At 43.2% G+C, this 288,358-nt stretch overlaps 1 protein-coding gene and 1 pseudogene across 1 annotated transcript; both read left to right on the top strand.

Annotated features, from left to right (window-relative positions):
* The first annotated feature begins 62,138 nt into the window (after nt 1-62,138).
* On the top strand, nt 62,139-62,256 carry LOC126191849 (5S ribosomal RNA; annotated as a pseudogene).
* A 78,896-nt stretch (nt 62,257-141,152) lies between these two features.
* LOC126263532 (translation initiation factor IF-2-like) lies at nt 141,153-266,414 on the top strand. The gene is made up of 4 exons (XM_049960625.1): nt 141,153-141,166; nt 141,257-141,830; nt 247,558-247,636; nt 266,263-266,414. The coding sequence occupies exons 1-4, from the start codon at nt 141,153-141,155 to the stop codon at nt 266,412-266,414; spliced, it is 819 nt and encodes a 272-aa protein (XP_049816582.1).
* The last annotated feature ends 21,944 nt before the right edge of the window (nt 266,415-288,358 follow it).

The raw sequence follows: 288,358 nt of genomic DNA, 5'->3' as shown, positions 1-288,358 counted from the left end.
CTGGTTTCTTTTGCATTGTTACAGTATGTAGGTGTTGTTCTTCTTTTTTTACAACAAAGAGGCCGCATTCATTTGTTAGACTCATATTTTCTATATATTTTTAATGGCGTGTTTCGATCTAGTGAACTGTTTACGGGTGTTGTATCTTTTTGTGTTTTTTTTGAACTGGTGTCTCAATATGTCTATGTGTTTCTTGTTTTTCGGCGTAGCGAGCTGCATATATGTGGGCATTAACGAGGTGCCATAGGGCACCCTCTTGTGTATGTCGTTTTGATTGTATGGTCATTTTCCCCGCTATTTTGCAGGAAAACGTCCTCTTCCAGCTCCTCCACTCGTAGCAGAAGTCCGGACTGGAAGATCGCCTACTGGAACATATCGCATTCTAACTGCCTTGCTACCGTGATAGTTAATGCAACCCATGTATGCACATGTCGTCCACGTAATCAGTGATCTTAAAACATCTTTGCCGTATCAAGTGACACGTTTGCAGCGATGAAAGATTAATCGTTTCTAGGTCTGTGCTATACCCATAGTTTGCCTCCAGGTGGCCAAACACCGCCAGTCTTTTGTTTTTGTTGATGGAGACTTACGTTTGCGTCCGCATGTATTGTTTACCTGCATGCCTATACCTGCGGTTACGGAAGAGTTTAATGTCTGACCACTGTAGTTGTAATTTGTGTTAGTGAAAGTTGTCGGTAATGTCATATACAGTGCGCTCTTTTTGCCTTTCGCACAACTGCTTGGAGGTAGGGCTGTCACATCCCCCTGTCTTATCACGTATCCTGTTTCTATATTTGGATGGTATGCAGCCAACTGTGACTTGATTTTGGCATTCTGACTTCATTTAGCCTGGTTTCTCTCATTTTCGACAGATTGGTTCTTTACGCAATGTCTTGGCTTCAGCAATTGAAACTTTTCTGGACAGCCATAAAATATTGATATACAAGGATTCGAACTGAATATAGACTCTTTCCCTTTGCAGTAGCAAAAGACGAACCCTTGGCGTTATTAACTGTTAACTTACCTTCTGGGCCCGTTTTGAATATTATTTTCACTTCCTTGCAGAACTCTTCCTCAGAGATGTGTTCACTTAAATTGATTTTATATAGTTCCTCCAGGAAGTCCGGAACAGTTACGGTATCTGCGAGACGCTTGTAAAATGCTTAAATTGCATCAGGCCAGCTCACCTATCTGCTCGTGCTAGGTGGCTCGCGCCCACGTAACAACAGTGAGCATCCGGCCACCTCACGGCGCGTATAGGTGGGAGGAGAAGAGGGAGGAATCGGAAAAAGTTAGTTCCGTGCGAGAAAGTTTTGTCAACGAGTCTATTCAGCTGCCACTAATGTTAGTTCTACAGAGACGCGCCACTAACTCATGCCTTTCGTAGGAAATTTACTTTCTAAGGCTGTTCCATTGATAGGAAATGACAGTGCCACGGTTCTTAAATTCCTTTTAATTGATGAAGGGAAGACCGTGGGCCACCTAAGTACGAAACATGAGATTTCTTACGACTGATGCTGTCTGATGATGAATGTCGTTTCCGTACTAAGTTTATATTCATATGCATCTGCATCTACGTGGATACTCTGCAAATCACGTTTAAGTGCCTGGCACACGGTTCATCTAACCATCTTTACAATTCTCTAATATTCAAATCTTGTACAGGGCACAGAAAGAATGAACACCTATATCTTTCCGTACTACGCTGATTTCCCTTTATCGCGGTAATCGTTTCTCCGTATGTAGGTCGGTGTCAACAAAATATTTTCGCATTCGAAAGAGAAAGTTGGTGATCGGCATTTCGTGAGAAGATTCGGTCGCAACGAAAAACACCTTTCCTTTAATGATGTCCAACCCAAATTCTGTATCATTTCAGTGACACTCTCTCCCACATTTAGCGATCATACAAAACGTGCTGCGCATCTTTGAGCTTTTTCGACGTACTCCGTCAGTCCTGTCTGGTAAGGATCCCACACCGCGCAGCAGTATTCTAAAAGAGGACGGACAAACGTAGTGTAGGCAGTCTCCTTAGTAGACTCATTTATCGTGTAAGCGAAATTTAACGGATTCTTTTTAGCACTCACGTGGATGATATCGACATTAATTTGTATTTCGCAACTATTTTAACCGCAAGTTAAACATAAGTCACTGATGTCAATGAATACTGCTTATTTCGCTTTCCACTAAAGCTTCAGTGTCCGATACCGCTTTCTGAGAACTGCTAATCTGAAGCTAAACCATAAGTTGAAGTCTGTCAGTGTGATTCTGTCGGTAGATGGTGCTCTCTCACTGCGGAAAAAAGTTATTCACAGAAGTAAGCACAAGGATCGAAATAACTGTAGCTGCAGAGTTGTAAATTTGCGGAAATGTATGTTGACGAAAATTTTCATACAAGTCTACGGGTTTTATTTTATAATGGAACTTGTCACGCAACGATGTGTCTCTCTACAGGTATGTAAATAGTAGCTACAGATAGCGGGTATACGGATGCGTCTATAAGGTAGATGTTCCCAGAACACTGTGTGAATACTTGTTCAAATGGATCTGAGCACTATGGGACCCAACTTCTGAGGTCATCAGTCCCCTAGAACTTAGAACTAGTTAAATCTAACTAACCTAAGGACATCACACACATCCATGCCCGAGGCAGGATTCGAACCTGCGACCGTAGCGGTCGCGCGGTTCCAGACTGCAGCGCCTAGAACCGCCCGGCCACTCCGGTCGGCTGAATACCTGTTCTGGAGTGGAATACCTTCTTTATTTTGGGGGTTAATACAATTTTTGAAAGAACGAGAAAATTTTATTTTACTCAGTAATTACTTCAGTTTTGAATCATAACTAACAACGCAGAAATCATAATGAAAAATAAAAAATAGTATAGTCAAAATGTCAAAGAAAACGTCATATTATTAATAATTTTTCGCGGAGCACCTATCCACTTCCCGTGGAACACCATGGTTCCACAGAACAGAGGCTGGGAAGCCCTGATATAGGGGTACGGCAAACCTAACATGGTCACTACTCTGAATAGAGAACACGGTTTGCGCTTCTCCTGGAGCACATAACGACTGCTGAACGGCCCATCTCAACGTGAGTGCTCCCTGCCGATATGACAGCCGCCTCCTTGTCAGGCCTGAATTACACTATCTTTAGTATACAGAGCAATTTTTTCTAACGTGTACAAACTCTAGAGATTGATCGATGAGCGGATACGCCATAAAAAATATCTAGTGAACTAATGTCTGGAAATGCATGGTTTCCATGCTAGACACCATTTATTCAATCATACCTTCTTACAGAGACTGCGGTCTAATACGCAGTGTATCATGCAGCCACAGTTACAATGTTGTTGTTGTGGTCTTCCGTCCAGAGACTGGTTTGATGCATCTCTCCATGCTACTCTATCCTGTACAAGCTTCTTCATCTCCCAGTACCTACTGCAACGTAAATCCTTCTGAATCTGTTTAGTGTATTCATCTCTTGGTCTCACACTACGATTTTTACCCTCCACGCTGCCCTCCAATACTAAATTGGATGCCTCAGATATGTCCTACCAAGCGATTCTTTCTTCTAGTTAAGTTGTGCCACAAATTTTCCTTCTCCGCAATTCTATTCAATACATATTCATTAGTTATGTGATCTACCCATCTAATCTTCAGCATACTTCTGTAGCACCACATTTTGAAAGCTTGTATTCTCTTCTTGTCTAAACTATTTATCGTCCACGTTCCACTTCCATATATGCCTACACTTCATACAAATACTTTCAGAAACGACTTCCTGACACTTAAATCTATACTCAATGTTAACAAATTTCTCTTCTTCAGAAACGCTTTCCTTGCCATTACGGTTACAACATGTGTTGTAAATGATTTTCATGTGCCTCAAGTATGCGTGTACGCGCCGTAGCATGTTCTGTCTCGCACGTCCACATTGGCAACGCTGTATGCGAACCGTTTCAAGGGCAACATGAATACACTGCTCCAGTGTCTCCACATCAGGAATGGCCTCATAACCAGGAATCACACGGGTTGAGATCGGATGAACAAGCAGGACATGCAACTGGGCCCCCTCGTCCGATACATCGACCACCGAAGACACGAGTGAGATGCGTCCGGACGTTAATGGGGAAGTGGGCTGGAGCACCATCTTTTAGCAGTCACATAGCAGTCACAAAAGCAGAACGAGGATAATGGAATGTAGTCATATTAAATCGGGTGATGCTGAGGGAATTAGATTAGGAAATGAGACACTTAAAGTAGTAAAGGAGTTTTGCTATTTAGGGAGTAAAATAACTGATGATGGTCGAAGTAGAGAGGATATAAAATGTAGATTGGCAATGGCAAGGAAATCGTTTCTGAAGAAGAGAAATTTGTTAACATCGAGTATAGATTTAAGTGTCAGGAAGTCGTTTCTGAAAGTATTTGTATGGAGTGTAGCCATGTATGGAAGTGAAACATGGACGATAACTAGTATGGACAAGAAGAGAATAGAAGCTTTCGAAATGTGGTGCTACAGAAGAATGCTGAAGATAAGGTGGGTAGATCACGTATCTAATGAGGAGGTATTGAATAGGATTGGGGAGAAGAGAAGTTTGTGGCACAACTTGACTAGAAGAAGGGATCGGTTGGTAGGACATGTTTTGAGGCATCAAGGGATCACAAATTTAGCATTGGAGGGCAGCGTGGAGGGTAAAAATCGTAGAGGGAGACCAAGAGATGAATACACTAAGCAGATTCAGAAGGATGTAGGTTGCAGTAGGTACTGGGAGATGAAGAAGCTTGCACAGGATAGAGTAGCATGGAGAGCTGCATCAAACCAGTCTCAGGACTGAAGACCACAACAACAACAACAACAATAAGTCTTCGAATGGCATTTCTTTCAGTAGGGAAGACAAAGTCACCCGCAAGAAACTCCGATAGTTACGGCCTGTTAGGCGACGTGGAAGGAAGACTGGTCCCAAAATGCGCTCGCCGATTATCCCGCCCCACACATTCCGGCTGCACCGATAGTGATGATTCGCTGTCACGATACCAAGAAGGTTCCGCATACTATCCCACAGATGACTGTTATGTGTGTTGAAAATATCACTCTGCGTAAAGGTGACATCATCTGTGAATAGCATGGATGACACAGATCCAGGAATCGTTGTTGGCTGGCGAAGAAACCAGCGACAAAACTACTCTCGATATGAAAAGTCTGTCGCTAGTAAGCCCCGCACTTCCTGTAATCGATGAAGGTAGTAACAACTGTCATGGAGAATGTTCCACACGGTCGTCTAGCTTTGTAAGCAGGCTGTTTTGGTTTTTAAGTTGGTAACGGCACGTAGTGCTCTGTGTGAAAATCGCTGACTGCGCTGTGAGCAGTCTTTGGCTGCTTGGATTCATTGTTGGAATACTCGCTTGTGTAGTGTTGGGCAGTTGGATGTGAACAGCGCGTAGTGTTGGGCAGTTGAAGGTGAGCCGCCAGCAGTGGTGGATGTGGGGGGGAGAGATGACAGAGTTTTGAGAGGTTACTATGAGCAGACGATCTCGACGTGTGTCAGTCAGAAAAAGGAAATTTGTAAGACTGGCTGTCATGAACTGATATATATATATATCAGTAGTTAGAATTTATTATTTTGCTGGCAGTATTGGCGCCCGCTGCATTGCAGGAGTCCGATTAACGAAGATTTTTGTGAGGTAAGTGATTCATGAAAGGTATAGGTTATCGTTAGTCAGGGCCATTCTTTTGTAGGGATTATTGAAAGTCAGATTGCGGTCCGCTAAAAATATTGTGCGTCAGTTTAGTGATGATCAGAATAAGTAAAGAGAGAACAGTCTGAGTACGTTCAGTTTTGCTCAGCTGTTTGAAAATCAAATACCGTAAGAGTTTTTCCAGCACTGTCATTCTTTACACGCAAAGGGGAAGTTTCAGCTTACCTTACACTGGCGGGCCAGCTACGTGGTACTGACACGGGGGTCGCGCCTTCCGCAGTGTTGATCACATCCTGATATAACCTTGCTGCGCGCCACCCCTTGCCATTTGCCTCTCGGTAAGTAAGCACCACGTCGGCAAGCTCTCGATTCGAATACGGAACCACTTTGCACAACGCTGTATCACATCCACTACAAGATGTGTCAGCAAGAGAAATGGATCGGGCAGAACATTGCCAATTACTATGGCAGAAGAGGGCGGTAGGGCTTGACGCACGAGGAACAGTACCACCCTCTAGGAGGGAACCATGTATACTGTAACTGTGGTTGCATACTACAGCGCCTATTAGACCGCAGTCTCTGTAACGAAGTATGAGTGAATACATCGTCTCTAGCATGCAAACCATGCATTTCCAGACATACGTTCAGTAGACTTTTTTGTTCCGTAAACTCTCATCGACCAATCGCTAGAGTTTGTACACGGTGGAAAAAAATCACTCTGTATAAAAACTTGCATTTCCAGACAAAAGTTCAGTAGACTTTTTTGTTCCGTAAACTCTCATCGACCAATCGCTAGAGTTTGTACACGGTGGAAAAAAATCACTCTGTATAAAAACTTTTTTTTCATGCGAATGTTGGGCATGAGTTCTCCGTATAAGATGTCGAATAACAGTAATGTATGTATTTGCAAATTTATCAACTTTTTGTTCATGTTGGGAGACATGTAATCGATAGACGTTAGGCTGATGGTGATGAGATGTACAGAACGTGCTCTATGGTAGATCTTTGGTTCTGAAGATGATGGAGTTCTAGAAACTTGCAGTCGATGAACTGATTTCTATCTGCCATGACAGATAGGAAGGGAAGAACCATATCCCTAACTTAAGTGTGTCTCCTGGAGCGTGTCTCCTGGCCTCATTCCATTGTAGATACCTAAACACTGTATAAGTATGTCACAAAAACCTGTTAAAATCTACACCTGCATCTAGTATATTTAAATGATTCCACAGCTCATTATGGTACAGTTTGGATGTGTGTGTGTGTGTGTGTGTGTGTGTGTGTGTGCGGAAGAAAGACGAAAGACATCGTTTTTGAATATTATCTACGAGCTGAAAGGTATCTATTTTTAGACACCTTTCACGTCGCGTTTTCGTATGTGGGACTGAAAGATCGATAGTCGCTTGTCCGTCTGCTGGGTGGAAAGTGCGAATTTTTTCTCTGCGAGTTGCTTGAGCTTTGACGGGACAGAGCCAACACAGGATCTTGGCGGAGGAATCGGTTCGCAAAGCCGTGACGCCGACACGCAAAGGGCAGCTTCCTCCCTGGACGCCCTCGCCTACCGCGTGTTGCTGTGGCGTGGGCATGCTGATTCCAGCTGTGGTGTAGTGAAAGTGAATTTGGCAAATTAAGCCAACTACGTACTGGATTACGTCGCGATGGTAGCTGAGTCGCGTGCATGTGCTGCATTTGTGTGATTGTGTGGGCGGCCGCTGTGACCGAGCGTTTCTAGGCACTTCAGTCTGGAACCGCGCGACCGCTACGGTCGCATGTTCGAATATTTCCTTGGGCATGGATGTCTGTGATGTCCTTAGGTTAGTTAGGTTTAAGTAGTTCTAAGTTCTAGGTGACTGATGACCTCAGCTGTTAAGTCCCATAGTGCTCAGAGTCATTTGAACCATTTGTGATTATGTGTGGCGTGCTTTTCAGGTTCTTTTAAGTAATCGAGGTTTTTTGTGGAAATGTAGGGTCTTAATTCGTCCACTCAACTTTCAGAGCACATGGGACTAATATGCAGTTTCATTTCAGTTATCCAAGGTTTTAAGTTGCTTGGCTTATTGCTCCTACACTCATCAAATAAAATTTCGGGTGATATTGCTAATAGGCGGTGATATTCTTTCGTCTGTTCTATATGGATGGTAAAGTGAAGATGCATGGTCCGTTGAAATATATTTGTGTATGACATATGATATTTCGTATTCAGTTATTGAACATAAATTGGGATTATTACGAATCTACTTTCATTCCGCTTGGCATGTGTTCAAGCTAATCTTCCACGTGTTCCATACCTGAAGATGTGCTCACATTACAACTATGTTCTTGAAAGTACTTCAGTAACTTTAATTGCATTTAAATCCCTGAGATAATAACAGGCCTTAAGAAAAGATGAGCGTTTTATCACGCAAGCTTTCAGCTATGCAGGTAGGTTTGTGACGTTGTTGAACTTGAAGACATGAGCCTGCGAAAACGGAGACATAGAGATGATTCCTGAAGCGACAATAGCTCTGGACTTTTTCAGTTCACCAGGTCTTGTAAGATACAGAGAGCAAAAAAAAAAAAAATTTGCATCGCACGAATTGGCTCTACAGTGTGTCCCAGAATGGGTGGTCAACATACAGGAGTACAACAATAATGATCATTCGAAGCAAAACAGCCTAATAAACATGGACTCTAAAATACGTACAGTAAGGGCTATGGGCACTTGTTCACTTTCGATACAGTAAAACAAGCGTCTTCTACTGGAAGCTCTTTGCTTTGCATACTTTGGGAGGAAGTAGTATAGACCAAAACAAGAAAAAATTGTCTGGTAGGTATAGGCTCTAAACTGAATACCTAAGAGCCATGAGCACCTGTTCAGTAGAAGAGATGTATTTCAAAGTAGCGAAGATCAACAAGTCCTCATAGCTCTTAAGGTATGTATTTTAGAGTCCATGTTTATTGAGGTGTTTTGCTTCGTTATTGTTGTATTCCTATATGTTGACCATTCGTCCTTGGACACCATGTATAGCATGCAACGTACCTATATCCACGTATAATGATCATTTATATGATGTGTGTGGTAAGAATTATAGTCTCACTTTTTGACCTTGTTAACTCCCGTTAAACTCCTCTTTCCTTTTTCCGTTGTACTCGGTAAAAGTACTTCAAACTATGAAACGTAAAATAAACTTAGATTGCGTTTATCCACACGTGGGTCACATTGTACATAAAGGGGTAAACCGCGATCACAGTCTTTTGTTAACTCGCAATTTAAAGTAAGCAATAGTGGCAGGTTTTCAGAGTGAATGCGTGCTGATAACAAATGCTACAAGCCGATATCTGTCACTAAAGGACAGCTCTTTCAGCAATAACAATTTACTCGCCTTTTTGTCATGTTTTAATGTGAGGGAACCACCTGTAGAGGCGATCTGAATATATTTGTCGCGTTCTGTGTAATTTCGATGTGGTGAAACGTCCCCTTAGAACAATTATACATGACTGTGCTTAAACTGACACACAATATTTTTAGCGCAACGCAATCTGACTTTCAAAAATCTCTACAAAAGAATGGCCCTGACTAACATTAACCTATACGTTTCACAAATCACTTACCTCACAAAAATCTTGGTTACTCGAACTACAGCAATACAGCAAGCGCCACTACTGCCAGCTAAATAAAAGATTCAAACTACTGAAGGCACTAACTACTGACAGGCATAGTTAGCAAATGAAAGATTTTAATAGAGAACAAACAATGTATTTACCTTAATACTCATTATATATATAGCAGTTCATGACATCCAGTCTTACAAATTTCAAAACTCCGCCATCTCTCTCCCCACATCCACCACTGCTGGCGGCTCACCACCAACTGCGCAACGCTACACGGTGTTAACAGCCAACAGCCCAACACTACAATAGCAAATTCCAACAATGCCACCCAGCCACACACTGCACACATCACAGCCAGTGATTTTCATACAGAGCGCTAGGTGGCGGTGGCGTTATCAATATAAGAACCTAAACAGCCTACTTACATAGCCCCCACGCTCCCCACAAAAAATTTTACAAATTGTTTTGGGCAGTGGCCAATACAGATTTGAAAAAATTTTTCATAATTACAATAACAAAGAAATCAAATGCACACACTTATTGATACAATGTTGGTCAAAAGCTAAAATTTTCTCACAGTCCATAAAGACAGTCCTGATCATTCATCACAGTAAAATTGCAGTGTTTTTCTCAAAGTCTGAGCAGTAAAAGAAAATGCACACGGAAGTAGTGGATTTCCATGCAGTCTTGAAGAAGTAGTGTTGTCCTTCCAACGGAAAGACAATGCTGACTCTCGACATGCAGACAGGTAATGGGCCACAACAGAGCAAACCCACAGCAGAGTAAGTCGAAGTTTTGAACAATACTGGTAGGTAGGCCATCACAGAGTATACCCACTGTAGTCCTGGTAGAGATTGTGGTATTGGTGGGCCACCAGAGGTGCAGACCCACTACAGTCCTTGTAGAAATAATGGTATTGGTGGGTCATCAAAGGTATAGACCCACTGTAGTCCTTGTAGAGACGGCCAGCAACCATCTGTTGCAACTGTGCAGGTGCACAATCACCATCGAAGAGTCTTGCGGACAATATAGCAAGTCCATAAACCACCACTTGTGCACTCACAAAAAATTTTTTGAAATGTCTTTAGAACCAGCAATGCTGTTATCCAGTCCCCTGCTGAATTATCAACTCACGTGCAAACACTAACAGTCCCTATTTCTCACATATTGTCCACATACTATGACCAACAGAAATGTGTGCAGTGAAATGTAACTTACAAGTTACTTAATTTGATGAACTGGTGTCAATTACAATTTTATAACATAAGAATACAATAACAAAGGTGCAAAATACATCATTGAAGAACATAACAATACAGATAACATTCGTGGTAACGCAGGCTTTACAAAAGAATAGAAATAAACATATACACCAGTGTTACAAGAATTATGACATAAGTACATATATAAAAGATCAGAATAACTTTTGAAACATCAACTTCACTCATGAGCATTAAAACAAAACAGAATAAATAATGTCTAAACATCTTTACAAAGTAAATAACATATTATCAGAAACATTCTACAACATAACTCTTATTAGCTAAACACATTAAGACAGAAAAAACACAAATTCACATAGTGTAATAACACAAAAATACAGGACAGGGTTTGTTTTCAGTGTGACATTTGGTACTGCAGTCCACCCCAAAACTTCATTCCATATATCTTTCCTCTTATTTCAACATTTGTTTCCACCAAAAAAATTCTATCCAAGCTTGCTTTCTGTATTTATATGTTCACACATTTATTACCTCATTATTTATTTTCCATTATCTTACCTCATCATTTATTTCCAAGAAAATCCTACCTAAACCTGTTGTCCCTAAACCCTACATTTTTGGTTCATATCCTCTTTCAAAATACTTTTTTTTTTGGCCAAACCATTTTCTTATAGCTTCTCAATGCATTTCTTCAAATTCATCACAACTTGTTCTCTTATATGGCCTACCCCATCTAAAGCTAACTTAAATCTACTGAGCTCAGATGCTAAACTAAGGGATGAGGCAATGCAGCAGCGCAGAATAATTAACACAAACAGCAATGACAAAAAAAAATGGAAATTGGCAAAGCAAGCAGCAGCAGCAAATGCAATAACTTATATCTAATTATGACAAAGCTCAAGCATAAAAAAATATTAAAGTAAAGATGGCCATGTCTAATACCTAAGTCACATCTTAACACTAGAGTGATGCATCACCTTGACTTACTGTTAAAAAATTATTTTTGCAATTCCTGTGAAGGGAAATGTCTATTTGTGCTCTCTTTTCTACGAAAGTACATCATAAAATTATTCTTTACTGGGTCTGTAGACAGAAAATATTTATGTTAGTACATCTATAAAATTTTATTTTAACCAATGCTGCAGGGCAGCTAGAAACTAGATATTAAACAAATTGAGCCATCTCTCAACTAGAAAGACAATAGATGTAAAAATGTTTCTCATCATTTCATTAGGCATTTTAGTAAATATCATAAATTAGGAGCTCCGAAGAGTAATCATATGTTTTCAAGTTTGAGCATGTCGTATTTGCAGCGCTTTCTACAAAGAAATGTCAATAGCGAGGATAATGCCTCTTTTTTTTCTACCTGTGCCTCTGAAAGGCACACACTAATGGCTTTTTTCCAGGCGACTGTCGCACAGCTGGGTGCCCGTGACACATTACGTGCAGGTGGTCACTTAACTTTCTTACCGAAATATTTACGAGACAAGTTTGCACTACAGTGACAGTCTCATATAAAAATTTCACAGGTCGAGAATTTGCGTTTCAAAACTATAGAAACAAAATCCTGTAAATATAACAGTGTCCAAAAAATTTTCGCCAGCATAGTGATACATTCACGCATATACACACATTTCATAACTCTTAAAGTACGATTCTCGGTTTCCAGCATCATTTTTAACAAACCAGAGTCCCTAACCACTACTCATTATTCCTTGCTTTATTACACATATACATATTCGTAGACACTTCTTCAATATTTCATCATAATAAATACGTAGCATAATCAAATTCCTCATATAGTATCAGCTTATTGATCATAAACATACCGCAACAGCGTAATACACATCGTCATCATAACATCATAAAACCTCAGCCAAATCTCTAAATCGTCGTAGCTTCCTCCAATAATTTCAAAACCTGAAAAAAACTCTCTGCCACTTCAACAGTGTCATCTACCTCAAACGTACTTTAAAAATCATGATCCCATACCAAATATATCATTCAAAGCTCTCATAGTATCACAATGGTTCCGAAAAAATATGAACAGTTCACAAAGTACAGACAAAATACAATTTCATAAGTGTGAAGTTATCCAACTGCGTAATTGCGTAAACATGTCACTGATGTAGTAAAAAAAATGTTTGTTTCTCTGTTAAATAATCAGGTAGCTGTGTATTTTGTGTTGGAGAAATATGGTACCGATGTGTAAAGTTGTATAAGCAAATACCATATTAGCTAGGACTCCTTGTGCTTGTCACACACATGGTACACAAAGTAAGCGTGTACCCCCCTGAGGATTAATGTAATTATACCCTCAGGTGTTACAGATTACAGCAATGGAATGAAATGTATCACGGAAAACCTTTGTATCATTGTACTTCAAATATCTTTAAAAATAAATGTTTTCAGTACAAAATTAATCACTTAAATACGTGTACTGTAGCGCTAAACTGTGCGTCTTGTTGTAAGATAATCTCTGTGGAAGTGTCGTAGTTATCGTCCTCCGAAAGCTAAGTTCTGCAGAAGTCAATGTACTTACCTCATGATAAACAAAAGTGAAATGCTTTGCGTATAGATACTTAGTTATTACGGTTATTGCCGTGATGAAGAAAGTACTGTGCTGTAACATATTGTTGTCTACGGAAAAGGCTGTCTCATTGTAGGTATACCACAAAAGTTACTACTAAAACATGTTTTACTTTCCAGAATAATTCAGAAAAACTGTGCAGATATAAAACAGATACACCGCAAAAGCAACATTGTAAATTGTCACTCATTAGTAGCGTCGTGATAAAATCGTGTAGCTGTCACATAAACTAATCACTGTGTCATCTGGTATCTCACTGAAAGTACTTTAAATCCAGAATGTATTTTCAGGTAAACCAAAATGTTGCATTAAAATCGCATTAGCAGTACCAGTATATGTTCTAAGTATGTAAGCCTTATAGTCGTTATGTAATCTAATCGCGCAACTAACAAGCAAGAATGTACAAATAACAACACCGTGTCGTCTGTTCACTATAACAATGCATTTGTAATTTCTGTTTAAAAATGTTCCCTAGGTTCTAGGCTGGATAGTTAACTTCAAAACATTGTTGCATGTTAACAGGTCCTAAATCTGACAAAGGGTACTAGTAACGTGAAGTGAAAAATTTTATAGCAAAGACTAAATTAAAAAACAAATTACCTCTCAATAAACGGTTTTACATGTGAAATGTGGTGTAAACCTTTACTCTTCCTAGTATACAGAGTTTCAACTTGAACGCAATTATCATGTGGTATACGTCGGTAAAGAATACTGGAATTTTTCTCAAGGTGAGCGTCTGTGTAATTTTTTCCTCAGCCAGCCGGCGCACGCGGCTGCCGCGGTGCGGGTCATTGTCTGCTATCTCTTTGTTGGCGTGCGTCGTTATACGGATTAGGAGACCTAACTTCTGCAAATTCACCTTGCCCAGAGGGCCCAGCCCTGTTTAAATCCCGCCAGTTCTGATGAAATTTAGGTCTGTCATTACGATCATATCGTCTGTCGTCATGTCGGTAGTACCTGTAGTTTCTTTCTTGTCGGTTAAGTGGTGGAGAATTTCTCCCTGAATTATCACTGCACGGTGGACTGTTGCGTCTGAAGTTATTGTGTCGCCCTTGATAATAATTATTTTGGTTGCCAAATTGTCTGTTTCCCTGATTGTCTCTGTGATAGTCACTACCGCGGAGAGGTGATCTTTCCCTTTAATTATTACTACTCTGCCAACGGTTGTCATACGGGTGGTGTCTGTTTTGGTCATGATTTGTGTTGTGAGAATAGCCTTGTCGTGTCCAGTAATTATTTCTTTCATCGTGGAATTGAGACGGATGTGACCTGTAATTGTTGTGTTCCTGTGTCCGCATTCCGCGATTGTCAGTGTCAATTTGTAATTCTTGTAAGAATCCCTGAAAAGCTTCAATGTCGTCTTTGAAACCTCCTGCCAAAATATTATGTCGTAAATGTTCTGGTAATTTGATTAAGCAAATGCGGATGAGTTCTGAGGGGCTGTATGGGTTTGACAGGTACTGATTCTTGTGCAACATGTCTTCAAAATATTTCACAAGACTGGAAAATTCAGATTGTTCGAAATGTTTCATCATTATGATGCTATGTTTTACTCGGTCTTGTGTAGCTTGAGACCAATATCCTGAGAGAAAGGCATGGTAAAATTCTCCTTCACTATGACAATCGTGAATGACCGATCGCATTCTTACAGCTGGTACATTCTCTAAATAGCCACACATAAATTCTAATCTGTGCTCTAATGACCAGTTGGGAGGAAAACAATGAGAGAATTGATGGAGCCACGCTTACGTGTAGTAATGAACAGCTTATAGTCAAAATCATCATGTCGGCGAGTCGCATATCGGTCATTGTTACGTCGTTTCGGCGGTTCCATTTCAAAATTAGGTGCACCTTGCCAATTTCTTTCATAATTTCCGAAATGCGCTGTGTTATTATTTTGTGGCTGTTCCGTATTTCTATGTCCCTCTTCCTGTATTGGGGCGCGAGTGTCCTCTGAAATACGTAATTCTTGTATTACCTGTGTCAGTTGATCTTGTACTTCCCGGATTTCTCTATGGTGTAGCGTCTTAATTTGATTCTCATTTTGTCTGAATTTCCTAATTTGTTCGCACTCTTCTGTGTCATTAAAGACTACCGGTTTTGTGTCATTCAGATTATCATCTACCTTCGTAGATAAATTATTTAGCTGATCCGAAAGTTCAAATACTTTCTCTGATAATGAACTAATTTACTCCATGTGTCTTTCTGAACCACTTTTCAGAGTATCTACTGTGTCCTTTAAGTTTTCCTGAGTTTTTGCAAGTTGCGTAACCAAATCGGTAGATGCAACTGAGTCAATTTTAGCTTGCAAGTTCTCATGATTTTCATGGACAATAGTTTGCAGTTCTTTTATGGCTGTTTCGTGATTCTGTTTTTACGTCATTACAGACTTTTTGACATTTCGATTCAATGTTATGTAACTCAGTAGTCAAATCTTCACGTGTTTGTTCAAGCGTGGTGTCTAACTTCCGAAGATTTTGTTCCATTGTGTCTAACTTTTGAAGCTTTTGCTGTGTTTGTCTCTGATTTTGTTCCATTGTGTCTAACATTTGAAGCTTTTGTCCCATTTGTTGCATTAATTGTAATAACAATGCACTGGTGTCTGAAACATTTTCCACAGTGCTTTTCGCAGTGCATTTGCACCGGCAACATTTACATTTTGACGAGCAGAAAATGTGTCTTGACGTATTTGAGAAAACGGTGAGGACCCAAAACCTGAGTCTACAGTATTTGCAATATTGTGTTCTGTCATTTCGGATTCCTGAGGCGAGCTGTTGCCGAACGATCGATTGATAATGCTTTCCTGTTCACTACTTGTTTCACTGTCTACACCATTATTTGCCGCCCGCTCCATTTCCCTACGAACAGTTACCAAATTACTAGTTTGAACATTAGTTAATTCATTACACGGTGGCGCTAACACACTGCTTTCGTCTTCACTGTCATTTCTCAGTTTACTTTGGAGCCTAGTATTACGTTTTTCACACGCCATTATTGTCACAATATTTCACACGACAACACAGAAAACCACAATTTGAAGAGCAAAATAAGAAAACACATTAACATAGCATTGAAAATAATATCTCGTTAATTGCAAGCGCAGCTGCGAAATACTTGGTGCAAATCTACATGCATGCCACAACTGTTTTACTGTACAACAATGAAAGACTGCAACTAGAAAGGAGATTCTCTCTACAATTACGCGCTAGCAATAAACAAAAGGCTGCACTAATTGCACAAACTACAAGAAAAAAATCAGAAGATTTCAGTGAGGTATCCTCGGCTAAGGGTCGACATATGTAACGTCCCCTTTGAACAATTATACATGACTGTGCTTAAACTGACACACAATATTTTTAGCGCAACGCAATCTGACTTTCAAAAATCCCTACAAAAGAATGGCCCTGACTGACATTAACCTATACGTTTCACAAATCACTTATCTCACAAAAATCTTGGTTACTCGAACTACAGCAATACAGCAAGCGCCACTACTGCCAGCTAAATAAAAGATTCAAACTACTGAAGGCACTAACTACTGACAGGCATAGTTAGCAAATAAAAGATTTTAATAGAGAACAAACAATGTATTTACCTTAATACTCATAATATATATAGCAGTTCATGACATCCAGTCTTACAAATTTCAAAACTCCACCATCTCTCTCCCCACATCCACCACTGCTGGCGGCTCACCTCCAACTGCGCAACGCTACGCGCTGTTAACAGCCAACAGCCCAACACTACAATAGCAAATTCCAACAATGCCACCCAGCCACAGACTGCACACAGCACAGCCAGTGATTTTCATACAGAGCGCTAGGTGGCGGTGGCGTTACCAATATAAGAACCTAAGCTGCCTACTTACAGTGGTTATGAGCTTCCGTCACAGGACAGTAAATTTGTCCCGACTCTTAGTCATCCCCCCTCCCCCCCTCCCCACGCCTCCGTGTTGCAATATTGATTAACTGTCAGACAGATGATGCTGTATGTTGTCAGATGGAGACACCGGGAAGTCTATTTATCGCGTATCACGAACACCAGCTAGCGCGCAGTTCGGCAACGATTGCGCTCTTGGGCTGGATGAGGGTTTTACTGCCTGGCGAAGCGGGTTTGGATTTCACGCTCAGCGATTAAAAGATTCCAGCGATACACAACAATGTAAAATGGCTAATCCCATTACTTCGCTTACCGTGTTACTTACCATATTTTCGCACAATCCGTTTAGAAAGTAATTGCTTTTCAGTAATCTTTCTGCGCAGGAATACGGCACTTTTTATTTTTGTTTTGTTTTGCTCTTCGCACAGGAATCGAAAAAAATAGTATATTCGGTATTTAATTAACGAATGCTAAAAAAAAAGGCTTGGAGCGTTAGAATAAATTTGCAGCTTTACTGTCGCCGGGCGCCCATCAGGAACCTAAAAATGTGGGGTGGGGACAGAGGAAAGCGAGTGGAGAGCCGAATAATTTTCGACGTTTTAAGCTGTGCGGTCTGGATGAGCCGATAAAAAAAAGGGGGAGCCACCACTTCAAAATGCCGTGAAAGCAAATGGGCTGGCTCGCATATTGGCTATGCGGGTAGAGGGAAAAAAAAAAGATAGAGGGGAGAGGGTGCGAGTGACAGGAGCGGTGGGGGGGGGGGGCGAAGGGGGGAGGGAGGGAGGGGGGCGAGTGCCTTTCATATCGCGTAACTGCCGACTGATCATTTCCAGCGCGCGGAAATCACTTTAGGAAATCGCTTCGCAGCGGAATGGAGCGCGTATTGCGGGGGATTAAGCCAGCGAATGCAGCCCGCTGCGAGCGGTTGCGGCCGCGGAAGCGAACGCGAGGGTTGGGGGAGGGGAGGGCGAGCGGCTGCGGGGCCTGGAGCAGCGGTTTACGCGCGGCTGGCTGCGGAGGGCGCAGCGAAAACACGGCGCGGCCCTTCCGCAGGATTAAAAAGGGTGCCGGGGCTGGGCACTTGAGCGCCGCACCTCAGATTCCGGCCGAGCGCCCGCCCTGTGCAAACACGGCCGGCCGGCGCTCGTAGGTGTCGCTCACCAAAGGGCACAAGAGCCGAAGGGACGCGAAGGGCCCGGCCGCAAAGGCACCAGTCGGCCAGCAGAAGGGACGGGGCGGTCGGCACGCGTCGCAGTCAGCCGGAGGTAGAGAAGAGAGCGCGCGCGCCTTCGACGCCGTTCGCAAAAAAAAGGGACGGTGACGTATAGCGTATTTTGCTAAGGAAGCTTTTGTGGGGACCTCTCGCTACGCCTATGGCCTGTCGGCCTTTTAAGTAATTTTACTGCAAACAACGATCGTGGAGACGGCGACCTCTTTTACTGAGCAGTGGTCCTGTCAGGGTCGCCTAACTGTCAGATCTTTTTTGTGGAAATTCGGCAGCTGTTTTTCTACTTTTGACACCTTTGTACTGTTAAGACGTGGCGAATAGGAATCTGTCCAGGGCTGTGCCTAATCAGAAAGTGTTTCTCTGTTCTCACACTTCTCGCTCGCTCAATAATCTATGAGGGTCACTCCAAAAACAATGCACACTATTTTTTTTTAAATCCATCTTTTATTCTACATGCTTCAAAGTTTTACAGTGTGTAGATACATCCTTCAGGAACAATGTTTTCATTTCTCCACATATTTTCCATCCCTCTCAACTGCCTTATGCCATCTTGAAACCTGTATACCCGAACGGTAAAATTCTGGACCAACCTGTTGGAGCCACTCTTTGGCAGCGTGCACAATGGAGTCATCATCTTCAAACCTTGTTCCACGAAGCGAGTCTTTCAGTTTCCCAAAGAGATAATAGTCACATGGAGCCAGGTCAGGACTGTAAGGCAGGTGTTTCAATATTGTCCATCTGAGTTTTGTGATCGCTTCCATGGTTTTTTGACTGACATGTGGCCGTGCATTGTCGCGCAACAGCAAAGCATCCTGCTTTTGCCGACGTGGTCGAACACGACTCAGTCGAGCTTGAAGTTTCTTCAGTGTCGTCACATATTCATCAGTATTTATGGTGGTTCCCCTTGGCATGATGTCCACAAGCAAGAGTCCTTCGGAATCGAAAAACACCGTAGCCATAACTTTTCCAGCAGAAGGTGTGGTTTTGAATTTTTTTTCTTGGGTGAATTTGCATGATGCCAACCCATTGATTGCCTCTTCGTCTCTGGTGAAAAATGATGGAGCCATGTTTCATCACCTGTCACTATTCTTCACAGAAATTCATCTCCACCATTCTCGTACTGTTCCAAAAGTTCGCTGCATACCGTTTTTCTTGTTTCTTTGTGAGCCACTGTCAACATCCTGGGAACCCACCTGGCACTAATCATTTTTAACGCCAACACTTTCAGTATTCTACAAACACTTCCTTCCCCTATCCCAACGTAGCGTGACAATTCGTTCACTGTGATGCGTCTGTTAGCAGTCACCAATTCGTTAACTCTCTGCACATTGTCTGGAGTGTGTGCAGTACGAGGCCTGCCTCTCCGAGGACAATCCTCAATATTGCCGTGCCCGCCTTCATCACGTAACCTGCTTGCCCACCGACTGACTGTACTGCGATCGACAGCAGCATCTCCATACACCTTTTTCAACGTCTTGTGGATATTTCCCACTGTCTCGTTTCCACAGCACAGGAATTCTATGGCAGCACGTTGCTTCTGACGAACGTCAAGTGTAGCAGCCATCTTGAAGACATGCTTTGACGGCGCCATTCACGGGAACAGGTTGAACTAAGTTTGAAAACAAGCGGGAAGGATGTATCTACACACTAAAACTTTCACACATGCAGAATGAAAACTGTATTTTTACAAAAATAGTGGGCATTTCTTTTGGGGTGACCCCCGTAATTCATTTAATAATCCTATGTGTTTTAATTTCTTAAAATTGCTTGCTAAATTCACTTTCATTTTGCCCAGTCTTTATTTTCTAGAATTACGACTTTAAATTTACGATATTCAACAAAGACATCCAATGGTCATGTTCCGTTAGCCGAGACAAAACAAGATTTCTTCCATTCCATTAGGTTGCCTGGTACAGCAACCGTATGTAGAATATTTGAATTAAAAACGATCTCGGTTGTAACGTGTTCTTTTATTAACAACGCGTTTCGTCTTCGTTGATTGCTTGGTTGATCTGCAGGAGGGGACCAAACAGCGAGGTCATGGGTCCCATCGGATGAGGAAAGGATGGGGAAGGATATCGGCCGTGCCATTTTAAAGGAACCATCCCGGAATTTGCCTGAAGCGATTCAGGGAAATCACAGAAAAGCTAAATAAGGATGAACAGTAACAGATTTGAACCGCCGTCCTCGCGAACGTGAGTCCAGTTGCTAAGTACTGCGCAACCTCCCTCGGTTTTTCGTCTTCGTGGGGCATCTTCAGGTTTTCCAGCTAAATCAACTGAGGATGCCCCACAAGGGTGAAACGCGTTATTTATCAAAGAACAAGTTGCAACCGAGACTGTTTTTAATTCAAAAATCAAGACCAAATCTTTCAGTTATCTCTCTATGACACCACTGAGTCCTATTTCCATCTTTCGCATCCTTCCACTCGTCTTAGCCAATGAGGTGTACGTGGAGTTGAACAGTCCATGCTGCTGTACAGATTTGAATAGGCATTTCATTGCATTCAGCTTCTTGTTCTGGAGGCAGCGTTAGGCGGTTCGGACATGTGCAATGTTGGAGATTTTGGATGAAATTCCTTACCTTTGGTGGTTAATATACAACGTGTGGGTCATTTCAGTTGTTTTACAGTTATTGTGTGTAGCCTGCAGAACTTGTAGTGAATTATAACGTAAAGTACTACCGATGTGAGTAGCGACAGAAACGCTTACAGGTCCTTCGTAAACTGGAAGCTGATTTATGGGATCCAGTGATATCTATTCAGTCCCTTAGGTTGTATAGTCCTTCTTATCATTTCCTCCTGCACTCATTATGAATGGTTTGTTGTCTTTCTGGAAGACATATCTGCAGAGAATGAAACTTCATAGCCTTTACCAGTAGCCTTCACTTCTATTTCAGTTCAAGTTACGTATACTGAGAATCTATGTGGTCTTCAGAATCTGTCGGTACAGTTTTGACAGAAACATGTCAGCTATATCCAATATTGCTAAGGGACCGATGACCGTAGCAGTCTGGTCCCTTTGATCTCCCAAACCAACCAACCAATATTGCTGGTAACTATTTTGCTCAACACAAGTCATTATTATTGAAAGTAAAATAGTTACATGGAAGTATGCTGCCATCTTGTGGACACATGTTGCTATAGCTGTTGTGAGAAGTTGTAACACCGAAAATACAGGATGCATGGCACCTGCTATCGATATATAATTTTTTTTATTGTATGTAAATATTTGTAATTTAAATGCTTTCTTTTAATAAGTAAGGACATTGCTTCACTGTATGTGTACATTTAGGTAGAAGTCTGTTGCGTTTCATTGTATTTATCTGTCTTTTTGTTGTGTACATAGTTCCGCGTAGTCAGCGCGTACGCAACTTTCCCACTAGAGCGCGCCCTGCTAAGCACAACAGTGCAGGCGCAGCGCTCGTCCGTCTCCGCACTACGAGATGGCGCTGTCTTAGAGACGGACCAAATTCTGCTTCCGCCGATCCGCGTATTAATATGTAACGCAGCCAATGAGATTGCTGCTAACGTAGAACCTTTTCTCCTCGCGGATCACACACGCACAATGATACATGAATGCGCGAGGTATTATAACGAGTGTTCAGACCCCCGATTAGTCAGTCTGCATTAGTCTGTAGTCAATTTTCAGTCTGCGCCTAAGAAGATTATCATATTCCTGTACATACCCATGAAGATAAATGTATAGACACTTTTGTCAAGTATCAGAGATATGTGCAAATAAGATTAACGTACCAAGACCAAAGGAACTTCAAATTGTCAATTGTAAATTGCATCCAGAACCAAGTTATTTTTATGCTTGTTATTATTTTGATAAATGTGTGTGAAAATTAATCAAGTTCTGTTTAAAGTTGGTCACCGTCAATCTGCTACTCTAAGCGTGCAAGTGGCATTTCTATCGTCTGACCTAACGGCAGAAGATAAACACGCCACGATAAGACCACGAGACATATTGCTGACACTCGCCTACTTCGCTAGAGCGACAAGTCAAATAATCTGATGGTGTGTGTACCGAAGGTCTTACAGTACACACACCACACCTTTAATGTGAAACTTATAAGCTCTGGGAAATAGCCAATGGAATTGTTATTTGCTTCGACTGGCAACGACAATAGCAGTACTTGTGCTTCAAAATCTTTGGGTGAGGGTTGTTGCGCAGAGGGCGCGGAGAGAGCGAGGAGACGGGTTCCAGCGCTTGTAGTGTGCGGAAGTGTGGTGTTAACGCTCTCGCAGTAGAGAGTACCATTTCGGCGGCATCATGTACGCACGCCGGCCAGATGACTTGTAGCAGGAGGAAGGACAGTGGATGGGCGGAAGAGGCTGTATTATTTACGATTGCCCGTTGCTGTAATTAGCCGTGGCCCCACAAGATGCTACCGTCTTCAACAACAGTAGCAGTTCCAGAAACACAGATTCGTCGGCGGCACCGAGTTTCGTCGCACGCACAGCAGTGAAGTATGAGGTTCATTCAAGTTCTAAGGCCTCAGATTTTTTTTCTCCGGACTGGAAAGAGATAGAAACATGCGCATTCTTTTAAAATGAGGCCGCATTCATTGTCAATACGTCCCAGAGATGGCAGCACTGTACGGCAGATGGAATTTTACCGCCAGCGGCGAGAATGAGAACTGTTTTAAATACTTAAAATGGCGACGTTTTCCTTGCATGAACAGCGTGCAATCATTCGCTTTCTGAATTTGCGTGGTGTGAAACCAATTGAAATTCATTGACAGTTGAAGGAGACATGTGGTGATGGAGTTATGGATGTGTCGAAAGTGTGTTCGTGGGTGCGACAGTTTAATGAAGGCAGAACATCGTGTGACAACAAACCGAAACAACCTCGGGCTCGCACAAGCCGGTCTGACGACACGATCGAGAAAGTGGAGAGAATTGTTTTGGAGGATCGCCGAATGACTGTTGAACAGATCGCCTCCAGAGTTGGCATTTCTGTTGGTTCTGTGCACACAATCCTGCATGACGACCTGAAAATGCGGAAAGTGTCATCTAGGTGGGTGCCACGAATGCTGACGGACGACCACACGGCTGCCCGCGTGGCACGTTGCCAAGCAATGTTGACGTGCAACGACAGCATGAATGGGACTTTCTTTTCGTCGGTTGTGACAATGGATGAGATGTGGATGCCATTTTTCAATCCAGAAACAAAGCGCCAGTCAGCTCAATGGAAGCACACAGATTCACCGCCACCAAAAAAATTTCGGGTAACCGCCAGAGCGTAATCCTCACCCATTGCGTTCCAAAGGGCACTACGGTAACAGGTGCATCCTACCAAAATGTTTTGAAGAACAAATTCCTTCCTGCACTGCAACAAAAACGTCCGGGAAGTGCTGCGCGTGTGCTGTTTCACCAAGACAACGCACCCGCACATCGAGCTAACGTTACGCAACAGTTTCTTCGTGATAAGAACTTTGAAGTGATTCCTCATGCTCCCTACTCACCTGACCTGGCTCGTAGTGACTTTTTGCTTTTTCCAACAATGAAAGACACTCTCTGTGGCCGCACATTCACCAGCCGTGCTGCTATTGCCTCAGCGATTTTCCAGTGGTCAAAACAGACTCCTGCCATGGAATCATGGCGTCAGCGTTGTGAAAAATGTGTACGTCTGCAAGGCGATTACGTCGAGAAGTAACGTCAGTTTCATCGATTTCGGGTGAGTAGTTAATTAGAAAAAAAATCGGAGGCCTTAGAACTTGAATGCACCTCGTAGCACTGTTCATAGGTAGAAAGTATTAATAGCTAACCCAGCAGCACAACGGAATGTGATTTGATTAAAGAAATTTATTTAAATAATAATCAGTTAAATTCAGGGGCATTGTGTCCTCATTGCCCCCAGACATTGTTACCAAACAAGGTCCTTGTTCTCTTTTTTCCTTATATGCAACCGAAGTTTGAGAATCTATCACTGAAAAAAAACCAAATCTAAAGAAAATACAAAAATTAAGAGCGGGGAAGTTTTATTTATTTCACATATAGCTTGGAGCACATGGCTGTTTGGTTTAGTACGTATTCTAGTATTTAATTCTGTTCAAGTCAGTAAAAAAAGGTTCAGTTGTTCAGACAATAATATGAAATCCAATTTGAAAATTAAGTAACTGCAAAGTAAAAAGTGCTTTCCTTTCTCTGAATTTCTTTGATGACGTTATGTTGAGGTCTCTGAAAATCATTCTTCACGTAACGAAGTTCAATACGAATATACAGTTTAAGTGGATATTTTCAAATCATTTCTCGATTGCCTTTTTCAAAATTTACTGACAAACGTAAAGTAAAAGTGACTTCTCAGTTTTCTTTAGCATTACATACTCACTTTAAATGAGTGTCAAAAAATGTGACATCCTTCAGTTGCCACGTCAGTGTTTAATAATAAATGTGTTTCTTTCCCATCGTCTTGTACAGGATTTTTGTTGTAAATCGCCCTAGTGGGCTGGCGACCGTAATTATTTCCTTTTCGTTCATTAGTTAACTTTTGGATTAATGGTCAGTGGTACCCATTTCCTGTCCAGTGTTGTTCGTGATTGAATGCACTAAATAACTTTCATTTTTCCAAATTATAGCCTTGTTCGGTTTAATTACTTTTTTACTTTTAGTAGACTTTTCTGTCAGAAAGATCGGTTGTACACTTTCGCTCTGCTTATCGGTATTACGTCTTCGGGAAAGATGGCCTTATCCAATTAGAAAAATTCCACTAGGTATACACGCGATCCACGGTCATATTTTATATCGCAAGCAGGATAGGCCGATTAGTAAGGGAGGAGGTTACAAAGTCACTGTGTGAACAGTCAAATAATTCATTCACACGCCGCTGTTTCATCCCATTACTAGTAAATATCCCATTCTGTGTACGAGTGATTTACAGACGGGGAAATGCAGCTTAGTGGACGCTGTTCTGGTTCAAATGGCTGTGAGCACTATGGGACTCAACTGCTGTGGTCATAAGTCCCCTAGAACTTAGAACTACTTAAACCTAACTACCCTAAGGACATCACACACATCCATGCCCGAGGCAGGATTCGAACCTGCGACCGTAGTGGTCGTGCGGTTCCAGACTGTAATGCCTTAAACCGCTCGGCCACTCCGGCCGGCGACGCTGTTCTGGAAAAACAAAAGGCGACGCATTGCGTTTCTTTGCATAGGGGCGATATATTTCGCGGGATATATGCTACTCCATATTTTCAATAGCATATGTAGTGTTTGCTGTTGAATTACGTCATGATCTTATTTGTTTGATGAAGCTCTTTAGTAAAAAATCTATTCGAGTGTGGTTTCAGTATTCACAGGCATGAGGAAATATTCTCATGAGACTGCTTTTGGCTGTAAGCTGAAATTATACTTGCATAGAGTTGTTTGCGTGAGCAGTTTGACAGAGCACTGAAAGGCCTAAGTCGAAAAAAGTCCCCGGGTGTAGACAACATTCCATTAGAACTACTGACAGCCTTGGGAGGGGCAGTCCTGACAAAACTCTACCATATGGTGAGCAAGATGTACGAGACAGGCGAAATTCCCTCAGACTTCAAGAAGAATATAATAATTACAATCCCAAAGAAAGCAGCTGTTGACAGATGTGAAAATTACGGAACTATCAGTTTAATAAGTCACAGCTGCAAAATACTAACGCGAATTCTTTACAGACGAATGGAAAAACTGGTAGAAACCGACCTCGGGGAAGATCAGTTTGGATTCCGTGGAACACGTGAGGCAATACTGACCCTACGCCTTATCTTAGAAGAAAGATTATGGAAAGGCAAACGTACGTTTCTAGCATTTGTAGACTTAGAGAAAGCTTTTGGCAATGTTGACTGGAATACTCTCTTCCAAATTCTGAAGGTGGCAGGGGTAAAATACAGGGAGCGAAAGACTATTTACAATTTGTACAGAAAGCAGATGGCAGTTATAAGAGTCGAGGGAAGCAGTGGTTGGGAAGGGAGTGAGACAGGGTTGTAGCCTCTCCCCGCTGCTATTCAATCTGTATTTTGAGCAAGCAGTAAAGGAAACAAAAGTTCGGAGTAGGTATTAAATTCCATGGAGAAGAAATAAAAACTTTGAGGTTCGCCGATGACATTGTAATTCTGTCAGAGACAGCAAAGGACTTGGAAGAGCAGCTGAACGGAATGGACAGTGTCTTGAAAGGAGGACATAAGATGAACATCAACAAAAGCAAAACAAGGATAATGGAATGTAGTCGAACTAAGTCGGGTGATGCTGAGGGAATTAGATTACGAAATGAAACACTTAATGTAGTAAAGGAGTTTTGCTATTTGGTGAGCAAAATAACTGATGATGGTCTAAGTAGAGAGGATATAAAATGTAGACTGGCAATGGCAAGGAAAGCGATTTTGAAGAAGAGAAATTTGTTAACATCGAGTACTGATTTAAGTGTTAGGAAGTCGTTTCTCAAAGTATTTTTATGGAGTGTAGCCATGTATGGAAGTGAAACGTGGACGATAAATAGTTTAGACAAAAAGAGAATAGAAGCTTTCGAAATGTGGTGCTACAGAAGAATGCTGAAGATAAGATGGGTAGATCACATAACTAATGAGGAGGTATTGAACAGAATTGGGGAGAAGAGGAGTTTGTGGCACAACTTGGCTAGAAGAAGGGATCGGTTGGTAGGACATGTTCTGAGGCATTAAGGGATCACCAGTTTAGTACTGGAGGGCAGCGTGGAGGGTAAAAATCGTAGAGGGAGACCAAGAGATAAATACACTAAGCAGATTCAGAAGGATGTAGGTTGCAGTAGGTACTGGGAGATGAAGAAGCTTGCACAGGATAGAGTAGCATGGAGAGCTGCATCAAACCAGTCTCAGGACTGAAGACCACAACAACAACAACAACAACAACATAGTTGTTTGACAGGACTTGATGAGTGATTACGTGCTACTTGATGCTCAAGTACATAGCTATGCAAATTCATTTACCGTTGCATATATTTAGGATTTTGTGTCTGTCCTGTGGCGACTCCTTCAATAACTTATGGTCAATCGCTTTCTCAACTTGATTATTGGGTTGTAAATACTCATATTAAACGGCCTAGATTAACAGATCAGGACTTTTCCTAACTACTCAACACAGTAGCTTGCTTCTTATCACAGAACACGCTCTCTACAAAGTCATTTGGAAAGATGGCTTCAGGACGTGTGGTGAATGGAATGCTCTATACTTGACATATCATAATGTGATGCTCAAATACAAGTAGGTGATAACAGAATTTTTGCCTTAATGTTAAGCATACAGAACTTATGTTCCGTTCCAGTACTTTATTCATAAATATAATGAAAAAAATTAGGATTGATATTCTGTGACGGAGTTTAATGACGGTTGTTACGCACCACTGGTCACCAAAATTGCAACACCTGGAAGGGTAACAAAATTTTACTTGTTTTGCGTTTACAGTGCGACAGGTAGAATACATGATTAAGTTTGTACCGTGATTTGGGAGTACACAAGTGTGAGATTTAGTAGACAGAGGTGCCACCTCTGTTAGAAAAAACGGACCAACCCTGCTGGGTATCGAGTCTACCTCAGTGTGGATGACAGAGAGATACAGTGCTTCAGCTCTGTGGCAGAGTCGACCAATCGTAGAATCTGTCTCCCAGTAACCCACGACCAGATGTTTTCAGCGGGTGACAGGTCTAGAGGACGCACCGCGCAGGGCAACCATGGATCAGGACAGCGCAGGCAACGAGTTGTCTTGCGTTCGCCATCTGTAGAATGCGACAGATTTAATAATAATTATCATTTCAGTATGGTGCACTGTATGTATTAAAAATATGGAGACACAGTGTAATAAGAAGTTGATGTGGTAGGACTAATTTACGTATCTACATGAGCATGTTTCTGAGAAAAATTAATAATAGATTAGGTGGTTTGGCGGTGTACTGCCAGTTGATCCGCTGAATGTATACATATTTCGAGCACTCTTCACTTAGAGGTAATATTTATATACGACATTCTGACTCTTTACCTCCGGATTTTACAGGTCAGAAACCCAAAATGGTCATTTTAAATTACAAAACGAAACTGTAGTATTCGTACCTATAAAAATGGTAATGATTATGTGCTGCTAATATTTCCGTTTTCCTAATTGAAAAGATACTACAGCGAAGTAAAATTGGAAGAATTTCTTCCCCAGAGATACTTTTAAGTGTGATAAATCGCTAATTAGCTACATGTCATAGTTGAGTTTTTCGGGACACTTTCACTTTGGCATATAAAGAAGCTATTTCGCTATGTTGCCGCGCGGTTTATTAAAACACATACTGGGCAGAGGGATAATGTCCACTACACACCTAAAAAATAGTAACGTCTATCTCTTCTTTCAAAAATAAAAATTAAATAAACAACGAAATGTGAATTGTGACACTTGTCACAAAAGGGCGAAATTTTCCTGCGTTAAGATGCGCATGACTCGCGCATGCAAAATTCATGATACTCTGAACGGGATCCGACTATACTAACGACGTAACATCATCGAAAATCTGCGGGGTTCTTACGACCAAACCATATGCAGCGCCATACTCCCGTGAATTCGGAAGTAATGTATATTGGCCACAAAAAAAATCTATTCTGCGTATCTAAATTCACACTCCATAGCTATTCCTTACATATAAGGCCACGTTTACCATACTGTCGCCAGGATTTTAAAAAGACACAAAATGAATACTAACTGATTTCGTAAAGAGTTTTCAGAGGACTTTTCAGATAGCTTACAACGAATTTATGGTGTTAACCGGAGTGTATTGTAAAACCATAGGAGCCATTACATAAACATAGGGCTCAAATAGCATATAAAACAGTAAGAAATACATCAGCTCATCAACAGCAAATTGCTAGAACCCTCTTCTTGTGTTCATCTAAATTTGCAAACCTTACAAAAATGATTCAAATGGCTCTGACCACTATAGGACTTAACATCTGAGGTCATCAGTCCCCTAGAACTTAGAACTACTTGAACCTAACTAACCTAAGGACATCACACACATCCATGCCCGAGGCAGGATTTGAATCTGCGACCGTAGCCGTCGCGCCGTTCCAGACTGAATCACCTAGAACCGCTCGGCCACAGCGGCCGGCTGCAAACGTTACATTCGGATTTACACCATAGAACATTAGTCAACTTACACAGCCAAGGTAAGGTGAATAAAGTGACTTAGTTGATACGAAATTCTTTTATTGTATCTTTCAGTCACATACCGCATTGTATGACCCGGAAAATACACTAAGAGAATTTATTTGAACGCTCTTTGGAACACATCTACAAACTCTGCAAAATCTCTGCGAAAAAAGCGGTAATTTGATCACTATTTGTAATTACACTATCGACCATTAAAATTGCTACAAGAACAAATGGAGATGATAAACGGGTATTCTTTGTACAAATATATTATACTACAACTGACATGTGATTGCATTTTCACGCAAATTAAGTGCATAGATCCTGAGAAATCAGTACCCAGAACAACCACCTCTGGCCGTAATAACGGCCTTGATACACCTGGAGTCAAACAGAGCTTGGATGGCGTGTACAGGTACAGCTGCCCATGCAGCTTCAACACGGTACCACAGATCATCAAGAGTACTCACTGGCGTATTCTGACGAGCCAGGTGCTAGGCCACCATTGACCAGACGTTTTCAGTTGTTGAGAGATCTGGAGGATGTGCTGGCCAGGGCAGCAGTCGAATATTTTCTGTATGCAGAAACGCCCGTACAGGACCTGCAACATGCGGTCGTGCATTATCCTGCTGAAATGTAGGGTTTCGCAGGGATCGAATTAAGGGTAGAGCCACGGGTCGTAACACATCTGAAATGTAACGTCCACTGTTCAAAGTGCCGTCAATGCGAAGAAGAGGTGGCGGAGACCTGTAACCAATGGCACCCCATACCATCACGCTGGGTGATACGCCAGTATGGCAATGATGAATACACGCTTCCAATGTGCGTTCACCGCGAAGTCGCCAAACACGGATGCGACCATCATGATGCTGTAAACAGAACCTGCATTCATCCGAAAAAATGACTTTTTGCCATTCGTGCACCCAAGTTCGTCGTTGACTACACGATTGGAGGCGCTCCTGTCTCCAAGCTGATGGTCCATGCTGCTTCAAACGTCGTCGAACTATTCGTGCAGATGGTTATTGTGTTGCAAACGTCCCCATCTGTTGATTCAGGGATCGAGACGTGGCTGCACGATCCGTTACAGCCATGCGGATAAGATGCCTGTCATCTCGACTGCTAGTGATACGAGGCCGTTGGGATCCAGCACGGCGTTCCGTATTACCCTCCTGAACCCCGTGATGGTACGCATTTCTCCTCCTTACACGAGGTACCACGACAACGTTTCACCAGACAACGCCGGTCAACTGCTGTTTGTTTCTGAGAAATCGGTTGGAAACTTTCCTCATGTCAGCATGTTGTAGGTTTCGCCGCCGGCGCCAACCTTGTGTGAATGCTCTGAAAAGCTAATCATTTGCATATCACATCATCTTCTTCCTGTCCGTTACATGTCGCGTCTGTAGCACGTCATCTTCGTGGTGTAGCAATTTTAATGGCCAGTATTGTAGATCGATTGGTGAGTTGGAATATTATCATAAGTAACACTAGATTTTGTCGTTTTGTCTGAAGATCGATAGTGGAGGCTTGCCAGGTCGTCAATACAGTGTAAGTTCAAGTGAGACTGCTTTTTTCCATTTTTCCAGAAGAAGGAATACTGTCTTGATACAGCTCTCCACGCTCTATTCCAGTATTCCGTGCGAGTATCGTCATCGCTGCATAACAGCTTAAAAACATCATTCGCTAAGTCACAACGCAGATAAAAGTGTGTGTTGAATCATTGTGACCGATGGTCATGGAAGAGGATTTTGACGAAAAATAAGAGGACGACAGATGCAAAATCATTGCAGAAGTAAATGTCTCACTCGAGTACCCTGGCAGCGTCAAAACAACACGAAGGGAGTTGCACAAGCAGGGAATGGCAGGGCGAGCTCCAAATCCAAAATCAATCATCAGTGATGAAAATGAGCGTAACAGGAAAACATGGTGCCGAATCCATGGAACTATGGATGTGTCTTGTTTCACACTATCTCCAATTTCTGACTGAGTTCATGTCACAAGAGTGAAACATGACGGAGAGTTGGACATCAAAAAAGTGCAAAGAAGGGCAGCTCGTTTCGTGTTATCGCGCAATAGGGGTCAGAGTGTCACCGATCTGATACGCGAGTTGGGGTGGTGGTCACTGAAACAAAGGCGGTTTTCTTTGCGGCGAGATCTATTTACGAAATTTCAATCACCTACTTTCTCTTCCGAATGCGAAAATAGTTTGTTGACACCCACCTACGTAGGGTGAAATGATCATCATAATGAAATAAGAGAAATCAGAGATCGAACGGAAAGATTTAGGTGTCCCTTTTTCCCACGCTCCATTCGAGAGTGGAATGGTAGAGAAGTAGTATGAAAATGGTTCGATGGACCCTCTACCAGGCACTTAAGTCTGAATTGCAGAGTAACCATGTATATGTAGATGTGGATGGTCATGAATTGGGCAGCCATATAGTGGTACTTCACGATCCCCATGGTTACTCTGTAAGTTCGCATTACTGTCAAGGATTATGTGTCAATTTCGGCTGATCGGGTTCATCTAATTGTATATTGCTTGTTTCCCAGTAGTGGTGGTGTGTTCCAAGACGGCAGAGCCCCTGTTCACACAGCTCCCATCGTTCGGACTTTCTGTGACCATGAGGATGAATTTTCGTATCTACTCCGGCCACCAGTGTCAGCAGTTCTCCATCACTGAGCTTTGTGGTCTACTTTGGAGAGAACGGTGCCTGATCACTATCTACCTCCATTATCGTTCCATGAACTTGCTACAATTTTACGGGAAGAATGGTATAAGATACCTCGAAAACCGTACAGAACATGTATTTGTCTATTCCGCGTCGACGAACCTGTTTTGAATGGCAAACGGTTTTCCTACACCCTATTAGGAGTGTTAATGTGATTTGTTTTTGGTGTATCCATATAATAGTCCACTCCCTGTACTGCATGTATCTGAGTCTGCTTGTTCTCAAATATTACACCCGACTCTTCCTTCCACTACCAACCTCACGGTTCTTTGATGCGTCGCGATATGTCCTCAACGGACCCCTTCTTTCAGTCAAGTTGTTCCATCCATTTCTTTTTCCTCAGTTCAATTCAGCGCCTCCTCCTCATTTACTCGATGCACTCATCTGATCTGCAGCATCATTTGGCCGTTTGGCCGCGCGGGGTAGCCTTACGGTCTTGGGCGCCTTGCCACGGTTCGCCCCCCCCCCCCTCATCCCCCAGCGCCCCCCCCCCCCCAGTCGCAGGTTCGAGTCCTTCCTTGGGTATGAGTGTGTGTGCTGTTCTTAGTATAAGTTTGTTTAAGTAGTGCATAAACCTAGGGACCGATGAGCTCAGCCGTTTGGTCCTCTAGCACTTACCACAAATTTCCATTTTTCCAGCATCCTTCCGTTGTTGTTGTTGTGGTCTTCAGTCCTAAGACTGGTTTGATGCAGCTCTCCATGTACTCTATCCTGTGCAAGCTTCTTCATCTCCCAGTACCTACTGCAACCTAAATCCTTCTGAATCTGCTTAGTGTATTCATCTCTTAGTCTCCCTCTACGATTTTTACCCTCCATGCTGCCCTCCAATACTAAATTGATGATTCCTTGATGCCTCAGAACATGTCCTACCAACCGATCCCTTCTTATAGTCAAGTTGTGCCACAAACTTTTCCCCAATCCTATTCAATACTTCCTCATTAGTTATGTGATCTGCCCATCTAATCTTCAGCATTCTTCTGTAGCACCACATTTCAAAAGCTTCTATTCTCTTCTTGTCCAAACTATTTATCGTCCATGTTTAACTTCCATACATGGCTACACTCCATACAAATACTTTCAGAAATGACTTCCTGACACTTAAATCTATACTCGATGTTAAAAAATTTCTCTTCTTCAGGAACGCTTTCCTTGCCATTGCCAGTCTACATTTTATATCCTCTCTACTTCGACCGTCATCAGTTATTTTGCTCCCCAAATAGCAAAACTCCTATACTACTTTAAGTGTCTCATTTCCTAATCTAATCCCCTCAGCATCACCTGACTTAATTCGACTACATTCCATTATCCTCGTTTTGCTTTTGTTGATGTTCATCTTATATCCTCCTTTCAAGGCACTATCCATTCCGTTCATCTGCTGTTCCATGTCCTTTGCTGTCTCTGACAGAATTACAATGTCATCGGCGAACCTCAAACTTTTTATTTCTTCTCCAAGGAATTTAATACCTATTCCGAATTTTTCTTTTGTTTCCTTCACTGCTTGCTCAATATACAGATTGAATAACATCGGGGAGAGACTAAAACCCTGTCTCACTCCCTTCCCAACCACTGCTTCCCTTTAATGTCCCTCTACTCTTATAACTGCCATCTGGTTTCTGTACAAATTGAAAATAGCCTTTCGCTCCCTGTATTTTACCCCTGACACCTTCAGAATTTGAAAGAGAATATTCCAGTCAACATTGTTAAAAGCTTTCGCTAAGTCTACAAATGATAGAAACGTAAGTTTCCCATTCCTTAAGCTAGCTTCTAAGATAAGTCGTAGGGTAAGTATTGCCTCACGTGTTCCAACATTTCTGCTGAATCCAAACTGATCTTCGCCGAGGTCGGCTTCTACCAGTTTTTCCATTCGTCTATAAAGAATTCGCGTTAGTATTTTGCAGCTGTGACTTATTAAACTGATAGTTCGGTAATTTTCACATCTGTCAACAGCTGCTTTCTTTGGGATTGGAATTATTATATTCTTCTTGAAGTCTGAGGGTATTTCGCCTGTTTCATACATCCTGCTCAGCAGATGGTAGAGTTTTGTCAGGACTGGCTCTCCCAAGGCCGTCAGTAGCTCTAATGGAATGTTGTCTACTCTGGGGGCCTTGTTTCGACTCAGGTCTTTCAGTGCCCTGTCAAACTCTTCACGCAGTATTGTATCTCCCATTTCATCTTCATCTACATCCTCTTCCATTTCCATAATTTTGTCCTCAAGTACATCGCCCTTGTATAGACCCTCTATATACTCCTTCCACCTTTCTGCTTTCCCTTCTTTGCTTAGAACTGGGTTTCCATCTGAGCTCTTGATGTTCATGCAAGTGGTCCTCTTATCTCCAAAGGTCTCTTTAATTTTCCTGTAGGCAGTATCTATCTTACCCCTACAGTTCGCCATGTTAACAATTTCGTCATTCTGACTATCCATCATTTTTGCCTTTTTCATCAATCGCGTAATCATTTACAGAGCATACAAAACTCGTCACTGTACGGAAATTACACACAATGACTCTTTATCTCCAACAATACCATTCACTCGAAATGTTTCCCTCAAACACGATTAACGAATAATTGAAATAATTGCACTAAATCGTCAAATGCGTATACAAGGCAATAAAAATTAAATTTTGAAAAATACCATTAGAAGAATGCTTATTACCAAATCTACACATGCAATATAGACTACAATTACTAGACTACAAATTACTACAACAATACTACTGTCTACTATTTTTACAATCAGGAAAATTCCAAGGGACGATCCTGGCAGGGTCGCCACGTGCACGGGGACTTAATTAAAATAAAATGCAAATACTTTTAATTTTTTTGTCGCTGTACTGTCCGATTACGAAGTCTCGTAAACGGTTGGCCCTGACTAGTATTATTACGCTATCTGACTGCATAGAACAACAACAAAGAATGAAATGATAATTTTCATTAACACAATTAATTAATTAAGTCCCCAGCAACTATAAAACCTACGAAACCAAAGCACAAGTATAACTGTTCTGTGTGTGGAAGTATGACTCAATGTACGTATCTGGCACGGTTCTTCTTCAACAACACAAGAAATTTTAAATATCATTTATACTGAATTAATTAAAGGAAATAGAAATACCATAATTACTCAAGAAAACCAGAATTACACTCTAATACAAGAACACAAGCCAGATGCTTTGTTGACTGAACCTGTAATGACGCATTATTTAAACATGGAAATAATGAAAAAACAGTGAATATTTTACCTTCATATATATATACGAATAGCACTCTGACCACCAAATTCGTCAAAAAAATACAGACAAAAATAAAAGATAATATTAATGCGTAAATATCATATAACTAGATAAAATTTTGGCTTTGCACTGACCTTTCAACAACCTATTATATAGAATACAGTAAGCAATACAAATTCTTTCATACATGTGACTTTACATAACAGTTTACACAAGTATTATGTGGTTAAACAGTTCAATTAATAGCGTCAGCAATGACGAATATGTGCAGGTAAGAGTCTCATAACTTTTCACCAACAGTAATACACAAAAAATCAGTTTATACAGTCCATCAGTGGCACTCAGCAATGTTGAGCAGGTGCAGACATCAACAGGTGACATCTTTTCAGTAGAAGCAGTCCTTCAGTGGCACCCATCAATGTTGAGCAGGTGCAGACATCAACAGGTGACATCTTTTCAGTAGAAGCAGTCCATCAGTGGCACCCAGCAATGTTGAGCAGGTGCAGACACCAACAAGTAACACCATTTCAGTATAAGCAGTTCCATTAGTGGCACCAGCAATGTTGAACAGGTGCAGATATCAACAGGTGACATCTTTTCAGTAGAAGCAATCCATCAGTGGCACCCAGCAATGTTGAGCAGGTGCAGACACCAACAAGTGACATCATTTCGGTAGAAGCAGTCCATCAGTGGCACCCAGCAATGTTGAGTAGGTGCAGACAGCAACAAGTGACATCATTTCAGTAGAAAATGGTTCAAATGGCTCTGAGCACTATGGGACTCAACTGCTGAGGTCATTAGTCCCCTAGAACTTAGAACTAGTTAAACCTAACTAACCTAAGGACATCACAAACATCCATGCCCGAGGCAGGATTCGAACCTGCGACCGTAGCGGTCTTGCGGTTCCAGACTGCAGCGCTTTTAACCGCACGGCCACTTCGGCCGGCCATTTCAGTAGAAGCAGTCCATCAGTGGCACCCAGCAATGTTGAACAGGTGCTGACCGCAGTCCATAAAATTCACTGTCACTAATCACACTGTTCATCAGCAGAAATTAAACATGTCCTAGTGGCACCAATCATGTAGAAAAAGTGCAAGTAACAGTCCATAATATTCACTATCACTAATCACACAGTTCATCAGCAGAAATTAAACATGTCCAGGTGGCATCCACCATGTTGAATAAGTACAGGTAACAGTCCATAATATTCACTATCACTAATGAGACAGTTCAGTCATGAACAATAGTTTGAGTGCACACACAATTAACAAAATTATTATCAATGCTCTTACACTAAACATACAAATCATAATAAACGCACAAATGATATCAGGTAGTTGTCATATTAACTATTACAGTACACAATAACAGTAAACCTATAATATTTATGGGTGTCAGTGCAAGCCACAACAAACAAGTAAAATAATATTTAGGAGATAGGTTGGGATCACTTCTCTGGGATTATAAAAGGAAAACACACAAAACACACTCACTCATCTTTCATCCACATTTAGTGCTACTGTGTAGTTGAATAGTGTTAACTGTGTAAATGCAATTCTGTCAAAATTTTATGTTCATCATGTGTATCAAGTAGTAGTGGCAGCAATGTATAACAGTCAATAATAGTTAGTCAACGTCATAGTCATCATGTCAAGACCAATGTTTGCCAAGCCAGATCAAATGTACGGTTGCTGAACAACTGTCAGTGTGCCAAGATATGCAATTACTTCCTCTCTTCAAAAAAAGGTATATACTGCTTAGTGATTTAACAAAGTGTGTGTGTAGACAATCTTCCTTCTACTTGAGTGTTCTAGTCTGCCATCTTCATCCTCCTTGTTCCATATAGACCAACAAAAAAATATGCTCCTCACTTACTTCACCTCTTATCCACCAGAACTCCAATAATCATCAGCATCACATAATCTCAATACTTCAATAATACCTCTTTCGTCGATACATATAAACCTTATCATCAATAATACCTCTTCAATACGTCGATACATATAAACCTTATCATCAATATCATTTACCTTACCTCTTGTCCACGAAAACTCCAATAATCATCAACTTCACATAATCTCAATACCTCAATAATACCTCTTCAATACGTCGATACATATAAACCTCGGCACCAATATCATTTCACTTCCATAACAACTCTTTCCTCCAGTCAGTCTCCTCGAACAAGTACAGACAAAATCCTAGCGCAAACTTCAATTCGGCATCCCATACAATCTGAAGACACAGTGTCCACACACAACCTCTGTATAATCCATCTGACCCAAATCTTCTCCTCATTATAAATTATAAGATACATTTTGGTTCCTTGTCCATCATTAAATAAAAGAAATGCATACATGACCTCTAACAGACTTTAGTTTAAATAACTTTCAGTAAGTAAGTACGATTACGAAGTGTTAATGATCGTGATATTTCAGTGTGTACACCACTTCAAAAATAATGGCAAACAGAAGCAAACATGTGGAGTATTTCTTGTGTCAAGTGTCACTTCCTATTTCAATTACTCACGAAAAATGCAGTGTAATAACTGTCAATGGTCTAACCTAGTGTTGGTATGTCATGTCGTTAGCTTCCTTCCTATTAGCATAAATTTATACAGCTTCCATAAAACCTCCAGCTCATGTGACTTCTATGAAGTTTCTCGTACTCATGTCGTTCGTCGAATTATAGCAGTTCATTTTCTTATCTTAAATATATAAGGCACTGAGCGTAAGCAAAACATGCAATAGCGAGTAAATATACCAGTAGAGAACAGAATGTCAACAAGTGAATGCAGCACAATCCTTACAACGAGGCTCTGCCAAGCGAACAATCTACAATTAATACCACAGTGTAACCTAAACTCTATGTTCGTACACAGTATATCAGCATTTCTATATTCTAAATTGAAGAGTAGTTATGACAACAAAAGGAAATGTGTTAATATGCAATCCATACGCAAAGCAGCAAATATGTATCTTACATAATAAACAGGCCATTATCATCATATCAGCATAAGCAAATAAATGTTCATATGAAATCTTAATAAGTAAACATGAAGGCGCAAGCAGATAAATCACAAAGTATAACCTACATACATAACCACAGTCAGCACAATTAATCAGGTGACAATTATAACTTAAATAAATAAGCACAACAGGCACATAATAAAAAAATATAACGTCAGTGAAAAAGCAGTGCAGCCAAGCGATGCATAATATACATAAGTAACAACACTGTTCATTAATCAATAATTGTCAAAATCAGCAAATGTACACAAGCACGTCGCTTCACAAGTAAATTCATAGAACATGAAATTAGCACAAAGTATGAATCACGTAATCGCGAGCAGCAAATTACGTCTAAAATACGTACCTAAGTGGAATTATGTTACCTGAAAAATAACTCAATTAATAGTTACCCTTTTTTAGTTTATTACTTTTTTCTTCGAATTTACTTCCTGAAATTTTCTCCATAGCAAGTCGTCTTAACGTCGGACACGCACAGAATTTACCTGAAGGTCTCAAATATTTTACACAACCATATTCTGAAAAATACTGAACGTTAATAACATAATTTATAAAGTCACTATAGCTTTATACCGAATTTAATCCGAGAAATTAGACTGTGTATTTGTTTACGTCTGTCAGTGCATTCGCACTGAGCGCTCGATCATCTGTAGGCGCGTGACGTAGGAAGCGATTGTTTACGGTCAACGGCTGCCTTGTGCGGCGCGCAGACTGACTGTTGCTTTGAGTATGTGCCGCCGCCGGAACACGGCGCGGTATCCTTGCATTCTCCGCATGTTTACGTATAACCGTTGGTTTCTCAAAAGTATGTCATTCCACAAAAATTTTCACGTTTGATATATGATGTATTCCTTTAGAGCGTAGTGATTTAAGAGTTTCTACTTCAACAGTGTTATCATGAATAATTTTGCGAATTCTATATGGACCGTTATAAAGCAGAAAAAATTTGCGACACAAGCCTTTTCCTTTATGAGACAAACGATGAGACTTAATTAACACCTTTTGACCAACTGACAAAATTTTTAAACGACCAGGACGTTTAGCTGATTTCTCTCTTCTTGCAGCCGCAGACGCAATATTTCGTAGAGCCAGGTTGACAACTTCAGAATGCCACAGTTTCCGTGAAGGCGGAAAAGGAACGATTTCAGAAATGCGATTTGTTGGTACTTTATTTTTTAATATCAATAGAGGCGGTAAAGAAGTTGAGTCATTAGGAAGTTCATTCAGAATGTTTTGAAAAATATGAAGATACTGATCCCAAGTTCTGTGATTCTGATGACAATAAAGACGACACAATTTATTGATTTCCTTCATCCATCTCTCTGAAGCATTAGATTGAGGGTGAAAAAGTGAAATAAAAATTGGTTTAATCTTACGACGCCGTAGAGTACGAAGCCAAATTTTAGAGCGAAACTGTGATCCATTATCTGATATAACCTTATCAACATGACCAACTTCTTTAAGAAAATGTTTGATGAAAGCGTTAGATACTGAACGAGCTGTTGCCTTGCGTAAAGGTGTAAAACACACATATTTTGATGTCAATTCCACTGCTACGAAAATGTACGCAAAACCATTAGTAGAACGAACCACTGGACCGAACAAATCGACTGCAGCCATGTCCTTTAATTTCGCTGGAATGATAGGAAACAACGGTGCTCTGTGAGAAACAGTTGGCGGCTTAGCCTGTTGACATAATTTGCATTTGGCAAGAACAGATCGAATTCGTTTTTCCATATTACTGAAGTAGCAATTTTCTCGTAATTTATGAAAGCATTTTCTGGGACCAAAATGTGCATAACTGAAATGTGTAAACGAGGTGTGGCCAAATCATCCAATCTAACAAAGCGTCTAAGAAAATTACAGACACCAAGGAAACTACGAACATCACGTTTTGTGGAAGGAACAGCATAATTACGAATAGCGTCTAGTTTCTCTGGATCAGGAAGAATACCTTCTGTAGAAATAATGTGACCGAGAAATTTCACCTGAGAACGACCAAATTCAGATTTTTGCAAGTTCTCTGTAATGCCAACTCGTGCAAAATACGTAATAATGAATCCAAAATTTTTTTGTACTCACTCCAAGAATGTTTAACAATAAGAATATCGTCAACATATGAAGTAATATTGTCACGAAGATAAACAAGTAAAATTTCGTTTAAACTACGAATGAATGCTGCAGAAAATATAGTAAGTCCAAACGGTAATTTCCAAAGTCACTTTTGGGTAAAATCGTCATATCCAGTTATTCTTTACCTACTGTCTAGATAGATGGATAGTAGAAGAATTGTTTTTTATATAGATGCAAAGAATAGTGAAAGAGTAGGCAGCGGTGCAGAAAACTAAAAGGGAAATAACACCACTACAGCTCGGGGCCCTTTGAACGCTACGGCACATATTCACATAGTATAGTGAATCCCCTGAGGACTTTAATAGCTGCACATAAATTTCAGTTTGTGACTTAGTGGCAAATTTGGCGTAAGTGCGTACGTAAATTGATCTAACCATGAACATGGATGTATCTCATTCTTAGAATTACGGAAGATTTTAAATTTCCGAACAGTCAAAAAGTGTTTATAGTCAAAGTTTTCGCCTCGTGGCGACAAAGACCTACCGCGTCTGTCCCAGTCCCAATGTCGATTATTGTCAAGTTCGCGCGCCTGGCGCTCTCTTGTTGCATCCCGTAAATGAAACAAATTATTTTCTTCAAACCCCTCCGCTAACTGTGATTCCAAATTTCTTTTGCTGTCTTCTCCTACGATTTCGCTTTCAATATGTTTGTCTTGCTTTAGTAATGCCTCAAATTCCCTTTTGACGCGTTCATTAAATTTTCCTTGATTTTCCACATGCTTATTTATGTTCTGGTACGTTTCGGTTTCTGCAAATGGTAATGGAGCTGTATCATCTGAATCTCTCTCCCCATTTAAACTAAGACTTGTCAGTTTATCTGAAATCTCCTCATCTCTTTCCAATAAGTTTACGTCTTCCGTAAGTGTCGCGACTCGGGTTTCGGTATTGTCACATTTAGTAGTTGACTGTTCACACTGTTGCGTTAAGTAATTTGGTACGGATTCCTCGATTCTTTCAAATACTTCTTCCTTATCGTGTGCACGTTGTAAATTTAACTCTGAAAATTTTTGTACTATGACGCGATCTTTTTCTTCCCGTTCTCTGTCCTGTTCCTCTTGTCTGATTTCTGTTGAAATTAAACTATTATTGTGAGCATTCAAAATCGGTTGTGCTTCTTCTCTAATTTCTTTGTTTGATTCATCATTCGTATTTTTGAAACATGTCCCTATTCGTGAGCATAACCGTGTTCTCATTGCTTTCATCTCAGTTCTAATTGTCCCCATCTCTGTTTTAAATTCAGATCGAAACTGCTCCATTGTTCCCCTATCTGTTTTTAATTCAGATCTCAAAGTTCCCATCTCTGTTTTAATTTTTCCTATTTGTGATCCCAGTGATTCCATTGTTCCCTTTTGTGAGTCTAAACGAGATCCCAAATTTAATATTGCACTCATCAACTGCTGCATATCTTCTGTCGTTAATCTCGTATTCTGTGAATTTTCTGATTGAGAAAAATTTTGAAATGGTTCCTGACTATTTTCCCGACTTATTACATTGTTTTCCACTTCATTATCCATCATACTGTTTTCCTCTGTTGGCGAGTTCGCCATGTTAACAATTTCGTCATTCTGACTATCCATCATTTTTGCCTTTTTCATCAATCGCATAATCATTTACAGAGCATACAAAACTCGTCACTGTACGGAAATTACACACAATGACTCTTTATCTCCAACAATACCATTCACTCGAAATGTTTCCCTCAAACACGATTAACGAACAATTGAAATAATTGCACTAAATCGTCAAACGCGTATACAAGGCAATAAAAATTAAATTTTGAAAAATACCATTAGAAGAATGCTTATTAATTAACACAATTAATTAATTAAGTCCCCAGCAACTATAAAACCTACGAAACCAAAGCACAAGTATAACTGTTCTGTGTGTGGAAGTATGACTCAACGTACGTATCTGGCACGGTTCTTCTTCAACAACACAAGAAATTTTAAATATCATTTATACTAAATTAATTAAAGGAAATAGAAATACCATAATTACTCAAGAAAACCAGAATTACACTCTAATACAAGAACACAAGCCAGATGCTTTGTTGACTGAACCTGTAATGACGCATTATTTAAACATGGAAATAATGAAAAAACAGTGAATATTTTACCTTCATATATATTGACGAATAGCACTCTACACACTACAATATTTCCATTCGAATAACATCTGCTGTCTAGCCCATCAAACAACTGCATAAAACATGGAACAAGCACTCCTTACTACAACATCTCGACAAGCACTGCCCACTAGCACATCTCAACACGAACTGACTACTACGAGTCCTCGACAAGCACTGACCGCTACGACATCTCAATAATCACTGCCGGTGGAGGCGGCGGAACAATACTCTCTAGAGCGATCTCTGGCGCTGTGGCTCAGTGTAGCCACCTTTCAATGTATACAGCCTTCTTTTATGATTCTTGAACCAAGTGTTAGCTATGATTAAGTTGTACTCTGTGCAAAATTCTATGAGGGGGCCTTCTCTTTCATTTCTTAGCCCCAATCCATATTCACCTACTATGTTTCCTTCCCTCCTTTTTCCTACTACCGAATTCCAGTCACCCGTGACTATTAAATTTTCGTCACCCCTCACTATCTGAATAATTTCTTTTATTTCATCACACATTTCTTCAATTTCTTCGTCATCTGCAGAGCTAGTTGGCATATAAACTTGTACTATTGTAGCAGGCGTGGGCTTCGTATTTATCTTTGCCGCAATAATGGGTTCACTGTGCTGTTTTTAGTAGCTTACCCGCATTCCTATTTTCCTATTCATTATTAAACCTACTCCTGCATTACCCCTACTTGATTTTGTGTTTATAACCCTGTAGTCACCTGACCAGAAGTGTTGTTCCTCCTGCCACCGAACTTCACTAATTACCACTATATCTAACTTTCACCTATCCATTTCCCTTTTTAAATTTTCTAACCTATCTGCCCGATTAAGGGATCTGACATTCCACGCTCCGATCCGTAGAACGCCAGTTTTCCTTCTCCTGATAACGACATCCTCTTGAGTAGTCCCCGCCCCGAGATCCGTAGCATCACATTTAGAGTGCTTCTCTTCTTTACTTACGTACTATATTGTTACCAGTTCCTGTTACTGCGAGATATCATGACAAATATTATCCACTGAGATGTTCTACATGATGATGTGGACTTCAAACAAGACTAAATATGAGTTCCTCTGCGATAGATTTCTTATAACAGAATAGATGGTTTTACAACGGCAGTGTCACTATATTGAAATTATGTAGTAAAAGCCTTTTTCTTTGATAACTGTGTGAGGACTTCCAAAACTATGCTACACTTGTTCGACGCTAAGACCATTGTATAACAAGAGTGGCGCATTATAAAAAAATTGTGTATGTTCTGGATTTCTTGCAGATGCAGTTCTACTGCTGTAGGGATAACATGTACCTCCCTGTCTGGAAGTGGAAACGTACTACTAAGTTAAAGATCGAGGAACAGTATGATTTCTAACTTCCACACAGATTCAACGTGAAATTCTGGCAGTATGCAATTGCAATCTCCAGTCCAGTGATAGTAATGTGGTGGCGACAATTTCACCAAGGCAGTACAGACAAGGCTCGTGCTGATCTCGACAATATCCACGCAGTCGACGAACTGATTCGCACCAATTGCAGATCATCCGACGATGAGGACATTCATAAAACGGTTCATGATCAGTGAGTCGATTTCTGTGGTCGAGGTATTGAAGAATTGGTATAACGTTCCGGCCGCTGTTTATGTAGAGTTGGTAACTATGTTGTGTCATGTATCCGTGTCACTTTGACGTGCAATGAAACATTCAATAAAAGTTACTTGGCCAGCCGTAGTAGCACAGGGTGAGAATCATTGAACTATATGAAAAAACCGTAAATTAGTTACAAACTACGGCGTGCACACACTCCATTCAGCAAGTAAACGTCACTACAGATATTCGGATCTATGTTATGACATGTTCGGTATGCCTGCCATCATTGGCGATGCTGGGGCGCAGACGAATAGCGAAATTCTTCATGACACGCTGAAGTGTCGGATCATCGATGCTGTCGATGACCTCCTGCATGACTGTTTTCAGCTCAGTAATGGTTTTAGGGCTATTGCTGTTCACCTTGTCTTTAATATAGCCCCACAAAAAGGACGCGGATGTGTTCAGGTCCGGAGAATATGGCGGCCAATCGAGGCCCATGCCAGTGGCCTCTGGGTACCCCAGAGCCAGAATACGGTCCCAAAAGTGCACCTACAGGACAGTAAACACTCTCCCGCTTCGATGGCGTCGAGCTCCGTCTGGCATAAACCACATCTTGCTGAAATCAGGGTCACTTTGAATACTGGGAATGAAATCATCTTCCAAAACCTTCAGGTACCGTTCGGTAGTCACCGTGCAATTAAGGAGAGAAGTCTCCCGAAGTTATTTCAGGTGTGCCGCAGGGGAGTGTCGTAGCACCGTTGCTATTCACAATATATATAAATTATCTTGCGGATAACATCGGAAATTCACTGAGGCTTTTTGCGGATGATGCTGTGATATATCGAGAGGTTGTAACAATGGAAAATTGTACTGAAATGTAGGAGGATCTGCAACGAATTGACGCATGGTGCAGCGAATGACAATTGAATCTCAATGTATACAAATGTAATGTGCTGCGAATACATAGAAAGAAAGATCCTTTATCATTTAGCTACAATATAGCAGGTCAGCAACTGGAAGCAGTTAATTCCATAAATTATCTGGCAGTAGGCATTAGGAGTGATCTGAAATGGAATGACCATATAATATTAATCGTCGGTAAAGGAGATGCCAGACTGAGATTCATTGAAAGAATCTTAAGGAAATGCAATCGGAAAACAAAGGAAGTAGGTTACAGTACACTTGTTCGCCCACTGCTTGAATACTGCTCACCGGTGTGGGATCCGTACCAGATAGGGTTGATAGAAGAGATAGAGAAGATCCAACGGAGAGCAGCATGCTTCGTTACAGGATCATTTAGTAATCGTGAAAGCGTTACGGAGATAATAGATAAACTCCATTGGAAGACTCTGCAAGAGAGACGCTCAGTAGCTCGGTACGGGCTTCTGTTGAAGTTTCGAGAACATAACTTCACCGATGAGTCAAGCCGTATATTGCTCCCTCCTACGTATACCTCGCGAAAGGACCATGAGGATAAAATTAGAGAGATTAGAGCCCACAGAGGCGTACCGAAAATCCTTCTTACCACGAACAATAAGAGACTGGAATAGAAGGGAGAAATACTCAAGGTACCCTCCGCCACGCACCGTCAGGTGGCTTGCGGAGTATGGATGTAGATGTAGATATCTCACCGATTATTCCGTGACTGGACACTGCACACCACACAGTTATCCGTTGAGGCGGAAGAGACTTCTTGATCTCGAAATGAGGATTCTCAGTCCCCCAAATGCGCCAATTTTGCTTACTGAGGAACCCATCCAAATGGAAGTGGGCTTCGTCGTAAAACAAGTCATACATGTTATAACAATTCCCATCTCGCCTCGCGACCAACCGTGCAGTTTGAACTTTCTACCGCGAACGGTTCACAGGCTATGACGATTTGATTTCGTGTAGTTCAATAATTGCCACCCTGTATCTTACTTTTTAAAGTGCTCTCGTAACCTCTCAATGACGGATGGCATTCTGCAGTTCGTCACGCCTGCGCATTCGTAGTCGGCACTGGCGCCGTTGGCGTAAGCCAGACGAGAAGAGAATGTGCGATCGCATTTGTTTAGCACGCCCACTTCCGAAGCGAGATGCAAACAGTTTGTACAGGCGCAGGGATGCGAGGAGACCCCCCGTGTACCCACTGGAGGCAGATTAAGCAGTTCATTCATCACGGTGCGCGGCAACACTTGTGAGGGTGCGACTCGACCAGACTGCACACAATCCCCTGCGGCAGAGGGCGTGGCCCATTGTAGTGCGCAGAGCTTACGTAATGCGCTGCAGCCGCAGCCGCAGCCGCGTGTGTCTTTCGGCCATTGTTCAGCCAAGATTAAGCCCTCCTCGCGTAAGCCCGGGCCGACGCTGGCGGGGCGTAAGTAACGAGGACGAATAATTAGGACTAAATCAGGAGAAAATGACTGCCGCCGCAGTAATTACACGCAGGCTGAGGGTGGGTGAGGGTGGGCGTGGGGCTGGGAGGGAGGGGGGTATCTGTCGGCAGTGCCGGAGCGCGGGGATTAGCGAACTCGCCTGTCACGCCCCAAAGCCAGCTGCTTACTTCCGCGACACCCCGTGTCCCCCCTCAGAAGGATGGTCTCGTGTCAACAAGAATTCTGTACAATGGTCTCATCAACTCTTCTGCGCTTCCTGGACATTAAAATTGCTACACCAAGAAGAAATGCAGATGACAAACGGGTATTCATTGGACAAATATATTATACTAGAACTGACACGTGATTACATTTTCACGCAATTTCGGTGCATAGATCCTGAGAAATCAGTACCCAGAACAACCACCTCTGGCCGTAATAACGGCCTTGATACGCCTGGGCATTGAGTCAAACAGAGCTTGGAAGGGGTGTACACGTACAGCTGCCGCCGGCCGAAGTGGTCTAGCGATTCTGGCGCTGCAGTCCGGAACCGCGGGACTGCTACAGTCGCAGGTTCGAATCCTGCCTCAGGCATGGGTGTGTGTGATGTCCTTAGGATAGTTAGGTTTAAGTAGTTCTAAGTTCTAGGGGACTTATGACCTAAGATGTTGAGTCCCATAGTGCTCAGAGCCGTACCGCTGCCCAAACAGATTCGACACGATACCACAGTTCATCAAGAGTAGTGACTGGCGTATTGTCACGAGCCAGTTGCACGGCCACCATTGACCGGACGTTTTCAGTTGGTGAGAGATATGAAGAATGTGCTGGCCAGGGCAGCAGTCGAACATTTTCTGTAACCAGAAAGGCCCGTACAGGACCTTCAATATGCGGTCGTGCTTTATGCTGTTGAAATGTAGAGTTTCGCAGGGATCGAATGAAGGGTAGAGCCACGGATCGTAACACATCTGAAATGTAACGTCCACTGTTCAAAGTGCCGTTAATGCGAACAAGAGGTGACCGAGACGTGTAACCAGTGGCACCACATACCGTCACGCCGGGTGATACGCCAGAATGGCGATGACGAATACACGCTTCCAATGTGCGTTCTCCACGATGTCGCCAAACACGGATGCGACCATCATGATGCTGTAAACAGAACCTGGATTCATCCGAAAAAATGACGTTTTGCCATTCGTGCACCCAGGTTCGTCGTTGAGTACACCATCGCAGGCGCTCCTGTCTGTGATGCAGCGTCAAGGGTAATCGCAGCCATAGTGTACGAGCTGATGTTCCATGCTGCTGCAAACGTCGTCGATCTGTGCGTGCAGATGGTTGTTGTCTGGCAAACGTCCCGATCTGTTGACTCAGGGAACGAGACGTAGCTGCACGTTCCGTTACAGCCATGCGGATAAGATGCCTGTCATCTCGAGTGCTACTAATACGAGGCCGTTGGGATGCAGCACGGTGTTCCGTATTACCCTCCTGAACCCACCGATTTCATATTTAGCTAAGAGTCATTGGATCTCGACCAACGCGAGCAGCAATGTTGCGATACGATAAACAGCAATCGCGATAGGCTACAATCCGACTTTTATCAAAGTCGGAAAGGTGGTGGTACGCATTTCTCCTCCTTACACGAGGCATCACAACAACGGTTCACCACGCCGGTCAACTGCTGTTTGTGTATGAGAAATCGGTTGGAAACTTTCCTCGTGTCTGCACGTTGTAGGTGTCGCCACCGGCGCCACGCATGTGTGAATGCTCTGAAAAGCTAATCATTTGCTTATCACAGCATCTTCTTCCTTTCGGTTAAATTTAGCGTCTGTAGCAGCTTCGTGGGGTAGCAATTTTAATGTCCAGTAGAGTACAACGCTGTGAAATTCGTCGGGGACTACATCTGAAGAATGTTGTTTTCACCCTTAAAACTGCAGTATCTACGGCTACATTTACTCATTCGAATCACTGTGTAGTGTGTGATACAGGGCTTTTTTTCTTTTATCTTGCGCGAGTTGGCTCATGGGCAGTCCCACATTTTTAATTGCCCACCCCACAAAGGCGCGCATTTGTTCGCCCAGCTACCGCATCAAGTCGGATCCACATAGGATGCCACTCAGTTCGGTATGCAAGTATGGGCAGTGCAGCTGTGTATTGAGGCAATGGCCGAGCTGTGTTGCGTGCACAATGTTGCGGCTGTCGAACGAGCTATTTGGTGTGCAAGTGGCCGCCACTTCCGTGTTCCAGCCAGAGCGACAATGTCCAGGTGGGTAAAACAACGGCGTAAGGCTGGTTAATGTGTAACCAATGTGAAGCGGCCTGAAATGACAGTTCGAACGCCGCCTAAAAATATTGGACGGGATCGTGCAGCTGACGCCAATCTCTCCGTTGCCAACGAGAACACTGCAGATCCCTCGGACGTCTCTGCAATGGACTGGGAAACACAATTAAAAATTTCGTCCTTACAAGCCGCAGGTAGCTCGACAGTCGTGCCAGGGAGATAAAGTGTCCAGGTGCAATTTCTGTAGAACATAACTGGAGAGGATCGACCAGATGATGTATTTGTGACAAATCCTCTGATTCTGATGAGGCAAACTTTCGTCTGAAGGGGTTTGTCAACAAATAAAACTTTCGGAACTATTAGAACACGAACCCCCGGCTGAAGATAATGGAAACCACTGAATTAAAGATACGTAACGTGTATCAAATGGTTCAAATGGCTCTGAGCACTATGGCTCTGAGCATTATGGGACTTAACTTCTGAGGTCACCAGTCCCCTAGAACTTAGAACTACTTAAACCTAACTAACCTAAGGACATCACACACATCCATGCCCGAGGCAGGATTCTGACCTGCGACCGTAGCGGTTGGGCGGTTCCAGGCTGAAGCGCCTAGAACCGCTTGGCCACACCGGCCGGCTAACGTGTATCCACAGGATATGTGGCCTGTAAGTGAAGAAGTGTCATGATGATCTCTCCATTGGCAAAAGATTCCGGAATAGTCCCCCATTCGGATCTCCGGGAGGGGACAGCCAAGGGGGAGGTTACCATGAGAAAAATATTGAATAATCAACGAAAGGATAACGATCTACGAGTCGGGGCGTGGTATGTCAGAAGCTTGAACGTGGTAGGGAAACTAGAAAATCTGAAAAGGGAAATGCGAAGGCCCAATTATATATAGAAGGGGTCAGTCAAGTGAAGTAGAAAGAAGACAAGGATTTCTGGTCAAATGACTAGAGGATAATATCAACAGCAGCAAAAATGGTATAATGGTAGTGAATAGGAAGGTAGGGCAGAGAGTGTTTTATCGTGAACAGTTAAGTTCAAAAATGGCTCTGAGCACTATGGGACTCAACTGCTGTGGTCATCAGTCCCCTAGAACTTAGAACTACTTAAACCTAACTAACCTAAGGACATCACACACATCCATGCCCGAGGCAGGATTCGAACCTGCGACCGTAGCAGTCGCACGGTTCCGGACTGCGCGCCTAGAACAAAACAGTTAAGTGATAGGGTTGTTCTTAACAGAATCGACAGCAAACCAACACCGACAACGATAGTTCAGATATATACGCCGACGTCGTAGAGATGAAGAGAGAGAGAAATTGTATGGGAATATTGAAAGATAATACAGTAGGTAAAATTTAATAGTCATGGGAGACTGAAATGCAGTTGTAGGGGAAGGAGTAGAAGAATATGGGCTTATGACAGGGATGAGAGAGGAGAAAGAGTAATTGAGTTTCAGCTCGTAATAGCGAATACGTTGTTCAAGAATCACAAGAGTGGGAGGTATACTTGGAAAAGGCCTGGTGATACAGGAAGATTTCAGCTAGATTACATCATGGTCGGACAGAGATTCCGTAATCAGATACTGGATTGTAAGCCATATCCAGGAGCACAATATAGTAGTGATGAAGAGTAGGCTGAGGTTAAAGCTATTAGACAGGAAGAATCAATACGCAAAGAAGTGGAATACGGAAGTACTATAGATACAGCAATAATGAAAAGCTCAGTAGGCAGTACAGTTAAAGTGGAATGGACATCTCTAAAAAGGGCCATCACAGAAGTTCGGAAGGAAAACATAGGTACAAAGAAGGTAACTGTGAAGAAACCAGGGGCAACAGAAGAGCCAGTTGGGGTGGCCGAGCGGTTCTAGGCGCTACAGTCTGGAACCGCGCGACCGCTACGGTCGCAGGTTCGAATCCTGCCTCGGGCATGGATGCGTGTGATGTTCGTAGGTTAGTTAGGTTTAAGTAGTTCTAAGTTCTAGGGGACTGATGACCTCAGCACTTAAGTCCCATAGTGCTCAGAGCCATTTGAACCATTAGAGCAACAGAAGAAATACTTCAATTGATCGATGAAAGGAGGAAGTACAAAAATGTTCCCATAAACTCAGGGACAGAGAAATACAAGTCGCTGAGGAATAAAATAAATAGGAACTACAGGGAAGCTAAAACGAAATGGCTGCAGGAAGGACAGACTCAGCATACAGGAAACTCAAAACTGCCTTCGGTGACGTTAAAAGCAAGGGTGGCAACATTAAGAGTGCAACGGTAATTCCACTGTTAAATGCAGAGGAGAGAGCGGATAGGTGGAAAGAATACATTGAAAACCACTATGAGGGGAAATATTTGTCTTATGTGATAGAAGAAGTAACAGGAGTCGACTAAGAAGAGATAGGTGATCCAGTATTAGAATCAGAATTTAAAAGAGCTTTGGAGGACTTAAGATCAAATAAGGCAGAATGGATAGATAACATTCCATGAGAATTTCTAAAATCATTGTGGGAAGTGGCGACAAAACGACTATTCACGTTTGTATGTAGAATGTATGAGTCTGGTGACATACCATCCGACTTTCGGAAAAATATCATCCACACAGTTCCGAAGACAGCAAGAGCTGAAAAGTGCAGGAATTATCGCACAATCAGAATAACAGCTCATGCAGATGGCTCTGAGCACTATGGGACTTAACTGCTGTGGTCATCAGTCCCCAAGAACTTAGAACTATTTAAACCTAACTAACCTAAGGACATCACACACATCCATGCCCGAGGCAGGATTCGAACCTGCGACCGTAGCGGTCGCGCGGTTCCAGACTGTAGCGCCTAGAACCGCTCGGCCACTCCGGCCGGCTCAGCTCACGCATCCAAGTTGCTTACAAGAATAATACACAGAAGAACGGAAAAGAAAATTGAGGATGCGCTAAATGACGATGAGTTTGGCTTTAGGAAAGGTAAAGACACGAGAGAGGCAAGTCTGACTTCGCGGTTAATAATGGAACCAACATTAAAGAAAAATCAAGACACGCTCATAGGATTTGTCGATCTGGAAAAAGCGTTCGACAACGTAAAATGGTGCAAGACCTTCGAAATTCTTTGAAAAGTAGGGGTAAGCTATAGGAAGAGACGGGTCGTATACAATGTGTACAAGAGCCTAGAGGGTATAATAAGAGTGGACGACCTAGAAAGAAGTGCTAGTATTAAAAAAGGTGTAAGTCAAGGATGTAGCCTTTCGCCCCTACTGTTCAATCTGTACATCGAGGAAGCAATGATGGAAATAAAGGAATGGTTCAGGAGTGGAATTAAAATCCAAGGTGAAAGGATGGTGGTGGTGGTGGTTAGTGTTTAACGTCCCGTCGACAACGAGGTCATTAGAGACGGAGCGCAAGCTCGAGTTAGGGAAGCAGTGGGAAGGAAATCGGCCGTGCCCTTTCAACGGAGCCATCCCGGCATTTGCCTGAAACGATTTAGGGAAATCACGGAAAACCTAAATCAGGATGGATGGAGACGGGATTGAACCGTCGTCCTCCCGAATGCGAGTCCAGTATGCTAACCTCTGCGCCACCTCGCTCGGTCCAAGGTGAAAGGATAGCAATGATACGGTTCGCTGATGGCATTGCTATCGCGAGAAAGAGTGAAGAAGAACTCCATGATTTGCTCAACGGAATGAACAGTCTAATGAGTGCAGCGTATGGATTGAGAGTAAATCGAAGAAAGACGAAGGTAATGAGAAGTAGCAAGAATGAGGACAGCGAGAAACTTAACATCAGGATTCATGGTCACGAAGTAGATGAAGTTAAGGAATTCTGATAGTAAAATAACCAATGACGGACGGAGCAAGGAGGGCATCAATAGCAGACTAGCAATGGTAAAAAATACATTTCTGGCCAACAGAAGTCTACTAATATCAAATATCGGCCTTAATTTGAGGAAGAAATTTTTAAGAAGGTACGTCTGGAGTACAGCATTGTATGGTAGTGAAACATGGACTGTTCGAAAACCGGAACAGAAGAGAATCGAACTATTTGAGATGTGGATGTGGTGCTACAGACGAATGTTGAAATTTAGGAACATGTGGAAAACGCAGATAATGAGAAGGGACCGGATGATAGGACATCTGTTAAGACATGAGGGAATGAATTGCATGGTACTAGAGGGAGCTGAAGAGGGCCAAAACTGTAGAGGAAGACAAATGGTTCAAATGGCTCTGAGCACTATGGGACTTAACTTCTGAGATCATCTGTCCCCTAGAACTTAGAACTAAACCTAACTAACCTAAGGACATCACACACATCCATGCCCGAGGCAGGATTCGAACCTGCGACCGTAGCGGTCGCGCGGTTCCAGACTGTAGCGCCTAGAACAGCTCAGCCCCCCTAGCGGCCAGAGGAAGACAGAGACTGGAATACATACAGCAAATAATTGCGGACGTAGGTTGTAAGTGCCACTCTGAGATGAAGAGGTTGGCATTCGTGGCGGGCTGTATCAAACCAGTCAGATGACTGATGACCAAAAAGAATAAAAATACTTACTGCGACAGTATGGACGGCTATTGTTGTTAGTATCCATCTGCGTTCTTCCATTGTGATGGTCAGTTGGTATCATATCACACACTTTTACACAATACGTTTGCAACTACACTTTGTCAGCGTGCAACAGCCGCGCGGAATTAGCCGAGCGGTCTCAGGCGCTGCAGTTATGGACTGTGCAGCTGGTCCCGGCTGAGGTTCGAGTCCTCCCTCGGGCATGGGTGTGTGTGTGTGTGTGTTCTGTTCCTCCTTAGGATAATTTAGGTTAAGTAGTGTGCAAGCTTAGGGACTGATGACCTTAGCAGTTAAGTCCCATAAGATTTCACACACATTTGAACATTTTTTCAGCGTCCAACATGTGCAACACAACTGTTACTTGATGCAAAGATCTTGACACAAAGATACGACATAGGTCTTCGTTGCTGAGAGATATTATTTCTTTTTTTGCATGTATTAAAGTCGATTCATGGGCAAATACTTTAGACGCAACGCGTTAACATCAAAGCCTAAAATAAAATAAATAACTATAAGAACAAAGTTCAACTGATCTGGTGTCTTACTTCTATTGGTACGTTAACGTATAATACAGTCAATTTATGAACAAATACTTTAATCAAGAATGGCACTAACATAAATGACCAGGAATAAATTAATAAAGCGTTATAGTATTTGCAATGCATAGCAACTGTTTGTATGACAAAAGGAACTTTAAATTTAAAAACAAGGACAAAACTTCAAATGAACTGCATACTTACTTCTGTTCTTACATTAACGTGATCAGGAATATTAGTAGAGACAGATTCTATTCATTACAGCTAGACCTAAAGATGTATGAAATTTATAGTATTTGTAATGAACTGAAGCTGTTTGTATGAACATGAACCTTATATTTTAAAACAAGAACAAAACTTCAAATGAACTGCTGAAGTATTTCCGTTCCTATATTAACATGATCTGGAATATTATTAAAGGCATATTCTATTTATTTTGGACAAACTTAATATGTATAAAAGCATTGATTTATGTTAAAAATGGAGGGCTTCGACATTCAGACATGTAGTACAGGATTTATTTAGAATATTTACATTGACCTCAGTGCAGTTAGGATGTAAAGAGAGGGATAGATGGAGGGGGGGCGGTTAGGGGAGAGGAGAGATTTGGGAGTAGGGTAGAATTGGTTGATTGATTACCTATTTTGAACTAGTAAGTCTTCGAGCGGATATGGCCCGTGGTCTAGCGGTAGCGTCTTTGATTCATAATCAAAAACGTCTTCGGCCCGGGTTCGATCCCCGCCACTGCCTAAATTTTGATAAATAATCAGCATTGGCGGCCGAAGACTTCCGGCATAAGAAGTCAGCCTCATTCTGCCAACGGCCTTGTCAAAGAGGGCGGAGGAGCGGATAGAGGTTCAGGGCACTCTCTTGTCCTAGGGGTGGGAAATTGCCCCTAAAGGCGGAAGAATCAGCTATGATCAACGACATGAGGGTGCAGGCAATGGAAACCACTGCATTAAAGACACGTAACGTGTATCAAATGGCTCTGAGCACTGTGGGACTCAACATCTTAGGTCATAAGTCCCCTAGAACGTAGAACTACTTAAACCTAACTAACCTAAGGACACCACACACACCCATGTCCGAAGCAGGATTCGAACCTGCGACCGTAGCAGTCCCACGGTTCCGGACTGCAGCGCCAGAACCGCACGGCCACCGCGGCCGGCTCGTAACGTGTATCCACAGGACATGTGGCCTGTAATTGAAGAAGTATCATGATGATCTCTCCATTGGCAAAAGATTCCGGAATAGTCCCCCATTCGGATCTCCGGGAGGGGACTGCCAAGGGGGAGGTTACCATGAGAAAAAGATTGAATAATCAACAAAAGGATAACGTTCTACGAGTCGGGGCGTGGAATGTCAGAAGCTTGAACGTGATAGGGAAACTAGAAAATCTGAAAAGGGAAATGCTAAGGCTCAATCTAGATATTGTAGGGGTCAGTGAAGTGGAAGGAAGACAAGGATTTCTGGTCAGATGAGTATCGGGTAATATCAATAGCAGCAGAAAACGGTATAACAGGTGTAGGATTCGTTATGAATAGGAAGGTAGGGCAGAGGGTGTGTTACTGTGAACACTTCAGTGACCGGGTTGTTCTAATCAGAATCGACAGCAGACCAACACCGACAACGATAGTTCAGGTATACATGCCGACGTCGCAAGCTGAAGATGAACAGATAGAGAAAGTCTATGAGGATATTGAAGGGGTAATGCAGTATGTAAAGGGGGACGAAAATCTAATAGTCATGGGCGACTGGAATGCAGTAGTAGGGGAAGGAGTAGAAGAAAAGGTTACTGGAGAATATGGGCTTGGGACAAGGAATGTAAGAGTAGAAAGACTAATTGAGTTCTGTAACAAGTTTCAGCTAGTAATAGCGAATACCCTGTTCAAGAATCACAAGAGGAGGAGTTATACTTGGAAAAGGCCGGGAGATACGGGAAGATTTCAATTAGATTACATCATGGTCAGACAGAGATTCCGAAATCAGATACTGGATTGTAAGGCGTACCCAGGAGCAGATATAGACTCAGATCACAATATAGTAGTGATGAAGAGTAGGCTGAAGTTCAAGACATTAGTCAGGAAGAATCAATACGCAAAGAAGTGGGATACGGAAGTACTAAGGAATGACGAGATACGTTTGAAGTTCTCTAACGCTATAGATACAGCAATAAGGAATAGCGCAGTAGGCAGTACAGTTGAAGAGGAATGGACGTCTCTAAAAAGGGCCATTACAGAAGTTGGGAAGGAAAACATAGGTACAAAGAGGGTAGCTGCGAAGAAACCATGGGTAACAGAAGAAATACTTCAGTTGATTGATGAAAGGAGGAAGTACAAACATGTTCTGGGAAAATCAGGAATATAGAAATACAAGTCGCTGAGAAATGAAATAAATATGAAGTGCATGGAAGCTGAAATGGCTGCAGGAAAAATGTGAAGACATCGAAAACGATATGATTGTCGGAAGGACAGACTCAGCATACAGGAAAGTCAAAACAACCTTTGGTGACATTAAAAGCAACCGTGGTAACATTAAGAGTGCAACGGGAATTCCACTGTTAAATGCAGAGGAGAGAGCAGATAGGTGGAAAGAATACATTGAAAGCCTCTATGAGGGTGAAGATTTGTCTGATGTGATAGAAGAAGAAACAGGAGTCGATTTAGAAGAGATAGGGGATCCAGTATTAGAATCGGAATTTAAAAGAGCTTTGGAGGACTTACGGTCAAATAAGGCAGAAGGGATAGATAACATTCCATCAGAATTTCTAAAATCATTGGGGGAAGTGGCAACAAAACGACTGTTCACGTTGGTGTGTAGAATATATGAGTCTGGCGACATACCATCTGACTTTCGGAAAAGCATCATCCACACAATTCCGAAGACGGCAAGAGCTGACAAGTGCGAGAATTATCGCACAATCAGCTTAACAGCTCATGCATCGAAACTGCTTACAAGAATAATATACAGAAGAATGGAAAAGAAAATTGAGACTGCGCTAGGTGACGATCAGTGTGGATTTAGGAAAAGTAAAGGGACGAGAGAGGCAATTCTGACGTTACGGCTAATAATGGAAGCAACATTAAAGAAAAATCAAGACACGTTCATAGGATTTGTCGACCTGGAAAAAGTGTTCGACAATATAAAATGGTGCAAGCTGTTCGGGATTCTGAAAAAAGTAGAGGTAAGCTATAGGGAGAGACGGGTCATATACAATATGTACAACAAACAAGAGGGAATAATAAGAGTGGACGATCAAGAACGAAGTGCTCGTATTAAGAAGGGTGTAAGACAAGGCTGTAGCCTTTCGCCCCTACTCTTCAATCTGTACATCGAGGAAGCAATGATGGAAATAAAAGAAAGGTTCAGGAGTGGAATAAAAATACAAGGTGAAAGGATATCAATGAGACGATTCGCTGATGACATTGCTATCCTGAGTGAAATTGAAGAAGAATTAAATGATCTGCTGAACGGAATGGTTTCATGAGTACACAGTATAGTTTGGGAGTAAATCGGAGAAAGACGAAGGTAATGAGAAGTAGTAGAAATGAGAACAGCGAGAAACTTAAAATCAGGATTGATGGTCACGAAGTCAATGAAGTTAAGGAATTTTGCTACCTAGGCAGTAAAATAACCAATGACGGACGGAGCAAGGAGGACATCAAGAAGTCTACTAATATCAAATACCGGCCTTAATTTGAGGAAGAAATTTCTGAGGATGTACGACTGGAGTACAGCATTGTATGGTAGTGAAACATGGACTGTGGGAAAACCGGAACAGAAGAGAATCGAAGCATTTGAGATGTGGTGCTATAGACGAATGTTGAAAATTAGGTGGACTGATAAGGTAAGAAATAAGGATGTTCTACGCAGAATCGGAGAGGAAAGGAATATGTGGATAACACTGATAAGGAGAAGGGACAGGATGATAGGACATCTGCTAAGACATGAGGGAATGACTTCCATGCTACTAGAGGGAGCTGTAGAGGGCAAAAACTGTAGAGGAAGACAGAGATTGGAATACGTCAAGCAAATAATTGAGGACGTAGGTTGCAAGTGCTACTCTGAGGTGAAGAGGTTAGCACAGGAAAGGAATTCGTGGCGGGCCGCGTCAAACCAGTCAGTAGACTGATGACAAAAAAAAAAAAAAAAAAAAAAAAAAAAAAAATCTTCGAAATTCTGAAGGAAAAATTTATTTCTCAGTCCAGTTTGGTCATTGAGTAAGTAGTCAGATACTGTACTTGTGTTGATAAAGACTTCGTTTTCTTCAAGAAGGTCAAGTATCGTGTCTTTGTTGGCAAAATTGAGTATTTCTTTGCAGAATGATTGCGTTGGATAAGGTGTGAGGCAAAGCTAGATTTGTTCAGGTTGTTAAGATGGAGCGCATCCATGTGGTCTTTAAATGTTATTGTGTAGCTTCTACAAGTTTGTCCAATATAGAATCTTGGACATGAGTTGCAAATGAGTTTCTACACACCTGACTTTTGATACTGTTGCAAATACTATAACTCTGTATTCATGGGCATTCATGTCAGTGCCAATCTTGACTAAAGTATTTGCTCATAAACTGACTGCATTATACGTCAATCTACGGATAGAAATAAGACACCGGATTTCTTGAAGTGTGTTCTTGTAGAATTTATTAATTTATCTTACTTTAGGCTTTCACACGGTTTGACTAAAGTATTTGCCCGTACATCGACTTCACCAAATGCAAACAAAAACAAATTATATCTCTCCGTAAAGTAGGCATATGACGTATCTTTGTGTGAAGATCTTTGTAGCAAGTAACAGCTGTGTAGCACATGCTGGATTCTGGCAAAGTTTCGTTATTACAGTGTAGATGCGTACATATTGTGTTAAAGTGTGTGATGTGGTACCAACAGGCCATCATAACTGAAGCAGACACATGGATACTAACAAAATTCAAATTTTCGATCCATATCGCCAGGTAAACAATACTCATGGTTACGCATTAAAGCATGTTCCATCTTTTTGACACAGAGCCAGCAAACAGCATTATGTTTGGTACGCATAAAATATCATCCGAAATTATGCTAAACGCATTCTCTGAAAATTATTTCGAGCAGTTAGTTCATAAGCCCACGCGAATAGTAAACTGTTGTGAAAACACACTTGACCTCTTAGCAACAAATAATCGTGAGTTAATAACGAGCATCAAAACCGATCCAGGGATTAGTGAACACAGGGTTGTCGTAGCGGGATTGAATATTGTAATCCCCAAATCCTCGAAAAATAAGCGAAAAATATACCTATTCAAAAAAAAAAAAAGCAGATTAAAAATTCAGCCGGCCGCGGTGGTCTAGCGGTTCTAGGCGCGCAGTCAGGAACCGCGCGACTGCTACGGTCGCAGGTTCGAATCCTGCCTCGAGCATGGATGTGTGTGATGTCCTTAGGATAGTTAGGTTTAAGTAGTTCTACGTTCTAGGGGACTGATGACCTCAGATGTTAAGTCCCATAGTGCTCAGAGCCATTTGAACCATGAATGGTCTCCTTATTCACATCACTCACTGCCGTCGATGGCCTACCGCATCGTGGATTGTCCAGTAGAGAGAAATCACCTTCTTTAAACATCTGCAACCACCGCTGGATACAGCTGCGATCCACTGTGTCCTCCCTACAAACAGGGAGCAACTTCCTGTGAATCGCTATGGCAGAGTCATCGACGGTCAGTTGTCGCAACCTGACATCTACTTCACGGTCCATTATGGCTCACCTGTAAATAAAAGAAATTACTTTTAAATACCAAATCATAGCTAAATGTTTCAAGTATGTTCTCAAAAAATTTCACTCTCCTCCTGCAAAAAATAAAAAAATTAGAGACGATTTTTCAAAATGTTACGTTGGAACGACAGCAAGGCATCTTGAAATATGGCAAGCCCTTTGGCCCATCACCTTTCATTTAGGTGTCTAGTAATGCGAGTGGAGTGGAAATCAGTAAGTTTAACTGGATTGACGTGATTACCATGGCTGTATGAGCTGATTTCGTTTCCTCGCCTTACCATTCCGTAATCTTAATCTACGATGTACTGGCTATACCAGTTTGCTTATATGGGCACTCTTTCGAAGTGAGGAGTGTGTAGACAGGTACTAAGCGCCAGCGAAACGATCCCCTGTGAAATCTGAGCACACCAGCTTTCGCCGAACTGTAGCAGAGGAGCGGAGTAGGTGTGGTGGACCCACCTCTTCAGTCATGAAAGTCGCCTCGGCCAATGATGAGCAGGTGAAACGGCTGCAGTTTATTGCGTGGGTTTTCTATGTTGGCTGAGATAAAAGCTTTCGTTCAGGAGGATAGAACACTGTGGTGAGCACAGGCAGCATGTTGAAAAATGAGCAGATGAACGTCTTCTGGATTTCTTCTGCAGGCTGCCCTCTCTGTTGGTAGAGTCGTCTGGGATCCAATTTCTGGGTCCTCAGTGCAAAAAAAACTCAGTCCTGAGTCTCAGGCATGTTCTTGACTCAATTTTAATTCTTATTCAGTTACATTCACTTAAATGCGCGAGGTTTAGCAACCATGCAAACATGGCCTGGCTTCACATCATCCACATCAGAAGCTTCCTATTGGCTGGGCAAGGCTCCAGTACATATAGCGTCACTAAAGTTCGGTGGCTGTGACTGGTTGAAATTAGTGACACAGAAGCTCTCTTGCTTTGGCAGGCACGAAGGTCGAGAGGGTAACGAGGAGTTTGGTAGCGGGAGCCATGGTGTACGTTCATGTAGTTGGTGGCTTTAGTCAGTTGTTGAGAATTAGCGAGTAGAATTTTTTTATGATTGCGTAGCCACGGGCTGGTGTGTACTGTGGTCACGCATGTTTTGCGTTATAAAACACGGCTGGTTTGTCAGCTCTTCTCAATGAAGTCCAGCTGAATGGCGCGGCGTAGACCAACGGAAACACAGCACAGCACAGCACAGCACAGAGCAAAACGAACCACATCAAATGTGTAGATGCTCGCATACAGCAAGTAGCAACTGGATTTATTTTATAATTTTAGCTGTAAGAAATCAGTAACACTAAAGTATTTTAGGAGTGATCACAGGTCAAAAGAAATGGAAATCACTCATCATGCGCACATTGCTGAAGTTCACTCTGAAGACCATGGGACTGACACGAGTGACGCAAATGGAATTCACCGCACTGGATTGGCAGATACTCACTGTTCACGGTGATGGTGAATAATCCAGTGAAAGCACGGTAATAAATTTTAGTGATGATAAAGATGATATAATGATTATATACGAAGACAGTAACTTGTTCTCGAAAGAACAGTTGCTGAGGATGACAGTTGGGAATGTGAGTCTCACGGGAAGCGTGCAAGGGATAAGTCCCTGCAGTCGCGCTGTTCATCTGTGTCCCCAGTGGCTCAGATGAATAGAGGGTCTGCCATGTAAGCAGGAGGACCCCGGGCTCGAGTCCCGGTCGGGGCACACATTTTCAGCTGTCCACCTCGAGGTATATCAACAACCCCTGTCGGCAGCTGAGGTTTTCAGTTAGTCATCATTTAATCCAGGGAAAAGCTGCACGGTCATCATCAGTAACTGTTCTTTCGAGAACAAGTTACTGTCTTCGTATATATATAGTTAAAGGCTACCCAGCCATTGACTTTCGCCTGTGCGAATGCGCACAGGTTGCCCAAACTCTTACGTGAATGGCCAAAGCGTGCGCGAGTAATGAGTGGGTGGGCAAATGTCTATAAGGTACAATTGTTGTTGTGGTCTTCAGTCCTGAGACTCGTTTGATGCAGCTCTCCATGCTACCCTATCCTGTGCAGGCTTCTTCATCACCCAGTACTTACTGCAATCTACATCCTTCTGAATCTGTTTATTATATTCATCCCTTGGTGTACGATTTTTACCCTCCACGCTGCCCTCCAACGCTAAATTTGTGATCCCTTGATGCCTCAGAACATGTCCTACTAACTGGTCCCTTCTTTTTGTCAAGTTGTGCCACATACACCTCTTCTCCCCAATTCTATTCAATACGTCATCATTAGTTACGTGATCTACCCACCTAATCTTCAGCATTCTTCTGTAGCACCACATTTCGAAACTTCTATTCTCTTCTTGTTTAAACTATTTATCGTCCACGTTTCACTTCCATACATGGCTACACTCCATACAAATACTTCCAGAAACGACTTCCTGACACTTAAATCTATACTCGATATAACAAATTTCTCTTCTTCAGAAACGCTTACCTTGCCATTTCCAGTCTACATTTTATATCCTCTCTGCTTCGACCATGGTAACGGCCTTGCCGCAGTGGATACACCGGTTCCCGTCAGATCACCGAAGTTAAGCGCTGTCGGGCGTGGCCGGCACTTGGATGGGTGACCCTCCGGGGCGCCATGTGCTGTTGCCATTTTTCGGAGTGCACTCAGCCTCGTGATTCCAACTGTGGAGCTACTCGACCGAATATTAGCGGCTCCGGTCAAAGAAAACCATCGTAACGACCGGGAGAGCGGTGTGCTGACCACACGCCCCTCCTATCCGCATCCTCAACTGAGGATGACACGGCGGGCGGATGGTCCCGATGGGCCACTTGTGGCCTGATGACGGAGTGCTACTTCGACCACCATCAGTTATTTGGCTATCCAAATATCAAAACTCCTTTACTACTTTAAGTGTCTCATTTCCTAATCTACTTCCCTCAGCATCATCTGACTTAATTCGACTACATTCCATTTTCCTCATTTTGCTTTTGTTGATGTTCATCTTATATCCTCCTTTCAAGACACTGTCCATTCCGTTCAACTGCTCTTCCAAGTCTTGTGCTGTCTCAGACAGAATTACAATGTCATCGGTGAACTTCAAAGTTTTTATTTCTTCTCCATGGATTTTAATACCTACTCCGAATTTTTCTTTTGTTTCCTTTACTGCTTGCTCAATATACAGATTGCATAACATCGGGGAGAGGCTACAACCCTGTCTGACTCCCTTCCCAACCACTGCTTCCCTTTCATGCCCCTCGTCTCTTATAACTGTCATCTGGTTTCTGTACAAATTGTAAATAGCCTTTCGCTCCTTGTATTTTACCCCTGCCACCTTTAGAATTTGAAAGAGAGTATTCCAGTCAACATTGTCAAAAGCTTTCTCTAAGTCTACAAATGCTAGAAACGTAGGTTTGCCTTTCCTTAATCTTTCTTCTAAGATAAGTCGTAAGGTCAGTATTGCCTCACGTGTTCCAATATTTCTACGGACTCCAAACCGATCTTCCCCGAGGTCGGCTTCTACCAGTTTTTCCATTCGTCTGTAAAGAATTCGCGTGACTTATTAAACTGATAGTTCGGTATTTTTCACATCTGTCAACACCTGCTTTCTTTGCGATTGGAATTATTATATTCTTCTTGAAGTCTGAGGGTATTTCGCCTGTCTCATACATCTTGCTCACCAGATGGTAGAGTTTTGTCAGGACTGGCTCTCCCAAGGCTGTCAGTAGTTCTAATGGAATGTTGTCTACTCCCGGGGCCTTGTTTCGAGTCAGGTCTTTCAGTGCTCTGTCAAACTCTTCACGTTGTATCGTATCTCCCATTTCATCTTCATCTACATCCTCTTCCATTTCCATAATATTGTCCTCAAGTACATCGCCCTTGTGTAGACCCTCTATATACTCCTTCCACCTTTCTGTTTTCCCTCCTTTGCTTAGAACTGGGTTTCCACCTGAGCTCTTGATATTCATACAAGTTGTTCTCTTTTCTCCAAAGGTCTCTTTAATTTTCCTGTAGGCAGTATCTATCTTATCCCTAGTGAGATAAGCCTCTACATCCTTACATTTGTCATCTAGCCATCCCTGCTTGGCCATTTTGTACTTCCTGTCGATCTCATTTTTGAGACGTCTGTATTCGTTTTTGCCTGCTTCATTTACTGCATTTTTGTATTTTCTCCTTTCGTCAATTAAGTTCAATATTTCTTCTGTTACCCAAGGATTTCTACTAGCCCTCGCCTTTTTACCTACTTGATCCTCTGCTGCCTTGACTACTTCATCCCTCAGAGCTACCCATTCTTCTACTACTGTACTTCTTTCCACCATCCCTGTCAATTGTCCCCTTATGCTCTCCCTGAAACTCTGTACAACCTCTAGTTCTTTCAGTTTATGCAGGTCCCATCTCCTTAAATTCCCACCTTTTTCCAGTTTCTTCAGTTTTAATCTACAGTTCATAACCAATAGATTGTGGTCAGAGTCCACATCTGCCCCTGGAAATGCCTTACAATTTAAAACCTGGTTCCTAAATCTCTGTCTTACCATTATATAATCTATCTGAAATCTGTCAGTATCTCCAGGATTCTTCCATGTATACAACCTTCTTTCATGATTCTTGAACCAAGTGTTAGCTATGATTAAGTTGTGCTCTGTGCAAAATTCTACCAGGCGGCTTCCTCTTTCATTTCTTAGCCCCAATCCATATTCACCTACTATGTTTCCTTCTCTCCCTTTTCCTACTCTTTAATTCCAGTCACACATGACTATTAAATTTTCGTCTCCCTTCACTACCTGAATAATTTCTTTTATCTCATCATACATTTCTTCAATTTCTTCATCATCTGCAGAGCTAGTTGGCATATAAACTTGTACTACTGTAGTAGGTGTGGGCTTCGTGTCTATCTTGGCCACAATAATGCGTTCACTATGCTGTTTGTAGTAGCTTACCGGAAAACCTGTTTTTTTATTCATTATTAAAGCTACTCCTGCATTACCCCTATTTGATTGAGTGTTCATAACTCTGTATTTACCTGACCAAAAGTCTTGTTCCTCCTGCCTCCGAACTTCACTAATTCCCACTATATCTAACTTTAACCTATCCATTTCCCTTTTTAAATTTTCTAATCTACCTGCCCGATTAAGGGATCTGACATTCCACGCTCCGATCCGTAGAACGCCAGTTTTCTTTTTCCTAATAACGACGTCCTTCTGAGTAGTCCCCGCCCGGAGATCCGAATGGGTACTATTTTACCTCCGGAATATTTTACCCAAGAGGACGCCATCATCATTTAATCATACAGTAAAGCTGCATGCCCTCGGGAAAAATTACGGCCGTAGTTTCCCGTTGCTTTCAGCCGTTTGCAGTACCAGCACAGTTAGGCCGTTTTGGTTAATGTTGCAAGGCCAGGTCAGTCAATCATCCAGACTGTTGCCCCTGTAACTACTGAAAAGGCTGCTGCCCCTCTTCAGGAACCACATGTTTGTCTGGCCTCTCAACAGATACCCCTCCGTTGTGGTTGCACCTACGGTACGGCCATCTGTATCGCTGAGGCACGCAAGCCTCCCCACCAACGGCAAGGTCCATGGTTCGTGGGGAAAGATAAGGTACAATACATATGTAGAATTGTGGACAGTTGGGAATGTGAGTGTCATGGGAAGCGTGCAAGGGATAAGTCCCTGCAGTCGGGCTATTCATCTGTGTCCTCGGTGGCTCAGATGGATAGAGCGTCTGCCATGTAAGCAGGAGATCCCGGGTTCGAGTCCCGGTCGGGGCACACATTTTCAGCTGTCCACATCGAGGTATATCAACAACACCTGTCGGCAGCTGAGGTTTTCAGTTAGTCATCTTTGATATAATGATTTACAAAATTCTCGGGTGTCCGGCCAGGTCACATCGTAATGCCTCCACGAAATTTCGGCAAACGGACATGTTGCCCTCTTCATGTGGTCCGTGGTGAACGCTGCGCTCCCTTTCGCATTGTTGTCGGAAGAAATAGATCTGCCATTTCTTCTCGTGCATTTATAGTGTGTAATAGCCTTTCACTATTGTTCCTACTATCATGCTTCATCTGGATTCTTGTTAGTTGTGAGGCGTTTTTATGTCTGGGCTGTTCCTGCGTCGTGGAACTGTTCTGATGTAGGGCTGCTGCGGTTTTACCGCTGCAACAGTTCTGGCCAACGCAGCAGTGCGGTCTTGTTCCAAAGTCCCGTATTAGAGGATTAGTGGAAGCCCGACCTTTTCGTAAAAGTTGGACGCCGCATCTTGAAATCTCTGTTTTTTTTATCTAGGCGACTCGATGCTTCGCGGGGAAGTCCCTAGGAAGGTGGAGCGCAGCCGAAGTGCTCTGTTCTGAATTGTTTGGAGTGGCTTTACGTTGCTGTCAGCCGTGTTTCCGCACACTACCGCTGCATATTCTAGTAGCAGACGTATGACGGCGTTACGCAGCGTGAGGTGGGCGTTTTCTAGCAGCGTGGTGGTGAGGCTAAGTACTGGACAGAGCAGCGTCATTCTGCCCAGTACTTTACACCTGATGTTCCCTGTATGTTGACGCCGCGTTAGCTTACTATCCATCGTGACTCCGAGGTATTTGACTGTGGTGCTCGACAGTACAAGAACGCCCCATACCGCGACTGTGGGAGCATTAGCCGGTATGGGGCGATTAAAGCACTGAAGCTCAAATAGTTGTAGATACAGAAAGCTGGAAATTAGCTCAGCCGAAATTTTTTTCAGGCGATCTAACAGTGTTCAGAAAGGATAGATTAAATAGAGTTGGTGGTGGAGTATCTATTGCTGTCAGAGGTAGTTTGCCTTGTAGCGAAATTGAAGTAGATAGTTCGTGTGTAATAGTATGAGTAGAGGTCATACCTGACAATCGAACTAAACTATTAATTGGATCGTTTTACCGACCCCCAACTCAGAAGATATAGTTGCTGAACAGTTCAAAGAAAACTTGAGTCTCATTTCAAATAAGTACCTCGCTCATACAATTATAGTCGGAGCTGACTTCAATCTACCGTCGATATGCTGGAAAAATTATACGTATAAAGCCGGCGGCAGGTATAAAACGTCATCCGAAATTGCACTGAATGCTTTTTCAGAAAATTATTTTGAACACTTAGTTCATGAGCCCACTCGAAGCGTAAATGGTTGCGAAAGCATCCTTGACCTTTTAGCAACAAATAATCCTGGACAAATAGTGAGTATTGCGACGAATACAGGGATTAGCGACCACAAGGCAGTTGCTGCTAGGCCGAATACCGTAACACCCACAACAATCAAAAAGAAACGCAAAGCATATCTATTTAAAAAAGCTGATAAAAATGCTCTTTTTAAGAGACAGTCTTCACTCCTTCCGGTGTGATCATGTAAGTGCAGAAAAGTTATGGAATGTTTTCAAAGAGATAGTATCGACAGCAATTGAGAGATATATACCACATAAATTAATAAGTGATGGTACTGATCCCCCATGGTACACAAAACGGGTCAGATCGTTGTTGCAGAAGCAACGAAAAAAGCATGCCAAATTTAAAAGAACACAAAATTCCCAAGATTGGCAAAGTTTTACAGAATTTCGAAATACAACGCGTACTTCAGTGCGAGATGCTTTTAATAAAATCAACAACGAAATTCTGTCTCGAAATCTGGCAGAAAACTCAAAGAGATTCTGGTTATAGATAAAGCACACCAGTGGCAAGACGCAGTCAATACCATCACTGCGCGATAACAACGGTGAAGTCACTGATGACAGTGCCACTAAAGCAGAGTTATTAAACACGATTTTCCGAAACTCCTTCACCAAAGAAGACGAAGTAAATATTCCTGAATTCTAATCAAGAACAACTGCCAAGATGAGCAACATAGAAGTAGATATCCTCGCTGTAACAAAGCAGCTTAAATCACTTCATAAAGGCATGACCTCCGGTCCAGATTGTATACCAGTCAGGTTCCTCTCAGGGTATGCTGATAAATAGCTCCATATTTAGCAATTATATACAACCAGTCGCTCACAGAAACATCCGTACCTAAGGATTGGAAAATTGCTCAAGTCACACCAATGAAGTAACTCGAAGAAAACGATTTATTGACACATAATCAGCACGGATTCAGAAAATATCGTTCTTGTGAAACACAACTAGCTCTGTATACTCATGAAGTAATGAGTGCTATCGACAGGGGATGTCATATTGATTCCATATTATTAGGTTTCCAGAAGGCTTTCACCACCGTTTCTCACAAGCGTCTTCTAACCAAACTGCGTGCCTACGGAGTATCGCCTGGATTCGAGATTTCCTGTCAGAAAGGTCACAGTTCGTAGTAATAGACGGAAAGTCATCGAGTAAAACAGAAGTAATATCCGGCGTTCCCCAAAGATGTGTTATAGGCCCTCTATTGTTCCTGATCTATATCAACGACATATGAGACAATCTGAGTAGCCGTCAAAGATGGTTTGAAGATGATTCTGTCGTTTACCGTCTTTTAAAGTCATCAGATGATCAAAAAGACTTGCAAAATGATTTAGATAAGGTATCTGTATGGTGCGAAAAGTGGCAATTGACCATGAATAAAGCAAAGTGTGTAGTTTTTCACATGAGTACTAAAAGAAATCAGCTAAACTTCGATTCCGCGATAAGTCACACAAATCTGAAGGCTGTAAGTTCAGCTAAATACTTAGGGATTACAATTACAAATAACCTAAATTGGAACGATCATGTAGGTAATATTGTGGGTAGAGAAAACCAAAGACTGCGATTCATTGGCAGAACTCTTAGAAGGTGCGACAGATCTACACTACTGGCCATTACAATTTAACCAACAGGAAGAAGATGCTGTGATATGCAAATGATTAGTTTTTCAGAGCGTTCACACAAGGTTGGCGCCGGTGGCGACACCTGCAACGTGCTGACATGTGGAAAGTTTCCAACTAATTTCTCATACACAAACAGCAGTTGACCGGCGTTGCCTGGTGAAACGTTGTTGTAATGCCTCGTGTAAGGAGGAGGAATGCGTACCATCACGTTTCCGACTTTGATAAAGGTCGGATTGTAGCCTATCGCGATTGCGGTTTATCTTATCGCGACATTGCTGCTCGCGTTGGTCGAGATCCAATGACTGTTAGCAGAATATGGAATCGGTGGGTTCAGCAGGGTAATACGGAACTCCGTGCTGGATCCCAACGGCCTCGTATCACTAGCAGTCGAGATGACAGGCATCTTATCAGCATGGCTGTAACGGATCGTGCAGCCACGTCTCGATCCCTAAGTCAACAGATGGGGACGTTTGCAAGACAACAACCATCTAAAAATGGTTCAAATGGCTCTGAGCGCTATGGGACTCAACTGCTGTGGTCATAAGTCCCCTAGAACTTAGAACTACTTAAACCTAACTAACCTAAGGAGAGCACACAACACCCAGCCATCACGAGGCAGAGAAAATCCCTGACCCCGCTGGGAATCGAACCCGGGAACCCGGGCGTGGGAAGCGAGAACGCTACCGCACGACCACGAGATGCGGGCAACAACCATCTGCACGAACAGTTCGAAGACGTTTGTACAGGATGGACTATCAGCTCGAAGACCATGGCTGCGGTTACCCTTGACGCTGCATCACAGACGGAGCACGTGCGGTGGTGTACTCAACGACGAACCTGGGTGCACGAATGGCAAAACGTCATTTTTTCGGATGAATCCAGGTTCTGTTTACAGCATCATGATGGTCGCATCCGTGTTTGGCGACATCGTGGAGAACGCACATTGGAAGCGTGTATGCGACATCGCCATACTGGCGTATCACCCGGCGTGATGATACGGGGTGTCATTGGTCACACGTCTCCGTTACCTCTTGTTCACGTTGACGGCACTTTGAACAGTGGACGTTAGATTTGAGATGTGTTACGAGCCGTGGCTCTACCCTTCATTCGATCCCTGCGAAACCCTACATTTCAGCAGGATAATGCACGACCTCATGTTGCAGGTCGTGTACGGGCGTTTCTGGATACAGAAAATGTTCGACTGCTGCCCTGGCCAGTACATTCTCCACGTCTCTCACCAATTGAAAACGTTTGGTCAATGGTGGCCGAGCAACTGGCTCCTCACAGTACACCAGTCACTACTCTTGATGAACTGTGGTATCGTGTTGAAGCTGCATGGGCAGCTGTACCTGTACACGCCATCCAAGCTCTGTCTGACGCAATGCCAAGGCGGATCAAGGCCGTTATTGCGGCCATAGGTGGTTGTTCTGGGTACTGATTTCTCAGGACCTATGCACCCAAATTGCCTGAAAATGTAATCACATGTCAGTTCTAGTATAATATATTTGTCCAATGAATACCCGTTTATCATCTGCATTTCTTCTTGGTGTAGCAATTTTAATGGCCAGTTTTGTACTAAAGAGACTGCTTACACAGTGTTGTACGCCCAATTCTGGAGTATTGATGTGCGGTGTAGCATCCGCATCAGGTGGGACTGACGGATGACATCGAAATAGTACAAAGAAGGGCAGCTCGTTTTGTATTATCGCGAAATAGGGGAGATAGTGCCACAGACATGATACGTGAATTGGAATGGCAATCATTAAAACAAAGGCGTTTTTCGTTGCGACGGGATCTTCTCATGACACTTCAATCACTAGATTTCTCGTCCGATTGCGAAAACATTCTGCTGGCACCCACCTACATAGGGAGAAATGATAATCACGATAAAATAAGAGAAATCACGGCTCGCACAGACAAATTTAAGTGCTCATTTTTCCCGCGCGCCGTGCGAGAGTAGATCGGTAGAGAGGCAACTTGAAGGTGGTTCATTGAACACTCTGCCAGGCACTTTATTGTGAATATCGGAGTAATCACGTAGATGTAAATGTGTAGATGTATCAGCGCCTGGCTCTTCTCGCCGTTGTAGGCAAGTCGCCACTGCGCTGCCCATGTTGTGAGGGTGTCAGTGACTACTTCAACACGCCGCTGCTGCACGTCGACGTTCCAGCTGCGGTTGAAGATTGCCGTGTCGACCGCATACAGCGCCAGGTTGACACGGTCGGTCTGCGGCAGGTTGCCGGTGTATTGGGAATAAAGCGTAGGGTCGATGACAGAGTCTTGACATACATCCACGAGCAGCGGACGCTCCGTGGAAATTCCACTGCCCGGAAGAGCGTGGAACGTCCTTCCTCTGAGGTAACTTTGTAGGAGACACACGTGCGACACGGGTGCCCCTGGCACAAGCAACTTGTGCAGGAGGCCCTCGTGCCACACCGGGCCAAAGGCACGTGACGCGTCGAGCAGGAGAACGCCGAAATACTCACGTCGGTCAACGGCTCCGAACGCTTCCTGCCTCAGGTGCAGGAATTGCTGCGTAGTCAAGTGCTGCCTGCGAAATCCGAATTGTTCGTCGGGCAGCAACGCCTCGGCTTCAGGGTGGGCCAGCAATGATCAGCAACATCCGGTCAAATATCTATGACAGGGCCAGCAGCAGGCTGATGGCGCGGTAATTCTTCGCCAGGCGGTTTCCATGCCGGGCTTGGGAAGCGCCACTATCTCAGCGTGTTTCCAGCACGCAGGAAGCTCGCACGTTCGCAGCACCTGGTTGAACATTGCAGCCAGATGGTCGGCTGCAGCGTCGGGAAGCTTCTTCAGCAGCGCTGCACCTCTAGGCAGGCCCGTACGTAGAGAGGGGGCGGGAGGGCAAACATGGGTATCTGCCTCGAATGGCAATTTCAGAGGGCGCCAAATTCATATTTTTGAAGAGAAAACCTTGTTTCATAAAGCGAATAGCGTACACCGCACTGGGTCTATCGACTATTCATATGACTTTGAAACGCATACCAGTTGGTTTTTGAACTTTTTGAGCACATTCCAAGCTGATTTCTGAAAGAATCATAAGTTGATTTTTGAATGCGTGCATAGTGTACGTGGTGTCTCTGCCACGGGAATCCCCTCCGAATCAAGAAATAAAAAACATTCCCGCAGAAAAAAGGGAACGTGGGTGAATCCCAATCGCTGTTTGTTTATGTGGTTGACTTACTGTGCGAATGATCAGCGCTGTTGTAACTATTAGCGAAATCCATATCCTCAGAGAACCAGTGTGGAAATGTACGAATAACAGGAATAACATTTTAGAAAAAATTAGATGTTATCTTCCCAGTGTATCAAAGAAAATGAAATTTTGACTGAAAATTTTCGCCAGGTCGCTACACTACCAGATGTGCAGTCCCCCTTTAGCAGCCGCTTTAAGTTCTGTTCTCGGAATAGCGCGGGAAATGCGTTGTACGAAAACCTTATAACGCCTAAACGGAAAATAAACGCGGGATAATTGAACTTGCGATTCTGGCAGTGTTAGTGAAGGTAACCGGAGGAAAAGTTTTGACAATGGCAGGAAAAGTTGTAGAATTAGTGATGACAGCATTGTTTGTTAGAACGAAGAAGGAGAGGAAACGGGGAAATCACATACAGTAATGGAAATAAGTATTCATACACTATAGCATGGAAAAGAAAACTGCCTTTATTGACAATACGATGCCAAAAACACTAATTGGATATGCACTATACACATTGGCCAGTCGCCAATGCAGCTGTGCTGGTATATAGAACGAGAATGAACAAGCCTTTAGAAAACAAAATACAAAAACGTCAGCCAAGTTCTCTACAGCGCTGGGAATTAAGTATTCATACACCAACAGAAAATGACACTTCTAACAAAGCCAGAACATACACTCCTGGAAATGGAAAAAAGAACACATTGACACCGGTGTGTCAGACCCACCATACTTGCTCCGGACACTGCGAGAGCGCTGTACAAGCAATGATCACACGCACGGCACAGCGGACACACCAGGAACCACGGTGTTGGCCGTCGAATGGCGCTAGCTGCGCAGCATTTGTGCGCCGCCGCCGTCAGTGTCAGCCAGTTTGCCGTGGCATACGGAGCTCCATCGCAGTCTTTAACACTGGTAGCATGCCGCGACAGCGTGGACGTGAACCGTATGTGCAGTTGACGGACTTTGAGCGAGGGCGTATAGTGGGCATGCGGGAGGCCGGGTGGACGTACCGCCGAATTGCTCAACACGTGGGGCGTGAGGTCTCCACAGTACATCGATGTTGTCGCCAGTGGTCGGCGGAAGGTGCACGTGCCCGTCGACCTGGGACCGGACCGCAGCGACGCACGGATTCACGCCAAGACCGTAGGATCCTACGCAGTGCCGTAGGGGACCGCACCGCCACTTCCCAGCAAATTAGGGACACTGTTGCTCCTGGGGTATCGGCGAGGACCATTCGCAACCGTCTCCATGAAGCTGGGCTACGGTCCCGCACACCGTTAGGCCGTCTTCCGCTCACGCCCCAACATCGTGCAGCCCGCCTCCAGTGGTGTCGCGACAGGCGTGAATGGGGGGACGAATGGAGACGTGTCTTCAGCGATGAGAGTCGCTTCTGCCTTGGTGCCAATGATGGTCGTATGCGTGTTTGGCGCCGTGCAGGTGAGCGCCACAATGAGGACTGCATACGACCGAGGCACACAGGGCCAACACCCGGCATCATGGTGTGGGGAGCGATCTCCTACACTGGCCGTACACCACTGGTGATCGTCGAGGGGACACTGAATAGTGCACGGTACATCCAAACCGTCATCGAACCCATCATTCTACCATTCGTAAACCGGCAAGGGAACTTGCTGTTCCAACAGGACAATGCACGTCCGCATGTATCCCGTGCCACCCAACGTGCTCTAGAAGGTGTAAGTCAACTACCCTGGCCAGCAAGATCTCCGGATCTGTGCCCCATTGAGCATGTTTGGGACTGGATGAAGCGTCGTCTCACGCGGTCTGCACGTCCAGCACGAACGCTGGTCCAACTGAGGCGCCAGGTGGAAATGGCATGGCAAGCCGTTCCACAGGACTACATCCAGCATCTCTACGATCGTCTCCATGGGGGAATAGCAGCCTGCAATGCTGCGAAAGGTGGATATACACTGTACTAGTGCCGACATTGTGCATGCTCTGTTGCCTGTGTCTATGTGCCTGTGGTTCTGTCAGTGTGATCATGTGATGTATCTGACCCCAGGAATGTGTCAATAAAGTTTCCCCTTCCTGGGACAATGAATTCACGGTGTTCTTATTTCAATTTCCAGGAGTGTATTTAATACTTTGTATGCATACCCTTCCGACGTATTACTTCTCGCAACCTCCGTGGCACGGAATGGACCAATTTTCTTGTAGTTTCTGACGTGATATCTTCTCATTCTCGAACGGGAGCCTCTTTCGAAGAGGCCTTACTACATATCTCGTGTTTTCTCACTCGTGTTTCCAGCTCACTCCACAGTTAGATGGGATTCAGGTCCGGATTCTGAGATGGTGTTTTACGAGTGTGTGGAGTGTTGTAGAGCAAACACAGCCGGACAATTTGCGCCGTATGTTGTTTGCGATCATTGCCCTGTTGGAACTAATAATTTCTAGGAAGGCCGAAGGCGTCAACAGTCTGATGTAAATTCTGTCTATGGTACCTTCCACAAATACTAATTTTCCGACACCGGAGGCTGACATACATACCCATACCATCACTCCACCACCTCCGTGCTTCACTGTGGGTTGAACGTTGTTTCGGTCGAGGTCTGTATTCGGTCTTCTCCAGACCAAGATCCTACTATCATTGTGCACGATATTAAATTTGCTTTCATCACTAAACAATGCAGTATCCCAGAAGTCTACTCTCTTGGATACATGCTGTTTCGCGAATTCCATCCGCCACTTCCTGTTCTTTTTGCTGATGTAGGGCTTTCGTTTCGGAACCCTGGCTCTGTAGCCCGAACGATTGACAATGGTACGAATTGCCCTTGGAGTGATGTCCTTTCGGAAGTGGTCATGTACATACGCGGATAGTGCCGACGCTGTCGTTTTCGGGTTTTTCTTGATGATTCTCAGTAGCATTCTGGGCTCTCTTGTTGTAAGCTTCTGTGGACGACCGTGTCGTTCACTGCTTATTACTATATGTCTGTCCTTATATCGCTTAATGATTGCAAACTCGCTCGGCTTCGTCCTGTGATGATCGCAATTTCGGCATACGACTTGTGTTGAAGATATTGAGCGACAACGATGTTTCGTTCCTCAATGGTCGTTTTCTTCCCCCTGCGACCCATTCAGCTGTTCCACGGTAGCCACGTCCGACGTGCTGTTGCTTCACGGCCCACGGCCACCACACGACTACACATGTGTGGCATGCACTCCGGGGTTGCGTCAGCCGTTTGTTTGGTTGAAAGTAGTCCGCTGTATGAATACATTTTGCTCTGTCGTAGACCGTGCGGATCGTAAAATATTTTGTTTTCCTAGAGTAGATTCATGGCATACGGGATGCTTCATTACCAAGAACATGGTTATCTGACGCTACATCATCGTACTTATTCGTATGGGCGCTGTGGGTGATTTACTATCCCAACACACCATCGTAGTTTGTCACCACCTACTGTATGAATACTTATTTCCATGACTGTATGTATGTATGGATAAATACGACAATGCCAAATTTATATAAAAATTTCGTAATATTGTTTTTCCATCTCATGCTTGAGAAACTGGAGCGTATGAATGAAATGTGAAACTATTCCTTCACATAACTTGTAGTAGGCCTAATAGGCATTTGATATTGGTACTTCGTGAATTATGTTCTGTCGAATTATGTAAATGACGTACATAAAAATGAGCATTTGTACCATAACAGTTTATCTTATTTAGCGTGTGTTACAATTGCAGTAATATTAGAAAGGCCAATTTCGTTTTATGCAGCAGACAGTGACAAAGTAGACGTAATACAATCGTGAAACGACATCAGTCTCGGGTACTATTCGTATTAACAGCTTTTTCAGCATTAGACGACGACATTTTGATAGCAAAACGTTTGAGGAACTTTGCTGAGGTAATAGCTTATTTATCAGAAAGGATAGCACGCCGAGTAAATCTGTAGCAAGAGTAGAGAAAAAAAATGATGGAACTAAGGACTGAAGAAATGTGATCTGTCTTGCTTGCCTTTACTGGTTTTATGTTTCCTAAATTTAATTTTATGTCAAACAAAAGGGAAAGTTATTGCCTAATAAGCAATAAATAGTTTACGTTTTCTGAAGAGTTCTTATTCCTCAGTCACAAATAATCCCACGCAGTGTTAGTTGCAATTTTTTTTACAGAAAACAAAGCAGGGGTAGGATGTGAAACCGTCTGATTTGGAGTGGGAGAGGCACCACAGGACATTTCAATTTACAATATAGACGTTTGAATACGATGACGATGCTGTGTGAAGAGGCGTGGCACATCACTGTGGCACACTTAAGACAGAGTAACATTCTTACATTTCCTCGAACATACATGTTTTATATATCAAACTCTTCAGAAAGATGTGTCCTACAAAATGAACATATTGTTGGGAAATTGAGTTTTCAAAAAATTTTTGGTGTCTTATCTCAAACGCTCGAGGAGTGGAAGAGGAGTGGGGGGGGGGGGGGGGGCGTGGGGGGCGGCGCCACTATCAAGTTTTTGAACCGATTCGGAAATATCATAGATCCGGGGCTGCTTCTCTCGGCGTCCTATATATACTGCCCCTTCCTCCCCCCTCCGACCCCGCGCCACCAGCACCTCCCTCCGCTCGCTGTCCGCGCGGCCACCGCGGCTGGCGGAGGCGGTGGTGGGGGGAAGGGGCCAGTATATATAGAACGGCGAGCGGCGCTGCGCAGCATTCATTAGGGGCCACCTGAAGATGGCAACGTGTCTGTTGGCCGAAATATCGTGGATAAATCACGACGTGTCCCAGCTGGACACACGAGAATTCTATAAATTAGAAATACATTATAAAACATCATATTGCATCATATAATGAGGTTCTCAGGGACTTGAGTCAAAAAATATTGAGTCAAGGTCAAAAAATGTACATGCAAACGAAAGTAAATCAACAATTGATAAAAAAAAATATTAATGGTATTAACGAGAATAAAAAATAAATTAAAGAAAAAAATTAACAAGCATCAAAATTGACAAAATAGAAGACGAGATTCATTTAAAAACCTCAACCTTATTTAAGAGTTGTGAAGGGAGGCAAAATTTAGTAATTAATACTTGAACAGCAGAAGAATGGAAGAACAGAGAACCCTTTGAAGAAGGTGAGCCTACTTTATCTTGTTTACAATCTGATGTGGTGTCATTAGTGGACGGAAGTCGCTTAGAAATATATTGTGTCAGTATCTAGTTATAAAGATATAACTGAAGCAGTTGAGCTTCAAGTAACTATTTTCGAGGTTAGTAATGATAATTTAGCCTAATTTAGAGATGTTTATTTAATTAAAAAGGAACTGAGAATTGAGAATTGTTGCATTTCGTATAAGCAGGTGTGTTTCAAAGAAAAAAAAAGTGTGAAAAGATCCCTTGGGTCTAAAAGTTCACAGACACCTGCTGAAAATCAAATGTAATGAGAATGCAAGCAAACTTTCTTTGGACCGTCGTAGAACTGAGAGTAGATCGGTTGAGGATGTAGATGTGGTGGTTATTTTCGCCAGGCATGTTCAAGCAGCTATGCAAGGCGTACTGAGAAGTGAAACGTTATGTACAAAAGGAATAACGCACAGCTGTCAGAAATTTAGACGATGTCAGCGTAAAATCATGCGCGTCAGACAACAAGGGAATATATATCGAGACAGGACGTTGATGGGTGTCGTATCAGGTTCAGATGGGATCCGATCATGGACTGTAACGACTAAGGAACATAAGAAAGTGAAATTCTTGGATATACCGAGTAAAACAATGTAGTGAGATGTAGGGAAACAATTATTTTCACTTGCTACCCGGTGGGTCTCCCACCGCCTAATTTCTCTTGATAGTTCGTTTTTGGCCTCTAAGTGACTGCGTTTTTTCCCCTTGCTTGGAGCCGTCACCAGTACCTGCGTCCACACGTAACGTTTGTTTTTTGCAAGCAACTTTATAAAAGTAATTTTTGAGAACATTTCTCTTGGTGAACAGCGGTTTTTCGATTACTTTAAAATAAACATAAACAGTCTCAACCGCAAGAAACCGGGTAGTTCATAAAAAGCAGCTTCTTGCGGCTGAGACTGCTTATTCATTTTAAACCATCATAAAATTAATTGTTTGAAAAAAAAGACGTGTTTTAGACTTTGCTTCTCGTGTGTGGTACTCTGAAAGTGTACGTAGGTATTTAATTCCGTGCTATAAAAACAGCGTGGCAGCACTAACGTATTTTCGACATTTACGATCATTAGTGTTCTTGACCGAGCAAACATTTTATGAACTTCTAAATTCATTCTTGAAATGACGGGATATTTAAGTTTTGATAGCTGTGTATTAGGTTGTTCTGAGCACAAACTGGTGTTTTAGTACAAGAACGCATCATTTGAAACGTCCCCTTTGAAAAATTATGGAATATGAAACGTCTCCTTAGAAAAATTATCAATGACTGTGCTAGTAAACCTCTTACGTTATTTGATTTTCAAACAGCTGAGCAAAACTGAACGTGGTCAGACATTTCTCTCGTTACTTATTCTGATCATCGCTAAACTGACACACAATATTAGTAGCGCAACGCAATCTGACTTTCAATAATACCCACAAAAGAAAGGCCCTGACTAACAATAACCTATACCTTTCATGAATCCCTTATCTCACAAAAATCTTCGTTCTCGAACTACTGCAATACAGCGAGCGTCAATACTGCCAGCTAAATAAAAGATTCTAATTACTGAAGTCATTAATTACTGACAGGCATAGTTAGCAAACGAAAGATTTTGATAGAGAACAAACAATGTATTTACCTTAATAGTGTTCAAAAGTCATCATATATATATATATATATATATATATATATATATATATATACAGGGTGAGTCATCTAACGTTACCGCTGGATATATTCCGTAAACCACATGAAATACTGACGAACCCATCCCACAGACCGAACGTTAGGAGAGGGGCTAGTGTAATTGTTTAATACAAACCATACAAACATGCACGGAAGTATGTTTTTTAACAGAAACCTACGTTTTTTTTAATGGAACCACGTTAGTTTTGTTAGCACATCCGAAAATATAAACAAATACGTAATCAGTGCCGTTTGTTGCATTTAAAATGTTAATTACATTGTAGCCTAAAGTTGACGCTTGAAACCTCCGACGTTCAGTTGCGTGTTGTAACAAACACGGGCCACGGTCGGCGAGCAGCATCTGCAAGGACATGTTTACGATTACGACCGTGTTTACGAGTGTGGCTGTAGTGCACTGTTGTGGTTTGGTCTAGCTGTCGCAGTGTCCGCATGTAGCGCTTGCTGCTATTGTTATTCTGCATTCGTCTCCGCACGCAGACCAACTATAGTACACCGTGTTACCAGACGTCTGTGATAGTGTAGTGTTGTAGGAACTGTGACCATGGTGTATCCGAACTCTGAAAAGGCGGAGATGATACTCATCTACGGCGAGTGTCGACGAAATGCAGCTGAAGCCTGCAGGGTGTATGCAGAACGGTACCCGGACAGAGAGCAGCCAACGTGCCGCACATTGCAAAACATCTACCGCCAACTGTATGCAACAGGTTTGGTCGTAGCACGCAAACGGGTCCGTAACAGGCCCCTCACAGGAGAAGCGGGTGCAGTTGGTGTGTTAGCTGCTGTTGCCATGAACCCACACATGAGTACACGGGACATGGCGAGAGCCGGTGGACTGAGTCAAAGTAGTGTCATGCGCATACTGCATCGTCACCACTTTCACCCGTTTCATGTGTCGCTACATCAGCAATTACATGGTGATGACTTTAATCATCGAGTGCAATTCTGTCAATGGGCATTAACAGAGAATGCGATGCAGTTCCACCTGTTTACCGATGAAGCGGGTTTCACAAACCACGGGGCAGTGAATGTACGGAACATGCATTACTGGTCCGTGGACAATCCTCGCTGGCTCAGACAGGTAGAGCGACAGCGACCGTGGACTGTAAATGTATGGTGCGGATCATTGGCGACCAACGCATTGGTCCTCACTTCATTGCAGGGGCCCAAAAAGCTGCAACATACATCGCGTTTCTACAGAATGATCTGCCAACGTTGCTCGAAAATGTCCCACTGGAAACGCGTCGACGTATGTGGTATCAGCATGATGGTGCACCTGCACATTCCGCAATTAACACTAAGCTGACCCTTGACAGGATGTTCGACGGGCGTTTCATAGGACGTGGAGAACGCATAAATTGGCCAGCCCGTTCTCCTGATCTTACACCTCTGGACTTCTTCCTGTGGGGTACGTTAAAGGAGAATGTGTACCGTGATGTGCCTACAACCCCAGAGGATATGAAACAACGTATTGTGGCAGCCAGCGGCGACATTACACCAGATGTACTGCGGCGTGTACGAAATTCATTATGCCAGAGATTGCAATTGTGTGCAGCAAATGATGGCCACCACATTGAACATCTATTGGCCTAACATGTCGGGACACACTCTAATCCACTCCGTAATTGAAAACGGGAACCACCTGTGTACGTGTACCTCACCCCTCATGGTAATGTACAGTCTTAGACATAAAAACTGACCGCCGGCCGGCTGCCACAGAGACTAAGTCCGAGTCGTTTACTTAAGGTGGCCAATAAAACAACTGACCGCCCCTGACAACTTTAAGTCCGGCCATCTGCACAAGCTGGCAACACTGTAAGATGCGGAAGTGTTAGGAGGAAGTGTTGTCTACTTCCGAGTTGATATGGATGGAGTGAGCCCGTGGTCTTGCGGTAATCGTCGTACATTCTACGCTTAGAGTCGCATGTTCGCGTCCAACTGTTTTTTTTTTACCACATTACGATCTAAAGTTATGAGTCTGATTGAACATCGAAGACAATTCGCTTAACATTCTACCCAACCGCAATAACAAGTATGCCAGAAACAATTCCGCAGGACAGCTCGTGGCTGTGTCGCGATCAGAACTGCTTACGCTCGAGCGTTTCCTCGCGATGCAGCGGCTACCGGCCACCGGCCAGACGCCACCCGCCGCCTGAAATCCGGCGCCGCCCATGTGAAGGCGTCGCCACGCTGTCAGTGTATGTATCAATGCCATTTTCGAATTTGAAGGTCTAGTTATCATCTTGCAGTTAAGCATTGGATTTTGCATACTTGAAAATCATGAACTACAGTTAAGCATTGTAAACTTGAGTCGCAAGTGGAAAAAGGTGTAACATCTGCAACACAACGTTTACTTTCGGTATAACAGAGGGGTGAATGTAGAGAAGGCAACTGGAAAGATTTGAACTGTGCGTGGAGCGAGTGCTTTTGGGAAAAATACGCCAGAAAAATATATTCTTGTTTCAACAAAGATCGTTCTGGCATGAATGATTTTCCACATTAAGGAAGTCTCGACTACTGATATATGTGACATTTTACCATTTTACCATCATGCGACATTTGCATTCAACAGGCAAAGTTCAGAAGTCTGGTGTAGGAGTACTGCATGCTCTAATTCGAAACAACAAAAATCAACGGAGCGACTATTATTGAACGTCATCAGGTCGCTCATTGAGCATTCCTTTGCAGTACCGTTACTGGTGACGTGTTATGATGCCTTTATCGTTAACTTCCTAAGAAGAAATGAAAGGCTGAGCCCCACCAAAAGACGTAGACTAGAGCAAAGAGTAGTGTGAACATAATATTTTCCATTTGATAGCTCCAAAAGTGTGTTTTGGGCTACGAATTCTGCCCCAAGGGCTGTGTGCAACACAGCTGGAATTTGTTGCCAACAACTGAGACACCTTTCGGTCGCAATGTAAGAAAATCGAGCAACAAAACTACATCACCTATGCTACTGCATGATAACTCACTCTGTTGATTTGAGAAACAAAACTATCCAAGAGACTGATAGCAAAGCCGTCTCTCAGACACTTGTATTGATAGGGAAGCCCTCTCTCAAGCACTTTTCCCTCTCGTCATATATTCGTAAAATATTACGTTTCCCGCTCTTGATCGATCAACCGTCAAGACAATTCATTTCTAGACGAAAATACTCTTAAAACTACACTGGTTTAATGACATCGTTAGAACCAGTGGGTTTCTACAGGCGTAGAATTTGCAAACAACTTTAGCATAGTCAGATTGTTGTCGATATCGTGAAAGAAAATTCAGCTGCTGATTAATTTATCTTTGATGATTACTGTTGCGTTTAGTAAACTAATGGAAAATTCAAATACAATATTCACTTTACTAATACAAATTAAATTCAGCTTAATACAGAAACATCACGACGGCCGTCTATCTTAATAAAGCATTAAGTACAAAAATGGTTCAAAGGTCTCTGAGCACTATGGGACTTAACTTCTGAGGTCATCAGTCCAGTAGAACTTAGAACTAGTTAAACCTAACTAACCTAAAGACATCACACACATCCATGCCCGAGGCAGGATTCGAACCTGCAACCGTAGTGGTCGCGCAGTTCCAGACTGTAGCGAAGCATTAAGTGTCTGTAAGACGATTGATCCTATTTTAACACGAATTAGTAGGATATTACCGACTTTTGACTTCGAAAAGATCTGTATTTACTTCATTTCCTGTATCATTCGCAAGTATTATGAAAATGTGGCATTCCGTAGATAAAATTGTGTATTCACAACGACAAAAAATATGTCGGTAGAAAACAAAAGTGGCACTATGAAATTGGCAGTACCGTAAGGTTTTCGCTCTGACACTAAGGGTTACTGAGAGTACCAAGACGAATTTTGCTCGAGCGCTGTCTTACGATTCCCTCATTGAGTTTGTATCTGCCTACTTGTAGCTCTACTATAAAAGAATTATAAATCTGGCTTTCAGCGAGTCTAGACAGGCGAACCACAGCAGCTTGCACCTGGTAGCCAAGCATGTTACCGGAGAAATGGTATTTTCCTAAAGTGGGAAGACATGCTTTCTACATCTACATCTATACTCCGCGAGCCACCTTACGGTGTGTGGCGGAGGGTACTTATTGTACCACTATCTGATCCCCCCTTCCCTGTTCCATTCACGAATTGTGCGTGGGAAGAACGACTGCTTGTAAGTCTCCGTATTTGCTCTAATTTCTCGGATCTTTTCGTTGTGATCATTACGCGAGATATATGTGGGCGGTAGTAATATGTTGCCCATCTCTTCCCGGAATGTGCTCTCTCGTAATTTCGATAATAAACCTCTCCGTATTACGTAACGCCTTTCTTGAAGTGTCCACCACTGGAGCCTGTTCAGCATCTCCGTAACGCTCTCGCGCTGACTAAATGTCCCCATGACGAATCGCGCTGCTTTTCGCTGGATCATGTCTATCTCTTCTATTAATCCAACCTGGTAAGGGTCCCATACTGATGAGCAATACTCAAGAATCGGACGAACAAGCGTTTTGTAAGCTACTTCTTTCGTCGATGAGTCACATTTTCTTAGAATTCTTCCTATGAATCTCAACCTGGCGCCTGCTTTTCCCACTATTTGTTTTATGTGATCATTCCACTTCAGATCGCTCCGGATAGTAACTCCTAAGTATTTTACGGTCGTTACCGCTTCCAATGATTTACCACCTATGGCATAATCGTACTGGAATGGATTTCTGCCCCTATGTATGCGCATTATATTACATTTATCTACGTTTAGGGAAAGCTGCCAGCTGTCGCACCATTCATTAATCCTCTGCAGGTCTTCCTGGAGTACGTACGAGTCTTCTGATGTTGCTACTTTCTTGTAGACAACCGTGTCATCTGCAAATAGCCTCACGGAGCTACCGATGTTGTCAACTAAGTCATTTATGTATATTGTAAAGAATAAAGGTCCTATCACGCTTCCTTGCGGTACTCCCGAAATTACCTCTACATCTGCAGATTTTGAACCGTTAAGAATGACATGTTGTGTTCTTTCTTCTAGGAAATCCTGAATCCAATCACAAACCTGGTCCGATATTCCGTAAGCTCGTATTTTTTTCACTAAACGTAAGTGCGGAACCGTATCAAATGCCTTCCTGAAGTCCAGGAATACGGCATCAATCTGCTCGCCAGTGTCTACGGCACTGTGAATTTCTTGGACAAATAGGGCGAGCTGAGTTTCACATGATCTCTGTTTGCGGAATCCATGTTGGTTATGATGAAGGAGATTTGTATTATCTAAGAACGTCATAATACGAGAACATAAAACATGTTCCATTATTCTACAACAGATTGACGTAAGCGAAATAGGCCTATAATTATTCGCATCTGATTTATGACCCTTCTTGAAAATGGGAACGACCTGCGCTTTCTTCCAGTCGCTAGGTACTTTACGTTCTTCCAGAGATCTACGATAAATTGCTGATAGAAAGGGGGCAAGTTCTTTAGCATAATCACTGTAGAATCTTACGGGTATCTCGTCTGGTCCGGTTGCTTTTCCGCTACTAAGTGATAGCAGTTGTTTTTCAATTCCGATATCGTTTATTTCAATATTTTCCATTTTGGCGTCCGTGCGACGGCTGAAGTCAGGGACCGTGTTACGATTTTCCGCAGTGAAACAGTTTCGGAACACTGAATTCAGTATTTCTGCCTTTCTTCGGTCGTCCTCTGTTTCGGTGCCATCGTGGTCAACGAGTGACTGAATAGGGGATTTAGATCCGCTTACCGATTTTACATATGACCAAAACTTTTTAGGGTTCTTGTTTAGATTGTTTGCCAACGTTTTATGTTCGAATTCGTTGAATGCTTCTCTCATTGCTCTCTTTACGCTCTTTTTCGCTTCGTTCAGCTTTTCCTTATCAGCTATGATTCGACTACTCTTAAACCTATGATGAAGCTTTCTTTGTTTCCGTAGTACCTTTCGTACATGATTGTTATACCACGGTGGATCTTTCCCCTCGCTTTGGACCTTAGTCGGTACGAACTTATCTAAGGCGTACTGGACGATGTTTCTGAATGTTTTCCATTTTTGTTCCACATCCTCTTCCTCAGAAATGAACGTTTGATGGTGGTCACTCAGATATTCTGCGATTTGCGCCCTATCACTCTTGTAAAGCAAATATATTTTCCTTCCTTTCTTGGCATTTCTTATTACACTTGTAGTCATTGATGCAACCACTGACTTATGATCACTGATACCCTCTTCTACATTCACGGAGTCGAAAAGTTCCGGTCTATTTGTTGCTATGAGGTCTAAAACGTTAGCTTCACGAGTTGGTTCTCTAACTATCTGCTCGAAGTAATTCTCGGACAAGGCAGTCAGGATAATGTCACAAGAGTCTCTGTCCCTGGCTCCAGTTCTGATTGTGTGACTATCCCATTCTATACCTGGTAGATTGAAGTCTCCCCCTATTACAATAGTATGATCACGAAACTTCTTCACGACGTTCTGCGGGTTCTCTCTGAGGCGCTCAACTACTACGGTTGCTGATGCAGGTGGTCTATAGAAGCATCCGACTATCATATCTGACCCACCTTTGATACTTAACCCAGATTATTTCACATTCGCATTCGCTAATACCTTCACTGGATATTATTGAATTCTTTACTGCTATAAATACTCCTCCACCATTGGCGTTTATCCTATCCTTGCGGTATATATTCCATTCTGTGTCTAGGATTTCGTTACTGTTCACTTCCGGTTTTAACCAACTTTCCGTTCCTAATACTATATGCGCACTATTTCCTTCAATAAGCGATACTAATTCAGGAACCTTGCCCTGGATACTCCTGCAGTTTACCAATATTACGTTAACTTTTCCTGTTTTTGGTCTCTGAGGACGGACGTTCTTTATCAACGATGCTGATGTTCTCTCTGGTAAGCCGTCAGGTATTTTATCGTTTCGCCCAAGGGGGGGTCCCTCTAACCTAAAAAACCCCCGTGTGCACGCCACACGTACTCTGCTACCCTAGTAGCTGCTTCCGGTGTGTAGTGCACGCCTGACCTGTCTAGGGGGGCCCTACAGTTCTCCACCCAATAACGGAGGTCGATGAATTTGCAACCATTATAGTCGCAGAGTCGTCTGAGCCTCTGGTTTAGACCCTCCACACGGCTCCAGAGGACCGCGATCGACTCTGGGCACTATGCTGCAGATATTAAGCTCAGCTTGCACTCCGCGTGCGATGCTGGTTGTCTTCACCAAATCAGCCAGCCGCCGGAAGGAACAAAGGATGGCCTCAGAACCCAAGCGGCAGGCGTCATTCGTTCCGACATGTGCTACTATCTGCAGCCGGTCACACCCAGTGCGTTCAATAGCTGCCGGAAGGGCCTCCTCCACATTACGGACGAGACCCCCCGGCAAGCACACCGAGTGCACACTGGCATTCTTCCCCGACCTACCCGCTATTTTCCTGAGGGGCTCCATAACCCGCCTAACGTTGGAGCTCCCTATAACTAATAGGCCCGCCCTCTGTGACTGTCGGGACCTTGCCGGAGAATCGGCTACTGGCCCAACAGGCGAGGCATCCTGTGGTGGCTCGGAAACGATGTCATCACCACTAGGAAGCACCCCGTACCTGTTGGAAAGGGGTAAGGCAGCTGCCCCGCGGCCAGATCCCACCTTCGCCTTTCGGCCAGGCACGCGCGAGCCCACCACTGTCCGCCATTCACCCTGGAGTGATGGCTGACCGGTAAGATGCTCACTGCCGGAAGACGCAGCGACATCAGGGGTTCCATGTGATTCCAAGGCCACCGAAGTAGGCATAGGTCTCACCACAGTTGCCCCAACGCCACTACGAGCCGACGCCTGCGCCTCGAGCTCGATGAGCCTAACAGACAAAGCCTCCACCTGCCCCCGAAGAGTGGCCAATTCTCCTTGCGTCCGCTCACAACAACCACAGTCCCTACACATGACTATGTTTACCCTACTCTATACGGTGACAAATTCCCAAGATAATCTTCTGATGAGCTACTCTGATAATCAAGAAACACTCACTGAAATACGAGACGCGAAAACTACGCTAGGTTTTCCCAGAAAAACTATTTAAAAGCTAAGCGCAGCAAATAAGTGCAAAATAAATTTCTCTCCTAACGATCAAGAACTGTTAGTTTCTATGCAGAGCAGATAAACACAAATAGAATCCCTTCCTTAGTGGAAGGTCGTAAACAAAATGCAAAATAAACGCTTTATACAAACAGTACTCGCTGCTGCTGGTGCTCTCGCTCTGGCTGTCACAAGACAACTGCTGATTCAAGTGACTAGTGGCTAACGGCCGCGAAACAAACAAAAGACGGTTTTAGGGCGCTTTCTGTTCTAAACGATCAAGAAAACACTAAGAAATCTAACACGAAAACTACGTAAAGTTTTATCAAGAACTGTTAGTTACTATGCAGAGCAGATAAACACTAATAGAATCCCTTCCTTAGTGGAAGGTCGTAAACAAAATGCAAAATAAACGCTTTATACAAACAGTACTCGCTGCTGCTGGTGCTCTCGCTCTGGCTGTCACAAGACAACTTTTGTGGTTGAATTGTTGGCAAATATCAGTCAGACGTGTGCCGTTGGTCTAAGCGTTTCGGTATGTTGAATTTGTACCAACGATTGTTCTACAGGTTTATTCTGTCCCAAATAGTGTGTTGAAGTCTCCCTTTAGTATTTTCACGTCATCTTGGTGTATTTTGCTCATAGTATTTTCGAGTGTGTTCCAGAATTTTTCGACATTTTTCGTGTTTTTCTGATTTTCGATGTTGGTGGGGCCATGTGCATTGATGAGTGTTCATTTATTACTGGGGCTCTGAATTAGCATAGTCTAGTCGATTGTTGATGGGTGTGATTTCTTTGACAGAACTGATGATAGATCTGTGTTCGAGAAATGCCATGCCGAAGGTTGGTACGCCTTTCGCTACCTTTTGTTGCATTTTGCTCTTGAAGATGCATTGGTTTCCGTAATGGAAGGTTTCATTGTCAGTAAGTCGTCGTTCTTGAAGAGCAATGATGAGAATTTTTTGTCGGTCGATTTATTATGTGAGATTATTTAGTTTTCGTATTTGAATCAATGTATCGATGTTTTGTTATATAAAAAAAAGTTCTTAGGTGTGTGAAATCTTATGGGCCTTAACTGCAAAGGTCATCAGTCCCTAAGCTTACACACTACTTAACCTAAATTATCCTAAGGACAAACTCACACACCCATGCCCGAGGGAGAACTCGAACCTCCGCCGGGACCAGCCGAACAGTCCATGGCTGCTGCGCCCAGACCGCTCGGCTAATCCCGCGCGGCGCGTAGTTTTCAAATGCATGTTTTCTGCTTGTAGGGAAATTTACAAGAGATCTTCAATATTCTCTGCCGTGCTGACCCGGCCTCCCCAGAATCCGAAATTCGAACTGCCGCCGGTCGGCAGTTTGCACAGTTCATGTTTGCATGTGTTTCATTGGTATGGCCTGGGTGATTCCAGGACCGGACAGCACCAGAGGGTGTTGAAGCCTTTGGAAGCAAATATTTTCAGCCGAGTTCATTGAGCTAACAGACGGTGACCAGAGTAGCGGTCGTTTTCACTCAAACGTGCGTGGAATTTGAGTTCAGCGGATTGAGTAGTCGTTGAGGATTGTATTAGTATTTGGTTCACCCCAAGTATTTGATTTCCTCGGTACCGCCCATATGGGGGAGGGATTCCCCTATCGGCCCCACGGGATTTTTATAATTTTTTTTTTTTTTTTTTTTTACAAATGTAGTGACCAACTTAGGATCACGTTAACAACCTCAGTTCCTCTTCTTCCTTTGTTGTTGTTTCCTATTTTTCCAGTATTCCCTCATTTTCTCCCTATGAAGTCTCTTCCTTTCTTCTGTCCATGTCGTTACCGATATTTTATTTCTTCTGCTTTGAAGAAATAAAAAATCGGGAACAACATGGACAGAAGAAAGGAAGACATTTCATGGGGAGAAAATGAGGGAAAACAGGAAAAATAGGAAACAACAACAAAGGAAGAAGAGGAAGTGAAGTTGTTAACGTGATCCTAGTTTGTGAATACGATTGTAAAAAAAAAAAAAAAAAGAAAAAGAAAAAAATCCTGAGGGGCCGATAGGGGAAACCCTCCCCCATATGGGAGGTGCCGAGGAAATCAAATAACTTTTATTATTATTATTATTATTGTTATTACGTCATCAGCAAATCCGATATGGTGCATCTTCCCACCACTGAAATAGATGTGGATTGTTCGATTCAGTATTTCCATCACATAAATATGGGTTATAATTACGTTACATTCCTGCTAGTAGACATATTCCTCACATTTTCTTAGGCAGTTGCTACCTGTTACTCCATCATAGGAATTTATATGCGCAGCATTGTTGCAGTACAGACGTTCGATTTATCCGACTTCTGTAATTTCATTTCGATACCAGATCGTTCTAATCGGATTCAGCCAGTCAGGCTTAATGTGGATATCGGATTACGACTCTGATGACTTGATAGACTGGGTAAACCACATTCTTAATCGGACGGTTGAATCTAGATCACATATTTATGACAGGGCCTGAATTCATAAGCACTGTGGAAAATAATAATACAATGTGCTTATTACTAATATGTTATTTAAATATAAATATATGAACGAACGAGATAACAGTTTATTTACAGGAGCAGAGCCCCATCCATCATAGCAGAGCAGTGCGAAATTGGTTTCAGGCCCAAGAGAGGATAAAGCTGATGCCGATTGTTCCACGATCACCGAACATCAACCAGATAAAGAATATGTGGGCAGAGGTAACAAGGTCTTTGCCATGTGGACCTACAAATGCAAGCGACCTTTGGACGAATATAGAAAACGTGTGGTGGGAATTAAACCACCACGCTACACTGTCGACGACTTAATAAAATCAATGCCCCTTCGCCTTCGAGAAATCTTACGTAATGATCGTGGGTGGGTTGGTTATTAGAAGTATACTCGTCTACAAAACCCATGTGGACAATTATCTGATAGTCGGTCAAGCTTTGCTTTGTCTCAACTCTTTAGATACAGGTCCATTTACTTTCAGTCTCCTCCTTACAATTCTTGCAATACAAAAATCTCATCCACTCGACACCAACTGAGGAATTGACTGGTGCATGTGTTGTTCAACACACTGTGGTTGTCATCCTCACTGGAATCAATGACTGTTTGTGTATTTGTGTTTTCGTGTTCACGCACAATCTGAATCAATACTATTAACATTAGAGAGACAACTAACAATAAATATTGCATCAAATATGACTGTAAAGTATTTTAATGCGATGGGAAGTTACAAACTGAATTTTTACCCAACCCACGACCTGCATATTACGTTACGTTAAGTAAGATGTATTAACTCCATAGTATCGTTAGCAGAGACAGTGCGCTCTTTTTGTCGAGGCTTGCGACAAGTACAGCGATTAGCAGTGCCCAATGCCGCCGCGATTTGTTTATGTTGGCTGAGCGTGGACACTGCAGCAGACGCTTCGCCATACACAGAAAGAAATCACCTTGGCTCTGACTGCAGTGAGCGGATATCACTGCCTGCGTGTTCTTATAGTAACCAACGTGAGACTCTACTCACAGGTGCCATGGAGCAATTGCAACGCGTATCATGTCATTAGTCATCGGGAAATTAACCAGTGATGAAATGTCCAATCTATTTGAATTCCAAGAAAATAATAACCTTCTCACAAAGGAATGTGAGGTGATATCAAAATTTATCCAACATACAAAAATTACCTGCAGGGCTTTCATGTATGCAGTAGTTGCACACAAGAAAATAATATGTCTTGGAGGTGTATATTTCATTTCCTCTTCTCATATTAACGCCCTTGTTTTAGTATGAAGTGAGAAAATAAAAACGAAAAACTAAAGTTCCTGAGCAGCATGTCAGTCATTTCCTCTTCGCATATAATAACTTTTGTTTTAGTATGAAGTAAAAAAATAAACAGTTAAGATTGTGAAGCATAATATGACAGCAGATTCTGATCGTAGGCGCTATCGGAAACGCAAAACGCAATGAGCTGTCCATTCTTTTGTCCAACAGTCTGTCTCCTTTCATGCATTACTCGCGCTAGGAGATTCTTATTTAAGGACTTGGGGCATCAAGTTCTTCAGCAGAACAAGCCTTATGTTATTGTGCTAATTACGGTATGGAAAAATGCAACAAAGACGAGTTCCGCTAGAGTAGTGAGGATATTTGCACATGTCTGTATTCAGCAATGCCTGCCAGCTGCCACAACACTTCCCAGAATCCATGCGGCAAGCAACACAACTGTGCGTGCACTTCAGACTTCATTCAGTAAGACGTCAGGAGATGGATGGGAACGTCAAATTAACGTCGCCTTCCAAGTCGTATTCAATCCTGAATGTGATGTTATTAAGGTAGTTGAGCGTTCTAGCAATTACACTTTTATAATTCCGATATGAGTATTCCGATAGCCAAATGAACCCGTTAGTGTGAAACTATCGGGAACTGCATTAATATCAAACTGCAAGAACTTGAGACAATACGTGGACTCTTCCCTTCGCTGGGTGACCTATTACTGTTATTTAGGATTCTCTCCGTCCTAGGCGTAATGCAAATGGAACTTCAGAGCCGCTTTCCACTATTCTTGACAAATATCAGCAACTTGTAATCACTGCGAATTACAACTGAGTGATGACATGGCTCAGGTTGTCAGTAGATGTGGTGGTGTTACGCTGTCAAACTGCTTACTGTAACGTTAATGTTGGCGCACATAATTCAGCGCTGTCTACCTACTTAAGTAAAGATAGTGTTGTGGCGTCGGCTTCTCTTTATTTGGCCTCAGCTTGAGTAATCTGATTTAACGAACATAGTACTCCATTCGCGTGCTGTTAATGATACAGTATGACTACAGAGATCATCCTGCTCGTATTACATTAATTCTGCAATGAATTGCTTAACAAATATTACCCTCAGCTATGCAGCTGGAATGACTCGTTACACAGGTACTCCATGTTTCACTTGGTTAAGGGATCAGTTCGCTGCAATCCTGCTTCTACTGTTCGTAAATACTTGTATACTTCGTAAATGGTTCAAATGGCTCTGAGCACTATGAGACTTAACTTTAGAGGTCATCAGTCCACTAGAACTTAGAACTACTTAAACCTAACTAACCTAATGACATCAGACACATTCATGCCCGAGACAGGATTCGAACCTGCGACCGTAGCGGTCGCGCGGTTCAAGACTGTAGCGCCTAGAACCGCTCGACCACCCCGGCCAGCATATTTGTATACTGACCCGTTCGTTATTTGACTAAATATGAACTACAATCTGATTCGCTTATATATGACATGGGTTAGCGCCGGCACAAAGCAATGACTAAGAGTTGCATGCCGTTGAAGTCCCGTTACACTGATGGCAATTCACCTCTATTGCCTCAAAAAACAATTGCATCTTAAATATCGAAGGACCGACGTCCACACTGTCACAGCGCGTTGAAATGCAGCTAAGATGGCAGATGAATATTTGTGACCAACAATTCAACTACAAAAAGATGTCTTCCCACTTTAGGAACAAACCAGTTCCCAGGTAACATTCTTGGCTACCAGGTGCAAGCTGCTTTCGTTCGCCTTTCGAGACTCGCTGAAAGCCAGATTTTTTATTCTTTTGTAGTAGAGCTACAAGCAGGCAGATGCAAACTCAATAAGGGAATCGTAAGACTCCGCTCGAGCAAAATTCGGCTTGCTACTTACAGTAACCCTTAGAGTCAGAGCGGAAACCTTACGGTACTGCCAATATCATAATGCCACTTTTGTTTTCTGCAGACATATTTCTTGTTGTTGTGAATACATAATTTTATCCATGAAATGCCACATTTTCATAATACTTGCGAATGATACAGGAAATGAAGTAAATACAGATCTTTTCGAAGTCAAAAGCCAAAAGTCGCTAATATTCTGCTAATTCGTGTTAAAATATGCTCAGTTGTCTTACAGACACATAATGCTTTATTAAGATAGATTGCGGTCGTGATGTTTCTGTAGTAAACTGAATTTAATTTGTATTAGTAAAGTGAATATTTTAATTGCATTTTCCATTAGTTTACTAATCGCAACAGTAATCATCAAAGATAAATTAATCAGCAGCTGAATTTTCTTTCACGATATCTACAACAATCTGACTATGCTAAAGTTGTTTGCAAACTCTACGCCTGTAGAAACCCACTGGTTCTAACGATGTCATTAACCCAGTGTAGTTTTAAGAGTATTTTCGTCTAGAAATTAATTGCCTTGACGGTTGATCGATCAAGAGCAGGAAACGTAATATTTTACGAATATATGACGAGAGGGACAAGTGGTTAAGAGAGGACTTCCCTGTCAATACAAGTGCCCGAGAGACACTTTCCTATCAATCTCCTGGATAGTTTTGTTTCTCAAATCAACAGAGTGAGTTATCATGCAGTAGCATAGGTGATGTAGTTTTGTTGCTCGATTTTCTTACATTGCGACCGAAAGGTGTCTCAGTTGTTGGCAACAAATTCCAGCTGTGTTGCACACAGCCCTTGGGGCAGAATTCGTAGCCCAAAACACACTTTTGGAGCTATCAAATGGAAAATATTATGTTCACACTACTCTTTGCTCTAGTCTACGTCTTTTGGTGGGGCTCAGCCTTTCATTTCTCCTTAGGAAGTTAACGATAAAGGCATCATAACACGTCACCAGTAACAGTACTGCAAAGGAATGCTCAATGAGCGACCTGATGACGTTCAATAATAGTCGCTCCGTTGATTTTTGTTGTTTCGAATTAGAGCATGCAGTACTCCTACACCAGACTTCTGAACTTTGCCTGTTGAATGCAAATGTCGCATGATGGTAAAATGGTAAAATGTCACACATATCAGTAGTCGAAACTTCCTTAATGTGGAAAATCATTCATACCAGAACGATCTTTGTTGAAACAAGAATATATTTTTCTGGCGTATTTTTCCCAAAAGCACTCGCTCCACGCACAGTTCAAATCTTTCCAGTTGCCTCCTCTACATTCACCCCTCTGCTATACAGAAAGTAAACGTTGTGTTGCAGATGTTACACCTTTTTCCACTTGCGACTCAAGTTTACAATGCTTAACTGTAGTTCATGATTTTCAAGTATGCAAAATCCAATGCTTAACTGCAAGATGATAACTAGACCTTCAAATTCGAAAATGGCATTGATACATACACTGACAGCGTGGCGACGCCTTCACATGGGCGGCGCCGGATTTCAGGCGGCGGGTGGCGTCTGGCCGGTGGCCGGTAGCCGCTGCATCGCGAGGAAACGCTCGAGCGTAAGCAGTTCTGATCGCGACGCAGCCACGAGCTGTCCTGCGGAATTGTTTCTGGCATACTTGTTATTGCGGGTGGGTAGAATGTTAAGCGAATTGTCTTCGATGTTCAATCAGACTCATAACTTTAGATCGTAATGTGGTAAAAAAAAACAGTTGGACGCGAACATGCGACTCTAAGCTTAGAATGTACGACGATTACCGCAAGACCACGGGCTCACTCCATCCATATCAACTCGGAAGTAGACAACACTTGCTCCTAACACTTCCGCATCTTATAGTGTTGCCAGCTTGTGCAGATGGCCGGACTTAAAGTTGTCAGGGGCGGTCAGTTGTTTTATTGGCCACCTGAAGTGAACGACTCGGACTTAGTCTCTGTGGCGGCCAGCCGGCGGTCAGTTTTTATGTCTAAGACTGTACATGGGCGTCAGTGAAAAAGACCAATAAAAAGGTGTTAGCATGTGGACATAATGTGCTGTTCCAGTCTCTTCTGTACCTAAGGTCCATCACCGTTCCCTTTGGATCCCTACGTAATTCGGTGGTCTCCGATACACACACCGGAGGAGTGGTACTCAAACGTCAACTTTAGGTTACAATAGCTCCGGATGTAATTAACATTTTACAATGCAAAAAACGGCACTGATTACGTATTTGTTTATATGTTCAGATGTGCTAACAAAACTAACGGGTATCCATTTAAAAAAACGTAGGTTTGTGTTAAAAAACATACTTCCCTGCATTTTTATTACGGTTTGTATTGACCAATTACACTAGCCCCTCTCCTCACGTTCGGTCTGTGGAATCGGTTCGTCAGTATTTGATGTTGTTTACGAAATATATCCAGCGGTAATGTTAGGTGACTCACCCTGTATATATGACCTCCATCTTTACAAATTTCCTTTTCCTGGCGGACACACGTCCAGATCGTAACCTCTCAAAATTCTGGCATCTCTCTCTCCACATCCACCACTGCTGGCGGCTCACCTCCAACTGCCCAACGCGCTGTACACATCCAACTGACCAACACAACAATAGCGAATATTCCAACGATGCCAACAAGCCACAGACTGCACACAGCACAGTCATCGATTTTCATACAGAGCGCTACGTGGCGTTGTTTGTTGTTGTGGTCTTCAGTCCTGAGACTGGTTTGATGCAGCTCTCCATGCTATTCTATCCTGTGCAAGCTTCTTCATCTCCCAGTATCTACTGCAGCCTACATCCTTCCTGAATCTGCTTTGTGTATTCATCTCTTGGTCTCCCTCTACGATTTTTACCCTCCACGTTGCCCTCCAGTATTAAATTGGTGATCCCTTGATGCCTCAGAACATGTCCTACCAATCGATCACTTCTTCTAGTCAAGTTGTGCCATAAACTCCTCTTCTCCCCAATTCTATTCAATACCTCCTCATTAGTTATGTGATCTACCCATCTAATCTTCAGCGTTCTTCTGTAGCACCACATTTCGAAAGCTTCTATTCTCTACTTGTCTAACCTATTTATCGTCCATGTTTCACTTCCATACGTGGCTACACTCCATACAAATATTTCCAGAAACGACTTCCTAACACGTAAATGAATACGTGATGTTAACAAATTTCTCTCCTTCAGAAATGCTTTCCTTGACATTGCCAGCCTACATTTTACATCGTCTCCACTTCGACCATCATCAGTTATTTTGCTCCCCAAATAGCAAAACACCTTTACTACTTTAAGTGTCTCATTTCTTAATCGAATTACCTCAGCATCACTCGATTTAATTCGACTACAATCCATTATCCTCGTTTTGCTTTTGTTGATGTTCATCTTATACCCTCCTTTCAAGACACTGTCCATTCCGTTCAACTGTTCATCCAAGTCCTTTGCTGACAGAATTTCAACGTCATCGGCGAACCTCAAAGTTTTTATATCTTCTCCATTGATTTTAATACCTACTCCGAACTTTTCTTTTGTTTCCTTTACTGCTTGCTCAATATACAGATTGAATAACATTGGGGAGAGGCTACAATCCTGTCTCACTCCCTTCCCAACCACTGTTCCCTTTCGTGCCCCTCGACTCTTATAACTGCCATCTGGTTTCTGTAGAAATTGTAATTAGCCTTTCTCTCCCTCTATTTTACCCCTGCCACCTTCAGAATTTGAAAGAGAGTGTTCCAGTCAACATTGTCAAAAGCTTTTTCTAAGTCTACAAATGCTAGAAACGTAGGTTTGCCTTTCCTTAATCTTTCTTCTAAGATAAGTCGTACGGTCAGTATTGCCTCACGAGTTCCAACATTTCTACGGAATCCAAACTGATCTTCGTCGAGGTCGGCTTCTACCAGTTTTTCCATTCGTCTGTAAAAAACAACATAAAAACTAAAAAGCCTGCTTACACATTTATTGGTCACAAATTGAGCTACAAATTATAGACCTACGTCATTATCGACGTCCTGATCAACAAAAGTTAGTGCAAGCGTGGTTGTTCCCGCTAGATGTAGTGTTTTGTTGTTTATTCCTAAGTCAACGTCATAAGTTAGACAGAATATATCATGTACTTGTGAGGTAGTAGAAGATATAATGAAAAATAAGCCATTTTTATAGCACGAAGACTTTGCTAACAGCCGCCCAAAACATGACTGTTGTTCTTGTGTTGGATGGTTGAAATGGCTCTGAGCACTATGGGACTTAACATCTGAGGTCATCAGCCCCCTAGAATTTAGAACTACTTAAACCTAACTAACCTAAGGACATCACACACATCCATGCCCGAGGCAGGATTCGAACCTGCAACCGTAGCGGTCGTGCGGTTCAAACTGAAGCGCCTAGAACAGCTCAGCTACACCGGCCGGCTGCTAAGTTGTTGCGCCTTCGTAACCCAGGTCTGAGGTGTAGCGAAGACGCTCTGACGTCACCAAGTCCGAGGCGAACACCTGCCAGGAGGAAGTGCAGGGCTGGCTGGCGGTGGAGAGGGTGACTCAGCGGCTGCCCTCCCCGGGCAGCGAGTGTGGGAATGCGCGCACGCCGGCCGCAGCGGACGGACAATGGGTGGGACCGCTTTATTGGGCCATAACAATCCGGCGCCGCGCTGTCCCGCGTGTGACGGATTCGCGGGCGGCGGCCGCTGCTGCTTCCCACGTATTTCTGCCAGCGCCGCGATATACGGCGCAGCTGCCAGCTGCCGGGCTCTGCTCCGTACAGGTCCCATCTCCGGCAGTTTGGCGTTACGATCGCTCCGGAGTGCCATATTTCCTGTCCTGTATTACTCTCAAATGAGTGGCGGTGCTATAACGCTCGCCTGACGTTTCTCACGTCACTGGGTCCCTGACCGCATCCCTCAAGCACATTCGAGGGTCCGAGGACCATTTTCCTCACGGCTCTGGAAACTTCGGAAAACCTGTGGGGCCACATATTGCTGGATGTGACCCGACAATGCAGATGTGCATGGCAGGACGAGATATTCGTTACGAATGTATTTGTTGGTGGTTTTTGTTGAAAATTGCTAGTGTACTAAATTTCAGTGCAATGTAAAGTGTAGCTGTTCGTTGACACAGTTGCAACATTTGCACGGAGTGACACTTGCACGGAGAGAGTAGCTCTTACCGGGCTAACCTGCTTTTAGCAGGTACAGGCACACTAAGAAGTCCAGCAGTTCAGCACAGCTTATCGTGCAAGCTGGCTCGCGCTCACACCGCAGCAGTGAGCATTAGGGTGGCTCATTCAGGCGTTTGGTGGCAAATTTATTTCTAATACTGTTATAATTACGAGAAAAGACTATGAAATTCAACGTCTCTTTTTAATATTTTGACGAAGAAAATAACGGAGTGCAGCTAGGTAAGAGAAATGATAATTCTTACGACTGTTGCAGCCTTATGATGACCATCGTTATAGAACGAAATTTAAGTTGACAAATTTATATTTCGTTACAATTTTATTTACACGTCAAACATGAAAACACAGAATGGCAATGAATATCACTTACGTGGAGGTATGTACCGTCCCTGGAACTATATGAAGGCAGTTTGTGCATTGGCATACGCGTTTCGCTTCTTTTATTTGGAAAGCATCGTCAGTGGCCTGAAATACATGTTTCGTTTTATACGTGCAACAAACGTATTATGTGGTGGTATGGTATGCTGCTATATTACATTTTGTCGTGTTTCCTCGTTTTCATTATGAAGTGAAACGAGACCGCAACACTGAACTTGTTTCAATAAACATTGATTAAAATGAGCCGGCCGTAGTGGCCGTGCGGTTCTAGGCGCTTCAGTCTGGAACCGAGCGACAGCTACGGTCGCAGGTTCGAATCCTGCCTCGGGCATGGACGTGTGTGATGTCCTTAGGTTAGTTAGGTTTATTTAGTTCTAAGTTCTAGGCGACTGATGACCTGAGACGTTAAGTCGCATAGTGCTCAGAGCAATTTTATGATTAAAATGATACTGCAACCAGTAATCTCTGTTCCAGGAAACAAACTGTTAGCTGCTTGGACGATGGCAATTTTGAAGTCCGTCATCAGAGATGCAGGGTTACAGAAAGGAATGCTAGTTTTAATAGCTTTAAAAACGTTCATATGTTTCTCAATTTTTATTTGGCAGCAAAGCATAAATAACTGGAATGGATTTTATTTTCTCCAGACAACTATTAAGGTCGGCTTGGAGTATAAACAACTGTCCAAACTGCTTGCTAGAACTCTTATACGTTCCATCCACAAAGAATAGTTTGCAGCTTCATAAACACGCTTTTCTCATTTCTCTGGCAGACACCAGTATACTGTCAATCGGTCCCCTGTTATCATCTGCAAGTAAAAAATTGCTACCATCACTCATCCGTAAATTATTTTGTTGGAAGAATATTCCTCCAGAATAGATGGGATCTTGTGTAGTTTCCATATATTTTCACTCAATGCGACGCAACGATTGTTTCGCACATCTGTGGGATCGTAATGATGTTACTAACGAGGGAACCTCCCCATCGCACCCCCCTCAGATTTAGTTATAAGTTGGCACAGTGGATTGGCCTTGAAAAACTGAACACAGATCAATCGAGAAAACAGGAAGAAGTTGTGTGGAACTACGAAAAAAATAAGCAAAATATACAAACTAAGTAGTCCATGAGCAACATATGCAACATTAAGGACGCTCTGGGCTCAGGAGCTTCGTGGTCCTGTGGTTAGCGTGAGCAGCTGCGAAACGAGAGGTCCTTGGTTCAAGTCTTCCCTCGTGTGAAAAGTTTACTTTCTTTATTTTCGCAAAGTTATGATCTGACCGTTCATTCATTGACGTCTCTGTTCACTGTAATAAATTTAGTGTCTGTGTTTTGCGACCGCATCGCAAAACCGTGCGATTAGTAGACGAAAGGACGTGCCTCTCCAATGGGAACCGAAAACATTTGATCGCAAGGTCATAGGTCAACCGATTCCTCCACAGTAAAACACCTCTGATATATTCTATACGATACTGGTGACGGCATGTGCGTGACATGACAGGAATATGTTGTCGACCCACCTAACTTGTACACTTGGCGAATGGGTAAAAAGGTTCTCCTACCATGCCCGATTTAGGTTTTCCTGTGGATGTGATAATCACTCCCAAAAAAGTGATGAAAACATAAGAGTTTGTCACATAAACTGCAACAAATGAATGCAACAGTTTCACAGTAGCACAGTTTTCCCTGTGCTCTGTCAAAACATATGTTTTTTTACGTTTTCATACAACGTCCCCATATTACGGCGCAGTTACCTCGCATCGGACGGACAGATAATAATTGTATGAAAATAAAGAATTAAACTTTTCACTCGAGGGAAGACTTGAACCAAAGACCTCTTGTGCTGCAGCTGCTCACGCTAACCACGGGACCACGGAGCTCCTGAATTTTTACTATCCTTGATGTTGCATATCTTGCACATGGACTACTCAGTTTGTATATTTTGCTTATTTTTTTCATAGTTCCACAAAACATCTTCCTGTTTTCTCGATTGATCTGTGTTCAGATTTTCAAGGCCTATCCACTTTGCCAACTTATAACTAAACCTGAGGGGGGTGCGATGGGGAGGTTCCCTTGTAAGTAGCAGCCTTAAGAGCTTCCCCACTTCTTCAACGTAAAGTGATTACACTTTAGCGTCTGTTTCTTTTATCCGCTTCTTTACGCTGACAAAATGTTTTCGCACTTCATTTGATCAAGAGCACAAATGTGGCTACCTTCCCCTAAAACGGTGTTATTTTTTGTTGATAGTCTTCCTTTGCATTTATTCTTTTTACAGTTTACACAACGCTAGTAAGTCACTTCTTGTTTGTTTGCATAGCCCACTATATACCGATGCCCGTTGTAAAGCAGTAAAGGCTTACCTTTGGTGGTCTTGGTGAATTCCATTATCTCAGCACTAAAAACGGAACACTGCTTGCCAGTCAGATGTCAACTGTAGTACTGAACTCTGAAAGAAAGCCACACTACGAATGTGCAGGGACGCGGAACTCAGTGCAGGAAATGGGCTTTTGCCTTCCCCAGAATATGTTGCAGGTAATGGCGAATAGCCCGTTGTATCCTGCTTCTGGAACACCCTATCCACTACCTACAGTGTTAACACATTCCCTCTCCGTATAAGTGTCACTCCGTGCAGGTGTCACAAACTCGTTTGTTGACAGTTATCGTAAGCGTTAGGTTCGCATTCGACGTCACGAAACGGAATGTCCCAACGTTCCAGAATTTTTCACAATTTTAAACATGGCTGAAGCAGCAACTGTTCTTCACGGTAAACGATAACAGCCAAACAGCTACAGGAAAAGATTTATTGAAATCCTTGACCACGGTTTCGGTGTATCTAAATATACCTTCATCAGAAGCAAAAATACACCTCAACAGGAAGACACTTTCACTAGCAAAAAACTTAGCAACACAAGTGAGATAGAAGAATATATATATATATATATATATATATATATATATATATAGAGAGAGAGAGAGAGAGAGAGAGAGAGAGAGAGAGAGAGAGAGAGTTTCGATTCCCCCCTGAACCGTAGATTTAGACTTTCAAAATCTTTTCTCTTAAAGAATTTACTTTATTTACTGGGGATTCATCAAGAACATTAACACATTTAATCACACTAGGTGAGCGTGGAAATAGTTGCCTGGAAGTAACTGATGGAAAATTACCTTTAGCACATTTGAATTTATTGCTAAAAGCTTTTTCAAGATAGATTTAAAATTATAAGAAGAAAAGCACACTCTAAATATCAAGTCACAATATGACAAATGTGAATTTTATTCCTAAAAGCCTTTTCAAAACAGATTTAAAATTGTAAGTCCCAAAGCACACTCGAAATTTGAAGTCACAATTTAACAAATGTGAATTTGATTCCTAAAAGCCTTTTCAAAACAGACTTAAAATTATAAGCAGGAAAGCACCCTCGAAATATCAAGTTACAGTTTTATTTAGAGGCAAGAACAATATTAACAGTAGGAGCCTTCGGGCTGAGAAGCTTGCCTTCTCCCTTTCAACACAGTCGTAGTCACGACCGCTCACAACAATCTCTGAAAGAGTACACTGTGAGAGTTGGCAATACTCTCTTAGGATGTAAAGGTTGGCTATAGCGCGCATACACAAGCTCTGGAATCTAAGATATTGTTGTCGCGCCTCGCAGCACACGGATTAACTAGTGGCAGTTTTGAGGCCAGAGTAGGAGCCCACCTGCCCGCCTGCTGTGGTGCGCACGTGTGTTGGGCGAGGGGTCGTCGCCGAGCTGCCGTACTGCCGTGTCCGCCAGCAGCGACACAGGATTTGGTAGTGAGTTGATATTCTTTATAATTTGCAGCGCGCTTATTAATTTAAAGAAAAGGGTTTGTGTATGTGTGTAGCAGCAGACGGTAATTTTGATAATGATAGGAGTTGAATTCTTAAGGGGTAACCATTGTTAGATTAAGTATTGATTTTTGTCATTGATTACTTTTGTAATTGTCAGGGAATTGTTTCACTATGTATTCAATTGAGAAGTATTTCAGTCTGTCTCAAGGGTTTGATTAATTTGTAATATTGCTTTAATGCCACTGGAGGCAGATTTACAAACGAAGCGATTGTTCAAAGAGCTTCTAGCGTTTTGTTAATTGAATGAGAAAGCATCGCTTTCAGAATATAGTTTTTTGTTTGGGTTATCATTTATCGAGTTTAGATTTGACCAAACCCTTTCTCTTGAATTATATGTAGTTGTAGTAAGCAGCAGCAGCAGCCGCAGCAACAGCAGGAACCGCCATACAGAACATGCATTGCACTCAGCATGAATAATAGTTTTTTTATGTTTTTGTTAAATAATGGAATGCAGAAGATCAAACAGTGGCAGCAGAAAGACCAAGTTATTTGTTGCGCACAGGACCAATAAAAAAAAAAAGAATAAAGTTTTGGCGATCTCTGTAATAGTAAAGTTAACAAGAGGACAAGCACGAGATTTTCAGCAGAAAACATAAGAAGATAGAGCTCGCGACTTTCACCTGGCGAACCTGCCAGGATATTTTTTTTTTTGGATGAGTCGTAGTTAGATATGCTTCATCTTTCTACTGCCAACTGCAAGCTTACGCAACAGTAATCATTAGTAGAGTCACAGCATTTTGATCGCTTGCGCACTGCTTTGTATTAACACAAAATTTTATTTCAGCAGTTTTGTCTTTGAATTTGTTGGTGCATCATATAATAGTTAATTGAACAGTTGAATTTTTAGGATAGCGGTGTATTTTATTGACATGTTTTCTTTCGTATTGCGACAATGAGGACGCGAGCACAAAAGAAAATGGAGAATAATGCAGATGCTACTGCAAACGCGAACGTAGATACGGTTGTGAACATGAATATAGGAGCGGTTTCAAACGCAGTTCCCGAAAGTTCGGAACAGAGAGTGACGCAAACAGAGCGCATTATGAGGAATGCCAGCGTTGCTTCCGCCTCAAAAGTGCAGAGTAATTTTGTTTTCCCCACTTTCGGTGGAAATTCAGGTCTGGTTGCCACTCCGATAGAGCGGAGTAATTTTGCCTTTCCTTCTGTTCGTGGAAATGCAGGTACTGCTTCTGCTTTAACGGAGCAGAGTAACGTTGTACTCCCTGCCACCTGTAATGATGTTTTACACTTATTACTGAGTAATCTCACTGAATTTAATGACAGACAGGAGAGTAAACTCACTGAATTTAAGACTGATCTCACTGAATTTAATGACAGACAGGAGAGTAAACTCACTGAATTTAATAACAGACAGGAGAGTAAATTCACTGAATTTAAGAGTAAACTCACTGAATTCAATGACAATAATGCAAAGAATTTCAAATCGCTTCAGAACGAAACTAACGAGAATCTCACATTGTTTCAGGGTGAGGTGAATGACAATGTAAATAGTAAATTCGAAGAAATGACCAGTCAGTTGAAGAGTCAGCTACGTGAGGAATTCAAATCAGATATTAATAATCTTGTATCCCGACTTGATCACGTACAAAATGTTGATATTGTTGAAGTGAAACGACAGACGTCACAACAAGAACTGCAAGTAGAGGAATTAGCGAAAAATGTTGAGTCATTGCAATTACAGACCACCAATGAAGTTTCAAAGATAAAACTCAATTAACGACAGTAGCTAAATAGGTAGATGAATTATCCATGAAAGTGACGGAACTGAGTAGCGGGTTGGATAAGGGGTCAGATGACACTCAGCCGGTATCGATCGCGGATACAAGAATTTCAGTCTCTGCGACGTTTTAAACAAGGGCAGATGATAATCAGCAAAACAAACGTGACGTAAAAAAAATATACAGGAACAGCTTGCCAGTATCGAAGAAAAGATCGATCGCAGCAATGACACGGGTAGATCCGATAATTACCAAATTGGTAACGATAATGAGCGCGTTAATTATGGAAATGCCGACCACTTTCCTCGTGGATATGACACGTTTGCGGGACGTAATGAAGGAAACTCACCCGCTAAGAAAAATGACGAGTTTGACTATAAGCATTTTCTCACAGTTAGAAAATGAAAAATTTTTCGAAATGCTAGTCACGGAATCCACCCTCGAGAGTGGTTACAACAATTTGACTATTCTTTACCACCAACATGGCCAATTGGCTACAAACTGGAATTCATTTGCAGTTATCTTGAAGGAGAGCCTGCAACAAGAATGCGCTCAATAGTACGTGAATGTCACACATATGGTGATTTTTATCACGCATTCTTATCTGCTTACTGGTCAGAGACTACACAAGATCGTGTAAAACATTACATCATTATGATGCAAAGTTATGAGCAGTCGAAATTTTCAACTCCAGTGCAATATTTTGAAAACATGATGCGCATGAACAGATATTTAACAAATCCGTACAGTCAGTCAGAATTAATTCGTATCCGTTTGACAAAACTGCCGATCAGATTACGCCACATAATTTTGGCAGGTAGGTGCAAAGATGACTTGGAGGCATTCCAAGCTCTTTTTCAAGAATTAGAATTTGACAACTATGAAAATAATAGTAATCAGTATTGGGAAAATAATAATCCGCGGCGTGACCGTAAACGCGTATGGAACTCGGACGAACCTCACGCGTACAGGGCGGAAGAAGATAGGTGCGATATGCGGATCAACCGTATAGCACAGCTCATAGACGCCAGGGAAATGATTTTTATGATCATAGGAACTCTCAGTACAGTAATAGGGATCGCGGACTGCGAGAGCAAAGGCGTTATGGAAATGAAAATTATTTTAGAAGGAATGGTCGCGGTAGAGACAACCGAAATTGGCGCGGACACGCAAATTACAATTCGGAACACGGTGCTCATACAGAATACAGAGCATCGAGCCCACGTGATAATTATGGTCATAACAATTATGAGAACCAAAACAGTTATGATGAGGGAACAAATCAAAATTGGCAGGATCATAGAAATTCCAATTTAGAGCGTGACGACAATGTAGAAATCAGACCACCCAACCCAAGCAATAATTCGCGGCAACACGAGCTGGCACAACAATTACTAAAGATCAGTAAACCCCCTAGGGCCTTATTCCTTGAAAATTTTAATGTGTGATAAGTGATGAAGACCTCGCGATTAATATGTTCGTTTTGTCTCAAGTTCCACAGCGTTTGTGCGTGCAATGCGTCGTATACGGAAGGGTCTTTCATACACCAAGAAAAACTTCCTACTCAAATATTTTCCCTTATGAGATAGTCTATGTGATCTAAGCAATACTTTTTGACCTACCTGTAAATTCTTGACGTTGCCTCGTGGATTATGCAGCTTCTTTCTTCTGTCTGCAGCTTTCTTGATGTTCTGTAATGCTATACTTACCACTTCATGGTGTTTTTGCAACAGTTCATCTAGAGTCTGTGGTCTGTCGGTTTCAGGTTGGATTATTGTGTTAATTTGTCCGGAATCAAGAACCAGTCTAATGGAATTATCCCTTTTCTTAACCACGTGTAATGGGCTGTTATATGAACTCACAGCAGGTTCGATGATTCCCTGCTCTAACATGGATTGTATTTCCTGTTAGACTTTGTCTCTGTATATCAATGGGATGACGTGTGGTGGTACAAAAAATTTATTATGTTCCTTGACCTTGAATTCATAAAGTTACGTATTGTTCAAATGGCTCTGAGCACTATGGGACTCAACTGCTGAGGTCATTAGTCCCCTAGAACTTAGAACTAGTTAAACCTAACTAACCTAAGGACATCACAAACATCCATGCCCGAGGCAGGATTCGAACCTGCGACCGTAGCGGTCTTGCGGTTCCAGACTGCAGCGCCTTTAACCGCACGGCCACTTCGGCCGGCTACGTATTGTTCCTGTGAGAAAAAAAACTTCACAATTTGTTTGTAATATTTCAAATAACTCATCAGTGCCTGCATTAGAATCTACTTCGTCTCGGTAAATTTTCCTTTTAATTAATTGTTCTGTACTAATAGGTTGTTCTGTTTCACAGTAAAACGTAGTGATGTTATCTGTGCAACTATTAGACAAATTCTTGATTGTTGTTCCTCAAGCGGAAAGAGAAAATGCAGATAAGTCACTTCCTCATCCTCCTTTGTTAACCATCCTTGAAATTTAAGCCTAACTAGCATTTGATTTACTCGTCACATGACTTCAGCATTACAAAAGTTTAACATTGCTTTATATTCACGCAGGAATTCCACACCCAAATCATTTCTGTTGATAAAAGAGGGTCTGCTAAGAAATTTGCAGAAAACTCGTGTCCTTGACACTTGAAAACTAAAGAAGTCTGATTGCGTACTTCTACACTCTTTCCTTGAATGACTCCCTTTAATTTGGTCTTTAATAATGGCAAGGTTGGACAGACAGATACCTGTTCACACTTCTTAAACATTGTCTCGCTAATTACATTCACAGGGCTGCCAGAATCAAGTACAGCTGAAAGGAGAAATCTGCAACATACCAGATTACTTTAAACAAATTTTTTAACAACTCATACAAACATGTAAACTATGCACCCCGTAAGAGGAATGGAAATGGTACAACCCTCAAATTATTTGCCACCGACAGTGCAATTTGATTTTATTTTTTAAAGGACTCTTACTGTGGAAGGGTGGCAACCTTGTAACCTAAAATGATTATTTAAATAAAACCCATAAAATGCAGACTTACATAAAATGTACAACATGCTCTACATTACACATACACCACCTTGCAAGATGATGGGCAAGATAAAAACATATTTCAAGAATTCGGCCTTTAAGCAATAATTTCGTTAACACCGAATCCGACAAACATGACAGAGGCAGCTATTAACGTACGGCAGACCAACAGACAGACAGACTGACACTAACTGCCTAACAAACGCGGACGAGAAACAAACGAACAAGCTGGGGACTGAGCAAGAAAACAAGTAGAATTTTAACAAGTAACTGAAACAACATATCACTACTCACTTAACTTCTAATACCTGCGACTCCTGGCGAAGACCTGGCGCAGCACCCCCAAAACGCTCTCCCAAACCGTCTACTGCCAGCCGCTTCAACGGACGCAGGGAGATGCGCTGATCTCCCGTCTCACGGCGTCGCAGCTCGCACCGGACAGACCGATGTCGTAGGTTGGCTCCTGTTGCTTTCATGTCGGCCGCGAAGCCACTACCCCTCGCTATACGGCGCGGCCTACTGGACTCACGTGGCGACCTCACATGCGCCGACGCTCAAGACGTACAAGTCATCTTGTATCCCTGTGCGCGACCGACCAACCGATCGATCCAACCGCCAATGCCCTTTGCCTGAACAAACTCGAGCAGACTGGCGGCCTAACACATACTAGCACTCCGTTCGACAAACAGACACTGACTGCCGCACAAATGCGAACGAAAGATAAACCAGCAACCGGTGACGAGTGACTGATCCAGACTCAGTGTGCCTGATCAGCTGACTAGAATCGCCGAGACTGACCGACTACGGAGCTCATAGAGCCCCTTAAATGCACGCGAACAAGCAACTTTTCCCCTTTCCCACCAGAGGGAGACACCAAAACTGCGACTGCCACAGCGGCGCCACAGCCAGAAACGGAAAGCGACTGCTTTACACTACGCGCTGCGGCGTGCTCTTGAAAACAGCAAATTTTACCACGGCTCACCCCTGAAGGGAGCGGGTTGGCAGCAGCTTAGTACGCCGCTCGTCAGCCTACAGAGTTTGCTTTAAAAACAGAAAGATAAGAAATAATAAAAGCAGGCGATAAAATCGGTGACTTAAATGGTAAAATGGCGGAAAATTGTAGAACTTAAAACATAAAACAAAGGGTTGATGATGGTAATAAAATATACAGGAAGCAAGAAGGTAAAATAATAGACAGACAATTTAAAAAACACGGCGACAGTCTGGTTTCTGTTCGCAAGAGATATAAAGGAGCGAGTGGTATGACCTACAATGATTGCCTGGGTCTTGGAAGGATTGATATTCAGTAGCCACTGGATACACCATGCGACAAAAAGGTCAAGGTGATTCTGGAGAAGGCGTTGGGATCTTTGGAGGGTAGAGGAACGAGGGCAACGAATGCGGTGTCATCGGTATACTGCAGGAGGCGTACTGGAGGGGAGTTGGGGCATATCTGCGTGTACAGGAGGTAGAGGAGAAGGGAGAGGACAGAGCCCTGGGGCACACCTGCAGAGGGGTAGAAGGTGTGGGAATCGGCGCTATGGATGGTGACGAAGGAGGGGCAGTGGGAGAGGAAGGAGGCAATCAGAGGGATGTAGTTGACAGGAAGGGCGTAGGTTTGGAATTTAAACAGGAGATCGGGATGCCAGACACAGTCATAGGCCTCTTCGAGGTTGAGGGAGACAAAAATGGCGGACTGACGGGAGTTAAGCTGGAGGGAGAGGAGATGAGTGAGGCGTAGGAGCTGGTCATCGGCAGAAAAGGAAGGTTGAAAGCCACATTGGGTGTGGGCGAGGAGGTGGTTTCTATGGAGGTGGTGACGGATGCGCCAGTTAAGGATGGATTCCAAGAGCTTGCTGAACACCGAGATGAGACATATAGGACGATAGGAAGAGGCATCAGATGGAGGCTTGTTGGGTTTGGAGAACATCAGGATACGTCAGGTTTTCCACAGGTCGGGGTAGAAACTGGTGGCAAGGATGATGTTGTAGAGGGTGGCAAGGTCTGCAAGGATGGAGGGAGAGCAGTGTTTGAGGTGGCGGTAGGTTACACAGTCGTGGCCGGGAGCAGTGTTGCATTTAGTGCGGAGTGTGAGGCTGATGTCCTGTGTAGTGATGGATGTGTTACGTTCAGATGGTGGTGTGTGGCCCAAGTACTGGAGAAAGGGGAGGAACAGAGGTATTCGTATGGTCGATGCCGTCAGGGAAGAGGGAATAATCAAATTGGGGATCATCTGGGATGGAAAAAAACATCGAATAGGTGGTTCGCCTTACTGAGGTTGTCAGGTAAGGGATGGTCATCAAGGAGGAGAGGGTACTTGAGGGTGTGGCGGTTCCCAGTAAGGCGGTGGAAAGCAGACCAATACTTGGAAGAGTTTATTGGGAGTTTGGTGTTGTGTACATGTCGGGCGCCCTGGTTCAAAAATGGTTCAAATGGCTCTGAGCACTATGGGACTTAACTGCTGAGGTCATCAGTCCCCTAGAACTTAGAACTACTTAAACCTAACTAACCTAAGGACATCACACACATACATGCCCAAGGCAGGATTCGAACCTGCGACCGTAGCGGTCGCGCGGCTCCAGATTGCAGCGCCTAGAACCGCTCGGCCACTTCGGCCGGCTCGGGCGCCATGCGCAGCGTTTCTTTGCAGTAAACAGATTGCGGATGTGTCGTTGTAATTGCCAGTGGCGGGTAAGTGTGTCCCGGTCACGAGTGTAGAGAAAAGAGCGGTAGAGGCGGCGGCTTTCTCGAAGGAGAAGGATGGCCTGTGGGGGCAGGGCTGGGCAGTTAGGGTGGATGGTTTTGGTGGGGATATGGTTGGCGACGGCGTCAGACAAGGTCTGGTGCAGGAAGGCAGCGGTGCAGAAGATGTCATCAGGAGATTGGAGGGTAAGGTCGTGGCCGTCAGCCTGGGTGTGAATGGAGTCCCAGCAGGCATCCCAGTTGGCACGGGAGTAATCATGGACAAATTTAGGAGGGATGTCAGTGTGAGGAGCGGGGAGGAGATAGCAACCATTAGAGATAGTGAGGTCAAGGACATCTGTGATGATGTGCCCAAGGAGGTTGGGAGAGGCAAGGATGACATCGGGAGTGGTGTTGGATTTGGTTCGGGTGGGCTGGGGGAGGGTAACCAGGTCTCCCTAGAGGGTGGTGATAAACCGATGCCACCGCTGGAGGTCGGCAAGAGCACGGCTGTGGATATTGAGGTTAGCGGCAATCATGTAGGTGGAGAAGGTGCATTCAATGTGGGCCAGGAAATCGTATGGGATGGGGGTGCTAGGGCAGACATAAATGGTGGCGCATATGATGGTAAGGGTGGGGAAGAAGAGGCTGAGATGCTTGGCAGGATTGTTAAGGAGAGGTTGGGGCCGAACAGTGAGATGCTAGATGTGGCCTACAGCAAATCCGTTATGTGCCAGAGGGCACGGGGTATCGGTGCCATGAAGGGTCTAAGGAGCTGTGGAGATGGAGATACAGGGTTGAAGGAAGGTTTCATTTAGGATGAACGCATCCACGCAGTGCTGATGGTGGATGTGGAGGAAGAGGAGTTTGTGGGTGGGCAGGGAATGGATACTGTGGTACAGGATACTGTAGTGTTGTCACATCATGGGAGGGGAGAGTTAGACGACGGTGGTGAGAGGGATGAAGGTGAAGTGGGCCTGGTTTTGGGAATAGGTGGCATAGGTGGTAAGATGGAAGATGGAACGGACAGCGAGGGCGATTTGGGAAAAGGTGTGGGAGTACTGGAAGGGGTGGATGTTTTTGAGCACAATGGTGATGAAACGGATGATGTCCTCTGCAGTAGGGGGAGGGCTGAGGGAGTTGTTGGGGTTGATGGGGTCATCAACCGGATGGACAGGGATAGTGAGCTGAGGGGTGACTGGATGAGGTTTTGCTTTACACTTTGAGGAGTAGGCAGAATGGGGTTAGGTGTTGGAGCAGGGGGGAGAGGTGAGGTTGGGGCAGTTCTTTAAGAAGTGGGAGGCTTTGCAGTAGGGACAGTTGGGGGGTTTTTGCAGGCAGAGGTAACATGGTCATTGTACATGAGGCAGCGTTGGCAGCGGTAGGACTGGACTGGGGAACGGGAGGGGTCCACTTTGTGACGGCAATTGTATATGAGGCCTCCCTCAGTAAGGAGGCGGTCAATTGCAGAGGAGGATTCGGTGAATATCCACATTAGATAAGTTACCGGCATCATTAAAGATGCGACAGGCTGAGCGGATTTCGATGTTGGGCTGGGAGTTGAGTTCCACCAACTCCTTAGCCTTCGTGACCACGTGGCTAAGCTTCGTGATCACGGCGGTGAAAGTTGGCGGATGTAAGGGGGGTTCAGGCTGACGGGGAGAGGACGGGGTGTGGTTGGGGGTGAGGGTGGCTCATTGGCCAAATTGGAAACGTGGGATGCAGGAGATGAGATTGGTAAGGAAGGAAGGATTGCGGGATTTAATGAGGACCAAGTCATTGCCAGGAATAAGAAGGGAGACGGGGACATTTTAGCAAAATGAAAAAACAGGGAAGTCGTCATGAAGTGTTTCGGACAAATCCGATATGTGACGAAACCGAACGATGGACCCATCAGACACCTTTTATTACGCCACCTACATAGAGTTACCACTGTTGAACAAAGTGGTTATCGCCAAGCGTGAACGTGCATAGTCTTCCTTTCAATTGTTGATGTAAGAGAGATACGCAGGCTGCTAGTTTGTTGATGTTCAGAATATCTGATAATATTTTAATAGTTAAATATACACCTCTAAAACCGGCAGTATAATTACAATGTGAAGCCGATATTTTTATGGAATGGTACTTCAATATTTCTTCCGACGATCTATCGATACATCGATACTTTCTCTAGATGTACCGAGAGCCTACAATGGTACCTTTTAAATATCGATGTACTGCATTCCCGATATTTTTAAAAATATCGAGAGTACATGAGATCATGTCACGAATGCGTTCACGTCTGCTGTGTGGGGTTTCGGGGCCATATGAGATACTGGGCCTTCTCCTGGTCTGTCGCGACTTTGATGCAAACCAAGACAGATCTGCAACGAAGAGCAAAGGAAAAAAGTCTTCGAGGGCTACTACACCATTTACAACAAAACACGATTCTCTATTTCTAGTAGACGTAGTTTCGAAGTTAGGATCGTTTGAAATAATGACGGGACATTATGGATACTCTGTATATGAGTGCACCGTGTGATACTTTAAAGAAATAGAGTTTCTGATTTATCAGGAAACGCCAGATACCTCCTTGTCGACAATAGCAGAAGAAAGTGAAGGTCATCGTGTCACGACAACAAGCAGATATGCTTATTTCGCAGTTCTCAAAATCCGTATGTAAGCTCAAGTCTGCTGTCCAATGACCATACGAATTTATATTCCTTGCAGTATATGGCGCAGCACAGTTCCACGTTCCTTATATGGGGTGACAATTATTGAACTATATGAAAAAACTTAATTAATTACAAACTATGGCATGCACAAGCTTTATTCCACATGTAAACTTCACTACAGATATTCGTATTCAGGTTATGACATGTTCGATATGTCTGCTATCTTTGGCGATGACGTGGCGCAGACGAATAGCGAAATTCTGCATGATCAGCTGAAGTGTCGCGACATCGATACTGTCGATGACCTCCCGAATGGCTGCTTTCAGCTCGGAAATGGTTTTAGGCTTATTGCTGTGCACCTTGTCTTTAATGTACCCCACAAAAAGAACTCATATGTTTTCACAGCCGGAGAATATGGCGACCAGTGGCCTCTCGGTACCCCTTAGCCAGAATGCAGTCACCATACTGCTCCTCCAGGACATCAAACACTCTCCAGCTTCGATGGGGTCGAGCTCCAGGATGAAGCACATCTTGTCGAATTCAGGGTCACTTCGCGTACCGTTCGGTAGTCACCATGCCATCGAAAAACATCGCACCGATTATTCAGTGACTGGACACTGCACACCACACAGTCAGCCGTTGGGGGTAAAGAGACTTCTCGATCGCAAAATATCAGCCCCCGAAATGCGCCAATTTTGCTTATTGACGATACCATCCAAATGAAAGTGGGCTTCGTCGCTAAGCCAAACGACAATGCGCATACTAATTCCCATCATGCCCCGCGGACAACCGTGCAGTTTGAACGTCCTAAAACAAACTGCTCAGAAGTTCAAAAATGGTTCAAATGGCTCTGAGCGCTATGGGACTTAACATCTGTGGTCATCAGTCCCCTAGAACTTAGAACTACTTAAACCTAACTAACCTAAGGACATCACACACATCCATGCCCGAGTCAGGATTGGAACCTGCGACCGTAGCAGTCGCGCGGTTCCGGACTGAGCGCCTAGAACCGCTAGACCACCGCGGCCGGCTGCTCAGAAGTTATGACGATTTTATTTGATATAGTTCAATAGTTCTCACCCTGTATGTTCTCATCTTGATCAAACGACTTCATGAATTACGCTTACGCTAGGCACAGGATCGAACATGTAAGCTATCCCTCAGCATAATTGTTTTGTTTCGTTTGCAGCAGTTGCTACAGTAGAGAAATGCATCGACGATATTATAGGAAGCAGATTCAGCAGGATATAGGCTGCAGTAGCTCAGGAGGTGAAGAGGCCTGAACAGGATATACTCATGGAGAGGTGCATGAAACCAGTCTCAGAAAAGACGATCACAACAACAATAGTTCTGTTGTAGGCTGTAACAGCAATAGCAGCGTTGTCCCGTTGGCGGTGGGTTGATTGGAGGAATAGCAGTAGGGGAAAGAGGACAGGGAGGGGGAAGGTAGGGTGAGCGATGAATGGCCTCCCCTACTCGCGCGCCAGTCTCCCCCCCCCTTCCCCCGGCCACCTACCTGCTGACACTATTTACGACGTCGCCAGCCTCCCTAATTCTTCCTGCAACATGCCCACTCGTTGCTGCACCAACGGCCGTAAAGAACTCGCTACACTGGCTTACTTTCTTTCTTGAGCTGCTTCTACAAGCAAGGATCGTGGACTGCCTTGTCTTGCTGAAGCACAACCAGCCTACAGGTGCGTTCCTCTGCAATCTTGAAATCAGGCTGCATTGCTACCATTAATGGCATTCTAAAATAGGAAAGAAAAATCTTACGACTCAGAGTTCTAGAAAGACACACACTTGTTTTTCGTAACCATCTGCATCATGTACCGACTCTACACGTTTTCACGCCTCAAACGTCTAGTTCCAGACAAACTGAGTTCTAACATCCTACGATGCCATTCCCAGATGAGCTTACTATGTAATGTTTAAGTTTAGGAACCGTCTAATGAAATGCAAAAGAAGTGAAATTGATATGAAGATGTTATTATCTATTAAACAGTTAAATTTCAGTATTAATTTTACGTATGAGTCTCTGAAGCTACCGAGAGATGACAATAATCATTTTATTTAGGCGTAATAGTAATTTTCTCTGATTTCTGTGGCTGCATATGAGTGGCACTAATAACGTACCAACTACTCCAAGTTACTTATTTCTGTTAAAAGAAGCAGTTTGCTGGAAAGCTCCCTGTTTCACGCATGTTGATATATCTGCAAGGTGAAACTGGCGGTGAAAAGTAGCCAAAGCCCAGTAACCTAACATCTCAACAGAGATGCTTCAAAACGCGCATAAAGATTCAGTGAGATGGGTCGCAAAAACTACTTTCGTTTTTCTCTAGACAGGATTCTTTAGACAGGGCCCAGAGGAAGCAGCCGGTCCACACGTTTTAGCAACATTTTGAGGGTACAACAGGCGCTTCTGTAGGAGCCAGATCCGAGGAACCTACTGTACAGTTTAGGCACCATCTTGAATTAAATCTTTACTGAGTGCTGAAAGCTGAGAAGAATAACGAAAGCAAGTAATGCGAGGAGCAGTTGTCTCATTGGTTTTATTTATCGTACGTCGCGATACCATACCTGCAAATTTGCCGATGGTAGCATAAAGTGACGATCATGGTTTCTCCTTGAAAACAACCAAGCTGAAGCTCAACTTCCGTTGTATCACGACTTCTCCCTCCCTCCCTCTCTCTCTCTCCCTCTCTCACTCATCTCATCTCATTAGTAATCTTTCATTATTCCAGCGAATTTCTAATTTTATCACGTACCAACCTCATTATCTCGGAGTAGCACTTGCAACCACGTCCTCAATTATTTGCTGGATCTATTCCAGTCTTTGTCTTCTTCTACAGCTTTTAGCATCTACATCTCCCTCTGGTACCATGGAAGTTAGTCCGTGTTGTCTTAACAGACGGCCTACCATCCTATCCCTTGTCGATTTTTTTTCCATACATTTTTTCCACATATTGCTTTCCTCATCGATTCTCAAAAAAAAAACTTTCTCATCCTTTCCTTGTTAGTCCACATAATTTACTGTGTTCTTCCGTAGCACCGCATCTCAAGTGCTCCGATTTTCCCAGAGTCCATGTTTCACTACCATCCAATGCTGTGCTCTAAACGTACATTATCACAAATTTCTTCCTCAAATTTAAGCCTATGTTTGATACTAATAGACTTCTCTTGGCCAGGAGTGTTCTTTTTGCCAGTGCTAGTCTGCTTTTTATGTCCTCCTTCCGCCGTCCTTCAGGGTTATCTTGCAGCCTAGGCAGCATAATTTCTTAACTTTATCTACCTCTCGACCACCAACAATGATGTTAAATTCCTTCATGTTCTCATGTATCCTACTTCTCATTACATTCGTCTATCTTCGATTTTCTCTCAATCCATAGTATTAGCAGGTCCTGTAATTCTTCTTCACTTTCACTGAAGATAGAAATGTCATCAGCGAATCTTATCATTGATATCCTTTCACGTTAAATTCTAATTCAACCCTTGGACATTTGTTTTATTTCCGTCACTGCTTCTACGATGTATAGACTGAACAGCAGGGACGAAAGACTACATCCCTGTCTTACACCCTTTTTTATCCGAACACTTCGTTCTTGGATTTCCACTCACATTGTTCCCCTTTGGCTCTTGTACATATTGTATAGTACCCGTCTTTCCCTATAACTTACACGAATTTTTCTCATAATTTCGAACATTTGCACTACTTTACATTGTTGAACGCTGTTCCAGGTCGACAAATCTTACGCACGTGTCGTGATGTTTCTTTACACTTGCTTTCCTTATCTCTCGCAACGTAAGAATTGCCTCTCTGGTGCCTTTACTTTCCTAAAACCCAAACAGATCTTCATCTAACACATCCTAAATTATCTTCTCCATTTTTCTTTATATTATTGTTGTCAGCAACATGCTGAGGCACTCTGTCCGACAATCTTTCTTTTTTCTTGTTTTTTTTTCTCATTTTTCATGCAGCTATTTCGCCTTAGCTTCCCTGCACTTCCCGTTTATTTCATTCGTAAGTGACTTGTATTTCTGTATTCCTGAATTTCCCTGAACATTTGTGTACTTTCTTCTTTCATCGATCAACTGAAGTGTTTCTTCTGTTACCCATGGTTTTTTCGCAGTTACCTTCTTTGTACCTATGTTTTCCTTCCCAACTTCTGTGATGGTCCTAGAGATGTCCATTCCTCTTCAACTGAACTGCCTACTGAGCTATTCCTTATAACAGTATCTGCGGCCTCAGAGAACTTCAACAGTATCTCTTGATTCCTTAGTAATTCCTTATCAGACTTCTTTGGAGATTGATTTTTCCTGACTACTCTCTTAAACCGCAGCCTACTCTTCGTCACTAATAAACTGTGATCTGAGTCTTACAATCCAGTATCTGATTTTGGAAGCTCTGTCTAACCATGATGTAATCTGATATCTTCCCGTATCTCCCGGCCTTTTCAAAGTATACCTCTTCCTCTTGTAGTTCTTGAACAGAGTATTCGCTATTACTACCTGAAATTTATTGCAGAACGCAATTAGTCTTTCTCTTCCTCATTCCTAATATCAAGCACATATTCTTCCGTTACTCTTTCTTTTACTCCTTTCCCTACAACACCATTCCAGTCCACGATAACGTTAGATTTTCATCTGCCAATATGTACTGCAGTACCTGTTCAATATCATCATATACTTTCTCTATTCTTCATTCCTGGTTTGTGACGTCGACATGTAGATCTGAACTATTGGTTTGCTGTCGATTCAGATGAGAAGAGCCCTATCACTGAAGTGTTCACTGTAACTCACTTTCTGGCCAACCTTCCTGTTCATAACGAATCCTACTCCCGTTATACCATTTTCCGCTGCTGCTGATATTACCCTATACTCATCTGACCAGAAATCCTTGTCTTCTTTCCATTTCACGTCGCAGACCCCCATTATATCTAGACTAAGCCTTACTACTTCACTTTTCAGATTTTCCAGCTTGCCTACCACGTCCAAACTTCTGACATTCCAAGTTCCGCCCCGTAGAATGCTATCCTTTCGTTGGTGATTCAATCTTTTTCAAGTACTCCTATATTCAAGGTGATCAAAACGACACTGGCTCGTAAAATATTTTATGCACACCTGGGTCGGAAGATGCAAGTCCACGACCGTATACATATTCTTAATTTTTACGTTTTTTTCTATTTTAACATTGCAGAATTGAAGGTGATGATGCGATATAAGTTCACGGATTCTGTAATTTAGTTTAGGCACACGTTTGTCCATTTTTAGTTATAGATTAATATTTCAATTTCCTGCAAGAGGTGTATTTTGTGCTCTTCTCTACAGTATGCAGTACTTTATGTTGTAACGGCGACCAGAACAGTCGCGGAGTTGTAGTGACGGAAATGCGGCGGGACGCGCGATGCGGCCCGCGAACAACAACACAACGGGAGAGGACGGACATGACCAACGAAGGACCTTACGACACAACAAGATCGGACAACAGAGTCACGAAAACCAAACAAGACAACCACGTCCACTCGTAAAGAAAACACGAAAGTCAATATGCTGTCTAATGCAAGGCGATATGTCTGGAGACGCACGCGAGGTTAGGCTGGCAGCCTGAGCTTTTTTTTTTTTTCTTTATTGTGATTTCATTCCCCTGCCCTCATATGGGCAGGGGAGGGCTGTCAGCAGCACAATCCGCCGCTCTTCAGCCGAGTGATATGACAGCTAAAACAAGAATAAAATGATACACACATAAGGCGATAAAAAAGGGGAACATAAAACAGAGTAAGGGGTGAAAATGGAGTTAAAAATACACTGACATGGAGACGTTCATGGGGGAGAGTTAAAAAAGTCACCAGAAAGTTAAAAGACACAGTTGGCTATTCGTAAAACACAGAGAAGACACTGAATGCGCATGCACAAGTTAAAAGTTGGCCACAGTATTAAAAACACTCCGGAACAACACACTTAAAACCCACTTGGAGCACACACAATGAAGAATAAAACTGCCAGGTGGGACCTGCCAAGGGAAAGGTCAGAGTGGATGGAAAAGGAGGGGAGAGCAAGGGGCAGCAGGGGAAGCGGCGGGATGAAGAGAGTAGGGGCGTTAGCGGGTACAATAAGAGGCAGGATACTGGTGGGGCAGGAGATGAAGAGGGAAGGCAAGGCAGGAGGAAGTGCAGAGACACTGAAAGGGGCACACGTGAGGGAGAGGGAATAGGAAGCCGCTCAGGAGGAGGGAGGGGAAGGACAGGGAGCCCTGAGGAGGAGGCATGAAGATGGGTATAATGTTGGTAGGAAGGGTAGATGTCAGGGCGAAGCTCATCATCCGGGAGGGGTAGATGGTGGAAGTTGCGTTGGGAAAGGAGATGGAGGGTGTGGAGATGGAGAGAGGATGGGACACAACGGTAAAGGTGTGGCAACTGGTTGAGGGTGGAGAGGAAGGGAGACACCAGGGGGTGAGGGGGATCAAGGCGGCGGACAATGTATAGTGTGCAGATGTGTTCAAGGAAAAGGAGAAGGTGGGGGAAGGGGAAGAGGTCGTAGAGGATGCGTGTGGGGGACGGAAGGCTGATGCAGAAGGCGAGGCGGAGCGCATGGCGTTCGAGGATTTGGAGGGCTTTATAGAACCGGGGAGGGGTGGAAATCAAAGCTACGCTGGCATGACAGAGGATGGGGCGTATCAAGGATTTGTAGGTGTGAAGGATGGTGGAAGGATGCAGACCCCACGTCCAGCCGGACAGGAGTTTCATGAGGTGGAGGCGGTTGTGAGCTTTGTGTTGGGTGGTAAGGAGATGGGGAGTCCAGGTGAGGTGGCGGTCGAGTGTGAGGCCAAGGTATTTGAGGGTAGGAGTGAGGTGGATAGGACGGCCATAAATGGTGAGGTAGAACAGGCTGAGCGACAGGCAGGCGCTTAAGTACTCGATCGAGGACGCCGCTATTGGCAGCTGCAACCACGAGTTACACTGCGGCGCCCTCACTCTAAATGCGGGCCAGGAGGCGCGCGCCGCCACAGCTTACGGCGCGATGGTGCAGAGACCTCTAGGGGTCTTCGACGTCCATGACGTCTGGCGGGGATTCAAATTCCGCACCGCGCGGTAACAGACGTTAAGATCGTTTTCTATTGCGGCACTTTGTCCTGTCTCGTCCACTCTGGTGTACAAAACGTAAGGACGAATGCAGCTTTCGTATAATGTGTTACTGCCAAGCAACACTGCTCGGTGAAACTTTGATCTTCCAATAGACGGAACTGCAGCAATATAGTACACAGGATAACTGAATTAAATACATCATGAGGCTAACAGAAATGACATCTTTATTCAAAGACAAACATTGAAGTGACGGCAATTCATGACGCTCCCCTGAACATTACAGAAGGCAGGACACGGTTCTTAATAGTGTGGGTGACCACCAGCGACGGCAGCGCATGCTCTGGAAAGTGCACCCATGACGGCCACGAAGCTGGTAAGGAGTTCTTGTGGTAGGCAGTTACATTCCTTCACGAGCGCGGTTCACAACTGATGGATGTAAATTTGGAAATTTGTGGTAAGTTGCTATGGTACCAAACTGCTGAGGTCATCGGTCCCTAGGCTTACACACTAGTTAATCTAGCTGAAACTAACGCTAAGGGCAACATGCACACACCCATGCTCGAGGGAGGACTCGAACCACCGACAGGGGTAGCCGCGCGAACCGTGTCAAAGTGTCCCAGACCGCGCGGCTACCCCACGCGGCCAAACAACTGCTGTATGGTGGCTGGTGCACGTGGACCTGCTGCAGTACGTCTTCCCAATACTTCACGTTCCTTCTGAGTAAAACTTACCAGGGGTAAAGCAATGTGTATCTTTACAAGTTTTCTCCCAGACCAACTTCTGCTGTGACTACGTGACATAAGCTACTTTCCTTTCAGAATGGAGGCAATTTTGTCCAGTAAAGCTGCTGACAAGGGGCGCCTTAAGCCCTCTGTTGAAACTGCTAGCGAATTCACGCTATCGGTTTTAGACAATAGCGTGCGTGGGATGCAGGTCACGTGTGTGGACTCTGGATGATTCTGCAGTGCAGAACACAGTTGACTCTCTCTTTTGATCCAGACCTCGAGCAGAACAGACGTCATTTTCGGAGGCGCGCGCGGTTCCAGACTGAAGCGCCTAGAACCGCTCGGCCTCATCGGCCGGCTCGGAGGCAGGGCCTCTGGCTCTGCGTTCCATGACCGGCTACCAACATCAATTAAGATGAACCGTCTCCCCTTCCGTTGCTCATTTCAATTAGTTGTTCGACCTTCTAGACTGTCCTAATCTTGCTAACTTCCGACCCTAAGCGCGCCCCCTGCATACCGCACACGAAATTTGTTCTCTTTATGTTATCTAATTTCCTGTTCTGTCACTTAACGGCAGCCCTGTGTGCCCATTTACTAGTTCTCACCGCTCCACCTCCTACACATTGTCGTCGTAAGCCGTATCCAACAATCTTTTTCCCTCTTCCCTGCCCATGTGCAACAGTTAGTAACCCGGGTATCTGAACGGATACCACTCGGAAGGAGCTGTCATGCAAAGAAGAGATGCTGAATAGGATAGGCAACTGGAATGTAAGAATGACGGGGCATCGCCAGAAAATAAAAAATCTAAATATGGAAGTAATGAAAATATGTAGGCTATTTCGGGATCAGCGAGATACGATGGCCATAACACGGTGAGTTCTTGAGTGGGGCTAATGGGATTCTTTATACTGGCTCAGATTAGTCACGGGTAGCTTGAGAATGGGTATTTCACTCTTATGAAGTGTGATTTGCTGGGCGCCCCTCCACTTCGCAGCCCCATCCTGTCTACCAGTTGTGGTCTTACACCATTAAAGGTATAAACGAAAACACCAACAGCGTGAGCACAACCAGCACGTAAGTAAGGTGCTTGCTTTCTGAGTTTGGAAGTGAAGCATGCACAGAATCTATGGCCGAAAGAGAATCGTCCTTGTGAGTCACATGACTTCACATGACTCAGATAATTACGTTAGATTATTCTTTTAGGATTAGCCTAATTAAATTAAAAAGACACTTATATGAACGGACTTGGTACCATTTTCGAAATGAATGTTTGGAGACTTCTGTTTAAAAGCGTGGTTTTTTCCAGGTTTTTCCTGTCAAACGACTTTTTCTGTCTGATATAAGGCCCGCATCTCGTGGTCGTGCGGTAGCGTTCTCGCTTCCCACGCCCGGGTTCCCGCGTTCGATTCCCGGCGGGGTCAGGGATTTTCTCTGCCTCGTGATGGCTGGGTGTTGTGTGCTGTCCTTAGGTTAGTTAGGTTTAAGTAGTTCTAAGTTCTAGGGGACTTATGACCGCAGCAGTTGAGTCCCATAGTGCTCAGAGCCATTTGAACCATTTTTTTCTGATATAAGGTATCTTGCCTTCGAAAATACTGTTTCACGCAGCTTGGAGGTTGCAACAACACAGTCCCATTTTTTCATGTTCAAAGAGTGAGGGGAGACTGACACTGTTGCAGCAGCTCTCGGGTGTGAATTACATTGCAGCCTGGAAAATACCTTATCATATTCATCCCAGAGACAAGAAGTAGATTCGATGAATGGAACTGGGATTTGTGTTGTAGCAGTGGTCACGTTCGTCATGTATTTAACATTCTGCCTTATCAGTTTCAGTTTTGCTTTCTCACCAGAATTTTTACAAGAAAGTCCATATATTGGATTGTAGTATAAGTTCGTAGCGTTTTTCCGTAAGTTTAATATACACAACAGATGCGCGTAACAGACACATTAGTCATCAATTATATAGTCTCATTCACTATGTGCGCGTGGGGTGCTATTCTGTCATTCTGTGCAACGGATTAATCTGAGAGGTACCCTTTACCCTGTGGCTCCTGCAAGATCTAATTTCCACCCCCACACTACTACAGAAGTCAGACAGACGCTCCTAACGTTCTAAAGAGAAATGCCTGAAAAACTTTCAGGAATAAATATCTTCTGGAGTCTTCCACTGTAAGGAAATGACACAAAAATTCACAAAATTTTTTACGTAACTACTGGGATACTTGGGTACTGGAGTAATGCTAGTTAGTGTAATAAAAACATGAAACTAACGAAAATTATTATTATTATTATTATTATTATTTTTGCAAAAATTCTGAGAACTCACAAAGGCACTTTTAGTTATGAACTCAACAAGTTATTTCCGGGTTCTTTTCGGAATGTGAAGTTACCTCTTAAGGATAAGATTCGCTAATGAAATTTCTATACAAAGTTTAAGATTGTTTTGACTTGGGAGGATGACTAAGAGCCGCGCCTACTCAACTTGAATAATTATCCGTTAGATTGAAACTTCCTGGCAGATTAAAACTGTGTGCCCGACCGAGATTCGAACTCGGGACCTTTGCCTTTCGCGGGCAAGTGCTCTACCATCTGAGCTACCGAAGCACGACTCACGCCCGGTCTCACAGCTTTACTTCTGCCAGTATCTCGTCTCCCACCTTCCAAACTTTACAGAAGCTCTCCGCTGCAGAGTGAAAATCTCATTCTGGAAACATCCCCCAGGCTGTGGCTAAGCCATGTCTCCGCAGTATCCTTTCTTTTAGGAGTGCTAGTTCTGCAAGGTTCGCAGGAGAGCTTCTGTAAAGTTTGGAAGGTGGGAGACGAGATACTGGCAGAAGTAAAGCTGTGAGACCGGGCGTGAGTCGTGCTTCGGTAGCTCAGATGGTAGAGCACTTGCCCGCGAAAGGCAAAGGTCCCGAGTTCGAGTCTCGGTCGGGCACACAGTTTTAATCTGCCAGGAAGTTTCATATCAGCGCACACTCCGCTGCAGAGTGAAAATCTCATTCTGCATCCGTTAGATTGTTGCCAGGTACAGTCGAGGCTGTCGCATGTGCAGTGAAGTGTACTGTTGTTGAGGAAGTATGCGGCTCGCAAGAGTTGTAGCACACAATACTGTAAGCTGCGATGACTGCTGTCTGCGGTCCACAGCTCGTGGTCGTGTGGTAGCGTTCTCGCTTCCTGCGCCCGGGTTCCCAGGTTCGATTCCCGGCGGGGTGCCGGCTGCGGTGGTCTCGCGGTTCTAGGCGCACAGTCCGGAACTGTGGGACTGCTACGGTCGCAGGTTCGAATCCTGCCTCGGGCATGGATGTGTGTGATGTCCTTAGGTTAGTTAGGTTTAAGTAGTTCTAAGTTCTAGGGGACTGATAACCACAGCAGTTGAGTCCCATAGTGCTCAGAGCCATTTGAATCATTTGAACCCAGCGGGGTCAGGGATTATCTCTGCCTCAAGATGACTGGGTGTTGTAGGTTAGTTAGGTTTAAGTAGTTCTAAGTTCTAGGGGATTGATGACCATAGATGTTAAGTCCCATAGTGCTCAGAGCCATTTGGACCATTTTTTGCTGTCTGCGCCACTCGCTGCTGACAAATAAGATAACTCTCGTTCTATCTGGATTGGACTTCGCCAATCGAGCTCTCCCTACGTCTTGATGAAGTCAAGGACTCCTATTCGCCCCTAGTTTAACTATTGACATGGTACACTGGTCAGGTAACCAGTCCACTGCTCGCAAGCGTTTAACTATAACTCTGTCCATTCACACTGCACAATAAGTCTGGCAGCCAACACAGTGAACAACGCTTACTCACAAGGACTCAATATAGAGTTGCACTCGGATTCGCTCTCGGCAGAGGTGCTCTCCCAGTGAAGTACTGAGGAGAGACTTGTTCCTCGCTCTTTGAGTACACATACGAGCGCACGCGCTCTCGTTATGTGTTCTTGCTCCAAGAGCGACAACAGAACGGCCCCTCTCCATGCCAGACGTGAAGGGGTATATCTTTTGGTCTCTTCCATTACTCCTTCAGCTCAAGGCGGCAGGAATATCGTCTGCCAATCAGCATTGCTCTTCTAAAACGGAGAATGAAGTTTCATTTAAGGCGACCAATCCAGAAATCTGTAGCATCGGCGTTTGTCGTTTGAAGTCTCCCTGTGAAAACCTCTGAAACTGCGTGCTATGTTTGTAAAGAATGTGTAGGCTGGGCGCTCCAGCACAATGTAGCGGAACTTGCTTTTAAGCCGAACATGGGGTCATTCTCCCTTTCACTCGGGCAAACGCAGTGTGCTCCACGGGCAGTCGCCGGACTACATAGATAGGTTGACTCGTCCTCTGAAGGGACCGGCCTCCAGGCGTGCGGATTGCCTCTCCCGAGCTAAAAGCTTTTGTGACCTCGAGTATTTCAATCTCGGTGTGCAGTTGCAATTTACATGTTATTTGCATATCGTTTACATGAATTCGTACAACATTGACTTTATCTTATCGAGTTTGGGTTCGAATGAAGCGTCTTGATGTGCAGAATATGATTGTGAGGGCGGAATATGTAAGCAATGAAGGTCAGGAGACCACAACGTCTTACAACTACTAACAGCAACCTACCAACGCTGGGGTAACTTTTCGATACAGCGACTGTAGAAATCGCATGGTTTTGTGGTGAAGACCTCGTCGAGCCACCTTCAGAGCGCGTTTTCATCCAGAAAGGAACTTACTCGAAGGTTATTCGGTAGAGAGCGGGAAAGGTGAAAATCTGGGGTTGCAAGATAGATGAGTAAGGTGGGTGCGGAATGACTTCCAAACCCAACTTCCGTACAGTGTTTTTTGTCAGTCTAAACGTAGTTTAGGATCACTTAATGCAGTCTTCCTGCTCGTTGTTCTTGGATTGCAGCTGCGAGACGTTTCAGTTACTGGAAATAAATATCAACAGTGAAGGTGACACCTCGGGAAAGCGATTTTTAGTTCAACACACTGTCGCTGTTCCACCAGATGCATAAAATTGTCTTTTGTGGATGTGCGCAGTCTTTGTGCGGGGAGTTGCTACTTTGTTTGGGCCCAAGCCTTCCTTTATTTTCCTTATGTTAGCATAAATAAGCCATTAATTTTCTCCTCATCTCTAATGGTTCAAGGTAGGAATTGTTGGTGTTGTTCACGAGCCAGCTGATGAAGAGCAAGCAGAGATGTTGATTTTTGAGATATTGGCTTAGAGCGTGCGGTACCATACACCTTATTTTTGAACCTTCCCGCATTGCATGTAAATGTCGCACCAGTTCTCGAGTACACTGACATGGATCATTGTGGATTAATGCGTTTTAACGATCTTCATCAAATCCTGAAGGTCTACCTGAACTTGCAGAGACACTAATGTCAAAATGACCATCGTCAAACATTTTCTTCCCGTCCTCTGGTTCAAATGACTCTAAGCACTATGGGACTTAACCACTGAGGTCATCAGTCCCCTAGACTTAGAACTACTTGAACCTAACCAACCTAAGGACATCACACACATCCACGCCCGAGGCAGGATTCGAACCTGCGACCGTAGCAGCAGCGCGGTTCCGGACTGAAGTGCCTAGAACCGCTCGGCCACAGCGGCGGCCCCGTTCTCTGTCCAGTGGCATTAATTCCATACACGGCGCAAATATTTCTGGCTGTCCACGCTTCTGTCACCTCTCTACTGAACTCAAACAGAACATTCCGGAAGTTTTCCAATTTCTCCACTTGGCACTCAATTTTCTAGCGTCCACAGCTAGACACCTATCCCCAAACGACAAAATGACAATTCTTAGACTCAAATAGCAACAGTGAACTACTAATAAAAAATAACAATCGATAAATGATCTAATAGCAACCGGAACACCAATATGCAAAATAAAAACCCTACAAAATGTTGCAACAACCTAATAATTTCAACCTGGGAACCAATAAAGTTGCTTATGCAAAAATTGAATATTCATGTGTACTGCGAAATCGCCACTTTAACTCTTCAGCTAAGCTCTCGGGCACCTGCTTCACATCAACACCGTAAGACCGTCTTTTCACGACCGACTGCGTAGTATAACTTTCACGCAATAACCAATCTTATACTGCTCGATACCTCGGTACAGGCTTTAATACTTCCAGCATATCACAGGTTTGTATTACACTTACAAAGTCAGCCGGCCGGTGTGGCCGAGCGGTTCTAGTCTAGGAAGCAGCAGATCATAAGCAGATATCCGAAATGTTCGGACACTGTGGGAGGCGACAGGCATGTCTGTAGGTTCTCCAAAACAGGGAAAGCCAGACGACCGTTTGCAACATTCTCCATGACAATTGTTACTACCCTTATCACTTACAGCGTCTTCAGGATGCACTAGCGACAGACATTACACAAAGGGAGCGGTTTTGTCGCTGGTTTCTTCACCAGGCACCCACGATTCCGGTATTTGTGTCATCCATCCTATTCACAGGTGAGGTCGCCTTTACGCGGAGTGGTATTTTCAACTTCCATAAGAGTCACCTGCAGGATAGTATTCAGAACCCATATGGTATGGTGACAGCGAATCATCAGCATCGGTGTAGGCGGAAAGTGTGCACCGAAATAATTGGTTGCCGTATTTTGGGATCAGTCTTCGTTCCACGTCGCCTAACAGGCCAAAACTATCGGTGGGTGACTTTGCCTCCCTAGCAGGAAGAAACGCCACTGATGATTCTAACAAGGGAACCTCCCCATCGCAACCCCTCAGATTTAGTTATAAATTGACACAGTGGATAGGCCTTGAAAAACTGAACACAGATCAATCGAGAAAACAGGAAGAAGTTGTGTGGAACTATGAAAAAATAAGCAAATTATACAAACTGAGTAGTCCAAGTGTAAGATATGCAACATCAAGGAGTGTGTAAGCTGAGGAGCGCCGTGGTCCCGTGGTTAGAGTGAGTAACTGCGGAGCGAGAGGTCCTTGGTTCGAGTCCTCCCTCGAGTAAAAATTTTACTTACTTTATTTTCGCAAAGTTACGATCTGACCGTTCATTCATTGACGTCTCTGTTCACTGTAATAAGTTTAGTGTCTGTGTTTTGCGACCGCACCGCAAAACCGTGCGATTAGTAGACGAAAGGACGTGCCTCTCCAATAGGAACCGAAAACATTTGATCGCAAATTCATAGGTCAACCGATTCCTCCACAGGAAAACATGTCTGAAATATTCTATACGACACTGGTGACGGCATGTGCTTCACATTACAGGAATATGTTGTCGACCCACCTAACTTGCACACTTGGCGAATGGGTAAAAAGTTACTTCTACCTTGCCCGATTTAGGTTTTCTTGGTGATGTGATAATCACTCCCAAAAAAGTGGTGAAAACATAAGAGTTTGTCACATAAACGGCAACAAATGAATGGAAGTTTCACAGTCGCACAGTTTTCCCTGTGCTCTGTCAAAACATACGTTTTTAACGTTTTCAAGTTTTTCCGTGTGTAGACCGTCAAATCCTGCATGTGTCCAAGCAAATCTGAACATGTCCTGGAATTTTGGAGAGCGAAGTTGATCATGTCTGAGTGCATGAACTTTGATAATTGTCTGAAAATAAAAAATTAAAACTTTTCACTCGAGGGAGGATTGAAGCAGGGACCTTCCGTTCCGTAGCTGCTCGCGGTAACCACGGGACCACGGTGCTCATCAGTGTACAAGTACCTTGATGTGGCTTATCTTGGACACGGACTACTCAGTTTGTATATTTTGCTTATTTTTTTCATAGTTCCATACAACTTCTTCCTGTTTTCTCGATTGATCTGTGTTCAGTTTTTCATGGCCTATCCCTGTGCCAACTTATAAATAAATCTGTGGGGGGTGCGATGGGGAGGTTCCCTTGTAAGGGTTATGTTGCTGCTACATAACGGTGATCCAGTCCACTTTGCCGTTAACATTCGGACGCATCTCAATCGTGTCTTCCTTGGCCGATGGATCGGATGAGTGGGTCCTGTTGCATTGCCTATTCGCTCAACGGGCCTAAACCCTTTCGATTTTTGGTTGTGGGGCCATCTCAAATGTATTGTGTATGCAGAGCCCATTCCAGATTTGGGGACACTGGAGTAGCGGATTCATGCTGCCTTTGGCACTGTTCAGATGCAGCCTGGCCGATGCGAACGTGTGAGACAGAACGTGCTATAGCGCGTCGACGCCTGCACTGATGCACATGGGAACCATTTTCAACACATACCATGTGGCGGTATGGTACAGAGCCTATTATACCGCAGTCTCTGTAACAGTACACGACTAGATAAATGGTCTCTAGCATGGAAACCATGCATTTCCGGACGTAAGTTCATTAGACCTTTTTGTTGCGTATTCTCTCGTCCATCAATCCCTAGAGTCTGTACACGGTGGAAGAATATATGTACTCTGCATCTCCAATATTATTTACAGCAGTCCCCGAAAAACCGAAAATCCATATAAGGTTGAAAAACATAGGGAATCCAAATTCTGGGAAAGAGATTATATAACCTGAGATTCGCTAGTGATATTCTACTGTTTGCAAATAGTATAGAAGAGTTTCAAATACCAGTTAGTGAACTTACGTCAATCTGCTCTGAAGTTCGCCTAAAAATGGATTGTGATAAATCCAAGAACATGATGGGTGAGTGGACATCAGAGGGAAATACACTATGTGATCAAAATACCCGGATACTTGGCTGAAAATGACCTACAAGTTCGTGGTGCCCAGTATCGGAAGTGCTGGAATTCAATATTGTGTTGGTCTACCTTTGGCCTTGGTGACAGCTTCCACTCTCGCAGGCATACGTCCAATCAGGAGCTGGAATATTTCTTGGGGAATGGCAGCCCATTCTTCACGGAGTGCTGCACTGAGGAGAGGTATCGATAGTAGGAAAAGGAAGAGAAGGAAAAGTAGCAGGTGAATATGGATTGGGGGTAAGAAATGAAAGAGGAAGCCACCTGGTAGAATTTTGCACAGAGCATAACTTAATCATAGCTAACACTTGGTTCAAGACTCATGAAAGAAGGTTGTATACATGAAAGAATCCTGGAGATCCTGGAAGGTATCAGATTGTACATAATGGTAACACAAAGATTCAGGAACCAGGTTTTAAACTGTAAGACATTTCCGGGGGCAGATGTGGACTCTGACCACAATCTATTGGTTATTAACTGTAGATTAAAACTGAAGAAACTGCAAAAAGGTGGGAATTTAAAGAGATGGGACCTGGACAAACTAACCGAACCAGAGGTTGTAGAGAGTTTCAGGGAGAGCATTAGAGAACAATTGACGAGAATGGGGGAAAGAAATAAAGAAGAATGGGTAGTTTTGAGAGATGAAATAGTGAAGGCAGCAGAGGATCAAGTTGTTAAAAAACGAGGGCTAATAGAAATCCTTGGGTAACATAAGAGATATTGAATTTAACTGATGAAAGGAGAAAATACAAAAATGCAGTAAATGAAACAGGCAAAAAGGAATACAAATGTCTCAAAAATGAGATCGACAGGAAGTGCAAAATGGCTAAGCAGGGATGGCTAGAGGACAAATGTAAGGATGTAGAGGCGCATATCACTAGGGGTAAGACAGATACTGCCTACAGGAAAATTAAAGAGACCTTTGGAGAAAAGAGCACCATTTGCAAGAATATCAAGAGCTCAGATGGAAACCCAGTTCTAAGCAAAGAAGGGAAAGCAGAAAGGTGGAAGGAGTAAGTATATAGAGGGTCTATACAAGGGCGAGGTTCTTGAGGACAATATCATGGAAATGAAAGAGGATGTAGATGAAGATGCAATGGGAGATATAATACTGCGTGAAAAGTTTGACACAGCACTGAAAGACCTAAGTCGAATCAAGGCCCCGGGAGTAGACAATATTCCATTGAGAACTACTGACAGCCTTGGGAGAGCCAGTCCTGACAAAACTCTACCATCTGATGAGCAAGATGTATGAGACAGGCGAAATACCCTCAGACTTCAAGAAGAATATAATAATTCCAATCCCAAAGAAAGCAGGTGTTGACAGATGTGAAAATTACCGAACTATCAGTTTAATTAGACACGGCTGCAAAATACGAGTACTAACACGAATTCTTTACAGACGAATGGAAAAACTGGTAGAAGCCGACCTCGGGGAAGGTCAGTTCGGATTCCGTAGAAATGATGGAACACGTGATGCAATACTGACCCTACGACATATCTTAGAAAATAGATTAAGGAATGACAAATCAAAGTTTTTAGCATTTGTAGACTTGGAGAAAGCTTCTGACAATGTTGACTGGAATACTCTCTTTCAAATTCTGAAGGTGGCAGGGGTAATATACAGGGAGCGAAAGGCTATTTGCCGGCCGGAGTGGCCGAGCGGTTAAAGGCGCTACAGTCTGGAACCGCACGACCGCTACGGTCGCAGGTTCGAATCCTGCCTCGGGCATGGATATGTGTGATGTCCTTATGTTAGTTAGGTTTAAATAGTTCTAAGTTCTAGGGGACTTATGACCACAGCAGTTGAGTCCCATAGTGCTCAGAGCCATTTGAACCATTTTTTCGAAAGGCTATTTACAATTTGTACAGAAACCAGTTGGCAGTTATAAGATTCGGGGGGCATGAAAGGGAAGCAGTGGTAGGGAAGGGAGTGAGACAATGTTGTAGCCCATCCCCGATATTATTCAATCTGTATGTTGAGCAGGCAGTAAAGGAAACAATAGAAAAATTCGGAGTATGAATTAAAATCCATGGAGAAGAAATAAAAACTTTGAGTTTCGCTGATGACATTGTAATTCTATCAGAGACAGCAAAGGACCTGGGAGAGCAGCTTAACGGAGTGGACAGTGTATTCAAAGGAGGATATAAGGTGAACATCAATAAAAACAAAACGAGGATAATGGAATGTAATCGAATTAAATCTGGGGATGCCGAGGAAATTAGATTAGGAAATGAGACGCTTAAAGTGGTAAAAGAGTTTTGCTATTTGGGGATCAAAATAACTGATGATGGTCGAAGTAGAGAGGATATAAAACGTAGACTGGCAATGGCAAGAAAAGCGTTTCTGAAGAAGAGAAATTTGATAACATCGAGTATAGATTTAAGTGTCAGGAAGTCGTTTTCTAAAGTATTTGTATGGAGTGTAGCCATGTATGGATGTGAAACGTGGACGATGAATAGTTTGTACAAGAAGAGAATAGAAGCTTTCGAAATGTGGTGCTACACAGGAATGCTGAAAATTAGATGGGTAGATCACATAACTAATGAGGAGGTATTGAATAGAATTGGGGAGAAGAGAAATTTGTGGCACAACTTGACTAGAAGAAGGAATCGGTTGGTAGGACATATTCTGAGGCATCAAGGAATCACCAATTTAGTTCTGGAGGGCAGCGTGGAGGGTAAAAATCGTAGAGGGAGACCAAGAGATGAATACACTAAACAGATTCAGAAGGATGTAGGTTGCAGTAGGTACTGGGAGATGAAGAAGCTTGCACAGGATAGAGTAGCATGGAGAGCTGCATAAAACCTGTCTCTGGACTGAAGACCACAACAACAACAACAGCACTGTCGTGTAACCACACCACCACAGGCCGTGCGCTATGAACAGGTGCTCGATCGTGTTGAAAGATGCAATCGCCATCCTCGAATTGCTCTTCAACAGTGGGAAGCAAGAATGTGCTTAAAACATCTATGTAGACCTTGCTGTGATAGTGCCACGCAAAACAACAAGGGGTGCAAGCCCTCTCGATGAAAAACGCGACCTCACCATAACACCACCGCCTACGAATTTTACTGTTGGCACTGCACACGCTGGCAGATGACGTTCACCGGGCATTCGCCATATCCACACCCTGCCATCTGATCGCCAGATTGTGTACCATTATTCGTCAGTCCAGACAACGTTTTTCCGTTGTTCAATCGTCCAGTGTTTACGCTCCTTACACCAAACGAGGCATCGTTTGGCATTTACCGGCGTGATGTGTGGTTTATGAGCAGCTGCTCGACCATGAAATTAACTTTTTCTCATCTCCCACCTAACTGTCATATTACTTGCAGTGGATCCTGATGCAGTTTGTAATTGTGTGATCATCTCGGTTTGATGTCCTCCTATTACACATTACGACCCTCTTCAACGGTCAGCGGTCTCTGTCAGTCAACAGACGAGGTCGAAATGGCTCCGAGCACTATGGGACATAACTTCTGAGGTCATCAGTCGCCTAGAACTTAGAACTACTTAAACCTAACTAACCTAAGGACATCATACACATCCATGCCCGAGGCAGAATTCGAACCTGCGACCGTAGCGGTCGCGCGGTTCCAGGCTGTAGCGCCTAGAACCGCCCGGCCACACTGGCCGGCACAGACGAGGTCGGCCTGCCCGCTTTTGTTCTGTACGTGTCCCTTCACGTTTCCGCTTCACAACCACATGGGAAACAATGGACCTAGCGATGTTTAGGAGTGTGTAAATCTCGCGTAGAGACGTATGGCACAAGTGACACCCAATCACCTGACCACCTTTGTAGTCCGTGAGTTCCGCGGAACGCTCCATCCTGCTCTCTCACGATGTCTAATGACTACTGAGGTCGCTGATCTGGAGTACCTGGCATTAGGTGGCAGCACACTGTACCTAATATGAAAAACATATTTTTTGGGGGTGTCCGGATACTTTTGATCACATAGTGTGTATGTGTTAGAAGTACGCAACTTCGAAGGGTCACAGAATCTGTCTCCCCCAGTCAGCTGTTAAATAGGGAAGGAGACTTTAAACCTAAAATATTCCGACGTATTAAATTATTGTGGCAAGCTTAAGGAAGATACTCTTCAGTTTTGAAGTCCAAGACGCCAGTCGAGCTGAAGAAAGCAGTTTTTGGCCAATGCATACGGCTAGTAATAACTTACGGTTGTGAGAAACGGACATTACGAGGTGCATTCAAGTTCTAAGGCTTCCGATTTTTTTTTTCTAATTAACTACTCACCCGAAATCGATGAAACTGGCGTTACTTCTCGACGTAATCACCCTGCAGACGTACACATTTTTCACAACGCTGACGCCATGATTCCATGGCAGCGGCGAAGGCTTCTTTAGGAGTCTGTCTTGATCACTGGAAAATCGCTGAGGCAATAGCAGCACGGCTGGTGAATGTGCGGCCACGGAGAGTGTCTTTCATTGTTCGAAAAAGCCAAAAGTCACTAGGAGCCAGGTCAGGTGAGTAGGGAGCATGAGGAATCACTTCAAAGTTGTTATCACGAAGAAATTGTTGCGTAACCTTAGCTCGATGTGCGGGTGGGGGTGCGTTGTCTTGGTGAAACAGCACACGCGCAGCCCTTCCCGGATGTTTTTCTTGCAGTGCAGGAAGAAATTTGTTCCTCAAAACATTTTCGTAGGATGCACCTGTTACCGTAGTGCTCTTTGGAACGCAATGGGTAAGGATTACGCCCTCGCTGTCCCAGAACACGGACACCATCATTTTTTCAGCACTGGCGGTTACCCGAAATTTTTTTGGTGGCGGTGAATCTGTGTGCTTCCATTGAGCTGACTGGCGCTTTGTTTCTGGATTGAAAAATGGCATCCACGTCTCATCCATTGTCACAACCGACGAAAAGAAAGTCCCATTCATGCTGTCGTTGCGCGTCAACATTGCTTGGCAACATGCCACACGGGCGGCCGTGTGGTCGTCCGTCAGCATTCGTGGCACCCATCTGGATGACACTTTTCGCATTTTCAGGTCGTCATGCAGGATTGTGTGCACAGAACCCACAGAAATGCCAACTCTGGAGGCGATCTGTTCAACAGTCATTCGGCGATCCCCCAAAACAATTCTCTCCACTTTCTCGATCATGTCGTCAGACCGGCTTGTGCGAGCCCGAGGTTGTTTCGGTTTGTTGTCACACAATGTTCTGCCTTCATTAAACTGTCGCACCCACGAACACACTTTCGACACATCTATAACTCCATCACCACATGTCTCCTTCAACTGTCGATGAATTTCAATTGGTTTCACACCAAGCAAATTCAGAAAACGAATGATTGCACGCTGTTCAAGTAAGGAAAACGTCGCCATTTTAAGTATTTAAAACAGTTCTCATTTTCGCCGCTGGCGGTAAAATTCCATCTGCCGTACGGTGCTGCCATCTGTGGGATGTGTTGACAATGAACGCGGCCTCATTTTAAAACAATGCGCATGTTTCTATCTCTTTCCAGTCCGGAGAAAAAAAATCGGAGGCCTTAGAACATGAATGCACCTCGTACATGACTTCATTGTCATAAAACCAATAGTAGTGCAAGGCCGTTGATGTTAGACAAGCAACAAAAGTTAGTGACATAATGGAAAAGGTGAATTCCTTGAAGTGGTAGTAGGTTGTTCTTGGAAAGTGGTCAAAGTAAGTATCACATTGGAGTCCAGTCCACCAAAATAGACGAAGGGGATGATCAACAGACTGAGAGGACAGAGACTTATGAAAGTCAGCCGGACTCAACTGGTACCTGGAAGCTCAAAATCGGTAGAAACGGAAGAAACTGCAGGGATCCTATGTCGCACGCCAACTCAAACGGGCAACATTACCATATGATCAGATTGACTGATGACGTTGGCGGATATCTTCATTGTGGGGTGAGTGAGACATTCTTTTGATGGCTGTCATTGGATCAGGAGCTAAGGGTCTTGATAACTGCAGAATTGCTTTAGTGAGGCTGGGAGAATACTTGGATATCACTCAGTTTAAAGGTTATTCCAGAGAGGAGTGGCTAGAGCCTGTGTGACGCAAACAGTTTGGTTTACTTGGGCACTCTGCTTCTTGCGCCTTGTTTATATGGCAGTTCTTTGTTTCACATGTCGTCGTTTTGTTCGTGAATATAGACACTATAGCGAGTTCAGGTGGCTCATGATTAGACAGAGGAAGTGAGATGAATGTTACTAGCTGACAAGTGCGTTGTTCGTACTATTATCGAATTGTTATTTCTGAGCCGTAAATATAAGTAAGAGTGACGCAATGGCGAATTCAGAGCCACAACGATACCACCCCACAGGCGTCATAGCAATATAATTGCAAGTTTCCGTCTCAGACCGGTAGCGGTCGCGCGGAATCTGGCGGACTCAGCGATATATATATATATATATATATATATATATATATATATATATATATATATATATATCGAGGGTGTTACAAAAAGGTACGACCAAACTTTCAGGAAACATTCCTCACACACAAATAAAGAAAATATGTTATGTGGACACGTGTACGGAAACGTTTAATTTCCATGTTATAGCTCATTTTAGTTTCGTCAGTATGTACTGTACTTCCTCGATTCACCGCCAGTTGGCCCAATTGAAGGGAGGTAATGTTGACTTCGGTGCTTGTGTTGACATGCGACTCATTGCTCTACAGTACTAGCATCAAACACATACGTACGTAGCATCAACAGGTTAGTGTTCATCACCAACGTGGTTTTGCAGTCAGTGGAATGTTTACAAATGCGGATTTGGCAGATGCCTATTTGATGTATGGATTAGCACGGGGCAATAGCCGTGGCGCGGTACGTTTGTATCGAGACAGATTTCCAGAACGAAGGTGTCCCGACAGAAAGACGTTCGAAGCAATTGATTGGCGTCTTAGGGAGCACGGAACATTCCAGCCTATGACTCGCGACTGGGGAAGACCTAGAACGACGAGGATACCTGCAATGGACGAGGCAATTCTTCGTGCAATTGACGATAACCCTAATATCAGCGTCAGAGAAGTTGCTGCTGTACAAGGTAACGTTGACCACGTCACTGTATGGAGAGTGCTACGGGAGATCCAGTTGTTTCCGTACCATGTACAGCGTCTGCAGGCACTATCAGCAACTGATTGGCCTCCACGGGTACACTTCTGCGAATGGTTCATCCAACAATGTGTCAATCCTCATTTCAGTGCAAATGTTCTCTTTACGGATGAGGCTTCATTCCAACGTGATCAAATTGTAAATTTTCACAATCAACGTGGGTGGGCTGACGAGAATCCGCACGAAATTGTGCAATCACGTCATCAACACAGATTTTCTGTGAACGTTTGGGCAGGCATTGTTGGTGATGTCTTGATTGGGCCCCATGTTCTTCCACCTACGCTCAATGGAGCACGTTATCATGATTTCATACGGGATACTCTACCTGTGCTGCTAGAACATGTGCCTTTACAAGTACGACACAACATGTGGTTCATGCTCGATGGAGCTCCTGCACATTTCAGTCGAAGCGTTCGTACGCTTCTCAACAACAGATTCGGTGACCGATGGATTGGTAGAGGCGGACCAATTCCATGGCCTCCACGCTCTCCTGACCTCAACCCTCTTGACTTTCATTTATGGGGGCATTTGAAAGCTATTGTCTACGCAACCCCGGTACCAAATGTAGAGACTCTTCGTGCTCGTATTGTGGACGGCTGTGATACAAGACGCCATTCTCCAGGGCTGCATCAGCGCATCAGGGATTCCATGCGACGGAGGGTGGATGCATGTATCCTCGCTAACGGAGGACATTTCGAACATTTCCTGTAACAAAGTGTTTGAAGTGACGCTGGTACGTTCTATTGCTGTGTGTTTCCATTCCATGATTAATGAGATTTGAAGAGAAGTAATAAAATGAGCTCTAACATGGAAAGTAAGCGTTTCCGGACACATGTCCACAAAACATATTTTCTTTCTTTGTGTGTGAGGAATGTTTCCTGAAAGTTTGGCCGTAGCTTTTTGTAACACCCTGTATATGTCTATATATAGTTAAGGCTCACCGGCCATTTGACCATCTTCTTCTGTGCGGATGCACAAACAGTGCGCGACGAACTCTTACGGGAATCGACAGTAAAAGCCGCGAGTAATGAATATGATGGACAGGGGCACTGTGAATATAGTCCGGGACAATAAGTTGGGAATGTGTGGTCTCACGGTAGGCGTGCCAGAGATAAGTCCTTGCTGTCGCACTGTCCTCTGTGTCCTCGGTGGTTCAGATGGATGCCATGTAAGCAGGAGATCCCGCGGGTTCGATGAGTCCCGGTCGGGGCACACATTTTCAACTGTCCCCGTTGACTTATACCTACGCCTGTATGCATATAATGATATTCATTTGATTGGACTCACTGATATGCGTCTGTTGACCCACACCCGCAGCAGCTCTGAACTACGAGCTCCCTCTGCCGCCACGATTCAGGATGACCGGCAGCAGCCGTGGGGCCACTTGCATCGTTCGTTGTTGACACTGCGATATCCGGACTCTGTTTCTTGCTGTATTATTTGTAACGAGTCTTCATTCTCTTGGAGGAATACAACTTAGGTAAACCATCTGTTTGATGTGTTACCTTCTCCGCTACTTCTTTCTGCCTCCTGTCCAGCTTTCCTACAACGACAGTTGCAGCACCACTCACCTCTCCTTACCGTTGTGTTCGAAGTCGTACACAACAAAACCTGTCACTGAGTGTTACTACCTACGTGTGGCTGTCTTCAAGTCTTCAAATTGCTTTCTTCCTGTTCTGTCGTCTTTTTGATTGGTTTTTGCTGTTCTTGCTTACGCAGTGTTTTCCTCGCTTGTGCTCTTTATGTTCTAGGTTCCGCAGTAGCTGCTCCTACCCCCTCTTTGCTTTCTGTGTGCTTATTTGTCTTCGTATTCTTTTTTTCCGCTGTTTGTATGCGTACAATGCTTTGTGGAATACACCTACAATGCCACAATCATCTTCTGCGCTGCCACTCAGTTTCATTTTAGGTTAGGCTTTACCGTCACTGTTATCGACATTACACACACACATACACACACACACACACACACACACACATTATATATATATATATATATATATATATATATATATATATATATATATATATATATATATATATGCACACACCTTAATATTTACCATAAATATTGACAGCCGCCAAGAATAAAAGAGATTGACCTCATTTACAGATAATTTGTCACACCAACAGCTTGTCCCCCTTGTCAGCTTGAAACTACAGGGTTATTACAAATGATTGAAGCGATTTCACAGCTCTACAATAACTTTATTATTTGAGATATTTTCACAATGCTTTCCACACACATACAAAAACTCAAAAAGTTTTTTTAGGCATTCACAAATGTTCGATATGTGCCCCTTTAGTGAATCTGCAGACATCAAGCCGATAATCAAGTTCCTCCCACACTCGGCGCAGCATGTCCCCATCAATGAGTTGGAAAGCATCGTTGATGCGAGCTCGCAGTTCTGGCACGTTTCTTGGTAGAGGAGGTTTAAACACTGAATCTTTCACATAACCCCACAGAAAGAAATCGCATGGGGTTAAGTCGGGAGAGCGTGGAGGCCATGACATGAATTGCTGATCATGATCTCCACCGCGCCGAAAATTCAAAGCGTTTGACTTTGTCATCGGATGTCAGGGCTCGTAGCAATTGTAAACGGTAAGGCTTCTGCTTTAGCCTTTTCCGTAAGATTTTCCAAACCGTCGGCTGTCGTACGTTTAGCTCCCTGCTTGCTTTATTCGTCGACTTCCGCGGGCTACGCGTGAAACTTGCCCGCACGCGTTCAACCGTTTCTTCGCTCACTGCAGGCCGACCCGTTGATTTCCCCTAACAGAGGCATCCAGAAGCTTTAAACTGCGCATACCATCGCCGAATGGAGTTAGCAGTTGGTGGATCTTTGTTGAACTTCGTTCTGAAGTGTCGTTGCACTGTTATGAGTGACTGATGTGAGTGCATTTCAAGCTCGACATACGCTTTCTCGGCTCCTGTTCCCATTTTGTCTCACTGCGCTCTCGAGCGCTCTGGCGGCAGAAACCTGAAGTGCGACTTCAGCCGAACAAAACTTTATGAGTTTTTCTACGTATCTGTAGTGTGTCGTGACCATATGTCAATGGATGGAGCTACAATGAATTTATGAAATCGTTTCAATCATTTGTAATAGCCCTGTATATGTACATCATCTGCTGTCAAAAATTGTATATCTATCTGCATGTTTTAAACCATTAACCAATGTATTAACCCAACCTTTAGGCAACTAATATACGTAACATGTAATCTTAAGACCCCTTGCCATGTAAAGTTTGCTCTCATACAGTCACTCTTTCCACCCTCTCTCTCTCCCTCTCTCTCTCACTTTCTATCTTCCTCTAATTCTGCCTCCAGCCTCTCACATCTGTCTATTAGTCCCAATCAAATATTGTAATCTATGTATAATTTTACTGCTCTAGCCAATATGATTATTGTACTTAAAGTTTGTAACATTTCATCTGATTGTTATTAACAAGTATGAAGTTTAAGCCATTTTAACATTTCACATTGTATAAACGAGTATGAAGTTTAAGCTGTTTTAACTTGTCAAAATCGAATTTGTATGCCACCTGAAGTACTCACACATGTATTCGACACCTCAAAACAAACACCTCCAACTCCTTTAAATAATTGTTCTGTAATAATGTTGTTACGATGTATATTCATACGAACCTTGCACCCAGCAGATTCCAGACGCCATATTTGTTTACAAATATGACAGTATACATGTGATGTGTTACGACAGCGAAAGGAACCTGTGACCACTGGAGGTACTCTATTTTACTTATTTTATGTTTACCGTTAGATATCAGTTTAATTTTTGTCAGAATAAACCCAAAACCATGATCTGAAATAGTGCCTTGTTTCTCCACTAGACAGTGCCACGAGTTCATCCAAAATATCGTAACACAACACACACACAAATGTCATACTAATTAATGTAAATCCACCAGGTTTAATCCATTGAAACGCGTCGTGGAAATAAATTAAACGGTGACGTAACAGTAAACCTGTTGTTTCATTTAATAGTAACTCATTCAGATTCCGAGTCAACAAATGGCGCAACCGCTTGAAGTAATGAATCACCTCGTGACAGCGTAGATGGTTTCACACAACACGCCAGAATCAAAGACAGCGCAACTGCCTGCACCATCTGCGTATCTACATCTACATAGACATTCCACAAATCACCGTACACGTGTGGCAGAGGCTACCCTGTACCCCTGTTTTTTCCCCTCCTGTTCCACTCGCAAACAGAGCTTGCGAAAAACGACTGTCTGTACGTCTCCGTATGAGCCCTAATTTCTCGTATCTTATCTTTGTGGTCCTTACGCCTCATGTATGATGGTGGCCATAGAATCTTTCGACAGACAACTTTAAATACCAGTTCTCTAAATTTTCTCAGTAGTATTTCTCGAAAAGAACGTCGCCTGCCGTCCAAGTCATTCGAGTTCCCGAACCTTACGCGTTGGTGCGAAAAGTGGCAATTGACCCTGAATAAGGAAAAGTGTGAAGTTATTCACATGAGTACTAAAAGAAATCCCCTAAATTTCTATTACGCGATAGCTCACACAAATCTGAAGGCTGTAAATTCAACTAAATACTTAGGGATTACAGTTACAAATACCCTAAATTGGAACGGTGATATAGATAATGTAATGGGTAGAGCCAACCAAAGACTGCGATTGATTGACGGAATACTTAGAAGGTGCAACAGGTCTACTAAAGAGATTGCTTACACCACGCTTGTCCGCCCTATTCTGTAGTATTGTTGTGCGGTATGGGATCCGCATAAGATGGGGCTGAAGGATGACATCTAAAAAGTACAAAGGAGGGCAGCTCGTTTTGTATTATCGCGAAATAGGGGAGATAGTGTCATAGATATGATTCGTGGATTAGAGTGGCAATCATCAAATCAAAGGCGTTTTTCGTTGAGTTGCGTTTCAATCACCAGTTTTCTCCTCTGATTGCGAAAACATTCTGTTGGCTCCCATCTACATAGGGAGAAATGATCATCATGATAAAATCAGAGAAATCAGGGCTCGCACAGAAAAATTTCTCTTTATTTCCGCGAGCCTTTCGAGAGTGGAACGGTAGAGAGACAGCTTGAAGGATCGAAACTACCGGTAACAAATCTAGCCGCCCATCTCTGGAACGCTTGGAATTAATTATTCATGACGATGGAAGCGTAACTGTTTGTTTCACGAAAAAAAATGCTTGATACAGTTTGATTTCTTCAAATAATTTGAATATTTACTGAAAATTTCATAAAATATAAATTGTCATTAATTAATTATACAGAGCTTTAAATTTATATTACATAATAAGTTTACTAATGTTTAAACATGTACTCGCTTAAGGATTACATTATTTTAGCTCAGCAAGATACTTTGAACATTACATCATACGCTACTAAACAGTGTTAATGTTTCTATGGCGAGTTTCTGGTGCTTACAAAATGATAATTTCATACCAAAAATAACTGTGTTCCATAAATAGTACACAGATGATCTTGAAAGACGCTAAATAATATTAAATAATAAATATGAAATACAGTAAATATAATAAAATGACATTCTATGTAGTGTATCGAGTAACACATCAAAAGCTGTGTATGGCATACTCCAGTATGATAGTCAATGCTCCTACATTACGGTATGCATATGTATACTATGAATTTCTCTGTCTTAACGCATATCTCATTTTTAACTATTTCATTTAGATTCTGGAGCTAAAAACAGTTGTGAATTTGAAGCCAACGAATGTTCCTTTAACTTGTTGGAGTGTTAATGTACGAGCATCCATAGTATACATTACAAAGGTTTGGTAATTCCATGATGTATTTTTGTTAAATACACTTGGTGTTGTGAAGTACTGAGTACAGGCAGCATGTAGTATCTTAGCAAACTGTGATCTAATAACACTGGGATCCTGTTACATGTAATGCAGCTAGCATCAAGATGCAGATGCTGGGGTAACTTCTTGGTACATTCAGTTAACTGTGCTCCCTAGTAGGGTAGAAGGCAGCGTTGCAAGAATTTACCACGCGTATTATTTAAAGAAGGAGAGAAGAGAGATGCTCGGTGATTGGGGAGTGTACGTGTTGGCTTGTGGAGAGCAGCAGTGCGCGGTACGGGGAGGTTCGGCAGGACTGGCAGAATATCTGCGCGCGGCGTAATCCTGGCGGCGGCGCCCCCGCCCCCGCCGCCGCCCCCGCCACCGCCCCCGCCCCCCGGTGTCCTGGCGCGGTCGCCAGCCTTGCCGCGCCATTACCCGCCGTCCTCCGCCGTCGCGGGCTGCGCCGCTCGCCCGCCTCGCCTCGGATTAATTCATTAGCCGCCCGCCGGCGTCCGGCCACTCGGCGCTGCCCGGCCAGCGTTCCAATTTTCCTTATGGCTTTAATTAAGCCCTTTATAGCGGCCGGCCCTTCTTGCGGCCCCACAGCCCACAGGCCACCGCCGTCCTCAAATCAGCAGCCGGCAGCCGCCTGCCTTCCGGAGGAAGAAGACCCGCCAGACGTGGCCGGGGCACTCGCTCTGCTCATATCCCAGTTAACTCGCAGACAGCGCGCCCCTCACAGAACTCCAACACACAGTTTCAGAGCTGGCTCTCTGCTTAAAGCTGTCGCCACCTACAAAGTCCCGGAAACATGGCCACATAAAACTCAATATTCTACTGATTTTTGTGTATTGTATCTTTCCAAAATTAAAAATAAGTGGTATAATCATTTTTAGGGTTCCGTACCTCAATCCATGAAAATGGAACCCTTACAGGACAACTTTGTTGCTCCACTGATTATACACTACTGGCCATATTGCTACACCAAGAAGAAATGCAGATGACAAATGGGTATTCATTGGACAAATATATTATACTACAACTGACATGTGATTACATTTTCATGCAATTTCGGTACATAGATCCTGAGAAATCAGTACCCAGAACAACCAACTCTGGCCGCAATAACGGCCTTGAAACGCCTGGGCATTGAGTCAAACAGACCTTGGATGGCGTGTTCAGGTACAGCTGCCCATGTAGCTTCAACACGATACCACATTTCATCAAGAGTAGTAACTGGCGTATTGTGAAGAGCCAGATGCTCGGCCACCATTTACCAGACGTTTTCAATTGGTGAGAGATCTGAAGAATGTGCTGGCCAGGACAGCTGTCGAACATTTTCTGTATCCAGAAAGGCCCGTACAGGACCTGCAACATGCGGTCGTGCATTATGCTCCTGAAATGTAGGGTTTCGCAGGGATTGAATGAAGGGGAGAGCCACGGGTCGTAACACATCTGAAATGTAACGTCCACTGTTCAAAGTGCCGTCAATGCGAACAAGAGGTGACCGAGACGTGTAACCAATGGCACCCCATACCATCACGCCAGGTGATACGCCAGTATGGCGATGACGAATACACGCTTCCAATGTGCGTTCACCGCGATGTCGCCAAACACGGATGCGACCATCATGATGCTGTAAACAGAACCTGGATTCATCCGAAAAAATGACGTTTTGCCATTCGTGCACCCAGGTTCGTCGTTGAGTACACCATCGCACGTGCTCCTGTCTGTGATGCAGCGTCAAGGGTAACCGCAGCCATGGTCTCCGAGCTGATAGCATGCTGCTGCAAACGTCGTCGAACTGTTCGTGCAGACCGTTGTTGTCTTGCAAGCGTCCCCATCTGTTGACTCAGAGATCGAGACGTGGCTGCACGATCCGTTACAGCCATGCGGATGAGATGCCTGTCATCTCGACTGCTAGTCATACGAACCTGTTGGGGTCCAGCACGGCGTTCCGTATTACCCTCCTGAACCGACCGATTCTATATTCTGCTAACAGTCATTGGATCTCGACGAACGCGAGCAGCAATGTCGCGATACGATAAACCGCAATCGCGATAGGCTACAATTCGACCTTTATCAAAGTCGGAAACGTGATGGTACGCATTTGTCCTCCTTACACGAGGCATCATAACAGCGTTTCACCAGGCAACGCCGGTCAACTGCTGTTTGTGTATGAGAAATCGGTTGGAAACTTCCTCATGCCAGCACGTTGTAGGTGTCGCCACCGGCGCCAGCCTTGTGTGAATGCTCTGAAAAGCTAATCGTTTCCATATTACAGCATCTTCTTCCTGTCGGTTAAATTTCGCGTCTGTAGCACGTCATCTTCGTGGTGTAGCAATTTTAATGGCCAGTAGGTACATATACACATGCTTCTGAGCTATGGAATTTTTCGTGAGAGAACAGATGCACAAAGCATGGAAACAGTTTTCAAATTTGAGACAAGGATAATAACGCAGTTATTACAGATATGCACATAGTAATGATCCGTTCAAAATATTACGTGTTTTAACTGCATCATATCGGTACATCCTCTAATCAGTTATACACTGGTAATGATAGCATGAATAGGTCTGTCCGCGTCTTCAGAACAAGAGGCAGACTGAACTTAACCTACCATGAATAAATAAACAAAGAATACAAAATTGCACTTTCTGTCCGGCAATACAATGGGTCAATAAATTACCTCAAGACATTAAAGAGGTTCTTAACACAAACTCTTTTGGAAAGCTTATTAAAGCTGCTGCACTCAAAATGACGTCAGCTGATATTCAGTATATCTGGGTTTCTTTCAGTCACTGGTGTTTAGAAATTAATGAACAGAGTAAAACTATCTTTTTGCACAATGAAATACTTATTTTGCAAGAATGAATAAACAAAACAATATAACATAGTATGGACATAAGGAATGAGGTTGTGTTGCTAACAGACTGGTCTTGTATTCGGGAGCTATTTGCTCTAATCCTCATGTGGCCATCATGTCTTACATATTCATTGCTTCCATTAAATTGCTTAAGGCTAATGTCAAAATGATTTTTACTATAAGGCCATGGACAACAATCAGCTCCCTTCTTCATAAACTAGAGATGTAAGTATGTAAATGCCTGTATATATGAATAACGTTTTTCGTTCTTAATTTGTAATACCATGACATGTTTGACATCCTTTTACTAATACTACTGCTACTGCTACTACTGCCTGTCTGTCCGACTGTTCAGAACCCTTTTTCTCAAAAATAGGTAGATGTATCAAGTTGAAATTTATCTCACGTCTTAAAGTCTACGGTCCTTTGTCGATTTAAAAAAGTGGAGCATAAAAATCAGTGAAAAGATATGGCTGTTTAAGTAACATACTTTTATGCTCGCAAACTCAGTCATCGAAAACTGTAGGGTACTTCCCGTTCACATAGACTCATCAAATTTTGCCAAGAAGCAAGGTTTCACACTACAATCAAAGAAAAAGATCCGAAAATTGGCAATTCGTAATTAATGAAAAGAAAAGAAAATAATTTTTTTCGTTTATTATTATTCTATCTACCCGTCCGCCTATTAAGACCGCTATTTCTCGGGAACGGATAGACGTATCAAGCTGAAATTTAAGTCACATAGTAATGTACATGGTCTCTCGGCAATATAATAAACGTTACCTTCTAAGTCAATGCAGTCAAGAGATAAAGGCATTTAACTCACATGTATTGATACTCGCAAACACACTCGTCGAAACCTATAACGTACTTCTCCTTGCTGTACAATCATGAAATTTACCAAGAAGCAAGGTTTCATTGTACAAGTAAATGAAAAAAATCTAGAATCGTGAATTTGTAACTTGTTGTTGTTGTTGTGGTCTTCAGTCCTGAGACTGGTTTGATGCAGCTCTCCATGCTATTCTATCCTGTGCAATCTTCTTCATCTCCCAGTACCTACCGCAACCTACATCCTTCTGAATCTGTTTAGTGTATTCATCTCTTGGTCTCCTCTACGATTTTTACCCTCTACTCTGCCCTCCAATACTAAATCGGAGATCCCTTGATGCCTCAGAACATGTCCTACCAACCGATCCCTTCTTCTAGTCAAGTTGTGCCACAATCTCCTCTTCTCCCCAATTCTATTCAATACCTTTTCATTAGTTATGTGATCTACCCATCTAATCTTCAGCATTCTTCTGTAGCACCATATTTCGAAAGCTTCTATTCTCTTTTTGTACAAACTATTTATCGTCCACGTTTCACATCCATACATGGCTACACTCCATACAAATACTTTCGAAAACGACTTCCTGACACTTAAATCTGTACTCGATGTTAACAAATTTCTCTTCTTCAGAAACGCTTTCCTTACCATTGCCAGTTTACATTTTATATCCTCCCTATTTCGACCATCATCAGTTATTTTGCTCCCCAAATAGCAAAACTTCTTTCCTACTTTAAGTGTCTCATTTCCTAAATTTGTAACTATACCACACAAAATTTTTTTTTATCTGTCTGTGTGTCCGCCAGTTTGTTAAGACAACTGTTTCTCAGGAACAGGTACACGTATCAAATTGTAATTTACGTCACACAGTAACATCTATGGTCTCTTGGTGGTGTAATAAACGCAGCTTCTCAGTCAAAGCAATCAAAAGATATGGCGATTAATGACACATATTCTGATACTCGCAAGCTCACTCATGAAAACCCAAAGGGTACTTCTCGTTCACCTGAAATTATGAAATGTACCAAGAAGCAAGGTTTTACGGTACTACCAAAGGAAAAAATCCGAAAACTGTAATTTCTAATTATAAGACACGAAAAAGAATTTTGTCGGTTTTTTTTTTTCAGACCGTCTGACTATCCAACCATCTGTTAAGAGTCCATTCTCTCAGGGAAGGGTAGACGTATCAAGCACAAATTTATGTCGCATACTAATGTCTATAGTCCTTTGGTGCTATAAAAATGTTAGGCTTCTAAGTGAATGCAATCAAAAGATACGGCGATTTATGTCACACATTTAGATATTCGCAAACTCACTCATTGAAACCTGTAGGCTACTTCCCTTGACACAGAATCGTGAAATTTAACAATAAGAATGGTTTCACAGGAGCCTACAAGTAAAGGAGCAAATCAGAAGATTGTTAAACACAAAAAAAAATATTTGCTTTGTCGTTTGTTATCCGACTTTAACTTCCCAGTTGTGGTCTGACACACCGCTAGCGTTTATTGTTACTCTATTTCTAATGCATAGGGGTGGGGTAGGAGATTGCAGCGTTATCTAATTGTTCTTTCCCAAAGCTGCAGTGATTTCCTTTGTCAGTAGCCACTTTAATGAGACTCGAACCTATACTATTACTGCTTCTTTCGTGCTAGCGGCCTCTGAGGCCGCATCTGGTCTTTGCGTTAGGATTCAGTAGTCAAGTCTTCATTTGCTGTTCATCTTACGGGCCCTGACTGTGAGTATACTGTTTTAAAACGGTTTGAGGACAGTTTAGGAAGTGATGTTGGATTAGATAGTGAGAACGGAATTGAAACTGAACATAATTCAGAAGAGGAGTAGTGCGAAAGTGAAGACGAATTTGTTTTGCCATCAGTTAAATCCCTGAATGAAGCAAATGATGAAGGCAGAATTGCAGAAACGGATCTTTATCTATAGCTTCTGATAGAAATACTTTTATTTGAAACAAATATCGCTGGTCGTAGAAGCGCTTCCAACGATGGCCGATGAAATTATTTTTCCGCATGTTGTATATAAGTTGGGTGACTGCGTCAGTCCTTCACAGTTCAACAAAAAAGGATACCTATGTGGGCCGTCTTCAGGTCCGAAATCGCAGAATTTTTCAACATATCAGAAGATGGCCATTGATCTGGATGAAACTGATTATCTATGTAACAGAACTTGCGATCTAGGCAATAAAGTGTTCTGAAAGACTACTAGCCTGTCAAACACACAGGGTGATTTTTTCCAACGTGTACAAACTCTAGGGACTGATCGATGAGAGTATAAAGAACAAAAAAAGGTCTAATGAAGTTATGTCCGGAAATGCATGGTTTCCATGATAGAGACCATTTACTCAATCATATTTTGTTATAGAGGATCCGGTGTAATACACGCTGTACCGTGCAGGCATAGTTACAATTTTCATGCTTTTGTCTTAGAGGGTGGTACTGTTCCTCATACGTAATGTCCTAGCACCCACACCTGCCATAGTAATTGGTACCGATTCACTTCTCTCGCTGACTCACCTTGTAGTGGATGTGTTACAGCGTTGTACACAACGGTTCTGTGTTCCAGTCGAGATCTTTCCGACATGGTGCATGTGCAGCGTAAGCCAAATGACCGTCTGGAGGATTCTTCATGACAACCGTTACCTCCGTTATCACTTACAGAGTGTTCAGGGATCACTAGCGACAGACTTTCCACATCGGGAGCAGTTTGGTCACTAGTTTGTTCGTCAGGCAACAACAATACCGGGATCTGTGTCATACATCCTATTCACAGATGAGAACATCTTTACGCGGAGTGGTATCTTGACCTTTCATAAAAGTCATCTGTGCGATAGCATGCAGAACCCCCATAGTACGATGATGACAGAGATTCATTAGCATCGGTGCAGCCGAAATGTGTGGGCAGCGATAATTCGCGACCAGTCTTCCTTCCACGTCGCCTAACAGGCCGCAACTACAGGGTGTTTCAAAAATGACCGGTATATTTGAAACGGCAATAAAAACTAAACGAGCAGCGATAGAAATACACCGTTTGTTGCAATATGCTTGGGACAACAGTACATTTTCAGGCGGACAAACTTTCGAAATTACAGTAGTTACAATTTTCAACAACAGATGGCGCTGCAAGTGATGTGAAAGATATGGAAGACAACGCAGTCTGTGGGTGCGCCATTCTGTACGTCGTCTTTCTGCTGTAAGCGTGTGCTGTTCACAACGTGCAAGTTTGCTGTGGACAACATGGTTTATTCCTTAGAACAGAGGATTTTTCTGTTGTTGGAATTCCACCGCCTAGAACACAGTGTTGTTGCAACAAGACGAAGTTTTCAACGGAGGTTTAATGTAACCAAAGGACCGAAAAGCGATACAATAAAGGATCTGTTTGCAAAATTTCAACGGACTGGGAACGTGACGGATGAACGTGCTGGAAAGGTAGGGCGACCGCGTACGGCAACCACAGAGGGCAACGCTCAGCTAGTGCAGCAGGTGATCCAACAGCGGCCTCGGGTTTCCGTTCGCCGTGTTGCAGCTGCGGTCCAAATGACGCCAACGTCCACGTATCGTCTCATGCGCCAGAGTTTACACCCCTATCCATACAAAATTCAAACGCGGCAACCCCTCAGCGCCGCTACCATTGCTGCACGAGAGACATTCGCTAACGATATAGTGCACAGGATTGATGACGGCGATATGCATGTGGGCAGCATTTGGTTTACTGACGAAGCTTATTTTTACCTGGACGGCTTCGTCAATAAACAGAACTGGCGCATATGGGGAACCGAAAAGCGCCATGTTGCAGTCCCATCGTCCCTGCATCCTCAAAAAGTACTGGTCTGGGCCGCCATTTCTTCCAAAGGAATCATTGGCCCATTTTTCAGATCCGAAACGATTACTGCATCACGCTATCTGGACATTCTTCGTGAATTTGTGGCGGTACAAACTGCCTTAGACGACACTGCGAACACCTCGTGGTTTATGCAAGATGGTGCCCGGCCACATCGCACGGCCGACGTCTTTAATTTCCTGAATGAATATTTCGATGATCGTGTGATTGCTTTGGGCTATCCGAAACATACAGGAGGCGGCGTGGATTGGCCTTCCTATTCGCCAGACATGAACCCCTGTGACTTCTTTCTGTGGGGACACTTGAAAGACCAGGTGTACCGCCAGAATCCAGAAACAATTGAACAGCTGAAGCAGTACATCTCATCTGCATGTGAAGCCATTACGCCAGACACGTTGTCAAAGGTTTCGGGTAATTACATTCAGAGACTACGCCATATTATTGCTACGCATGGTGGATATGTGGAAAATATCGTACTATAGAGTTTCCCAGACCGCAGCGCCATCTGTTGTTGACAATTGTAACTACTGTAATTTCGAAAGTTTGTCTGCCTGAAAATGTACTGTTGTCCCAAGCATATTGCAACAAACGGTGTATTTCTATCGCTGCTCGTTTAGTTTTTATTGCCGTTTCAAATATACCGGTCATTTTTGAAACACCCTGTATCAGCGTTTCTTGTAGGTGTTGCCTACCCTGGTGGAAGAACTAGCATTGATGTTTCGAAGGGTTATGTGGCTGTTACATGATGGTGCTCCAACCGGCTTCACCGTTAACGTCCGGACTCACCTGTCGATGGACCAGACGAGGGCGTCCAGTTTGCATAGCCTGTTAGTTCACCTGTGCGATTTGTGGTCATGGGACCATCTCAAAAGTATCGTGTATACCGAGCCTATTCCAGGTATGGGGACACTGACTCATGCTGCCTTTGACACTATTCGGATGCAGCCTCGTCGATGTGAACGTGCGAGACAGAACACGCTACGGCGCGTACACGCATGCGTTGACGCACATGCAAACCACTGTCAACGCATACTGTAACTGTGGCTGCATGGTGCAGCGCGTATTAGACTGCAGTCTCTGCAACAATGTATGATCAAATAAATGGTCTCTAGCATGGAAACCATGCATTTTCGGATATATGTTCGTTGGATCTTTTTTGTTCCTCGTGCTCTCATCGATCTGTCCCTAGAGTTTGTTCACGGTAGAAGGTTCAAATGGCTCTATGCACTATGGGATTTAACATCTGAGGTCAGCGAGCGAGGTGGCGCAGTGGTTAGCACACTGGACTAGCGTTCGGGAGGACGACGGTTCAATCCCGCGTCCGGCCATCCCGATTTATGTTTTCTACGATTTCCCTAAATCGATCCAGGCCAATGCCGGGATGGTTCCTTCGAAAGGGCGCGGCCGACTTCCTTCCCCGTCCTTCACTAATCCGATGTGACCGATGACCTTGCTGTCTGGTCTCCTCCCCCACAACAACCCCCGACATCTGAGGTCATCAGTCCCCTAGAATTACTTAAACCTAACTAACATAAGGACATCACACACATTCATGCCCGAGGCAGGATTCGAACCTGCGACCGTAGCAGCAGCGCGGTTCCACACTGAAGCGCGTAGAACCGCTCGGCCACAGGGGCCTGCTGTTCACGGTAGAAAAAGTCATTTTGTAGAAGATCGCCTCCTGCTTTCACTAACGACATCACGTCATCATAACATGCTGAATACTTCTGTGTTGATGTTTATCCACCAATTTCGCTTGATGTGAGTCCGATGGAAGATATCTGTCTACCACCCGCTAGCACCGCAACCATAAAGCTTCGGACAGTAATTTACGGGTGTTCCACGGCCTGTGCTTAAGCATCTGGCGCCCAATACCTCCGGAAACCTAGCAAACTCCTTTCGAGTTTCATATCTATGTCGGTTTGGAAAAAGAGCTACACCAGCGTGTGACTGTGGCGCTCAAGACGGTAGACCTGTGCACATCATCTATGACTGCTTGTTGTATGATGACGTGGCGCATGACTTAAAAATACAATTAGCGAACAATGACACTTACGCCCTAATACGACGTGCCGATACCTTCAATGTCCTTAACATTCTGGCAAACGAGGTGTCACAGAAGATCTTGAGGGAATTAATAAGGAACCAAAATGGTTAACAGCAAACCCGGAATAGACTGAGATGAACCCGCCCATACCGCCGGGTGCGGATCTGGTCAGTGGCTCTCTCGACTGGAATCCGCCGCGCTACTTGACTAGGCCAGCGGGTGGGCCACCTCCCAGGCAAAAACAGTTAGCATTCTCACATTAAGTACTAAAAATTAGCAGTAGTATTAGGTAGAATAGGACACTAGCAACACTACCAAAGTAGGGACTGCAGCGACAAAAGCAACTTGGCCAGCCCAGTGCCAGGGGCACGCTCACTGGGATTAGCTCGGTGAGCAGGCCACAACAGTAGGTTTATATATGAACTGGCACAACTGTAATCGCTGCAAAGTAGATTAGATTAGAATTACAACAGATTAATAAATAGATTAACCTTGCTCATAGATGTGCCAGTTTTAGAAAATTTTAATGCAACAATGCTACTCAATTATGTTGTCATATATAGACCCACTAATTATTTAAGGTGGGGGGTTTTGTTGTATCATTATATTGTATTGTATTGTGTTAGTAAAGATTAAAAAAAAACTCTTTTTGAATCCACACCACTCAGAATGGCTCTTGATATTGCCTTGCGCTCCAATGGTCCACCAACGCGCTGTTAAGCGGGTGCTAATAGCGTTCTGACAATGTATGTCAACAGGGCGTTTTTCCCTCTAGGTTTTGACCAGTACTAACTCCTGTGGGCTTTAGTCTGGAACCCCGCGACGGCTTCGGTCTTAGGTTCGAATCCTGCCTCCGGCATGGATGTGCGTGATGTCATTAGTGAAACCGATAATAGTGGCTAACGGGCAAAAATTCTAACAATCAAGGAAGTAAGGAGCCACTAGGATCGGGCGAGGAAGAGGGGCCAAGTGCTGGTAGAAGTAACACAACACGTTATTAAAACTAGCTAAAATACAATATACAATCTGCCAAGATAATATATGGAGAATCAAACCTTAAGAAACTAGTTCATCAACAATTTAACATTGTACCACGAAACATAGTACTGCGTATGCCTTAAGGGCTGCATTCGCAAAGAAAGCCTGAAGGGCCAATTTAGCAAGAATACATATAACGTGTTCAGCATGAAGGGCTTTGCAACTTCCAAGTAAGGGGCCTGAAGGGCCAAATTTACAAGATAAGAAGATCTTAAAAATATCAACTGGAAAATAGCAAGTGCTTATTAACAACTCGACCTTAAGGGCCAGGTAATAAATGAAATTAGAGAAACAAATTCTGCAGTAAGTAAGTAATGACCAGGAATTTATCAGTAAGCCGGCCTTAAGGGCCCCAGTACACTAACAAGGGAGGTTAAGTATTTAAACCGGATTTCAAAGCCTTAAGGCCTGTAGAGCTTCCAAAAGGGGGGGGGGGGAGGAGCTAAAGGGCAAATTCATCAAGGTACTTCATAAACAGCTCATCTTGGAGGGCTGGCCGATGGTTAAGGTTAGGCAATTTCTCAAAAATAGAAGGCAAATCAACAAATTTGTCAGTAATCGAGCCTTAAGGGCCACAGTACATTTAGAATCCACATTGAGCATTAAGAACTATCATACAGCGAAGCAATTCCCTAAAACTTAGCAACCTTAAATAAATCACTTGATACTATCCAGCTTAAATCCTAGGGACAACAATACATGCATATACTTCTGAAAGGTAAACTTGCATAAAATCTAAATTTAAAAAAAAGCAAACAATCGCACACCAACATGGCCAGCAAATTTACAAAAGTTTAACCACAGTTGCTGAGTATGAAATACAAGCAGCTGCAAGGCTAGCAATCAGTCATCGTGACCCAATATCATGATTTACAATCTTCAGGTAGTACGAAACCGGAAAAATACAAGGCGAGCCCTAAAGAGAAATTAAATGATGCCCTTCAATTACCAATCATTAGACCGCAGCGTAAAGCTGCCACATTTCACAAACTGGCGTAAAAGCCACCAGCTCAATCGACACTGTTCATATAGGCAAACATACAAATAAAATTCTCTAATCCTGTAAAATTTTCAGTCTAAAAGGGGGCTGATAATAACATGAGGTATTACAACAATCTTTAAGATAAACACATGCACCAACAACAGTTAAGGTGTGCACAGCCACATATTTCACAAATTTCTTTTCTTTCTCTCCCATACGTTGAACACGTAGGCTTGGAACTGACTACCAAATTGGTCACAAGAATCAATAGATAGCCACCAATACATCAGTACCTAATTAGACAGTCTCCTAGTGTGACATGACAGAGTAACAGTTCACATTCACAGCCTTTGATTGAACATGTTCTACTATCCTGGTTGTACAGCATCGACCATGCCCGGAGTGCCTACTGCAAATTTTAACCAAGCAATTCACGCTCACGTCGACGCCTAACCGAGGAACCAGACCAGCAGTACAAGAACAAGCTACACACTCTACGTCAAACTCCGCAAACGCAGTGCAGAACTAACATTCAACCTTTTCCTTCATAGGTTCAGAACCGGCGAGCTAAACCGGTGGACGGAAAACACACAATGTCGGCGGCAACAACAGAAAGGAAGTCACAAACACCACCCTAATACACGGCACTAGCAAGTCAAAAGCACAACGGCAATATCGAAATATACTCAACTTGAGTCCCCGAGGAAAACCTTCCGCCCTCAGTGCTCAAAACATGCCCGAAGCAACCGTCCTCGGCGACTCCCACTATTCTCCGGAACAGCAACATCACAGCTCCTTATTTCAATTCTCTTCCGACATGAACAAGCATAATCGGAGCTAACGGCTTCTCCAAGTCAGACACGCTATGTCGTTGAACCTCACGGTGGAATGAGCCGGCCGACACCACACAAACCCCCGCAAGTCAGACAAACAAGGACTTCCGGAGTCGGTGGCGTACCGCCACGCTTCACGACTCAGTCACTCCGCCGACCTAGATGGCGGGGCATGAGACGAGGAGAACAGACGGCGCCGCCACGCGGAAAAGCACCGGCGGGAAGCCAAGGCGTAACCAGGGCGCGTGTTTAAACGAGACGGACAGAAGCACGTCTCACTTAGGTTAGTTAGGTTTAAGTAGTTCTAAGTTCTAGGGGACTGATGGGCTCAGATGTTAAGCCCCACAGTGCTCAGAGCCATTTGAACCATTTAACTCCTGTGAGAATACAAGGACACATTTTTTAAACACCGTGTACTCGTTTTCCTGTTTATGTGTTGTAAGCAAAATTGTCAGGGAGGTGAGTAGTATGCAGTAATGAAACTCGGCGCACATAGCGACGCGATCGTGCGCTGCGGGCGCCCCCGCTGGCTCCGTCTCGCCCTCCCCGGATCCCGCCCCGGGGTGAAGGTCGGGTCACCGGGAGGGGAGCGCGCGGCAGACAATAGCCGCTCGCGACATCTGCGCCCGGCCGGCAAAAATAACTGTTAGGCGCAGTTTACGGGCGAGCAGGGGAGTGTGGCGCACATGCTAATGTGGCCGGCCCGGCCCGGGGCTGTCTGCGCCCGCTTCGTCCTCCTGCTCCTCCTCCTCCTCCTCTTGCTCTGGCCGGCCGGAAAATTGCCGCTTGCGGTGCCGCGGAATTAAATAAGGCTGGCTGCCCGGCTGCCCGGCTGGCCGCCCCCGGCTCTTTTAAACGACACCGCGGCCTGCGCGCCGCTCCCCGGTAATACCCTTTCCGATAATCCGGCGGTGCCGGCCACGCCACGCCGCGATGCCTCCATCTGCCCGCCTAAACTGCCTCCCTCTGCACCGCGTCGCTGCCGGGGCGCCCGAAATTGTCCCTCCTACGAGGCCCGGAATGTGTCATATCGACGACGCGGAATAGTCGAAGTCTGCGACAGCCGTTTTCGTTTTCCAGTGCACGACTTCGCACACGACGGGAAGAAGAGGTGCGGCAACTGTCGCCGTAGGAAACCTGGTCAGGAGCACAAATGATTAGCGAACAAGTTGTTGTTGTTGTTGTGGTCCTCAGTCCTGAGACTGGTTTGATGCAGCTCTCCATGCTACTCTATCCTGTGCGAGCTTCTTCATCTCCCAGTACCTACTGCAACCTACATCCTTCTGAATCTGTTTAGTGTATTCATCTCTTGGTCTCCCTCTATGTTTTTTACCCTCCACGCTGCCCTCCGATACTAAATTTGTGATCCCTTGATGCCTCAGAACATGTTCCACCAACCGATCCCTTCTTCTAGTCAAGTTGTGCCACAAACTTCTCTTCTCCCCAATTCTATTCAATACCTCCTCATTAGTTATATGATCCACCCATCTAATCTTCAGCATTCCTGTGTAGCACCACATTTCGAAAGCTTCTATTCTCTTCTTGTCCAAACTAGTTAACGTCCATGTTCAATACCTCCTCATTAGTTATATGATCCACCCATCTAATCTTCAGCATTCCTGTGTAGCACCACATTTCGAAAGCTTCTATTCTCTTCTTGTCCAAACTAGTTAACGTCCATGTTTCACTTCCATACATGGCTACGCTCCATACAAATACTTTCAGAAACGACTTCCTGACACTTAAATCTATACTCGATGTTAACAGATTTCTCTTCTTCAGAAACGATTTCCTGGCCATTGCCAGTCTACATTTTATATCCTCTCTACTTCGACCATCATCAGTTATTTTGTCCTCAAATAGCAAAACTCCTTTACTACTTCAAGTGTCTCATTTCCTAATCTGATTCCCACAGCATCACCCGACTTAATTCGCCTACATTCCATTATTCTCGTTTTGCTTTTGTTGATGTTCATCTTATATCCTCCTTTCAAGACATTATCCATTCCGTTCAACTGTTCTTCCAAGTCCTTTGCTGTCCCTGACAGAATTACAATGTCATCGGAGAAGCTCAAAGTTTTTATTTCTTCTCCATGAATTTTAATACCTACTCCGAACTTTTTTTTTGTTTCCTTCACAGCTTGCTCAATATACAGATTGAATAACATCGGGGAGAGGCTACAACCCTGTCTCACTCCTTTCCCAACCACTGCTTATCTTTCATGTCCCTCGACTCTTATAACTGCCATCTGGTTTCTGTACAAATTGCAAATAGCCTTTCGCTCCCTGTATTTTACCCCTACCACCTTCAGAATTTGAAAGAGACTGTTCCACTCAACATTGTCAAAAGCTTTTTCTAAGTATACAAATGATAGAAACGTAGGTTTGCCTTTCCTTAATCTAGCTTCTAAGATAAGTCGTAGGGTCAGTATTGCCTCACGTCTTCCAACATTTCTACGGAATCCAAACTGATCTTCCCCGAGGTCGGCTTCTACCAGTTTTTCCATTCGTCTGTAAAGAATTCGCGTTAGTATTTAGAACAAGTTAACATACTAAATAGGATATTTACTTCACTTTTAATTCTCCAAAGGAACGGCGACTGTTTGCAAACATTGCGGCAAGCTGTCACAATGTCAACCAGAGAGACTCACGAACGAAGGTGTTGTAGTGAAGTGACTCCAAGTGCAAGGGAGCTGAGCGGCTGTCGCCAGCCGTCCAGTGTTGCACCGGCAGAGGCCGCTCAAAGTACAGAGCTGCTAGAGAGCCTGTATAGGGAGAGAGTGGCAAACCGGACGATACGGCGGCCATTTTTCTGCCAAACTGCGGGCGGGACTTTTGAATGGCCATTAGTGGAGTACACACTCACCGAATCAAAAGCACAAGTTAATATGGCGAAATCATTTGTTAAATGCCTTTCTTTACAGCTATAATATACTCATAGTAGCCTACTACGTACAGAACAGGAAAATTTGATACAGTGGCTGCAAAAATTATTCGTTATTTGCATTTATCTCCTTTAAAGTTCGTTTACTAGACATATTACAATGAAAGTAACGTAAATTAAAAAAATATAGTGTATAGCATTTGTTTTGTATCGGAAGTGCATAACGCTAAAGATTTAACATACCTGTATTACGTCAAATGAATGAAAGTGTGGTGTCACAGCCAGACACCACACGTCCTAGGTGGTAGCTTAAATCGGCCGCGGTCCCGTAGTACACGTCGGACCCGCGTGTCGCCACTGTGTGATCGCAAACCTAGCGCCACCACAAGGCAGGTCTCGAGAGACTGACTCGAACTCAGCCCCAGTTGTACGGACGACAGAGCTAGCGACTAGACGTACGAAGCCTTTCTCTCTCATTAGCCGAGAGACAGAATAGCCTTCAGCTAAGTTAATGGCTACGAACTAGCAAGGCGCCATTAGCCTTACAGTGATTGTAATTAGAGTCTCACTTGTGTTCACCATAGAGATGTACAAGAAGAAATTAAAGATAAGTATATGAGAAACTCCGTTCTTTTCTTCATAGCATTAATTACGTATCCTGTTCCAGTACTTCACGCCCGTCTGCGTTAGTCTCGCGTGCCTTTTTAAGCCACCTCTATCTACAAGGTGTTGGCCCAGCTGCCGACACATCAGAAAGTCGTAAGCACTTGTTTACTTGTGACATGCAAGAAGTGTGAGACGTATTAATACTTCTTGTCACGTCTTCAAACTTTTTGCATGTCACAAGTAAACAACTGCTTACGACTTTCGTTCACACACACACACACACACACACACATATATATATATATATATATATATATATATATATATATATATATATATATATATATATATATATATATATATATATACACGAGGTGTGGCTAGAAAAAAACCGGACTAGTACTGGTGAAACAATAAAACGAATGCAATAAGGCTGACACTTTCCTTGTCAACTCCTGTTAACTCAGACACTGCTCTGATTGTTAAACGGCGATCTTGTCGAACAAGTTTACCGATTTTTTCAATGTTTGCATCAGTTTTTGCTGACAATGGTCTGCCAGTGCGAGTGTCATCACTGGTGTCTTCGCGGCCATCTTTAAATCGTTTAAACCACTCAAACACTTGTGCTCGCGATAAACAATCATCGCCGTACACTTGTTGTAACATTACAAACGTTTCACTTGCAGATTTTCCTAGTTTGAAACAAAATTTGATGTTAAGACGCTGTTCTTTCTGTACACTCAACATTTTCCGACGCACAGACAAAACGTCAACTACTTAAAACAGACGCCACGGGCAGACTGAGTGTAGGAGGCAGATGAAACTCGAGCAGTAGGCGGAGCGACAGTCACGTGACAGGCCACGCGACTTTCAGCCTTATTGCATTCGTTTTATTGTTTCACCAGTACTAGTCCGGTATTTTTCTAGCCACACCTCTCATATATATATATATATATATATATATATATATATATATATATATATATATATATATATATATATATATATATAGGGTGGTCCAAAAGTCCAGAAACACTCTGATAAAATCCAAATGGAGTAGCAAACACGGAAACAGAGTCCCTACACATGAGGAATGGGAAGGGGGAAACTTTATAGGCTATGCAACCAACATGGTGCCCATATTGAAAGCCGCCATCTTGGATTCAACTCCAAAATTTCAAATGGGAATGTGGTCATGTGACATATCAAACAGCTAGAGAACTTCACCAGAAAAACAATGCCGTTGTTATTTTAAACATAGCTTTATTCATTCTCGGGTTATAGCCAGTTACTTGCGGCAGCAGTGGGACGCTCGGCAGCATGTGTGTTACGCACTGAGAAGTCATAAAATGGAGTCTGAAACGGTGCAAAGTGATTATGCCATGCCTGGTATGTTACATGTGTTTAACTGTTAGGTATCATTTACTCATGCTAACGTTTTAATCATTTTTTTTCCTTTTTTACAGGCTACAAAATGTCTTTAACACATGAAGAACGCATTGAAATCATCTTGATATCAGGAGAAAGAAGCACAGTCGTCACCCAACCAGACAGCCCATCACTCGCAGCGCATTTGCCAAGCTTTTGGCCAAATTCAGAGCAACAGGTTCTGTCGCAGATAAACCTAAGCCTGGAAGACCAAAATCCGCCACCGATGAAGCAACAACAGTGAGCGTGTTGGCATTATTTAGCAAGTGTCCGAGTACTCGTCGCCTGTCACAAGAATGTGGGGTAAGCCGTACTTCGATACTGCGAATTTTATCGCAGCACAAATGGGACCCGTACAAAATTCAGCTGCTCCAACACCTGAACGAGGATGACCCAGACCGTCGGGTACAGTTCGCAGAATGGGTGACACAGCAGCTGCAGATAAACCCATGTTTCCCCTATCAGGTGCTGTTCAGTGATGAAGCCAGTTTCTTTATCAATGGTGAAGTGAACAAGCAGAATCACAGATACTGGTCCGACACATATCCGCACTGGATTGATGCTTCCAAAACGGTCGACTCACAAAAAGTGGTGGTCTGGTGTGGTGTGGTGTGTGGGGTGCCAAAGTCGTTGGACCTTTTTTTTATTGGTGGTACGTTAACAGCCAACGGTTATCTGAGGTTATTGGATGAAGAAGTGTTTCCCCCGTTGTTAACGGAGGACGGAACGTTTCCGGAATTCTTCAAGCATTTTGGAGCCCCACCACATTATGGGCACAACGTGCGAGCATACCTGGAAGTGCAGTTCCCTCAAAAGTCAATTGGTCGTAGGGGTGCTGTGGAGCGGCCACCACGTTCACCATATTTGACTCCTTTGGATTTTTATCTTTGGGGTCATGTCAAAGCACTGGTTTATTCTGTGAAAATACGGGATTTGCATCATCTAAAGCAGCGCATTGTTGATGGGTGTGGTCAAATTCAGCCAGATGTGTTGGTCAAAGTTCATCAGGACTGTGTTTGGACGATAGCATTAACAATCCAACATAATGGACAACATATCGAGCCACTTCTATGACTGTTGGTGGCCTCTCGGAACTGTGTAACATCGGCGTAATGTCTCTTCGGCACATAACACACACCCCCACCGCTGCTACATGTAACTGGCTATAACCCAAGAATGAATAAAGCTATGTTTAAAATAACAACGGCATTGTTTTTCTGGTGAAATTCTCTATCTGTTTGATATGTCACATGACCACATTCCCATTTGAAATTTTGTAGTTGAATCCAAGATGGCGGCTTTCAATATGGCCTCCATGTTGGTGGCATAGCCTATAAAGTTCCCCCTTCCCGTTCCTCGTGTGTAGGGACACTGTTTCCTTAATGAGATTTTCACTCTGCAGCGGAGTGTGCGCTGATATGAAACTTCCTGGCAGATTAAAACTGTGTGCCCGACCCAGACTCGAACTCGGGACCTTTGCCTTTCGCGGGCAAGTGCTCTACCATCTGAGCTACCGAAGCACGACTCACGCCCTGTACTCACAGCTTTACTTCTGCCAGTATCTCGTCTCCTACCTTCCAGGCAAAGGTCCCGAGTTCGAGTCTCGGTCGGGCACACAGTTTTAATCTGCCAGGAAGTTTCACTGTTTCCTTGTTTGCTACTCCATTTGGATTTTATGAGGGTGTTTCCGGACTTTTGGACCACCCTGTATATATACCTCTCGTAGATAACAAACGAAAAAGATTACAAAAATCAGGTAATATTAAATGCAGGCTACTGTAATAACGGCTAATATAACAAGAAAACTACCGTATCCCTTCTACCCCACAGTAAGTAGGCCTATTAAAAACTGTCTTCAAGAGTACCTACAATTATTTACTACGAATAATGTTTCAGCAACTACGACAACTGCGGAAAACGTGCTCACAACTTTCCTGCGTCAAGAGTCAGGCAATAATTCTGAAACTAAAATAATGCCTAGTGTTCTGATTCGGAACGAAATAAAGTTTGACGCTGTAAAGTCGAATGAGCATGGCACAACAATTACAGGAACTTTCCGTTTCCAGCAAGGACTGTCAGATATTGGCTTCAGAAAAGCTTGTGATGCTACCAGTATGCACGCAAACGCTAATTACGTACTAAAAACGATATACAACTAAATCGAACATGCATGCACAACGCATAACAAGTCTCTCAGTAATTCAAATACCTTTTAATCGTTTCCAAAAGTCCTCTGAACTTCAATTCAACTCAAAAGCACGGCTAACATAGGAAGCGCGAGAGACGTTTGGCAGAAAAATGGCGCCAAAGCTAATGAACCAATCACGGGCAACTTCACCTATGGCCACTCTCTCTGTATACAGGCTCTCTAAGAGCCGCTGGAGCCGTGTCAGACATACCTACATAGCCCATCTCGGCAAGGCACACTAGTCTGTGTATTGGCGCTGTTCCTAGAAAGTAGATGCTACGAATCTTGCTGGAAGAAATGTTCTTCACCGGATTTGAGTAGGAATTGTTTGTAGTTTTTGAGCACCAGGCAATTCTCAGGGCTACGCCCGAAGTTCTCCTATCTGTGACTTTTGGAATGAGGATACATGACAATGTGGATGGCGTTTCAGGTTCCTCCAATCACCAGCATTAAAAATTTAACAAGCAAACGTAACACGAGACTCATTCACTACAGACATCTAAACCGAGCTGACGAATTTTAAAGCGGGTGGGGGTGAAGGGGGTGGGGAGGACAGGAAGACGGGGGGAGGGGAGAATTTGTTGGTCTTACCTTTTGAAGAGTGACGCTTCTTACGATTATGAAAAAATGTTCAAATGTGAGTGAATTCCTAAGGCATCAAACTGCTGAGGTCATCGGTCCCTAACCTTACACACTACTTAAACTAACTTATGCTAAAGACTACACACACACCCATGCCCGAGGGGCCGCGCAATCCGTGACATGGTGCCTCAAACCGCGCGGCCACTCCGCGCGGCTCGATTATGAAGCCTTGTCTGAACATCGGTAAAAAAAATCGCTTGCTTGAGAAATCACTTTACTCTTCTTCACTGTTCGTCAGTCTACAGTAAGGCTGGTACATTATGAAGGTTCTGGTGTTATTACGTCCATAATGATGTTAGTCCGCATCTCGTGGTCGTGCGGTAGCGTTCTCGCTTCCCACGCCCGGGTTCCCGGGTTCGATTCCCGGCGGGGTCAGGGATTTTCTCTGCCTCGTGATGACTGGGTGTTGTGTGATGTCCTTAGGTTAGTTAGGTTTAAGTAGTTCTAAGTTCTAGGGAACTGATGACCATAGATGTTAAGTCCCATAGTGCTCAGAGCCATTTGAACGATTTGATGTTCGAAATCGAAGTGGATGATGTGAGATGGTTTCATTTCAGATGAGTAATGGGTCCCCATCTGCTGAGGGAAAGAAAACCGTCTCAGAGCTGCTTGTCCTGGTATGCAATATGGCAGACAAGATGACATTTACTATTTTTTGTGAAGTCCTATGCAAAGATTAATTTACGAGATTTCTGTAGAAACAGAGGAAGATCTGGTGGCACGAGTTCTGGCCTCTGCGCTAGAAACTGAAGAGACATTAGGTGTGAGAGAGAGAGTGTGTGTGTACCAGAACACGCTTCGTATATACTCGTATAATGTCTGACCAACGATAATGGTGGCTACATCGAGCCTCTATTGTAGTGTATAAGTACTGTTCTGTACATACTGTATCCTGGGTTCTTCTCTGTTTTCTAATGATGTAAAGTGTCGATACAAACAAAAGTGCTTAAGTGATAAATGGATGTTGCGTTATGTTTCCTTTCGGAGTGTTACCTTATAACCGTACTGCGTCACGACTGACTCAATTCCTCAGTCAGAAGTGGATGAGTTAAACATCTGGATAGAAACCGTCGTCGAGCGGAAGTGGGACATGGGTTCCTATTCAAAATATTATGTTCTTACCCCTCTCTAAGACTCATAGAAGTTCGTGACATTTTCCAAACATCCTGTACAATGTTAAACATATTGTGATGCGGAAGCAAGGGCACAATGACTTTTATGAAATGAAACAGGTGTGTATCAGACGATCACACTAATGCCATCTTTATAACCATGTAAGATTTCAGATAAAGAGCACAAAAGGTTTAAAGGGAGAAAACAGCGTTGCAGATTCTACCGAACAATAAGGCAGAACCATGACCACAGCCCACAACACCGGCCGTAACACACTGACACTTCGCAATACTTTCAGTCTGACATTAGTCAAGAAGGGAAGGGAGCACAGTCGAACAACGAGGTGCCTTATGTACAGGGTGGCAATTATTGAACTATATGAAATAAGATCGTCATAACTCCTGAACGGTTTGCGCCAGGACGTTCAAACTGCACGGTTGGCAGAGCGGCTTTATGGGAATCGGTATGATTTGGTTTATCGACGAAGCCCACTTTCATTTGAATGGATTCATCGGCAAGCAAAATTGGCGGATTTGGGAGACAGAATCTGCATTTCGCGATCGAGAAGTCTCTTCTCCCTCAACGGGTGACTGTGTGGTGTGCAATGTCCAGTCACGGAATAATCGGTGCGATACTCCTTGACCGCTCGGTCACTATTGAGCGGTACGTTGAAGTTTTAGAAGACGATTTTTCCCAATTATTCAAAGTAGCAGGAAAAGAAAGGACAGAGAAAAGGAAGGAATGGATCACTAATGACCTACTAAATATGATGGATGGAAGAAAGAAGGAAATAAAAAAATTCTGTGAAGAAGGAAGACCAAGAGAAATACAAGAGTATGAAAAACAGAATCAACAGAGGCAAAACAAGCAAGAGAAAAATACCTTGATGATCTCTGTATTTCAGTTGAGGACAACATGAGCAAGGGAAATATCGACGAGGCCTATAAATGTGTGAGACATTGCTTTGGAGACAGAAGAAACATGTGTAGGGCTGTGATGGATGAAAACAAGAAGAGGTGCAGATACGGAAAGGTGTCCGACAAGGTTGCGCTTTATCCACTGTTATCTTTAACGTATACATTGAAGAGGCGCTGAAAAAAGTAAGGGAAAATTCACAGACAGGTGTGGTAATTCATGGCCAACGAATAGATATGATAAGATATGCCGATGATATAGCTGTCCTGGCTGAAAGTGAAGAAGATTTTGTAGTCCTACTGAATAGAATGGATAAAGTTATGGGTGAAGAATATAATATGAGAATTAATAAAGCAAAAACAAAAGTAATGGCATGCGACAAAGAAGATCAAGTGAAAGTCCAAGTTCATGTAGGCAATGAACTGCTTCAACAAGTTGATAAATTTACTTATCTGGGCAGTAATATTACCAGGGATGGAAGGAGCAAGGCAGAAGTGAGAAGTAGAATAGCTCAAGCAAAGGCTGCTTTTAACAAGAAGAAAAACATGTTAACATCTAAGAGCATCAGCCTTGAAATCAGGAAAAGATTTTTGAAATCATATGTGTGGAGTGTAGCATGCTATGGGTGTGAAACATGGACTCTCGGGACAGAGGAAGACCAGAAGCTAAATTCTTTTGAAATGTGGTGCTATAGACGCATGCTCAAAATAAAATGTATCGACAAGGTCACAATCGAAGTGGTTCTGGAAAGAGCAGGTGAGAAGAGAAGCTTCTGGAATTTCATTGTTAAAAGAAGAGTGCAATTTACAGGCCATCTATTAAGACATAAAGGACTCAATCATAGAGGGATATGTCGAGGGAAAAAGACCAAGAGGAAGACCACGACTGTGGTACATGGATCAAATCGTGAAAGATGTGGGATGTAACACCTACAAAGAAATGAAGAGAAAAGCTGAAAGATGCACAGAATGGAGACAAGCTGCCATTGTAGCTGTTGCAAACCAATCCTTGGATTGACCACTACAGAAGAAGAAGAAGATGGTTCATGAAAGACAGAGCTCTATCCCATCGAAGTAGGAGAGTGTGTGATGTCCTGAATGAGAACTTGGGGACCGCATTCTGGCTCTGGGGTCCCAGAGGCCACTGCCATGGGCCTCGATTGGCGCCCATATTTTCCGGATCTGAACACCAATGACTTGCTTCTGTGGGGCTATATTAAAGGATAGCTTTACCGAAATAACCCCAAAACCATTGTTGAGCTGAAAGCATCCAACAGGACGTCATCGACGGCACTGATGCTCCAACACTTCGCTATTCGTCTGCCCCACATCATCGCCAATGATGACAGGCATATCGAACACGTCATAATCTAAATGCGAATATCTGTAGGGGTGCTCGCATGTTGAATAACGTGTGTGTACGCCGAAGATTGTAAGGAACTACGTTTTTTTCGTATATTCCATAAGTTACCAAGATATATGCGGATGCAGCGGGAAATTCACGATAGGAATTTAGACAGGAGAATACCACTTACAGCTCCGAACAAATATTCCTTACTTTTGAATGCATTATGGGAACAGCAGTGATCAATGTCTTATAAATAAATACTATTAAAAACAGTCTTGATCACGATTTATTTAACAAGGTGACCGGTTTCGACCACTACTGTGGTCATCTTCAGACCATTGAGTAGGAACCTCTTTCTGGTGGAGAATCACTACTCCACCAGAAAGAGGTTCCTACTCAATGGTCTGAAGATGACCGCAGTAGTGGTCGAAACCGGTCACCTTGTTAAATAAATCGTGATCAAGACTGTTTTTCATAGTAATTAAATATTCCTTACTTGTGAACTATAAATGGCGAAAAAATATAAAAAAATGTACTTAATTTTCTAAACCTATTATAAAATACGTATTTATGGAGATTTATGATCAATTCATTTTAACTTCATGATAAATATAAATACTCATTGTAAACATTCATGATAAGTAAAAGTCTATTGTAAAATACTGTGCTATGAATGTCATTTTCTGCTTGCATCTTGATGACATCCATGTTTTGTAATACTTCACGAATTTCTTGTTATAAGGGATCTCCGCAACCAACGAGAATGAAGAAGGGTTATTCATAAATGTTGCGTTGTGTAGAAAACACTGTCAGCTCGCGGCACAACACCAAAACAGTGACCGAATGGGGAAGTAAGCCACAGTTAAGGCAAGCCTGCAGCCGCGCCATGCATAAGGACATAGTCTTTTTTTCTTAATTAATTAGAAAACTTTGTATAATTTTTTCATGTCTTTTAACCCTGAGAAACCTGAAATTTAAATTAAGTATCTCCAAGAACAGGATTCACACCAAATGAACACAAATCACTATCAGTTCAGTGTAGGAGTAAATATTTTATTCAAATGTGACAAATGTACCTGACGCCACCTGTTGGTAGTAACCTTGTGGGCTATGTAATAACTTGGATCCTACCAGTTCTAGTATGATAAAAAAAATTATTACTATTAAATATATTTCAATTCTTCCAATTTAAATCTGAGTTTCATACTAGAATGTCGTGTTCCCAGTTTGGCACAGCTCTGCCACAGGAGACACGAAAGCGGTCGAAGACGTCCGTCTTCAGGTCGGCTCCTGATCGTTGTCAGAAGGAGGCTAGTTTTTGATTACGCAAAGACTTCTATTACTTGGAAAAGAACAACCCGGATTTCTTTACGTAATCAGTATGAATTTTATAATTACCTAAGGGACCTTTAACAATTAACAGTAAAAAATATGCATTTGCAAATGAAATCATTCATAAATGGGGCAGCTATGAGTTGTATAGAAGACAAGGAGCGGCCTTCTGTCTACGACCAGGATGCCGCAGTATTCTCTGCTGTAGTAAAAGCTGTTTGACATTCATAAAAACAATATGGCATGGAGATTAAAAAAGTATAAAGGAAAAAAAAACAGAATAAGAAGTCTGGTAAACACTAAATATATTCTAATAATTCTCACAAGCAATTAGAGCTACTTTATAGACAGCATAACTTACATAAGTAATTATCTAACTCCATGGTGCGAGCAGATTTCAGTCTGTCCTGTACTAGCTCCTATGTTCGCGTTTTTGTCACAAATTACAGTCACTTTTCCTCCTTCGTTAAAGACAATTCTTGCACTGTTCAACACCTCTGATAACAATAGCTTGCCGAGTTACAGTCTCGAACATAAATTACTTGAATGTTATTAATTAAGAATGTTGTCTGCACGCTGGCAAGACCGCTCACTTTTTTAGCTTAAAGTCGACCTCCTTTACGTTTTCACATCACAAGCAGAAGTACATTAAAAAATCTGAAGATCTACCAAAGTTTTATTTTACTGTCGTCTTTTATTTAGATCGAAGCGGAACGACAGTTCAGCTTCTGTTAAAATGCTTCTTTGACTGCGCAATCGATGTATTAGCGTCCGCGCTAGATGCGCGTCTTTACAGTTATGTAAATTATACAAAACAAATGTCTTTCAAAGGGTACTCAAAGCTTTCATTGGACGGAAATACCAATAATATTACATCGCTTCCCGCGTGAGGAGTAATGAGTCTGAAAGATCGTTACGACTCACGCGCAGTCGTAATATTATTGGATTCACGTACTTAGTGAATGAAGTATTTAAGGATCTCTCCTTGTAGGGAGCAAAACAAACATAACATAAGGCACATAGAATTATATACGTTTCACACTAAGTCGTCAAAGCTACTCACAGTTGCTTAATCATTAACAAACTTGGTTGTGGCATGATGCCATCATAAGTGTTCAAGGATTTAACATAGGTTCTTTTTTTTTATTTTTTTCAAGAATTACTCTCATTCAGTCAATTGAAAGATTGAAATACTAACATAGATACAAGTACAAATTAAATACACATACAGATACAAATATACATAAATATTGACAATAAGAAAAAAAAATTCTATTACAGTACTGGTGCATTTCCGCCAATTTTGAACAGAACATAAAACTTTTATGTCTTTCTCGTAGCGACGTCACTCTTCACTTTGTAGTTGGGAGTATTTCCCATGAACTCGGGTGATTTTCACAGGGGAATTCTTTCATCACCTTTCACTTTTCGCTGCACTAAAACTGGGGATCTCCTTTTCACATTCTGGTGGAAAACACTGGGAATTTCACTATGTGAAGGGGGAAGTGATATTTCTTGACTCGACGATCCATCGGGTCATGTCGGGAATCAGGAAAGTTGATGACTGGTTCAATGACGAATGAGTCGGTTTGGTGGCTGTCTTAATCTCATTCCAATTCATGTTTCAGCACATGAAACTACAGAAAAAAAATCTGTATTAGGACTTGCTCATTAACTAGCATCTTAATCTAAGGGAATATAGAGTAAGAATTTAAGACAATAAAAATTACTACATAGACTATGTACATATACATTATATATTGTTCATATTTTGTGTCTAGGTGTTACATTCTTTCGTTAGCAAATATTAGCAAAACACGTTTCGTCTTGTACAGGTCTTTCTTAAGCAAGGTATTTAGCAATATTGCCGTAACAATTTTCATAGTTAAGGAAAAGTCATCATTAGTGTCCTTTTAATGTAAATATAGTAAAATCGTGCGTAGTTTATCAACGTTTTATTATTTTTATGTCCATTTTCATCTCAAATCTGGAGCACGCTCGCGCCCGTTATGGAGAGGAATGCTTATTATTGAGTACGGGCCGGCGAGCGGTCATTGAATGTTGCCACAGTGCTTCACAGTCACGTGGTAACGAACTGGCGGTTTAACAGCGTTGGCAGTCCGCGTCCTGCACGAGGCAGATAGTTCAGTGGCTACCAATCGTTTTCTAACTTGTGCATTTTGTTGAATCATGGGTACTGGAGCAGCTCGTCAAGGCGACATGGTCAACCTGGACGGTAAATTGACTGCACCAGCGACGAAGAACAGTCAACGATGAAAATGACTACTGTCACCTATTGCAGTAAGTACAATAGCTTGTCTATCCTTTGACTGATAGTCACTGTATCGTCGTTGCAACGTGAGAATACTTGTAATGCTACTTCACACGCGGAACATCACACGTGTCCATAAGTTTATTACAGTTTTGATTCACACAAGAGATAACTAGTTTTTCGTGTCCATACATGTGTCAAATTACGATTTTACACACGTGTCCATTATTTTGTCACTGAGTCACACGCAGCAACCCATACGTGTCCATATAGGTGTCTCTCTACCACAGAGTAGCACAAGTAATGCTAAAATTACTTATCATAAAAGGATCATTTACAAAACATACATAGTTTTTTTTTATTACTGTCCAAGACCTAACGAAAAACGTGTTTGCCATTCTGAATGGTGCTTCTGAAGCACGTTAGATTTTATATATATTTTAAATCTGATTCTTTTCCTTTTCTTATTGTTCTATAACAGCCTTTTTTTTCCATCAATAATCAATAAAATATACCCACTTTGGCGTGCCGAACAGTTCACGTTCAAAACTTCATCTAACAGAAATCGGGAAAATTATTCCTATTTCCTAGGATGCTTTTGCTCACAGCAAATCAGATTTACATCACGTTTCGATAAGTAACTGCAGATACGCATTAACCAACGACCCACGATCGTCAATACACACAATATACACACGTCAAGTCTTTTGAACCAATTTCCAAATTTCTTCCCCTACCGGGTAGGGTAGAAAGGTAAGAACGCTAAAGAAGAAAACTACAATAGGATAGTGCAAGGAAATGAAAGATACGAAGATAGATAATAGGTGAAATAATCAGTTGATCAAATTCATTCTTCGGCTCCACCGTTTTTTAATGTCATCCACGTGGCATAACTTGACTTCAGTATTAAAATGTCGCACAAATCCGCTTCCAAAGCATCTTCAAATATATCTCAAAATCACGGCATGCGGACATAGCAGAAGAATATAGGCAGATTATCTCAGTCCTCAACTAGGTGTCTTAATATCGAAGGTTTCTGTATAATACTCGTGACACAGGAATAGTCTCTCCAAGTTTCTCCAATACAGGACCTAATTCTAATTATAAATGCAAATTTCTTAACTGGTTGACTCATAGTAATAAATAAATTAAAGTTGCTCTCCAGTTGCGAGTACCATTTCATTTCTTTGTACACTAACTATATGTTGCTGCTTATACTCGGTGTAATCTACAGATTACAATGTATCAGTTTTTCATAGTACATGGTTCTAGCGACTTAAAATATCAATCCTTTGAAAGCTTAACTTAGGTTAATACTTCACATATACGGACATTCTGGTCTGAATGAGGAATTTAAAGAAAACCTTTACTATTTGGTAAAAAGGAGATTTGCCATAACTTAAAACTAAAGCAGCAGGTGGCACTTTGGCACATCCCTTACTCAATTCAACGACTGCAGTCTTCAATTGCTCAAGAAACTTAAAACTACCTTAAAACTAAAGCAAATCTTATTTTCCAAATACGTAGAGTACCTTCTTCAATCAGTTCATATCTTTCAAGCTCCATCATTACTTTGTGTCCACCTCACTCAAATGATTACGTCACCTGCAGAATACATGTACATGCTGTTGATTCACATACTTTCTAAACAGATCACACTCTTGTTTCAAGTTGCAGCTTAACATAATAAATGATTTTTTTTAATGTTTTTCATGGTACTTCTTTAGGTCTACATGGTGGTAAAGTCCTCTTATTCGTCCACTAACTGGATCTGCCAACACGTAACAACCAATATGCGGCTTCCTGACTATAACAAACGGTCCTTCGTATAGGTGTTGCCACTTACGATTTTTACGTAAGATGAGAGATGGTTTGAAGTGTGTTCTCAGAAGAACACGCTCGTTCAGGCGATACGACAGAACTTTATTGACATGCTTGTCAAATGCCTTTTTTCTTAAATTAGCATGAGTTGTGAGAGAGATCAGGGCTTGTCTTAACTTATTATCTAGGTTGACTTCTGGACCTTGTATCTTGGGGATAGGATCAGTCCATTCATTGCTTTCCTTTTGCCTGGAGATAAGTTCTGAAGGTGTGAAACCGGTCGAAGTGTGCTTTTAGTTTTCCGCATGTTCATTAGATTGAATTTCGCTCACAATTACCTTTGAAGTACCGGGCGGTACGCTCGGTACGAAGTTTGCTTCCGTATTCCACCTAAGTTGCGGGCTATTTGCCGGAATTTCAGCCGACATGGTGTGTGTTGGCTGGTTTGCTCGTGCATAATAGATGCGAGAATTTTGAGGTTCATGATTTTGGCTTCGATAGTTAGTAAAAGGTGGAGGACTATTCCTAAAGTTTGGAGCATACTGTTGTTTGTATTGCTTGGAAGGATCTGGAGGATTTCTCGCTTGAGAACAGTGCTGGAATCTAGGCTGGTTACCATACTGCTGCTGACTGTTGGTGTTAATCCAACGTCCTTTTCCATTGAAATTATTATTTTGGCGATCGTTATTGTAGCGATAGCGATCATTGTAATTAATTGGTGAATTACCGTATTGTTGTTGTGTTGTCTGGTATATGGGGTGGTACCTGTTTTGATCCTGGAATTTATGTTTCTGCTTCCCGTTACGGCGATAGTAGTTGTTATTATCGCACGGAACGTCGTGTCCTTTACTGTTGTTGGGTTGGTATGACATACCTGAGTCTGCGCCTACACCGTGCGGCTGTGTAGTGTACGGTCCTAGATTACAATTACTCCGCGCACTAGCACGCACGTCTTCTTGAATCATGTCAAGGTTGTCAAGTACTGACAGAAAAGCCTCCGTGTCGTCGTCACTGACATTTACTAACTTCTCCCTGATTGATACCGGTAGCTTTGACTTAAGGATCATAATTACGTCCTTCGTGGAAATGGGCGTGTCCCAATATTGTATTTTTCGCAGGTATTTCTCAAAGTACCTACGGAGACCAGCACTTCTCGTGTTAAACGGTTCAGCATTATATACTTCCTTTCTAAGGCGTTGTTGTATACCTGAACTCCAGAATTTGTTCAGAAATTGCTTTTCGAAGTCAGCGTAATTATTACATCTTTCAATTACTTCTGTTCCCCAGACAGAACCCTCTCCTTGAATGTAACCTACTATAAAGCGCATACGTTGCTTGTCATCCCAGCTCTCAGGAAAAACACCATTAAATGACTTCAGAAAAACCATTGGGTGGATGTTGCGTTTCTCTGGCAGAAAAGGCTGGAACACGCGGTGCTTGAGAACGCTTTCTTCTTTCATTAGCTCGACAAGAGTTACTTGACCATTCTGGTTGCGTACTAGCGGATTCTTACTGCTGTGACCATGTACAAGTGGAGAGAATTTTACACGAGACACGGGATTATTATTGTATTCATGTTCTGAAGAAAGCAAGTGTGAATGCTCACTTCTATTGTCATTAGGAAAATCATTGACTTGTTGTTTCAACTGCTCAATTTCCTCAGTGAGGTGTCGTTTCCACTCGGGAAGATCTCGGTGAAAAACTCTACGAATCTCTCCTAATTCAGTGAGAATCGTATCTCCTGATGTACCTGGAGCAGCTAAAACTTCAACTGTGGCTGACTTAACGGCTTCCTTTAAGTCGTGTTGAACCTTGTTTTCTATATCTGTTCCTTGGTCTCGCCCCTTCTACAAATTCTTTTCCTATCGTGGAACGTACGTTGGCTGCAGCATCATTCACCTTCTTTTCAATGTTTATTTCGGATAGCGCCTGTGTCAGGTCATTGACCTGGCCTTGCAGAGTGACGACATTGTCTGCGAGCTTGTTTACTTTAGCTCCGACCTCAACGGATTTTTTTGAAACTTCTGTTGTAACTGCCTGGCAACTTTCGATTTGTACCTTAGTGTCTTTGTGCACATTACCTACAGTACTCTCACATGCATCTACCTTCTGCAGAATACCTTCTATCCTTTCATTAACTTTAGTACTTAATTCCGAGATATATTCCACCGTGACTGTCCTTATTGTTGCCTCTAAGTTGGCATCAGTATTATCTAACCTATTTTTCATTGTACCAATCATGGTATTTAGGTCAAACCATTTTTGTTCCTTTTCTTTTCTATCTCGTTGTTTTTGTAATTTATAAGCTTCCCTTTCCCGTTTCTCCTGTTCTCTTTCTTGAAAAAAAATTCTCATCATTTCAACCATCGAATTTTCTCCCGCTTGCTGTGACGATGATTGCTGTGACGATACGTCACGCACAACATCATCGTCTGCCGTTCTCTCCATTCGCGAATCGGGTCTGCCTGTTCCCGTTCGCGAACGTAGTGGGTATGACTTGACAACAGTGTCATCAACGTCATCCACACTGTTTGTCGGCTTTCCTTTGTCATCTGCCATGTTTATTTTCAAGTTTGTGACGTAACTGCTCAAAGAAATCTTTCGCAGCACGCCGATCGTCAACTCTCAGATTCGCACGCTGCGACGCTTCCTGATAGTCAAACGTCACACCGCGGTAGGTGACAATTGCAGAGCTATACCGGGTAGAAGACAAGATGGCACCTAACTTTGAAAATAAGTGACAAACACCTCCTAGTCACTTAATCCAGCTATTATGGCATCCATCTTGTGTTCCTATCCGTAGCAACAATGAAGATGCTAATAACGCTAACAAACAAACTTTTCATGAAGAGATCAGAAATGAATTCTAACTACGTAAATAAGCAATTCTGCAAGGAAATAACAGCGATAGGATAAAATAAAGCAGTAAGGAAAGAAATTCCGGAAATCAGTTTTTTATTATGCAAGACGCGAGATTTTATGCGTAATGAAAACCGTACTTACATCAGTCGTTTTGCGCACTGCTGTTATTTTTCAATTTTTTTCTTTTTTTATACTTCGACGGTTTTGTTCAGTACTTCATTTACGGCTTCCCGATGTCCACCGGATGATGTCATGAAACAATAACAGAACAGATTAAAAAAAATTTTATCAGGTCCCTGTTCGGGCGCCACATCTAGTATGATAAAAAAAATTATTACTATTAAATATATTTCAATTCTTCCAATTTAAATCTGAGTTTCATACTAGAATGTCGTGTTCCCAGTTTGGCACAGCTCTGCCACAGGAGACACGAAAGCGGTCGAAGACGTCCGTCTTCAGGTCGGCTCCTGATCGTTGTCAGAAGGAGGCTAGTTTTTGATTACGCAAAGACTTCTATTACTTGGAAAAGAACAACCCGGATTTCTTTACGAAATCAGTATGAATTTTATAATTACCTAAGGGACCTTTAACAATTAACAGTAAAAAATATGCATTTGCAAATGAAATCATTCATAAATGGGGCAGCTATGAGTTGTATAGAAGACAAGGAGCGGCCTTCTGTCTACGACCAGGATGCCGCAGTATTCTCTGCTGTAGTAAAAGCTGTTTGACATTCATAAAAATAATATGGCATGGAGATTAAAAAAGTATAAAGGAAAAAAAACAGAATAAGAAGTCTGGTAAACACTAAATATATTCTAATAATTCTCACAAGCAATTAGAGCTACTTTATAGACAGCATAACTTACATAAGTAATTATCTAACTCCATGGTGCGAGCAGATTTCAGTCTGTCCTGTACTAGCTCCTATGTTCGCGTTTTTGTCACAAATTACAGTCACTTTTCCTCCTTCGTTAAAGACAATTCTTGCACTGTTCAACACCTCTGATAACAATAGCTTGCCGAGTTACAGTCTCGAACATAAATTACTTGAATGTTATTAATTAAGAATGTTGTCTGCACGCTGGCAAGACCGCTCACTTTTTTAGCTTAAAGTCGACCTCCTTTACGTTTTCACATCACAAGCAGAAGTACATTAAAAAATCTGAAGATCTACCAAAGTTTTATTTTACTGTCGTCTTTTATTTAGATCGAAGCGGAACGACAGTTCAGCTTCTGTTAAAATGCTTCTTTGACTGCGCAATCGATGTATTAGCGTCCGCGCTAGATGCGCGTCTTTACAGTTATGTAAATTATACAAAACAAATGTCTTTCAAAGGGTACTCAAAGCTTTCATTGGACGGAAATACCAATAATATTACACAGTCCACTATTTTATTCTGTGGTGTAGCGTATACTTGTAAATTTTGCTGATACTCGGATGGGTTAACTTTATAACCAGTACAATCAGGTACGTCCTGGTACACTTCATGTTTGATGGTGGTATGGTGCGATAACATTATACACTGAAGCGCCAGAGAAACTGGCACAGGCCTTCGTATTCAGATACAGAGATATGTAAACAGGCAGAATACGGCGCTGCGGTCGGCAACGCCAACATAAAACAAGTGTCTGGTGCAGTTGTTAGATCGTTACTGCTGCTACAATGGCAGGTTATGAAAATTTAAGTGAGTATGAATGTGATCTTATAGTCGGTGCACGAGCGATGGGACACAGCATATCCGAGGTAGCAATGAAGTAGGAATTTTCTAGTACGAACATTTCACCAGTGTACCGTGAATATCAGGAATCCTGTAAGACATCATATCTCCGACATCGCTGCAGCGAGAAAAAGATGCTGCAAGATCGGGACAAATCATGCCTGAAAAGAATCGTTCAACTGGACAGAAGTGCAACCCTTCCGCAAATTGCTGCAGATTTCAGTGCTACACCATCAACTAGTGTCAGAGTGCGAACCATTCAACGAAACATCATCGATATGGGATTTCGGAGCCGAAGGCCCACTCATGTACCCTTGATGACTGCACGACACAAAGTTTTACGCCTCGCCTGAGCCCGTCAATACCAACATTATACTGTTGATAACTGGAAACATGTTGCCTGGTCGGACGAGTCTCGTTTCAAATTGTATCGACCGGATGGACGTGTACAGGTATGGTGACAACCTCATGAATACATGGACCCTGCTTGTCAGCAGGGAACTGTTCAAGCTGTTGGAAGCTCTGTAATGGTGTGGGGCGTGTGCAGTTGGAGTGAAATGGAACCCGTGATACGTGTAGCTACGACTCTAGCACCCTCTCTAATCGCCTGTCGATTGTGCATTTCGAGGGAGTGAGACAATTCCAGAATGGCAATGCGACACCCTACAAGTCTAAAATTGCTACAGAGCGGCTCCAGGAACACTCTCCTGAGTTTAAACACCTCTGCTGGCCACCAAACTGCCCAGACATGAACACTGTTATGTCTGAGATGTCTTGCAACGTGCAGTTAATTCTCCACCACCCTCGCACTCTTACGGATTTATGGACAGTCCTGCAGTATTCATAGTGTCAGTTCCCTCGAGTACAACTTCAGACATTAGTCAAGACCATGCCACGTCGTGTTACGGCACGTGCTTGCGGGAGCCCTACACGATATTAGCCCAAAATGGTTCAAATGGCTCGAAGCACTATGGGACTTAACATCTGAGGTCATCAGTCCCCTAGAACTTAGAACTACTTAAACCTAACTAACCTAAGGACATCACACACATCCATGCCCGAGGGTTCTAACCTGCGACCGTAGAGGTCACGCGGTTCCAGTCTGTAGCGCCTAGAACCGTTCGGCCACTCCGGCCGGCGATTAGCCAAGTGAACCAATTTTCTTGTCTCTTCAGCGTATATTTCGTAGAGTACTTGTTGACTAGTTGTTTTATTGTTGTCTACACATCTGTGGATGGGACTGATGACCTCAGATGTGAAGTCCCATAGTGCTCAGAGCCATTTTTGTGGATGGTCCGTGTTGAACCGAACCCCCCCCCCCCCCCAAAAAAAAAGAAAAACAGTTATGCGATGTAGATGGACACAGGATAATAAGTTTCTCCTGCGGGTGACTAAATTTTATTTCCGGTGCGCATATTTATGAGACTACTCAGTTTTGCTACGGCGTCCTGCTTAGGTTAAAACGGGATCGGCCAGTGGGCAACTAAGCGACGAGCCGAATCGGTGGACACAGCGGAGCTTCGGCGAAGCGCAGAGCTCGCGCGGACAAGATTCATACCGGGCGGCCGTCGGCCATTAGAGGAGCGGTTGTAAGTGCATTAAACATAAATCTGTATTGAGTCAGCGACGCCGGCGATTCCGCGGCACACAGATCGCGCGCAAATGGCCCCTAATCAATAGCCCGGCCAGCTGAGACGCGGCGCCGTGAATATTTCATGCCGGCCGCCGGCCGCTCGGCTGGCCAACAGCTGAGTCACTGCGGGCTTCCGCTCCTCGCTGTTGTGGTCCGAGCTGCGGAGCGATCCATGCCGTGGCTCCACGTACAGTCCCAAGGTGCGCGTCTCACTTCGCTCGTTACCTGTTCCAGGGGTCAATCATACGATGCTCTGAGGTGACAGACGTCTTGGGATCCCTCGTAATATCGTGTCGGACCTCCTTTTTTCCAGACGTAGAGCAGTGTTTGGACGTCGCGTGGACTCAACAAGTTGGAAGCCCCTGCAGAAATATTGAGCCATGCTACCTCTATAGCCCTCCTTAACTGCGAAAAAGTTGCTAGCGCAGGATTTTGTGCGCGAGTATAATAACTTTTCTGGAAACTAGAAATCTACTTTGTAGGAATCAGAATGGGTTTCGAAAAAGACGATCGTGTGAAACCCAGCTCGCGCTATTCGTCCACGAGACTCAGAAGGCCATAGACACGGGTTCCCAGGTAGATGCCTTGTTTCTTGACTTGCGCAAGGCGTTCGATACAGTTCCCCACAGTCGTTTAATGAACACAGTGAGAGCATATCAGACCAATTGTGTGATTGGATTGAAGAGTTCCTAGATAACAGAAAGCAGCATGTCATTCTCAATGGAGAGAAGTCTTCCGAAGTAAGAGTGATTTCAGGTGTGCCGCAGGGGAGTGTCGTAGGACCGTTGCTATTCACAATATACATAAATGACCTTGTGGATGACATCGGAAGTTCACTGAGGCTTTTTGCGGATGATGCTGTGGTATATCGAGAGGTTGTAACAATGGAAAATTGTACTGAAATGCAGGAGGATCTGCAGTGAATTGACGTATGGTGCAGGTATTGGCAATTGAATCTCAATGTAGACAAGTGTAATGTGCTGCGAATACATAGAAAGAAAGATCCCTTATCATTTAGCTACAAAATAGCAGGTCAGCAACTGGAAGCAGTTAATTCCATAAATTATCTGGGAGTACACATTAGGAGTGATTTAAAATGGAATGATCATATAAAGTTGATCGTCGGTAAAGCAGATGCCAGACAGATTCATTGGAAGAATCCTGAGGAAACGCAATCCGAAAACAAAGGAAGTAGGTTACAGTATGCTTGTTCGCCCACTGCTTGAATACTGCTCAGCAGTGTGGGATCCGTACCAGATAGGGTTGATAGAAGAGATAGAGAAGATCCAACGGAGAGCAGCGCGCTTCGTTACAGGATCATTTAGTAATCGCGAAAGCGTTACGGAGACGATAAACTCCAGTGGAAGACTCTGCAGGAGAGACGCTCAGTAGCTCGGTACGGGCTTTTGTTAAAGTTTCGAGAACATACCTTCACCGAGGAGTCAAGCAGTATATTGCTCCCTTATACGTATATCTCGCGAAGAGACCATGAGGATAAAATCGGAGAGATTAGAGCCCACACAGAGGCATACCGACAATCCTTCTTTCCACGAACAATACGAGACTGGAATAGAAGGGAGAACCGATACAGGTACTCAAGATACCCTCCGCCACACACTGTCAGGTGGCTTGCGGAGTATGGATGTAGATGTAGATAAATGTTCGATGGGATTCGTGTCAGCCGATCTGGGTGGCCAAATAATTCGCCCGAATTGTCCAGTATGTTCTTCAAACAAGTCGCGAACAATTGTGACCCAATGATATGTTTGGGAAGATGAATGGCCGCAAATGTTCTCCAAGTAACCGAACATAACCATTTCAAGTCAATGATAGGTTCACTTGGACCAGAGGACCGAGTCGATTCCACGTAAGCACAAGCCACACCATTGTGGAGCCACCACCGGCTTGCACAGTGCCTTGTTGACAACCTTAGTCCGTGGCTTATTGGGGCCTGTGCTACCAACTGAAATCGTGCTTCATCTGACCAGGCCACAGTTTTGCAGCCGCCTAGGGTACAACCGATGTTGTCGTGAGCCCAGGAGAGCCTGCAGGCGATTTCGTGCTGTTAGCAAAAACACTCGCGTCGGTACCGGCCAGAGTGGCCGAGCGGTTCTAGGTGCTACAGTCTGGAACCGTGCGACTGCTACGGTCGCAGGTTCGACTCCTGCCTCAGGAGATTAGTTAGGTTTAAGTAGTTCTAGGGGCTGATGACCTCAGCAATTAAGTCCCATAGTGCTCAGAGCCATTTGAACCATTTGAACTCGCGTCGGTCATCTACTGCCATAGCCCATTTGCAGCAAATTTCTCCGCACTGTGCTAGTGGATACGTTCGTCATACGTCTCATAATGATTTCTGCGGTTATTTCACGCAATGTTGCTTGTCTGTTAGCACTGACAACTCTAAGCAAACCCCGCTGCTCTCTGTAGTCAAGTGGAGGCTGTCGGCCACTGCGTTCTCTGTGGTGAGTGGTAATGCCAGAAATTTGGTATTCTCGACACACTCCTGACACTGTGGATCGCGAAATATTGAAGTCCCTAAACCCGAAATGCAACTACCATTCTGCGTTAAAGACTGTTAATTGCCGTAGTGGGGCCGTATAATCACGTCGGATAGCTTTTCACATGAATTATCTGAGTACAAATGAGAGCTCCACCAATGAGCTGCCTTTTCATACCTTGTATATGTGCATATCGCTATCCCACGACTTTTTTCACCTCATTGTACACTGGTGTCCAAAATTAAAGCAACAAACCGCTGTTTCCCCCTCCTGTGTCTAATTCAGGATATAATCATACAAACTGTCAACCAGATGTCCGTACGATCGTGTTCTGCACGAAAGACAGCCATGCCATGGATGGCGTCAGGGCACCCGTTAAACAAAGCAATGTTTGCTGGGTAGCCGCACACCCACAATCACTGTGTACAGAGTCAGAGACGGTACAGTGTGGCACAGAGAAGATGCCTACCAGAGTCTTCGTGGTGCGGGGCCAGAGAAAGAAACGAAGCAGGACATCAGCAAATTGATTTGGCCCGATGGCTTAACCCCTCCGGAAAGGCTCAAAATCATGAAAAGTTCAATTTTTACTTTTTTGCGTTTTCTGAATCTGCAGACTATTACCTTTTAATAGATACATAATTTATTCAATTCCGAAGACTACAACTATTTTTAAATTTTTTTAAAATGTGTTCTACATGGGCGTGACCCACTGTGGCGCTGTTAAACTGCTGTCAAATGGAAAATAATGGTAACAGAGATTTGACTGCAGCGTTCGATGGTACCTGGCATAAACGGGGACACACATCTCTTCATGGTGTAGTATCTGCCACCAGTATGTATACAGGGAAAGTTTTAGATGTAGCAGTAATATCAAAGTATTGTAGATGTCCACAAAAATATAAAGGTACACATGAAAATAATTGCAAAGCTAACTATAGTGGCAGTAGTGGAGGAATGGAAGTGGCTGGTGTTGCCAGTATATTCCAGCGTTCTGAGGCGTGTGATAAAGTGCGATATGTTAACTACCTTGGTGACGGTGATTCTAAAAGTTTCAAACATGTTCAAGGACTGAAGCCCTATGGTGATGATGTTGTAGTGCAGAAATTTGAGTGTATTGGACACGTACAGAAGCGAATGGGAACAAGACTTCGGCGACTGAAAGCTTCGTACAAAAAACAAAAACTCAGTGATGGTAAAGGGTTGGATGGGAAGGGAAGGTTAACTGACAGTGTAATTGACAAAATACAGAACTATTATGGAATGGCTATTAGGCAAAATACACAAAGTGTCGACGAAATGAAGAAGGCTGTTTGGGCCCTTTTTTTTCATACTTCTTCAACCGATGAAAAACCCCAACATAGCTTGTGTCCCAAAGAAGAAGACAGTTGGTGTAAATATAACAAAGGATTGCTAACTGGTGAAGTGTACACTCATAAGCATAGTCTGCCCCAAGCAATAATGGAGGTGATAAAACCTATTTTCAGAGACTTAGCAGCACCTGAACTGTTGAAAAAGTGTATTCACGGAAAAACTCAAAACCCCAATGAAAGTGTTAATAGTGTTATATGGTCGAGAATCCCCAAGACTGTATTTGTTGGAATAGAAACACTTCACTTTGGTGTGTATGATGCTGTTGCGACTTTCAATGATGGCAACATTGTAAGGTGCAAGGTATTTAGAAATATGGGAATGAAGATAGGTTCTAACATGGTAAGAGCGATGCTTGCTTTAGACAAGGATCGCCTTCGGGCTGCAGACAGGGCTGTAAAGAGTCTAGAAATACAAGCAAGAGTAAACAGGAGGAGGAACAAGAGGAAGCTGGAGGAGGAGTTTGCAGAGGATGAAGATAATCCATCCTATGGACCTGGAATGCACTAAAAAGTTAATCCAATCTTTGTCGCTCGATTCCCAAAACTTTTATTTTCTCATACTAATTACATGTTTTCTAAGGATCTTCCAAACATATTTGTTTCAAACTTTCAGTAAATGTTACACAGTACCTTCTTCATAATTTAACACAGCCTTTTTCCAAAAAACTGTATATTTTTGAATATATAAATAAAAAATTGCAAAAAAATGTTGTGAATTTTCATTACAATTGGATAAAAATCATCTTTAATAACTGAACTAAAATTTTGTAAAATCCCTGTGTTAAGTTGTAGCCCATATTCCAATAAATAATCTGTAAAAAGTTCAACTTCCTACCTCAAATACTTTGTGAGGAAAGATGTAATTTATAAGCGTTATTTTAACATTGCAAGTATAGGGGGTTCCGGAACCCCTTAATGAGAATCGTTCTGTTGTTTCTCGGATGTGGCGAGAGTTTATAGAGACCGAAACTGTACCCCGAAGACCAGTGCACGGCCGTCCAAGTGTGACTTCAGAAGAGAGGACCGTTACTTGGCTGTAAGGGCACGGCGGTAACGTCTTATTATGCACACCAACTGACATGTGAGCTCGCAGCATCCAGTGGACGTGTTGTATCGAGGCAAACGGTGTGCTGAAGGATTCGGCAGAGTGGCCCTCATTGTCGGAGACATGCTGTATGTCTACCTCTGGAGTATTTTCACTGAAGGGAACGTCTAGAATGGAATCATAAACATGCCATGTGGCCGGTCGAAATGTGGGTCAATGTTCTTTTCACAGATGAGTCCCAATTTGGTCTGGACAGTGATTCGCCTCTGAAGGGAACGTGGATCACGATTTCGGGACGCAAACTTGTGGAACGATACCGATATCGAGGAGAATCCCTAATGGTGTGGGCAGGGATTATGTTGACCGCTCGAACCTCTCTTCATGAAATTGTACGAATGAATCGGCAAGGTTTAACAGCTGTGGGGAATTGTGACGAGATCTTGTAACCTCATTTGGGGTTGTTGCGAGGTACTTGGGCCCAGACGTCGTACTGATGGACGATAATGACCAGTCTCATAGAGCACGGGTGGTTGATGTTTTCTTAGAAGATATTGCACGCATTGCGTGGCCTGCTCGTTCTCCCGATTTGAATCCATAGAGCATGTCTAGAATGCGCTATGGAGGCTGCTTGCATCTCGTCAGCATTCACCAACCACTGCCCAAGACTGCGAGCAGCTCTTCAGGAAGAATAGGCCTTACTGCGTCAACATGAGACTGATGACATCATTCACAGCATTCGTTCGTCAGGCCTATATTGCTGCCAGAGGTGGACACATCCCGTGCTGAGTGCATTAACCAGTTGTCGGAATGTGTGCGCAAATCCGTCAAGATTGGAAAAAACGAAGAGCATTTTTGTCTACCGTTACGCTTGTTGCAGTTGTTTGCGTTCTGTATTTTTTATATTGTTTCTACTTTACTATCACGTGTTTATGTTGTTTTGTGGCAAAATAAACACAACCATGCAAAATTTCCTTTTGTTGCTTTAATTATGGACACCAGTGTATATGTAGAGGCTTGTCTCACTAGGGGTAAGATAGATACTGCCTACAGGAAAATTAAAGAGACCTTTGGAGGGAAGAGAACCACTTGTATGAAAATCAAGAGCTCAGATGGCAACCCAGTTCTAAGCAAAGAAGGGAAACCAGAAAGGTGGAAGGAGTATATAGAGGGGCTATACAAGGGCGATGTACTTGAGGACAATATTATGGAAATTGAAGAGGATGTAGATAAAGATGAAATGGGAGATAAGATACTGCGTGAAGAGTTTGACAAGGCCCCGGGAGTAGACAACATTCCATTAGAACTACTGATGGCCTTGGGAGAGCCAGTCATGACAAAACTCTACCATCCGGTGAGCAAGATGTATGAGACAGGCGAAATACCCACAGACCTCAAGAAGAATATAATAATTCCAATCCCAAAGAAAGCAGGTGTTGACAGATGTGAAAATTACCGAACTATCAGTTTAATAAGTCACAGCTGCAAAATACTAACGCGAATTCTTTACAGACGAATGGAAAAACTGGTAGAAGCGGACCTCGGGGAAGATCAGTTTGGATTCCGTAGAAATGTTGGAAAACGTGAGGCAATGCTAACCTTACGACTTATCTTAGAAGAAAGATTAAGAAAAGGCAAACCTACGTTTCTAGCATTTGTAGACTTAGAGAAAGCTTTTGACAACGTTAACTGGAATACTCTCTTTCAAATTCTGAAGGTGGCAGGGGTAAAATACAAGGAGCGAAAGGCTATTTACAATTTGTACAGAAACAAGATGGCAGTTATAAGAGTCGAGGGGCATGAAAGGGAAGCAGTGGTTGGGAAAGGAGTGAGACAGGGTTGTAGCCTCTCCCCGATGTTATTCAATCTGTATATTGAGCAAGCAGTAAAGGAAACAAAAGAAAAATTCGGAGTAGGTATTAAAATTCATGAAGAAGAAGTAAAAACTTCGAGGTTCGCCGATGACATTGTAATTCTGTCAGAGACAGCAAAGGACTTGGAAGAGCAGTTGAACGGAATGGACAGTGTCTTGAAAGGAGGGTATAAGATGAACATCAACAAAAGCAAAACGAGGATAATGGAATGTAGTCAAATTAAATCGGGTGATGCTGAGGGGATTAGATTAGGAAATGAGACACTTAAAGTAGTAAAGGAGTTTTGCTATTTGGGGAGCAAAATAACTGATGATGGTCGAAGTAGAGAGGATATAAAATGTAGACTGGCAATGGCAAGGAAATCGTTTCTGAAGAAGAGAAATTTCTTAACATCGAGTAAAGATTTAAGTGTCAGGAAGTCGTTTCTGAAAGTATTTGTATGGATTGTAGCCATGTATGGAAGTGAAACATGGACGATAAATAGTTTGGACAAGAAGAGAATAGAAGCTTTCGAAATGTGGTGCTACAGGAGAATGCTTAAGATAAGGTGGGTAGATCACGTAACTAATGAGGAGGTATTGAATAGGATTGGGGAGAAGAGAAGTTTGTGGCACAACTTGACTAGAAGAAGGGATCGGTTGGTAGGACATGTTTTGAGGCATCAAGGGATCACAAATTTAGCATTGGAGGGCAGCGTGGAGGGTAAAAATCGTAGAGGGAGACCAAGAGATGAATACACTAAGCAGATTCAGAAGGATGTAGGTTGCAGTAGGTACTGGGAGATGATGAAGCTTGCACAGGATAGAGTAGCATGGAGAGCTGCATCAAACCAGTCTCAGGACTGAAGACCACAACAACAACAACAGTGTATATCGCAGTGACGTGGATCAAAAGTAATTTTCTTTTAATCAGAAACAAGATGTGGAGTTTATGAGACTTCGCTATCATCAATTTATTTTAGCATTGAATTATATCGACTAATATGGGTACACTTCTGTAGAGGAGATGTTCAGATAACTTGTTCCAATATGACATACACTATCTGCTCCAAAGTACACGGACGCCTATTAGTGGGCATTAATACAGGATGTGCGCACCCTTCGCCTTTATGACGGCGTGGACTCTCGTGGAGAGACATTCAGTAAGGTATCTGAACCTCTGTGGAGGAATGGCAGCCCATTCTTCCCTCAAAAGCCGCAACCAGCGAGGACAGAGATGTTGGGAGACTGGAGCTTCGAGCTTGGAGCGAAGTCGACGTCCTAAATCATCCCACTGATGTTCCATTGGGTACAGTTCTGGACTGTACGCAGAGCAGTCCATTTCAGGCATGTTATTCTCCACAAACCAACGCCTCACACACGCTGCTTTGTGATAGGGTGCATCGGCACGCTGATACACTCACTGTCTCTGAACGGTTCCTCTACCATCCGCATTTGGAGTTTTCTTGGGTGCAATAAGGGTACTACACCTTAACCATTAAGAACACCACCATACCATAACACTGCCTTCTCCCTACCTCACTGCTGACATTAAACATAGCGGTAAGTAACGTACTCCATGCAGTCGCCAGACCCAAATCCATTCATCGGATTGCCACGGGGTATAAGGTGATTCATCACTCCAGTTTACTCGATTCCTGTCATCCACTATCCTGTTGCGCCGCGCATTACACCACCTCAAGTATTGCTTAGCTTATGTTACAGAAACGTGTGACTTATGAGGTGGTACTCGAACACTCTAGGCCATTCTTGTAAATTCACTGCCATCAATGTGCTAGCTGGGCTACTGGTAGCACTTTGGAATTCACAAGTGGTTCAAATGGTTCAAATGGCTCTGAGCACTATGGGACTTAACATTTAAGGTCATCAGTCCCCTAGAACTTAGAACTACTTAAAACTAACTAACCTACAGACATCACACACATCTATGCCCGAGGCAGGATTCGAACCTGCGACCGTAGCAGTCGCGCGGTTCCAGACTGAAGCGCCTAGAACCGCTCGGCCACACCGGCCGGCGAACTCACGAGTTATTTCATCCGCTGATGTCATGAGATTTTTTACAATCATCCTTTGCAGTGATTGACGTTCCTTTTCCACCAGTAAATAAGGCCTGCCTTGCCTTGGTTTAGTTGGGACTGTTCCTTCGCGTTTGCACTTCACATTTACAACAGCTGACTTGGGCAGCTTTAGAAGTCACCCTGATGGTGACTAGTCCACGTTTGATGTCTCTGGAACAACTCATTCTGCTGCTACTGGTTTTCTCCTGACGACAAAATACACCGCGCCTCCTTTTATAATGGCGGGACCGCCTCTCGTGACACTTGTAAGTGGGCTGCTTCTGTGTTGGCAGTGCTGTGTAGCGCTTTGTATTGGATCTCTGACTGCGCTTTCTTTGTAAGAGACTCTGTGTCTGATTGGACTCGTTGTTGGATCTCCAGTAGTCTTGGGCAGTTGGAAGTTAGTCGCCAGCAGTGATGGAAGTACTGTTGGGCAGTTGGAGGTGAACAGCCGGTAGTGATGGATGTTAGGTGTGAGAAGTTAGCATTGATGGAGGGTAGAGTTCTGAAGCGTAGCGTAGGCTAACGATCTGGAAGTAACCGACTTGGAGATTGAAAATTGTTTGCAGTGGATGTCAATGACGATTTATATTCGTGTTTGAACTGGACGTCACATTATTAAGGTAAAAAATACATTATTTGGTTTGCAACAAAGTCTTTCCTTTGCTAACCGCATGCCTATTAGTAGTCAGTGGCTTTAGTAGTTAGAATCTTTTATTTAGCTGACAGTATTGACGCTCGCGGTATTACAGTAGTTCGCGTAATAAAGATTTTTGTGAGGTAAGTGCTTAATGAAATGTATAGGTCATTGTTAAGATTTATTTTTAGTCAGGGCCATTCTTTTGAATTGATTATTTGATGTCAGGTTGTAATTTTTTTGAGCAGTCAGATTGCGTTGCGCTAGAATATTGTGGGTCAGTGTTGACACGAAAAGAAAAAGGAAAGAGAAAGTAAGCTCAGTACGTTCAGTTTTACTCAGCTATTTCAGAATCAGATAACGTAGAAGTTTCATCTTCTCAGTCATTCTGAAATTTAAGTACAGGCACACCCATTTAAATAAAGAAATTTCACACTTAGTGACGAGCTTCGCACCAGATGAGAATGTCCCAATGGTTTTGATCAGAGAGTTTATGGTAAGGCGCAGGAACCAGGAGCGTTGGGATGAATCAGTTGAGTCGATACTATAACGAAAACTATGTTAAAAAGAAATAAAAAATTAAAAACGCATATGAAAACTGGCGGCAAGCTAGACAAAGTTAAACTTTGATAAATAAAATTTAACACAATGACGTTATACGCTAACCCTCATTGAAGCATTTCACCTCTCTACTCATTTTGATAAAATCATCGCGTTAACAACGTACTATGATGAATACGAGTAATACAACGCATATTGACGGTAAAATCCGAGCGCCTGCGAAGTTTGGTTTGCGCAGGCAAACGAGTCCGGTAGTATCTTAAGTTACAAGGATTCTGCTCTGGCCATAGTTCACAGACTGCTGGCAGTAGTACACGCTGCTTGGAATTCATCCACTGCAGTCTATAATTTTGTGTTAAACTTGCAACGGATGTCGATCAGATTGATACATGAAGATTTTATATGAGAAAAGACTGCGGCTAACACTTAATTTGATACAGTCCTCGGAGCTGTGAAGAGACATTCGCGTTTGTACTTTATTAGCTCTCGGTCGGCAATATCTTGAAATGTGAAAAGCGTTTTCTCATTATGGCAATGAAAATGAGATTGGATGCTTTTTTTAAATGAAAAAGTTCAGCATCAAGATAAAAGTAGCGACCCTCATCACCACCCTAGGTTTGACTGTTTATTTGTCAGCTATGAAGGCGTGACTAATGGAAACAATGGGACGTGGACATCTATAGAAGACACAGGCTTCATAGGATTTACTCTTCCAGTTCATACGGCGTAGCACTCCGCATGCAACTTATAGTATGTATGAATTTCTGACAGAGTAATGTGTCGTGGATGAAACTATAAAGCGGGGAAACTACTATGAATCACCTCTTTATCTGGGATTCATAGGTTTTGCGAAAGCTTTTGTCTCAATGAAACCTTTACTGACAGCTCTTTAGATACAAGGTATTGGTTTAATCTACGTCTCTATACTGATGGATATATTAATGCTTCAACTTACATTATATTACATAATGGTTGTGAGTAGTTCATAAATGGAAGTTATACAAGCAGATTGTGCATCGCCACGCCTGTCGCTATTATTAGAGGAAGTTCTCCTTTGATTTTATGATGAGACTGAAATGTTTGAGTTCAAAATGGATCGATGTGTGTGGATTTCATTTGTAAGGATTACTTTTTCATCGACATACCAGTATCATTACACTGCTCTAGAGGTTATTCATGATCGTATTACCTAACATCCCACTGGTTATTTCATCAATAATTCTTCGTATTACGTGATAATTCTTTGCTGAATTTGAAATATTTATTATAAAATAATAATCCTGAGAATGGTTGATGTATCATCTATGCAGTCTTGTTATGACAATGCTTGTATCATTATCTAATAGTGTACGAGTGCTCATTGAGGTGACGTTAACGGACAGGAGGATGTGCTTGTTATGTCTACGGTCTCGTTCCCATCTGATAGTTCCTTGAGGTTTCCGCAGTTTCTGTGATTTTCTAGTGAGTATATTTTGTTTACTGCTGTGTGTGTGTGTGTGTGTGTGTGTGTTGAGCTCACTCGCCTCATGATGAATTTCTAAAATTAATCGTCTTAGAGGAATTTTTCGTTTGTGACTTTTTGGAAAGCAGCTTACGTCTCATTCTTTTACGTGGGCTTTGGTGAAAGTGTGTTTTCAGTTTTTTAGCAATTACCTTTTCTGTCTTAAATTTGGATCGCTAATTCGTATTTTCGGGAGTATCCTTTTCTTTCATTATTACAGTTATGTTGCCTGTGTCTGCCATTATAAGAATCACATTGTGTTTTTAATTTTCGTGTTTTGCAAAAGCAGGCGAAACCAAAATCTAGAATTTGTTCTGTTGCACTCGCAAATGGAGCGAGGGTAAAACGATTGTCTATATGTTTCTGTACGAGTTTTGATTCCTCTTCTTTTAACGGTCCTTAGGCAAGATGTGCGCAGGATCGTTCTGCAGGCTGTCATAAATGACGCTTCTCTAAAGTTTCTCAACAGTGTTGCGCGAAAAGGCCGTCTTGTCTCCTAAAGGTATTTCCATTTGATTTGAACTCGCATTCCCGCAATACTGATAGAATTTGCCTGTACGAAACCAGCAGTACGCCGCTGAATTTTTCCGATGCCTTTGTTTAATCCGACCTGGTAAGATATTAGAAATATTTGAGCAGTACTTAAGAATGGGTTACACAAGTGTTGTGTACATCGTCTCTTTTATATATGATACATGCTTTTCCAGAATTTTGTCATTAAACGTTACTCGAGCACTCCGGTTCCGTACATTTGACCTCTCCTGCTCGTGTCATTCTACGTCGCTTTGCAACGTTATACCTAGATATTTAATCGACGTGAGTGTGTCATGCAGCACATCAATCATGCTGTATTCGAAAACTGCAAAACTGTTTTCCTACTCACCTGCAATTTTTTCCACATTTAGAGCAATTTGCCTTTCACGACACCAAACAGAAATGCTGTCTAAGTCAGCCGGTATAACCCTACAGTCATGCAAAGACAATACTGTCACGTACCCTGCAGGCTCATCAGCAAAAAAGTCGCAGACTGCTTCTCACTCTATCCGACAGATCGTTTATATACACAATGATTCAACAGCCCCTACCGATTTCGTTTTATGCAACCCGCATTAGACTGTATCAGATTCGCTATCCAGAAATGCTACAGCCACTTAATTGATACAAACCCCTCTCAAAACTTTGTCAGGCTGTTAGCAAAAGGAATCGTACTGTAAAAAGTACATGAATTACACGCTCTTTTTGGATCAAGATATACCTCACTTCTGCTATACTTATCCAAGTGACTGCAATCTGTGTAATTAGCGTTATAGTCACACAGGTTTGGACGCCTATATAAGGTTATTCCATTTGTATTACCGTAAATAGTAGTTCAGAAACGTTGCCTTATGAAGTGTGTTTCGCCATCGGAAACTGCGCAATTAAGAGGAGATATCAAAATGGGAAATTCGGATGTAAAAACTTTCTGGTACATAATCAAATGAAAAAATTGTTATGTGCTAAAGTAATTTCATAAACAAAATGTGTACAATAGATTTAACATGTCTTCGTATAGTTTACCAGTTATCCTCTAACATTTTGACAATGTGATTTACATCTCCAGAGCGCACCGGCCAACAACATTGTTCTGTAATGTGACGTCGCACCAAACGACGTCGTTAGAGACAGCTGTATTGTAAGTAGGCTGTTTAGGTTGTTTTATTGGTAACGCCACCTCTGTATGAAAATCACTGGCTGTGCTGTGTGCAGTCTGTGGCTGCTTTGCATTGTTGTAATACTCGCCATTGTAGAGTTAGGCATGCAATGTGATGAATGATCAGGACTGTCTTTATGGACTGTGAGAAAATTTTAGCTTTTGACCAACATTGTATCAATAAGTGTGTGCATTTGATTTCTTTGTTATTGTAATTATGAAATTTTTTTTCAAATCTGTATTGGCCACTGCTCAAACCAATTTGTAAAATTTTTTGTGGGGAGCATGGGGGCTATGTAAGTAGGCTGTTTAGGTTGTTTTATTGGTAACGCCACCTCTGTATGAAAATCACTGGCTGTGCTGTGTGCAGTCTGTGGCTGCTTTGCATTGTTGTAATACTCGCCATTGTAGAGTTAGGCAGATGGCTGTGAACAGCGCGTAGCGTTGCGCAGTTGGAGGTGAGCCGCCAGCAGTGGTGGATGTGGGGAGAGAGATGGCGGAGTTTTGAAATTTGTCATGAACTGCTACATATATATATATATATATATATATATATATATATATATATATATATATATATATATATATGTGATGACTATTGAGGTAAATACATTGGTTGTTCTCTATTAATATCTTTCATTTGCTAACTATCCCTATCAGTAGTTAGTGCCTTCCATAGTTTGAATCTTTTATTTAGCTGGCAGTAGTGGTGCTAGCTGTACTGCAGTAGTGGGAGTAACCAAGATTTTTGTGAGGTAAGTGATTTGTGAAAAGTACAGGTTAATGTTAGTCAGGGCCATTCTCTTGTAGAGATTATTGAAAGTCAGATTGCGTTGCGCTAAAAATATTGTGTGTCAGTTAAAGGACAGTCGTGTAAAAAATGTTCAAAGGGGACGTTTCAGTATCACCCCGCATATCAATCTTTTCATTGTATTATACACTAGGAAGTTGTTGCTTCCACACTTCCCATTTTGATATCTCCCGTTAATTTTCTGAACAATTTACGAATGATTAAGTACTATAAATGGAATAAACATACAGAGACATCCAAAACCTGAATGACTACATCGCTAATTACGCAAAGACAGATTCTAGACACGTGGATAGGAATGGCGGAAGTAACTCATGGCCAATCCTCACTTGCATTTTTACATTGTGACTGCGTTTGCTAACAGTCTTTCGAAGCTCTGAGTGGTGAATTATATCGATTACATGGCTGTTCGCCTGTCTGGAAACCGTTCCCGAGATAGAAGTTGCGCAGGTTGCATAAAACGAAATCGGTAGGGGCAGCTGAAACACTTTGTGTACATGGTGTCTGACTAAAGTAGGTGCAAATGAAAGGGATGAGTAGATGATGAAACGAACCAATAATCCCACCCTGGTCTTGTGTATCTTTATTTCCTATATCACAAGATAATCGATTATTTGGATGGTTATGTTCAAAGGATTTGGTAACGATGGTGCACCGACGCTCCGTCATGTAGCTGTTCGAGAATATGTAGCACGAATCTTCGACAAAAAGTGTATAAGTCTTGGTTCAACAATGTCATGTCCTCCCAAATCACCTGTTTAAACCTGTTGGATTATTTTGTGCAGGGATGTTTAAAAGCTTTGGTGGATTCCAAAAACCTCTACCTACATTTTGCATCCTCAGAGACTGTCATACTGTGTTCATGTGCTCATTTGTAATATACCGTATCAGGCAACCGTCATACTGTGTTCATGTGCTCATTCGTAATATACCGTATCAGGGAACCCATCAGATTCCGAACCTGTGGTTATTCGGACTGTTTGCTTGTTTCATTGTCCTATGTAATAATGAAACATCCAGTATATAAAAGAAGAGCAGTCATCTCACTCCTTTTGGAAAAAACGACAGTTTGTCAATGGAGTGAGTGACTGATTATTTTGTAAAAATTTTTTTATTTATAGGCGCAATCACATTCTTATGACACAGTCATTTTTTAAACCGGTTTCGGCCATACGATGACCATCTTCAGATTCTGTAGATTATTTATGCAAAATACATATAGTTCATACCTAAAGGCGGCATACACTGAACATAGGTTAATGTTAGTCAGGGCCATTCTTTTGTAGGGATTTTTGAAAGTCAGATTGCGTTGTGCTAAAAATATTGTGTGTCAGTTTAAACACAGTCATGTATGATTGTTCAAAGGGGACGTTTCAGCATCTTTCTGACGCAGTAGGTGATTGGAGTGGGTATTGATAATCGTACGTGTTGGTTTCCTAAATATTTGGAACGCATGTCTACCATTTTTGTTATGAATCGTCAGATCTGGGAAATTTATCTTCTTGGCTACTTCAATTTTTGTCGTGAATTTTATCTTGGAATGTATACTGCTTAACTTCTGTGCCACATCTTCTATCAGCGTTTTACTACCTCTATAAATAATAATTGAGTCATCGACATATCTTCTGTAATATACTATATTCGACAAGGTGAATTTGTAGAAGTTAGGTCTCCTAATCCCAATAACGACGCACGCCAACAAAGAGACAGACAATGACTCGCACCGCAGGCAGCCACGTGCGCCGGCTGGCTCAGGGAAAAATTACATAGACGCTAACCTTGAGAAAAATTTTAGCATTCTTTACCGATGTACCATATACCACATGATAATTCCACTGAAGCTGAAACTCTGCTTACTAGGAAGAGTAAAGGTTTACACCACATTTCACATGTAAAACCGTTTATTGAAAGATCATCTGCTTTTTAACTTTGTCTTTGCCATAAAACTTTTCACTTCACGTTACTAGTACTCTTTGTCAGATTTAGGATCTGTTAACATGCAACAACGTTTTGAAGTTAACTATCCAGCCTAGAACCTAGGGAACATTTTTAAACAGAAATTACGAATGCATTGTTATAGTGAACAGACGACACGGTGTTGTTATTTGTACATTGTTGCTTGTTAGTTGCACGATTACGTAACGACTATAAGGCTCACATACTTAGAACATTTACCAGTACTGCTAATGAGATTTTAATGCAACATTTTGGTTTACTTGAAAATACATTCTGGATTTAAAGTACTTTCTGTGAGATACGAGATGAGACAGTGGTTAGTTTATGTGACAGCTACACGATTTTATCACGACGCTACTGATGAGTGACAATTTACAATGTTGCTTTTGCAGTGTTTCTGTTTTATATCTGCACAGTTTTTCTGTATTATTCTGGAAAGTAAAACATGTTTTAGTAGTAACTTTTGTGGTATAGCTACAATGAGACTGCCTTTTCCGAAGCACAACAATACGTTACAGCACAGTACTTTCTTCATCACGGCAATAAGCGTAATAACTAAGATATCTATACGCAAAGCATTTCACTTTTGTTTATCATGAGGTAAGTACATTGGTTTCTGCGGAACTTAGCTTTCAGAGGACAATAACAACGACACTTCCACAGAGATCATCTTACAGCAAGACGCACACTTAGCACTACAGGACACGTATTTGAGAGATTAATTTTGCACTTAAATTATTTATTTTTAAAGATATTTGAAGTACAATGATACAAAGGTTTTCCGTGATACATTTCATTGCATTGCTGTAATCTGTAACACCTGAGGGTATAATTACATTAATCCTCAGGGGGGTACACGCTTACTTTGTGTACCATGTGTGTGGCAAGTACAAGGAGCCCTAGCTAATATGGTATTTGCTTATACAACTTTACGCTTTGGTACCATATTTCTCTAACACATAAATTACACAGCTATCTGATCATTTAACTGAGAGACAAACTTTTTTTTTACTATATTAATGACACATGTTCACGCAATTACACAGTTGGATAATTTCATACTTATGAAATTGTATTTTGTCAGTACTTTGTGAACTGTTCATATTTTTTCGGAACCATTGTGATACTATGAGAGCTTTGAATGATATATTTGATATGGGATCATGATTTTTTAGTACGTTTGAGGTAGATGACACTATTTAAATGAGCAGAGAATTTTCTTTAGGTTTTGAAATGATTGCAGAAAGCTACGACGTTTTCAAGATTTGACTGAGGTGTTATGATGTTATATTACGACGACGATGTGTATTATGCTGCTGAGGTATGTTTATGATCAGTAAGATGATGCTACCGTATATGAGGAATTTGATTATGCTACGTATTTCTTATGATGAAATATTGAAGAAGTGTCGACGAATATGTATATGTGTAATAAAGTAAGGAGTAATGAACAGTGGTTAGGGTCTCTGATATGTGAAAAAGGATGTTGGAAACCAAGAATCGTACTTTAAGAATTATGAAATGTGTGTACATGCGTGAATGTATTACAATGCTGTCAAAACTTTTTTGGATACGGTTGTATTTATAGGATTTTGTTTCTACACTTTTCTACTGTAATTTCTCGACTTGTGAAATTTTATTTGTATATGAGACTGTCACTGTAGTGCAAACTGGTGTTGGAAATATTTCGGTAAGAAAGTTAAGTGACCACCTGCACGTAATGCGTCGTGGGCACCTAGCTGCGTGACAATCGCCTGGAAAACAGCCATTTGTGTGTGCCTTTCAGAGGCACAGGTGAAAAAAAAAAAGGGGGAGCCATTATCCTTGCTATTGACATTCCTTTGTAGAAAGCATCGCAAATACGACACACTCAAACTTGAAAACATATGATAACACTGTGGAGCTCTTAATTTATGATATTTACTGAAATGTCTAATGAAATGACGAGAAATATTTTATGTCTATACACCTGATTATGACTACTGTCTTTCTAGTTGAGAGATTTTTTTTACTACCTTATGAATAGCCATATGGCTAATGAATGACGTTTCATGCCTTCCTTTGTACATATTTGCTCATTTTCTTTAATATATAGTTTCTAGCAGCACTGCAGCATTGGTTATTATAAAATTTAATAAATGTACTAATATCACTATTTTCTGTCTACAGACCCAGTAAAGAATACGTTTCTCATATACTTTCTTAGAAAAGAGAGCACAAATAGTCATTTCCCTTCACAGGAATTGCATAAATAATTTTTTCAATGACTTGGTAACTTTCTTGCAGAGTACGTTTTTGTGCTGCATCACTCTAGTGTTAAGATGTGACATAGGTATTAGACATGGCCATTTTTAGTGTAATATTTTTTCTGCTTGAGCTATGTCATGTTTAGATATAATTTATTGCATTTGCTGCTGCTGTTTGTCAGGTATAGTGCTACTAAATTTCACTTTACATTACACCGTTAAGCCAGTTTTACTACGAATTTATTTTTCTTGTTTGCTGCGCATTGCCTTATATTAGTTGTAATATTGCATTTGCTTTGCTGATTTATGCTGTTGCTTTGCCATTTGTATTTTTTATCATTGCTGTTTGTGTTAATTGTTTTGTGCTGCTGCATTGCCTCGTTCCTTAGTTTAGCATCTGAGCTCAGTAGATTTAACTTAGCTTAAGATGGGGTAGGCCATATAAGAGAACAAGTTGTGATGAACTGGAAGAAATGCATTGAGAAGCTATAATAAAATGGTTTGGCCAAAAAAGTATTTAAAAGAGGATATGAACAAAAAAGTAGGGTTTAGGGACAACAGGTTTAGGTAGGATTTTCTTGGAAATAAATGATGAGGTAAGATAATGGACAATAAATAATGATGTAAGAAATATGTGAACATATAAATACAGAAAGCATGCTTGGATAGGATTTTTTTTTGGTGGAAACAAATGTTGAAATAAGACGACAGATCTATGGAACGAAGTTTTGGGTTGGACTGCAGTACCAAATGTCACACTGAAAACGAACCCTGTCTTTCCTTTTTTATTATTCCGCTATGTGTTTATCTACCCTTGTGTATTTATCTTTTTCCTGTCTTTAAGTGTTTAGCTAATAAGATTTATGTTGTAGAATTTTTCAAATACTATGTTATTTACTTTGTAAAGATGTTTAGACATTATTTATTCTGTTTTGTTTTAATGCTCACGTGTGAAGTTGATGTTTCAAAAGTTATTCTGATCTTTTATGTATGTACTCATGTCATAATTCCTGTAACACTGATGTATATGTTTATTGCTATTCTTTTCTAAAGCCTGTATTACTACAAATGTTATCTGTATTGTTATGTTCTTTAATGATGTATTTTGTACCTTTGTAATTGCATTCTTTTGTTATAAAATTGTAACTGACACCAGTTCATCATATTATTAACTTGTAAGTTCCATTTCACTGCACACTTTTCTGTTGGTCATAGTATACGGACAATATGTGAGAAGTAGGGACTCATAGTGCTTGCACGGGTGTTAATAATTCAGCAAAGGACTGGATAACAGCATTGCTGGTTCTACGGACATTTCAAACAATTGTTTTGTGAGTGGACAAGTGGTGGTTTATGGACTTGCTATATTCTCCACAAGACTCTTCGATGGTGATTGTGCACCTGGACAGTCGCAGCAGATGGCTGCTGGCCATCTCTACAAGGACTACAGTGGGTCTACACCTTTGATGATCCATCAATACCATTATTTCTACAAGGACTGCTGTGGGTCTGCACCTCTGGTGGCCCACCAATACCGTAATCTCTACTGGGACTACAGTGGGTCTGCTCTTTATGACCTACCTACCAATATTCTTCAAAACTTCGACTGACTCTGCTATGGGTTTGCTCTGTTGTGGCCCATTACCTGTCTGCATGTCGAGAGTCAGCACTGTCTTTCCGTTGGAAGGACACGGCTCAAGAAGTCCACTACTTCCATGTGCATTTTCTTTTACTGCTGAGACTTTGAGAAAAACACTGCAATTTTACTGTGATGAACGATCAGGACTGTCTTTATGGACTTTGACCAACATTGTATCAATAAGTGTGTGCATTTGATTTCTTTGTTATTGTAATTATGAAAAATTTTTCAAATCTGTATTGTCCACTGCCCAAAATAATTTGTAAAATTTTTTGTGGGGAGCATGGGGGCTATGTAAGTACGCTGTTTAGGTTTTTACATTGGTAACGCCACGTAGCGCTCTGTATGAAAATCACTGGCTGTACTGTGTGCAGTCTGTGGGTAGTTTGCATTGTTGTCTGCCATTGTAGTGTTGGGCAGCTGGATGCGAACAGTGCGTAGCGTTGCGCAGTTGGAGGTGAGCCGCCAGCAGTGGTGGATGTGGGGAGAGAGATGGCGGAGTTTTGAAATTTGTAAGACTGGATGTCATGAACTGCTATATATATTATGACTATTAAGGTAAATACATTGTGTGTTCTCTATTAAAATCTTTCATTTGCTAACTATGCATATCAGTAGTCAGTGCCTTCGGTAGTTTGAATCTTTTATTTAGCTGCCAGTAGTGGCGCTCGCTGTATTGCTGTAGCTTGAGTAACGAAGATTTTTGTGAGGTAAGTGATTTGTGAAAGGTATAGGTTAATGTTAGTCAGGGCCATTCTTTTGTAGGTATTTTTGAAAGTCAGATTGCGTTGCGCTAAAAATGTTGTGTGTCAGTTTAAACACAGTCATGTATGATTGTTCAAAGGGGACGTTTCAGCATGTTTCTGACGCAGTAGGTGATTGGAGTGGGTATTGATAATCACATCCGTACATGCTGGTTTCCTAAATATTTGGAACGCATGTCTACCATTTTTGTTATGAATCGTCAGATCTGGGAAATTTATCTTCTTGGCTACTTCAATTTTTGTCGTGAATTTTATCTTGGAATGTATACTGCTTAACTTCTGTGCCACATCTTCTATCTCCGTTTTACTACCTCTATAAAGAATAATTGAGTCATCGACATATCTTCTGTAATATACTATATTCGTCAGACTCTCTGGATTCGTCTCGAAGAAAGTCTTTTCTAGCTGGTTAATAAAAATGTTTGCTATTGTTGCTGCTAGGCAGTTTCCCATAGCGAGTCCATCACCTTTGTCATAAGAATGTGATTGCGTCTATAAATAAACAAAAAAAATTTACATACATCACTCCTTTGGTGATTCCTGGCGATACCCTTATTTTCGACGATCACTCGCCGTCCGGGACAATGTACCCTCGTCAGGACTATAGAACCTAAGGCCGTCGGCACACGGGCCGTGCTGTCGAACGTTAACGTTGAGCGTGCGAAGTTCAACGTGCTGCTGAACGTCCAGGAACGATGCGATTTGTGCATAAGGTACGTGGGCCCCAACGTGGCGTACGCGATCGCAACGCACTCCAGCGGCAGTTGAGGGATGTTTCTAGTAAGTAAATTACACTGTTTAACCAACGGGCCCGCGTTAAATTCCCACGTTAGCTCTATTAAAACGCACATTTTCTCCATCGTCCACGTAAAGGAAAGTAACATCAATAAGGACACAGGCTTATAAAAGTTCCATTACAAACAGTGCGGTACAAATTTGGAATACTTCTCCGCATAAGAATAATAAATAATGTTTATTATTTCATCATTCCCACATTCTAGTGAAACCCCAAGGTCAGTCTTACTTGATCACTGTTCCTACCCAGTAGCAGAATCTTTGCAACATGTGAATTACGAAGCTTAAAAGAAAAAGGATCAAAATATCTTTATACAAGTAGCGCAAGCTGTCTAGTAGATTAAGCCAATCGAACAAAGTCACCCCTCAAAAAAAGGTGAACTTATATTTACATAACATCAAATATTATAGTATATACTTATGTTAAACTAATAATAAAGTATCAGAACCTAATAAAAACGCGAATGTTATGAAAAAAAATTGGACTTGTCAAGACGCGAACTATCGCCCCGATAGACAACTCGCTACAAGACGGTGAGTCTACTCATTACGCTTCTATTTTTTTCTCATTTTGTTCGACATAGTTTGTTGCGTTTGGTCAGGGCGGACGTCACAAGACATCCGTTCAAATTGATCGTTGGTTCCTTGACTCAGTTTTTTTTATTACAGAGAGCACGTAGCCCTCTGACCGAACACGCTGAGCTACCGTGCCGGCACGCTAAGCCAACAACACTTTTCTGGCTCCTAATCGTAGATATGTTACTAATTGAAATTTAATTATAACAAATTGTACCAAGAACAGTGCGTTTTGGGTGGATCTTCAGTGTGTGACTGTCTTCAAATAGTCTACTCTCATAATACGCAAGCTACAATAATTCTTTTGCCACGAATATGATGTTTCTCATTATTTTATTGGAACAAATCACAAGTTAACAACGGGTTTTCCAGTGATTCTCAATTTGCTGGTGCTCAGAAACGGCATATGTACGTGTAGGCTTGAAATGAATGCCAATATGGCACCTCACAAACCTGTACTGAAGGTAGACGGCGTGCGAGTGACGTAGGTGGCGCTGTGCCATCTTATTGGTCAACGCTCAGACGCACGCTCAGAATATCTGACATGCCAGATATTGCTCTGCACGTTCGGAAAGACTCCCGAACGTGCTATTCCACGCTATGACGTCAGAAACTCGGCACGCTCAACGTTCGGATGCACGGTCCTTGTGCCTGTAGGCATCATTGAGGCTGATATAAGTATTTGGCGCCAGTCGCCAGCCATACGGGCCTGTTCTCCACTGTGGACACAACACAACACAGCACAGCCGCCTCGTGGGGCGGCCCGGCGCGTGCCGATGACTTCATCTGTATCAGCCGGCCAGACCCGGCAGCAGGTAATTAGCGGCGTCTGGCAGTGGGGTGAGGGTGGCGGGGGCTGATGGCAGAGGGGGGTGGGGGGGGGCGCCGCTTCCGGCGTCCGCCTGCGGGCTGCGTGCAGGGGTCGGCTGTCGGCTCCCGGCCCCAGCAAAACGACTTAATGGGGAGTTCTCGCTCGCTGCCACTCAGCAGGAAAATTACGAACCTCTCCAACGACAGCCTCTTCATCCGCTGCCGCCCTCAGCAACTTATGGCTCACTGCAACGCCGAGGATCCTCCCAAAGCACTCGAGTAAGAAAGGGAACACGTACAGAACACAACACTTTGATGCTTGCACTTCCTCTGCTCCAGTCTACGCAAGACTTTAGCGTTTATTTAGTTCACTTCTTTGTTTACAATCGGGTTAACCAGCTAGTATCACGTTAATAACTTCAGTTCCTCTTCTTCCTTTGTTGTTGTTTCCTATTTTTCCAAATTTAGTATTTTGTTTTTAAAACGGTTTCTTTCTGCTATTTCTGATTCTTTGATGTTGTTTCTTTCCAGATCTTTTCTTACTTCTGTAATCCATGCTATTGTCGATTTCTTCTTCCAGAAATATAGGAGTATTTGTTTTGTTAGTCTATTTCCATCCATTCGGTAGAGATGTCCAAAAAAGGTTAATCTTCGTTTGGCCATTACTTCAGATATTTTCTCTATATTTTTGCAGATCTCCTCATTACTTCTTATTTTCCAACCATCTGCTGTTTTCCTTGCACCCATTATTTTTCTAATAATCCTTCTTTCCAGTACCTCTAGCTTGTCCATCTTATAGTTCGTTAGGCCTTCAGATCTATGTAAACATTCTGGTCGTACCATTGTGGTGTAGTGTTTTAGTTTTGTTTTTCTAGATATACATTTCTTGTTGTAAATATTTTTAGTCAAACCATATGCTCTTTCCATTTTGTTAATTCTTACATCTATTGAAGATTTTTTTAGTCCATTATGTTGTATAGTTTCTCTAAGATATTTAAATTTATTTACTCGCTCTATTTTACCTATTTGTTTTTCTATGTATTTTGGTGCATTTTTTTATATTTGTCATGAAATTTGTTTTTTCAGCTGAAATTTTGAGACCAGTTCTGTTTGCTAATTTTTCCAGAATGTTTATTTGAGTAACTGCTTCTGTCAGGTTTTCTGAAGGTGTTGCGAAATCATCCGCAAAAGCCAAGCAGTTTACCTTAATTCCATTTGTTTTCCTTCCCAGAGTTACTGGTTCAACTTTGTGATTTTTTAGCTCCGAATTCCATTTTTTTAATTTTATTCATCGTTTCAAAAGTACAGAAACATCAAATATAAGTGTTGACATAATTTTACACAAGAGAAGACCAAAAATTGGACACTTCAAGGGCATTTGGTGTAGCTCTCATTAGGTGTCGCATGGCGCAGGTAGTTGGAGACGAGGAACACTGAAGGAAATGGCTGTTAGTCTGCTCAACGCCACACTGGCAAAGAACTGAGTCCACAGAGAAACCCCAAGTCCGCAGATTGGTCTTGCATCTCGTTGTGTTTGATCGTAACCTATTGAGAGACCTCCATATTGACCACTTCTCTGAATGTACAGAAGGAAGTTCTTCATTTGGAGCCATCCATTCTCCCAAATACCGACAGTTTCCCCGCCATCGCGAGATCCTTGCAGTATGTGGATTCTCGATGAGAGCCTCAGTACTTGTCAAGCAGCTCTTTCTTGATTTCAGCCTAGGATGTGCGCGCTGACGACCACATAGTGGATGGGCTTCCTTCGTTGTGGCCTTACTTTTCTCATATCTCGCAGCCACCTCACATCTGATTTCAGGAGGAGCTATGTCAGTGAGGCAATGGAGTTTGTCCACAGGAGTAGCTCTTAAGCAACCCGTGATAATCCCGCAAGACTCATTTAGAGCCACATCTAAGTTCCTGGCATGACTGGGCTTGTACCATACCGAACATGCATATTCAGCAGTGGAATAACATAGAGCAAGCGAGCTTGCACGCACAGCACCCCATGATGTACCTGTCAAGTTCACTTCACAATAATGGTTCAAAATGGTTCAAATGGCTCTGAGCACTATGCGACTTAACTACTGAGGTCCTCAGTCCCCTAGACCTTAGAACTAATTAAACCTAACTAACCTAAGGACATCACACACATCCATGCCCGAGGCAGGATTCGAACCTGCGACCGTAGCGGTCGTTCGGCTCCAGACTGTAGCGCCTAGAACCGTAGGGCGACTCCGGCCGGCACTTCACAATAATGACTGTATACTGAACATCGTGTGTTTCACACTGAAGGGCCAAAGAAACTGGTACAGCCATGCTTATTCAAATACAGAGATATGTAAACTGGTAGAATACGGCGCTGCCGTCGGCAACGCCTTGTTGTTGTTGTGGTCTTCAGTCCTGAGACTGGTTTGATGCAGCTCTCCATGCTACTCTATCCTGTGCAAGCTTCTTCATCTCCCAGTACCTACTGCAACCTACATCCTTCTGAATCTGCTTAGTGTATTCATCTCTTGGTCTCCCTCTACGATTTTTACCCTCCACGCTGCCCTCCAATACTAAATTGGTGATCCCTTGATGCCTCAGAACATGTCCTACCAACCGATCCCGTCTTCTGGTCAAGTTGTGCCACAAACTTCTCTTCTCCCCAATCCTATTCAATACCTCCTCATTAGTTACGTGATCTACCCACCTTATCTTCAGCATTCTTCTGTAGCACCACATTTCGAAAGCTTCTATTCTCTTCTTGTCCAAACTGGTTATCGTCCATGTTTCACTTCCATACATGGCTACACTTCATACAAACACTTTCAGAAACGACTTCCTGACACTTAAATCTATACTCGATGTTAACAAATTTCTCTTCTTCAGAAACGCTTTCCTTGTCATTGCCAGTCTACATTTTATATCCTCTCTACTTCGACCATCATCAGTTATTTTGCTCCCCAAATAGCAAAACTCCCTTTACTACTTTAAGTGTCTCATTTCCTAATCTAATTCCATCAGCATCACCCGACTTAATTCGACTACATTCCATTATCCTCGTTTTGCTTTTGTTGATGTTCATCTTATATCCTCCTTTCAAGACACTGTCCATTCCGTTCAACTGCTCTTCCAAGTCCTTTGCTGTCTCTGACAGAATTACAATGTCATCGGCGAACCTCAAAGTTTTTATTTCTTCTCCATGGATTTTAATATCTACTCCGAATTTTTCTTTTGTTTCCTTTACTGCTTGCTCAATATACAGATTGAATAACATCGGAGAGAGGCTACAACCCTGTCTTACTCCCTTCCCAACCACTGCTTCCCTTTCATGTCCCTCGACTATGTAACACAAATGTCGGCGCACTGGCAATGGGACACAGCAGTTCCGAGGTAGCGATGAAGTGGGAATTTTGTCGTACGATAATTTCACGAGTGTACCGTGAATATCAAGAATCCGGTAAAACATCAAATATCCGTTGCGGCCGGAGAAAGCTCCTGCAAGAACGGGCCCAACGACAACTGAAGAGAACCGTTCAACGTGACAGAAGTGCAAACCTTCCGCAAATTGCTGCAGATTTCAATGCTGGGCCATTAAAAAGTGCCAGTGTGCGAAGCATTCAACGGAACATCGTCGATATGGGCTTTCGGAGCCGTAGGCCCACTCGTGTACCCTTGACGACTGCACGACACAAAGCTTCACTCCTCGGCTCGGCCCGTCGACACCGACATTGGACTGTTGATGACTGGAAACATGTTGTCCGGTCGGACGAGTCTCGTTTCAAATTGTATCGAGCGGATGGACGTGTACGGGTATGGAGACAACCTCATGAATCCATGGGCCCTGCATGTTTTTAGAGCACTGTTTAAGCTTGTGGACGCTATGTAACAATGCGGAGCGCGTGCAGTTGGAATGATATGGGACCCCTCATACTTCTAGATACGAGTCTCACAGGGTGACTCGTACGTAAACATCCTGTATGATCACCTGCATCAATTCATGTTCATTGTGCATTTGTACAGACTTGGGCAATCCCAACAGGAGAATGCGACAACCCACACTTCCAGAATTGCTACGGAATGGCTCCAGGAACACTCTTCTGAGTTTAAACACTTCCACTGCCACCAAACTCTCCAGGCATGGGATGCCATGCAACGTTCTGTTCAGAAGAGATCTCTACTCCCTCATACTCTTACGGATTTATGGACAGCTCTGCAGGATTCATGCTGTCAGTTCCCTCCAGCACAACTTCAGACATTAGCCGTGCCCATTCCACGTCATGTTGCGGCACTTCTGTGAGCTCCCGGGAGCCCTAAATGATATTAGGCAGGTGTACCAGTTTCTTTGGACTAAAAAAAAAAAAAGGAGTCACGGATTCCTAAAGGAGATAATGCTGGTCAAAACTACGAGGTGCGACAATAAAGTAATTGATTTTCTTTGCAAGAGGTGGCAACCCTGCAGACTTGCGTAGGCACAATATCTTTGACCTTGGTCTATAAGCTGCTTCTAGTCCAAGCGGCACATCAATGCAACAGCTCAGTCGTGAGTTGTGCTGTAATAAGTTAAAACACGTTTGTGTCTCTCATCACGGAAATGGAATCGCATAATATTGCGAAACGGTGTGCCGTTTCTTTTTGCGTTAAATTGGGTGAAAATGCGACGACAACTTATGGTAAGCTTCACAAGGCTTTTGGTGAGGAGGTTATGTCAAGAGAAGTTTTTTATTGGCATAAAATGTTTAGTGGAGGCAGAACGAATGTTGAGATGAAGACGGCAATGGACGACCATCAACCTCACGGACGGATGTCAACTTGCCCATGGTGCATGAACTCGTTCCATCTGATCGAAGATTATGCGTGAAAATGGCAGAACTGAACATCAATCAAGAAACGGTTCGTCTAATAATAACTGAAGATCTTGGTATGAGAAAGATTTGTGCAAAAATTGTCCCCAAAAATCTCACAGCACAACAGCGAGAAACATGGAAAAGTGTGGCATCCGATCTGTTAGAGCAAACGGAAATCAATCCAGAATTGTTGAGCAGTGTTATCACTGGAGATGAAAGTTGGTTTTTTCAGTCGATCCCGAGACAAAACGCCAAAGTTCGCAATGGTGCTCAAAGGGGTCATTCAGACCAAATAAAGCTCGCATGTCAAAGTCAAAAGTGAAATGCATGCTTGTGTACTTCTTTGACTCCAAGGGAATTGTTCATAAAGAGTGGGTGCCTCCTGGACAAACAGTTAACCAATATTACTACAAAGAAATTTTAGAAAGACTTCGTGAAAGGGTTCTTCGTGTCCGTGCCAACATTGTTGATAATGGGATCTGCATCACTATAACGCGCCATCCCGTACTGCTCTGTCAGTTAAGTAATTTTTAACCTAAAAACAAATTTCACTACTACCACAGCCACCTTATTCACCAGATATCGCTATGTGCGACTTTTTTCTATTTCCAAGAGCCAAAACAGTGGTCAAGGGACACCATTTTCAAACAACACAAGATGCCCAAAAAGCTGTGACGATGGTCTTGGAGGATATTACAAATGATGAGTTCCAGAAATGTTACCATCAATGGCGCAAGCGCTGGAAAAGGTTTGTGCAATAAGAAGGGAACTACTTTGAAGGACACGACACTAAACTTGACTAAAACGGTAAGCAACATTTTTTTCACATCAGTCTCATTGCTTTATTGTCGCACCTCGTGGAACAAAATGTTTTATAATTTTTACATTGTAATTTTTACATTGTAATTGATATGATTCCCTTGCTGTGTGTGCGAGCGAGGTTATATGTCGTAAAAGACGCCTGTCACACAGAAAGATCAAAAACTCAAGTATGTAGGAGAGCCCATTAATGAAAATGGGTTAGAAAAGTCTGCTGTAGATGAAAGAATAACCAAAATGGGAAGGGCATATTGAATACAAAAACAAAATTTAAAAAAAAGTCTGTTACAAAATGTGCACTTCGCGAAATGTAAAAATTACGCGTTGCAACACTCTAGTGAAACCAGAATGCCTCTATGCATGTGAATGCTTAGCACTGAATAAAAGTTAGGCTAGCTAAAAAATTAGAGAATATGCTAATGAGAATGTTTTTTGACCCTCTAAAAAGGCAAGGAAGTACGTAAATTAAGAATCAGATATGAAAAAGTATATAAAATAACAGAAATTAGGAAAAGTAGGCAGGAATTTTTTGAACATTTATACTGAGTGAATAACAACAAGCTAACGAAATAGATTTTCATGTATCAAAATATCTATGTACATACTTATTGTAATTTCTCTGGACACACTCTTTAGCACAGTTTTGTCTGTGTAAATAGCTCTACAGCGCCTGTGACTTCAAAGGCTATCGGTGAGATACGCGCTTCTTCGAAAGCAGCCAACACTATTAAAAAAAAAAAAAAAAACGACGCAGATGTTCAATGTTAGTGGCACAAAAATAGTTCACTTCTTATCTTAGGAAGTTACTTCTATTTATAGCTAGTTCCAATTGCAATAAAATAGTACTTTTTCTTACATCATGTTTTGCCGTAGGACACCATCAGTCTGAGAAACTTTCGACATAACGAAATTCATCAAACAGCATATGTTCAGCATGAACTGTAATCAACTTTAAACGTGAACGAACGCCTGATGATACAGTAGATATTACACCGTAAAGGGGCATCTTCAATAAAAAAATAAAAAATTGCCTTGAGCTGAGAGACATGTCGATTGGAAACCGCTAACAGCGCTATTTTTCCTTAATACGTAGCATTATTAACAGTGACTGGTTGTTTCTGTTTTACTTCATTGTAAGAATTAACTTGTATTTTCATCTAGCTACCGTCTGACCATTTCAGTTTTCGACAAAATTCCATTTTGAAGCATCTGTTGGAAAATAAATGAACGGTAAGCCTGATCCGAATGTTAAAAAAGATTTATAAACCGTTTAAAAGCGGAAAAAGCAGCAGAAAGAGATATTTGAAGAAGGGCAGTGCTAACTGCAGAAGGATTTCAAGACAAGAGCAGTAGGAAAGCACTTGCGAAGTGGCCTGAAGAAAGAAAAAAAGAATACGGTGATCCTCGGCAACGTATTTAAATACTCGTCATCCACTATGACTTTAGTCAGTCATCAGACCAAGTGCTTTTGCGATTCCCTTCTTTGTTGCCATAAAGAGCATGCACCTACCGTATTTTACGGACTATAAGACGCTACAGACCATAAAACTGACTTTAATTTTTAGGCAGTTTTTTAAAGAACATTTTTACCATTTTTATTATTAGATATCAAAGCTAAACTAAAAAAAATCTTAGTTTATAAAACAGAACTGACCTTAAAATTCCCGAAAATCGTCGTCTGAACTTTCTTCTTCTTCTTTTTCTTCTTCCTCTTCGTCGTCATCGTTGTCCTTTTTATATATAAGATGGTCTTCACTGCCATCGAGAGCGTTGCTTACGAGGCGCTTCACGAAAGATTTAACAATAATGTTTTATCTCATTCTAGGCCACAACTGTTTTATCCACTGACACCCTTGTTTGATTGTAGGTCAGCTGCTTTCTTTCCACGAGCTTCCGCATATGGTGTTACTTTCAATTTATAGCCCGCATCATATCAATGCCTTTCATTTTTTCCGTTATGAAACTAGTTACTAACAAAAATATTGTATACTTGCCGATAGCAGAAATCACTTTCAATTCAAGTTCGCTGGCTCTGTAAACTGCAATGACGCATCATAGGCTAGACAGTGATCTGGGTTTGTGATGGAGGAGCGAGAGGGAGACTGTGTTGCCAAGCTCGTGAATCCCCGCAACTCATGTTCGTCGCATCGGTGGACTGCTGCTGTCATTTGAATCCAATGTTGCCAGATAGAGAGAGTTTTCCCGCGGCGTCGAATATATGGCCACTTTTAACGCTGGAGGAAATTTTAGATCAAGCACTGGATATTTTTTTATTAATTTCGAGTATAAGAAGCACCGGAATTTTGGAGGCAATTTTATGAAGAATAAAGTCCGATCTATAGCCCGTAAAATACGGGTCTGTAATGTATTAGCGCCTCGTGAAAGGGGCCTAGTCGTGTCTTTTTGGGTCAAAGAAAAAGACAGAATTTCTAGAAAGGTCCATCAACCTGGTGTCTTCAAGTGAAGTTGTAGTCCCCTCTTGCTGTGAGGCTCCAAGATGCTACTCCAGGCGGGTGTAAAATCAATGTGAGCAACGGAAAACAACAAACGCTCAAATGAAGATTTGGCCGTGTCTGACTACACCTACTGAAGCAGATCTTAGGATCTTTTAATTCTATAAATTACAATCTAAACATAAATGAATGATGGAGGCAACTAATCCTACTAAATGATAAACGTTGTTCCTGCTTATATATTTATTGTAGATTAAAAAAACCTTTATATTACAAATTTTACATTTCCTAAGTAAAATTACTAAACAATTGCCCAACTCTGTCCCTTATTATGACTGCGCGGTCTAATATCAATAACGCGAAATGATTGACATCATCCACTAGAAGACCCTACTTTCAAAGATGACCTACGGTGGTGTGGAACCTCGGTGGAAATAAGCTAACGTGATCACACCTGTTTAGCTTTTATAGCCCTAATAAGCCGAAGCAATTTGCGATATCACGGTATGTACTGCGTCTGGTGTGTCGAAGTGATGGTTCTCGTACTCGTCTGCGACGATGGAAGAACTCCAGCCACAAATAAACTCTTTTAAGCAATAGGACGACAGAAGGCGGTCGTCTGACTAATATACTCTAATAATGTCTTCTCCTCTCTGTGTTCTACAGACGAGAAACGCGAAATCCCAGCCACAAGGACGAAGTGCAGATAACGTCTCAACGTAAGTACAGGCAGAGGAAATGCTCTCAATTATTAACGCTGCGTACTCAACGACGACTTCCAGCCCGAAGAAGTCCAGAATCGTATAGGTTCGCAACAGTACAGTGCCTAACTGTTCTAACTATAAACTCGCCTGAGAGCAAAGACAGCAAGTCGGTCTGTACCAACAAAGCTGATATCGAGCGACCGTCACACACGGGCGTTCACAACGGAAGACTTCGTCTCTACACCGCTAGCTTCCCAGCAAGGCTCGGCTCCACACCTTCGTAATTCCGAAAACGAATCATATTCCCGAAACCACGGAATATTCTCCCTCTCTACAGATCCTTCCGAAGGCCAACCAACCATATTTTAGTGTTTTGTCGTCCAGCGTGGAAAGTTTGCGAGGAAAAACCTATACTCGTATAATGGTACTCTACTAGTATAGGCAGTCATTCATTACGCCGTTTTTATAATAAAGACACTCCGTCACCTTTCATGCAATAAGCGTTAACAATTATTTACAAGGCGTACGTGACAATGTCAGTCTCCTTTAAGTATTCATATATACAATTTACAACCTATCACATGATACCTAATTGTGTTTGTACATCACGGCAAAGTATGTGGATGGGTGCTTGTAAGGTGCGATATTATAGCCACCTTACAAGGCTACAATGTTATTACTAATACACTGGCTACGGCTCCCTCTTACTGTTAGCTATCCCAGAGACCAACCATGTAGCGAAACAGAAACTCCCCTGGTCCACTGAGTTAACAAGACTAAGGAAAGTCGCTAGGGACAGAGGAAACACTACCAAAAGGCAAAAACAGCACAAGAAAGAGAAGAAAGATGGAACTACACCATGGCGCAAAGCAAAAATATAAAAACTAATTATATCGAGAAAACATAGGATCACTGCAACAATTGTGTCAACATTCAGTTACAAAACTTCATATGAGGATAAACTTTTAAACGTCAAACAGATAAGGTGAAGATGTGGTGTCACCGCCAGACACCACACTTGCTAGGTGGTAGCTTAAATCGGCCGCGGTCCATTAGTACATGTCGGACCCGCGTGTCGCCACTGTCAGGCTCGCAGACCGAGCGCCACCACAAGGCAGGTCTCGAGAGACTTACTAGCACTCGCCCCAGTTGTACGGACGACATTGCTAGCCACTACACGTACGAAGCCTTTCTCTCATTTGCCGAGAGACAGAATAGCCTTCAGCTAAGTCCATGGCTACGACCTAGCAAGGCGCCATTAACCATATCTGGAGAGAGTCTCACTTGTATTATCAAGAGAAATGTACCATAATTAATTAAAGTTAAGTATACGAGAAGCTCCGTTCTTTTCTTTGTAGCATTCATAAAGTATCCTGTTTCAGACTTAACGCAAGACGGCGTGAGTTGACGCGTGCCCTTTCGGCTACTTCTCAGTGTGGCGTAGCTAGCTTGTTACGCCACAACAGAAGACGCCGACGGCACTTTCAATTTCTATGCGCACGAACGCCACTATTACAAAGGGTTGAGATGTCCAGCAGAGTAGCTCCTAAACAGGCTTCCCCCTTATGATGAAACTACGAACAACCAGGAAACTAACAAAGACGTTCGTACACAAGTGAATGACACCTAAATAAGTGACCCCGTTACTGTGGCATGTGCCCAAGAAGAAGTAACATCAGCAATTAAACAATTAAAGAAAAAGGAGACTGCCGGTCCAGATAGCATGCATTCAGAAACACTCAAAAATGCAGCTGGAAAAATCACCCCTTTTCTTACAGGGCTACTGAATGAAACACTGCCGCAAGGAAGGGTCGCTGCCACATGGAAAACTGCAAACGTAGTTATCATTAAAAAATCGAATTATCGGGGCCCAACAGACCCACACGTTTACAGCCGCGTCTGCATCTTGAATACTGTGACCAAGTTGTAGGACAAGCTCCTGTGTGATCGACTACACTCACACAAAAGATTCTTTCGCCACAGTTCCCATCGATATGGCTTTAGACCCGAAAGCTCAAAAGATGACATAGCTAATCGCGCGCCGTAAATATTACAGGACACACAAGAAGCATACGCAGTGGCAATAGCAACAGAAATAGCCGGAACCTTCGACGATCTCTGATGGCCTACTTTGTTCGCAAGGCTACGAGAACTGCAGACTACAACAGTCCTATAGAACAGCCAACTCGACTGCTGCAAAGACAGTGGCTCAATGGGAAGCAGGAACACGAAGGTTATCAAGAAAGTAACTAAAGGATGCCCACAAGGTTCAATCTGCGGGAAACTTTTTTAGGATATTGCCACTGAACCGCTTCTGAACAATCTGGACGAGTTTGTTAGGGTTAAGGGTGTAATAGTTTATGCTGACGATTTGCTAGTAGTAATAACGGTAAACCCGATAGCACAACTCGAAGCCGGCCGCGGTGGTCTCGCGGTTCTAGGCGCGCAGTCCGTAACCGTGCGACTGCTGCGGTCGCAGGTTCGAATCCTGCCTCGGGCATGGATGTGTGTGATGTCCTTAGGTTAGTTAGGTTTAAGTAGTTCTAAGTTCTAGGGGACTGATGACCACAGCAGTTGAGTCCCATAGTGCTCAGAGCCATTTGAACCATTTGAACCACAACTCGAAAACAAGACAAGAGTAAGTGACTGGGTTCAGTCTTAACAAGCTTATGATATACTGATCAAAGGGGCACTGCAAAGAAACGTCGTTATTAGACTGAACAACACTAGCAGACAGAGAAACGTGACGACAAAATACGTAGGGATACACCTAGACGAACGATTGACATTCAACAAGCACATAGGACATATTCATCTTTTGAATCTGCAGTTCTTGTCCTTTCTTTCCGCATTTCAATATTTCGTCGCCCGGTCAGGCATTCCCCAGCAAACTCTACAATAAATACAGGAATACCTTAATGAAAGATCATAAGACAACCCTAAAAAGTTGCCCATCTTATAATGTAATTCTAGCCTATATAAAGAACTCTGTAAATAGCACCAAGTAAAGTGAAAAGGAAGGCGGAGATTATGTGGCTAAAAGAAGAAATTAACATCCTGACAAGCCAAAATCACGTTTCTCTAAAAATCAAGGGATGTGTTAACTCGCCGATGAAATTTACATTGCCGCGCGGAGTGGCCGCACGGTTTGAGGCGTCCTTTCACGGATTGCGCAGCCCCTCCCGCCGGAGATTCGAATCCTCCCTCGGGCATGGGTGTGTGTTGTTCTTCGCATAAGTTAGTTTAAGTAGTGTGTACGTCTAGGGACCGATGACCTAAGCAGTTTGGTCACTTAGGAATTCACACACATTTGAACATTTTCCGAAATTTACATTTACGTCGTTTGGTTTGCAGATGTCAAGGTATCAGAGCTGGACACGACACTGTTAGTCCTGCAAAACCATAAACTCACTATAAGAATCAAAACGAACTTTCTTTAGGCTTCACTTTGTTAAATCAGTTATAACCTAAAATACTTTCACTTTTAACAGTTTTCAATAAACAAAAACCCACAGATGATAGCACAGAGCTGTTGAAACAAGTTTGGGTAAAAATAAAAACAGTGTGTTTGCAAAAAGGCCGAGCCCATATACTATAAAATAGCATAAGACAATTGAAAAAGTGACAAGACCAATGCACACACTTGCTACGGTAAACACACCTCACAACAGATTTTCATTACAGACAATGCGAATGTATCGTAAAATCCTCTTTGCGTCTATGATGTTCTTCGCAGCAAACGCCTGGGAACACTGGCTGCCTTTCATGAGCCACAAAACCATTGTGAGGTGTGGTCAGAGGAGTGTATTGTTCAGAATGTCAGGGACGTTATGCACCACGTCCGTGGAAGCCCTAAGCGTTGTACTTGCAACTTGCCCCATTGACAAAAGTATTTGACAAAGAGCAGCAGAATGCTGGCTCAAAAGGGGAAAACTGGACGAGGTACATGAGATGACAAAGGAGCATATTACACAGAAACGCCAATTACATCTTCGAAAACGCGAGACATGACAAAGTAATGGGAAAAATTTGACAAAGGCCATAGGATTGTTCTTCCCAAACATCCGGGAACTGTTGGGGCTGAGACACGTTGACCCAGTATGGTACACTTCCTGATGGGCTCTGGCCCTTATCCTACACATCTTACAAGGGGAGGCCGCCAATTGTGAAATTCAGATTCGATTCATACTGCGCATAATAAAAGCTCATGGCCAGAAGTGTAATGTGGCAAAGCACCAAGATGCACTTCTCAGCCGTTGTCAAGAAAATCGACAGTTAAAAGAAACCCTTGTGGTGAAATACTCTCTACGATTAATAGTTTTCTACAGCGTCGTGGCGCAGCGGTAAGCGCTCGGCTTCGTAATCCGAAGGTCGCCGGATCGAATCTCGTGCCATGCAACTTTTTTTTATTACTTGTTTTTTTGATATTCAAATGAATATATACACCCACACCCATATATATATATATATATATATATATATATATATATATATATATATATATATATATATATATATGTATAATTCCCGGCAATCAATTGCAACAATTATGCATATAATAAGTTGTTGAAAGTCGTTTGTCGTGGAAAAATAAAACTTGAAATAAAACACAATATCACAAATAATATTCAAGTGAATAGAATTTATTGATAAGTTCGGTATACACTCGCACATAATTAACAATTAGTGACCAGAAGTAGCTCGAGTATCGCACGAACCAGAGTGATAGTTATCATAGAAACATGGAAAGCAGAAAACAGCACGACATCGAGCACATCTGATAAACGATGCGTTTTTACAAGAACAATTGTTTTTTAAATTATCTGTTGGGAATCACACCTGATTGACATTCTGAAAAATTGTTCTATCGTTCGTCAGGTTTGATGCATACCACGCGTATCGTATCATATCGGCAAAAATCGGAGAAGACAATTGGTGGTGGACGATGGATTGGATTTATTTCAAGTATATATATATATATATATATATATATATATATATATATATATATATTTGAATTAGAACCTGAGCGCTTACCGCTGCGCCACGACGCTGTAGAAAGTTATGTAGCCTAGCGAGTATTTCACAGCAACGGTTTCTTTTAACTGTCGATTTTCTCGACAACGGCTGAGAAGTGCATCTTGGTGCTTTGCGACATTACACCTCTGGCCATGAGCTTTTATTATGCACAGTATGAATCGAATCTGAATTTCACAACTGGCGGCCTCCCCTTGTTAGCCAAAGTGAAAAAATATGTGTATGTGGGAAATAGGCGCCTCACCCCCCCCCCAAAAAAAAAGACACTAAAATGTGGCACACTTGCACACGTAAGACCGATGACATAGGGCAAACTTTAGGAGACACAGAGAAATGGAGCATATTTAACGGCATCACTGATGAAATACCAAGAGCGTTACACAGGGCTTTCAAGTATGAACAGTCACATACGAGATCAGGACCAGACACACATCCCACGCTGCAACAAGACATATGCGACAACACATATTCAGACACTGGTACCAAAAAAGCTGAACATACAAACGCACAAGATTACATGAACAGATTAGTATTACCAGATAAAGATACACATACGGCATAGGGACAGATCGCACTACTGGAGCTACACTGCTAGTAATACACTGAGGTGACAAAACTCAAGGGCACCGACATTTGCATACTGTTGTCAGTGTTAACAGACAAGCAACACTGGGTGAATTAACGGCAGAAATCTATGTGGGATGTACGACAAACCTATCTGTTGGGACAGTGCGACGAAATATGGCGTTAATGGGCTATGGCAGCAGACGACCGACGCGAGTGCCTTTGCTGAACAGCACGACATCGCCTGCAGCGCCTCTCCTGGGCTCTTGACCGTATCTGTTGGTCTCTAGACGACTGGAAAACCCAGTTGGCAAGAGCTGATGCTAGTGTTCGAATGTTGCGCAGACCCCACGAAGCCACGGACCCAGGCTGTGCACGAGGCACTGAGCAAGCTGGTGGTGGCTTCATAACGGCGTGGGCCATGTTGACATGGAATGGACTGGCTCCTCTGGTCCAATTGAACCGATCATCGACTAGAAATTGTTATGTTCAACTACTTACAAGGGAACCTCCCCATCGCACCCCCCTCAGATTTATTTATAAGTTGGCACAGTGGATAGGCCTTGAAAAACTGAACACAGATCAATCGAGAAAACAGGAAGAAGTTGTGTGGAACCGTGAAAAAAATTAGTAAAATACACACTCAGTAGTCCACATGCAAGATAGGGAACATCAAGGAGAATGCGAACTCAGTAGCACCGTGGTCCCGTGGTTAGCGTGAGTAACTGCAGAACGAGAGGTCCTTGGTTCAAGTCTTCCCTCGATTGAAAATTTTACTTTCTTTATTTTCGCAGAGTTATGATCTGTCCGTTCGCTCATTGACGTTTCTGTTAACTGCAATAAGTTTAGTGTCTGTGTTTTGCGACCGCACCGCAAAACCGTGCGATTAGTAGACGAAAGGACGTGCCTCTCCAATGGGAACCGAAAACATTTGATCGCAAGGTCATAGGTCAAACGATTCCTCCACGGGAAAACACGTCTGATATATTCCATACGACACTGGTGACGGCATGTGCGTCACATGACAGAAATATGTTGTCGACCCACCTAACTTGTACACTTAGCGAATGGGTAAAAAGATTCTTCTACCTTGCCCGATTTAGGTTTTCTTGTAGATGTGATAATCACTCCCAAAAAAGTGATGAGAACATAAGAGTTTGTCACATAAACTGCAAATAAAAAATTAAACTTTTCACTCGAAGGATGACGTGAACCTAGGACCTCTCGTTCCGTAGCTGCTCTCGCTAACCACGGGACCACGGCGCACCTTGACTCCCAGTGTCCTTGATGTTGCCTATCTTCGCATGGACTACTAAGTTTGTATATTTTACTAATTTTTTCATAGTTCCACACAACTTCTTCCTGTTTTCTCGATTGATCTGTGTTCAGTTTTTCAAGGTCTATCCACTGTGCCAACTTATAACTAAATCTGAGGGGGGTGCGATGGGGAGGTTCCCTTGTTAGAGATCATTTGCAGCCATTCATGGTTTTCATGTTCGCGCCGGCCGGTGTGGCCGTGACGTTAAAGGCGCTTCAGTCTGGAACCGCGTGACCGCTACGATCGCAGGTTCGATTCCTGCCTCGGGCATGGATGTGTGTGAAGTCCTTAGATTAGTTAGGTTTAATTAGTTCTAAGTTCTAGGCGACTGATGACCTCAGAAGTTAAGTCGCATAGTGCTCAGGGCCATTTGAACCATTTTTCATGTTCGCAAACAATAATGAAATTTTTATTGATGACATTGCGCCATGTCACCGGGCCACAATTATTCGCAATTGGTTTGAAGAACACTCTGGAGAATTCGTTCGAATGATTTGGCCACCCAGGTCTCCCGTCAAGGGGCATATCGAGATGTCAGTTGGTACTGAAAATCCTGCACCGGTGGCACTTTCGCAATTATGGACGGCCATGGAGGCATTTCTGTTATAGGGGCATCAGTATTTCTGCAGAGGACTTCCAGCGACTTGTTGAGTCCATGTCGCTGCACTGGACTCTATGGCGGGTGTTCTAGCAACTCGAATCCCAGTTCCTTTGTTGTTTCGGCCATTTGTTTGGCAGAATGTGGCCGAGTGCTATCTTGTTGCAGAATGACACCTTTTCGCAATTTTGCTCGGCGTTAGGATTTGATTGCAGCTTTCAGTTTAGTTCGCATCACATCACAGTAGTTCTCACTCTTCACAGTTTCGCCTCTTGGGGTGAAATGAACGGCTACTACACATTCAATGCTCCAGAACAGCCTTAGCATAATCTTACCAGTTGATGGTTGACGCTTAAATTTCTTAACTTTCGGTGATGACGGCTGTTTCCAAGCCATGGTTGCAGCCTTACTTTCCAGTCCTTGATGAAGCGTCCACGTTTCGTCTACAGTAACGATTTGCAGTAAAAACCAGTCGCCCTCGCGATATTAACGGGCCAAATGTCTACGAGAGATGTACATCCTTTGCGCCATATACTGCTCTTAAAATTCTTTCGGTACTCACCTTGCACACACCTTCCGAAAATGTAGCCTGTCGTGTAAGATGGAATATGCTGAACCGTGAGTGATATGTTAAGCATTGGCGATTCGTCTGTTTTACATCACCATGCCCTCAGCGACTTCCATATTGTCAGCTGTTGACGTCGATGGCCTGCCCGATCTTTTATCGTCACATAGATAAGTTCTTCCCTGTTTGAAGCGCTCTATCCATTCGTAGATCTTGCTTCGCATAAACAGCTGTCACCATACTGCGCTTGCACTCGAAGAATAATTTCCGCTGATTTAACGCCTTCCGCAAACAAAAAGCGAATTACTGTCCTCATTTACTCTTTGGTGCAGATCGACAATGGAGATACCTGTTCACAGTCTGCTACAATACAACTCGCGTGGGAATATGAGTGACATGTTGTATAGAATTTTTGCAGATGACAATACTCTAGCCCTGGATATTAGCAGTGTTCCCAAGCCCTACGAAGGGAAATTGCATATGTTGCTTTGATTGTTGACTTCCCCTGATATATTCTGCTATGGTTACTACTGTGTGGGAGGTGTTAGGGCCATAAGAGCAAATACTTTTATGGATGACTGAGGGCAGTTCACTGAACAACGATACGTCAGTGTTTACTTCATCTGTAGGCTAATAATTGCAGCTGTTAGGAATAGTGTGTTTTTACGTTCAATAATACCTCGAAGTATAAGCGGCAAGATCAAACCATTAATGCCTATTTTCAGACGAGAAGCACGTTAGAAGCTTAAGTGCAGACGCAAAACTGTAAGTCTATACTGACAGTGCAGCCGACTTAGTGGTGTAGTTACGACCATGGAGAAAACAATAGGTAGTAAACTATGTGACGTGTTTACAGGAAGATTGTTAGGCGCAGAGAAAAAACGATTGACACACTGGAGTGGGTACTTCTTAAGGTGCCAATGATCACAGTATCTGCACTTATATGCCTAACACACTGTGTATGTGCTACATGAGACTAGCTCTATGTGGTTGTATATGAATTATGAAAGTATTACTTGTTACTGCAATTATATTCTTCGTTTGCCTGCGTCATAAGCGTGAGAGGAGCTTCGGAGGGGTGACATCGAGCCTCGTCTCTCCAAAGTGAACTTCTTATCTACACTCCTGGAAACTGAAATAAGAACACCGTGAATTCATTGTCCCAGGAAGGGGAAACTTTATTGACACATTCCTGGGGTCAGATACATCACATGATCACACTGACAGAACCACAGGCACATAGACACAGGCAACAGAGCATGCACAATGTCGGCACTAGTACAGTGTATATCCACCTTTCGCAGCAATGCAGCCTGCTATTCTTCCATGGAGACGATCGTAGAGATGCTGGATGTAGTCCTGTGGAACGGCTTGCCATGCCATTTCCACCTGGCGCCTCAGTTGGACCAGCGTTCGTGCTGGACGTGCAGATCGCGTGAGACGACGCTTCATCCAGTCCCAAACATGCTCAATGGGGGACAGATCCGGAGATCTTGCTGGCCAGGGTAGTTGACTTACACCTTCTAGAGCACGTTGGGTGGCACGGGATACATGCGGACGTGCATTGTCCTGTTGGAACAGCAAGTTCCCTTGCCGGTCTAGGAATGGTAGAACGATGGGTTCGATGACGGTTTGGATGTACCGTGCACTATTCAGTGTCCCCTCGACGATCACCAGTGGTGTACGGCCAGTGTAGGAGATCGCTCCCCACACCATGATGCCGGGTGTTGGCCCTGTGTGCCTCGGTCGTATGCAGTCCTGATTGTGGCGCTCACCTGCACGGCGCCAAACACGCATACGACCATCATTGGCACCAAGGCAGAAGCGACTCTCATCGCTGAAGACGACACGTCTCCATTCGTCCCTCCATTCACGCCTGTCGCGACACCACTGGAGGCGGGCTGCACGATGTTGGGGCGTGAGCGGAAGACGGCCTAAAGGTGTGCGGGACCGTAGCCCAGCTTCATGGAGACGGTTGCGAATGGTCCTCGCCGATACCCCAGGAGCAACAGTGTCCCTAATTTGCTGGGAAGTGGCGGTGCGGTCCCCTACGGCACTGCGTAGGATCCTACGGTCTTGGCGTGCATCCGTGCGTCGCTGCGGTCCGGTCCCAGGTCGACGGGCACGTGCACCTTCCGCCGACCACTGGCGACAACATCGATGTACTGTGGAGACCTCACGCCCCACGTGTTGAGCAATTCGGCGGTACGTCCAACCGGCCTCCCGCATGCCCACTATACGCCCTCGCTCAAAGTCCGTCAACTGCACATACGGTTCACGTCCACGCTGTCGCGGCATGCTACCAGTGTTAAAGACTGCGATGGAGCTCCGTATGCCACGGCAAACTGGCTGACACTGACGGCGACGGTGCACAAATGCTGCGCAGCTAGCGCCATTCGACGGCCAACACCGCTGTTCCTGGTGTGTCCGCTGTGCCGTGCGTGTGATCATTGCTTGTACAGCCCTCTCGCAGTGTCCGGAGCAAGTATGGTGGGTCTGACACACCGGTGTCAATGTGTTCTTTTTTCTGTTTCCAGGAGTGTATATTGTGCGTTATTGTTTGTATATTTGATGGTTGGTTGGTTTGGGGAAGGAGACCAGACAACGAGGTCATCGGTCTCATCGGATTAGGGAAGGATGGGGAAGGAAGTCGGCCGTGCCCTTTGAGAGGAACCATCCCGGCATTTGCCTGGAGCGATTTAGGGAAATCACGGAAAACCTAAATCAGGATGGCCGGACGCGGGATTGAACCGTCGTCCTCCCGAATGCGAGGTCAGTGTCTAACCACTGCGCCACCTCGCTCGGTTGGTATATTTGAGTCTTATTATAATGCTTACTTATTGTTATGTACAATATTATGAAGTTCACATATCTTACAGTTTTCGTCTTATATAGTTTACGTATTACACAATTACATGTTTGAAAACAGTGGTCCAAACAACTAAAAAATTGGAAATTTGTGGTAAGGGCAATTGGACCAAAATGCTGAGGTCATCGGTCCCTAGGCTTACACACTAATGAAACTAACTTATGCTAAGGAGAACACACACACTCATGCCCGAGGGAGGACTCGAGCCTCCGACGGGTGTAAAACAACTAAAGAATTGCTTGTTTTACTTTGTACAGACAAGAAAATTCGTTGTTTTAGTTCTTATTCCTGACTTATTTGTAATTCGATGAATACAAGCTGAGGTAATAAAAGTCATGGGATACCTGCTAATGTCGTGTCGAGGGTTTGGAGCGTTGAAGGAAGCGCTCAGGGGACGAGGATATGCAGCCGATGCAGAAGTCATTGATTCGGTGCAAAACTGGTTACAGGAGCAACCAAAAAACTTTACTTCTGGCGGAATCAAAAAAGATGTGAAACATTGGACAAAGTGCGTTGAAGTGCAGGGAGGTTATGTAGAAAAATAATGTATATTTCAGTTTTCTGTCATTACAATACATATGCATTTTCTCAAAAGTCCCTTTACTTTTTGACTTTCCCTCGTAATATGCTAATTCAGGCGAGGCATGCTCGAATTGTCTTCCAGTACCGGCCAGCGCCTCTAGAGGAAGATTTTCAGGCGTTATTGATAAATAACGCTACACAGGTATTCCTTATTATAGGAACAAAATTCACTAGTTTCAAAAACCTTTGTTTACTTATTGCAGTGATCACACATGAAATATAGTGTACTTGCTTTATCTACACAAGCAACATGTGCCCGCTCTTTACGTTTAGTGCATTGTACCCATTCTTCTAAAAACTATTCACAGCATATTACACACATTGTGCTCTCGCCCGTTGTAAGTGTGTCCTCACCAAATTCCAGCTTCTTTCGACGCTTCCTATTGTAATACCCCACCACTCACTTATCTGGTTTCGGTGTGTGTTCACCCCAGGTAATTGACTAACAGATCAACAGAGAGTGCAAAACTGCCGCAATGTCGGATAATGCAAAGAAAGTAATAAGGCCCTGTGACTCCTGATTGAACTGCGGTGGCAGTGTTGATATTAATTGATTCAGAATTGATCCCTTTTAATTAAAAAAGGGGTGCACATTGATGTTATATTCAGCTATTGAACACCAGATGCAAATGTTGAACATAAAATTAATTAAGAAAGTGACTTGGGATTTCAACTACTTGATTGAAAACAGATGCAGTCGATTAGCACAGATTTATTTTAACTCACGACCTTCAATCATCGCATTACATGACTCTCCTAACAAGCAGTGGTAATAAATTGCGTTCGCGTGGAGTAAAGCGCGATAAATCAAAAGTAATTCCTATCGACTGACCCAGGCGTAATGCGAAGTGCGAGAAGAATTCTACAATACACGGCCCATGAAACCCTCATGGAAACTTTGCCGACGTGATCCAACAAATTAATCAGTGGCTGGAGTGGGCGCAATATCACCGAATTCAGCGTGGCGGAGCGGTTTCGTTGTGCGGACTTCGGCCGACCTCGTGGTGCTGCAAGGCTGCGCTCGTCTATTCACTGCTAGCTATCTTGCTCAGTACATAGCTGAACCAAAACTTCCTATCTCCAAGCTCAGTCGTTCCATTTGCTAAGTCCTAAACTGCAGAGATGCTCACTCTTTCTCAGGCAAGCTGAGTAAAGAACGCCACGTCCGCACTCTAGACAAGCTGGGAACGGAAGACCCTTACGGAGACTTCTCCCAGTCCGCTCTTCACCTCAGTTTCCCCTCCAACAAAATCACTTACGCCCATTGCAGCGCAAGTCGCGTTAATTATGCGTCGCTTCCCAGCGCCGACCAATGCCTACTCTAGGAAGTGAACAAATTCCCACAAAATTTCCCTTCCTCTCAACTTCTGCTATTTAGCTCCTCCTAGGCCACCCATCAAGGTTAGCGTCTGCACAAAACACCACTTTTTCCGAAATTCTGACTCCCAGGAGAGTACTTCAAATTCCTCAGTCTTATGTTCCCATCGGAGGCCAGCTTATTTCATTCTGTCGCTCTTCACCTGATTTATTTCATACTCTGTGGACCGTGAATTCAGTGTGAAGTTGCTATAGTCACGAACACACATATTTTGGCGTCTGTTGACCGCTCCACCGTAGCTTTGCACGGCTTACTCGCATGTTTCACTGAAAATGGGACGATGGACATTTATCAACAGGCGTACAAGTTCTCCGTCTGCTTCCCAGTACACCTGCATGGGGTCAACCACCCACTCACTGTCACTCATCTTAAGGCAGCTGGAGGCCGCACCCCGTTACCGCTTTCTCAGAGCTTGAGCCGCCCTAAGCTGCCTATTGTCGCTTCCCTTCGCTGTTCCTCAGCCAGCCACGGTCACCTCTGTATACTTCCCTGGGATAAACTAGACTCCAGTAAATCGACGTGTTTCCATGTCGTGTGAATTACTTTAAAAACATCACCCGACATTAATTATTCCAATACGTCCATACTATACCCTCTACAAGATGCATTGTGCCTTGTCGGTCATTTTTATTCAGCCCTACTGTTCGCTCAACGTGAGTTAGGTGATCTTTAATGACTTCATGTAAGGGGCATAGTTTTTGCCATCTTACACTATTTGTTGCATCACTATCTGAACTATTTACTTGTTTGATCTTGTTACATGCATCTGACGTTTCTCTATTAAGCGCTTGACCTACTTCAAGTCTCTTTCTGACTTCCGTTTCTCTGTTCTTTGTCTTCTACCTTCTAATGATTTCATATTTCCTTAAATTTTTCTATGTAAGGCGAAGAAGTAAGAACTTCACTTCACTTTGTCCGCTGCTTTCTTTTTTGGACTTTGACTTCTGAGCGTTTTGCTATAGTAAAGAATTTCTCAACCTTATTCATGAAATGAGAGAATAATGATCTAGAAAGAATAGGAGTATTTACAGATGTGAGGGGAGCGATTGGTATCGACTGGAAGATGGGCGTCGTGCCAGAATATTCTGATTGGTATTCTCAGGCCAGAAATTGGTTGAAGTTCTTGCTAAGGTTCACAGTTCACGTGTGTTACCTGAAGAAGATCCCGGTTTTGAAGAGATATCTGACAAACGCCCTTGTTCTGAACTATCAGAGCTGAAGTTCTGATCATTCATAGGCGCAGGTACCTTAAAATGTTCAGCAGCAATAAAATACAAATCAGTAAATGCACTTGGGTTCAAGGGCGAAAGACATGTGCAAGTAAATGCAGATTGCGCTAGATCCATTCGGCAGGTAGAAGAGTAGGCAGTGTTCACTATTCCAGCAACATCTTTTTGGGAGGTTTTCAACGGTTAGCATTTTCTCATCCACACGCTGTAGGCTTGATAGTATGCAGCTTTAATTGGTCGCATTATTGCTTGATCTAACGGCTGCAACCTGCGTGTTGTATGAGGAGGCATGGAATGGCTCTAAGCATTATGGGACTTAACATCTGAGGTCATCAATCCCCTGGACTTAGAACTACTTAAACCTAACTAACCTAAGGACACCACACACACCCATGCCCGAGGCAGGATTCGAACCTGCGACCGTAGCAGCAGTGCGGTTCCAGACTGAAGCGCCTAGAACCACTCGGCCAATGTACTCGAATGTTGGCGGCAGTAGAAGCGTTCGGTATCAGCTTCAAATGCCGGTTCTCTAAATTTTTTCAGTATTGTTCCTTGAAACGAACTTCTCCTTTCCTCCAGGGATTCCCATTTGAGTTCCCAGTGCAACACCGTAACTTGTTGTTCGAACCTACTGGTAACAAATCTGAATTGCTTCAATGTGTTCTTTCAATCCGATCTGGTATGGCTCCCAAACACTCGAGCAGTACTCACTAATAGGTCGCACCAGCGTCCTATATGCGGTGTCATTTACACTCTCTCCTAAAATTCTTCCAATAAACCGAAGTCGACCAGTCGCCTCCCGTACCACAGTTCTCACATGCTCGTTCAACCTCATATCGCTTTGCAATGTTACGCCCAGATATTTAAACGTCTTGACTGTGTCAAGCTGGACACTAGTAACACTGCATACGAACATTACCGGTTTGATCTTGCTACTCATCCGTGTTTTTCCACATTTAGACATACCTGCCATTTGTCTAGGTCATCTTGTAGCTTCTTACAGTCACACAGCTTCGACACCTTACCATAAACCACGGCATCAACAGCAAACAACCGCAGATTGCTGGCCACCCCGTGAGCCAAATCATTTAAGTATATAGAGAACAACAGCTTGCCTGGATCACTCCTGACCATACGTTTGTTTCTGATGAACACTCGAATTCGAGGAAAATATACTGGGTTCTATGAATGAGTCGAGTCTGTTCTTTCGGAGATGTCTGAATGAACAGTCACCACGCATCCACGTAATTGATTGGCCTAACTGGGCAATGGATCCACCTTCTTCAGTCCGGGTGCACTGTTGTATTCTCGTCGCCACTGTAGAATCTTGAACCAAGAAAGCAAGGAAGAGGATGGTGTTATGGGTGGCCAGCATCCTCTTTCTATAACACAAATGCACACGTGGACTAATACCGTTCTTTATTCACATGAACATTAAGTATTTACGTACCTTAAATAGAGTCCATGCGTTGTGGTACAACCTCATCAGTAATAGTTCTCTTGGCGACAATATCGATAATCTTCCTATTACAAACTTTAGTCTCATTAAGTTGGTCACTATGCCCTGTCGTAGCCTGACATGAACTACACCCGCTCCACGATCGAACTGACAGACGCCAAACTGGAGTATTAGTCAGTGAAGCCTTCCGGCCAGCGGCGGCGGCCTAAATACTTGTTGTCGGGAGGGCGTTGGCGGCGTGTTGCTTCTCGGTGTGTCTTTGGCCTCTCTGCTGGTAGGCGCGCTTGATCCTGCACCTGCTTATCGATCTTCGCGCTTCATTGCTGCCGAGCGGTGTGTTGGCGACAGCTTACGCCGGAACATGCACCAATAGTCCGACATCCTGCGGAAATCTCAGAGAGCGAACATGGAGGAAATGGAGAAGGACTGCAGATAGGTGGCGCTCGATGGGAACGTGAATCGGGCGTGAAGCATGCCGAGATAGTCCTCGCAGTTGCGATAACGCTCTGCCTCGGATGGAGCAGTGGTTAACGCTCCTGCCTAATAGGCAGAAGATTGCGGGTTACAATCTTGGTCCAGTACACATTTTCACTCATCGTTGTTGATTTCATGCAATGTCCTGATGCAGCTGACAGCAGTGATCCCCTAACTTCCCTTTCCTTTCAAATAACTTCCGGGAATTCAGCCAGGTAACACTTTCAGCGACCGCCGATATTTCGGCGGGAGAACACCCCGCCATTTTCAAGGCAAACTGCAACGGACAGGCGGCGTGCATGCAAATTTAATACCTCGGTTCTGCGACAGAAGCAGGAAAGATAACACACACACTGAACACTAGTGCCACCAAAGATGACCAAAGTCAGAGCTATCGATAGTGAGACTATGAATTCACAGGTGAGGCAGCATTGACTCTGTTCCTCTGTTTTTTGACAAGGGAGAGAGCCGGATTCCAAACAGAGTTTAAACAGAAACCTCCATCCCTGTTAACGAGGTTGCTCGCTAGTTTAATCTCAACTGCCTCCTTAATGACACTGTCCCAATAGCTGGACGTGCATGCCAATATCTCGGTGTTATTATATAACATGGGGTGACCAGTATCCAAGCAATGTTCGGCAATAGCAGATCTATTTGGCTGCTGTAATCGTGTGTGCCGTTTATGCTCAGTACATCTGTCCTCCACGGTCCTGATAGTTTGACCAATATATGCCATACCGCAGCTACAGGGAATACGATACACACCTGCCTTACGCAATCCAAGATCATCCTTAACGGAACTCAAAAGTGCTCTAATTTTAGATGGAGGTCGGAAAACACATTTCACATCGTATTTCCGTAAAATACGACCGATCTTATTGGACGTGTTTCCTACGTAAGGCAAAAAGGCAGTAGACTTAGGTGTTGACTCAGAATTATCATCAATCACCCGATGTACAGTTGGTCGATAGCGCAACGCACGTTCAGTCTGTCTATCACTATAACCATTTTGACGAAATGTAACTTCAAGATGGGACAGCTCAGCTGGCAAAGTCTCAGCGTCAGAAACGACATGTGCCCTGTGTACCAAGGTACGAAGTACCCCTTCACGCTGAGCCGAATGGTGACAACTATTAGCTTGTAAGTACAAATCGGTGTGAGTACGTTTCCTGTAGACTGCATGTCCCAATGATCCATCATCCTTCCTCCTAACCAACACGTCGAGAAAGGGAAGGCAACCATCCTCTTCCACCTCAATCGTAAAACGAATGTTCCGGTGGATCGAGTTCAGATGTTCTAGAAAGACATTCAAATTCTCCTTTCCTTTCTCTTCCTCTCTATCTTCATCAACATATACTAGGTTCTGTTACTGAAGATGTCATTGAATGACTCACATATCTGTGAACTTATGCTCATACCTTTGTTAATAGCCTGCAATGGGGCACCGTTTCAAATGCTTTCAGGAAGATAGAAATATGGAACCTGCCTGTTGCCCTTCATGCGTAGTTTGCAGTAAATGGAGATTGTAATGGTCTTGGGTTTTAAAACGATTAGAGAATATCTGAGGAAAGTAAATGAGCAGATGAGAAGGGCGGACGACTGTGGGAACTTCAGAGCACAAACCGCAACCAAGTATCATCGCAAATTGTTTAAAAGCACAGTCCGGCGGATGTAGATAGCTGAACGGTGGTTACGAGTGAGAGGTAATTTCTGTGGCTTGAGGGGCGAGCGTTCGTGTCCGGCGATTAGAGGGCGTGCTGGGGGCATCAGATGCAGAGCCCAGAGCAGACGTATAGCGTGATTTTGGGGAGTAATGGGCGCGCACGCTACGCGGCCCGCGGCGCGCGGCTGCTCAATTATTAAACGCAGAGCAAACGCCGGCCACTGGTGCGGCCCACAGATGGCGCCGATACGCGCCTGCAACCAGTGCTGCGACCAATCAGAGCTCGCCGCATCCATATATAATGGCTGCGTTATCACTTCACAGTTTTCGCTCGACGCTGACGGGTCACGAGCCACGACACGCACACCGTTGCCATCTATTTCCCTTTGTTTTTGTCGGGGCTGCGACAGCGTCTTCATGAGGTCAAACAGAATGCCGTGTAGTGCGTTTACCTGTTCCAGTTTACAGCCCGCGATTATTCGTGATTCATATTTATGCCACTGAGCAATTTTCGCTCTGCTGCTTGCGACAAGTAGAGTTATGACGCATGCGTGGTGTCTGCTGCAACAAAGGGACACAGGGTAAACTGTCCCGGCTGCATGTAAGCAAGTCACAGATCGAGAGGGAAGTTCGACAAATTACTCTACTGGCCATTAAAATTGCTACACCAAGAAGAAATGCAATTGATAAACGGGTATTTATTGGATAAATATATTATCCTAGAAATACATGTGATTACATTTTCACACAATTTGGGTGCATAGATCCTGAGAAATCAGTACCGAGAACAACCACCTCTGGCCGTAATAACGGCCGTGATACGCCTGGGCATTGAATCAGAGCTTGGATGGCATGTACAGGTACAGCTGCCTATGCAGCTTCAACACGATACCACAGTTCATCAAGAGTAGTGACTGGCGTATTGTGACAAGCCAGCTGCTCGGCCACCATTGACCAGACGTTTTCAATTGGTGAGAGATCTGGAGAATGTGCTGGCCAGGGCAGCAGTCGAACATTTTCTGTATCCAGAAAGGCCCTTACAGGACCTGCAACATGCGGTCGTGCATTATCCTGTTGAAATGTAGGGTTTCGCAGGGATCGAATGAAGGGTAGAGCCACGGGTCGTAACACATGTGAAGTGTAACGTCCACTGTTCCAAGTGCCGTAACTGCGAACAAGAGGTGACCGATACGTGTAACCAATGGCACCCCATACCATCACGCCGGGTGATACGCCAGTATGGCGATGACGAATACACGCTTCCAATGTGCGTTCACCGCGATGTCGCCAAACACGGATGCGACCATCATAATGCTGTAAACAGAACCGGGATTCATCCGAAAAAATGACGTTTAGCCATTCGTGCACCTAGGTTCGTCGTTGAGTACACCATCGCAGGCGCTCCTGTCTGTGATGCAGCGTCAAGGGTAACCGCAGTCATGGTCTCCGAGCTGATAGTCCATGTCGTGGAACTATTCGTGCAGATGATTGTTGTCTAGTAAACGTCCCCATGTATTGACTCAGGTATCGAGACGTGGCTGCACGATCCGTTACAGCCATGCAGATAAGATGCCTGTCATCTGACTGCTAGTGATACGAGGCCGTTGGGATCCAGCACGACGTTCCGTATTACCCTCCTGAACCCACCGATTCCATATTCTGCTAACAATCATTGGATCTCGACCAACGCGAGCGGCAATGGCGCGATACGATAAACCGCAATCGCGATAGGCTACAGTCAGACCTTTATTAAAGTCGGAAACGTGATGGTACGCATTTCTCCTCCTTACACGAGGCATCACAACAACGTTTCACCAGGCAACGCCGGTCAACTGCTGTTTGTGTATGAGAAATCGATTGGAAAATTTCCTCGTGTCAGAACGTTGTAAGTGTCGCCACCGGCGCCAACTTTGTGTGAATGGTCTGAAAAGCTAATCATTTGCATATCACAGTATCTTCTTGTTGTCGTTTAAATTTCGCGTCTGTAGCACGTCATCTTCATGGTGTAGCAATTGTAATGGTCAGTAGTGTAATTAAGCGTTATCGATCTATCTGTAGTGACATTTGGTTCGAATTCGACGATCTTTCCTGGTTATTCTTTACGTCTAGTATGGACAAAAATGGAGATTGTAATGCTCTTGGGGCTTTTCTGTTTATTTTCCTTGTTACGTTGTATGCTCTTCGTGTTTGAACTTAAATCGTATGCATGACGTAGTGTAAACGAAATAGTGGTGAGTCATTTGTTGCCTAAAGTGAATTATCTAGTTCGAACTAACGTAACATTCAGCTGATCATTCACTTATTCTGTGTAAGTAACTCTAAAGTATCTTCTACTACACAAGAACTAAAAAGCTGGCTACATTACCCTACGGTCCCGAACCCGGTATGCTGAAAGATCTTAGAAGAGGCTACTAAAGCAGACAGGAGAAAGAGAGTCTTCTCAAGCTTATGAACTACCAGATGCCCTAACAAGAAACCTATCGTATATCGGGTGGGAGATACACAGCCAACTATGAAGTAGAGCCTGCATTGTTGAAAGAAGACCAGAAAGTGACAGGCTAGTGCCGACCTTAATTGACCAAACACCTGACGGAAGAAATATTAGTCGGCCTGTACAACTGATCATTCCACTTGAGATTGACCTGGGTAGGGAGAATATTAAGGATTGTAAATAGATTCTGTGTTCCTTATTCATTTCTGTAATGTTATATCCTTGACTCCCCCCATGAACCATGGACCTTGCCGTTGGTGGGGAGGCTTGCGTGCCTCAGCGATACAGGTGGCCGTACCGTAGGTGCAACCACAACGGAGGGGTATCTGTTGAGAGGCCAGACAAACATGTGGTTCCTGAAGAGGGGCAGCAGCCTCTTCAGTAGTTGCAGGGGCAACAGTCTGGATGATTGACTGATCTGGCCTTGTAACATTAACCAAAACGGCCTTGCTGTGCTGGTACTGCGAACGGCTGAAAGCAAGGGGAAACTACAGCCGTAATTTTTCCCGAGGACATGCAGCTTTCCTGTATGATTAAATGATGATGGCGTCCTCTTGGGTAAAATATTCCGAAGGTAAAATAGTCCCCCATTCGGATCTCCGGGCGGGGACTACTCAGGAGGACGTCGTTATCAGGAGAAAGAAAACTGGCATTCTACGGATCGGAGCGTGGAATGTCAGATCCCTTAATCGGGCACGTATGTTAGAAAATTTAAAAAGGGAAATGGACAGGTTAAAGTTAGATATAGTGGGAATTAGTGAAGTTCGGTGGCAGGAGGAACAAGACTTTTGGTCAGGTGATTACAGGGTTATAAATACAAAATCAAATAGGGGTAATGCAGGAGTAGGTTTAATAATGAATAAAAAAATAGGAGTGCGGGTTAGCTACTACAAACAGCATAGTGAACGCATTATTGTGGCCAAGATAGACACAAAGCCCATGCCTACTACAGTAGTACAAGTTTATATGCCAACTAGCTCTGCAGATGATGAAGAAATTGATGAAATGTATGACGAGATAAAAGAAATTATTCAGGTAGTGAAAGGAGACGAAAATTTAATAGTCATGGGTGACTGGAATTCGTCAGTAGGAAAAGGGAGAGAAGGAAACATAATAGGTGAATATGGATTGGGGGGAAGAAATGAAAGAGGAAGCCGCCTTGTAGAATTTTGCACAGAGCATAACTTAATCATAGCTAACACTTGGTTCAAGAATCATAAAAGAAGGTTGTATACCTGGAAGAATCCTGGAGATACTAAAAGGTATCAGATAGATTATATAATGGTAAGACAGAGATTTAGGAACCAGGTTTTAAATTGTAAGACATTCCCAGGGGCAGATGTGGATTCTGACCACAATCTGTTGGTTATGAACTGCAGATTGAAACTGAAGAAACTGCAAAAAGGTGGGAATTTAAGGAGATGGGACCTGGATAAACTGAAAGAACCAGAGGTTGTAGAGAGTTTCAGGGAGAGCATAAGGGAACAATTGACAGGAATGGGGGAAAGAAATACAGTAGAATGGGTAGCTCTGAGGGATGAAGTAGTGAAGGCAGCAGAGGATCAAGTAGGTAAAAAGACGAGGGCTAATAGAAATCCTTGGGTAACAGAAGAAATATTGAATTTAATTGATGAAAGGAGAAAATATAAAAATGCAGTAAATGAAGCAGGCAAAAAGGAATACAAACGTCTCAAAAATGAGATCGACAGGAAGTGCAAAATGGCTAAGCAGGGATGGCTAGAGGACAAATTTAAGGATGTAGAGGCTTGTCTCACTAGGGGTAAGATAGATACTGCCTACAGGAAAATTAAAGAGACCTTTGGAGAGAAGAGAACCACTTGTATGAATATCAAGAGCTCAGATGGCAACCCAGTTCTAAGCAAAGAAGGGAAGGCAGAAAGGTGGAATAAGTATATAGAGGGTTTATACAAGGGCGATGTACTTGAGGACAATATTATGGAAATAGAAGGGGATGTAGATGAAGATGAAATGGGAGATAAGATACTGCGTGAAGAGTTTGACAGAGCACTGAAAGACCTGAGTCGAAACAAGGCCCCGGGAGTAGACAACATTCCATTAGAACTACTGATGGCCTTGGGAGAGCCAGTCATGACAAAACTCTACCATCTGGTGAGCAAGATGTATGAGACAGGCGAAATACCCACAGACTTCAAGAAGAATATAATATTTCCAATCCCAAAGAAAGCAGGTGTTGACAGATGTGAAAATTACCGAACTATCAGTTTAATAAGTCACAGCTGCAAAATACTAATGCGAATTCTGTACAGACGAATGGAAAAACTGGTAGAAGCGGACCTCGGGGAAGATCAGTTTGGATTCCGTAGAAATGTTGGAACACGTGAGGCAATACTAACCTTACGACTTATCTTAGAAGAAAGATTAAGAAAAGGCAAATCTACGTTTCTAGCATTTGTAGACTTAGAGAAAGCTTTTGACAACGTTAACTGGAATACTCTCTTTCAAATTCTGAAGGTGGCAGGGGTAAAATACAGGGAGCGAAAGGCTATTTACAATTTGTACAGAAACCAGATGGCAGTTATAAGAGTCGAGGGGCATGAAAGGGAAGCAGTGGTTGGGAAAGGAGTGAGACAGGGTTGTACCCTATCCCCGATGTTATTCAATCTGTATATTGAGCAAGCAGTAAAGGAAACAAAAGAAAATTTCGGAGTAGGTATTAAAATTCATGGAGAAGAAGTAAAAACTTTGAGGTTCGCCGATGACATTGTAATTCTGTCAGAGACAACAAAGGACTTGGAAGAGCAGTTGAACGGAATGGACAGTGTTTTGAAAGGAGGATATAAGATGAACATCAACAAAAGCAAAACGAGGATAATGGAATGTAGTCAAATTAAATCGGGTGATGCTGAGGGGATTAGATTAGGAAATGAGACACTTAAAGTAGTAAAGGAGTTTTGCTATTTAGGGAGCAAAATAACTGATGATGGTCGAAGTAGAGAGGATATAAAATGTAGACTGGCAATGGCAAGGAAATCGTTTCTGATGAAGAGAAATTTGTTAACATCGAGTATAGATTTAAGTGTCAGGAAGTCTTTTCTGAAAGTATTTGTATGGAGTGTAGCCATGTATGGAAGTGAAACATGGACGATAACCAGTTTGGACAAGAAGAGAATAGAAGCTTTTGAAATGTGGTGCTACAGAAGAATGCTGAAGATAAGGTGGGTAGATCACGTAACTAATGAGGAGGTATTGAATAGGATTGGGGAGAAGAGAAGTTTGTGGCACAACTTGACTAGAAGAAGGGATCGGTTGGTAGGACATGTTTTGAGGCATCAAGGGATCCCAAATTTAGCATTGGAGGGCAGTGTGGAGGGTAAAAATCGTAGAGGGAGACCAAGAGATGACTACACTAAGCAGATTCAGAAGGATGTAGTTTGCAGTAGGTACTGGGAGATGAAGAAACTTGCACAGGATAGAGTAGCATGGAGAGCTGCATCAAACCAGTCTCAGGACTGAAGACCACAACAACAACATATCCTTGACTGTAGAAGTAATAATAAAACTACAACAAATTAGACTTGGTGCATTGCGCCCTAATCCACGATATATAACAGTATCACTGGACAGCAATTATACGAAGAAACTTGGTGGTCTAGTACTGTGATATTTCTTTTAAGTAAGTACTGTGTTTGTCACATCAAAGGCCATCTTTACTCCGAAGAGCCTAATACCCATTAATATGGCCATTTTGGAAGGACACTCTACTTCTCAAACTTGCAATATCTCTACTTAAAACTGGGGCGGGTATTACTGCAGCTCTCCTTGATAAACTGAAGGCTGAAAAAATTGTTTATTTGCTATACATATACGGTTGCTGACGCGCTGCATTGTGTTAAAGATTTGTCATTTCTCTAATGTTATATCCTTGACTGTGGAAGTAATAATACCTGACTGTTGGCTCCGCTGTGTGGATGACACAGTTTTTATATGGCTAGGCCTTATAAACGATGAAGAAAAACGCGCCCATTGGATTTCGCAACACTATTTCTCATTACCAATACAAAAACGTTCGGAACAAGATATTGTCCAGCACATGTGTTCGGTAGATAATCTAGAATGTTTGGCAACGCTTGAAACGCATGTGCGAAATGTATCTTCAGGTAGTGTGGTATAACAGTAGTGTAAAGTGGAAAGAATATTGGGTGCTTGAGATGGAGGGTTAGATACCGGATGTAGATGTATTTGTTTTTATTTGCTAATTTTAGTTACACAGTGTTACATATGGCTTTGTAACCAACATACAGCAATTACAACAGCCCTTCTAAAAGAAACGCTTTTGTTATTTCACTTGTAAATAAGCTTTTTTGCTTTTAAATGTTCGTTATTTCCCCTTACCACTCACTACACTGCTCCATATTTCGCAACCCAACGTCAGCATTGCTCTTCCTTGTTCAGTTATACCCCTTCCCTCACGCTGCAGTTGCAATAATGATACCCTACTCCTCTGGATCATTCCCACATATAGCCACAGCTATCAGGGAACGCCACAGGACGCTTAAATGGCACTAGCGCCATCCCTCTGTGGGTTATTTAACAGGATTCAAGAGACTCCGGGCAAAAGCGCGGTTTCTAATTAAGAAAATGAAGCAGGAGTGTAGGGAGCAATATGTATCATCTGTGCGATCCCACATCCCGTCGTCCCAAGTACGGACTAAACTTCGTCGTATTAGCGCCCATCCACCATCCACGGCGGTTCCTGGCATCCTTGTCAGTGGTAACATCTACACTGATCCCGTGGTACTTGCCGCAGATTTTGCGGCGCACTTTGCTAATGTGTCCGCTTGCAATAATTACCATCCTCATTTCCTGACCCAGAAACACCTGACTAAGCTTCGCGTGCTATCCATGCACACGGCTTTTCGGAGCCCTTAGGTAGAGTGTCGATAAGCGGCCCCTGGAACCGACAAAATCCACACTCACGTATGTCCGAGCCGGCATCGTTGAATTTTGCGGGAAGGAGTATTTCCCTCTCAAGGGCGGGAAGGTATTATTATTCCTATCCCGAAGTTGGAAAAGGACCCAGGACTACAGATCAATCTCTCTGACGAGTGGGCTGTGTAAGCAATTCCAACGAATGAGTTGAAGCTGGAGTGCATATGTAACGATTCCAAAGTGACTTTCAGGCTTTCCGGTCCACCACAGATCATGGAATATGCAGTGCTCATTACTGTCGAGTATCTACAACACCTGATTGCTGGGTTCTTTGACCTATAGAAGGCATACCATTTCACCTGGCGACATTACATCGTATCTACACCACATGAGTGGATCTTCTAGGCGGTTTACACATTTTTATTCAGAATTTCCTATCTGTCTGACTTTTTCGGGACCGGATAGGTTCGACTCTCAGCAACCAATATATACAGGAAACTGGAGTGCCTCAGGGATCGGTTCTGAGAGTGTAACGTCCCCTTAGAAAAATTTATGAATTACTGTGCTGGTAAACCTCTTCGTTATTTTATTTTCAAACAGCTGAGCAGAACTGAACGTACTCAGACATTTCGCATTTCGCTCTTTACCTATTCTGATCAACACTAAAATGACACACAATATTTTTAGCGCAACGCAATCTGACTATCAATAATCCCTACAAAAGAATGGCCCTGACTAACATTACACTATACCTTTCACAAATCACTTACCTCACAAAAATCTCCGTTACTCGAACTACTGCAATACAGAGAGAGCCACTACTGCCAGCTGAATAAAAGATTCAGACTACTGAAGGCAGTAACTACTGATAGGCACAGTTAGCCAATGAAAGATTTTGATAGAGAACAAACAATGTATTTACCTCAATAGTGTTCAAAAGTGATAATATATATATCAGTCCATGATATCCAATATTACAAATTTACTCTCTCTGATGGACACACGTCCAGATCGTCCGCTCTCAAAATTCCGCCATCTCTCTCCCCACATCCACCACTGCTGGCGGCTCACCTCCAACTGCGAAACGCTACGCGCTGTTCACATCCAGCTGCCCAACACTACAATGGCAGACAACAATGCAAAGTAGCCACAGACTGCACAGCATAGCCAGTGATTTTCATACAGAGCGCTACGTGGCGTTACCAATAAGAGAACCTAAACAGCCTACTTACAAGAGTAACGCTGTTCGCTATCGCCATGAACAGTATCGTAAATGGAATGGGCTCCACAGTCCCTCAGTCACTGTATGTGAATGCTCTTTGCCCGCACTATGCACACCGGAGCGCTAACTTCTGGTGCCTGTCCGGAGAATACATGACGGGTCCTGAATCATGGCTATCAGTTTTCTCCTACAAAATCACCAATAGTACATTTTACCGACTTTGGACTCTGCAGCCGCACCCAGAAATTTATCTTGGTGTTCAGTTGCTTGAAGTCGTTGAAATATTTCAATTCTTAGGTATTTTATGCGACAACAAGCTAACGTTGTTAAAATTCCGCATGGAACACGCCTATCTCACCACTGACTACTAGTGTTTGACACATACGGTTGTTGTCAACAAGTATGGGCCTGAACATGATGTTGTAGCAACATTGAAACTAGTCGCCAGTAAAACCAACACCTTAATACAGCTGGAGGAATTTCGTCATTTTTTAACATATATTATACTAGCTGACGTCCTAAATCGTCCATTTCAATTATGGATATACGAAGACATGAAGCTAAATGCTCTCCGTTTTCTTAGTAACTCTTCATAGGGAGCGGACAGCATTCCTCTTCTGAGATTTTACAAAGTGCTGATTTTATCCCGCTGTGGATGTGTTGTCCATGGGTCGGTAGCACCGTCCATACTGGGCTTGCTGGATCCTGCTCACCACACTGGCGTGCAGTTGGGAATGAGGGCATACTGTACCAGCTCTGGTTGAACCCGGTGTCCCACCACTCAGCATAGACGACAGCTGTTTTGGCTAATTAAGCAGTCACAACTGTCAGATGCATACTCACCCATTCTACTCAACTCTGTTCCACGACCAACAGGTCAGACTGTTTAAGCACCGCCTAAAATTGGGATCCGACTCGATACGCCACTGAAGGCCTCCAAGAGCCGCCTTTGGTCTGTGCTCCTAGGGTTCCCTCTTGACACCCCCCACACTCTGTACCCTTTCCTGTGATACGGATGGCCTCTTTTGCGGCCTCAAGAAGTATGCTGATCCTACCCTTCTCCGACACCTGTTTCGTTCGATCGTCCACGATTATTCTAATTCGGTATGGATCTACGACGGATCGAAAGTCAACGAGAGGGTTACACTTTCGCACATTTAAGGAGATATGAGAAGCACTCCCCGACGAGTTCCTGTAGTATATGAACTGCAGACTTGTTTGCCATATCTCAGGCTTTGCTTTACCTCAAATCCATAGCCATGACGAATTTTCTGATCTGTAGTGATCCCACGAGTTGCTTAAAAGACATATCCTTATGTTATCCCAAAAATCTTTTGGTCGCCAACATCCTGGACCTGTACAGTTCTGGGAAATCAGTGACCTTCATTCTGGACGCCAAGCCAGATAGACATTCCAGGAAACTAACTCACTGACATTCTAGTTAAAGACGCAGCTACAGAAGATGTAAGCTACCGCTTCTGTTTTGCTCTTTTCTGCTGATGGGTAAGCCTGCGAGCCGAACGTATAAGTGAAAAATTTTTCACAACGGATTTTATAACGCTAATTTGTCGCCCTGATACTTATACGCTCTCCAGAAGGGTAAGCTTATCCTTTGCTCCATATGTGACGTTAACTAGTCTATGCAAATCTGGTTGGTTTCTAACCATATCCTCAGTATGCTAGAATGTTCAGATATGCTGACCTAGAAACACTGCCTCCACCAGGTGGTTGCAAACATGAAATACACAAATAAGGAGATAATAAAATGACAAACGAAAGTACTAGCTATCAAATGATACACTCAGTAGTGTTAAATTCTTGACTCTTCTGAAATTTACTCTATACAAGATTACACAGTACAAGCAACATTTTAGTTCTGCCTATTCACATTTGGTAATCGCTGTATCTGGAACTGTCCTGTGATACATATTCGCGGTCGTTAATTCAAGCGCGGAATACTGACATCAGCTATGGCAATTGCAATTATATTTAGAACTACACTCGCTTCTAGCAACGTGAAGTCTCAGCATAGAACGACATAGATACGTGATCAGCAATTTACTTTACTTCCCTAACCGCCGTTGCGAATGTACGATCACTACAGTGATCTGACGCTTATCGCTGCGAAGGTTCTCGCCTCAGCGAGATAACATAAATTCTACCTCACCAAAAGCTTCCGTAGGCACCTCCACGGCTGCCGTGCAACACCAGACGATCCTCAGGCTCTCGCTACAAGTACTCTGCCCCAGTAACGAGGTCCCACACCTCGCCAGGACCAACCTCTCTCCTCGGTGCCCCAGGAGCAAGTGTTTCCTAGTCGCTACGCTTTTTCGTAGCTCCTGTTCTTTTTTTCTTCCCCCCTTTAATGTGCGTGGCCAGTCATGTTGCTGGAACCAATCTCAGTTTTGCAACCGACCGAAGCTTCTAGAAGCTTCCAGACTGTTCCAGAAGCTTCCGCTCCAGCCGTTGGGAAACCCACCCACACGCCGCCACGCGTTTTGTGAGCGAGCCCCTGTGTCTTCTCCTTGTCCTCGGCCACGTGGCTTCCGCTAAGCCGCCGTCCACCTGCCTGGTGTTTCCAGTACCTTACGGGCGCTGTTGTCATCAGCTCACAGGCCTGCTTGCCTCGCTTGTGTCTTTCCCGTCCTCCTGCCAGCCTCCCATCTCCGTCCGCTTCACTATCGCCCAACGTGCAGATATTCTGCTACAAATTAAGATCCCTACTCGATGTCAGTGTGGTGTCATCGCCAGACACCACACTTGCTAGGTCAGGGCCGGTCAGAAATTCTGCACGCGTGTGGTGCTCCTGCACATGTGCAACTTCCGGGTCATAGCGTGCACGCCGCAGCCGTCAGTGTTCATGTAGTGCATGTTTCTACGCACACATCTCGCTTTATCCACTTGCTGAGGTACTCTGTACCGGCGTATTCTAGTGCTCTTTCCACAGCTTGCAAGCCAACCATGGGAAGGTATTTCGAGTATTAAACATTTAAAATACTGTCACAGTCTACTCATTGAGACGTGTACTTTTATATTAACGGTTTAACCCAGTAAGACAAGTAATACAGTTAACAACCGTGGGTTTTTATTAAGGCAGCTTGACTGACGGCACGTAAATAGGGTAATGTTTTTGATCTAGTATTTAAGAAAGAGAGCACTTAGCGACTTCCAACGAACCTTAGTCATGATTTCAAATAACATTAAACCAATTCATGGTTTCCTATAACTAATTCTCGGTGCCCTCAGTTACACCGACATAATTTCTGTCTCGCTGACCTCTCGATGATCACCTGTACCATTATTGCTATATGTTTCATCAGTTCCGTCTTAAATCCGCGTAATAACCGACAATTAGATGATTGTTATGTTTTATCGACTTCAACTGAGCGTAGCCCTTCACACATTACAAAAAAAACCTATATGTAAGTATACAACAATCGGTTTAATGACCAATTTTCCTGATTATAATGTAACATGGAGCAGAATGAGGCAATAATGCACAGTTAATAAACAATAATTTTTAATTATGAAAGGAATAAATCCAAACACGTTTTTCCCTGGTCATGCGAAATGATATAGTTAATACCGGGCACAAAAGCACGGCTCATTGACAAACGCAAGCAATTGCGGGAGATTTCCATCACTGATGCTTGATCGAAACGACTGAGAACATAGATCTGCCGTCCTTTGCTTTTTCACAGTACCTGCCATTTCTCAGTACTTCTCTGTTAAGGTTACGATCACCAGGGGTAAACGAGACTGGGTATGTTGCGCTCTTGCTTGTACCACATAAACAGGGAAGAGGAACCGCCGCCGTTCATTTAGGTTCAAAAAATGGTTCAAATGGCTCTGAGCACTATGGGACTTAACATCTTAGGTCATCAGTCCCCTAGAACTTTGAACTACTTAAACCTAACTAACCTAAGGACATCACACACATCCATGCCCGAGGCAGGATTCGAACCTGCGACCGTAGCAGTCACGCGGTTCCGGACTGTAGCGCCTAGAGCCGCACGGCCACCACGGCCGGCCGGTTCATTTAGGACACATGTCTAATAACAGATGTCGCTGTCGCACGCGTGCGCAGATGTGCAGCACTTCCGCACGTCTGCACACTGTGCAGCGTTTGGCCGGCCCTGTGCTAGGTGGTAGCCTTTAAATCTGCCGCGGTCCGTTAGTATACGTCGGACCCGCGTGTCGCCACTATCAGTGATTGCAGACCGAGCGCCGCCACACGGCAGGTCTAGTCTAGAGAGACTTCCTAGCACTCGCCCCAGTTGTACAGCCGACTTTGCTAGCGATGGTTCACTGTCTACAGACGCTCTCAATTGCAGAGACGACAGCTTAGCATAGCCTTCAGCTACGTCATTTGCTACGACCTAGCAAAGCGCCATATTCAGTTACTACGACTGTATTCTGAACAGATAATATTGTGAATGATGTACCGTCAAGAGCGAGGTTCATCATTAATGGATTAAAGTTAAGTATCAACTAATTACGTCCGCTTTCTGAATTCTAATTTCTTGTCATGTTCCAGACCTCACGTCAGTGTAGTTCTTCCCTCCTCACGCCAGCCTGTGTGAGCTAAAACGCGTGCATTTCGGCCTCCTCTAGTAACACGGTGTTGGCTCTTCAGCCAACACAACAGTCAGTATCGTTAATGGTTTCCTGTCTCTATGTTTATACTATTAAAGGGTCTTCTTTCCGGAGTGGTAATTGTAATGTGGCTCAAAATAATGCCACCTTGCAAAGATCAACTTGACGTCGGAATACCGGGAACAGCCTTACGGTTACAACTTCAACGCAACAGTTTTAGGCTATGGGAATTGGAATGTCAAACTACTATGGCCCAAAACAAGTTGAGAGTGATAAAGGGGTCCACTAAAGTGTGGCATACATCTTTCCAGGCCTCTCGGAATGATGCCATTGTGTTATGCCGACTACGCTTCGACAACACGAGACTCAGCCGTGATTTCCTTCTGCGTCGTGAGGATCCTCCCCACTGCAGCTGCGGTAGTCCACTCACGATCCTGCTGAATGCCGATCTGCGGCATGCTCTCAGCTTCCCTACCTCACATCCTTGCCGATGACGAGACAGCCCCTATCAAAGTGTTGCATTTCCTCAGGAGAGTCGATGTTACACATAACTACACTCCTGGAAATGGAAAAAAGAACACATTGACACCGGTGTGTCAGACCCACCATACTTGCTCCGGACACTGCGAGAGGGCTGTACAAGCAATGATCACACGCACGGCACAGCGGACACACCAGGAACCGCGGTGTTGGCCGTCGAATGGCGCTAGCTGCGCAGCATTTGTGCACCGCCGCCGTCAGTGTCAGCCAGTTTGCCGTGGCATACGGAGCTCCATCGCAGTCTTTAACACTGGTAGCATGCCGCGACAGCGTGGACGTGAACCGTATGTGCAGTTGACGGACTTTGAGCGAGGGCGTGTAGTGGGCATGCGGGAGGCCGGGTGGACGTACCGCCGAATTGCTCAACACGTGGGGCGTGAGGTCTCCACAGTACATCGATGTTGTCGCCAGTGGTCGGCGGAAGGTGCACGTGCTCGTCGACCTGGGACCGGACCGCAGCGACGCACGGATGCACGCCAAGACCGTAGGATCCTACGCAGTGCCGTAGGGGACCGCACCGCCACTTCCCAGCAAATTAGGGACACTGTTGCTCCTGGGGTATTGGCGAGGACCATTCGCAACCGTCTCCATGAAGCTGGGCTACGGTCCCGCACACCGTTAGGCCGTCTTCCGCTTACGCCCCAACATCGTGCAGCCCGCCTCCAGTGGTGTCGCGACAGGCGTGAATGGAGGGACGAATGGAGACGTGTCGTCTTCAGCGATGAGAGTCGGTTCCGCCTTGGTGCCAATGATGCGTGTTTGGCGCCGTGCAGGTGAGCGCCACAATCAGGACTGCATACGACCGAGGCACACAGGGCCAACACCCGGCATCATGGTGTGGGGAGCGATCTCCTACACTGGCCGTACACCACTGGTGATCGTCGAGGGGACACTGAATAGTGCACGGTACATCCAAACCGTCATCGAACCCATCGTTCTACCATTCCTAGACCGGCAAGGGAACTTGCTGTTCCAACAGGACAATGCACGTCCGCATGTATCCCGTGCCACCCAACGTGCTCTAGAAGGTGTAAGTCAACTACCCTGGCCAGCAAGATCTCCGGATCTGTCCCCCATTGAGCATGTTTGGGACTGGATGAAGCGTCGTCTCACGCAGTCTGCACGTCCAGCACGAACGCTGGTCCAACTGAGGCGCCAGATGGAAATGGCATGGCAAGCCGTTCCACAGGACTACATCCAGCATCTCTACGATCGTCTCCATGGGAGAATAGCAGCCTGCATTGCTGTGAAAGGTGGATATACACTGTACTAGTGCCGACATTGTGCATGCTCTGTTGCCTGTGTCTATGTGCCTGTGGTTCTGTCAGTGTGATCATGTGATGTATCTGACCCCAGGAATGTGTCAATAAAGTTTCCCCTTCCTGGGACAATGAATTCACGGTGTTCTTATTTCAATTTCCAGGAGTGTATAATACTCCTCCACTTTCAGTGTTGGGGTGGTTGTGCAGGATGGGGGAGGGGGGGCAGCGAGCCTACCCCCATAGCGTTTACCTCCCATGCGACCGCAGGTTACTTTCTTCCTCCCACACTTTGCTCTGCCTTCAGACCCTCTTGTACAAGATGTTGCCTGGGTTATCTCTATTTTATTTTACCTATCGTGTTACACCTACTGTCAAGCCCTTTTCTAAACTCTATGACTTGCTCATATAGGAACAACCAAGTCACCACTTTTTCGCTTCTTACCTTTTTAGTGTTTCTCTCATGAAATGGAGGGAGTGATGACCCAGTAGTTCCTTTAAACACATAATCATCACCAGCTAATGAGGTAGTACTGAACTGAATAGGGGAAAAAGACTTGAGTAAAATTTATATCTTAGTTAACATCCTGATAAATCAAAAAATCACTATTTTGGTAATCGAAGGGAGTGTGGGAAGGGAGGGGAGACTAGAAATTTTAGAGGGAGACCAAGATTTGAGTACACTAAGCAGGTTCAAGTTGATGTATGTCACAGTAGCTAAGCAGACACGAAGAAGCTTGCACAGAATACACAGGAGCGGAGAAATGCATCAAACCAGCCTTCGGAGTGAAGGCAACAACAACAACAGCAACTTACGTTTCGTAGCGGATTCGTTTATTCGTACGGGAGTGGGAAGGAAACGTACATTCGACTCCACATGTACAAGAGTGGCAATATGCACTGTACAGAGGTCAGTTAATACAATTTCCAGATTCAGGCGAATTATTACTTCCCTCTATAAGGGGTGACATTTCAATTTGTGCGGAAAATTCACAAACTTAAAAAAAAAGGCTGGAGCTATTTTGCAAATGGCTATTTGGCAGAACATGAAATTAAATAATTCATGTCTGCAGTGACGTCGGTCGCAAAATGGACAGAAAAATACAGCGGGTAGTATCTTCAGCGATACTGTATTTCTGTACTTCCCCCGTGTTTGGCCGACAGTCCCGTTGTTGAATGAATGTGGCGAATGTTTCGTTGTACGCATCTGAGGCACATTGTCAACACGAACCAGAAAATCTTCCTTAGAACTTTTGCTGCAGCATCCACATATGGCGAACTGCACCGGCCTCAGTCAGTTTGCTATCGTATACTCTCAAACTCGGGCGTTAATTTTTTTAGTAAAACGCTGCCAAAATAAAAAGCAGGAGAGGAATTTTGAGCTGCAAATAATTTCTGTTTTCCGCAGGAGGTGTTTTCGTACACATCGAAAGACACCCTGTATATCTGATAGGGTTAAAATACAGAATGCGAAAGGTAATTTAGAAATCGAACAGAAACCAGACGACAGTTATTAGAGTCGAAGGACAGGAAAGGGAAGAAATAGTTGAGAAGTGAGTCAGACAGGTTGTAGACTAACGCCGATGTTATTCAATTTGTACATTGTCCAAGCAATAAAAAAGAAACTTTAGTTCAGGGAGACGGCATAAAAGCTTTGAGATTTGTCAGTGACATTGCAATTCTGTTAGAGACAGCAAAAGACTTGGCATGTCAGTTGAACGGAACAGATAGTGTCACTAAAAGAGGTTATATAAGATGAGAATCAAGAAAATTAAAACAGCGGTAATGAAATGTAGCTGAATAGAATCAGGCGTTGCAGACAGAGGCAATTAGATTATGAATCGATTCGTTAAGAGTTCTAGAACTGTTTTAGTATTTGGGCAACAAAACAACCGATGATGGCTCAAGAAATACTTTATGAAAGAGAGAAATTAGTTAACATGAATATCAATTTAAGGGTTAGTTAGTATTTTCCGAAAACATTCGTACGGATTGTAGCCTGGAACAGAAGCGGAATGTGGACGGTGTACAGTTCAGACAAGAAGAGAAGCTTTTGTAATGCAGTCATATAAAAGAATGCTGAAGCGTAGTTGAGTAGATCAAGGAAATGATGAAAAGATTCTGAGAAAAGAAATATATGGCGCAACTTGGCTAAAAGAAGTATAAAATTTCTCCATTCTTTGCGTGTTACTGTATGGCGCTTTTAATTCTTTCCCTAAAACAGTCTTACTTTCTCTAGCCTTTCCTCCTCTGGGTGGGACGAGCATATCATTAACAAATTTACGTCGTGGAGGATATGACTCCGGAAACAAAAAACTCAGTATCCGTTAGTAAGGTACATAAGACACTGGACAGATTTTAGTAATTATTCTGCCTTTTTTTCTGGCCTTTATCCTGTATGTTCAAGGGGTCGGCATGTTAATTACTGGATGTGGCAATGTTGTGGTAGAGAGTGGGCCGGAAGGCCTCCCCGTCACCACCGCCTCCTCCCTCCTCTGAACAGAATTGGTGTACCCGTCCACGTTTAGTGTTACCCCATGTGAAAGTGTAGGAAATTGTTTTTCCAAATGTTTGGGAATCGTGTTAGTGGGGCAGGACTCGGGTACCAGCCCGCAATTCACCTATGCGGCTGTTAGGAAACCGCCTGAAAACCACATCTAGATTTGCCGACAGACAGGCCTTCTTCGTTAACTGCCGCACGGATTTGGTATGGCCCCGGGTCGTCTCCCCGAATCCGCAAAGCGCCAAGCTAACGCGCGAGGCTATCTGGACAGGTAATAGACACTAATGATTACCTTTAGTCTATTTTATCCCAGATCTTTCCTGGCAAGTATGCGACTGGATATCAACAATTTCGTCTGAATTCTAATCTCTATAAGTAAAAGGCAATGTCCTGACTGACCTACTGACTCACCGTCGCTCAGCCCAATCCGCTAAGGATAGGAACTTGAAATTTGGAGAACGTGTGGATCATATACTGTAGGCGTCATTTAAAGAGGCATTTATTTCAAATGCCGTCCTCAAGGGATGAAATAGGGGATGAAGGGTTTTTTCGAAAAATGTCGCTATTAAGGCAAGCTAGACCTACGGAAAATGATATCTGATTTCTCTGTCAGAAATAGAGAAATACGTGTTTCAGCCTTTTTAGTATTTCAACCCAGTGAGAGAGAATTAGTGAATGAAAGCTGTCTTCGAAAATATATCGTTATTAAAGAACTACTGAAGTATTTTTATAAGCACATTACAAATAAAAAATACGTGTTTCAGAGTTTTTCGAAATTGAACCGCCAAGTGGGTGAAACAGGGGATGAAAAGTTTTATGAAAATATTTTATTATCAAAATATTTTAATAGGTAAATAAATGAAAATTTAAATTTGGCTTCTAAGAAATTAAAAAAATACGTGTTTCATTGTTTTTGGAAATTCGACCCCTTTGGAGGTGAAACGGGGATGAAAGATTTTGTGGAAAATTTGTATATGGCTTCTCAATTAGAAATAAAACATACACATGTCACTTTTCTTTTGGAAATTCAACCCCTAAGGAAAATATTTCACTGCAATAACATTCTTAAACCTAAATCTTTGAAAACTGACGTTTGGCTTCTCGGCTAGAGATGAACAAATACGTTTTATAAAATTTTACGAAATTTTATAATTTTTTTTATATAAAATACAGTCCCTATGGGGGTGAAATAGTGCCACACTGACTCACTGACTCATCGCCGCCCAGCACAAACCGCTAAAGGTAGAAACGTGAAGTTTGGAAAGGGTGTGAATCTTACACTGTAGGCATCGATTAAGAACCGATTGTCCGAAATCCCACTCCGAAGGGGGTGAAATAAGGGATGAAAGGCTTTTTGAAGGTACGTCACTGTTAAGGAAATTTTTAAGCTAGAACTCCTAAAACTGGTGTTTGGTTTCTCAAACAAAAAATAAAAAATAAGTGTTTGAGCATATATGAAAATTGAACCACTAAGGGGGTAAAATAGTGGGTGAAAGTTTTTTTGCTAAAGAATAATTACAAAAAAACTACTAAATGTTTTTAAGGCTGCATCTATGACAATTGGTATTTGACTCCTTGTTCAGAAATAAAAAAAAAAGTGTTTCAGTGTTTCTGGAACTTCAACCCCTAAGAGGGTGCAATAGGGGATGGAAATTTTTAAGAAAATGCTTCGTTACACGAAAAAAATTTAGAGCTTAATTTATGAAAATTGTTTTCCAACTCTCCGGTAGATATAACGAACTATTTGGTAGTGGATAGAAACTGACATGCAAATATCTCCAGAGGAACGCAAAATGCATGATTAACAAAAACTTTGGACTCCGGCTTCCAGAATCGGTGTTTGGTCAGAAGTACATTCGGAAAAGAACATGCTTGTATCGCCTTAATTAGCGTGAAAAGCTTAGAAGGTGCTACAGTTTGTGAACAACATAAAAATTCGATTAAGGGGCTCCGGAAAGGCTCAAAATCATGAAAAGTTCAATTTTTACTTTTTTGCGTTTTCTGAATCTGCAGACTATTACCTTTTAATAGATATATAATTTATTCAATTCCGAAGACTACAACTATTTTTAAATGTTTTTTGAAATGTGTTCTACATGGGCGTGACCCACTGTGGCGCTGTTAAACTGCTGTCAAATGGTGTTATTATTAACGTCCGTGTTCATCAGGTACATTTTAGTGATGTGAGATAAAGTATGTGTTGTGGCTAACCTGTGATGGTTCAATATATATCGCTGGTGTGATGTCGATTGTTTCATGTTTATTTACTCTGTCGTTATCTCGCAAATATTCGTAATTAATTCTGTTTCTTGAGTCTCTGTTTTGTTGAAGTATAATAATGAGTAAAAGTAAAGTTATTAGAAATCCTCTGAAGGCTTTTAAGAAAAGGAGAAATGTTGGAAAGCCAAAGGTATGTGTTATTACTGTAAACAATAAAGACGATGAAAATCCCCAACATAGCTTGTGTCCCAAAGAAGAAGACAGTTGGTGTAAATATAACAAAGGATTGCTAACTGGTGAAGTGTACACTCATAAGCATAGTCTGCCTCATGCAATGCCGGCCGAAGTGGCCGTGCGGTTAAAGGCGCTGCAGTCTGGAACCGCAAGACCGCTACGGTCGCAGGTTCGAATCCTGCCTCGGGCATGGATGTTTGTGATGTCCTTAGGTTAGTTAGGTTTAACTAGTTCTAAGTTCTAGGGGACTAATGACCTCAGCAGTTGAGTCCCATAGTGCTCAGAGCCATTTGAACCATTTGAACCTCATGCAATAATGGAGGTGATAAAACCTATTTTCAGAGACTTAGCAGCACCTGAATTGTTGAAAAAGTGTATTCACGGAAAAACTCAAAACCCCAATGAAAGTGTAAATAGTGTTATATGGTCGAGAATCCCCAAGACTGTATTTGTTGGAATAGAAACACTTCACTTTGGTGTGTATGATGCTGTTGTGACTTTCAATGATGGCAACATTGTAAGGTGCAAGGTATTTAGAAATATGGGAATGAAGATAGGTTCTAACATGGTACGAGCGATGCTTGCTTTAGACAAGGATCGCCTTCGGGCTGCAGACAGGGCTGTAAAGTGTCTAGAAATACAAGCAAGAGTAAACAGGAGGAGGAACAAGAGGAAGCTGGAGGAGGAGTTTTCAGAGGATGAAGATAATCCATCCTATGGACCTGGAATGCACTAAAAAGTTAATCCAATCTTTGTCGCTCGATTCCCAAAACTTTTATTTTCTCATACTAATTACATGTTTTCTAAGGATCTTCCAAACATATTTGTTTCAAACTTTCAGTAAATGTTACACAGTACCTTCTGCATAATTTAACACAGCCTTTTTCCAAAAAACTGTATATTTTTGAATATATAAATAAAAAATTGCAAAAAAATGTTGTGAATTTTCATTACAATTGAAAAAAAAAATCTTTAATAACTGAACTAAAATTTTGTAAAATCCCTGTGTTAAGTTGTAGCCCATATTCCAATAAATAATCTGTAAAAAGTTCAACTTCCTACCTCAAATACTTTGTGAGGAAAGATGTAATTTATAAGCGTTATTTTAACATTGCAAGTATATGGCGTTCCGGAGCCCCTTAAACAAAAAACAAAAACAGAAAAAATCTCTGCAGACCATATTGTCTGCGAGAGCAAAGCCGCCGGCGCTCAGCTGCTATTAGGCTACATATGGCACCGCATCGATTAGCTTGCACATGTTAGCGGATTACAGTTTCCGTTCATTTCATTACTGTTAGTAAGGGACGAATAAGCGAATACGTCTCATCAGTTTGGAAGGTTAGCTAGAATTGTTCATTACCTTCGGAAAGAAGGACACAAAAGGAAGGGAACCACAGGTGAGTTACAGGGTACTGCAATTATTATCTCTGACCTACGTAATCGTAGGCTGATTTACTCCATTGATCAGATTGCTAATTACTTCGCGTTTTGAATTCAGAGTTTGTTCACATGCTTCTTACACAGTTTGTTTGTCACTGAATGAAGTGGAAGGTGACATCGGAGGTCACCGCAGAGATCGTTACCTTACAACTACACTTCAAAAGTGAAGTAAAACGCGCCTCCTTTTCGGTAAGAAACGCAGAGGAGCGTGTCAGTTGTCGGGCAGTTAGGACTACAAGGGCGGCGCTTCCGCCCCTGTGCTCCTACAGGGGTGACGCGAGCGAGGGCGAGGGGCGCCGTGTGTGTGTCGTGATCATTGGGCACGCGATTGCTGCCTCCGCGGGGCCTTAAATTATCGTGCCGCCGCCGCGCCGCTGGTTTAAAATTTATAAAGAAAGGCGGGGGTGAGAGGTAGGGAGGTAGGGACGGGACGCTGGGGCTGGGGGCTCGTCCCTGGGGATGAAAGGGCGCGGCCGGCCCTGCGGGTGATAATCCGCCGGCAGCGGCAGTCGAGGCCCTGCGGTAATTACCGATAGGCCAAGGAGGCGGGGGAGGAGGAGGAGGAGGCGGCACGCACGCGCCGGCGGCTGCCGACCGGCGACCGAGGAGGTGCCGGCAAGTGCTGGCCGAGCACTCGTCTGGCCACTGGCTTCCGCACCTGGAAAGAACGTGCTTCCCGAAAGTTACTCGCTGATCACAACTGTGTCCCCTACTGGGTCTCGAACCTGGGACCTCTGCCTTTCGATGACAAGTGTGGGCAGGAGTCGAAACCCGAGGCCTCGCCACGATAGCTTCCCCATCTCGTCCTTGAACCGTCCATTCCAATATTGTGTGTGATTTGTGTGTGTGTGTGTGTGTGTGTGTGTGTGTGTGTGTGGTTGGTTGTGTGTGTGTGTGTGGAGCAGGAAGGCTGGTTAAACAAAACATCTTTACTGTATACACATCAAAAAAAGTTTTGCATCACCACGGTTCTCACAGTTCCGGAACCTGTACAGACAAGTGGAATAGAGATCAACGTAAACATCATTTCCGCCCTTTTTATTGCTCATGAAAACCACCCATTGCATGCTGTACCACCATAGAGCGAGACCTTCAGAGGTGGTGGCCCAGATTGCTGTACACACCGGTACCTCTGTTACCCAGTAGCACGTCCTCTTGCGTTGATGCAAGTCTGTATTCGACGTGTCATACTATTCACAAGTTCATCAAGGCACTATTTGTCCACATTATCCCACTCCTCAACGGCGATTCGGGGTAGATCCCTCAGAATGGTGGGTGGGTCACGTCGTCCATAAACAGGCCTTTTCAATCTATCCCAGGCATGTTCGATAGGGTTCATATCTGGAGAAAATGCTGGCCACTCTAGTCGAGCGATGTCGTTATCCTGAAGGAAGTCATTCACAAGCTGTGCACGATGGGAGCCCGAATTGTCGTCCATGAAGACGAATGCCTCGCCAATATGCTGCCTATATGGTTGCACTATCGGTCGGAGGATGGCATTCACGTATCGAACAGCCGTTACAGCGCCTTCCATGACCACAAGCGGCATACGTCGGCCCCACATAATGCCACCCAAAAACAGCAGGGAACCTCCACTTTGCTGGACAGTGTTTCTAAGACGTTCAGCCTGACCGGGTTGCCTCCAAACACGTCTCCGACGATTGTCTGATTGAAGACATATGCGACACTCATCGGTGAAAAGAACGTCATGCCAATCCTGAGCGTTCCATTCGGCATGTTCTTGGGCCCATCTGTACCGCGCTGCATGGTGTCGTGGTCGCAAAGGTAGACCTCGCTATTGACGTCGGGAATGAAGTTGCGCATCATGCAGCCTAATGCGCAAAGTTTGATTCGTAACACGGCGTCATGTGGCCACATTATTCAACATGGTGGCGTTTCTGTCAGGGTTCATCCGAGCCATAATCCGTAGGTACCGGTCATCCACTGCAGTGGTAGTCCTTGGGCGGCCTGAGCGAGGCATGTCATTGACAGTTCCTGTCTTTCTGTATCTCCTCCAAGTCCGAACATCATCGCTTTGGTTCACTGCGAAACGCCTGGAGCTTCCCTTGTTGAGAGCCCTTCCTGGGACAAAGTAACATTGCGGACGCGGTCGAACAGCGCTACTGACCGTGTAGGCATGGCTGAACTACAGACAACACGAGGCGTGTACCTCCGTCCTGATGGAATGACTAGAACTGATCGGCCTTCGGACACCCTCCGTCTAACAGGCGCTGCTCATGCATAGGTGTTTACATCTTTGGGTGGGTTTAGTGACATCTCTGAACAGTCAAAGGGACTGTGTCTGTGATACAATACGCACAGTCAATATTTTAAAGCATAAATAGAACGTTAAGGCCACCTTTCCGGCAGAACCAACATTACGCGTTACACCCACTGGTACTACTGATTAACATGTCCACATTTCCTTCTAACTCGCCATTAGGGCCGAGCACGTCTGCACAACGAAAAGGCTCATATGATACTGTCACTTGTTCTGGTCTGTTTCGTAGAATTGACATGCAGATAAGGTCAACTTCTCAGGCCCAGCACACTGAAACTGTGTGGAGGGACCAAGATGATATAACAAAGTGCCGGCCGCGGTGGTCTCGCGGTTCTAGGCGCTCAGTCCGGAACCGCGCGACTGCTACGGTCGCAGGTTCGAATCCTGCCTCGGGCATGGGTGTGTGTGATGTCCTTAGGTTAGTTAGGTTTAAGTAGTTCTAAGTTCTAGGGGGCTGATGACCACAGATGTTAAGTCCCATAGTGCTCAGAGCCATTTGAACCATTTTTGAAATAACAAAGTATTAGCGGTAGAGTAGGTAGCGCCATAGATGAGTGAATCTTTGGGATAAGAAAGGATATCGTAGTCAGAGCCGTAGGGGACGTTTGCTGGATGAGGGTCAACATCAGTCACCTCAATCTCCACAGCACACATACATTCCCGATGGTGTTCATGTGTATCGGGATTCCAGATGGTGCTCATGGTTATCAGGTAGATGGCCTTAGCGACATAGCGGAGAATCTGCCGTACGTAAGCAATGGAGTCTCTCGCGATTCATATATTTGCGGTTGACCACCACCAGGCCGCTCTGGCCTCGGAATCGAGAAGAGCGCCAGGCACTGAACGCCAGTTCACCGGCGAAGTAATCAAGGGTAGAATGCTTTCAATGAGATTTCGGGGCTGGCCTTGCATCATGTGACAATTAACATCAGAGGCCCTCTGTTGCTTACTTAGCAGCTCGTTGTTGATATAACTGTCACAATGAAATGATAATCAAATCAAGACCTTATTCTGTCGACAGGCGTTGATATACATCAACGGGGACAGTTGAAAATGTGTGCCCTGACCGGGACTCGAACCCGGAATTTCCTGCTTACATGGCAGACGCTCTGCCCATCTATGCCACCTAGGACACAGAGGATAGTGCGACTGCAGGGATTTATCCCTTGCACACTCCCCGTGAGACCCACATTCACAACTTAATGTCCACACACTACATGCCGCTGCCCACTACACTCGTTACTCGCAACAGACAATCTTACTGAGTCCTGTAAGAGTTCGGGCAATGTGTGTGCATCTAGTACAGAAGGAGGTCCATGGCCGGTTAGCATTAACTATATGACGATGGTATCTGTTCTTTCGGACATGTCCAAAAGAACAGATACATGCATAAGTGTATCCATTGTATCATACAGGTGCCGGATGTCGGTTTGTGGGAAGGAGTTCCATGCCTCGTGCACTTGGCCGGTGAATATAGGAACGGTTAGTGCTAGCTGTGGTTGGCGCTGGACTTGTCGTTCAGTAAGGTCCCAATCGTGCTTGATTGAAGAAGTATCTGGCGACCGACCAGGTCAAGGCAACATTCGACACTGTACAGTATGTTGGGTTACAACAGCGGTATGTGGGAGAGCGTTATCCTGTTGAAAAACACCACGTGGAATACTGTTCATGAATGGCAGTGCAACAGGTCGAATTACCAGACTGACATACATATTTGCTGTCAAGGTGCGTGGGGTAACCATAAGATTGCTCCTGCTGTCATACGAAATCACACCCTAGAGCATAACACCAGGTGTCACTCCATTGGGTAAAGATCACAAACAGGTTGGTTTCAGGTGCTCACCTGGCCTCCTTGAAGCCAACACATGGGCATCACTAGCACCGAAGCAGCTCCGGTTTTTATCCACTAAGCCCGCCAGTAAACTCTCGCTTGACTACACTGAAGTCACAAACGGCGGTAGTTTGGAGTCAGTGGAATGCACGCTACAGGGTGTAAGTAGGCTGTTTAGGTTTTTTATTGGTAACGCCACCTCTGTATGAAAATCACTGGCTGTGCTGTGTGCAGTCTGTGGCTGCTTTGCATTGTTGTAATACTCGCCATTGTAGTGTTAGGCAGCTGGCTGTGAACAGCGCGTAGCGTTGCGCAGTTGGAGGTGAGCCGCCAGCAGTGGTGGATGTGGGGAGAGAGATGGCGGAGTTTTGAAATTTGTCTTGAATATATATATATATATATATATATATATATATATATATATATATATATATGATATCAAGGTAAATACATTGTTTGTTCTCTATTAATATCTTTCATTTGCTAACTATCCCTATCAGTAGTTAGTGCCTTCCATAGTTTGAATCTTTTATTTAGCTGGCAGTAGTGGCGCTAGCTTTATTGCAGTAGTGAGAGTAACCAAGATTTTTGTGAGGTAAGTGATTTGTGAAAAGTACAGGTTAATTTTAGTCAGGGCCATTCTCTTGTAGAGATTATTTAAAGTCAGATTGCGTTGCGCTAAAAAATATTGTGCGTCAGGTTAAGCACAGTCCTGTAAAATTGTTTAAAAGGGGACGTTTCATATGTCGACCCTTAGCCTAGGATACCTCACTGGAATCTTCTGATTTTTTTCTTGTAGTTTGTGTAATTAGTGTAGCTATTGTTTATTGCTAGCGCGTAATCATTGAGAGAATTTCCTTTGTAATTGTAGTTTTTCATTGTTGTACAGTAAAACAGTTCTGGCATGCATGTAGATTTGCAGCAAGTATTTCGCAGCTGCACTTACAATTAACGAGATATTATTTTCAGTGCTATGTTAATGTGTTCTCTTATTTTTGCTCTTCAAATTGTGTTTTTCTGTGTTATCGTGTGAAATATTGTGACAATAATGGCGTGTGAAAAACGTAATACTAGGCTCCAAAGTAAACTGAGAAATGACAGTAAAGACGAAAGCAGTGTGTTAGCGCCACCGTGTAATGAATTAACTAATATTCAAAGTAGTAATCTGGTAACTGTGCATAGGGAAATGGAGCGGGTGGCAAACAATGGCGTAGACAGTGAAACAATTAGTGAGTAAAGAAGCATTATCGATCGGTCGGTCGGCAACAGCTCGCCTCAGGAATCGGGAATGACAGGACACAATTTTGCAAATACTGTAGATTCAGGTTTTGGGTCCCCACCGTTTTCTCAAATAAGTCAAGACACAATTTCTGCTTGTCAAAATGTGAATGTTGCCGGTGCAAATGCACTGCCGAAAAGCATAGAGCAACAGATTCCAGACACTAATACATTATTATTGCAATTAACGCAACAAATGAAACAAAATCAGAGACAAACACAGCAACAGTTAGACACAATGGAACAAAATCAGAGACAAACACAGCAAAAGCTTCAAAAGTTAGACACAGTGGAACAAAACCAGAGACAAACACAGCAACAGTTAGACGCAATGGAACAAAATCTTCAAAAGTTAGACTTATTGGAGCAAACTCTTGAACAAACACGTGAGGATTTAACTACTGAGTTACATCACATTGAATCGAAATGTCAAAAAGTCTGTAATGACGTAAAAACACAAATTTGTGAGCATTTCCAACCTATTTTTTCGCGTCATGAAAATGCACTACAGAATCACGAAGCAGCCATAAAAGAACTGCAAACTACTGTTCATGAAAATCATGAGACCTTGCAAGCTAAATTTGACTCAGTTGCATCTACCGATTCGGTTACGCAACTTGCAAAAACTCAGGAAAACTTAAAGGACACAGTAGATACTCTGAAACTTGGTTCAGAAAAACACACTGAGGAAATAAGTACACTATCGGATAAAGTAGCCGAACTTTCAGATCAGTTCACTAACTTATCTACAAAGGTAGATGATAATCTGAATGACACAAAACCGGTAGTCTTTAATGACACAGAAGAGTGCGAACAAATTAGGAAATTCAAACAAAATCAGAATCAAATTAATACGCAACACCAAAGAGAAATCCGGGATGTACAAGATCAGCTGACTCAGGTAATACAACAATTACGTATTTCAGAGGACACTCGCGCCCCAACACGGGAAGAGGGACTTAGAAATACGGAAAAGACGCAAAATAATAACACAGGGCATTTCGGAAGTTATGAAAGAAACTGGCAATGTGCACCGAATTTTGAGATGGAACGGCCGACACGAACTAACAATGACCGATATGCGACTCGCCGACATGATGATTTTGACTATAAGCTGTTCATTACTACACGTAAATTCAAAACATTTAAGAATTCTGGCAACGACATTCATCCACAAGCATGGCTCCATCAATTCTCTCATTGTTTTCCTCCCAATTGGTCGTTAGAACACAGATTAGAATTTATGTGTGGCTACTTAGAGAATGAACCAGCTGTAAGAATGCGATCGGTCATTCACGATTGCCACAGTGAAGGAGAATTTTACCATGCCTTCCTCTCAGCATATTGGTCTCAAGCCACACAAGACCGAGTAAAACATGGCATAATAATGATGAAACGTTTCGAACAATCTGAATTTTCCAGTCTTATGAAATATTTTGAAGACATGTTGCACAAGAATCAGTACCTGTCAAACCCATACAGCCCCTCAGAACTTACCCGCATTTGCTTAATCAAATTGCCTGAACATTTACGACATATTATTTTAGCAGGAGGTTGCAAAGACGACATTGAAGCTTTTCAGGGGCTGTTACAAGAACTGGAAATTGACATTGACAAAAGCGGAACGCTAAAACAGAAGCACAATTACAGGTCACATGAGTCACAATTCCGTGACGACAGAAACAATAACTGGACACGACAAGGCTATTCTTACAACGCAAATCGTGACCAAAACTGACACCACCCGTATGACAACCGTTGGCAGAGTAGTAATAATTACAGGGAAAGATCACCTCTCCGCGGTAATGACTATCACAGAGACAATCAGAGAAACAGACAATATGGGAACCAAAACAATTATTGTCACGAGAGACAGAATAACTTTAGACGCAACGGTCCAGCGCGCAGTTACGATTCAGGGAGAAATTCTCCACCACGTGACGGACAAGGAAGAAACTATGGAATCTACCGACATGACTACAGACGATATATTCGTAACGACAGACCTGAATTGCATCAGAACTGGCGGGATTCAAACAGAGCAGGGCATTTTCGACAACGTGAATTTGTAGAAGTTAGGTCTCCGAATCGCAGTAACGACGCGCGCCAACAGAGAGACAGACAATGACTCGCACAGCAGGCAGCCGCGTGCGCCCGCTGGCTCCGAGAAAAATAACATAAGACGCTAGCCTTGAGAAAAATTTTAGCATTCTTTACCGATGTATAAAACATGACAATTGCTTTTCAGTTGAAACTCTGCGTACTAGGAAGAGTAAAGGTTTACACCACATTTCACATGTAAAACCGTTTATTGAAAGATAATCTGCTTTTTAACTTTGTCTTTGCCATAAAATTTTTCACTTCACATTTCCAGTATGTTTTGTCAGACTTAGAATCTGTTAACATGCAACACTGTTTGAAGTTAAATATTCAGTCAAGAACCAAGAGAACTTATTTAAACAGAAATTACGAATGCATTGTTATTGTGAACAGACGACACAGTGTTATTGTATTTGTACATTCTTGCTTGTTAGTTGCACGATTACGGAACAACTATCAGGCTCACATACTTAGAACATATACCGGTACTGCTAATGAGATTTTAATGCAACATTTTGGTTTACTTGAAAATACATTCTGAGTTTAAAGTACGTTCAGTGAGATACCAGATGACACAGTGGTTAGTTTATGTGACAGCTACACGATTTTATCACGACGCTACTAATGAGTGACAATTTACAATGTTGCTTTTGCGATGTATCTGTTTTATATCTGCACAGTTTTTCTGAATTCTTCTGGAAAGTAAAACAGGTTTTAGTAGTAACTTTTGTGGTATAGCTACAATGACACTGCCTTTTCCGTAGCACAACCATACGTTACAGCACAGTACTTTCCTCATCACGGCAATAAGCGTAATAACTAAGATATCTATACGCAAAGCGTTTCACTTTTGTGTATCATGAGGTAAGTACATTGACTTCTGCGGAACTTAGCTTTCGGAGGACGATAACTACGACACTTCCACAGAGATTATCTTACAACAAGCCGCACAGTTTAGCGCTACAGGACACGCATTTCAGTGATTAATTTTGTACTTAAAACATTTATTTTTAAAAAAAAATTTCAATTACAAAGAAAGTTCTCCGTGATAGATTTCATTCCATTGCTGTAATCTGTAACACCTGAGGGTATAATTACATTAATCCTCAGGGGGTACACGCCTACTTTGTGTACCATGTGTTTGGCAACCACAAGGAGCCCTAGCTAATATGGTATTTGCTTATACAACTTTACACATCGGTACCATATTTCTCTAACACAGAATTACACAGCTATCTGATTATTTACCTGAGAGAGACAAACATTTATTTTACTACATCTGTGACAGACGTTTACGTAATTACACCGTTGGATAACTTCACTTACGAAATTGTATGTTGTTTGTACTTTGTGAACTGTTCATTTCAGAACCATTGTGATACTATGAGAGCTTTGAATGATGTATTTGGTATGAGATCGTGATTTTTAAGGTACGTTTGAGGTAGATGACACTATTGAAATGAGCAGAGAATATTTTTTAGGGTTTGAAATTATTGCAGAAAGCTACGACGTTTTTGAGATTTGACTTAGGTGTTATGATGTTATTTTTATGACGACGATGTGTATTATGCTGTTGAGGTATGTTTATGATCAATAAGCTGATGCTATATAAGGAATGTGATTACGCGTTTATATGTATATGAATAATGAATAGAAGTTAGGGACTATGGTTTGTGAAGAAGGTTGTTGGAAACCAAGAATCGTACTTTAAGAGTTATGAAATGTGTGTATATGCATGAATGTATCACAATGCTGGCGAAAATTTTTTGGATGCTGTTATATTTATAGGATTTTGTTTCTACAATTTGTAACCCAAATTCTTGACCTGTGAAATATTTTTATATGAGACTGTCACTGTAACGGAAACTGGTGTCGTAAATATTTCGGTAAGAAAGTTCAGTGACTGCACGTAATGCATCGTGGGCACCCAGCTGAGTGGCCAGGTGTGCCAGACGCCTGGAGAAAAAGCCATTATTGCGAGCCCTTTTCAGCGGCACAGGTAGAAAAAAAAAGGGAGGCCATTATCCTCGCTGTTGACATTCCTTTGTAGAAAGCATCGTAAATACGACACGCTAATAATAACTTGGAAATATTCTTACATCTGCACACCTGATTAGGACAAGTGTCTATCTACGAGAATTGAGAGAATTTCTACTAACTTATGAAATGCCTCATGACTACTGAATGATTATTTTATGCTTTACTTTGTACATAGTTGCTTATTTCATTTGATATCTGGTTTCCAGCTGTCTTGCAGCATTGGTTTCATAAAATAAAATTAAATGCATTTGCTAATGTGAACACTTTCTGTCAACAGATCTATTAAATAATAATTTTGTGATCCACATTCTTCAAAAAAGGAGCACTTGGAAAGGAAAGAACAATAAGAAGGGACTAGTAACAGTAAATGCATACATAATATTCTTTTCAAGTATATGGTAATATTTTTTTTACAATAAGTTGTTGTGGTGCACCACTTTAATGACATAGATATTAAGATGTGAATATACATTTCCCTTATCTGCGTTGTTGTCTTTAGTGTAATATTTTTTCTGCTTGATCTTTGCCATGCTTAGGTATTAATTATAGCATTTGCTGCTGCTGTTTGCCATGCATAGTGCTACTAAATTTCACTTTGTATTATTCTTTTAAGCCAGTTTACTACTGATTTATTTTTCTTGTTTGCTGCTCAGTGCCTTATATTAGTTGTAATATTGCAATTGCTTTGCCTATTTAAATTTTTTGTCATTGATGTTTGTGTTAATTGTTTTGTGCTAGTGCATTGCCTCGTCCCTTAGTTTAGCATCTGAGCTCAGTAGATTTAAGTTAGCTTAAGAGGGGGTAGACTATATAAGAAACTAGTTGTGATGAACGGAAAGAAATGCGTTGAAGGTATATGAAAACGTTTTGGGCCAAAATGAGTATTGTACAATGATCCGTAATTATTTTGAAAGAAATACGAACAGAGTAGAGAAAGCAGGTATTGATAGGACTTTTTGGAAATAATGAGGAACGAAGGGAGATCTCCGAGAAGTAAAGAAAGTTTTGTTTGCAAAATACTGCAGTAAAAGAAACCCTGTCCTTTCCTTGTGTTATCCCACTATGTGTTTGTGTACCCATGTGTATTTGTTTTCTTCCTGTCTCTGTGTACTGTTTCATAGAATTTTTTTTCTCTTCTAATACTAAGCTACATTCACTATGATGAGGAATACTGTTATCCTCAAATATAATTTGCATTAATAATATGTTATTTTCTTTGTAAAGACGTTTAGACATTATTTATTCTGTTTTGTTTTAATGCTCATGTGTGAAGTCGATGTTTCAATAATTATTCTGATCTTTTATGTATGTACTTATGTCAAAATTCCTATAACATTGATGTATATGTTTATTTCTATTCTGTTGTAAAGCCTGTACTACAAATGTTATCTGTATTGTTATGTTCTTGAATGATGTGTTTTGTACCTTTGTTATTGTGTTCTTATGTTATAAAATTGTACTTGTCACCAGTTCATCATATTATTAACTTGTAAGTTACATTTCACTGCACACGTTTCTATTGGTCATAGTATATGGACAATATGTGAGAAGTAGGGACTGTTAGTGTTTGCATGTGTGTTAATAATTCAGCAAGGGACTGGTTAACAGCATTGCTGGTTCTCAGGACAATTCAAAAACTTTGTGAGTGCACAAGTGGTGGTTATGGAATTGCTCTATTATCCGCAAGACTCTTCAATGGTGATTGTGCACCTGCATAGTTACAACAGATGGCTGCTGGCCATCTCTACAAGGACTACAGTGGGTCTGCATCTTTGATGACCCACCAATACCATTAATTCTACAAGGACTACAGTGGGTCTACACCTTTGATGACTCACCAGTACCATTATTTCTACAAGGACTGCAGTGGGTCTGCACCTCTGGTGGCCCACAAATACCGTAATCTCTACCAGGACTACAGTGGGTCTGCTCTGTGATGACCTACCAAACGATATTCTTCAAAACTTCGAATGACTCTGCTGTGGGTTTGCTCTGTTGTGGCCCATTACCTGTCAGCATGTCAAGAGTCAGCACTGTCTTTCCGTTGGAAGGACAACGCTACTTCTTCAAGACTGCATGGAAATCCACTACTTCCGTGTGCATTTTCTTTTACTGCTCAGACTTTGGGAAAAACACTGCAATGTGATGAATGATCAGGACTGTCTTTATGGACTGTGAGAAAATTTTAGCTTTTGACCAACATTGTATCAATAAGTGTGTGCATTTGATTTCTTTGTTATTGTAATTACGATTATGAAAAATTTTAACAAATATGTATTGGCCAGTGCCCAAAAAAATTTGTAAAATTTTTTTGTGGGGAGCATGGGGGCTATGTAAGTAGGCTGTTTAGGTTTTTTATTGGTAACGCCACCTCTGTATGAAAATCACTGGCTGTGCTGTGTGCAGTCTGTGGCTGCTTTGCATTGTTGTAATACTCGCCATTGTAGTGTTAGGCAGCTGGCTGTGAACAGCGCGTAGCGTTGCGCAGTTGGAGGTGAGCCGCCAGCAGTGGTGGATGTGGGGAGAGAGATGGCAGAGTTTTGAAATTTGTCTTGAACTGATATATATATATATATATATATATATATATATATATATATATATATATATAGGTAAATACATTGTTTGTTCTCTATTAATATCTTTCATTTGCTAACTATCCCTATCAGTAGTTAGTGCCTTCCATAGTTTGAATCTTTTATTTAGCTGGCAGTAGTGGCGCTAGCTTTATTGCAGTAGTGAGAGTAACCAAGATTTTTGTGAGGTAAGTGATTTGTGAAAAGTACAGGTTAATTTTAGTCAGGGCCATTCTCTTGTAGAGATTATTTAAAGTCAGATTGCGTTGCGCTAAAAATATTGTGTGTCAGTTAAAGCACAGTAGTGTACTATTATTGAAAAGGGACGTTTCAAGGGCATCTGGCTCGGAGTTGTCCTTGAAGTAACATATTTGTAACAGTTCGTTGTATGTGTTGCAAACTGCTGCTCAGATTGTAATCACGACGGTTTCCATCCAGAGTCAGGTCTCCTTGCGACCGTACTTTCCCGTGACCACGGCTGCTAGAAATCAAATAAAGTGGCTACATTCCTGCCAAGTTCATCTGCAATGTCGCAAAAGAAACATCTAGCATCTCAAGCCCTAATACACGCCTTCGTTCAAATTTCGGAGAGCTGTTGATAATGGCGTATTTGTCGCCTTAAAGGCATTCCAAACATCAACTCACCGCGTCCAATCTTAACGGTAACTTAACGCTCAAGACCGTTAAAGCGTGTATTTAAAACAAACCTGACTTGCGTCTTCATAGTGGCGCTGCTAGCGCCATTCTTATGCTGCTGGCGCGAAATTTGAACAGACATCGTCTACCAGATCCAGAAACAAGACTACCAAGTTTCGTTTATGTCGCATAACACCTTCTTGGTGATGGGATTTTTTTTACGTCGATGTATGAGATGATGTGTGTCGAGACGTACTGCCACCATAATGCCATCGAAACACAGGATATAGAGAGAAGGCTGAATTTCTAATTTCCTTATTCCGAAATTGCGTCAGTAAGGAAGAAAGTACTGCATTTCCTCCTTTGAATCGTCACACGAAAGTGAAAACGATAGATATCGAAACGCGTGTGCACGACATAGAAAAACAACTAAAATTGCTCCATACAGGAAAGGCGAGACGAACTAATGGGATACCTATACGATACTGCATAGAGATGTAACTTGCCCTTCCTCTAACAGCTACCTATCTACCCTAGATCGCTGGGGGAACGAAGCACTCCTCCCGACTGGAAAAATGAGCAGATCATTTCCGTTCCGATAAGGGTCGCCGAACATACGCACACAGCAGCAGGCCTACAAGTATGTCGCTGACATTAATCTGTTGTACAATTTTAGAACGAATTACGCTCGAGTATTATGAAATTTCTGGAGACCAGAAATCTCCTCCATAGTGCTGTTTAGATAGTGGAGATGGCCAATAAAAACAACCACAAGTTTTCAAAAAGGTAACACATTAATAAGTTTATTTACACTACGTACATTTAATTAATTAGTCATACATAAGTTTATATAGTCGTGCAATGTTGTGGATATATCCAAATAGCCTCGGATGCTGATAGTCTTACAGAGAGTGATTTTTTTAGACTGTGCGCAAACTGTAGGTATTGATTGATAAGAAGACACGTAACAAAAAAAGGTCTAATGAACTTATGTCCGGAAATGCATGGTTATGCTAGAGACCATTTATTCGATCATACGTTGTTAGACAGTGTGGTCTAATACGCGCAGTACCATGCAGCCACAGTTAGGCGTCATGCGTCATGCCCTAGTGCCCTCTCCTGCCATAGTACACTGCTGGCCACCGTAAATGCAACACCCTGAAGGAAGCATCCGAATCAAGTGAAATTTACACCATGGGTTTGCAGCGATGAGATATGCAACTGATTAGAATTTCAGCGCAGACGCACATCACGCGCGCCTGTGGCGCCACCTCATAGCGCCATTTAAGGCTTGGCGATTTCGATGAGTGTACGTTCGGCACGTGTGTTTACCTTGTGGTTGTTTCACAAGACGATCAGTTATGCCTCGTAGACAACAGCGAACATCTTTTGATCAAGTATCCGAGTTCGACAGAGGAAGGATAGTGGCTTACCGAGATTGTGGATTATCATACAGAGAAATCGCTAGTCGTGTTGGACGAAACCAAACAACTGTAATGCGGATATGTGACCGTTGGATGCAGGAGGGTACGACGGGCCGACATGGTCGATCGCATTCACCTCGGTGTACCACTGCACGTGCTGATAGGCAAATTGTGCGCATGGCAGTGACGGATCGCTCAGAGACATCCCGAACCATAGCACAGCACATTGCGTCTGTAACGCATCATCCAGTGTCTGCGCATACCATTCGACGCCGTTTACAGCAGAGTGGTCTGTCCGCAAGACGTCCATTGCTTCGTCTACAATTGACGCAGAACCACAGACGTCTCCGTCGCCAATGGTGTGATGACAGACGGATGTGGACGGCAGAATGGAATGACGTTGTCTTTACTGACGAGGCACGCTTCTGTCTGCAGCACTACGATGGTCGGATTCGAGTGTGGAGACACCGTGGAGAGAGGATGCTGGACAGCTGCATTATGCACCGCCACACTGGTCTTGCACCGGGTATTATGGTATGGGGCGGCATTGGATATTACTCTCGCACGCCTCTAGTATGCATTGCCAGTACTTTAAATAGCCGGCGCTACATATCCGAGGTGCTGGAGCCAGTTGTCCTTCCTTACCCTCAGGGCTCGGCCACAGCCATATTTCAACAGGATAATGCGCGACCACACGTGGCACGCATTGTCCAAAGGTTCTTCGTCAATTACCAGATTGAATTGCTTCCCTGGCCGGCTCGCTCTCCGGATCTTTCGCCGATAGAAAACATGTGGTCCATGGTTGCTCAACGAGTGACCCAGATTACATCCCCAGCTGCCACACCAGATGATCTTTGGCAACGTGTGGAAGCTGCTTGGGCTGCTGTACCCCAGGAACACATCCAATGTCTCTTTGACTCAGTGCCGAGACGTGTGGCAGCGGTGATCTCAACCATGGCGGCTACTCTGGCTACTGATTCTGGCAGGAACCACATGTCACAGACGTCTGTAAACGTAATCATTTGATACTTGGTCAACATGTTATCTACAAAATAAATCTTGTTGTGCTACCTCTTGTCTTTCTTGGTGTTGCATTTACGGTGGCCAGCAGTGTAGTTGGTAATGTTGTGTCCGATTCACTTCTCTTGCTGACTCACCTTGTAATGGATGTGATACAGCGTTGTACACAGTGGTTCCGTATTCGAATCGAAAGCTTGCCGACATGATGTTTAATCACGGAAAGGCAAATGGCAATGGCCGGCGGGCAGCAAGCTTGTATTAGGAGACCTATCCCTGACGACAACAACGACAGTGTTCAGTGTTTGCAACAGTGTTTCGCCGTTTGTCTGTGACTGGCTCGTTTCTAGAAGCAGGGAATCATGAAGGGCGTAGCCGAAATGTTCGGACACCAGAGTTGGACGAAACTGTGATTAACACAGTGCAAGGCGACCGCCGTGTCAGTACCAGGCAGTACAGGGTACAGCGCGTATTGGACCGCAGTCTCTGTAAGAATATGACTGAAAAATGGTCTCTAGCTTGGAAACCATGCATTGCCGGACATAAGTTCATTAGACCTTTTTTGTACCGTATCCTCTCATCGATCAATCCCTATAGTTTATGCACGGTGGAAAAACTCATCCTGTGGCTGTTCAAAAAGGCCGGACGTTGTGGGCGTCCGGTTCTAGGCGCTTCAGTCTGGAACCGCGCGACCGCTACAGTCGCAGGCCCGAATTCTGCCTCGGGCATGGATGTGTGTGATGTCCTTAGGTTCTAGAGGACTGATGACCTCAGGTGTTGTCCCATAGTTATGAGAGCCATTTGAACCATTTGTTCAAAAAGACGCACCAGCCAGTCAGAATCTCAGGCAGTAAGGTGATGTGGTTTTGCTTTGAGTACATGCGGGGCGCCACCTCTCCAGGGAGGCGAGAGGTTTAAAAAGTGCTGTTTTTTTCCCACTCTCTCTCTCTCTCTCTCTCTCTCCCTCCCTCCCTCCCTCCCTCCCTCCCTCCCTCCCTCCCTCTCTCTCCCTGTCTCTGGCGGAACTATGAGCGGGGAGCGCCTGGCTCGATGCGGTGGGCGAAGCTGCCGTCGATACAGCACGCAGAAATCAACATGGATTCCGCAAACAAAGCAGCTCGCTCTGTTCGCTCACGAGAATCAGAAAGCAGTGGATACACGCGCCCAGGTTGATGCCGTGACTTCTGCAAGGCATTCGATACAGCTCCGTACTGCCGCCTGAAGAACGAATTACAAGCGTGCAGAATATCGGATCGCCGGCCGAAGTGGCCGTGCGGTTAAAGGCACTGCAGTCTGGAACCGCAAGACCGCTACGGTCGCAGGTTCGAATCCTGCCTCGGGCATGGATGTTTGTGATGTCCTTAGGTTAGTTAGGTTTAACTAGTTCTAAGTTCTAGGGGACTAATGACCTCAGAAGTTGAGTCCCATAGTGCTCAGAGCCATTTGAACCATTTGAACCAGAATATCGGATCAACTTCGAGAGTGGATTGAAGAGTTCGGAGCAAACAGTACACAGCACGACATTTTTAAAGGAAAGAGATTAACAGATTTTAATGCAACTTCTTGCGTATCCCAAGGGAGTACTGTAGGACTAGCGCTTCCACAATGTATGCAAATAACCCAATGAATATCATCGGAAGTTCCCTGAAGCCATTCGCAGATGACGCTGTTGAATAGAGAGAGATAACGCTAGAAAATTGTAGCGAAATGCAGGAAGACTTGCAGCTGAGAGATGCGCCATGCACGGATTGTCAGCCGACTCTCAGCATAAGGAAATGTAGCATATTGTACATAAATAAACGGAAAGAGCCATTAGATTATAGGCTTGCCTAAGAAGCACTGAAGGCAGTCACATCTGTTAAATACTTGAGACTATTTTACAGAACGGCCACACAAAACTAATTGTAGGAAAGCCAGATCCGAGACTATGTTTGATTGGCAGTAACCTCAGAAAGAGTAGTCCACCTACAAGGGAAGTAGCACACAAAACATTTGTTGACCAATATTTGAATATTGTTAATTAGTGTGGGAGACGTAGTAAGTAATACCGATAGAGCAAATAGAAAAGTTTCAAAGAAGAGCAAGGAGTTTCGTGACAGGATTCGATTAATAAGTGCGAAGCGTAATGGAGACGGTCATCCAACTCCAGCGGCAGACGCCACAATACAAAGCTCGTGCATCACTGTGTTGTATAGTGTTGAAAATTCGTCTGAGAACTTCCTTACGAGAATCTGCCAATAGTGTGAAGGTAAAATTACCGAGATTCGCTCTCAAACGGAGGATTATTAGAAAAAATCTTTCGTTATGAGCAGCACTTGCAAAAGTGACGCGGGGAGACGGGTGGGGTGGGGCACTGACTGTGGCACACAAAGTACTCTCCGCCACACACCATAAGGGTGCTTGCGGAGTAGTAGATGTAGATCTACATGTGCGCGAGATTTATCCCATTGAAAAGTCTTAGGTCCTGAATTGAAATTCAGACGTAGTTTAATGAAATTAGCTGTATAAAAATCCGGAGAAAAAGGTTACTAGAGCAATATACACCGAAGCGCCAAAAAAATCTGGTATAGGCACGTGTATTCAAATACAGAGACATGTAAACAGGTAGAATACGGCGCTGCGGTCTTCAGCGCCTGTATACGACAACAAGTGTCTGGCGCAGTTGTTAGATCGGATACTGCTGCTACAATGGTAGCTTATCAAGATCTGTATGAGTTTTAACGTGCTGTTACAGTCGGCGAACGAGCGATGGGACACAGGATCTCCGACGTAGCGATGAAATGGGATTTTCCCGTACGACCATTTCACGAGTGTACCGTGAATATCAGAAATCCAGTAAACATCAAATCTCCGACATCGCTGGTGCCGGGAAAAAGTCCCGCAAGAACGGGACCAACGACGACTGAAGAGAATCATTCAACATGACAGAAGTCCAATCATTCCAGAATTTGCTGCAGATTTCAATGCCTGGCCATCAACAAGAGCGAACCATTCAACGAAACATCATCGATATGGGCTTTCGAAGCCGAGCGTCCACCCGTGTACCCTTGATGACTGCACGACACAAAGCTGTAGGTCTCAGCTTAGCCCGTCAACACCGACAACCGACATTGGACTGTTGACGACTGGAAACATGTTGCCTGGTCGGACGAGTCTCGTTTCAAACTGTATCGATCGGATGGACGTGTACGGGTATGGAGACAACCTCATGAAGCCGCTGTGGCAGAGCGGTTCTAGGCACTTCAGTCGGGAACCGCGCTGCTGCTACTGTCGCAGGTTCGAATTCTGCCTCGGTCACGGATGTGTGTGCTGTCCTTAGTTAGGTTTAAGTAGTTCTAAGTCTAGGGGACTGATGACCTCAGATGTTAAGTCCATTTGTGCTTAGAGCCATTTGAACCATTTTTTGAGCCATGGCCCTTGGACGTTAGCAGCGGACTGTTCAGGATGGTGGAGGCTCTGTAATGGTCTGGTGTGTGTGCACTTGGAGTGATATGGGATCAATGATACATCTACATGCGGACGGTGAAAGGTGACACGTGCGTAAGCATCCTGTGAGATCACCTGCATCCATTCATGTCCATTATGCATTCCGACGGACTTGGGCAATCCCAGCAGGACAATGCGACACCCTACACGTCCATAATTGTTACAGAGTGGCTCCAGGAACTCTGAGTTTAGACAGCACCGCTGGCCACCAAACTCAGCAGACATGAACATTATTAAGCATATCGGGATAACTTGTAACATGCTGTTCAGAAAAGATCTCCGCCCCGTTGTTCTGTTACGGGTTTATGGACAGCCCTGTAGGATCCGTGGTATCAGTATCCTCCAGTACTTCTTCATACATTAGTCGAGTCCATGCCACATCGTGTTGCAGCATTTCTGGGTGCTCGCGGGGACCGTACACGATATTAGGCAGGTGTACCAGTTTCTTTGGCTCTTCGGTGTGGTTTGTAATATCGTATAATTTCACCTACATCTGTTTTCACTGTTAATCATGCCTCATGACTCACCCTGCACAGACAGTTGTAGACTGTCGCTTTACGTGTTCCTGGCAGGTGTGAGCGCGTCTGGGGACGCCTTCGCCGACGTGGCGGGCCCCGCGTCCCAGGGGTCTGCAGTTCGCGGCCCGCCGTCCCCGGTGCATGTTGCAGGAGCGGCGCGGCGCGGCGCGGCCCGCCCACACACGGCTGACCCCTCGGCGTTTTGACAAACGCCCCGCCGCGGCGGACCTTTCGCCTCCCGTTAGGAGCCGACTCGGCAGCGCCGCGGACAGCGCTTCTGCGCTCTTTCTCATCTCGCAGGAGGCAGATTGGCGCCGACGTTGAGCAAATGGCGTGGGCGCTAAACTCGACAGCGCGCGCGCAAGAAACAGGCGTCCCGTGTGGCAGCGCACGCCGCGTGGGGAAGCAAATCATCAGTTTCCTGCCTGCACGTAACACCCAGGACAGTGAGCAGCAGAAAGCAAGTTTCAAGCAGGTCGCAACTTTCTGTGTGAGCGGCGAGAGCTTAAGCACTTCATTTTTCATTAATTAATCATTACAGGTCATCTGTTACCTCGATTGCCAATATAGACAAAAAAATGTTCAAATGTTTGTGAAATCCTATGGGACTTAACTGCTAAGGTCATCAGTCCCTAAGCTTACACACTACTTAACCTAAATTATCCTAAGGAAAAACACACACATCCACGCCCGCGGGAGGACTCGAACCTCCGCTGCGACGAGCCGCACAGTCCAAGACTGCAGCGCCCTACACCGCTCGGATAATACCGCGCGGCAAGGCTCAAAGGCCACCCATACCCGACGGCGACTGGGAACCCAACACCACTCTCCCTCCTCCCAGTTCTAAGGGAAATGAAAAATGTATTCTAGTCAGGTGTTTCTCTTTCAAGAAAATGATTTAAAAGTCGGTATTCACCTAGTTTTTGACCGGGTCAAAACCGCAACTCTTTTATAGCTACTTACAAGTCGCCTTTCTTCTTCCAAAATATTAAACAAAAAAGTAACGCCAGGTCCAGCCTCCCACCTCCTACAAATTCATGTGGACGACCTTGCATGACGCCACTTTCAATTATTGACTTTTCGTGTTCCGTACATTACATCATGAAGGAGAGCCTTGAACAACGTGGACACAACAATAGATACGATATCAGAGATGATAATTTGATACCAACTGTACTGATAATTGACGGCCGTTAACGTCTTCAATGTTATTCGTTCTTATGAAGGTTACATTTAAGGTACTAAAACAGCTGTAGGTTCCTCATATTCATTAATAAGCTGCATTTTACTGCATCTCCACTCTTAATACGAGCATCTACTTTGTCACATTGACACTTACCAAATAATGATCCCCACAGTAAAAATGAAACGTTTTTACAACATTGACGCCAGTGGCAAAAATCAAATAATTTTGTTGGAGGGTAAAACATTTTTCTAAGTGTTTCCAGCCTCTATTAATCTTATTTATTTATTTATTGAAGCTAATTCGGCCCACCCTTAGAGTGAACCACGCTTTAATGAACATAATAATTTTTACATCACTGTCACTTAAATAATTATAATAATTATAAATAGTGGTAATAACGGACGTAATAGAATTAAAAAGACGATTTGAACCATGATTTGGATATGTCTAAGATAATCTGGAACAACAGTACTGACTAATAAATGATAGCAATTATAACAACAATAATAGTTACTGGCAATAATAAAGTAATAATTAAAGTGACGATAAAAATAAAAAAATATTTTGTGGGTGTATTAAGTGGGTTATCATGATATAGCGAGTTCTAAGAGAAAATTTTAGATAGACTGCACCACCTAAGGACTTTGAGAAAAGAGGGTTTTGAGAGGAACTTGGACATTTTGTTATAATGTGGTAAACGGCGCATGCAAAAACAAAGACAGACGATGTTGTCTTAATAGAAAGATCATCTATTTTTTGAAACTGAAGATGTTATTCAGTTTTGTGATGTAGTGCGGCAAATAGTTTCAAACTTAGCTTCCTGCCACTGAAAATGGGATAAAGAAAGAGGTTGTCTGAAACAATGGGGTAGAAAAGATAATGCTCTGATGGGAACGTGATTTCCTGCATTTTTGTTTAGGCAAGGACGGTAAGGTTTATTTAGCAACATATACCACCAAAGAGTAAGTGAACTGGGATGCGAGTATAAGTACACCACCATCTTTTAAGAGGTCTCAACGAGATATGTGATTATTTATTTTATATCGCATTAACATTGCTCGCTTTTACTCAAAATACTCATAATTCACTTTAAATAGCTGAATTGGCACAGGAGATAATACCCTGAGACATCGCTGCATAACAAACAATACAAGGAGTTACAAATGGTATGTCACCCTGCCTACAATTACTATTTTTCTACTCACAAGGGAAACTGCCCATCGCAGCCCGACCCCCCTTGCCCTTCCACCAGATCTAGTGGTAAGAGGGCTCAGTGGACATACCGTCAAAAGCTAAACACGAATCAAGCATGAAAACAGGAAGACGGTGTATTAGAGTAAGAAAAAGATGAGCAAAATCGAAACAGAGAAAGGTTCAAGAACAGGAAGTGTAGCTGCCATCTATAATTAAAAAACAAAAAAAAAAACTGAGTGGATGCATCAACTATGAACTTGAACGGGTGTCATGGGACGTCCGCCCGGAACAAGATCAACGAACGATTGCGAACAAAATGAGATTCAAAAACGAAAAATGTGGTTGCCGTGTTGGAGTGCAAAGCGGGCGAGCCGTGTTGAAACCATCCACAAACTTTTTTTTTTTTTTTTTTTTTTTTGCTTTATTCAAATTTGTGTCTGTCGCGGGGTAACGTTCGTTTGCAACAGCGAGATATAACGTAGGGACCTATAATGAAAGTTGGTTCTGCAAAACTACTCTGTTAGCAGCCGAAAGAAAGTGGCTTTCGAATGGGAGCCGCAAACGGTTGTTAACAAGGCGAAAAGTCAACCGTATCCTCCACAGGAAAACACGTCTGGTGTGTCACATACGGCATTAGTGTCTGCACGTGTGTCATATGATAGGAATATCTTACCGACGCACCTAATTTGTACGCCTGTTAAGTGTGAAATTTGCCTCTTTGCCCGATATAGGTGTTCGTACGAATATGAATGTGATCACTGCTAAGGAAATGATGAAAACATAATGGTTTGTCACACAAGCTGCAACAAATAAACACAAGAGGTTCACAATCACACAGTTCCTCTATGCTCTGTCAAAACATATGTTTTTAACGTTTTTGAAGTCGCGTTTCGTTTTTGAGGTCTTGCCTCTTGAATTCCTTCGTTGTAACATAGTTCACACCAGTTTATTTGTTGCTTTCGTTTCTCTGAGACGTCTGTGTGGTATCTCGCCTGCTCTCATTATTCATTACATTTACTTGCCATGGTAACGTATTATTACCACATGGCTCATATTCTATAACCAATGTATAGTACGACAACTGCCAAGACTACAAAAACAGAACACTTACCAAATTAAAATTGCTCAGAAGAAGAAAGGCCGCTGGACCTGCTGGGACACCAGTTCGATTTTACACAGAATACGCGAAGGAGTTTGCCCCCCTTCTTGCAGCGGTGCACCGTAGGTCTCTAGAAGAGCGTAGCGTTCCAAAAGATTGAAAAAGGGCACAGGTCATTCCCGTTTTCAAGAAGGGACGTCGAACAGATCTGCAGAACTATAGACTTATATCTCTAACGTCGATCAGTTGTAGAATTTTGGAACACGTATTATGTTCGAGTATAATGACTTTTCTGGAGACTAGAAATCTAATCTGTAGGAATCAGCATGGGTTTCGAAAAAGATCGTGTGAAACGCAGCTAGCACTATTCGTCCACGAGACTCAGATGGCCATAGACACGGGTTCCCAGGTAGATGCCGTGTTTCTTGACTTCCGCAAGGCGTTTGATACAGTTCCCCACAGTCAGTGTTCAAATGTGTGTGAAATCTTATGGTACTTAACCGCTAAGGTCATCAGTCCCTAAGCTTACACACTACATAACCTAAATTATCCTAAGGTCAAACACACACACCCATGTCCGAGGGAGGGCTCGAACCTCCGCCGGGACCAGCCGCACAATCCATGACAGCAGCGCCACAGACCGCTTGGCTAATCCCGCGCGGCGTTCCCCTCATACGTATAATGAACAAAGTAAGAGCATATGGACTATTAGACCATTTGTGTGATTGGATTGAAGAGTTCCTAGATAACAGAAAGCAGCATGTCATTCTGAATGGAGAGAAGCCTTCCGAAGTAAGAGTGATTTCAGGTGTGCCGCAGGGGAGTGTCGTAGGACCGTTGCTATTCACAATATATATAAATGACCTTGTGGATAACATCGGAAGTTCACTGACGCTTTTTGCGGATGATGCTGTAGTATATCGAGAGGTTGTAACAATGGAAAATTGTACTGAAATGCAGGAGAATCTGCAACGAAGTGACGCATGGTGCAGGGAATGGCAATTGAATCTCAATGTAGACAAGTGTAATGTGCTGCGAATACACAGAAAGAAAGATCCTTCATCATTTAGCTACAATATAGCAGGTCAGCAACTGGAAGCAGTTAATTCCATAAATTATCTGGGAGTTGGCACTGGGAGTGATTTAAAATGGAATGACCATATAAAATTAATCGTCGGTAAAGCAGATGGCAGACTGACATTCATTGGAAGAATCCTAAGGAAATGCAGTCCGAAAACAAAGGGAGTAGGTTACAGTACACTTGTTTGCCCACTGCTTGAATACTGTTAACTGGTGTGGGGTCCGTACCAGATAGGGTTGATAGAAATAGAGAAGATCCAACGGAGAGCAGCGCGCTTCGTTACAGGATCATTTAGTAATCGCGAAAGCGTTACAGAGATGATAGATAATCTCCAGTGGAAGACTCTGCAAGAGATGCAAGAGAGACGCTCAGTAGCTCGGTACGGGCTGTTGTTGAAGTTTCGAGACCATACCTGCACCGAAGAGTCAAGCAGTATATTGCTCCCTCCTACGTATTTCTCGCGTAGATACCATGAGGATAAAATCAGACAGATGAGACAGATTAGAGCCCACACAGAGGCATACCGACAATCTTTATTTCCACGAACAATATGAGACTGGAATAGAAGGGAGAACCGATAGAGGTACTCAAGATACCCTCCTCCACACACCGGCAGCTGGCTTGCGGAGAATGGATGTAGAACAAACATTTCAATGACCGGACGGACAATTTATAACGTTGTGAAAATTAGATAAATAAATGTCAAGAGGGAGTTTTAAACACGGCTCGCCCGCTTGGTAGACCAACACTGAGACCACTGACCCACGACGCTGTTGCTTTATACGGTGATCTGTATTGCACTTGTTGTTTTTGGACCGGTCACTGTTTCCAAAAATCAAATGTGTGTGAAATATTATGGGACTTAACTGCTAAGGTCATGAGTCCCTAAGCTTACACACTACTTAAGGGGCTCCGGAACGCCCTATACTTGCAATGTTAAAATAACGCTTATAAATTACATCTTTCCTCACAAAGTATTTGAGGTAGGGAGTTGAACTTTTTACAGATTATTTATTGGAATATGGGCTATAACTTAACACAGGGATTTTACAAAATTTTAGTTCAGTTATTAAAGATGATTTTTTTTTCAATTGCAATGAAAATTCACAACATTTTTTTGCAATTTTTTATTTATATATTCCAAAATATACGGTTTTTTGGAAAAAGGCTGTGTTAAATTATGCAGAAGGTACTGTGTAACATTTACTGAAAGTTTGAAACAAATATGTTTGGAAGATCCTTAGAAAACAAGTAATTAGTATGAGAAAATAAAAGTTTTTGGAATCGAGCGACAAAGATTGGATTAACTTTTTAGTGCATTCCAGGTCCATAGGATCGATTATCTTCATCCTCTGCAAACTCCTCCTCCAGCTTCCTCTTGTTCCTCCTCCTGTTTACTCTTCCTGTATTTCTAGACTCTTTACAGCCCTGTCTGCAGCCCGAAGGCGTTCCTTGTCTAAAGCAAGCATCGCTCGTACCATGTTAGAACCTATCTTCATTCCCATATTTCTAAATACCTTGCACCGTACAATGTTGCCATCATTGAAAGTCGCAACAGCATCATACACACCAAAGTGAAGTGTTTCTATTCCAACAAATACAGACTTGGGGATTCTCGACCATATAACACTATTTACACTTTCATTGGGTTTTTGAGTTTTTCCGTGAATACACTTTTTCAACAGTTCAGGTGCTGCTAAGTCTCTGAAAATAGGTTTTATCACCTCCATTATTGCATGAGGCAGACTATACTTATGAGTGTACACTTCACCAGTTAGCAATCCTTTGTTATATTTACACCAACTGTCTTCTTCTTTGGGACACAAGCTATGTTGGGGATTTTCATCGTCTTTATTGTTTACAGTAATAACACATACCTTTGGCTTTCCAACATTTCTCCTTTTCTTAAAAGCCTTCAGAGGATTTCTAATAACTTTACTTTTACTCATTATTATACTTCAACAAAACAGAGACTCAAGAAACAGAATTAATTACGAATATTTTCGAGATAACGACAGAGTAAATAAACATGAAACAATCGACAATCACACCAGCGATATATATTGAACCATCACAGGTTAGCCACAACACATACTTTATCTCACATCACTAAAATGTACCTGATGAACACGGACGTTAATAATAACACCATTTGACAGCAGTTTAACAGCGCCACAGTGGGTGACGCCCATGTAGAACACATTTCAAAAAAAATTTAAAAATAGTTGTAGTCTTCGGAATTGAATAAATTATATATCTATTAAAAGGTAATAGTCTGCAGATTCAGAAAACGCAAAAGAGTAAAAATGGAACTTTTCATGATTTTGAGCCTTTCCGGAGCCCCTCAACCTAAATTATCCTAAGGACAAACACACACACCCATGCCCAACGGAGAACTCGAACCTCCGCCAGGACCAGCCGCACAGTCCATGACTGCAGCGCCTCAGACAGCTCGGCTAGTCCCGCGCGGCACGCTGTTTCCATTTTGCTCTTTTTTTCACAGTTCAGTACACTTTCTTCCTATTTTCATGTTTGATCAGTTTTTGACGGGCTCTCCACTGGGTCAACCTACCGCTAAATATGAGGGTAGTGCGGTGGGGAGTCTCCCTTGTTAGAAGTACAAACCTCTCCTTTGCCAACCTCTTCACATCAGAGTAGCACTTGGAACATACGCCCCCAATTATTTGCTGGGTGTACTCCAGTCTCTGTATTCCTCTACAGTTTTTACACTCTACTCCCTGTAGTATCGTGGAAGCTACTCCGTGATGTCTAAACAGCTGTCATAACATCCCGTCCAAACCATAGGGTATTATAAAAGAAAAAGTGTGGTATCGTTCGAAAAGTGAGTTCCTGGGTTATAGTTTGTACCTCACAAAGGCACTACAAGCTGAAGGCAGTCGCTGCCAGACGCACCAGTGACTGAGACACATCGGCCCAAAGGCGCCCTCAGGAAGTGTCCACACGGCGCGCCGCCGCTGCCGGAAGCTCACGTCAGCCCACTCTGCAATCATCGCGAAAGACGCATCGTCTTTGCTCAGATCCAGCTGCGAACTGACGTCAGTACTAGTCAGAACTGTGTATCAGAATTTACAGTCAGTTGCACATTGAGATGTGACTATAATTCTGTATTTTATCAAGCACTAACAGTTGTAGTCTTCAGTAACGGTAACAAATATATAATGTCATTCCTGTGGACGTGGATTGTTTCAAAGTTAATTATTTTAGATTGTTCAAATTTTAATAAAGTGAGCTAACATTTTGTGTGTGTTGGATATCCGCTTAACTTCCGCCAAAAGTAAACCTAGGCTCGCTACGACACATAAAAGAAAGTGTGGTGTCACCGCCAGACACCACACTTGCTAGGTGGTAGCTTTAAATCGGCCGCGGTCCATTAGTACATGTCGGACCCGCGTGTCGCCACTGAGTGATCGCAGACCGAGCGCCACCACACGGCAGGTCTCGAGAGACGTACTAGCACTCGCCCCAGTTGTACGACGACTTTGCTAGCGACTACACTGACGAAGCCTTTCTCTCATTTGCCGAGAGACAGTTAGAATAGTCTTCAGCTAAGTTAATGGCTACGACCTAGCAAGGCGCCATTAACCATTTGTAACGTTGCATGTACCTCAAGATAGAGTCTCACTTGTATCATCCAGAATGCTGTATACCAAAGGACAATATAAAAGTTAAGTGTTCTAGTAGCTACGTTCTTTTCTTTATCACATTCATTACGAATCCTGTTCCAGACTTAACGCCAGACGGCGTGAGTTGACGCGTGCCCTTTCGGCTACTTCACAGTGGACTGGCTGCCTTAACAGTCCACTACAGAAAGAGTACAGGTAAAAAACTTATCAAAGGAATTTAGGGAAAGGAAAGAAGATTAGATAATGTTAGTGGGACTTGCCACATATAGCATTGCACGAAAGGAACAAGAAAGATGTCACAGAAGTGGAACTGGCCTTGTCCTTGGTGTGCGGCCTAATTCAAATCCGCTGTTCGGCGTATTAATCTGCAACTGCGGTTTATTTGGCGGATGCATCAAATGGTTACGCATTTCAGCGCTCTGTGTGGTGGCAGAAGTAACTATTGGCAGATGAACAGAATATTCAAATGTCTTGGCGCGGAGTCATAACGTAGTCGGTTGTATATGCGCCACATAGGTGACTGACCGTACCCCTAAGTGGCATCATGTTGTGATTGCCTGGTGTATGCTACTCTGTATGCCGCGTCTGATGAAGATACAAAAGATGCATACTTCCTCCAAATTTTTCGAACTATACACCGATGAAGCAGAACACTACGACCAAGTGCTTATTAGCAGACTGATCTGTCTCTTGAAAGCATTCTGTGTGGCACGGATGCGACAAGTTTTTTGGCAGGATGCAAGTGATCGTCAATAAGGCTAGGCGCAAATTGAAACGCGTATAGCGCGTGTGGCGCGGCGCAGCGAAGTTCGCATTTCTGCAACTTCACGGGTTGAAATGGGACCGTGCAAATTGCGACGCTACGCGACTGTGACGCAATACACACCTGCGCCAGGTCGCGCGCCGTTGTGGTTGTGGCACAGTTTCTCGCGTCCCGCGTGCTTCTCTAGCACCGAGGGATATTTGAGGTGGGGAGCGGAAAAGTAGCCCGACCATTATGCTCACATCAGAACGGCGCATATGAGCAATGATAGTATTGCCCAAACGATAATTTTGCCTTCCTGTATACTAAATTTTATTGCCTTTGGATAGTGTTTCGTTTTTTCGCCATTTAAACGCTCCAGCTTTCTTCGTTAGTACATTATACTTCCGTTATTTATATCTGTATAATTTTGTATTGTTTTGTTTTTCTTTCTGTCAAGAGAAATGCATACTTCAGTAACTGGTGAGCCATCGGCCGCTGGAATTGTATCATGTGTCTCCACGATGTTTTCAGGTCGCAACAAGGGACAGAGAGGGTAGCGAATAAGGAAGCAAGGAATATTATTGTTGTGTCGGCAGACTTGCCAACACTACGTACACTAATTGAAAGAGGCGGCCAAGATGCACGCGCTAACTCACGAAGGATGGAGTGAGGTCTGAAACAGGAGACTTAATGAATGCTATAAAGAAAATACGTAACTTCTGGACTACTTATCTTTTAATCCATCCTTTGTATACATCGTTCTTGATGAGACATCTGGAGATTGTGGCGATACAAGTGAGACTCTTTAGATACAAGCTATCTAAGGCTAATGGCGCCTTGCTAGGTCGTAGACATGAACTTAGCTGAAGGCTATTCTGTCTCTCGGCAAATGAGAGCAAAGGCTTCGTCCGTATAGTCGCTAGCAACGTCGTCGTACAACTGGGGCGAGTTCTCGTACGTCCCTCGAGACCTGCCGTGTGGTGGCGCTCGGTCTGCGATCGCACAGCGGCGACACGCGGGTCCGACATGTACTAATGGACCGCGGCCGATTTAAGCTACCACCTAGCAAGTGTGGTGTCTGGCAGTGACACCACAATTATAAAATCGTGTGATTAACAAGAAAGGGAGGAAAGTAAAACAAGGCTATCTTCTCGCTACCTAGTATGCTGGCGAATCTGTACGATCTGTTACAAAAATTCAGAAAGGGATAATCTCCACAGGTGTGATCCCTTCGTGTCCCTGGTAAAAAGCGTCCAAGATCTGAAGTACAGAAGTCTCACTGTGATTACTTGGATATAGATGTAATAATGTAATACGACACACTGTACTATATGCATGTGAACATCACATTTCCACTGGAAGCTAGAAACAGTCGAAAAGCAGTCACAAATAATAATGTTTTAATTGGTTCGCCGTGATGAGAAAAAGCATTTCAATTGTTGCATGCACATTATCAGCATTAATAAACTAATTATAAAACAGGCTACACAAATGAAGAAAATGGTCGGTATTATTACGAAAGTAGGAATATCCTAAAAGAGTGTCATGATTAGATATCTTTAATTTGTTGAAATATATTGCTGACAAACGCAGATTTGCTTTCATGAGAATGTTTCTCGAACTCCAGCTCACAAGGCACACACGGCTAGCTTGTGCATTCCCGACGCGCGGGCCGGCCGCGGTGGTCTCGCGGTTAAGGCGCTCAGTCCGGAACCGCGCGACAGCTACGGTCGCAGGTTCGAATCCTGCCTCGGGCATGGATGTGTGTGATGTCCTTAGGTTAGTTAGGTTTAAGTAGTTCTAAGTTCTAGGGGACTGATGACCACAGATGTTAAGTCCCATAGTGCTCAGAGCCATTTTGAACCTGTCGCGCGCATTATCCTCCGCTGCTGACAATACACTGACCATTGTGTTGTGCGACAGATCAATTGTTTATTTTTCTCAATAACAACTATTTTATTCGCAATCACACATTGTCAGTTCGGCAAGCCGTAGGTGAGTAACCAGTGTCTGGCATGTGCCTATCATTCCGCCTGAAGCAACGATCGTCATTATTTTAATACTGCCCAGATCAAGAGAAGGAATAAACTACTTTGGTTTATTTTCATACTAGGAAGCTGTTGTTTCGGTAGCTGTCGATAACTCTTAAAAAATTAGTCACTGGAATGCAATAAATAAAAAGGGAAGTAGAAGTACTGATATATCGCCATAGATGAGAAAGTTCCGCGTGTTCAAGAATTGGCAAAACACTCTCCTCCTTCTGTGCTATTATTCGCCAAACTTTCGTTTATATGTCTCGAACGGTTTAGGAGATATGAGAGATGTTGCGAGTATTTCATTCTCGCGGGCGTGAGATCGGAAGCGAGCGCGCTACATGGGATCCATTTTCTCGAGATCGGAGGCAGATAGAGACCTCCTCCCAAGCCTAAACAAATATTCTAGATGTTAGCTAAATTTCATACCCAGCAACATATGGTGTAATACGCACCAAACGCAAAATCATAGCGACCCCTAATTTTTGTTGCAAACTTTTTGTGTTCTGCGTAGTGTCTTGGCTCTGAGCACTATGGGAGTTAACATCTGAGGTCATCAGTCCCCTAGAACTGAGAACTACCTAAACCTAACTAACCTAAGGACATCACACACATCCATGCCCGAAGCAGGATTCGAACCTGTGACCGTAGCGGTCGCGTGGATCCAGTCTGAAGCGCCTAGAACCGCTCGGTCACAGGGGTCAGCTTTCCCACACAGGTCTGAGGAACTTCAGGCTGGACTGTCGTGCGATCCACTACGGTACAGAGTGCAAGGCAGTACAGCAAGATGACTCTTGCTCCGTGGACCACTTTTCCGGACGACTCCTATACACTCTCTTCCGCAGGCTAAAGACCAGATTGTTTCCGGCACCGCTGACGAACGGGCCGTTAACGCCGCGGTAGGCGGGCAGGGCGGTCTGCGCGGCCCCGTGTTGTGTGCGATGACGCCTCCCCTCACCGCCACGCCTCCTGTCACACCCCCGCATCCCACACCCACCCCCTCATTCGGCAGGCGCGCCACGGCGGATCATTGTATTGCATCGGCCCACCCTCCGCGCCGCTCCCCCCTCCCACTGCGCCGGCGGTATTTAGAGCCGGCTGCTCATTTGTCAGAATTAATTAATGACCCTGTTCGCTGTCGGGACGGCTGTAGCGCGAATGAATATTGAAAATCGTGTATCGCGCGATTTTGTGATTTAACCCGGCGCCCCGGAGCGCTGTACGCTCGCCGGAGGCCGTTGATTGATTTCCGACGATTTCGGACGAGCGCGCTCTTCGCTCTGCGTCCAGCGCCAGTGCGAACGGCGCTAAACGTCCCATCGCGCGGGCTTCACACTGGAAAGGAGATCACTGCGGCTCTGCCGCTGTTGTGTGACAACAATCTGTGCTGCGGCGCGTGGCTCACACTGGCGAGGCCCACGTTTCCGCGTCAGCCCGCCGTGTGTGGAGAACAGCGAGCTGCGCCAGCAGAAGCAAGCGGCGTTGTTTCGTGCGACGAAACGAAGCAAACCGTGTCGTTCAACGTTTGCCGCCACTTCACCAGTCTACTGGTCCATTCATTCATTAACTCAATTAATCATTAAAAGCTTTAAGTACAACCCATTGAGATGGAAAAAAGAAACATGTGGATGAGTAATACGTCGGGGAAAACATAAACTAAGAGGAATGGTTGCCGGTAGCTAATCAACGTTCTCTGTGTAAGTAGGCTGTTTAGAGAATGAGATTTTCACTCTGCAGCGGAGTGTGCGCTGATATGAAACTTCCTGGCAGATTAAAACGGTGTGCCCGACCGAGACTCGAACTCTGGACTTTTGCCTTTCGCGGGCAAGTGCTCTACCATCTGAGCTACCGAAGCACGACTCAACGCCCGGTACTCACAGCTGTACTTCTGCCAGTATCTCGCACTTGCCCGCGAAAGGCAAAGGTCCCGAGTTCGAGTCTCGGTCGGGCACACCGTTTTAATCTGCCAGGAAGTTTCATATCAGCGCACACTCCGCTGTAGAGTGAAAATCTCATTCTGGAAACATCCCCCAGGCTGTGGCTAAGCCATGTCTCCGCCATATCCTTTCTTTCAGGAGTGCTAGTTCTGCAAGGTTCGCAGGAGAGCTTCTGTAAAGTTAGGAAGGTAGGAGACGAGATACTGGCAGAAGTAAAGCTGTGAGTACCGGACGTGAGTCGTGCTTCGGTAGCTCAGATGGTAGAGCACTTGCCCGCGAAAGGCAAAGGTCCCGAGTTCGAGTCTCGGTTGGGCACACCGTTTTAATCTGCCAGGAAGTTTCATAGGCTGTTTAGGTTTTTATGTTGGTAACGCCTCGTACCACTTTGTATGAAATCACTGACTGTTGTGATGTGTGCAGTCTGTGGCTGGTTTGCATTGTTAGAATATAAGCTATTGTAGTGTTGGGCAGTTGGATGTGAACAGCGCGTAGTGTTGTGCAGTTCGAGGTGAGCCGCCAGCAGTGGTGGATGTGGGGGGAGAGATGGAAGAATTTTGAGAGCGGACGATCTGGACGTGTGTCCATCAGAAGGAGTAAATTTGTAATACTGGATGTCACGAACTGATATATATATATATATATATATATATATATATATATATATATATATATATATATATATATATATATATATATATATATATAATGACTTTTGAACACTATTAAGGTAAATACATTGTTTGTTCTCTACCAAAATCTTTCAGTTGCTAACTATGCCTATCAGTAGTTAATGCCTTCAGTAGTTAGAATCTTTTATTTAGCTAGCAGTATTGGCGCTCGCTATATTGCAGTAGTTAGAGTAAAGAAGATTTATGTGAGGTAAGTGATTCATGAAAGGTATACGTTATTCTAAGTCAGGGCCATTCTTTTGTAGCGATTATTGTAAGTCAGATTACGTTGCGCTAAAAATATTGTGTATCAGTTTAGTGTTCATCAGTGTTAGTAAAGAGCGAAATGTCTGAGTACGTTCAGTTTTGATCAGCTGTTTGAAAATAAAATAACGTAGAGGTGTTCCAGCACAGTAAAATTAAATTTTCCTAAGGGGATGTTTCAACTGTACATTTAGTCATTCCGAACAGCCGATAAATATGCAGAACCGCGATATGTAACTGTTGTTGTTGTTGTGGTCTTCAGTCTTCAGTTCTCCATGCTACTCTATCCTGTGCAAGCTTTTTCATCTCCCAGTACTTACTGCAACCTACATCCTTCTGAATCTGCTTAGTGTATTCATCTCTTGGTCTCCCTCTACGATTTTTACCCTCCACGCTGCCCTCCAATACTAAATTGGTGATCCCTTGATACCTCGGAACATGTCCTACCAACTGATCCCTTCTTCTAGTCAAGTTGTGCCACAAGCTGCTCTTCTCCCCAATTCTGTTCAATATCTCCTCATTAGTTATGTGATCAACCCATCTAATCTTCAGCATTCTTCTGTAGCACCACATTTCGAAAGCTTCTATTCTCTTCTATTTATCGTCCACGTTTCGCATCCATACATGGCTACACTTCATACAAATACTTTCAGAAACGACTTCCTGACACTTAAATCAATACTCGATGTTAACAAATTTCTCTTCTTCAGAAACGCTTTCCTTGCCATTGCCAGTCTACATTTTATATCCTCTCTACTTCGACCATCATCAGTTATTTTGCTCCCCAAATAGCAAAACTCCTTTACTACTTTAAGTGTCTCATTTCCTAATCTAATTCCCTCAGTATCACCCGACTTAATTCGACTACATGCCATTATCCTCGTTTTGCTTTTGTTGATGTTCATCTTATATCCTACTTTCAAGACACTGTCCATTCCGTTCAACTGCTCTTCAAAGTTCTTTGCTGTCTCTGACAGAATTAAAATGTCATCGGGAACCTCAAAGTTTTTATTTCTTCTCCACGGATTGTAATTCCTACTCCGAATTTTTCTTTTGTTTCCTTTACTGCTTGCTCAATATACAGATTGAATAACATCGGGGAGAGGCTACAACCCTGTCTCACTCCCTTTCCAACCACTGCTTCCCTTTCATGCCCCTCGACTCTTATAACTGCCATCTGATTTCTGTACAAATCGTAAATAGCCTTTCGCTCTCTGTATTTTACCCCTGCCATCTTCAGAATTTGAAAGAGAGTATTCCAGTCAACATTGCCAAAGGTTTCTCTAAGTCTACAAATGCTAGAAACGTAGGTTTGCCTTTCCTTAAACTTTCTTCTAAGATAAGTCGTAAGGCCAGTATTGCCTCACGTGCTCCAACATTTCTACTGAATCCAAACTGATCTTCCCCGAGGTCGGCTTCTACCAGTTTTTCCATTCTTCTGTAAAGAATTCGCGTTAGTATTTTGCAGCTGTCAACACCTGCTTTCTTTGGGATTGGAATTATTATATTCTTCTTGAAATCTGAGGGTATTTCGCCTGTCTCATACACCTTGCTCACCAGATGGTAGAGTTTTGTCAGGACTGGCTCTCCCAAGGCCGTCAGTAGTTCTAATGGAATGTTGTCTATTCCCGGGGCCTTGTTTCGACTCAGGTCTTTCTGTGCTCTGTCAAACTCTTCACGCAGTATCGTATCTCCCATTTCATCTTCATCCACATCCTCTTCCATTTCCATAATATTGTCCTCAAGTACATCGCCCTTGTATAGACCCTCTATATACCCCTTCCACCTTTCTGCTTTCCCTTCTTTGCTTAGAACTGGGTTTCCATTTGAGCTCTTGATATTCATACAAGTGATTCTCTTTTCTCCAAAGGTCTCTTTAATTTTCCTGGAGGCAGTATCTACCTTACCCCTAGCGAGATAAGCCTCTACATCCTTACATTTGTCCTCTAGCCATCCCTGCTTAGCCATTTTGCACTTCCTGTCGATCTCATTTTTGAGATGATTGTATTGTTTTTTGCCTGCTTCATTTACTGCATTTTTATATTTTCTCCTTTCATCAATTAAATTCAATATTTCTTCTGTTACCCAAGGATTTCTACTAGCCCTCGTCTTTTTACCTACTTGATCCTCTGCTGCCTTCACTACTTCATCCCTCAGAGCTACCCATTCTTCTTCTACTGTATTTCTTTCCCCCATTCCTGTCAATTGTTCCCTTACGCTCTCCCTGAAACTCTGTACAACCTCTGGTTTAGTCAGTTTATCCAGGTCCCATCTCCTTAAATTCCCACCTTTTTGCAGTTTCTTCAGTTTTAATCTACAGTTCATAACCAACAGATTGTGGTCAGAGTCCACATCTGCCCCTGGAAATGTCTTACAATTTAAAACCTGGTTCCTAAATCTCTGTCTTACCATTATATAATCTATCTGATACCTTTTAGTATCTCCAGGATTCTTCCAGGCATACAATCTTCTTTCATGATTCTTGAACCAAGTGTTAGCTACGTCTTCAGAGCTAGTTGGCATATAAACTTGTACTACTGTAGTAGGCGTGGGCTTTGTAACTAGTCAAGGTGTGCTGGAGAATGTCGTACCTAGAGGATAATCAAGCTAGGAACCTACGATGGTTTTTGCTTGGTGCTTCGGCCTAGTGACTAATTTTAGAATCACAAGAAGGAAGTAGCACTAGAGAGCGCCATTTACTACACTCTGTGTTGTTGTGAGACAAGAAGCTGTGTTTTGTGCAGCATTTGTATATATTTCGCGTTCTGCGCATATTAGTGCTGTAGAATACTGAAACCTGGTGGTAGCCAAGGGAAGGCGGGATTCGGTTACGATTGTGGACTGCGCGGTAATCAGTTAATATTGGTTGCCTTTTACAGTTACACACAATTTATTTTAAACCATTAGTTCAGGACTCAACAATAAATAAAAAAGTACCATACGTATTTAGTGAAGGAAGAAACAATCATGTAAATAATAGCGTTTTCAATGAGTTACAATTTAGCAAATCACCATTAAAGACAGATACAACAGATAATGTTTGAAAACAAGCCACTGTGATCTCGGTAGAAGGCCTTACACGCCAGGATTAGCAATAAATTAAGGTTTAAAACTCGCTGCAACTTACAAATTACATGTATTGAAATATTAAAGGAAAGTCGTCACAAACACAGCAGACGGCATCAGACGCCAGGAATGGCAGTAAATAAAGTTTTAAGGCTTACTGGTTCCTGAAGAGGGGCAGCAGCCTTTTCAGTAGTTGCAGGGGCAACAGTCTGAATGATTGACTGATCTGGCCTTGTAACATTAATCAAAACGGCCTTGCTGTGCTGGTACTGCGAACGGCTGAAAGCAAGGGGAAACTACAGCCGTAATTTTTCCCGAGGACATGCAGCTTTACTGTATGATTTAATGATGATGGCGTCCTCTTGGGTAAAATATTCCGGAGGTAAAATAGTCCCCCATTCGGATCTCCGGGCGGGGACTACTCAAGAGGACGTCGTTATCAGGAGAAAGAAAACTGGCGTTCTACGGATCGGAGCGTGGAATGTCAGATCCCTTAATCGGGCAGGTAGGTTAGAAAATTTAAAAAGGGAAATGGATAGGTTAAAGTTAGATATAGTGGGAATTAGTGAAGTTCGGTGGCAGGAGGAACAAGACTTTTGGTCAGGTGATTACAGGGTTATAAATACAAAATCAAATAGGGGTAATGCAGGAGTAGGTTTAATAATGAATAAAAAAATAGGAGTGCGGGTTAGCTACTACAAACAGCATAGTGAACGCATTATTGTGGCCAAGATAGACACAAAGCCCATGCCTACTACAGTAGTACAAGTTTATATGCCAACTAGCTCTGCAGATATGAAGAAATTGATGAAATGTATGACGAGATAAAAGAAATTATTCAGGTAGTGAAGGGAGAAGAAAATTTAATAGTCATGGGTGACTGGAATTCGTCAGTAGGAAAAGGGAGAGAAGGAAACATAGTAGGTGAATATGGATTGGGGGGAAGAAATGAAAGAGGAAGCCGCCTTGTAGAATTTTGCACAGAGCATAACTTAATCATAGCTAACACTTGGTTCAAGAATCATAAAAGAAGGTTGTATACCTGGAAGAATCCTGGAGATACTAATAGGTATCAGATAGATTATATAATGGTAAGACAGAGATTTAGGAACCAGGTTTTAAATTGTAAGACATTTCCAGGGGAAGATGTGGATTCTGACCACAATCTATTGGTTATGAACTGCAGATTGAAACTGAAGAAACTGCAAAAAGGTGGGAATTTAAGGAGATGGGACCTGGATAAACTGAAAGAACCAGAGGTTGTAGAGAGTTTCAGGGAGAGCATAAGGGAACAATTGACAGGAATGGGGGAAAGAAATACAGTAGAAGAAGAATGGGTAGCTCTGAGGGATGAAGTAGTGAAGGCAGCAGAGGATCAAGTAGGTAAAAAGACGAGGGCTAATAGAAATCCTTGGGTAACAGAAGATATATTGAATTTAATTGATGAAAGGAGAAAATATAAAAATGCAGTAAATGAAGCAGGCAAAAGGGAATACAAACGTCTCAAAAATGAGATCGACAGAAAGTGCAAAATGGCTAAGCAGGGATGGCTAGAGGACAAATGTAAGGATGTAGAGGCTTGTATCACTAGGGGTAAGATAGATACTGCCTACAGGAAAATTAAAGAGACCTTTGGAGAGAAGAGAACCACTTGTATGAATATCAAGAGCTCAGATGGCAACCCAGTTCTAAGCAAAGAAGGGAAAGCAGAAAGGTGGAAGGAGTATATAGAGGGTTTATACAAGGGCGATATACTTGAGGACAATATTATGGAAATGGAAGAGGATGTAGATGAAGATGAAATGGGAGATACGATACTGCGGGAAGAGTTTGACAGAGCACTGAAAGACCTGAGTCGAAACAAGGCCCCGGGAGTAGACAACATTCCATTAGAACTACTGATGGCCTTGGGAGAGCCAGTCATGACAAAACTTTACCATCTGGTGAGCAAGATGTATGAGACAGGCGAAATACCCACAGACTTCAAGAAGAATATAATAATTCCAATACCAAAGAAAGCAGGTGTTGACAGATGTGAAAATTACCGAACTATCAGTTTAATAAGTCACAGCTGCAAAATACTAACGCGAATTCTTTACAGACGAATGGAAAAACTGGTAGAAGCGGACCTCGGGGAAGATCAGTTCGGATTCCGTAGAAATGTTGGAACACGTGAGGCAATACTAACCTTACGACTTATCTTAGAAGAAAGATTTAGAAAAGGCAAACCTACGTTTCTAGCATTTGTAGACTTAGAGAAAGCTTTTGACAACGTTAACTGGAATACTCTCTTTCAAATTCTGAAGGTGGCAGGGGTAAAATACAGGGAGCGAAAGGCTATTTACAATTTGTACTGAAACCAGATGGCAGTTATAAGAGTCGAGGGACATGAAAGGGAAGCAGTGGTTGGGAAAGGAGTGACACAGGGTTGTAGCCTCTCCCCGATGTTATTCAATCTGTATATTGAGCAAGCAGTAAAGGAAACAAAAGAAAAATTCGGAGTAGGTATTAAAATTCATGGAGAAGAAGTAAAAACTTTGAGGTTCGCCGATGACATTGTAATTCTGTCAGAGACAGCAAAGGACTTGGAAGAGCAGTTGAACGGAATGGACAGTGTCTTGAAAGGAGGATATAAGATGAACATCAACAAAAGCAAAACGAGGATAATGGAATGTAGTCTAATTAAATCGGGTGACGCTGAGGGGATTAGATTAGGAAGTGAGACACTTAAAGTAGTAAAGGAGTTTTGCTATTTAGAGAGTAAAATAACTGATGATGGTCGAAGTAGAGAGGATATAAAATGTAGACTGGCAATGGCAAGGAAATCGTTTCTGAAGAAGAGAAATTTGTTAACATCGAGTATAGATTTAAGTGTCAGGAAGTCATTTCTGAAAGTATTTGTATGGAGTGTAGCCATGTATGGAAGTGAAACATGGACGATAAATAGTTTGGACAAGAAGAGAATAGAAGCTTTTGAAATGTGGTGCTATAGAAGAATGCTGAAGATAAGGTGGGTAGATCACGTAACTAATGAGGAGGTATTGAATAGGATTGGGGAGAAGAGAAGTTTGTGGCACAACTTGACTAGAAGAAGGGATCGGTTGATAGGACATGTTCTGAGGCATCAAGGGATCACAAATTTAGCATTGGAGGGCAGCGTGGAGGGTAAAAATCGTAGAGGGAGACCAAGAGATCAATACACTAAGCAGATTCAGAAGGATGTAGGTTGCAGTAGGTACTGGGAGATGAAGAAGCTTGCACAGGATAGAGTAGCATGGAGAGCTGCATCAAACCAGTCTCAGGACTGAAGACGACAACAACAAGGCTTACTGCGTAAATACAAAAACCAAATTAGAATTTTAAGGCAAGCGAACACAATCACGAATGAAGGTCTTACACGCCAGGAACGGCAATAATATAAAAAAATTTGAAACTTGCTGTAAAACAACAAATACAATAGCAAAAGTTAATTAAAATAACAAGCAGCTGATCAAGAAGGTGCACCTGGAATCGACCTCTGAGAAGGTCCGGCAACCAACACTCGCGAGCGATGAGATAGGCAGCTAAGAGTTGCATTCACTTCACAAGATGGTAACTCAGACTAGTGGCAGTCCAACGAATGTCTAATGATAATCTTGCTCAAGCTACCTGACGTCCGATAAACGAAAAGCATAGATGGAACAATACGCCAAAGCCGGCACCGGCGGTCTGTACAACGTCCAGAATACTGTGTTTAGAGCCCCTGGAACGAAAAAAAAAGAATCATTACCACCAGAGTAGAGGAATCACCAACCGGCCTGCAATCAAGAAAGCTATCAAAACTACACGCCTTACCGGACAGCAGCGGCAAGGTGAAGAAAAGTACACTGCCCTTACATACACTAACCCACTGGGTAGTTAACTAGGGCGTTAGCGGCCACCAGGCAAGAAAAATTGAACTTAACAAATTGTAACAAGTTGAACGCAGTAAGTAGTAATAAGAAGTCGAGGAAAGCTAATCAGATCCGCCTTGCCCAAGCACTCCACTCGCTGCTCTTCGCCTCGGCGTCACTACGAGCAGCAACACGAACCCAAGTCACTGGAGAATCGCGAGGTGTCACAATGGTGGAGCTTTCTCTACTTAGATTGAAATCCACTCATCTTAAAGCTTGCTGGATCCGGTTTACGACGAAGCCGTGCACCCTCGTGAACACAGCCCTTCCATCCGGCAGTCCATGCGTGCCGCCAGAGGTCGTGATGTGCTTCGCACAGCGCGGACCTGGCTTCTCCTCAGTCCCCAACCGAACTCGCCAATCACACGACCCGGCAAAACAACTACGTCGCCCCAAAGATAAGGCAACAATTACTACATAGCGATAACCGCCTCTGCTGCCACTAGCGGACAGGCAACGCTTGCGAAACCGAGTGGCGCCAGTCAACACGAGAAGAAGACAAACAACCACAACCATGCCAACTAAACGATACTGTCTGGCCTCCAACAGAGGGCAGAAACCTACAAACAGCACCAACGAAAGCCGCAGCACGCCTCAAATACTCTGGTATCGAAGATATTTTGAAACTCGACTAGCTTCTGAATCACATCTAGCTCTTTACTCACACGAAGTGTTGAGTGCTATTTCAAATTGATTCCGTGTTTCTAGATTTACAAAAGGCTTTTGATACTGTACCACCGGCTTGTAGTGAAATTGCTTGCTTATGGAATATCGTTTCAGTTATGTGACTGGATTCGCGATTTCCGGTCAGAGTGGTGACAGTTCGTAGTGATTGACGAAAGTCATCGAGTAAAACAGAAGTGATTTCTGGCGTTCCCCAAGGTAGGCCCTCTGCTGTTCCTTACCTATATAAACGATTTAGGAGACAATCTGAGCAGCCGTCTTAGGTTGTTGGCAGATGATGCTGTCGTTTATCGTTTAGTAAACTCATCAGAAGATCAAAACAAATTGCAAAATCGTTCCAATGGCTCTGTGCACTATGGGACATCTGAGGTCACCAGTCCCCTAGAACTTAGAACTACTTAAATATAACTAACCTAAGGACATCACACACATCCATGCCCGAGGCAGGATTCGAACCTGCGACCGTAGCGGTTGCGCGGTTCCAGACTGAAGCGTCTAGAACCGCTCGGCCACCCCGTCCGGATATATAGCGGGACTTGCGCTTCACCAGCAGTGAGGCTAACGTGGACTATTACAGAAGAGCGTGTACCGCAACACCTGGCCTATCTTAAGTAACT

The sequence above is a fragment of the Schistocerca nitens genome, chromosome 6, assembly GCF_023898315.1.
Source record: "Schistocerca nitens isolate TAMUIC-IGC-003100 chromosome 6, iqSchNite1.1, whole genome shotgun sequence".
In the NCBI taxonomy this organism is placed as follows: domain Eukaryota; kingdom Metazoa; phylum Arthropoda; class Insecta; order Orthoptera; family Acrididae; genus Schistocerca; species Schistocerca nitens.
The sequence above is the reverse complement of the archived record's forward strand: the minus strand, read 5'-3'. Positions and strand labels throughout refer to the sequence as shown.

Excerpts from the sequence above, each read along its gene's own strand:
- LOC126263532 (XM_049960625.1), top strand. Across the intron at positions 141,831-247,557 it reads AAGCTGTCGCCACCTACAAA|GCCAAGGAGGCGGGGGAGGA; the intron begins GTCCCGGAAACA and ends AATTACCGATAG. Across the intron at positions 247,637-266,262 it reads CGGCGACCGAGGAGGTGCCG|GTGTGAGCGCGTCTGGGGAC; the intron begins GCAAGTGCTGGC and ends TGTTCCTGGCAG.